The sequence below is a fragment of the Podarcis muralis genome, chromosome 2, assembly GCF_964188315.1.
Source record: "Podarcis muralis chromosome 2, rPodMur119.hap1.1, whole genome shotgun sequence".
Lineage (NCBI taxonomy): Eukaryota > Metazoa > Chordata > Lepidosauria > Squamata > Lacertidae > Podarcis > Podarcis muralis.
The window spans coordinates 35,857,212-36,085,419 of record NC_135656.1 but is presented as its reverse complement, the minus strand read 5'-3'; the positions used below and the strand labels follow the sequence as shown (position 1 = coordinate 36,085,419).

Below are 228,208 nucleotides of genomic sequence, written 5' to 3'. Positions count from 1 at the left end.
ATATCTTCCATCTACCCCAGTGGTCTTGACATAGTTCTGCAGGTAGAGAAAGGGAATATATAATTCACTTGAATGTCCATCTAAAGCAAAATTGAGGGATTCTTTTTTTAAAACAACAATTATTTAGCATAAATCATTAGCACCAAAAGACATTCATTTAAGCATGCTTGCCCAATTACTGCCTATGAAAGCTCAAAAAACAAAGTGTTGCAGCTTTTGTTTTGGATCAGAAAATAGGAAAAGTTTAATTAGAAGAAGAAGAGAAAGAAGAAAACAACTTGCAAGTAAAATGTCTCCACTGCATGATTTAAAATAGAATACTATGATACCTAACCATTTTGCCATTTTTCTATCCCGTCATTCCTCCCAAGGCAGCATAACTGACAAAATAAAACAAAACATTAATAATAAGAACATTCAAAACATCAAACAGATCCTAAATTTTAAATAAAAAAGCAGAAAACAACACACACCCCAAGACCACCAATCGTACTCCAAAGGTCTGGACAAGGACATGTAGGGGAGTTTTCATATTGTGCCTGAGAATTGCAATAGTGAGAGGGATGTGGGAGTTCCAGAAAAGGGGTGTCACCACTGAGGATGCCGTCTCGTGTGATTGTTCTCCTCACTACCACCCATGACAGAAAACAAGCAGGGCCTATTCCATGGGTGACAAAATCTAAATTGGATGTTATTGGAGAAGGCCATTCCTTCTAGAAGTTGAAGGTATCTCTTTAATGGGCAGCAGTGGCTATAACAACATACCTGCTCAATGGCTTCTGGTGGCTGGTAGGAACTGGCTATGACATATCTCAGCTGTTTGGGTGAGGGCTGGAGCCACACTAACAGTTTGGCAGCTGGAACATAGCCATCCAATGGAATTTTGCTATTATTATCCATTATTGCTAGCGTTATTTTAAGGTCTCAGGGCAGGTTACAGCAATTTAAAATACAACATTAAAAACAGTTTGAAACAGCTAAGGGCTCTGAATATAGGATACTTCCAGACTACTGCTATTTTTGAGTGAGATTCAATCAAGTACTGGCAAATTCTAGTTGCATAATTGAAGTTGATCGCAGACCCTCCATGTGCCCTTATTTTCCAGGGTCAGTCCCAGATTTACAGAAGCCATCCCGGTTTCTGATTTGATCCCAGAATGCCCCGCTTTTCCTTAGGCAGTGGTTCTCAACCTGTGGGTCCCCAGATGTTGTTGAACTACAACTCCCATCACCCCTAGCTAGGAAGGCCAGAGCTCAGGGATGATGGGAGTTGTAGTCCAACAACATCTGGGGACCCACAGGTTGAGAACCGCTGCCTTAGGGCATCCGTATTTTCATCAGAGAAATGTTGGAGGGTATGGAGTTATGTGACCCCTGTGTCAAGGAGATAAGTACATAGATAGCCTTTAGAAGACATCTGAAGGTCCCCCAGGACAAAGATTTTTTAAAAACGTTTAATGTTTTATTATGCTTTTACATTTGTTGGAATGCCACCCAGAGTGACTGGGGCAACCCAGTCAGATGGGCAGGGTATTATTATTATTATTATTGTTATTATTATTTATGACGTCCCTATTTTCATCAGAAAAAAGTTGAAGAGTATGTAATTGGGAGGTTTTAGGCACCAACCCTGCTTTCCCAAAAGATCAGACTTTTGGGAAAGTGACAGGAAAACGCACAGGGAAGGGTGGGATAACACAGGCCTCGATAGCATGTTATCTAGCCTCCCCAGAAACAAATCAGAACAAATGCTCATTAAATAGCCAACTCTCAGCTAACCTCCCTGCGGTCAAATCAGGATAAAGGCTCAAAGGCCCAATAAACGGGGCATTTGTGACTCTCCTCAAACAGGTCATAGAATCATAATCTGGAAGTACTTTTAGGGAACTGGTGCTGCATGCATTACAAATAAGCTACGCCTTGTTTGGGTCCCTGCCTTCTGCTTCTTCCTCCTGAAACTTCCAACCATTCCATAAAGCGGAGACCCACAAGACAATGATAGGCTCCTCATACTCCTGTGTCTACGACAGGAGCCATCCCTGCCCTTATGAAAAGGGCTCACTGCCCATCCCCCTCTCTCCTGCAGCAGTCTCCCCACACACCGGCCCACTGGTTCACTCTGTAAAAAGCCTTCCAAGCAGCTGGATTGGTGCTTCGCTCAGCTACTGTGCTGGTTATAAATAATATCTTAATCTTCGCTGACAAAACACAGCTGAGGTTCTGGCTGTGCACCAGAGTGAACATCTCCCAAGCAATCAAGTGGAGGAGGGGGGGGGGGTCTGGCTGGGGGATAATATTCATGATTTTAAGCTCATCAGGCGGGGGGGGGGCATTCCCTTTGGCTGCTCCCAAAGGACCGTTTTCTCTGGAAACTTGCTTGTACGTAAAAACCAGCAGCACATTGTTAATCCTGGGCAAACTCCTCTCTCTGTTCCTTCTCTAGCATTGGCTCTTGTAGCGAGCACCTGGCCTCTGAAGCTACGTGCATTCTTCCCAACTGAACATATTCCAAGGGAAATCGGAAGCTCCACCCAGATGTGTTGCCTTGCTGTTCATACACAAGGTCAGGCGCTGCAGAATCGGCGGGTTGAAGACTTCTGTCTGTTGCTATCTTATCGTCAGCCTGGATAGCTCAGTTGGTTAGAGTGGGATGCTGATAACGCCAAGGTTGCAGGTTCGATCCCTGTACAGTGGTACCTCGGGTTACAGACGCTTCAGGTTATAGACTTCGCTAACCCAGAAATAGTACTTCAGGTTAAGAACTTTACCTCAGGATGAGAACAGAAATCGATCGGCAGCAGCGGGAGGCCCCATTAGCTGAAGTGGTGCTTCAGGTTAAGAACAGTTTCAGGTTAAGAACAGACCTCCAGAACGAATTAAGTTCTTAACCTGAGGTACCACTGTATGAGATGACTGCATATTCCTGCATTACAGGGGGTTGGGTTAATTAAATAATTGATTGATTAATCTGGCTGGGTTTCCCAATGGAATATTAAAAACACATCAAACATTATCAATGATCCTCAGGGTCCCTTCCAACTCTATGATTCTATTGTAGCCCCTGCCCTCTTACCGGAGACAAGAGGCAATAAACATATCCAAAAGAAGAAGGAGGGAAATTTCAAATGAGGCAGCTAGTCTTCGAGGTAGTTTTGGTTTGTTTGTTTGTTTTTTTTGCATAGTCCAGACACTAATGGAGGGAATTCCAAGAGGAGTATTTATCCTTGCTCCATAAACTAGACCACTTTGCGGACCAGTGACTGGGAAGCGCTGGAAACCAATGCTGACAGCGCAAGTCTGAATTGCAAGCTTGCTCCCAGGCAAGTCCCACTGCCCCTAGGAAGCAGCCGAAGACACGCATCACTTGCAGACTGGCCACCTGAAAAATGAAAGCGCCTCCAAGGACCGTTTCATACTTTCACAGAGCAGACGTTGGCAGATGTCTTCCCAGGATGCCTGCTTGGGGAATGGGAACGCTGACACCATGATCTGAAGGGGGAGAGAGATGCCTCTGCAGAACCTGGAGCGGCTGCATGGCCTCGGTCGCGCCAAAGCCATATGGAAGGTCTCCAGCTTGGTTCATTGAACACACGTCCCCATGTGCTTTCTAATGTGCATCCGATGCAGTCGGCCTTTTGCAGTCTAAAATTGTTTGTTTCAAAGAGCACACACACACACACACACCCTCCATCATCCACTACTTGCTACTATTCTACTCTTCTTTTACATGGTTTTCCCTTCCTCTTGCTCTCCGCTTCCTAGTCAGGGTTCAGGGCAACCAAAATAATCAAGGGGATGGAGCAACTCCCTCTAGGAAGAAAGGTTGCAGCATTTGGGGCTTTTTAGTTTTGAGAAAAAGGAGAGTAAGAGGCCACATGACAGAGGTGTATAAAATCATGTGCAGCATGGAGAAAGTGGATCAAGGTTTCTCCCTTTCTCATAACAGCAGAACGCATGGACAACAATGAAGCAGAATGTTGGAAGATTCAAAACCAATGAAAGAAAATCCTTCTTCATGCAGTGCATAGTGAAACTATGGAACCTGCTCCCCCAAGAGGCAGTCATTGAAGTGTAGGTGGGTTCCCACAAGGCAAGACACAGTGATAACAGCAAGAACCTTTATTGAACAAACAGAACTGGACAGCTACTGCTTATATACATTTCTGAAGGCCTGGGCCACTCCCACTCCAAACGTGATTGGCTGTCCAAACATCCAAGCTGCGAATCATAAGTCAGAGTTTAAGGGCCAATGGCAGAGGCCCAAATCCTGAAATGTTCTGTGACTGGATATCACATATCGAATCAGAACACAGGGGCTCAGAATCCTTAGTCCAGACTCAAGCTCAGGCAAACACGGGCCTATGAATACATAACAGTCATGGCCACCAACGTGGATGGCTTTAAAAGAGGATTGTTGTTCTTCTTATTGTTTCGTCGTTTAGTCGTGTCCGACTCTTCGTGACCCCTTGGACCAGAGCACGCCAGGCACTCCTGTCTTCCACTGCCTCCCGCAGTTTTGGTCAAACTCATGCTGGTAGCTTCGAGAACACTGTCCAACCATCTTGTCCTCGGTCGTCCCCTTCTCCTTGTGCCCTCCATCTTTCCCAACATCAGGGTCTTTTCCAGGGAGTCTTCTCTTCTCATGAGGTGGCCAAAGTATTGGAGCCTCAGCTTCACGATCTGTCCTTCCAGTGAGCACTCAGGGCTAAATTCCTTAAGAATGGATGCATTTGATCTTGCAGTCCATGGGACTCTCAAGAGTCTCCTCCAGACCATAATTCAAAAGCATCAATTCTTCGGCGATCAACCTTCTTTATTCATTAAGGAAAGGGCAGTTGATGGCTACCAACCATTATGACTATGCTCTATCTCCACAGTTGGAGGCAGCAATGCTTCTGAATGCCAGTTGCTGGAAACCACAGGAGGGATGAATGCTTTTCAGCTTGAATCCTGCTTGCGGGTTTTCCATAGGCATCTGGTTTACCACTGTGAGAACAGGATGCTGGACTAGATGGACCACTGGCCTGATCCAGCAGGCTCTTATGTTCTCAAGTGGGTTTGCCCGGTTGCTGTTACTGCTTTTGTATTTTGTGATCGAAGGGCAGTCCAATGGTACAGCTTTAAGTACTCTCACGGCTCCAAAGCTACTGTGCACTTTCCTGGGAGCAAGCCCCATTGTCTACAGTGGGCCTTCCTTCTGCCCACTAGGGTGTGCTTGCACATGGTCTTAAACACAGCCCATCTGTTTATCCATTTGAGAGGCCCAAGTTCTTCTCTGTTGACCTCTCGACTTCATCTCCCAGTACAACCTGGATCTTGAGAACGTGCCTCCTGCTTTTGAAATCCCTACGGGGCCTATTTCTGGGACCAGACCAGGGGATCTATTTATAGCCACGATGTCTCACTGGGCGGACATTTATGTGGGAATAAAGATCAGAACATCTAAACCATGCTCCAGCAAAATGTGCCAGGGGGAAGCGTGTTGTCTTCCTGTTTAACTAAAGTAGAGTACTCCCATAGTCCCTGGCACATGTTTATGCTTTGGGAAAGCAGTAAAACAAAAATATCCCACTGGGCAGTCAAATGTAATCACTAATGCTTCCTTACCGCAGTGTGTGCGTGTGCTTGAGAGCGGCAAAGACAAACACTCCTCTGTGCTGCTCCGGTGCCTTTCGGGAAAGGCTGTAGAGCATGAGACCAGTTTTTGAATAGGTTTGTGCAGAGTTCAGCAGAAGGAGAAGTTAGCTTCACCAAATGTCCAACACTTCACTTTAGGGAAGGATCCATAGCTCAGTGTGTTGCATGCAGAAAGTCCCCATTCATGGGCATTGCTACGTACTCAAAGAGTTAGGGCACAGGCTCAAAACACAAATTTGCACAGGCAAATGTTTATGCTTAGATACAAATTTAGGCCAACTTTCAGAGGGGGAAAACACAAACTCTGTCTTTTTGCTGTCAGGGCTTCTTCTAAACCACACGGTGCCAACAAGATAATCTGTAACCAATACAGTTTATTTAAATTTATATGCTGCTTGATTGTAAAAGGTAAAAAGGCAAAGGACCCCTAGATGGTTGAGTCCAGTCAAAGGTGACTATGGGGTTGTGGCGCTCATCTCGCTTTCAGGCCAATGGAGCTGGTGTTTGTCAACAGTCATTTTTCTGGGTCATGTGGCCAACATGACTAAACCGCTACTGGCGCAACAGAACACCGTGACGGAAACCAGAGCGCATGGAAATGCCATTTACCTTCCCACCGCAGCATTGAAACTGCTAGGTTGGCAGAAGCTGGGACAGAGCAATGGGAAAGAACTGCTGCTGCTTATGTACATATTCAAACTAAAACACACATTGTCCGACATTTTAAATAACTCTTTCTCATCCTCTTTCTCTCTCTCAAACTTGCCATTTATTTAGACAATTTACATATTGCTTTATTGCAGTGGGCCCTAAGCAGTGTAGAAAGAACGGAATACAATATAAATTGGTTTAAACTATTAAATCAGAATTCACTTATTGTGCCTGCTGGAACAAAGAGTCTTCAGTAGATGCTGGAAGTTGGCACAGGCCTGGCAGCAAATGCGACGCTCAGGTGTCACAGTTCAGGAGGTCCAGAGAAGGACAAGAAATGATAAAGATGCCCAGATAAGCTTCCCACTCCACTGGGCCAGCTTTGAAGGGTGAGAGGTGGAGTTCTCACTCCCAAGACTCTGTCACCTTATGGGAATGTCAAGCTTGCAAGGGTACACTCCACCAACATTGGGTGGGTCTGCTCCCATCTGCCTTATGGACAAGGCTACACTTTCCGGTCTGGTCCCTGCCTCCTCCTTTTCAGTCTCCCCCCTCGGCTGATCAAAGCCTTCTCCAGTCACCTCTAAGTCTCTCAACTCCTGAGCAGGTCAGAAGGCAGAGCCGGCATCTCTGGTCCCCCTTCTAAAGCGACTGAAGCCAGGGTGGAAAGGGTAGAGCCCCTCTCCTCCAACCCAGCTCCCTGCCATTCAGCCCCCTCCTCCTCTGGGCTACATCAATAGGAGTATAGCATCTAGATCAAGGGAAGTAATAGTGCCACTGTATTCTGCTCTGGTCAGACCTCACCTGGAGTACTGTGTCCAGTTCTGGGCACCACAGTTCAAGAAGGACACTGACAAACTGGAACGTGTCCAGAGGAGGGCAAACAAAATGGTCAAAGGCCTGGAAACAATAACTTATGAGGAACGGCTAAGGGAGCTGGGCATGTTTAGCCTGGAGAAGAGGAGGTTAAGGGGTGATATGATAGCCATGTTCAAATATATAAAAGGATGTCACATAGAGGAGGGAGAAAGGTTGTTTTCTGCTGCTCCAGAGAAGCGGACACGGAGCAATGGATCCAAACTACAAGAAAGAAGATTCCACCTAAACATTAGGAAGAACTTCCTGACAGTAAGAGCTGTTCGACAGTGGAATTTGCTGCCAAGGAGTGTGGTGGAGTCTCCTTCTTTGGAGGTCTTTAAGCAGAGGCTTGACAACCATATGTCAGGAGTGCTCTGATGGTGTTTCCTGCTTGGCAGGGGGTTGGACTCGATGGCCCTTGTGGTCTATTCCAACTCTATGATTCTATGATTCCATTTCTTCCTCTTCCTGCTCCTCCTGCATCACAGCCTGCCATTCCAAGCCTGTGAGGCTCAGGACATAGTCTTGTTGCAGTCCCCACACATGCTGTTGGCAGCAGAAAGGGCCCTGGGACTCTCAGAGCCCTAGCAATCTTACGAAGTGCCTGGGTGCTACGGTAATGCCATAGATAGCAAAGTTTATGAGCTCCAGATATTGATGAATTGCAACTCCTATGGGACCGACGGATGATGGAGTCCAGTAACATCTGAAGTGTGCCAGGTTGACACTTGCTGCCATTTTTTTCCAACCTGGGAGGAGAATCAGAGATCTGAGTAAATGCGACCCGACTCTGAAAATAGGTTCCTGGCTCGTCAGACTCTTTTTATTCTGAAAACATTTTGCGGAAATGTTCCAGAAAAAATGAACTTTCATTTTTGTACCAAAACATCGGCGAGAAATGGTTTATCTACTATGGGGCCTTTATGTAACATCTGTCATTATAGCTGGAAAGGGGAGGAAAACAACATTTGCAAATGCTTGAGCCAGAGCTACAGTGGACTCAGGCTGCCCTCCGGTGTTCAAAGCAGGGATAAGTGAAAAATGAAATGATCCTCTTAGCAGATACAGTGGTACCTCAGGTTAAGAACTTAATTCGTTCTGGAGGTCCGTTCTTAACCTGAAACTGTTCTTAACCTGAGGTACCACTTTAGCTAATGGGGCCTCCCGCTGTCACCATGCAATTTCTGTTCTCATCCTGAAGCAAAGTTCTTAACCTGAGGTACTATTTCTGGGTTAGCGGAGTCCGAAACCTGAAGCATCTGTAACCTGAAGCATCTGTTACTCGAGGTAGCACTGTATTTTATTCAGAGTTCCTCTAGACATGATTTTTGTTCATAATGATATTGGGGCAGTTACAGGCATTATTTGTCATTATTTGCAGCTGCAAAAGTGTGTGGGTTTTTTTTTTGGGGGGGGGGAATTTCCCTTAGGTCCCTACTGAAATCCTGCGTACTACAAATCCTTTCATGCTACAAATATTCTGGGGTTGTTTTCTTGTCCCACTTTATTTATTCATTGCATTTACATCCCACCTGCTCCAGGTGGTGTACATAGTTTTCTCCCCCCCCCCATTGAATCCCCACAACAACCCTGTGAGGTAAGTTAGTCTGAGAGGCAGCAACTGACTCAAGGTCACCACCCAGTGAGCTTCATGGCCAAGTGGGAATTTGAACCCTGGTCTCCCAGATCCTTGCCTGACGCTCTAACCATTAGGCCACACTGGCTCTTCTTCTATAGTGCTAAAGTGCAAGAGAGCCCCTCCAGATTGCAATAATGCAGTAGCATGGGGAAAGCTACCACAGGACATCTAACAAAGCAGAATGGTGCGTTGAGGGTCAAGTATAAATCCAAACACATGGAGAAGAGGGTGCCATCCACACTGTCACATCTCAAAGTGCAGGGACGAGGCAAGGCAAACAGTTCAAACAAGTTCAGAGGTGATATCAAAACTATCTGCTCCCTCTTGACTTTTTCATTCAACCTCGTATCAAGCTGTTAGACTTTTGCCTTACTGAGATTCCATTATCAATACAGCACCACATTTAGAATCAAATCAAATCTCAAAATGGGAGAGAACTCCCCTTCCCCCAAATTTGTGAGGAATATTATTAGGATGTCTCCCAAACAATGTTCATCAGATGCACACCTAGGGTTGTGCTCTGTGATCTTCCCTGAGCAGTGAGAAATTTAGGGCATTCTGTCTAACCACCTTCTAGGACTCCCTTCCTAAGATTTGGTGCCTGGCTGATTCTCTTCCAGCGATGAAGAACTTTCAGCTTCGGAAGACATTTTGGTTCCTGGAGGAGGAGTAGATGAAACAACTTTTATTGGACCTTATGTTTGGGCTGATTCTTTGCTTTCAGAATCTGTTTACAGTTGTTCATTCTAGGATGTTTGTTTTGTAGTGTTGACTGAATTACTATAAGCCTCTTTCGGGTCCTGATAAGGCTGGTTAAGCAGCAGGTTGTAGTTAATAATTAAATAATTATTAATAATTAAATATTTAAATAAATAAATAAATAAAGTCTTTAATTGTTTTTTCCCCGCTTCCTCTTCTATTTCTATATTGCTTAATATTTCTTCATTCAATTTCCATCTACATTGTGATCTCACCTCCCCATGTAGGATTACCATTTGAGTTGTGATCTGATAAAGTCCTTGGTGATACAGTGGTACCTCGGGTTACATACGCTTCAGGTTACATACGCTTCAGGTTACAGACTCTGCTAACCAAGAAACAGTATCTTAGGTTAAGAACTTTGCTTCAGGATGAGAACAGTATTTGTGCTCCGGCGGTGTGGTGGCAGCAGGAGGCGCCATTAGCTAAAGTGGTATCTCAGGTTAAGAACAGTTTCAGGTTAAGAACGGACCTGCAGAATGAATTAAGTTCTTAACCTGAGGTACCACTGTATCTCTATTTTTTGTTTTACTCTTACTTTTGTTTTACTCTTTGTTTTACTCTACAATTCTTCCCTCCCACCTCCTCCTTTCCTCCTTACTCCTCTCTGTCTCTACCTATCTACTCTCCTTCTTCACTTTTTATTATTTATTTATTGAATTTATATACCGCCCTATATCCAGAGGTCTCAGGGCGGTTCACAGAAAAGATCAACATAAAAACCACAATATATATAATAAAAATAAAAACAACACAATAACCCCTGCCCCCGGCAAAAAAGCCACATTTTAAAACGATATAGGATGTCAATCAGATCAACCAAAGGCCTGCTTAAAAAGGAACGCTTTTGCCTGGCACCTAAAGGCACCAGGTGAGCTTCCATGGGGAGAGCATTCCACAGACGGGGAGCCACTGCAGAGAAGGCCTGTTCTCATGTTGCCATCCTCCGGACCTCTCAAGGAGGAGGCACAAGAGGGCCTCAGAAGATGATCTCAGGGTCCGGGTAGGTTCATATGGAAAGAGGCAGTTCTTGAGGTATTGTGGTCCTGAGCCGTTTTAAGGCTTTATAGGTCAAAACCAGCACTTTGAATTGGGCTCAGAAACTAATTGGTAGTCAATGCAGTCAGATCAGGATTGGTGTAATATGCTCACTGTCTTGCTCCAGTGAGCAACTGGGCCACTGAATTCTGCACTAGCTGAAGTTTCCAAACCATCTTCAGAGGCAGCCCAACGTATAGCACATTGCAGTAATCTAACCTTGAGGTTACCAGAGCATAGACAACACTAGTTAGGCTATCCCTGTCCAGACAGGGACGTAGCTGGGCCACCAGCCGAAGCTGATTGAAGGCACTTTGGGCCATTGAGGCCACCTGAGCCTTGAGCGACAGCAAAGGATCCAGGAGTACCCCCAAGCTATGAACCTGCTCCTTCAGGGGAAGTGTAACCCCATCAAGAGCAGGCGATCTCCCACCCATCTGGTCTAGGGAACCACCCACTAACAGTGCCTCAGACTTTTCTGGATTGAGTTTCAGGTTGTTGGCTCTCATCCATTACCGAGGCAAGACACTGGTCCAGCTCTGCCACTGCCTCACCTGCAGAAACTGCATTTCCTCTTTCTCCTTCTTCCACCTCCTCTTGTTGACATTCTACTAATTGTCCAAAGTATTTTTTATATTGTCTCACAAATGATCTGGCTTTCATTACTTCCACACATCCTTGTTTATTTCCTTTACTTACATCATAGGAGCCTACACAACACAAAACACTATTGCTGCATGTAGGTTTTATTTTATTTGTTTTTTATCTTATATTTTGGAAATGTACATCCAGGGGTTTTTTTCCTTTAAAATTTTTGGGCCCCCAAGAGAGTGGGGCCCTAAGCTATAGCTTGTTTAGCTTATACGTAAATCCGACACTGCCTCTGGGTATTCCCACTGGAATGAAACCTTTTTCTTCTTCTGTCAATTTGTATTCATTCCTTTTTTTAAAAAAAGTCTTACCAGGATTTCCTTTTAAGATGATGATTCTTTGTTCTTGAATTACCAGTGCTTTCCAAAAGTGGGCTTGCAGTACATTATCCTTGAAATTTCTGGAAATGGATATCACTAGGCAGTCGCCTGGTAATCTCTTACTTTTTGCACAAGGTGATTTCACTCTGTAAATTTTATCCACTGCTCTGTTGGCCTCTTCCTCTTCACTTTCCAGTAAATTTGCTAGATGATAATATAAAGTTATTTCTGATTTGGATGCTATGGCATGTGCAGTGCCAGATTTACATATAAGCTAAACAAACTATAGCTTAGGGCCCCCAAAAAAATTAAAAGGAAAAAAACTGGATGTACATTTCCAAAATATAAGATAAAAAACAAATAAAAAAAATGCACATTCAGCAACAGGGTTTCGTGTTGTGTAGGCTCCTATGATGTAAGTAATGGGACCCGCCTGCTAGCCTGCTCCCTAAAATATCACTGGTTTGCTCATTTCTATATATATAGGGTGCCTACATTCTGCATGGATTGGTTGCATGGCAACATGTACAAGTGGCTTTAGATACCTATTAGGTCCATAAATTACCATATAGCATATATTCAACACAAAAAACAGCAACAATTTGTTGTTGACAAAGGACAGCTGGATATATAAAGGGCCCCATTACCTTCAGTAGCTTAGGACCTCATCAAACCTAAATCCGGCCCTGCACATGTGTCATCAGTCATCTTTGCTTTTTGTCAATTTGTTCTTTTGCTCTCTTCCAGTTCTATTGCAATTGTTACTCTCACTTGTCCTTGAGTGCAGCTGTTGTTTTGTCTAAGTTATTATAGATTATTTCTCCTAACTTTCTCCTTAGGTAGAATTTGGGAATGCTCAAACGTAATTGATACTGGCCCTTATTAAAATATTGTTCTTTTAAAGTCCAGTTTATCAACTATTTGCAGATTCCATTTACTGTCCTTTTTTTACAAAGTTTTTTTTGTCCTGCTTGCACACAAATAATTTCCAAATTCTATTAATTTAATTGTCCGTCCCCCCACTCGTTTATGCACAGAGATGCGGGGTAAAGAAGTTGTCTTGTCTCAGAAAACACAAGGTATCAAATACAGTAGTACCTCGGTTTGCGAATGTAATCCATTCCGGAAGACCGTTCGACTTCCGAAATGTTTGAAAACCGAGGTGCAAAGGGCTGGCTGCAAGTTCAATTGGAAAAATTGAAAAACACGCAGCGGAAGCCATTCAACTTCTGAGGCGCGTTCAAAAATGGAAGCAATTATTTCTGGGTTTTTGGCGTTCGAAAACCAGAACGTTCAGCTTCCGAGACACTCAAAACCCAAGGTACCACTGTAAATCATAAATATTAGTCCTTTTTAATTATTATGTTTCCTCCTTAACACAAGTCTGTCTTCTGAGTTTTGTGTGTCCTCTTTAGAGATAAACAAAAAGAATGTTGTTACATTCTAACAGTAAACTTTCCCTTCTCTCATACTTTCTGCTATTTGCTTGTCCTGTTTATGGGTTTTCAACCTTGTCAACATTTTTGCTCCAGGTGAAGCATGCAGAGGGTATCCAAAGCATCCACTGAGGATCCCAGCCTGTGTGGGTGGGTGTACGCAAATCCGTGGGTGTGAGTGTGTGCCAAACTGGGTCTTTGACTGGATCTAGACACGTCAAAGACATGTTTCAGTTAAAAGCGTGGCAAACTTTGTATGAGAAATTGAGTAAAAGCACAAACAGAACTCCATAGCGCCATCTGGTGTCACTTGAGTATCTGAGGTCAGGCAGGAATTTTGCACATTTCTAGTGCCATGGCACTCATATAAACTCAAGTCATCACCCTTTTGTTTCTTCTGCTTCCCTGGATAGACAGCTACCACCCTATGCAAGCTTATTGGAAGCATTTCCCGCTGTGCATTTTCTGGCTAGATCCCACACCATACATATAAAGCCCATAACTTCTCACCAAAGAATCCTGGGAACTGTAATTTAAGGGTACCGGGAACTGTAGTTTGTGACAGGGAAATCCAGCTCCCAGAATTCTTTGGGGGAAGGTATGTACTTTAAATGTGCAATAGATGTACTTTGAATCTATGGTGTGGATCCGCCATCACAGTTCAGAACGGGCTAGCTGAAATCGAGCTAATTATGATTACTTTACTTTCAGGGGCTGCATGATTTACACAACTGGGTCTAACTCAGTGGTTTTCAACGGGTGGGTCGGGACCCACTAGTGGGTTGCAGCCTGATCCAAGGCGGGTCACGACAGAAGCACTACCACCACGCACATGCGTGTTAAAAGATTAAGAAATGGATCCCCCAAACGCATGTTTGAGTTAAAAGTAAGTCTTGGGTCTGAAAAGGTTGAAGACACCTGACCTGACACACTTCGTGCGTGCAAATCCAGTCCACAAGCCTATTCATAAAACAGGTGTGCGGGGAAAGTGGTGTGTGTGTGGATAAATTAATCCGAATTAAAGTGTAGCTTTACACGAGACTCCCTTGATATATTTTGGAGAACAACTCCGCGGCAGGACGGGATGAGGGTGGGGACTAGGAGACGGAGTCCACAACACCTGGAATGAAAAGCTGCACCCGATTTCCCACCGAAAACTCGCCGGTAACCGGGCTGGAGCGCGGCAGCCACGCCCCGATTCCGTACCGAGTTTGGCGCGCAAAAGCGCATGGAAGCGCAGGGCGGCGTTCCGAAGCAGCGGCGCGTCTGGGGAGCGGGACAAACCGAATTGGCTGCGAGGGGCCTTTGGGAAAGCGGCGGCGGCTCCCCGAGGCCCCAGGGCCCTTTCACCTGCCGAAGGGGGGTGGCGCCCTTCCCCTTCTCCCCGCCCCCTCGGCGCCTCCGCCCCGCTCCTTCCCCAGGTAGAGCGTCGTCGAGGGGCGGCGCGCAGGCTCCGGGGCGGGGAGGGAAGGCAGCAGAGGGAGGCGCTCCGGCGGCCCGGCCGGGAGGTGGTTTTGCCCTCGTGTTGGGCGAGCACGCCTCGCTTCCTTTCCGCCGGCTTCCTTGTTTGACAGTCGAGCGGGGCAATCCGGTCCCTCCCGCCGCTCTCCGCCCCACCCACCTACCCGCCTGCCTGCCTGCCTGCGCCCTTTTCCCAACGGCGACGCGCAGCCTGAGCGCTGGAAGTGGAGGGTCGGAAACAGATGAGTGGAAGGAAGGCGGGCGCGCGGGAACGGCCTGGCGACTCGCACCGACGGCGCTGAGGCGGCCGAGGGCAGCGCAACTTCCGCGGGGTCGTCGCTAAGTAAGTGCGCGGCTCGCTCGCTTTCTCTTTGCCCCGTCTGTTGCTGCTGGGGCTGCTTCTTCCACCACCACCGCCTCCTCCTTTCTCTTTCTCCTTTCTCGCCTGTGTCACTTGCTTCCTCCCCTGCCCTCGCTGAAATAGTTTCTTGAGGAGGTGTGAATGGTTTCTTGCCTGGGTCCTCCTTCGCCTTTTTTGTTCCCGCGCTTCCTCCCCTTTCTCTCTCCCCGCGCCCCCGCCCCTGTCCCGACAGTGTGTATTTCTGGCCATGTTGCAAGGCTGTGTCTGCTTCCTCAGCCTGCCTGTTTCCCCGCCGGGGATGAGGTGCTACTAAGGCAGCATGGATGCAGCTTGGAACTTCCCTCATTTCATCATGCACTTGCCTTGGGCCTTCTCTCTTCCTTGTCACTTGGCTTCTCTTTCCGCCCACCCGCCCCGAAGTTTTATTCCAGTGACAAACCAGCAGATCTCGCCTCCAATTCTTTCTTTCCCCCAACTTTTCTGTAAGTTCGAGCAGCAGGAAACCTCTAGCTATGGATAACACATGTATAACATGTTTATTTACTCAGAAGGTGAAAATAGTTCACAATGAAAATGTATGCCATATTTATTTACTCAGAAGTAGGCTTGATATCTGCCTGGTTTACTTCCAAGTAAGTGTACAGAGAGTTTACAGTGTTGGTTGTGTCCTCGTTCGTTTTCTTTATGATTGGTTAAAGTGTTTTTTTATAATCCAAATATCCTGCTTTCTATCAGCATACAGAAAGGGAAAATAAGTCAAGGTGGCCTTTAGCAGTAAAAAATAAATAAAAACAGAAGCACAACATACTTACATTAGGCCACCATCATGATAAAACACAAGCGGTAACTATGTTAGTCCATTGCAGCAGACACAGCAAAAAGGTCTGTGGCCTAATTTTGGAGGGGGGAGAACGGCAAGGCAATCCTAGCAGAGTCTTGTGGTGCTTTAAAGGCTCATTGCTTCTACAATCCTAACCATGCCTCCTCAGAAGTAAACACTATTGACTGCAGTGGGGCATATTCCCAGATAGGTGTGCTTATGATTGCAACTTTTTATGAAGCAAGTTTCTGTGAATTAGGGTCCACATCATCAGATGCATGACACAAGGAGCTACCGATTCCAGCAAAGGCAGCAATTCAAAAAACCAGAACCAAGATGGATATAAATAGGAATAACATTTACTTACCTGCAGAAGATTAGTTTTTTCAAGTACAGACTTTTTAAAAAGTCTGCAATACAGGAATATTTTCCCCAATGTGGGGCTCAAACCTATGACCCTGAAATTACAGTCTCATGGCCTATCAAAAGTCCCAAAGTTGTATACTCATGAGAAGGTCATGGACACATCCAGTTGTATGTTTGTATGGTCCTTTCCTTGCAATTGGGGGCCTTGATTAGCCAGTGTTTCCCACTGCATGGCAGAGCCCTTTGTGCATAGATCCTTTCTGCTTAATGTTGTACATGGCATTGCAGAGGGCTGTGCTAATCAGGGGTGCTTCCCCCCCCCCCATTCTCAGTGTACAAGAAGAACATTTGACCACTTATCTGCTGCATCCAGTGCCAGATAACTGCATAGGATTACAGCCTATTAAGTAGAGTGGGTTGGTGCTATTGCACTGCAAAGTATAGGTTGAGTCCTTGAAGCATTCATTTAAAGTAGATACTCCAAGAATCCTGGGAATTATAGTTTACCCCACATACAGAGCTACAGCTCCCACTAACTACAGTTCCCAGGATTCTTGGGGTTGGGGATAATGTGCTTTATATGTATGGCATGTATGCAGCTGAAGATGTATAGCCATGATTGTCAGATGCATTATTTACAACCTCATGGGAAAGTCTTTTGTGGAAAAGGACAGTGATGGTAGAGAAATGAGTGTGCAAATTTGCTTCCTTTATATTGGCATTCTTTACGTTGGCACAAATCTGCATCCATTATATCTAGTGGTTAGACGTTATAAGGCTATTGCAAATATTGCACAACTTAGTCCATTCGGCTGATATCACAAGAAATACCTCTGTAATGATGGTGCATTCTAAACTGTACCCAGTTGGGGTTAGGCATATCTTGCTTTGTGGTGAATGTGTGTTTTTGCACTAGGGTGAAATGACTATGAATTACAACTCATCGGTTCTGTTATCTGCTGCTTGAAGATTACAGATGTTTATCATGCTGCATGCCACTGTTGTCAGTGCCAAGGCCGTATGTGCTACTGCAAACACTGCCTTGTCAATGGTCACTGCAATTGATTTTCTTATACATAATTATATCTGATCTTTTAGCATTTGGTTTGACCTCATTCCTCTTTGTTCCCATCCCACCCAACTGTGGGTGTATGTGTATCTCACATGCCTGACAAGTTAGAATTATGCTTCTGAAGTGGACTCTGGTCCCTGGAAGGTTATCGCAAAAAATTGCTCTTGCCTTTCAGGTGGTATAATACTGTCTTCTTTTCTAAAACAGGTATCACCAGCCCAGTGTCTGCAGATACAGTGGTACCTCGAGTTACAAACGCCTCAGGTTACAAACACTTCAGGTTACAAACTCCGCTAACCTGAAAGAGTTACCTCAAGTTGAGAATTTTGCCCCCAGGATGAGAACGGAAATCGTGTGCCAGTGGCAGCAAGAGGCCCCATTAGCGAAAGCACGCCTCTAGTTAAGAACAGTTTCAGGTTAAGAGCGGACCTCCGGAACGAATTAAGTTCGTAACTAGACGTACCACTGTACTGGCTTTCACTGGTGCCCCACAATCTGAGCTTTCATTTATTTACAAAAGTCAGTCTCTAGCCCTCCTAGAAAGGAAGTTAGGGAACAAAATGTGCAGGTACCTTCTCAGAGATTTCTGTGAAATGAGAGTGTTGTGACCACCTTGTATATTTTTCCTGGTACGGAGGAATGCTCCCTGATGCTATGAGACAGCAACAGTACATGTGTGTGGTTGGAAGTGTAAAATCAATACTTAGTGATTTCCACAGCTAGGACTGTGGTAAGACATAGCTTACTTCCCACAGCATGCACAAGGTTGTTGAGGGTGGCTGTCTCTGATTTTGTGTTATGTCACACCCATACCTCATAGCACCTATTTTGTGACTTGTACCCTCACAGTCTCTCAAAATTCAAAATGGGTCCCCTGGTCCGAAAAGGTTGGCAACCTCCTGTCCTGAAGAAATTGTAGAAATCTGAGTCTTCCACTAACAAGGCACTGAATCCTTCCCACTGTACTTGCTCCTGTGAGCAGCCTGGGTGCTGCATTCTGCACTAGCTGCAGCTTCTAGACCTGATACAAGGGCAGCTCCATATGAAGCACATTACAGTAATCAAGCCTTGAGGCTAGCAATGCACATAGCACTGTGCTCAGGCTTTTGTGCTTCAGGAATGGCCACAGCTGGAATATCAGCCCGAGTTACAGAGATTAGAGATACAGCTACTTTAGCTTGTTAAATTACATGTGTTGCTTACATTTTCCTTTATGTGAGCTTGTAGACTTGGGGTTTTTAACAGCTTTTTAATGGGGGCTTCAAGAACTCATACAGGGAATTTCCTAAATGTGTTATTGAAAGCAGAAACTGCAGTTTGGCAAATGGTGCAAGTCTGTGAGTTCCAAAATGCACCATTTATCCTTGTTGTTTATTGCAGTTTCACTTAAATATCCTAAGAAAGCGCTTTCTAGAGTCTTTCCTGCCATATGATCATTAATCTTCAATGCCACCTAATAATATTTCTTAGCCTTTGGACAAGGCCAGTGAACTTAAATAAAATCTGCCTTTGAACCATTGATCTTCGGCAGTAAAACCAGTATTAACCTAAAATATATTATTAAGATGCTGCTGTAACGTCTTGTTGCTGAAGTATCTTGTGCTGAGATCCTGTAAGGCTGTAAATGTTCATTTTTGTGTGATGAGAGAGTCATGCCCGAGATCACTAAATGAAACTTGGTGAGATGACTACATCTGATTTGATATTATGGCTTTCGCATTCTACAGTGCCTGGAAAATGAACTCATAGCAGTAAAGTGTGGGTTGTGATGCAGCGGAAAACTCCCTTCCTGCCATCTGGCCAGGAACTCTGCCTTGCTGTTTTGTGTATGTGTGTGTTTAACAGATCATTCGCCTGTATCTGGGATGTGCCTATAGTAGAAGCTGAAACCTAGATGGATAGACTGCATTTACTCTGGAGATGTAAGTCCTGAATGTTCATGATTCTATGTGTTGGACTAGGCCTGTGTTTCCAAAACTTAGGTCTCCAGCTGTTTTTGGACTACAACTCCCATCATCTCTAGCTAGCAGGACCAGTGTTCAGGGGTGATGGGAATTGTAGTCCAAAAACAGCTGGAGACCCAAGTTTGGGAAACACTGGGCTAGGCCTTGCGGGGGACCAGGGTTCAAACATCCACCCAGTCATGAAGCTCACTGGATGACCTTCAGCCAGTCAGCCTAACTTGCCTCACAGGGTTGTTGTGTGGGGATTAAATTAGGACGGAGAAAACTCTGTATGCTATCTTGAGCTCCTTGGAGAAAAAGGTGGTATAGAAATGCAATACAGTGGTACCTCGGGTTAAGTACTTAATTTGTTCTGGAGGTCCGTTCTTAACCTGAAACTGTTCTTAACCTGAAGCACCGCTTTAGCTAATGGGGCCTCCTGCTGCCGCCGTGCCACTGGAGCCCGATTTCTGTTCTTATCCTGAAGCAAAGTTCTTAACCTGAAGCACTATTTCTGGCTTAGTGGAGTGTGTAACCTGAAGCGTATGTAACCTGAGGCATCACTGTAAATAAAAAATACTGGATTGTTGGCAAGATTGAGAGAATGCTGTTCAAAAGTGATATGAACAGTTTTAAAGTTCTCTATAAATGCTTACTACCTGCTAACTCTCACATACAAAATGGTCCTTAGCTCTCAAAAAAAATAATTGAGAACTGACTCTAAGAATGAGGACCAAGAAGAGTACAGAACAGTAGCTTCCATCATCCATGAGCTCTTACTAAAAGTAATGCTTCAGCGCCTAAGCTGTGTATAGCAGCTACAGTGGTTTCTTCCATTTGGTCAAACAGCACTTTTGATGGGTGCTGTCTGTGAATTCCATTGATTATAAGGTTTGTGGCTTACACCCACTGCTTAATGACCAAAAGGCTTCTATTGGGTTCCATATAAATAGAAACCTATAATGAGCAATTAATATTAGGCTATTAAATGATGCTGAATCCTAAGTGCTTCTGCTTGGCAAGGCTTTGACCTACTCATCAGCCAAGCCCTTTCTGTGTTTTCCAGAGCTGTGGAGGAAACTGTTGCTTTCGGTTTACTTGGGCATGTTGTGAAACTGGTAGAAAAGTCATCTTGTCTTTGAGATCTCATTTGTCTTGAGCGTTCTGTGAATAACACTGTAATGCTTTTACTTCATTTTTAGAAAACCACTCCCCTTTTAATTTTCCCTTGTAACTTAGACATCATTGGTCTGTTTGCCATATTAATTTTTAAATGGCCCAAACAACATTCTGCAGAATTGTTACATCTGACAAAGTGGACCCTAGTTTACTGTATGAAAGATGTGCTCAGTGTGCCACAAAAATGTCCTTTTTTAATTCTGCAGTGTTTTTCTTGCCTACTGATTCTGAGTTATTAGAGAGGGTTTTAATAACTTTTTCTGTTGCACCACATACCCTAGGAAGAGCAAACCATGACCCCCCCCTTTTCTTGCAAAGTCTAACTTCCCACTTTGTATTAAAAATATATGAACATGCCAGCTAGTTCTCTGTTTTCCCATTCTATGTGATTGCATTGAAGAAGAAGTTGTGTGTAGGGTATTACCAAAGAGGGAAGACAATGCAACACTTATATCTTAAAGCGGGGGGTAGAGAACCCCCATCAGCCCCAGCTTATGTTCAGGGACAAGGGAAGTTATAGTCCAGCAACATCTGGAAGGCCACAGATGTTCACCACCTGTGTCTTAAAGGCTTTTGGATCTAATTAGGATAGTGGCAAGGTTTGCCACTGTTTTCAGAGAAATGTCCTAAGTTACTCTGTAGTGTTTTCATGTTACTTATAAATGATGTGAATACCTTTTAGCTCGGAGAAGGCCAATGAAGAAAAACTTCCTTGTGGTGCCAAATGATTCCTCCATTTTCCTGTTTGCTCAGATGAGATCAGTATCTTGTGCACAAAAGCTCAAAGAAAGAATGAAGCTGACAAGATTCCTGTTTTGTGTAGTATTTCCTGCTGTTCTTCATACATGCATAAAAAGGAGCAAATATAGAAAACTCTCCAAAAATGCACATATCCTTGTTTTTGTAGCCCCAGCTTAGTAGCAGGCAGTGTTTAATAAAACAAAAACAAAAAATGTATTACATTTTTGTCCCACCCTTTCTCTAGACTGCTCAGGACATGATCAGTCAGGCTCCAGTTCCCCCATGCCCCCGATGACTCTTATCTCCCATCAGTTCCAGCCAGCATGGTCAATAATCAGAGATTATAGCAATTGTATTGGAACATCTGGAGGGCCCATAGTTGGGTAAGATTGCCATTCATGGTTCTTTTCCGCCCCCCCCCCCCATGCTTTGATTGTGCTCACCACATTTCAAAAATGAGCAAAACTAAACCTTTCATGTTGAAACAGAATCAAAACAACAAAGTAGCAAGACAGCCCCAGTGAGCACTACCATTAATGCCACGTTTAAATATTATTATTATTAGTAGTAGTAGTAGTAGTAGTAGTTTATTTGTCCCCTACCCTTCTGGCTGGGTTTCCCTAGCCACTCTGGGCGACTTCCAGCAAAATATTAAAAAATACAATAGAAGAAGAAGAAGAGTTTGGATTTGATATCCCGCTTTATCACTACCCGAAGGAGTCTCAAAGCGGCTAACAGTCTTCTTTCTCTTCCCTCCCACAACAAACACTCTGTGAGGTGAGTGAGGCTGAGAGACTTCAAAGAAGTGTGACTAGCCCAGGTCACCCAGCAGCTGCATGTGGAGGAGCGAAGACGCGACCCAGTTCACCAGATTACGAGTCTACCGCTCCTAACCACTACACCTTAACATTAAAACTTCACAAAACACTGACTATTGAAAACAACTCAAAAGTTTTTTTTAGAATGAAAAGGTCCGCAGCTAAACGCAGTCTGATAAGTGGGCTTCAAAGATGACTTGCTGTGTTTCCTTCAGCACTCGGTCAGTTATGCCATCTTTTCCAATCTGGCCAGAATCTGTGGTCCCAGCAAAGTGGACAGGAGCTGAAACAAATGAGGAGATGACCAGAGGGAGAGCCCAATTTGCCAGACACCCAACATGATAGAACCAATCTTGATCGTGCATTAGAATTCTACCCGTTTAATGTGTGTTGCAATATTGCTTTCCTAACTGGTTTTTGCAGCTTTTCTGAAAGTCTGTCAGCGCAAAAACGCCTCCCTTCCTGGGAAGTCAGGCACTGTGCTGGCAGCCTCATCTTGTTAGTGACAGGAAGCTGACTCTGCACAGACCTGTCATTGTGCAAGCTGAATATCCTGGGAGCAGGCAGAGACAAAATGCCCATCTCCAGCAAGGCTGTGGACATCTGTGCATTCGGGTCTACGTTCTTGACAAGGAAACAATGCCTATCTGATGATCAAATCTGCGTCTTAAAGCAGTAGAAAAACAGCAGGACATTTCTTAGGAGATGAGGGGGAATCTACACCAGCTTAAAGTTTGTAAGACTGGCTCGCCAGTAGACCAGTTTCAACACAAACTGTGCCTGCCCTGGAAGAATACGCATGTAAAAAAATAGAGCATAAGATATCCGTGGATGTTTTTCTTTCAGAAAAATGCATGAGCAGAGTGGGAGCAGAAGTCTAGTGTTTGCTTATTACAATATGCATTCTTGTGTGATGTTTGGCACCTAGCGTGTACAGTGGTACCTCGGGTTACATACGCTTCAGGTTACAGACTCCGCTAACCTAGAAATAGTACCTCGCGTTAAGAACTTTGCTTCAGGTTGAGAACAGAAATCGTGCCCCGGTGGCGCGGCAGCAGCAGGAGGCCCCATTAGCTAAAGTGGTGTTTCAGGTTAAGAACAGTTTCAGGTTAAGTACAGACCTCCGGAACGAATTAAGTACTTAACCCGAGGTACCACTGTATATCTTGAGTTTCTAACACTGCTTCAGCTTCGAGCTGCAAAGCAGGCATGGCGAAGATGTCTTCTACGGGCCATTCTGTTAGGAGGCAAAAATGCGGAAAATTGCCTTGGTGCTTGCTTAGCCTTGCCAACTGTTTCACAGCCTTGCGATTCTGTGAACAACATGTACTAATGGAAGTTTTGGATGTGGTTGCCCTCTTTCTTTTTCCTCTTCTTCTTCTTCCCAGAGCCATGCAACAGCTGCTGGACTCCCACCCTGAATCCCCAGCAGGCTCTTGCATCTGCCTTCTTGCTTTCCAAAGGGTGGGTGTTCGCTGACATTCTCCTGTCGGATCAGGAACTTTCCCCCTACACAGCTGTGTTTTTAAATTGTGTTCAGCGGCTGGTGGAAGAATCCTGCAAACTTCATAAGCAAGTGCTACAGAGGGTATGGTATGTTCAGATGCGTTTTGGGGAAAATTCTCTTCATTTGCTTCCACTCTCCGCTTAGAAGAGTGTGAATAATTACAGCGGAAACGTTTGTAATGGCTTTTCCGTAATGTATGGCTGGTCTCATATCTGGAAGCAAACGATCCACAGTGTAACCTGACCCCCCCCCAACATTGCAGGTGGGGGGCAGTGACAACTGTATTCTGTTTCTAGAAGTGAAACTAGCTTTGGTGGGGGATGGAGAGCAAAGGAAGGCATGTTGCTCCATAATGGAGAAAAATGTCCAAACAAGGTTCTCCTAATATATACACACACACACACACACACACACACACACACACACACACACATTATTCCTAGTTATGTATACTGTTGGGTTAGTGGTAGAAGGATGTAAAGTGGTATAGCTAAGAAGAAACTATGAATGTGCTTCCATTTTATATCCAATGTATTTAGTATTTTAAGGGTTCCTCCAAACCTGAAACTTAAATAAGCACAAGTACAGTGGTACCTCAGGTTATAGACTCTTCAGGTTATAGACTCTGCTAACCCAGAAACAGTACCTCGGGTTAAGAACTTTGCTTCAGGATGAGAACAGAAATCGCAAGGAGGCGGTGCGGTGGCAGCAGCGGGAGGCCCCATTAGCTAAAATGGTACCTCAGGTTAAGAACAGATTCAGGTTAAGAACGGACCTCCGGAACGAATTAAGTTCTTAACCCGAGGTACCACTGTACTGAGAATTCTGAATTTGAAAAGCTTCTGTTAAATATTCAGTTATATTGCTTTTTGAGAGCTGTTATTGCAGTTGAAATGCATCTGACTAAATTTCACATGAAACTTGCACATAAATCTACTTGACTGTGTTCAGAGAATTCTTGGCCTCTCTTCCGCCATGCTTCCTGTAAGCTTCCCCTTTTCCTGTCCAAGAGAAACTCGCCACCACAGCCTGCAGCATATTCATCCTACATGCGCAGAGCTAACTTAGTCCCAGCTTTCCATGCCTACCTGATTCTACTGCTAGCACCTGAAAGCCTGAAAAAGGAGAGGCTCCTGTTCTGACCTGAAAGGGTCCAACTTTTCTTCTTAGGCCTCACTAACTGAATGATGTTGGCTTAGGTGGAGGGAGGAACACAGGAGAGGTGTAGATTCATAATGACTGATATTCTCCAATAGACATCAAGACACCTTCCAGTGCAAACCTAACCATAGTCTGCTCAGAAACAAGTCCTACTGAATACAATGGGACTTATTCCCAGGTAAGTAATCTTAGGACTGCAGGCTTTGTTATTAGGAAAGTTTAGAACACCTCCATGTTTAATGGTTGATATACATGGTCTTGTTCTGCGTTTATAACAACTTTGAACTAATACTGTACCCCCAGAGGGATTTGTGGGGACTTGGCCCCCTCAGGGAGATTTCGGGGTCCTTTCTTGAACTTTGAGGGATTTTTTAAAAATGCAAGCATTCAGCTTGTTTACTTGTGTGGCGATAGAAGGAAAAGCAGTAGTCGATATCCTACATCTCCCCCCACCCCATCCACCCCCCAGTCTTCCGGCCAGTGGATAAAATGTGATATTTTTATCTTAAACCTCGGTTCCCGAATGCCTCTGTTACCGTACGTTTTGGCTCCCGAATGCCAAAAATCTGGAAGTAAATGTTCCGGTGTCTGAACGTTTTTCAAAACCCGAGTGTATGACGCAGCTTCTGCTTGAATGCAGGAAGCTCTTGCAACCAATCGGAAGCCGCGCCTCGGTTGTTGAACGTTTCGGAAGTCGAACGGTTTTCCGGAACGGATTACGTTCGACAACCGAGGTTTGACTGTACAGTGGTACCTCGGGTTAAGAACTTAATTCGTTCCAGAGGTCCGCTCTTAACCTGAAACTGTTCTTAACCTGAGGTACCACTTTAGTTAATGGGGCCTCCCGCGCCACCGCCGCACGATTTCTGTTCTCATCCTGAAGCAAAGTTCTTAACCCAAGGTACTATTTCTGGGTTAGTGGAGTCTGTAACCTGAAGCGTCTGTAACCTGAAGCATCTGTAACCTGAGGTACTACTGTATTAATATTCAGTACAATCAACTTTTTCAAATATATAAACCTGTTAACCTATCCTTAGAAAAGTTCTGGCTGTTTTGCATGGGTTCACACCCACCCACTCACTATGTCCATAAGAGCATAAGAAGAACCCTGCTGGATCAGGTGAATGGCCCATCTAGTCCAGCATCCTGTTTTCATGGGGGCAGACCAGGTTTCTGTGGTGTTCATGCAAGCAGGACTTAATCGCAGCAGCACTGCCCACCTGCAATTCCCAGAAACTGGTATTCAAAGAGCTCCAACAGTTTAGGTAGACCACAGCCGTCCTGGCTAGCAGCTCCTGATAATCTTTGTTGAATCCTTTTTAAAAGCCACACAAGACACCACAGCCTCTGCAGTAGCGAGTTCCATAGCTAAACTCCATGAAGAAGTACTCGGTGACCTCCCCCCACAAAGAAGTATGTATGTGCTCCCAAGCCACAAAAGTTCTGGCTGCAGGCTTGGCCCGACTTCTGAGACTGCAGCTGCTGAGCAGCTGGTCAGCACAGATCTTCTCACAGTGTGAGCTGTGGTATGAATGGTTGTGTGCCTTGAAGCCTACCAGCTTCTTCTTCGTTGCAAAGAGTGGGACAAAGAGAGCATTGGGTCTCTGTCTGGTTTTTGTACTGTATTGGTTTGAGAGAACGTGCCAGATTTAAGATGGCAGTCCTGTGCACGCTTAGCTGGGAGTAAGACCCATTGAAATCAATAGGATTGACTTCTCAGTGGATGCATATAGGACCACACTGTAAACAACAGCAACAAGTGTTTCTCCAGTCAAAAGCATGCCATTGAATTTTATTGATTCCGTCCCGTTCTGAGACACGCAGCAAGAATGGGAAAGAACACATGTTGTGCGAGGGAAACATAATTGTCAAACCAGAAGCATTGGCAGGTGGCCCGGAAACAAGTGTGATATTGGATACTTTTGACATATTAGATTTCTGCTGTTGCGGCTGGAGTTCAGGTGCAGCCTGAAGCCAAAAGGACTGGCCTTGCTCCTCTTCCTTATTGGGTGTGTAGAAAAGTAAAAGTTGGCTGCAGAGCCAACCCTAGTTCACTAGAGAAAAGTGCCCATGATGAAGGCCAGTAACTTGGTGGGTAGAGCACCTGCCCTTTCCGTCCAAAAGGTCCCTGGCATTTCCAGTCAGGATGAGCCATTGCCAGTCAGTGTAGACAATATTCAGCTAAAACAGGGTTTCCCAAACTTGGGTCTGTTGTTGGTCTACAACTCCCATCATCTCTAACTAGCAGGACTCTGGTCAGGGATTATGAGAATCGTAGTCCAAAAACAGCTGGAGACCCAAGTTTGGGAAACCCCAAACTAGACAGATTGCTGGTCTGGTTTGGTATAAGGCAACTGCCTATGTCTGCAATCCGATTGGGCTCTTCGGAGTTTGTGGTTTGGGTGCCCCTTTGAGGGAGTTAAATAGGTCACTGCTGGGACTGTTTTTAATGCTCCAGCACTTTGGCCAGATTTGCGCCAGTGTGGCAAGTGTAGGTTGAGCTGTGGGATTGTGTTGAAATTGTTGGGATGTGCACTGATCGGAAACAAAGCAGTATGTCCGCCCCAAAGCATTTGCAGGTGCAAACAGTATTGGAAGTGGGATTGTGTCTAACCTCCCCGGTACTGTCAAGACCACAAACCATCACAAATGCACAATAAAAAGGATATCTGGAGGACCCCTATGTTCCTGTACTGCCTCTGGCAGTTGGCAGCTGAGCTCTTGCTCTTGTGGTTCAGGCACCTCTTCTCACTACTCCAAATATCACTGAGCCAGGAACATTGGGGGTCATGTGGTACATGTTCATCCTCAACTGTCTGGGCATAACTTGCTCAGTCAAACACATTTTTTTTATTATGCGGTTGTTGGTGCTGGGGGATTATTTGAGATTATCTCTGTAATTCATAGGCTGGCATGAGTGTGACCTTATTATATTGGCTCTGACATGAGTGTGACCTTATTTTATTAGCTCTGGGCTAAGCATTGTCATGTGCTATCTGTAAATCTGACCAGCTCTGATTTGCTTGCCTCTGCTGGAACAGCCTGCTTTTTAAATCTGGGCAGGAAGTGAAAGCTGCTATACAGTATGAAGTTGTGCCGTTTTCATGGAAAATATTCCCTTTGAAGAATAGTGTTGTCAGACCCATTTTTCTCTACACCCACTCTCTTTTTCTGTAATGGTTAAAGTTTGCCACACAGGCTCCTTCTCCCCCTACCTCTTTCTCCAACCCCACCTCCCTTCCCCAGCTCCAGTGTGACACCCCAGAATGTTCTGAGCAGTCTTTCTGAAGCTCATTCACTTCTTCTGGAGGACTAGAATTTTGGGAAATAGTGGTTCGAGTGTTGGGCATGGGGGACTGGTTCCAAATCTCTGCTTGGCCACAAAGCTCACTGGATGACCTTGGGCCAGTCATTGCTCCTTAGCCTCCGATAACTCATTGGGTGGTTGTGAGGAAAACAAGAAGGGGGAGAAGGAGAACCATTGGTGCCATCTTGAGCTCCTTGGAGGGAAATGTGATATAAACATAAGTAAAAAATAAAAGTGGCCACTTGTTGCGTTGGGATGGAAGGAAATGTAGTAGAGGTGGTTCTGACAAGTGGCACGCCGTGCCAAGAAGTCATAAAAGTAAGAATGGCCAGTTTTATTTTGTCTCTTTGTGGCCTAGTGAGTTGTCTACATCATGTGATATTGAGGAGCTGGGCTTCTTGACAAAAGGAAAGGTGATGCTCTCTGTGTAAAAGAGCAGGTGAGATGTTCCTCAACCAAGACCTGATGTTTCTGACTTGACTTCGAGCTCCTGCTGGATAATGCAAAGGGATTATCACACCATATCGCATTCTGGCTGTACCAATACATATCAGTGGTAGTAGGGTGGATGGTGAACTTGAAGGGAGACTGTTCCCTGGGACGTGACACAAATGCACTGTTAGTAGCCCAGGAATGCTCTTCAGGGATAGATGTCCAGTGCAGAAGGATCTCTGTGTTGCCCCAGTTGCATGACGAAGGGATGTCTTGCACAGTGTTTGAACTTTGGTGTGCGTGCTTTTACGCCTCGCCCCCATATGTTGAGATTGTAGGAAACTTTAATGGAACATGAATTCTTTCATTACAAAGGGTGCATGCTTCAATGGGAAGTGATGGGGATTTATAAAGAGGAATTGCTCTTGTAGCTCACAAAGATACATATGCTGAAAGCCCTTCTAGAGTTATGTGTGCTCATTTTTAAAAGAGGAGATCTTGGCCAGTCTGAGGCCATAACATAGTCAAAATTCTACATAGGTGCAGAGGGAGCTTTCATTGTCCTCTCTTTCAGGAGTGTTGCGTGTGTATCTTCTTTTAGAAATCTAAAAATATGCCAGACCCCTAACACTGATTTTAAATTAATTTTCTGTGAAAGTTCCCTCCCTTAAAAAAAAATAAAAATGCATGGAACTCTCCCAGAGGTTTTTCTGCTGTGAGGAAGCAATGGGGAGAACTTCCCCATCCTGTGAATACATGTGGAACAAAATGCAAACTAAAGGAAAGCAAAAAAGAACTATGACGTTAATAGTTGTTTTATCAGTTGTATCCTGGGAACTGGTGTGTAATGATACTGCCTTGTCCTGCTTTGGGGGGGGGGGTAAAAAATTGCTGTGTTTTCAGCTATATCGTTCTGTTGAGCATGTGTATGTTAATTCCAATGTGGCTGCTGAATGTGTATGGAATTCTTCTGTCCTAAAAAATGTCATTAAATGGAACCAACATGTCACTACGAAACACAGAGCCTGAGTGCTATTTTTGTCTAACCTATTTTTATATGTGCTGAATTGATGGCAGAGTCTAATCCAGATTCTGGTCAATTTTTATGGTGAAGCTTTTTCTTTCCTCTCCCAAATAGAAAGGTACTTTGGGATTGTTTAGAATACTCAGAAACTCTGGTCAAATTTTATATTTGATGTCTGCATTCTTCCTAGTTCGATTAGGGTCAAGTTTAAAGCACATTTAAGGTAGTTTGAAAGCACATGGCTTCCTCTAAAGAATCTTGGGAACTGCAATTCATCCCTACCAGAGCACCCTCAACAACCTACAGTTCCCAGGATTCTTTGGAAGAAGCCATGTGATTTAAATGTATGGTATCAATGTAACCTAGATCACAGATGGGGAACCTGTGGCCTTGCAGGTATTAGACACCAAGGGTCAGGGATGATGGGAGTTGTAGTACAACATCTGGAGGACCATGATTTCACAACATTGCAACCGATACTGCTGCTCTTCCCATTTCCTTGTGTGAAAAGGCTGCAGGGTTTTGTTTTTGTTTTTATCAATGGTGATATACTGATTTCAGATTAAATTAGTGTGTGCATTGTGTGCATTGTTCAGAGCACAAGGTTTCAAAATGTTCTCTCTCCCCCTCCCCTTATCCTCCATGTAGTAATGCTCTGGTCATAGAATCATAGAATCATAGAGTTGGAAGAGACCACAAGGGCCATCGAGTCCAACCCCCTGCCAAGCAGGAAACACCATCAGAGCACTCCTGACATATGGTTGTCAAGCCTCTGCTTAAAGACCTCCAAAGAAGGAGACTCCACCACACTCCTTGGCAGCAAATTCCACTGTCGAACAGCTCTTACTGTCAGGAAGTTCTTCCTAATGTTTAGGTGGAATCTTCTTTCTTGTAGTTTGGATCCATTGCTCCGTGTCCGCTTCTCTGGAGCAGCAGAAAACAGCCTTTCTCCCTCCTCTATGTGACATCCTTTTATATATTTGAACATGGCTATCATATCACCCCTTAACCTCTGGTCGCTTTACAAATATGCTGCATCTTTATTACACGTAGCTCAGAAAGTGGAGAGTGGTCATCTTGCAATGCTTCTCATACTAGTTGTGACCTGTTATTTCTTCTTCCCTGCACCACTCTTAACAGTGAGAAGAGGAAGGCAGTTTCCGGGTAAGACTTTGATGTCCTAAGACCGAGCACTCTGACTTCTGCATTTCCCAGCCTGACTGGGCTGTATGGGGTGAAACTGCTTGCTGTGCAGCAAACCACCTCTTAGCATGAGGCTGCCCTAAGGAAGGGTCAGCTGCTGCAGCCGAGTCCAACGCTGGTGGGAATTCACATGGCTCAGACATGGGTCACCTTACTAATGCAAACACACTTGATTCTGTGTCTACACAGGCAGCCCCCTACTTCCTTTTTCTGCCTAGGCTGGGGTTAGTTGTAATATCATTCTTCCTGACTTGTTTGCACTGTAGGTTATGACAGGACATTTAAAAAGCAAATGCCTTGCTAAGGTCTCTTGACATACAGTGGTGCCTCGCAAGACGAAATTAATCCGTTCCGCGAGTCTCTTTGTCTTGCGGTTTTTTCGTCTTGCGAAGCACGGCTATTAGCGGCTTAGCAGCTATTGACGGCTTAGCGGCTTTAAGAAAAAGGAAACAAACTCACAAGAACTCGCAAGACGTTTCGTCTTGCGAAGCAAGCCCATAGGGAAATTCGTCTTGCGGAACAACTCAAAAAACGGAAAACCCTTTCGTCTAGCGAGTTTTTCGTCTTGCGAGGCATTCGTCTTGCGGGGCACCACTGTATATGCACCGCACTCTGCAACTGCCTAGTTTTGGAGTCAGAGTGCAGAACAGGCGGATATTGAGCATAAGCTGTGGGGAGCAGCTTAGCCTTGCTGCAGTCATAAGATGTGAGCTCCTCCGGTGAGTTTCTCATCCCTAATCACCACAGGAATGCTGGTAGAGCAGGGGTAGCCAACGTGGTGCCCTCCAGGAGTTATGGAACTCCATCTGGTGTTATTGAACTACATCTGCTGATGGAACTCCTCGTTTAGAACATCATAAGAGCCTGTTGGATCAGGCCACAGGGGCTCACCTAGTCCAGCATCCTGTTCTCACAGTGGCCAGTTAGATGCCCGTGAAAAACCTGCAAGCAGGATTCAAGAACAAGAGCAGTCTCCCTTCTGGCCGTTTCCAGCAATTGGAATGCAGAAGCATTATTGCCTCTGGTTGTGAAAGCAGAGCAGAGCCATCATAGCTAATAGCCATCGTGCTAGATTGCATGCTTTGGCTGTTGGTGGTGCAAATCATTCTGCAGAAACCGTTTCCAGTGATCTTTGTGTTATGTTTGTAATTTGTGCCGAGATGTTTGACGCTGCAGCAAGAAGAAAACACTGGTGTTGTGTATTTTTTATCTAGAACTTCAGTTAACTGTATCAATTCTTCATTGTATCCTGTAGCTTTACTAGTCTTCTTTTATTATTTTGAACTTGACCCTTTGAATAATAACTTGAGAATTGACATTGAAAACATGCAGGTATGTCTGAACTTGAAAATGTGCTGCCTGTCCAGTAAGAGAAGACTTGTGAAAATACTCTGGCGGGGCAGCAGATTCCCATGAAAACATTTCCTTGTATTGCACACCACTGGGCCTCATTAAAATTTCTTCCTCGGCTGATTCACTCACCACCTCCATGATCTGTTCCTTTTCTTAATGTGAAGCAAAGACGTGAGCTTGTTCTCTCCCCCCCCCCCCCACCAATCCCACATTAAATGTTAGTAGGTAGGACGGTATAACCTTCCAGGTTACAAATAGTTGGAGTCCAGGGAGAAAAGATGGTTTTTGTTCTGCAGCTGCTGGATAGCTCAGTCAGCAGAGCATGAAACTCTTAAGCTCAGGGTTGCGAGTTCAAGCCTCACATTGGGCAAAAGATTCTTGCAATCCAAGAATTTGGATTAGATGACTCTGGTGGTCCCTTCCAAGTCTACAATATTATGGTTCTTATCAGTTTTAGGGAAGCAATGGGGAGCCTCTGGTAAAGAGGGCAATTGCGGTCCTCCAGGCCTCTCTCTTTGGCCCTTAGGAGTCAAGTGATAAACCCCTCTGAGCCATGCCCCCTCTCCAGCCCTTCTTTTCACTCTCCTTGGCAAGAATGGGTCCTTGGAATCTGAGAAAGCTGTTTGCTTTTCCTGGGTGGAAGATGGAGGGCTATGAGAGAGCGTGTGTTAAGGAACTACCCCACTGAGTGCACAGGTAAAGCTCGCATTTACAGCTCTGACCTCTTCTGCCTCTGGCCCCACATACATAATTTTTATTTGCATGCTACCTTTCCACAGTTCAAACCATGCTCAAGGCGGCTTACAACATGAAACAAATACGTGACCACAACGTAACGAAAGTAGCTGTAAACAATAAATTAAGCTTTTAAAAATACACAACCAAACTGAACAATTTCCACATGAATCAAAACAAGGTCTAAAATAAAGATACAAAAAGACAACAGCAATAATCTCCTCTGCCCTGACCCCCCCAAAAATACCCCCAAACAGCACCCCAGCTGTTGTAGCTGCAGTCAGTCAGGGCCCACCCTCCAAGGCCAGTGGGAAAAGGCCTTCAAGGTCTTCCAGGACTCACAGCCAAGATGGTCTCTGGCCTCCTCAGCAGCCACAGCCCATAAATCACTGGCATATGCCTTCACTGCCACCATGTGGTCCTTAGTCTGAAAAAGGTTCCCCACCTCAGTGCTGGATGGTCTCTATTTAGTGCTTGCTGTTTGGGATTCCCTCAAAGAGTCCATTACTTTGATGGCGCTTCTGTCTTGGTGTAGTTCCCTCCTGCTCCCTCTTGCTCTGTGTTATGTTTATGTGCTGTCCTTTGGGGCATGGCTTCTGTTGATTAGGGCAAAGTTAGACGTAAGCCAGTCTCGTTTCTTGCCCCCCACACCCATGAGCCTTCTGCTGTACTTGGGCCTTGCCTTGGTTGTTTCAGACCTCTTTCTTCCCACTCCCACGTCTCTGTCATCTTTCTCATCCTATCTCTTGGCTATTTCCTGCTGTGTCTTGTTTTCACAGGAAGCAGAAGCAGGGGGCGAGGCGATGGTAGTGGCTAAGCAAACATGTTGCTGCCAGCTGCATTTTGGAACACACAGCATTCTAGTAGGGCATTAACATTAACATTATTAGATATTTATATTTCCCTAACAGGGACTCAAGGCGGATTACAGATAAAAATAGGAACAGCTGAAAACAGAGAGGAAAATCGTTTGAAAACAATTAAATGTTGATACGAGTTAAAACTCTCTGTGTGTAAAATATACCGATAATTACCTACTGATGAGGAGGAATTAGTGAGACCTTGACATTGTCACAAGATTCTCTTCAGAAGCATAAAACCATCCCTGTCTTGGGAGTATTGGATTTGAGTTCACTGAGAATAGAGTCCTCTTTGTGGCCCCATTACAAGTTTTTGGCTGTAGTGTTCTTTAATAAGAGCTGGGGGTGGCAAGCCGCAAAATGGCATTGAAAAATAATATAGAGAACCTTAATGTTTCGGTGCAAACCTTCACTGGGGGCATAAGAATTCAATTAGCTGAGCAATTTTGCCTTACCAGAATAACAACAAACTGAATTCTTGTGTCTCTGAGGAAGGTTCCTCTGAAACGTGCTGAGCAATTTAATACATTATTAAAAGTTTTCCTATTTTTCAGAACCCACCCCTCTTGTACTTGGTTTCTCTCATCCTCCTGAAGTAAGAAATGGGCCTCTTAAAACGGGAGTGTGGCTGCACTGCAGACTGGGGCAACAATGGAATTGCCATGGCTGGCAGTCTTTGAGCCACTACCAGCAATGCAGGCATGGCATATTCTTGTGCTTGCCATGGAATAGCTTATGGAATGCTGCTTCTTGCTTCAGTCCAAGGAGAACAGGCAGGTCTGCTTGGAAACTGGTGTTCTCTCCACCATTCCTCCTTGTTAGCCTTTCCATGAGCCCAGAAAGATTGGCTTATGTCACTCAGTCTTGCCAATTTCTTTTGTCACACTGTGGTAGAAAGCTTCTCTCTCTTATTGGATAGCTCTTGCCTACCTGTGTGTTTTCTAAACCACCCGGTTGGCCCTAGTATGTTTTACTGCTCTGTAACATTTCCCTTTTAATTCTTTAATTTTGGCATTCATTCACCGCTGCCCAAAGATATTTTGCTGCCAGAACTCGCATCATCCCTGCCCATTGACCACACTGGCTGGAGAAACATTTATCTGAAGCCCCACAGCATATATTAGCATTCAAATTAATTATACTTATTCCTGGTAGAAAATCCTTTCATTGCTGATTATACTCCACGGGGGCCTTAAAAGGCATTGCTAAACCATACCCTTGTTTGCCCAATGCATTTGGGAGCTCTCTCTGGTCCACAAGTCACAATTTGGCTGTCCCCATGAAATATTTTCCTTGCAACTCCAGTGTTTGGCAGTACAAAACAGAAGCAGTAAGATGATGGGGAAAGCTGACTGTGGAGGTCTGCTGTGTCCAGAAATGTGTACATACAGTCTTGGGAGGAGTGCGTTGAAACACTAGCACTGACATCACTACCACAGATTTAACCACACTGAAACTTGCAAATGAATGGGTTCCACCCCACCCCCTTTCCTGGAAAAAAAAGAAGAAACCTCTATATGCATTTGAAAGCCTCCTTTGATGAGCCTCCCTTGCTGCCGCCCAGATAGTCTGTTATCATCGGGAATAGGACCTTGGTGATGACGCCTGGGTGACAAGGAGACGCTTGATAGGAAAGGAGACTGGGCAAGAAGCAGTTCTTTGAAACCAGCTGCGGGCGTATTGCACAACAGTGATGAATGTATGTGAGTTCACTTCCTACATTTCATTCTTCCAGAAATAGCTGTTGTCAGTGACATTTTTTTTTAAAAGGTCAGTTCTTTGTGCTGACTCTATTTAACTGTGCTTTACGATGACCTATGTTGGGGAGGGAAGGAGCTTTGACGGGGCATTAGAAAGAAGAAGGTGGCCACTTCAGGCGCTGATTTTGGGTGCCATGAAGAGGCAGTAGTAAATGCTTGGCTAGCTTGTTATGATGTTGTGTTTTTACTATCAGGGCAGTGGAGAGACACTTGTGGGATTTTCTGTCTGGGGTACTAAAATAACTTGACTTGGTTTCAGATAATACGTACCTTGGCTTTCTGGGAAGGGACACTTTTGCTGCTCCACTTCAGGTAGCAAAATGCTAACAGCTTTTCAATAAAGTGACAATTCTGCCTCATTTTCAACACTTAGGATGGCAGTACTGGAAGGAATCCTACCTTCTTCAGTCAAAGTTTCCCAACCTTCCATGGTTAATGTGGTTCAAGTGAAATCTTTGTTCCAAATATTCCAGTTTAAACCCTGAATGTTTAAAACCCAGTTCTTTCCTCAAAGTCCTCGCCAAAAACCTTATTTTCTGAAGGATATCTTTATTACCTTGCCTACTTTTTCATTTGGGTTTTTAAGTTCAGTGGTTTTTTTCTTTTTAGTTTTAGAAGCTAGAAAGAATATATACTGAGAAGCCACAATGAGGCATTCTCATTTGGTTAGATTAAAAATGTGCGAACTGTTTTTCAGCATTGTCATACATTCATGCAGGCAAACTGAGGCAAGGGTCGGTTGTATGCAAAACATACACTGAGTTAAAAAAAATAAACTTGGCTCTTCCTCTTTGTGGAGATGGTTTTGCAGCCTGCCAGTTGTCAAAGAAAGAATGTCTTTTGCTGAAGGGGAACAATACAACTTGCCTCAATGTGTTCAAACAAGTCTTCAGTCCCCTGGTGCCAGATAGGAGCTCCAGCATTTGGACCTCAGTACCAACAATGAGCAGGTATGACCATCCATTTAAAACTGACAAGACAGGCAGAGTTTTATTATTACTATTATTATTTCTGGGCACCAGGAGTAGCAAGCTAGGATTAAAATTTATTGCTTCTGTTGCCAAGTGGCACTGGTCTCCATCATAACATCAGGTTTTGACAGCAATAGTAAGCTGAACTTCTTTATCTTGTTTTATTGGGGCACTGGGATCCTAGTCTCTCCAACTGGAGTCTGCTGGGATCATACAATTTATTTTGGGACCCTACATTCAACTCTGTGCAGCTGGTTCTAAAACAATGACTGATTTGATTTGATTGAGATATATATATATATTGTTTGTATGGTGTCTGGATTATTAGATACCTGGTGTAAATTGGTTAGCTGAAAACTCACCTTCATTGCTGCTAGTCTAGCCTCCCTCACTTCTGTCTTCTGGTTCATAGTGTACTCACTTCCATACAGTTTCCTAGCTCATTAGAGAGACTTCTAGGTTGAGGTCTGAATATTCTGTTGCTAACAAATTTCTAAAAGCCGTGTTGTTATTATTTTTATTCTGTGGCACAGCTCTGTGATGTGTCCCACAGGTGGCAGCCAGTTTTGAACTTCATTTTTATGTGCGTAAGAAAAAGCAGATTAGATCGTGCATGTTCCACTTGGCTGCAAACAACTGTTACAGAACTTGGTGTGTGTGACTCTCAGGTGTTGGTTTCATATGCAAGCTTAGACCTCCTGGTGATTGGGCCTAGACAATAGCCACTTTGCTATTGGGCTTGGAAATAAAAGAGGTATTCAAATATGTTCCAAATAAGTTGTCAAAAGTGTCTTAAAGCTTTCCCCCCAAGTTATTGATGCTAGCTGCTAGTTTTTGGTTGCAGTGGGTTGTAACTGCATTAAAGCTAATGGACCTAAGTCATGTCCATTAATTTCAGCGCTGTGACTCGGAGTACAACTAAAGTTGGCTGTCACCCAGTGTCCTTTCCCCCAGAGGATTTTAGAAACTGCTTTTCTTAAAGTGCACCGAAACTTACCAGGTGTACTCCATCAAAATAAAGCAATCAATCTCTCAAGGAAAGTCCCTAGTCATGCAAAACCAGGGTTGTTGTTTTTCTGGCCTTATTTTCATGCATTTTAACCATTATGCTTCCCTATCACACTTTGAAAACATAAATCTGAGCCATATCTGATCAAGGAACATATTCTTGAAAAGCAGAGTTTGGAAGAAGATATTGAGGTAAGAAGATGAAGGAGATCCAAGTTAAGTGGTCTGGGCAGAGGCAGTGGCGGAGGAAGAGGGGGTGCAGTAGGTGCAGGCCGCCCCGGGTGTCACCACTGGGGTGTGTGTGACAAAATGCTGGGTGGCACTCACCATGGGGCCTGCAGTGCGCCTGAGCCACATGTCTCTCCTGGGCAGAGGGCCCAGTATTGGATAGTGGCAACCTGTGCTTTAGCCTTGATGTCTTGGGCTGCTTTAAGGAGTTAAGCACAGTATCTTGTTGGGGCAAGGCTGCTTAGAGGTCTGTTGTGAGGCAATTGTGAAGCACCCAACCCAAAAGTTACTTCAGTGTCTGGCTTTTCTCTTGGGAGTTTTGAAGGACAAGGCTTTCTAATACAGTGGTACCTTGGGTTAAGTACTTAATTCGTTCCGGAGGTCCGTGCTTAACCTGAAACTGTTCTTAACCTGAAGCACCACTTTAGCTAATGGGGCCTCCTGCTGCTGCCGCGCCGCCGGAGCCCAATTTCTGTTCTCATCCTGAAGCAAAGTTCTTAACCCAAGGTATTATTTCTGGGTTAGCGGAGTCTGTAATCTGAAGCGTATGTAACCTGAAGCGTATGTAACCCGAGGTACCACTGTACCAACCAAATGAGGAATATATGATATTTATTATTTTTACTTGGTCACCTCTTCCTGTTTAAAGGAGCTTTGCTAAATCTCTTTTGAAATGCCACCTGCTGTGTGTATTTTAATATGGTACATATTTTGTCTTTTGGATAGCAGAGAATGAAATGCTGTTCCCCCCTAGTTTGTGCTGTCCCTTTTTACAAAACAAGGAAGTCACTAATTCCTATCTCTATTTTTTTCTTTATGCTGGAAATCAAGAGAGTGTTCCTACCCTCACACCCACACCCACCCCTGCTCTGCCCTGGTACAGTACTCCTTTGGAAAGTGCAGTTGGAGTACTGTACCAAAAAATGGAGAAGGATATTGAAAACAAAAACAAACTTTCATTTAATTACACAGTGAAATTTTGTGATCACCGTCAGGTTTGCAGCAGCACAGTCTTTGTTTTAATTCTGGAGCGTTTGCCTTGTTCAGTTTTTATTTATTTAAAAACAATAATATCAAATGTCAAGGTCCTTGGCTTCTTCTTTTAAATCCTTCCAATAACATTGTGCCACATCTGCATAAAGCCCAAATGTATACAAGCACAGAGATTATTCACAATGGCAATAACTCATGATAATCATCCTATCTCTGTTCTGCTAATTTATTTCATTGCCTGTTACTGTGTTTGTGAGGGTGGGGCTCGTCATACTTGTATACACACTTTGAGTTTTGCCCAGACATGTTTGAGACTAAGTCTCTTGCACTGTATGGCCCTTGGCTTCACTGAGTACATATGTGTAATATTTTTATTGCACATGCATACAGGTGTAATGTAAATCTACCAGCTAATTTAGCTCCATAATTTAAGTGGGCTCTGTTCAACGGCAGCTTTCACTGGGAATCAAGGTAACACCCGGCCTTTTTCCTAGAATTGTCGGTTTGTGTCTTGGTTTTGTTCCCTCTTATTATGTGGTTCCAGCTCAAAATAATATACTCTCCCTTCGCTGCTTCTGGTAATGTGATGCTCTGAAACTTCCTTGTCCTTGGGCCAGCATGAGTAAGGAATGTCACCCTGTAATTGCCCTTAAGCCTTCTGGCTACCGAACAGTGCAAACAGGTGCTGCCTGGGTAGGCTTCGGAGAGAGCTGTGTTGGGACTTGTTGAATGAAACTTCTCCAGTAGGCAGGGATTCCCCATGTATTCCTTGGGGCGAGGCTAGGAGGGGAGGTAGGATTTTTCTTTAGAATTCGCCTGCTTCCCATTCCTAGGATTGGCCCTTGTCCTGTTATTGTTTTTGGAGCTGATTCAATTCTTGGCTTGGCACATGCTTGACAGAATATATTTGAGAAGGGTGGGAAGTGGCTGCTAGCTGTGGCATGTCGCTGTAACCCTGAATGCTGTTGGACAGGGAGGAATAAAGCTGGTAATTAGAACAAAAACTGGGAAGTTGATGCCAGTGATAAAACTGTGACAAACCTGCATCTGGGCTGTACCACTTCAGGCTATGGAAAGGGGCTCATGCGGTAGTATGCTCCACCGCCTTAAAAAGCCACCTCTCCAGACAAAAATGGAACAGAACTAGATGTCAGGAAGAATGGTTTTAGCCATGTCCCTGTTGCATTTTAGAGAGAGAGGGTGAGGTGGGGGGGAGAACTGGGCTTTTGCTGTATACTGGGGTAGGCAACCTAGGGCCCGTGGGCTGGATGCGGCCCAATCGCCTTCTCAGTCCGGCCTATGGACGGTCCGGGAATCAGCCTGTTTTTACATGAGTAGAATGTGTGCTTTTATTTAAAATGCATCTCTGGGTTATTTGTGGGGCATAGGAACTTGTTCATTTCCCCCCCAAAAATATAGTCCGGCCCACCACATGGTCTGAGGGACGGTGGACCGGCCCATGGCTGAAAAAGGTTGCTGACCCCTTCTGTATACCCTCAAAGAGTGTCAGCTGGGGCTTTTGGGTTCTCTCAAATACACAGAGATGGTTGGGGGCCTTGAACCAAAAAACCTTAGAGACAAAGTATATGTTTAACTCGGTTTTCCTTAGATAGCAACTGAACTCTTTAATAATATGCTCCCTGCTCCCTGCAACAAGAAGTTCCGGGGACAGCGCTAAAGGGTTTAGTTTTCCTCTTTGGATGATCTCCTCTCTTTTTTAGTTGCAAATGTACAAGTAAAGCACTGTAGAAGCATACAGTCACTCCTGTGACAGGCAGCAGATCCCCAGAGGGCCACTTAAGCTGACCCCACCCCCAAGGCTCAGTTTCAGTTAGTTCCAAACTAGAAACTCTCAGCCCACTCTTTTTCTGACACTGTCTCTGACAGTTCTGAGGCAACTGTCGGGGATTTCTACACACACATCCCTCTGCAGTGTCTTTGGTTTGAGGAGCCACCCTCATGTTGTGTCATGAAATGGCTGGTCACTCTGCAGTGTCTTTGGTTTGAGGAGCCAGTTGGATTACCCATAAAGCCCTCCAGATGTTGTTGGCCTCAAAATCCCATCAGCCTCAGCCACCATGGCCAGTGGTGTGGGATGTAGTCCAGCATACCTGAAGGAGCGTCTCCACCCCATCGGACACCAGACACTGAGGTCCAGCTCCAAGGGCCTTCTGGTGGTTCCCTCACTGCAAGAAGCAAAGTTACAAGGAACGAGGGCCTTCTCGGTAGTGGCACCCGCCCTGTGGAACGCTTCTCATCAGATGTCAAGGAAATAAACAACTACCTGAATTTTAGAAGATATCTGAAGGCAACCCTGTTTAGGGAAGTTTTTAATATTTGATGTTTTATCATGCTTTTAATTTTCTGTTGGGATCCCCCCAGAGTGGCTGGGGAAACCCAGCCAGATAGGCAGGTTATAAATAATAAATTTATATTATTATATTATCCCCCATCCCGACAACTGTTCCACCAAAAGGCATCACTGTTGTCAGTTGCCTCTTCACGAGCTATTGCTTGGTGAAGGATACAGGAGATTCATTTAATGTGAAAAGGAGGAGGGGAGGGGAGGTTGCATCCCAAGTATAGTTAAGAATTTGTAGAGCCACCTCTGTGCCGCCTCCAAGTGTCTGCATCTCTCCTTTCCACTTGCTACTACCAAACCTTACAGGTAACTTTGTGCTTTCTGGATTTTCAAGGCTTGCAGTCTCCCTCCCATTTTGCCTGACTGCATGTGCATGTTGTGTCATGAAATGGCTGGTCACTGGCTGCGTTCTTCTCACTTGCCACTTTCAATGTCCTCCTCTTCTTCTTTTGAAGCTTTCATTCCTCCTGTAGGTAAAAAAAATAAAAATCTCAGGCACTCATTGTCCTTAGGCTTGCCAGTGAGTCATGTCTGCTTTTCTCCCGCCAGCCCAGCCACTCAGCTGTGGCATCTCTATAAGCTGGCATTGTGAAAGCCTTCTTGGCTTGGCACAACGAGCCGGGCAGGACCTTGCATTGTTATGGAAACCAGCTGAGATATGTCAGCAATGTTGGTAACATGGCAAAAGGCATCTCGGACATCTGTTCTGCTGTTGCTGACCTTGTTCTGATAAACCCTTGCACGATCTCTTACTTGTTCTGCTTTCAGTGCCTCCTCTCCTCCTTCTTCCCCCTCTGCTGCTCCAAGGTGTTGACTATTGCGACTGACAAGTCTGGCTGGTGTGCTGTCTCCCTTCCTGAGGGAAAATAAATCTCTCCCCTAACTCCCCACAGAGACTTTGAAGGGGAAACTTTCCATCCAGCTTAAGCCTCTCTTTTGCCTGATGGATCCATTCCAAGGTGTTAGCTATAAACATGTAAGCAAACTGAATAAAGAGCACCAGTGTTTCTCTTGTGCCTGTGTGTTACATGATCAGGCAGCTTTGAAGGATTTCTGCTACCATAGTGCAGTAATGATCTAAGTTTTCAAATTATAGAGCCAAGCCAAATGGCTTTGCTTGATGTTCAAAGCTTATGAATTTTCCATTGGCTGCCAAGTCTTGGCAGAAGGAAGTTTGGGAAATGGAATATTTTTAATAAAAAAGTTGTTTGGGAGTGCATAATGTAATTTAAGTTGAATTTAAATTCAAATGTAACCTGAAAAAACATTCCTTCCTGATTTGTCCTTGCAGTGACTAAATAATATTCAGTGGCATAATCTACAGTGGGTTATAAAAACCACTTTTGCCTGGTAAACTATTCCTTTATGTGGTCTTTGTTTACAGGCCACAGGCCAGGCTTACGTATTAGTGACTGAAACTTTCAGGGCCAACCACTTCCTATGTGGCAGAGCGCTCAGAATGCTAGGCCACGATTCGTTAAAGTTAACCACAAGCTGTCCCACACACTTTCAAACAAACCATGACTTGTTTCTCCAAAGTTTGGCTGGTGTTTTCCATCTATTCTTGCAATATGTCCTTTAGGCTCGGTGACCTTTAGATTCACGTGGGCAAGTTAGTGACCAAAGAAACCATGATTAAGGAAGGGTCCTGGATTCACATGTAATGCTAGCCATAGATAAAACAAACCAAGGTTTATAAGAAACCATAGTTTCAGACTGTATTTTGTTGGCAGTAAGCAAAGTCTGGATAAGTCACAGGATGGAGTTCACACATAATAAACCACTGGTTAATAAAATATGCCTTAGCATTAGGTGCAGACCAGTGTCAGGCAACCATGTTAAATAGAATATTACAGATGCCAGGATGGCCTCAGTAACCCAAGAGGGGGGTGATGTCACATTCTAAAAAACCCTCTAGTTTCTGAGCATGACAGTCTCTGTCCATAACAATTGCACATGAGTTCCTGCTCATAGTTTTTTCACTCTAATGCTTTCTGAGGTGGCATAGCGTAGGTTGTCAGTGCCCGGGGGCTACGTGGAGGTGGGGGACAGATGGACAGAGTACGCATGCTCATTCAACTGCCTAACAGCATCCACGTCACTCAGGAGATTGCAGATACAGAGATGAGAAAAGAAGAGTCATTCTGTTTTCTGGAGAGGCCACTTCCTGGTTCGCATGGAGATGCCGTTTTCAATGGAGTCCAGTAACGGGAGTGCGCAGCTGTATTGAGGCAGTACTCGGTGTTTGGAAATTTTCACCCCTAACAATTTTGCGCTCACCCTGTGACACATCCCCCCCCCCCCGTCCTACACTATGCCAGTGGCTTTATGTTCCTAAAAACATTGTGTCATAAAGAAAATAGGGTGCACATTTGCACATATGAAGATTAGATGCAGAGATAAATGCATGACATGTCCTGAGATCCCTATGGGTTTCATTTGGAGAAGTGAGTAGGATGAAGGACTTCTAATTCCAACAGGTATTGGCACTCTCAAGCCCTGGGAAATATTGGTGGGGCATTAAGTTCTGTTTCTTTATGCCCCTGTGCATGCAGCTGTAGACATTTCCTGCTCTCCTGTTTCTGTGACCACAGTGGACAGCATAGGCCATGCGGTGGTCTCATTGAAGGACAACTTCAGAACCAGATTGTCTATCCGTTCAACAGGCATCTCACTGTATCCTGAGACAAATTCTATCTCATAAAATACCTCCTCACACATTCCTGATTGGTTGCTTGCCTAGATGTGGTACATTGCTGACTGTGTGGATACAATAGATAACAGGCTTTCCACATAGTTGCAGTCATCCGTTGAAAAGTATGTAAGCGACCACCATTCTAGCTAAATAGCACCTGCCACTATTGCTAATGATACTTCCTTGGTTACACAAATATGCCTGGGTTATACAAATATTGTTGCTGTTTGGTGGTGCGTTGTTATTGTTTTAATAAGAAAGTTTGGGTCCATCTAGGATCTCAACTGCCTTTTCCCAGTAGCTTATGAGTCAGGGGATTGTGCCTTTGGAAGTGAGGACTCTTGCTAGTTTGCTAGTAGTGCTAGGAAGGAGGTTGGATTGAAGTGGAAAGGGAAGCTGATCCTCTCCTGATGACTCAGTTGCATCATGGAAAATCTCTAAGGCAATGCTGAGAGCTGGGCTTGGGATGGTTCTTGCACAATCTCAGCCAGTCTCTCTTTATTTCTTACTCTCTGTCTTTTGGTGTCATACACTTCCTGAGAGAATAAAAGGGTAAACTATGCCGCTTTGCTCAGCCAGACCTAAAGCCTCATGCGCCGTTAAGGAAATTAAGAGTTAACTCGTGAAAGTGATGCATAGAAATTCTTGGGTTTTTTGCTTTAATACCAAAGTCGCTGAGATTGATGACCTATCTAACATCATGCGTTTCATATGACATGAACAGATGTGCACAAGAGCATGTATGGTTATAGAATCATATAGAAGTGTAGAGTTGGAAGGGACCCTGAGGGTCCTCTAGTCCAGCCCCCTGCAATGCAGGAATCCTGCCCACAGCCGTCTTTGGGTGGGCTCGAACCTCCAACCTTTTGGTTAACAGCCGGATGCACTGACCCATTGTGCCACCTGAGGGACTCCTGTATGGAAAGGGATGCTTCCAACAACCAGCTGTTAACACTCAAAAGACAGGGAAAGCCCTGGGGAAACGATAACACTCCTCCTCCTCTGCCAGCCACATAGACTTGCACCTGGTTCTCTGCACTTGTTCAGCGGCATCAACCAGGTGAATGTAGATAACTAGTAGGGGCTGGAGTGCAGTGCATTTTAAAAGCTGCAGGAGCACTTCCAATCCTCAGAATAAGTGCTGCATGCAGAAGTGGCCCTTAGAGCCAACTTGAGCACTGTTGGAGTTTTGTCTGTGCTGCATTTCTGTTGGGGGAGATCATGAAGGTGGAAGTAAAGCATGACTGTATGTGGGGTTGTTTGACACAAAACTCCTGGAAAGACTGTCTGCATGGCAGACAGCATGGCTGTTTGTATGGCAGTTGTGCCTCTTCCATCAGCCCCAAAGACCCCTGTTGTTTGCTGATGCTTCTTTCCCGTTATGTGGGTTGAATGGACTATAAACATTTCCTTTCCCCTCGAAGTTCGGAGATGGCGCTGGCTATAAAGCATATTATGGATGACATAAGCAGCTTGAGGCGCCAGTTCCCTCGGTGCACCATTGACATGAGCTCTCTTTGTTTGCCCACTCAAGCACTTTTGAGAATTGCCGGATAGGATGCTCATTCCCCCTGGATGCTTCTGGTCCTGGGTTATTGATTACGGTGCTCTTCTTGCTGAGAGGGACCTCCTTAAACATTTATGGTCTCATCATCTCCCTTGAAATATATGGGGGTATCTGTAATGCGCTCCCGGTGGGATACTTTGCTACAGAAGCTGCTGCTCTTTCCAAGCCTCGGAACATAAGGGGAATCTTACTGCAAGATAGCCATAGTCTTTCTTTTATTTTCTTTCTGTCTGTATTTATACCCCACCCTTCGAATAAGTTATTAGGGCAGCTTAAAGTAAAATATTCGAAAATTTGTTAAATAACAATTATGTTAGAATTAACTGAAAACAGCAGCTCCCAGGTAAAAGAATAGTTTTAAAGCCTGAGTAACCACCTGCCTCCTGCATACTGTGAATCAACAGCTGGGAATCCTTTCCACCCTGAGGGCAACATTCCTCCATGGCTGGAGCAATGGATGTGAGACTTCCCTTTGGTGCAGGAGGTTACATTCCAGCTGTACAAGTGCCATAGGTTTGTACACACATACCTCCATCCAAGCGAGCTAGAAACATCATTACAGCTCAGATACCTTCCAGCCTGGTAAAAGCACTTAAGGGAGACATGGGCAAGGGATGGTGAGGAGTGTGGCCTGGGATAAGGAGTGTGGTCTAGAGAGAGTCCCAAGGGTTGGCTGGAGCAACCACATTTGGCTCTCTGGCCGGTGGTTCCTCCACTGCTGCTAGAGAGCTGGTTCAAGGGACAAGAAGTCTCTGGTGCAGCTTCTGGAGGGAGGGCTGTTCCTGTCCGCGTTCAAAATTCCCATTGTTCTTTTTTTTATTATATTTATTAAGTTTTCAAAGGAAAAAAAATTACATAAATAAAAAGAATAGAAGAAAGAAAAAAAAAGAAAAGAAAAAAATACAAAATACAGAAAAAAGATATAAAACATTTAAAAAGAAAACACATCAATCTTTCCATATCATATATTCATAACCTTGCTTCCCTGACCTCCTCACACCTCCCTTTTTTGTATTCCAATTCAGTTAGTTAATTCAGCAATTTCTTTCCCTCTTTATTTTTATCTTTAATCCTTTAACTTAATATAATATAACTTTGAGTTCTCACCTGTTAATAATCCATTTTTGATACACCTTTATAACATTACTGCTTAAACTACTTAACTTCATTCTGACATCATTCTAACATTCATTAATTTTGCAATATTTCTGTAAATAGTCTTTAAATTTCTTCCAATCTTCTTCCACCGACTCTTCTCCCTGGTCTCGGATTCTGCCAGTCATTTCCGCCAATTCCATGTAGTCCATCACCTTCATCTGCCATTCTTCCAGGGTCAAAACTCCCATTGTTCTAGGCATATTTTGCGACAGGGAATTCCATTAGCACGAGCAATTTCTGAGCTCTGCGCGCAGTAGTTCGCCTAAGATTTCAAGATTAAAACTGCAGAGTAGAAGGAAAGGAGGACCTAATTCTGCCTCCCCATTTCCAGCTACTCTGAAGACTGGAGAAGAGACCCTCTTAAGAATATTGGGGGGGGGGGGGTTGAACAAGGGAAGGACCGTGTGAAAAATGAACATAACATTTTAGCTGCAGTTCATTTCCAGCGTTGTATTCTTGTTATAGACTTTCTGTTGTTGCGCCCATAGCCTTTTTTAAAGGTGCCATTTAGCTCCTAGCTTCCCTATCTCAGTTTCTAACATTGGTTCCTGTGTGACAATGCTACTGGATGTAGACTGGACTTTCAGAGTTGTTTTTGCCTGAAGCTGAATTATTTTGAGGATGGGATGTAGTGGAAGAGGGAGCATGAAATATGGGATAGGCTTATGCTTTTTATATTGCAAACCACCCTGCAAACTTTGGTTGAAGGGTGGTATTGAAATTTAATAAGTAACAATGGAATAAATAGTCTCTTGCAGCAAAAAACTGTCAGGAGAGTTGTACGGCATCTTAAAAAATACTTAGCAGATTTATTGGTGTCATGAGGTTTTGTGGGCTCACCTTGTGAGATGTGTGAAGTTGGCTATATCCTGGGTTGGCAGAGAGAGATGGCTTCCCAATGAGTATGAACGTGGAGGAGAAAAGGGTACAGAGTTGGGCCAAAAGGTCATGAAATGCCTGTGACATTTCCATGTAACGTTTAGCTGTATACAAGAGAAGTGCAGTGACCATTATGGCTGTTGTGAATGGTCAGTGTGCTTTTGAACTTTGAGTAGAAATGTCACAGACTGTATGTCTTGTATTCCGTGGCCTTTTAGCTTCACTGTTTACCATTTTTTTCCTTCTATACCCACACAGTAAAGACTGCGGTTTGTTTGTAGGCTAGCCGGGAAAGCTTTGAAAGTGTGCTGCCGCCACCTTGTGGCTATTTATTTCATTATCAATGCATTTGAGATGACCTTTCCATGTTTGGAGGAAATATAATATACTTTCGACCGTGGAGTGTGAAAGGGACTTTTAGAGTATGTTTTCCTATTGCTTAAGCTTTCAACTCAAGAGATCTCCTCTGCCTTGCCTCCTGCTTGCTGTGTCCATTTGGCATATCTGAAAAGCCTTACCCCTAGTGTCAGGAATTGAACATCCAAGATGCACAGGAGTTTCTTAAAGGTGAAATATTGAAGGCACAAATGCAGACAGCTGGAGGCATCTATGAATTTTGGGGAGGTTAATCCTGGAGAAAGGAACAGCACACTGACCAGTGAAAAATTGGTTTTTTTAGAATGCTTCTGAAATAGCAGGGCATTTGCTGGTTGAGGGATGGTGGTCATAGCAAACTTAAAGCAAACCAAACAGCTCTAAACCATGGTTTGCTTGCTTGTATATTTGGTAGCTCAAACTATGGCATGGTGTGTGTTTTTAAATTCTGGTTAACTCCAAACAATAGTTGATTTGCTTAGGATGTTTGAATGGAATGGAGCTTTAGAGAGAGATCACTGACCTGAAACCTACAATAGCTGGATCACCATCTACTTTGTACCAATAAGATGTTGTCACTTTTGTGTGTCGCTTCCTTTTGCTACCTGTCTGGAGGCTTTAACCCTTCTCATGCTAGCGTTGACCAATCTCTGGGCTTAGACAGCCTAACCTACATAGCTTCAATCACAGAGTGGGTGAGACCACTGAGCTGGATCGTTAACCCTGGCTTGACCCACTCTGCAGCATTAATCCCATCCAGAGTCTTCCCATCCCGTTGTGTGGGAAGCCCCTTATTAATGTGGCTGTATGTTCTGCCTTGCACCTGCAGAGGACGAGATCATTGGCCATCCCGAATAAAGCCAGGATTATTAAAGAAGGTGCTAGGGGCTCCCTTGTGTAAGCACACTTAGGCTGATTGGGAAATAGCACCAGTTCTTAAGGTATTCAAGCAAATGGTGCCTACCCTGGGCTTGGCGACAGGAAGAATGTTGATTGTTTTTGCCCATGGGGTTTCATGTGGTGATGCAATGCAGTTCCACCTGGCTTGGAAGCTGGGGGAATTCCAATGTACTCTGTACAAATGAAGTTCTAATCCCTACAGGGGCAGAGGGGAACCTGGAGGCGTGGCTTTCAAGCCCAAAAGCACTAATAAAAAAGAAACACGGCGCATACTAACACCAAACATTATGGCTACGTCTTGTGTATTATTGTGGCTAGGGCCACGTGTATCCTCCATGCGAACATCACCCTCCCCAAAAAAACCAGGGAAATTCTACATCCAGGCAATTCAATTTTATTAGAGAAACAAATCTGCAAAGCCTCTTTTGCAAATGCGTGCTACTGATTGATGAACTTCACATGCCTTTTCTTGTTTCACATAAGTTATCCTGCAATGTTTACTGTGCATGGGTCTAATTTTGCTAGTCATGAAAGAGTGTGTGTGTGTGTGTGTGTGTGTGTGTGTGTGTGTGTGTCAAGGGGGTGGCACTACAAAGCCAATAAGAGAAGACATGACAGAAACAGTTTTCCTGAAAATGGAATTCAGCCTGACTACCAGCTGTGGCGCTGTGTCCAACATGGACACTATACCTATTCATTGCCTCTTTGTTGTTTTATTACTGGGGGTTTACGAAGGCATGGTAGCAATGAATTGATAATAAATATTGATATGCAGCTGAGCTGGAGTTCTCCCACTGACTCAGGTGTTCCTGCATTGGTCCTGGATGCATTCCAAGTTTTCTGTCCCTTCTTAAGCAACTATAGTATGCAGCTCTTTAGAGGTTCTGATAAACCGTTAAAGTAGACACAAGACAGAGTGGTCCCCTTGATAGCCTCAATATTTAATCCGCCTTTAAAAGAAAAAATTACTTTAGAGGAAGCAGTTTTTCCACTTTGCTTGCAGAAGGTCCTCACAGTTTTAATCCCTGGCATCTCCAGTGAGAGCCGGGAAGGATCCTTCCTGAAGCCCTGGAGAGCCACTGCTAGTTACTGCAGGCAATATTGAGAAAGGTCGGACTCTGTATAAGGCAGCTTCTTGTGCTTCTTCTTTGGGGCTTCAGCCCAGGAGCTCTGTAGGACCCTGACTCCTGTTTCTTTCCTCCCATCAGGCTGACTAAATAATCCAATTCAACATGGCGGACAGTGACAAGAATGGGACCAGGCGCTCCAGTACCAGCAGCAGTCGCCTACAGAGCAAGAAGCCCCCAAACCTGTCCATCACAATTCCACCCATGGAAGCAGCCGAGGATGTGAACAGCCAAACAGTGGTATGAATGACTACAGTTTTCGCTAAATGCTTACGGGCCTGTTTCATGTCTATGGTTACTTGAGATGGAGGGGTGTCTGTTAGCTGATGTCAGGATCTTGAAGTTAAATTTGATTCCGCCACACCTGCCAAATTGCTTTTGCCCATGTCCTGTCACAATGTGACCATGGATGTTTAACCAGTGCATTGGCACTTAGAGAAGCATCCATTGTGGCTTCTCTGTAGACATCTAGACTGCCTTTTCTGGAAGCTCACCAAAGATGGTGTGCCACCTCAGGCATGTGGAAAGACCCCTCTCTTTTGGGGAGTGGCTTTCAGAGACTGGGACTAAACTGGACCCATGGGGTTCAGGTATAGCTCTTGCATTTTATGGATACACATTATGACTTGGGGAGGAACATCCTTCCCCAAAACAAATAACCATCAGAGATTACTGGCCAATTGAGTTTTCTTTAAAATGCACCTTCACACCATGCTGTGTTCGAGCCTCAGATATTCTCTCTCTCTCTCTCTCTCTCTCTCTCTCTCTCTCTCTCTCACACACACACACACACACACACACACAGCATCTTTGCGGTAGGGGAAAATAAGAGTCCCTTCCTGAATCAGTGAGGAGCAGGCATCCTTCATGAACCCTGCTTTGCCCTAAGTTCTAGCAAATTTATTTTTTACTCCAAATATTCAATCAAGACACTTCCTGAATGTTACTAATAGTGTAGAACCTTCAGCCATACCTTAAGTCCATTTCTTTCTCTTTCCTCTACAGCCCCCACCCAAAGTTGTAAACCGCATAAAAAGTGAAGTTTGTAATCATGCATGATGCTCCATATAGATGTGTGATTTTGCATATCGCCCTGCCTCCAAACCTCCATACCTGTATGCATCTAGCGCTCCCTATCCAGGCTCCCTATCCAAGTACAGTTGTACTTTGGAAGCTGAACAGAATCCGTTCCAGAAGTCTGCTCAACTTCCAAAACGTTCAGAAACCAAGGCGCGGCTTCTGATTGGCTGCAGGAAGCTCCTGCAGCCAATCGGAAACCACGCCGGACATTCGGGTTCCAAAAGAACATTCGCAAACCAGAACACTCACTTCCGGGTTTGCGGCGCTCAGGAGCCAAAACGTTTGAGTGCCAAAGTGTTCGACTTCCAAGGTACAACTGTAGTTGAGAAGATTCTTCTGGTTTTCTCCCTCCCTGGTTATGGGAGGGACTGATTTTTAGTTATGGGAGCTGCATAACAAGGACAGACCTCAGGATATTGCCCATTCATCGGTTGGGTGTTCTGTGTCTGAATCATATCTTCCTTACAATCTTTCTTCGACTTCAACATTTCTTCTAGCCTCTGAAGAAAAACCCAGTTTATCAGAAGAGTGTGAGCCTCCAAGAGTCCGGGATGAAAAGGCAGGACAGCAACTTTGAAAGACATCCTGGCTTGCACAGGCAAACTTCACTGTCCCACAGTATTCGCAAGTAAGGAGATGCTGAAGCTGCCATTTTGGGTTGGGTGGGGGTGATGGCCCTGAAAGGTGTTTTGGGTTTTCCCCCTTACCTTTGAAGGCATTTAGCAGAGTTACTGCTTGGCGTTCTTGGTTCTCTTGTCCCTTACCTTGAAGGCAGAGTCTGTACTGAGATAATCATGTGCTTTCACAACAAGCCATGTTGTGGACTCCAAAATTTTGCTCATGGTGATAATTATTTTGACAAGAAGAATGCTTGAGATCTGCTTCACACAAGGAAAGTGGAAGCAGATGCATTTTAAGTATTTTGTCAGTGCCTTCTTATACTGCATAAAATGAGATGGACAAATGTCATTTCTCCGCTCTTTCCATCTTATGTACAAGCCATGAATATAATCCTAGGTGTTGGGAATCAATTATGACTCCCTACAGTGTATGTATGTTCCTGTGGTGTGCACTTGCTAGAAAAAGACAGGTTGCTGATAATACAACTAATACTCTGCTCACAGTAGACTTTTTAAATGATGCAGTGTGTGTATGCTGAAAGCTTTTGCAGAAGTGGGGAGGATTACCCACACAGGTAATGTTTCCTAAACATGGGTCTCCAGCTGTTTTTGGACTACAACTCCCATCATCCCTAGCTAGCAGGACCAGTGGTTGGGGATGATGGGAAATGTAGTCCAAAAACAGCTGGAGACCCAAGTTTAGGAAACCCTGCACTGGAGCATGTGATTGGGGAAGGGGACAAAAGCAGTGCAGGTTCATGGGGCATGGCAACGTGGATATTTATGTGTCAAGCCACAGGTTAGCTGGTTTGGTTTCTGAGGAATAAGAAGCTATCTCTCCCCCAGAGTCGCTGCCATGCGGAAACCCTCCCAGAGGGCAGCCATTTTGGAAGGCAAGGGTGGAGAGTTTCTGGAGGAAAGATCTTGGTAGACTGGGTGCAATGTTAGCCTGGGCTACTTTGCTGGGCTTCTTCATGTGCGTTGTCCTTTTTCTGTTTCCTACACCCAGGGGAGCAGCTCAGTGGTTTGGAGTCAGCAGCGACTGTGACGGAAAGCGGCAGCATTGGCAGCGCAAAAGCCTGCAGCACTGCAGCCTGCGGTATGGGAAGCTCAAACCTGCCTACCGAGAAATGGAGCTGCCTAGCCAGGAAGTGCCTTCCTTCCAAGGCACAGAGTCTCCAAAGCCACAGAAAATGCCCAAGGTTGGTCACCCCTTGGTGGTGGAGGTGGTTGCCTTGTGCTTCAGAGCACGAGTGGATCAGCTACTCCTGGATTTGCTCGTTGGAGTGGGGCAGGGGGTGGGGAGCTGGATTTAGATCCCCATTTGTATATAGAGCTTGCTGGAGGAGGGCTGGTAGAGCATGTGCCTTGCATGAAGGAGGTCCCAGGTTCCATGCATGGCATGTCCAGTTGAAAGGACCAAGTAAGAGGTGATGTTGAAAGACCTCTGCCTAAGATGCTGCAATGCCACTGCCCATCAGAGGAGACAGAAATACAAGGCTAAATTATCCAGCAGTCTTCCTTCCTTTGTTTGTTTAGTCGTATATTAGTTGTGGAGGTAGGTGATTATTATTATTATTATTATTATTATTATTATTACCCCGCCCATCTGGCTGGGCCTCCCCAACCACTCTGGATGGCTTCCAACAGAATATTAAAATACAATAGTCTATTAAACATTAAAAGCTTCCCTAAACAGGGCTACCTTCAGATGTCTTCTAAAAGTCTGGTAGTTGTTGTTCTCTTTGACATCTGGTGGGAGGGTGTTCCACAGGGTGGGCGCCACTACCGAGAAGGCCCTTTGCCTAATTCCCTGTAACTTGGCTTCTCGCAGTGAGGGAACTGCCAGAAGGCCCTCGGCGCTGGACCTCAGTGTCCGGGAAGAACAATAGGGGTGGAGACGCTCCTTCAGATAATACTGGACCGAGGTGAGGCAAGTCACAAGGCTGCTACGTGGCTTTAACTTCCATGGAGGGTAATGGATAATGGCAGCCATTTGGGCTCTTGTTTGGTCTTTCAGATTGTTGATCCCCTTGCCCGAGGCCGTCCCTTCCGGCACCCAGATGAGTTGGATCGCCCACGCACTCCACACCCTGCCCTGGCCCCAGTTACCCCTGGCGTCATGTCCTTGACATCATTCGGCAGTGTACGGTCCGGCTACGGCCGCCTTCCCCGCAGGAAGAGGGAATCGGTGGCCCATATGAGTTTCAAGGCAGCTGCAGCTATAATCAGAGTGAGTTGTTTTGTTTTGTTCCTCTCCTCTTTCTTTACTGCTGTAGAAGATGCTGTGTGTGTGTGTGTGTGTGTGTGTGTGTGTGTGTGTGTGTGCTGCTTCCTTATCCCTCTTTTCAGCAACAGTACAACCAGATATCTGAAAACACGGGGAGTTTGTGTCGTCCTTCTTCAGAAGTTTCAATTTGGGTGAAAAACAAAATAAAGAGAAATTCTAGTATTCTCCAGTTCTTTCCAAGTAATCTTATTCCTTGGTGATATCATGGCTGTGAAGCTCCATGCGGGATAAAGTTTTTTGAGTGGGTTGGGGGGTTTTTTGTGTGTGGTGTGGAATAAAATATGATATATGTCAATATGAAAGTATGTCACAGGCCCACCCCAACACGTGCTTTTTAAAGGGTGGAATGGTATCATTGTAATCACTGTGAGCAGAAAAGAAAAACTTGTTTTGTAGGAACAACACAAGCTCCTACTTCGCAAACAATGTCATTGATAATACTGTACACTGAGCTGGCAAAACGTGCTAAATTGATACCAAATCCTAATTTCAGTGAGACCCCGAGAGCCAGTGATCATTGGGCAGAATCCAGTGTTGTGCAACTGCACTTCCACTCAGACAATGGAGCTCACTTTTTCTTTTTAAATAGTTGCTATAATTTCAACCCCCCAGAGCAGATTTTTGATAGCATGAGGGGAAGCCCGAAGTGCAAACATAAATCCATTCTGCTTGTACGCAGAGAAGCATTAGACTCTAAGGCTGGAATTAACCCTGCTTCCCTAGAAGTAAGCCCCATTAAATTCAGTTCAACTTACTTCTGAGTAGACATGATTAGGATTGCACTGTTAGTCCTTGGGGTGGGCGCATTGCTTGGCATCTCCAAGCCCTTTTTTCAACTTTTAAATTCAGAACTTAAATAGACTGCTCCAGATGGCATGGGATGCCAATGCTTTTTGATTCTGAACTTTCAAAAGTAAGTTGGTTGCTGCTGCTGCTCTTCTGTGCTGTTTTCAGTGTCAAACTGGTGGGTCTTTTCAAAATACTCTTGCTTTCAATCAAACTCATAAAAGCATTGGAAATCCTGCTATGGATTGTGACATAATCCTGTGATCTGCCAACCCGAGCCATTAATTAATCAATTTTATTTGCTTATTTGAAGCATTTCTCCTTCCCCCCTCATACACAAACATTGAAAAAGCAGTTTACAAACCATCCATAAGAAGATAATAAATCAGAAGAACCACCAGGTGATGCTGTTGCATGGCTCAGAGGAAGTGAGGCAGGCTAGGACTGAGAACAACCGGCTTGGAAGCCATTCAGTATTAGTTCTTGGTTTTTCTATGTGCAAAGCTACCCTCCTGATATTTGTGCAATTGGCTTGTATCCAAACAGTTGGGCTGAACAGGATGCTGGTGTAGCTGTGTTGCTCTTATGTGTCGTTCTCAGTTAACCCATATTTATAGGTTCAAGAGTCTCGGCGTGAACTCTTCACCTTGCCCCTTCCATCTTCAAAAGGGCAGCACCCCAGTAACGAACACCAGGACCTCTCGACTATTAATAGAAAGTGTTTTGAACTTGCTCACTCACTGTTCCAATTTGATTTCTCTGAAAAGGGACGTTCGGTTCTGGAGCCCTCAGCACCGAAGCGGAGGTGCAACAAGCAGAGCTTTATGTATCCCAGCTTCATGGATGAGGATGTGGTAGATGGCATGGATACGTTTGACTCCTCGTTCTTCAGCAAGGCAAGCATGGTTCCATGGCCTCCCTGCTCCACCCCTTCCCAAGATCCCCCACCCCACCCCCCAGCTTTGATGATGTCTCAGGACTGCCACCACCACCATAATCTCTCATGGGGAAAGAACTGCGACCATTTCTCAATGAAGCCCCTCTGTTGGCTGTAGGAGGATCTTAGCATTACTGAATCCCCGCTCCCATCCCTCCCCTCTTGCCTAATGGGATGCCGAAGCTGTTTTCTTCTTTCATTTTCACGTACTGCTTTTTCCCCATGGAGCAGCCACAGTGCATTCACTGAAACCAGCCAACAAAAATAATGTAACATTTAAACAATTGATCCATGTCTTGTTGTTAGCCACAAAGCTTCCCATCGTCTGTTAAGATGGACTTAATTGACCAATGTCTGGAACGTGAGCATGTTGTTTCCTGTAACAACCTGCAATGGTGCTGCAGCTAGCACTGTTCCTGTGGCTCTCATAAAGTTGGGCAACTATGTCAGTCATTTAACAAGACTGAGACTTGTTCTTGCCAACTAGACAATGACAAGCAGCGGGTTGTATCCAGTGAGACTTCCCCATCTCCCCTCAAAATCTGCTCTGGAAGCTCCTCCAACCCTCTGGAACAGATTTTGAGGGTGAGTGGGGAGCGGGGGCTTCAGGGAGAAGTAGAGGAGGGGGAAAGTTCCATTGCGGAAGCAGAAGTCTGTTGTTCTGATAGAAGCAGTGTTGGATATAACCCAACATTTCTGTATCTCTTTCTTGCAGGTTGACGCTCATGATGAGTTGTGCTCCATGCCAGATGATGTGTTTGAGTCCCCACCCCTCTCTGCCACTTACTTCCGAGGGCTTCCTCAGCCAGAGGATGGCAAGTCACCTGAGGCTGAGCAGCCATTTCAGTAAGTCTTCAGTTCCGCTTCAGAACGGCATCACGATCTTCATAGCAATGCATTTCTGCAAGTCTCTTCAGCCTGTAGCCATATCTAAGAGATTGCCACCAGCAGCATTGCATGGAAGTGAAGGCAAACATTTATCCTCAATGCCTACAGTGCGATGGTTGGCTAGCCAAGAAACTGCCTCTTTGGTGGTGGCCCCCCTGATTGTGGAATCCTCTTGCCAAAGAGGCTTGCCTGGTGCCTGCTTTGTCATATCAGAAACAGCAACCCCCCCCCCCAAAGAAAGATCTGGGGGATGGGAATGGGCATTGTAGGGGAGGCAAAACAAAACCACATTTGATGCCTGAGCAAATGGGTGCTCTCCTAAAATACAGGAGAAGAAACCAACCCTCTATATTTATGGGGGGCAGTGGTGGGGACAGAAGCATTTTAAATCATTGGTATCCAGGAATGGTTCAGTTTGGGCATCTGTGCTGCTTCCGTACTTCAAATCACGTAATCCCTTTCTTCTCTTTCAGGCGGGCAGGACCATCTCGGGGTCTGCCAGCGGCGGCGGCTGCTCCAAAACGGGGCAAGCGGATTGCTTCCCGGGTGAAACACTTTGCCTTCGACCGCAAGAAGCGATACTACGGGCTGGGAGTGGTGGGCAAGTGGCTGAACAGGACGTATCGGCGGAGCATCAGCAGCATGGTGCGCTCCCAGCTGGAGCTCACGGACAGCCACAGGTAGGAGCATGACTTGCTCACTTAAAGCATGCTGCCGCCGTCACTATAACCCATCATCTGCTTGCAGGAGTCTGAACAAGGCTTTGGCCATCTTGCAAAAAGCCTCCTGGTTCCACAGTGGTTCCTTTTTTCTTTTTTTAAATGACAAGGAACATATCTGCAACACCTCATTGGTTCCTAGCTGCTGTGCATTCCTTCAGTTCTGTATGCCAGATTAGATGTGTCTCTGCATGTCTCAGGCAAAGTCCTTCAAGGTGTACATTGCTAAGAGTATTTTGTTAATGAAAGCTCTTCTAGGAATAACCATGGCCTATGGTGCTTGTCTCCTCTCCCACCTTTTCTTCCATGTCGTGAATAGACCCTACTTCACCTACTGGATCACGTTTGTCCATATCATCATCACCCTTCTGATCATTTGCACCTATGGGATTGCTCCCATTGGCTTTGCCCAGCATCTGACAACAGCATTGGTGAGTCTTAACTATGTGAATGGCATTCTACAGTACTGTCCTTTAAAAAGCCTCAGAGTGGCTAATAACAATTAAAAAACATCAGATCACTACAATGCAAATAATTTAGATGGGTCTTTGGTGTGATCCTGCAGGGCTGTTCCTAGTGTAGCTGAGGAGGTTCACTTTCTCCATTTGCAGGCAACCAATTGCATCTGAAGCACTTCCTCCAAATGTTTTGCTGCAACCAGCAGCTATCTCATCAACCTGCCTTCAAAGGAGGCCGCTGCAACCACTGATGAGCTAATTAATGGTTACAGTGACCTTGTTGAATATTGACAGCTGTCAGTCAACCACTGTTGGCCTGCGGCAGCTGGGAAAGTTAAGAATCTGATCCACTGGCCAGATCCAGGTCCTCACCCCTGCAATAAAGAGTCTGAGATTTGAGATAACATTGACCTCTTAAGGAAGTATATTCATAATGAAGGAGTCACCACTGAGAGTGCTCTGCCTCTTTTACCAGCCAAGTATTAGACAAGCACACAAGCACTTGGTGGCATTCTGCAATATACCCTGGACCCAATCTTCTTAGGACTTGAAAGGTCAAAAACAGCACTGTGGGTTGTACCTTGAAACTGTCTGGCTCCCAGTGTAGGGCTTTCAGCACAGATGTTACGGCTTTTCTAAAACTAGCTGCAAACGACAGGCCAAGTGCTGCCACGTTTTGGAGTGACTGACATTTCCAGAGTCTGCCAAGGCAGCCCTCTATCAGGCAGAAACAAATTGCAGTGCTCTCTGGACTCCACCCCCCCCCCCAAACCATGGCCTGTGAGCTTCATTAAGGTGGTTGACTAAGTGTCTGTGGATTTGTGGTTGAAGACAAGAGACGGCACATCCATCACATTCAGTATTCATATTTATATTTAATTGTGTTTTCATTGCTTCTTTTAATTTATTGTATTACAGATTTAACCCTATGGAATTCAAATTGTAACACAATAAAATGTGATCTGCAAGAAACACAAGAAGCAATTAAAATCATACAGTACCTAGCACTGTGCACTACAGTTGCTGCCACAGGTGGAAAAACCTTTTAAGTGGTCTGCCAAGATTCTCAGCAATTTTCAAGTTGCCCCCATAGAGTGGGAATCACTGCTGTAGAGTGAACTGGCTATCTGGGAGTCAAAAGCTTTGCAAAATATTGCAACTAGAAATGCCAGCATATCTAAACAGAATAACTTGACACTAAACAAGCAAGGATTGAATGTATCCTGCCAGATGTGTGACACTGTGGTCACAAATGCAGTTCAGCTAAAGTTTTGGGTTAGGCCTCCTTTAGCTTGGCATGAAATCCCACCTGATGGCAGAGTGGGGAGAGTCCGATCTGGCCCTTGTCTCTGGGTGCTTGCCCCATCTCTTAGCCATTGAATTTCTCTGCTGTTTCTACAGGTGCTGCGAAACAAAGGCGTCTATGAGAGTGTGAAGTACATGCAGCAAGAGAACTTCTGGATTGGCCCAAGCTCGGTAAATGTTGTGCTTCTGTTTTGTTTGCCTTGTTGCTCATTTGCTGCTTAAAGGAAATTCAGTGCACAGCTCTTCAAAGTGCCTTGAATCATTCACACCCCCATAAAGCTTGCCTTACACTAGACCGTAGCTTGTCTGGAGTGAAATGAAGCATGATTTGCTGGTTTGGACAGAACGCTAAAACAAGGATGTTGGATTGTTTCTCCTGTGTGCTACTAGGGAGGAGCAAAGTGACCTAGAGTAACTTTGGCTTGCCTTGATACAGTGGTACCTCGGGTTACATACGCTTCAGGTTACAGACTCCGCTAACCCAGAAATATTACCTCGGGTTAAGAACTTTGCTTCAGGGTGAGAACAGAAATTGTGCTCTGGCAGCACGGTGGCAGCGGGAGGCCCCATTAGCTAAAGTGGTGCTTCAGGTTAAGAACAGTTTCAGGTTAAGAACGGACCTCCGGAACAAATTAAGTACTTAACCCAAGGTACCACTGTATATGGATGAGGCCGACATGATGCCAGGGTGACAGCGTTGGCGTTGAGAAGTTAGTCTGCCAAACTTCTTTTTCATTGTGACTCTCCCCACCACCCCTTTTCGTTTCAGATTGACTTGATCCACCTGGGAGCCAAGTACTCTCCCTGCATGAGGAAGGACCAACAGATTGAGAAGTTGATCCAGAAAGAGAGGGATCAAGAACGCGAGTCAGGTTGCTGCGTCCAGAATGACAACTCTGGTTGTGTTCAGACTCTGCAGGTGGACTGCTCGGTGAGTGAAACTGCATCAGGGTTTCTCTGGTAGCGGCAACTAACTCCTTTAAACGTTGGCATAATATTTCAATCTGTGGCTTGATGGCCTGCATTAATGGTGCCTTTATCTGCCATGCCATGAGAGGTCTCAGTTCTCTGGATGATAAGGCAGAGAGGCACTACTTGAGTAGGAAAATGCCCCTTTGCCATCAGTATTGTTTGCTCACATTTTGGATAAATTGCAATTTATGTGACCAGCCAGAGCCCAGAGAAGTTAATGATTGTTTCAGATTTAAAAAACCATTCATAGAATGGCGCTGTGGGTTAAACCACAGAGCCTAGGGCTTGCCAATCAGAAGGTCGGCGGTTCGAATCCCCGCGACGGGGTGAGCTCCTGTTGCTCAGTCCCTGCTGCTGCCAACCTAGCAGTTCAAAAGCACGAACTGCAAGTAGATAAATAGGTACCGTTCTGGCGGGAAGGTAAACGGCATTTCCGTGCGCTGCTCTGGTTTGCCAGAAGCGGCTTAGTCATGCTGGCCACATGACCCGGAAAAACTGTCTGTGGACAAACGTTGGCTCTCTCGGCCAGTAAAACGAGATGAGCGCCGCAACACCAGAGTCATTCACGACTGAACTTACCATATTTTTTGCTCTATAAAACATGACCCAGAAGCTGTACGCTGGCTCCCTCGGCCAGTAAAGCGAGATGAGCACCGCAACCCCAGAGTCGTCCGCAACTGGACCTAACGGTCAGGGGTCCCTTTACCTTTACCTTTATGTCTTATAATTGGTATTCTTTGGCGGAGGCAGGCCTGAGGTAACGCATTCTCAGTGATGTCCCCAGCCATTAGGAAAATATTTCCTGTGTCAAGTAGAACATTGGTATGAGCAGGCCTCTCTGGTGGCATTCTGCTCCTTTGAAAAATAAAAGTGTGAGAGAGAGATATGAACACTAATTATGTATGAATGAATGAGAGATAAATTTAGAAAGTCATTTCTTTGTTTCTCGCATAGGAAACACTGGCTACTTTTGTAAAGTGGCCAGAAAATTCACCAGCTTTTGACCTCAACAATTCCAGTCGAAAGAGGATTTCAGGAGCTGTGTGCGCTCAGGATCCCAGGTAAGAAAGGGCATGTGGAGGGGGGGAAGAGAGGGGGTACATATGTTTAGAGCTATAGTGGAGCTGGGGGAGGTGACACTGTGTATGGTAACCCCTCATTACTTGTTGGCTATCTGTCCCCCAACAGGACTTGTGAGGAACCGGCTTCAAATCTGCCACACATCTGGCCCGATGACATCACCAAGTGGCCGGTAAATATTCCTTCCTTCCTTCCTTAAATTGTTCGGCACTCATTTATCTTGCAAAATATTTGTACGGTGCAAACAGAGATGGATGCCCTTTTAGAAACTTTTGCTGAGTGCGGGTGGGGGGGCGCACACACACACACACACACACACACACACACACACAGAAGTGATTTGTTTATGACTGCCATGTTATCTAATGCAAAGTCCAAGCTGCTTCATGGAGACTGCCTTATGAATGGGACAGTCCACTGAGGAAGGCATTGGACATTGAATGCATGCAGCTGCATGCATGCATCCCTGTCCATCAAACTCAAGCAAGGAAAGACTTGGGTACACTAGTCTTTTGCATGGCATGCAAGGCTGAACTTTAACAGAGATGGTCTTACTGAAAGACAAAGGTTTGAGGTTTGAGATTCCCCCTTTAATTCCAGATGCATGCAGAGGTGGATGAAGAGGGAAGAAGGCTGTAGCTGTGCAGTGTGTGTGTGTGTGTGTGTGTGTGTGTGTTAAGGAATGTATTTACATGTGCACATAAAGTGGTACCTCTGGTTATGAACTTAATTCGTTCCAGAGGTCCGTTCTTAACCTGAAACTGTTCTTAACCTGAGGTACCACTTTAGCTAATGGGGCCTCCCGCTGCCGCTGGCACGCGATTTCTGTTCTCATCCTGAGGTAAAGTTCTTAACCCGAGGTACTACTTCCGGGTTAGCGGAGTCTGTAACCCGAGGTTTTTGTAACCCGAGGTACCACTGTACATGCAGATGCACACACTCAAACCCCAATCCCTTCTTCCATTTTCTTCTTGCCTTCCAGTGAACGGATCCTAAATCTTTCTGTATGTAGGATTTTAGACCTCTAGTAAGCTTTTTTTAAAAAATCACAGCCAAGGACTTGGTGATATCATGATTCACACCCCTAAATACATGGACATGTTCCACCTAGTTGCTGTCAATTAAATTTTGGACAGAAGATAAGGCACAAACACTCACTGTAGTTAGGTAGTACCTGCTGGAAGGATAAACTGCGGTGTTCTCATGTTCCCACCCACACTTGACTAATGACTCATGATGGCTGAGTCCTGGTTTGGTTGATGATGAAATGGTACTACTCAAACCTCTTTTATTCCTCTCTGTTGTAACCCACACCAAACTAAATACTGTTGGTAGACGGTATTGTTTGTTGCTATGTTATGCCTTTTGTGTGTGTGTGTGTGTTTTCTATTGTGATCCTCGGACGAAGGGAGGCATAGCAATTTAATAAATAAACAAGCAAATTTCTCCTAGCAAATCATTCCGCTTGGTGATTGCCTGTTGGAAAATAATGTGATCTGGCTGGAGGACTAGTCATGAGAACATAGCTAGGGGTCTTGGAATCCCTGAACCTGAGTTTATACTAGATGTGCAAACAATTTTAAGAGGACTGTTGGTTTAGGACAGGGACAGGGGAACCTCTGCCCCCCACCAAATGTTGTTAGTCTCCAACTCCCATCAGCCCCAGACAACCTAGCCAGTTGTCAGGGGTGATGGGAATTGGAACCCTGCGTCATTGGGTGCATTATGGGCTCCTAATCTCTGGTTTAGGATATCCTCTTGGTTGTGTTCCAGTCTGTCTGTCGCCTGGTAGGTCATTGTAGTAACTGACAGTAGTGGTTAAATGATAAAACTGGCTAGTATGCTGAAGGTAAATTACACATTGATTTACTTAAAGCCTTTTCTTCTAATTGTAAACCTTTTATTTACAGATATGTACTGATCAGGCCAAAAGTAACCACACTGGGTTGTTACATATAGACTGTGACATTAAAGGAAGGCCATGCTGTCTTGGAACCAAAGGCAGGTAAGTACTCATGTCTCATCCCTAAGTGATGGTGTTAGCAGCCACAGACCTGCCTGCTTCTCTTATTTGGGTAGGAACTTGCCTTTGATCCAGTCAGCTTCCTTAGCAATCCTAGGTCAGTTAAGGGAAATTATCCTTTCTTAACATGCTGAATTACAAAGAACACTCAGCAACACCAGAGCTGAGCTTTTAGAAAGCTTGTATCGTCAGAATCCTGAGATCTAACTCCTTAGGTTTAGGTAGGTAAAAGAAGAGATAATTTTAACTTAGGAGTCACCAATGTTTTTTGGCCAGTGAGTAGATTTGGAATTTTGAGGAAGTGGCATGGGCACCATTCACAAAATGGCTGCCATGGGGTGTGGTAAATCCAAAACGGCTGCTGGGGGGGGGGTGGCATAATGGCCTGTGTAGGAGAGACTGAGCAGGGAAAGCAAACAGTCTACTTTGGATTGTTAAGGGGATATTAACAGAGACTTTCCACAGGAACTAAACCCCTATAACGACATTTCTCTCTCTTTGTACTAGTTGTCAAATCACTACTCGAGAGTACTGCGAATTCATGCATGGCTACTTTCATGAAGAAGCAACTCTCTGTTCACAGGCAAGTAATGTCCCAGGGTTTGTAGGTGGGAAATCCTCTTAAAGTTCAGCCCCTGCTTGAAGTTAATATGACCACTTACATGCTAGGAAAGTCCAGTAAGAAGGTGAACGAACATCAAGGTTCCATTTGTCTACATGCTTTAATGCTCTCTCTCTCTCCTCCCCCCCCCCCAGGTACACTGCATGGATGAGGTGTGCGGCCTCTTGCCGTTTCGGAACCCAGAGAGTCCTGATCAGATTTATAGACTCTGGTTGTCCTTATTTCTTCATGCAGGGTAGGTGAGAAGATTGTGGGGAGTGCAGTGCCTTGGGTCTGTGCCTTTGGGGCTCTTGAACTGGTTTTTTGTTTTGCTTGTCATTAAAGCCTTTTCATTAAAGCTTTTATATTCCACACATTTTTCAAGACCTTGTGCAGTTATTTTCTCCCCAGCACTCTGCTGCGTTGGTCAGTCAGGCAGAGAGATGGTGGCTGTGGATGATTAAGAATTTGAACCCTGGTCTCCCCAGTCCTTGTTAGACACTCTGCCCAGTGCACCACTCCAGCTGATCACTGGTTTCAGGTGCCTTTGGCCCCGCCTTGCCTGTCAAGCTGCAAGGAATAGATTGATCTGCCTGAATTTCTTTTGCATTAGGAATCTCAGGCTCTAGAGACATTCCACCTTCTAACTTTGTTTCTATGACACCCCATCCTTCCTGGATTCCTATTTTGTTATTATAACTGACACACCTGTTTCTGTCAGGCTGACCCAGACAGTTTAAATGAGACTCTTCTGGTTGTGGCCTGGATTTATGGTCTTGGGTTCATTGCTCAGGACTTTATCTTGCAAGGATGCCTAACCTATCCTTGGCCCTTTAAATTTGACCTTTGATTCTGTGACTGAGTCCTGGCAACGTGCCCTGGCAAACCGTCTCTTTTTGAATATTGACTTCACAACCACTTGCACAAATCCAGGGATGTTTCTCAAATTGCCAAAGGTCCATTTAGCATGACGGACATTACTTCTGAGTTTGCTCAGGATGGTGTGAACACAGATAAGAAGGGAGGAAGGAATGCTGTTGCGATGCCACGAGGAGCTCAAATGCAAAGCATCCGTCTGTCTTTGCCCTGTAGGGTTATCCACTGCCTGGTGTCGGTGATCTTTCAGATGACAGTCCTCAGGGATTTGGAGAAGCTGGCAGGCTGGCATAGAATCTCCATCATTTACATCCTCAGTGGCATCACGGGCAATCTGGCGAGTGCCATCTTCCTTCCATACAGAGCAGAGGTAAGTGCCACCTTCCCTTCATGCAGTGGGGATGTTTTTTGGAGAGTGACTAAATAGTGAATTCCTTATCTGAGCAGCAGTTCTTATGGATGCACTCTCAAGAAGGAGATATCAACAGGCTCTGGCTGGCTAGTTCAGGGGTTAGCAAACTTTTTCAGCAGGGGGCCGGTCCACTGTCCCTCAGACCTTGTGGGGACTAGATTTTGGGGGGGAAATAATGAATGGATTCCTACGCCCCACAAATAACCCAGAGATGCATTTTAAATAAAAGCACACATTCTACTCTTGTAAAAACACTAGGCAGGCCCCACAAATAACCCAGAGATGCGTTTTAAATAAAAGGACACATTCTACTCATGTAATTGGGCCGGATCTGGCCCCCGGGCCTTAGTTTGCCTACTTAGTTTGCTAGCTGGACCAATTGAACGAGAGCACTCCATACGGCAGCATTTTGTCTTCATGTGACTTCCTCTTGTGCGTGACAACCTAAGTAGAAAATGCCCCAGCTGTATTCAGAACTGGGCATGCCCATGGAATTAGAAGTGCCGGCAGACCTAAAGCCTGCAGCCCTGCAGATGTGGTAGGACTACAACTCCCATCATCCCTGACCATTTGCTATGCTGTCTAGGGGTGATGGGGATTTGTTGGCCCTTGAGATCTGGCAGGCTGTAGGTTTCCCCCATCCCTATGTTTAAAGGGAAGGGGATTCGATAAGTCTGAGCAACCGGCAAGAATGCCTTTCCTCTATACAACAAGCTCTGAAATTGACAGTGCAGAAATGAGGTTGATAATGAGCAGTGTGCGTGATCCGTATGGTGCCATTGTGATTTTACATTCAGATTTCCAGGTGTTAAAAATATTTGGGAAAGAGAAGAGGGAAGCATTTGTTGAGTGGGGGGGAGATAATAAAGACTAGGGAAGGCACCCCGTGAACAATGTAAATAAGGTGGCTGCAGTTCTTGCACCCTCCTGCACCATGTCTGCCTATTGGAAAAACTACTCGAGGTATACCTTTAGTTCCTGAAGTCACAAAGAAGTCGCCACACATGCTCTCACATTTCTTTCCACCCCAGAAAAAGAGAAGTATGGAAGTGGTGTGCTAATGCCATGTTTGGTTTGAATCTCAGGTGTAATTGAAAGTAAACTGGACATAGGAAGCTGCCTTTTACTGAGTCAGACCATTTGTCCTTCTAGCTTGGTATTGTCTACAGTAACTGGCAGTGACTCTCTAGGATTTCAGGCATGTTCCTGGCTTTCTGTGTCCAGGGGGGAAAGCCTGTGCATTGGGAAGCATTGAAATATATGCTCCCCACTTGATGTCTGGAGACGGGCAGTCCCAAGAGGGCTTGTGTCATTTGATATTTCAGCATATTTGAGTAGGCCTCCCCATAGCCTCTCTTGGCCATTATGGAGTCAGTGCCCTCTTCTGCACTCGATTTTGATAGGTGGCTGACAACTTGAGTTGCTTCTGGCAACCCTTTGAATGCCTGGAAAAGAAAACGCAAAGAAGCGGTGGGGTTGTGCATGCAAGCCTTGCCCCAGCGTTTGCATCGATTTGTGAAGGTCTAAAGAGGGCTTCTATCTAGGAAACCTCTATGTGGTTGGAAATCCTGCACACTTTTAAGTTGTGTTCATCTGAACGTGCTTAGATGCCCCCTTCAGGCCTCCATCCTTGATGCAGGAAGATCAGGGTGGTGCATGGCAGAACCGGGATATTGGACAAAGGGCACACACACCCTGCACACCCTCTGCCCCCATATGTATTGCTTAGGAATGAAGGTGGACTTTTGTCGTCTGCCATGGAAACATCTGGGCCCATTGTTACTGTGGAGCAAACTGGCTAATGGGGTTTTAAAAGGGAAATCTGTGAGCTGCATCTGGCACATTGGCCTCCTGTTGCATTCCCTCACCTTGGAGGGATTACTTCAGGAGCTGCTTTCCCTTAGATTTATCCTCCCACCTCCTCTGCTCCTCTTGGCCCACATGAAGGTGATGCTACTGCAGGTGCGTGATGTCATGGCGCTGAGTGAGCTGCCAGCTGGCCAGCTGCCAGATGACTCCTGGCATCGCCCAGGCACGTGAGAGCAAAAAGAAGCTCTGCTTTGGTTTCCTTGAAGATATGAGAAAGGAGATTTTGCAGAGAGTCATAAGCAGCTACAGCCAGCAAGGTGGAGCTATCCTTTTACTCAAGCTTTAAATTTCCCTTCCACACGATTTGTGTGTATGTGTTCTTGCATGCTCTTCAACACAAAGGGCTCTCAGAGTGTCTCTCAAACCAATGTCAGGTAATAAAGCATCTCTCCAATGTCATGTTCCTCTGGAGCAAAGGTGGTCTGGCTCAGTGTGGTGTTCAAGCTGGAAGGGCCTTCCCCTTTCAGGCAGTGACCAGCTCCTATGTACCAAGGCTGGGAATACTCAGGCCAGAGGGGATGCTCAAGACCCCTCATTGTGTCCCTCATGAAACTTCAGGCCACACCCTTCCACTTCCCTGCTCCAAACCCTCCATGAGTTCTTTTGACTTGAACGCGTGGTGATGCCTCTTGCTTGACTGGATGGGATGATAAGGTAAAGGTAAAGGTACCCCTGCCCGTACGGGCCAGTCTTGACAGACTCTGGGGGTTGTGCGCCCATCTCACTCAAGAGGCCAGGGGCCAGCGCTGTCCGGAGGCACTTCCGGGTCACGTGGCCAGCGTGACATCGCTGCTCTGGCGAGCCAGAGCCGCACACGGAAACGCCGTTTACCTTCCCGCTAGAAAGCGGTCCCTATTTATCTACTTGCACCCGGAGGTGCTTTTGAACTGCTAGGATGGGATGATAGAGGGGTGTTTATGTGTGTAGGCCTGACCTTCTGTTTGTAGCTAGAATGTACTCTACTGTACATCACAGTTAGTTTTGCCTCTGACCACCCCCAGAAAGTTGTTTATTATGGAATTTAACCACCACTGCTATCTATACTAAGACTAAACTCATTATTTGAGTGCCTGTTCAAATGGCATTATCCATGCACAAGAAGGAAGGTATCAGCAGACTTAGGAGACCCCTCTCCCAAGGTTTACAGAAGTCCAGAATAACTTAAGAGGTGGGGGGATAACACCAAAGGTGGAGGGCTGCTGGCCAGGATTATTAAGTTTGTGTCCCCAATAAATTCTGTTGTTTAAAGGCAAAACTAAAGCTCTGTCTGGTGTGCACAATTTAGAGGCATAGAATTTCCTTGAGAGCAAGTGTAGCAATCTTTCCACCACCCCTTTTTGTCGAGGGATATATATGTGTGTCAGCAGCCACGAAATTAAAAGACGCCTGCTTCTTGGGAGAAGGGCAATGACAGGCCTAGACAGCATCTTGAAAAGCAGAGACGTCACCTTGCCAACAAAGGTCCGTATAGTTAAAGCCATGGTTTTCCCAGTAGTGATGTATGGAAGTGAGAGCTGGACCATAAAGAAGGCTGTTCGCCGAAGAATTGATGCTTTTGAATTATGGTGCTGGAGAAGACTCTTGAGAGTCCCATGGACTGCAAGAAGATCAAACACATCCATTCTTAAGGAAATCAGCCCTGAGTGCTCACTGGAAGGACAGATCGTGAAGCTGAGGCTCCAGTACTTTGGCCACCTCATGAGAAGAGAAGACTCCCTGGAGAAGACCCTGATGTTGGGAAAGATGGAGGGCACAAGGACAAGGGGACGACAGAGGACGAGATGGTTGGACAGTGTTCTTGAAGCTACAAACATGAGCCTGACCAAACTGCGGGAGGCGGTGGAAGACAGGAGTGCCTGGCGTGCTCTGGTCCATGGGGTCACGAAGAGTCGGACACGACTAAACAACTAAACAACAATAACAACAACATATATGTGTGTGTTTATACTACTATGAGAGCTCTTTCACAAGACACTCGCTTGGATGTTGTGGGGTGGGGGGAGTCATCTATGCCATAACACTGATGGTGACTCTTCAAAAATTAGTGTGAATTAGCCTTTAGCTGTCTAGTGTCTTATCAAGCCTTTGGAGAACTAATTGCACTTTAATCCTCCAGAAGATGGTGAAAGAAGCTTACAACTGTGGGGTTGTGTTTGTTTAAAAAAAAAAAAAAGATAATCCCAATGGGCCTTGACTTGAAGATAAATGTGCTTTGGATCAGAACTTTAGACTTCCCGTTTGGAAGAAAGAGGGATGGCAGAAACCTCTGCACCTGCAAAGTGACAAAGAATATTGTCTTGTACGTAATTTCATTAGAAAGACTTAAATAGATATTCTACATATGTATGCAATTCAGCTCTCCTGGCAAAAAAAAGAAGAAGGCCATTATATGAGAAACTAAGAAGCTTACAGCAAGGTAGATGCTGACAGTGAGGTGTCAGTGCCTCTTTTTGGCTGGCTGTTGTGGACAGCCTCCCTGGTTTTATTCTCTTCAGTCAGATGTGGGAGCGAAGTGATGCTTTAGCAATCGCAGCTGTCTGGTTTCCATGTGCTGGACCAGCACATGCTGGCTGCCCTATTTGTTCACACGTGAGGGTGCCCACCCCCACCCCTTTTATAGTTGATGGAACAGGCAGGTGGCTAATCTGACGTCCTGACAGGCTCTAAAGGAGATCACCCATCTAATCCCTTGGATCTCATCAGCAGCTTCTCCACCTACAGCCTTGTGGGGCAGCGGCTGCAGCCGGCTGCTGAGTCACTGCAAGCTCCTGAGCCTTCCCCTTCTGAAATGATTCTCAAGCATTGCAGATTCATTCCATCCTTAGGCACACCAGCCTGGGGGGGCCCACCTTGATAGGGCATTTGCCTGGAAACTGGGATGAGCTAATGCAACCTGTGTGACTTGGTGGTTGCACCAAGGATGGCAGCCCTTGGTGGTTTTAGGGGCTGCCCTATGTTGTTAAGTTCATATTTTAAAAAAATGAATGTTCTGCCAACTGGAAAGCACCGTATAATTGAAGAGGTATCATTACTTGTCTGGGTGGTGTTCATTTTTTTGGTTTTTTTAATAATACTTTATTATGCAGACTATTTAGTCTTTGTATGTGGTACCGTTTTGTAGGTAAATGCAGTGTTTTCACCTTCAGTTTCTTAAACTTATCTCTTCATTTGGTTGTGAAAATGAATTGCATTCTAACATGAAGAGGTTATTGTTAATCACTTTGCACAACTCTAGTTCCCTGGTATGAAACTTTTTTGACTGCTGAACACACGAACACACACACACACACACACACACACACACACACCCCTCTTCACCAGTACTCTGTGCGCACAGAAGGGGCAAACTCTTGGTGCTTAGGAAAACTGGATGCTGCCAATGGTCTCAATGATTGAAATTTACTCAGTTCACTCTGCTTCTAGGCAAGGAGCTGTACTTGACATTGTCATTCTACTCCAGCTTCTGTGTCCTCACCAGATGTTGCCCATTAGTTTTGAGGCTATCTTCATGAGGAGTATATATCCTGCTTTTTGACTAGAACCCTCAAGCCAGCTAAGAACTTCTATAAAATACAACAGATACAACGAAAACCACATGCTCACAAAACAACCATCCCAGCTGAAACAGGGACGTTATACCTCATAGTGTTGCTGTTTTATTGCTACTGCTACTACTACAAAATCCTGTTATTCACAGGTTTCTAAATTCTGGGCTTGGTGCCAAATGAAGCAGTGCTACTGCTCTTGAGCAAAATTGCAAAAAAACATTGCCCTGGCCTTAACCTATGTCCCTCAGGATGTATGGGGCATACTAACCATAGGACTTGCTTCTGCGTGTGGTTGGATGATTGATTGGTCTGTATCCCCGAGTGCAGGCAGAGGAGAGCATAGAATATTCCATTCCTGCAGGACCCCCATCTCCTTTAATCCAGCACTTGGGGAAGGCACAAGGAAATTAAGGCCATTCTGAAGGGCTCCAACCAGCCAAGATGGGCTGCACACCTTTTGCTGAGTTCTACCATCCCAGCACAATAGCCTGACTTTCATGGGGCTGGTTGGCCCATCCTTTGCCAACTGAGTGGCCTCTGGTTGTTTTGGATGACAACTTCATTGTGCTGGCTGGAGCTGATGGGAGCAGCAGGCCAAAATATCTGGCAAGGACTCAATTATCTAGTGAATTTATGGTCCCTTGATTTAGACAAACACACTGTAACCTTGAATACCTTGAATAACCTTTAATTTCCCTTCTTGTTTTAATATGATTCGGGCCTTTCTCTTTTGCTGTATGAGTTCTAGGGCCTAAACCAAGGTAAAAACATAGTAAATAACCCCAAGTATGCTTTATTTTGACTTGGCAGTTCTGTGCTCTGCTCAAGACCTATGAGCTGAATTCTGAATACTGGTGTTTCTAAGTGTTGCTCTGATGGAAGGAAAGTTTCAGTGTGACTCTGTCCAGTTCTGTTTGAGGACAGGGAAGGTGGCTTGCACAGTGGGGATTAGCTGCTGAATGATGGCAGAAGTCAAAGCCCATGTGAAAGAAAGTAGGTGATGCAGATTTGAGATCTAAACTTCCTTTGTTTTAGGCTACAAGAAATGGTTAGCTCTCATGGTTGGGCAAGATATTTTTGTAAACGTTCGTGCAAAGGGCCTGGCGTTCAGGTAGGGACTGTCAGCCATACCTGCTTAGCTACGTACCTGTATCTCATGAATTCCAAATGCTGTTTTTAATTATTATTTTTTAAACCCTACAAAAACTCAAATATCAGATTGAGAATAAAGCATGCAATATTTTGCAAAATAATCAACATGCCCTTTGATGCTAAATGCCGAACTTGCATGTTTGCCCCCCCCCTCCCAAAAAAGGTGTTTCTTTAGCACAGATTGAGAAATATTTTAGGGCAGAACAGAGGGCCCTGCCATGCAAAACATAACCTTATTATTATTATTTTATTTATTAAATTTATTTACTGTACTACCCTTCATCTGAAGATCTTTAGTGATTATAGTGCAACCTTTGCAAACTGAGGATGAAGACTTCCATCCTAAACTCAAGTAATGGGGAGAGAATCTAACTAAATTCATAGAATACACATGTTTAAGCTTGTGCTATCTGGAATTGACACAACACAAAGCTGTTACCTTTCAGGGCAAGGGAACTTGTGGGCCTCCATATGTTGTTGGACTGCAACTTTTAGCATCCCTGACCACTGGAGTTGATGGCAGCTAGGAATCCAACAACCCCTGGAGAGCCAGAGATTTCTCCCGCCTCTGCTTTGGGGGTCAAAGGGTTGGGTCATAAGTACGGCTTATTACAATCCTCAGCCTCCTGACTTGTTGCCCTGATGAGTTGCTTTCATCCCATTTTGTCCTCTTAGCTCTAGCTCAGTACTCTCTACCCTGACTGGCAACATCAAGTTCTTAAGCTCTCATCCCACTGAATGTGGGGCTTTGTGTGTGTACAAATATGTGCCCCACCTGAGACATTTACTGGTACAGGCCAAAACTTGCTCTTGGCACTGTGATCTGAGGGATTTGAAACCACAACCCCAGAGGAAATGAAACTGAACCTAGGTTCAAGATCTGAACCTCAAAGTTCTTGCAGTGGAACCGATACTCATTCCCCTTGATCAACAAACCAATCGTTAAGGCTTAATGAGAATAATGGTAAGTTTACTGTGCAGCACAATAAATCACTGTACTAACAGCTTCTGGGACTCTGCTGCCCATTTGCTTTTCCAGGAGTCTCTGTTGTGGAGAGAGGAGAAAGCCTGGCTGGCCTAAGAGCGGACTGCATCTTGCGTGATTTATTTTTAAGTTTCTTTTTCCTCCTTCCCTCTTCTAGGTGGGCCCTGCAGGATCCCAGTTCGGCTTGTTAGCCTGCCTTTTTGTGGAGCTTTTCCAGAGCTGGCAGGTCCTCGAGAAGCCCATGAAGGCTTTCCTGAACCTTTCTGGGATCGTCCTCTTCCTCTTCCTCTGCGGCCTCCTGCCATGGATTGACAACATTGCACACATCTTTGGCTTCCTCAGCGGCCTGCTGCTCTCTTTCGCCTTCCTGCCCTACATTACCTTTGGCACGATGGACAAGTACCGCAAGAGAGTCATGATCATTGTCTCGATGCTGGTCTTCGTCGGGCTCTTCGCATCTCTGGTGATCTGGCTCTATGTGTACCCTATTAACTGGCACTGGATTGAGCACCTCACTTGCCTGCCTTTCACTGACAGGTTCTGCGAGAAGTATGATCTGAACCAGGTCTTGCATTGATGGAGCTGGGAGGCTGTGGAATGGGGCTTGCAGGAGAGGATTTTAAACTTGGGATACCTGTCGGATGTTGAGCAGCAGTGGAATAGACAGAGGCAACACTGGCAGTCAAAAAAGGCAAAACATCTGCACTTCTCCAGCTTTCCCTGTACCACTCGTGAAACATTCACGCTCCAAGTGCTGAAGCAGAACACCTGTTACCTTTTGCAAAACTCCTAGGTGCAAGGGATAAAGTCATAAGCCAACCTGTCTCTTGTATGTTCCTCTCTGAGTTCTGGGCGCCAAGCAGCCATCATTGAGAGGTATAGCTGTGAAGCAACATCACCATGTTGGTGTCCAAATTGGGTCAGAGTCTCTTACGAGAGGCTTCTCCACTACAGTGCCTACAGCGGGTGGCAATCTTTGCTGAAGTTTTGATGTTGCGATAACCACCAACCATTTGGAATGTAGTAGAGAATCTACAAGCTCTGCCTCTTAGGCCGAGTTCCTTTCTATGAGCTGCCAAAGCAGCCAATGCCATCCTTCATCCATAGGACTGACTAGGTCCTTTGTGGGATGGAGGCCTGAGAGGCAGTCACTTCAAAAGAGCACTTTAGTGATGAGGCAACATCCTGTTGAACTGCTCATATTTGCCGTCTGCCTGTGTCTATGGTTTCCTACTTGAAGTTCCTCCTTTTATGCAACTCCTGGTTTTTGGGGCCCCTTTCCTAATTGCCTTATGGCACAAGATGGTGCTTGGACTTTGTGGCAATCTTCCCTGCCTTAGTGCCTTTTTGTGGTACTGTGAATTGTACTGTGAAAACAAACAACCTGGTCTTTTTTGCCCAAGGGATATTTTATATGCATTTCTCTTCTCCCCTGCCCCTTCTTTACATTTGCGATCTCTGCTACCAAACACTTTCTGGCAAGTAGCGTTGATGCTTTTAAAGAAACCTTGTGCCATCTGGAAGAAGTGCTAGTACCTCGTCCAGTATTTATACAGAGTGAATTTAGATTTCTGTAGCAGACTTGAAGGATAACTTCACTCTGATAAAGAGGCCAGGCTCACGCTGTAGCGACAGATGAGATTGTTGTGTGGAGGGTGGAGGAGGATATTTTTGGTCTAAATAAATTAAATTTAAATTTATCAATAGCAAATGTGCGTGTTTTTTTAAAAAAATGTGGTTTATTTAGTGCCTTGTGTAAACCTTTTAGCCAGGGATGGAAATAGCTTGTCTTGTAAGTGGCCCCACGTAATAGATGTTGGTAAATGTACAAAATGTTGTTGCTCCAGTGACTGACTTTATTTTTAGAACGCGTTTACGAAGAAAAAATGTATTAAAGAAACCCCAAACCCTCCCTTTTATTTAATGTGTAATTCCTTGCAGTTCTCTAGATTTAGCAAGTTTTCATGAGATTGCCATCAGAGCACAGAAGGTCCATGGGGTAAGGCCCCATTGCAGGTATATCTAGGTCTACAGCTGTCATTCAGCTAATGTCTGGAAGAGCCCTAGCCTTCTTATGTTGCTCATATTGTCTAACCAGCCACTTCCCAAGTTGCATTACCCTGTGCCCTTGCCAGCCGCATTCTGTGTACCACTCAGATGTCCCTCAGGACCTTCAGCTGATTGCAATATAAGTATTTTTAACTTCTTGCAACCTTTCTCTCCACTTCCCATCCAGTCTTAAACCTGCCCCATTGCCTGCACAAAATTACATTCCACCATCTTATCACTGCCTGATTTGATTACATAATTGGGAGTGGGGAAGGAAGGGTGTATAAAAAGCAAGACCCCCTTAGAAAAAAAAACTGTTATTTATTTGCTGACTCAACAAAGTGAAAAATGGCATGCAAAGGGTTGTGGGAGGGGGAGAAAACAAATGCTTTTTCTTGCTTAGTGGAAGGAGCTACAAGTGTTGATCAACGTCCAGGGCTAACCCACATGCCTTGGACACCAAGATAACATACATTTCAATCCAGCCATTTTACAGTTAGTATAACCTCAAACAGATTACACTTATTTCACTTGTGAAACCCTTCCCCAACCCCAGAGCTTTTAAGAAACAGGCACCTTTCTCATGGCATACATAAGAAACCCATCTTAAGTAGATCACTTTGGGATCCAAAACTTGCTCCTCCTCAGTTTTTGCTTTTACTGCAACTGTAATGTGTAGGTAATCTAGCACAAGAGAATGCCCATGTCTGCACTGGACCATAAATGAACTTAAAAAGCATTTCTACTTTAGTTGTAGCCATAGAGCTACAATGCACGCAACTATGAAAGCTGTGTCATGGTGGTTTTTGCCAACTTCCAAACATTATTTCCCCTAGGCCTGCCTTGTTTCATGGTGGGGGCACATTCCTTCCTTACATTCAGTGCAGACTACATTAATTACTGAAGATGCATGTTGGACTCTGTCCTTAAACTCGATATGTCCCAATGTGCAGACCTCCAGTTCATGCTGAAGGAGCCAATTCACCTTTCAAGGGACAGGAAACATGGCAAACGCCTACCCACTCGCCAAACATCAAAAGGCTGAGGAGGCTCAGGAAGCATATTAGGTGCTAGCAGCTGGACCTCCCCACCCACTATGTGCTATTTATCTCTGTGGGTGTGATGAGCATTGTACACATGAACCTCCCCTCCTCTCCCACCACCATGAATGATCATCAGCTCTTACATATGAGCACCTGCTAATATTGACACACAGTCCTCCCAGGGGCAGAGGGACATACTCATTCTCGGGGCATGCGCCGAGTGCTTTTGCTTCAGCAGTAAGTCACTGCATTTCAAAGCATGTACATTAACTGCAATGAGTTAAGTACACGCTGAACAGCCTCAAATTTAACAAATCCATTGCTCCTGCTAGTTGTAGACCTTCGTTGCTCCTGGGCAGCAGCAGGAGGAGGAGGAGGGAGTAGGTTCTGCACCTCTGTGCTGTGGGTACCTCTTGTCAAAGCCAGAAAGGGAAAGAGAACACCCTAAAGCAAATGTGGCTTGCCCTTTGTCAACAGGGACTTGGATTTATCTGTCAGGCAAATACTTATCTGGGCAGGAACTCGGCTAAGAAAGAAGCCTGCTCTGGTTTTAGCACATAGACCACATTTATATACATATTTTTACAGAATATACAAGCACAGATTCCATGCATTTCACAACAACAGAGCAGCCAGTGCAAGAAGACATGGAGTTTCTCCACTGCAAGCAAAGAGACAACAATGTCATCAGCGACGGCTGCTCCTTTCCAAAGGCAAACAGTAATTCCACAAAATGGCAGATGTAACTGAATGATTCTACTTCTCAGGTAATGTTTTTCCTAATTGCTCTATTAATCGCAGGAGGTGGTATAGGGCCAAAAAAAGCAAGCAGCCTGCTACAACAGAAACCACATTTTTGAGAATAGAAAGCTTGATTTCTGAAAGCATTTGTATACGCCAATATTGTGACTTGCTTCATAGTTATAGATGCAGCATTTGTATTCTTACAACCGTTTTGTTGGGTGATGGTAACCAATGTCATAAGGCAGAAAGGCAGCTGGGGCCCTGGTTGACAGTCAATGGTTACTCTGAAAATTGCCGAATTCTAACCTGCAGACCTATAGTGTACTGGCAACAGCAGTCACTTAGTTGATGGGAATAATGCTTAGCGGCTACAACTTCACCACCGTGTCATGCTGTTGTCATCTTCATAGCTAAATTGAGGAAAGAGCAGTTACTGCCTTTCATTGCCCCATGTATACAATGATCACTGCTGCAGGGCGTAAATTCAGCTAAGACACAAATGAGAAGACAACTGGGCTACATTTTAGCTACCAGTTTTAAAGGCAGTTGTGAGGGTACAATGCTACGACACCTATCACTGGCTACTAAAATGCTACTACGCATTAAGATCTGTGTTGCCTTTGCAGCAATGGCTATGATAGGAGTTGCTTGGGTTAATTCATTGTGAACATATCAATCTGCGTATTGCAGTGGTTTTCAAACTTCTTAAAAAGGGACCCATCAGTAACTTTAATATGTGTGTGTAGGCTCACTTGCCTAATTCACCACTGATGTGGAAGTTCCTTATCCCAGAGAAGAGAAGTTGGCAACTTTGTGACCCACCCATTGGACTTCCCTGACCCATTGGTGGGAATCACTGGGAAACTGGGCTTCTCTGCCTCCAAGAACACCAGCCAGATGTGGATGGAAATGGGAGGCACCTCCTCAGCAACCACTGTTTCTGCGCATGAAGGCATGGCCACGAACGGCATGGTCCATCTCGATGAAGGTCAGAGAGCCCACCGTGATCTCACAGGGGCCCAACGCCTTGAAGCCACACTTGGAGTAGAAGGGGACAAGGAAATCCTCACACATCAGTGTGGCTCGACGCACGTACGGCAGGCAGCACAGGTACTGTAGGTAGCGCCACATCAAGATGGAGCCCTTGCCTTGCTGGCGGAAGGTGCGGTGGACTGCCAGAACATGGATATGGACTGTGGATCCATGAGGCTTGTGCAGGGTCAGAGCATCCTGCCGAGGGAGGAGAAAGAGAGAAGATGGTTGTTAAGAGATGTGGTCCACCCACTGTTAACACCCTACAACAGACTGACTCTACTACTTATAGTAGACAAGGGACAACTTTCTTCTATAGGATGATGATGATGAATCAAATGGTTTCTTGGCTGGCATGCATTGGGAAAGTCACTGGTTCCAAATCACATTGTACTTGACCTGATTTAGGCTAATGTGATGAGATTCATGCGGGGGGAGAGAGAGGTGAAATGCTCTAATATTTAGGGCCTGAGTGAGGAACCGATGGCATTTTTCACTGTAAGCCTCATCATTTCTAACCCTTGGCCATGCTGGCTGGGGCTGCTGGGAGTTGGAGTCGAACAACTACAGGAGGGCCACAGGTTCACCCACTCTCAATTTAAAGAGAGCTGTGCAGCCTCTCCAGTATTCAGAATATTAAAAAGTGAAATGTTCGTTTCACACTGAATCCAGCATCTACCTTAGAGCTGCTCCAGGGCAAGACTCCTGATCAGTAGTCTTCTCAAATAGAATAATGTGGTTTCTTATTAATGCATTTATGTGTTTGTACAGGTACCATACTGGCTCATGCCTGCAAAAATCCCAAATCCTCTTGAGTCCCATCAGGGGAAAAGGCAGGGTATAAATATAACAACTTCAGCAGCTGAGTGAAGGGATGTTAAAGTGTGGGGCAAGCATGATACTAGCCCATTCACCAAAGCATGTGAAGAGTAGGAGAAGAGTACCCAAGCCATATGTACTACAGCAGGCTTCCTCAACCTCGGCCCTCCAGATGTTTTTGGCCTGCAACTCCCATGATCCCTAGCTAGCAGGACCAGTGGTCAGGGATGATGGGAATTGTAGTCTCAAAACATCTGGAGGGGCGAGGTTGAGGAAGCCTGTGCTACAGTGGTACCTCGGTTTTCAAACAGCTTAGTTCACGAACAACTTGGCATTTGAACGCCACAAACCTGGAAGTAGGTGTTCCGGTTTGCAAACTTTTTTCAGAATCCGAACTGTTCTGTTTTGAGTGTTACACTTCTTTTTTCAGTGCCACACTTCCGTTTTGAGTGCCCCAACTCCTGCTTACATGGGAGTAGGAGCTGGATGGGGCTGCTCACCTGGAAAGGTGTAGGCTCTGTCACACTTTTCCATTGAGGGGTGCGTGGCTGCATTCACCTCAATAGAGAAGTTTAAAGGAGCATCGGTGGCAATGCAGAAACAGCCCAACAGCTGCCTCAGCAGCAGTTTAGGGGTTCTCTGATGCAGCTGCCAGGCTGCCTCCACCTTCGCCACCCCAGTAACTATTCTGCTTGGCTGCCTTCAGGTGGTGCAGGGGCTCAGATGCTGACGTGGGGGCTCCTTTAAACTTCTCCCTTGAGCGGAGAAGTTTAAAGGAGCCCACAGCCACGGACCCCTCAATGGAAAGTGTGACGGAGCCTGCACCTCCCCAGCTGAGCAGCCCCATCCAGCTCCTACTCGCATGCAAGCAGAAACGGGGGTGGGGATCTCTCAGCTGGGAAGCAGAGGCTTCGCATTCCACAGCTAAGCATTTAAAATTAAAACTGAAACTATCCAGAAAACCACAAAACCAACCAACTTGCAACTTATGAAAAAGCAGCAACACAACAAATTGAAAAAAGCAAACCAACCGCAAATGAATCAAAATCACAAGTAAACATAAAACAACGCTGACCCTAATTCTAATCCTTCCCCGAACACTAACCCAATCCTAAAATTAACCCTAACCCTAACCCAGAAATGGTATTGTTAGATAATAAAATTCATGTTAATTTGCTGTTTTAGGGGTTGTTTTTAAAAGTCTGGAACAGATTAATCCATTTTGAACTACTTTCTATGGGAAAGTGTGCCTTGGTTTTGGAACACTTTGGTTTTAGAACAGACTTCCAGGACAGATTAAGTTTGAGAACCAAAGTACCACTGTACTCTCCATCAGTATAAGCAGGTGATGTGCATTTGAGTCTCTCTATGTTCTCTCTCCGTCAGTTACATAATGAGAAAGTGATGCATTTAAAAGGATTTCCATTTCCTACCTGGCTGAGTCGTTCCTGATCCCAGAGAGAGCCAATAATGAAAGCAACAAGTCGGCCTTCTTCAAACCAGCCGAGCGACAGCTCTGGACACAAGTTCAGAAAGTGGCGAATCTCATCCAGGTGGAGGGGGCAGTCTCCCGACACTGAAATGAATGCTGTAGAGGACAACAGAGAGAGGAGTTGAAGGGTTAATGTCATACTGCTGTCTAGATCCAGGCTGCAGTTTCCTTGTCACTGCAGATACATTAGACCTGCCCTGAGAACAAAGGTTCAAAAATGGAGCTAGGTGGGAGGTTGGAACTGAATTCCTGAATCTAGTGGACTGCAGTTTTCAGGGTAATTTGATTCCTATTTGACTTCTGTTTGCTTCTGTTCAATAAGTGAAAGCTGAGGTTCCTGGGGGTGGGCAAGACAGAATAGTTAACCCTTCCCACTGGTGGTGAAATGTCTTGGTGGCATCTTTTATTAGAATTCATCAGGTAGAGGAGAAAGGTAGCCCATTCTAAGCTAGGCCAGGCATATTTTGTAAACTTCAGTAGCCTACCTTCAGCTTCCCATTGCAGGATGAGCTGAGTCATACCTCAGTGGGATAAATCTATTGTCTTATTAGGATACCTTTGATGCTAACAAGTATTTCTCTTTCAGCAGCTGCCAGTCTGACTTAGTGCACCATCATATTCAAATACATTTATTTCCTTTGTCTTCCTTTGTTTTTTGTTTGTTTGTTTGTAAACTCAGTTCCAGAATATTCAAATTCAGCTGCAAAACTCAAACGTCCATAACAGGATTTGTTTAGCCACCCAAGTACGAATAAAGATACCTGAATTTAACCACCAGTGCTCAGATCTTACCACTGAAATTCAGATGTGGAAAACATTAATTTCCATCTGTCAGGTTTTTGAGCAGGTGGCCTGTAAGGAGCACATTCACTCAGCCTCCACTTCCCTAGTGCTTCTGACTGATCTTTAGTGTGCTACTGATGCTCCAGTTTATCAATGATCTCGATGCTTCCATTACTCTTTCACCTGAGAGGTTAGGAATGTGATTCTTCCCACACTGTACACATCCATTTTTTACTTTCTTCCTGCATTCAATCTTACACTGAACACGTTGACCACTTGGGGGCTGTAAGCCATGTCTGGATGTTTCCCATAATGCCGCATGCCTGAGAGGCACAAGAAGGCCGACATTCCAGCCCCTCTCTTGCTGTGAATAGGTGTTAAATTGCTCAAGTTAAGCAAGCTGGCTGTCGCTTGTGCAACCTATTTGCTTGGATGTTTTCCCTTCCACCTCCTGCCTTTTCTTTCCTCTCCTACTCTGCCCTCAATAAAGGACCCCAGTAACTCAGTGCTTCTAAAGTACAGAAGTGCCTTTTATTTATTTGGGGGGTGAGGTGGAGGGCAGTCCAGAAAACGTAGGAGACAAAGGAATTGGCGCCTTACCTTCTCTCTCTATTTCGAACACGCTGATGGCATCCTCGGGGGTGAGGCACCGGAACTCGCTGGCGGGCAGAGTGTGCCTGCGTTGGCGCCCAGGGGAGATCCGCGGAGGTTTGAGGTGGATGGGCTTGAGAAACGGCAGGGCGCTGATCACAGACATCTTCTCTAGTTTATTTCTGCGCCTTCCGTAAATGCTCTGCCCGCTTTTGGAGTAGCCGCGCTGCTATTTCAGTCCACCACCTCCAGAGCAGTCAGCCAGCAGCTGAAAATACCTGCAAAATGCATATCAAGTTAAGTCGCTTGCGTCTCTTTATATAGGCACACACATCCGCTGAGACTTCAGGCACCTTAGTCCTCATCATCACCACCAGTGCTGTGGAAACGGAAGGTCCGTCAGGTCGCAGAGGTGGGTCCTTGCTAATGTCTGGCTCACAAAAGCACAAATCCAGCAAATGCCCAGATGCTGTGCATTAGAGCAGTAATAACAGGGGGGCGGAATCAGAAGTGGCTTTTATAGCTTGGAGGCTTGCTGGCAAGGTTAAGTGGCAAGATAGGCAGGGTTAATACACTGACGTGGGCTGTGAAGGAATAGTTATTCTGAGGTCACCAAGAAGCTGGATTGGATGACTCAAAAGCGCTCTTAGGACCTAATCCTGACAGATACAGATCACTTCCTGCTAGGTGCTGGGTGCCTCAGATTGCAGGGGCACAAGACAGAGCTCAGAGTCAGGAAAAGCATGCTGGGACTCTGCACAGAATCAGACTCTTAATGCTGTCAAACCAATCTTCTGCCTTCTGGAAAGCTTTCCTGTGATTGTTAATTAACCAGCCAAATCAAAAGATGTGAGACCAGAGTTATTTTCCCTTTAAAAGAAGAAAGCAATTGTGGGAACGAGGGTTTCTTCTTTCAAAGGAAAAGAAAGGTACAGCAGAGTGCTCTTAAGAGGTAGCCAGGGTGGGAACCTTAATCTTTTGAAAGGGCAAGTTAATCAGGTGCTCTTGTGGAAAGGCTGCTGCAGACAATCCTTTTACCGAGAAATCAGCTTTCTTAAACCCGCCAGCCAATGACAAAGAGAGCCAGCGAAACGTTCCAAATCGGGTTGGGAAATGATGCTCCCTGCCTGGTTGCCCTGTTCTGTTGTGAATGTCCTATGCTTCTATAAACACCAAGTATTGCCTTCATTTTGGGCTGGTGTCTTAAATGCCTCTTGCAGAGGAATGGGGGAGGAACATATTTTGGGTGATTTCTCCTCTCCCTTGCAGCCCTCAACCCACTAAATCTGCTCCAGAGGTTTGGGGAGTCTCCAGAGCAGATCTAGGAAGGAGGGGGGAATTTCTGACCAAAGCCTTGCCATCAGCTGAGCACCACCATTGGATACAACCCAATATCCTGGGAGAACAGAAGTCTTTTCCTTCTCCATTACTTTACAGCAGGGATGCAGAACCTGTGACCCTCCACCTGTTGTTAGTCTCCAGCCCCCATCATCCCTCACCGGCTTGATCAATGGTCAATGACAGAAGTGGGGTCCCAGCTACATCTGAAGTGTCACAGGTTCCTCATCCCTGGTCAACTATGACAGCTCCAAAAAGCTACATGGAGCACCCTTTATTCCAGACACTGTAATTCAATAGATTCACCCGTTTCTACCATATATATTTTTCAATCTAGCAAGCCTGGGTCCTTCCTAAACTTGTATTTTTTTTTACGTACAAAGATACCTCTTGTTTATTCTTTCAAGCTTTGAAATCAACAACTATATCCCCGAAGCATATTTCTCATACATTTTACACCAAATGGCCTGTGTGGGTTTGGGCATATGTCTAATGAGCTATAATATCTACAGGAAAGCAGCAGCCAAACCAAGCTGGTGCGTCTTATGATTTATTCACATTGCCTATTTTGGGCATTCATTATAGACCTAGCGCTTGCCAAGCTGTGAACTGAGTTGGAGGCATCAAGGAGGATGCATGATTCATGATGTCTATTTTGGGCAAAATCTGCCAGGTTTGGGGCCTGTGGTCTGAAAGTGTTCACAATGTCAGACCAAACCCGGGCTCCAAACGTCATGTTAGGCTTTCTCCATGAAGTTTTGCTCAACTTGGGATATATGCCTAGCACAATTTGTTGCAGAGAAGGGCCACAGCTCAGTGGCAGGGCATCTGTTTTGCATGCCAAATGCCCCTGGCATCTTCAGGAAGAAGATGTCTGAAACCCTGGGGAACCGCTGTCAGTCAGTGTAGAGAATATTGACATAGATGGACCAAGGGTCTACATATATGGATATGTAGTTCCCAAGTTTCTATGCAGAGAGATAAACATAGATGCATCATTACTGATAATTAACGGGTGTTCACTTTCCTATCTAATTGCAGGCTAGCAATGTGGCTAATGGGATCTGAAGTAAAAGCCAAACAAAATAATTGCAGCGCTAGCAGCTGTGGGTGAACTGAAAAGGGTGGGCAGGGCTGTTTGAGTGCTGCCATTTCCTGGGATTGTGAGGGTTCGTGCTCCTACGGCCCTGTGAGTGCCCAGGCGGGAGCTTTTGACGCAGCTTCATTGCAGAGGTGATGACCCCCAAACACCTAGGGAACAATGAGAATGCCATATACGTGCCTGTGCTCAATGTATGACATCTCAGCGTGCCGTTTCTCAATGTGCTTTGCAGAGTGAAAGGGAACCAAGGGACGGCTCAGGTGAAGGAGATTAGCCCATTCATTATGACAGGTCCTTGAGCTTAGTGCATAGTCGTGACAAGCGATCGGTACACAGACGTCTTATGCAACCCTCTCGACTATCTTTCTAGCGACGGAATGTATGTGCTTCTTGGCAAAATAAGAGCCAATAGGAAGTGACAGCAGTGATAAGGGTAACTCCAAATTTGGTCAAATCTGCCCGGTTTGGCTGGTTCAAGTCTTCCTTAATATATAGGCTTATTGCACACTCCATAACCTGTCCGCCTTCTGAGCTGTGAACTCAGCTGAGGGTATCCGTTGATGGCAAAGGCTGCTAGGTTTGGGGTCTTCAGCATGAAACTGATTTCAGCAGCATACTATGGGTTGCATCCAATGAAATCGCCCCGTAAACGTAAGCACTTCTGCCTGTGCAACAGGACTTTTTCTCCCTGCACACATCTCTGTGACACCCCCCCCCAACCTTTTCTGGGTTCCCCCCAATCCTCCAGAGCAGGTTTTGGGGGATGGGAAATACACAGGGGGAGAGAGTCCTGATGCATAAGTGGAAGTCCTTGATACAGCCCCATATGCATGCAGGACAAGCTATAATAATAATTCATCCCACATGAACTTTTGCAAAAAATAAAAATAAAAATGGATTAGGTGACAAAAATCTGGAGCCTTTCTGTCTAGCATCAGATGCTGAATCATAATAGGGATTTTATTTTCACCAGCAAACTACAATATTTCTGAGGCTTTACGTTTTTTTAAATGCAGAGTGACTGAATTTAAATTTAACTTTAGCAGCAACTTCCATGCAAGGCTTAGGATTTCTCCCCAGCTGTACTGAAAGACCCCAAAGGACAGGATCGGGGAAATTCTTAGGCAACCTACAGGGCTAACTGGATGCTGCAATCTGTAAAAGTGCAGAAAGTGCTGCTGGATGCTGATCTTTTCATACACCATTCACGGAGCACAAGAATATAATGATAGAAAAGGCAGGCTTCGTGAATCCAGAATAACATAGCCAATGGGCTTAAATGCTCTTTTCACACAAGGGGAGGTGATTCAAGCAGAAGCACGGACCTTTATCCAAGGCACAAATAGAAAGAACAGACTGTCCCTGACTTTAATTATTACGGTCTTTCAAGCCAACACCATATGTGGCACCATGGAGATTGACATCTCTCATTCATAATCATGCCCTGGAAGATTATATGTATCTCTAGATATAGAGATGTACAATCCATATTTATGTGCAGAGAATAGGCTCTCATATGCACTCTCAGAATGTACATGCCTAGTAAATTTAACCACAAACTATCTGCATTGGAGTCACTAATTTACAGTAGTTCTACTGGGAAATGTGAGGATGCTTTCTGATTACAAGCCACAAGTTGAGATCTGGGAATTCCTTCATGTTTCCTTTTCCCCAAACTTGAAAGCATTAATAAATATGTAATAACAGATTAGCTGCTGATCCACAAATACAGATTTCAATTAAAATTGCCCCATTGCAGAAGGTTTTCAGTGCTGGTAGCATTTTTGTTTGGGGGGAAAGAAATCAGAAAATGTGTTTCTCAATAATTATTAGGGCCACAAATCATTTGCCCAAACTGCAACCTTCATCAAATATCCCTGCCTATAATTTGCTTTGACATTATGTAATATTTATATTAGGTAACTTACTCCAACTATCAATCAGTTAAAAGCAGGATTAAAACCTCAATCCTACACCTACTGGGTGGAATTCACCTAACCCAGCCCCATCAGAGACGCACTGCAAAAGGACTTCTGCTTGCGCAATGGGGTCCCTACTCTCCAACCTCCACCCCAGACTGGCTTGGGAGAACCCCAGAAACAGCACAGAAGGGGAAGGAAAGCGAGGTCATTCTAACTGGCAAGCTGAAATCCTTGTGCAGACAGGATGCTTGGAAGAGAGCAACTCTGAAATCCACCTGCAGTGTTTAGGATTACAAACTGTGGCCTTGGACACTGCTAACTCAGCTTACGTTCCATACATAATGTGTGTCTATATTGTATATAAAATTTGCACGGAATCATGAACAAGACTAATAGTAACAAATAATAGTAAAAAGAAAATGGCTATGATTTAATGCAAAGCTGCATGCATGTAAGCCCTATTTAACTAGTGCCTGTATTTAGTTACTACCTAGCTGAATGTGACGATTTTGCTAAAACATACAAACCATAATTGGGGCGGGGACACAGTTTCCAGATCAGCAATAAATGAAACACACAGAACTGTGGAGGGGACTGTGCCCTCCAATTACTCTGTGATATTTTTCCTCTTGTAATCATTTAAAGTAACAGCTATTCCAAACAAAAAACCAAAAAACTCTGCTGCTGTAGAAAATAAGTGCATTCCCTTTTCAAATCCTTGGCTGAAGGGCTGTATATAAATTTAATAAAGAAAGAAAGCAAATAAAAGCTTTGGCAGTCAGCATCACAGATGTTAGAACCGAAATAACTGATCTTACCTGTGCATTAAGTTTTCTTTCAGGATTCCAACGCGTGGCCCCCTCTGGAGAGAAGACTGAGGTTCTTGCAGAGTTGCTGCCAGAAAGAATAGAGCAGATAGTGTGGGCTGTAGGGACTCCTGGTGCGCTTCCAGCTTTTATTCTGCAGAGACTTCGGGAACTGCAGCTTATATATTTGTTATTTCTAAAGCACGTGATGGTACTCTTAAGACATTTCTAAACCCTCATGTGACAGACACTTGCAAAAGGGCTTGGAGGTGACATGGCAACAAAAGGATCCCCGCAGGCTTTATTTTCTTGGCATGGTTTTCTGCTGAGGGATAAAGTGTTTTAGCTGATTGCTAGATACAAAGGGCATTGTACAAGCCACAGGTGAGTAGTCAGGCGATGGGTGCTGACAGAAAACAGGTGAAGCAGAAACACATTGCATGCTTTTACTGGATCAATAAACTCTACCGTGGCATCTTCCTTGAATGTGAATAAAACTCCGCCAATATTACTGTAAACGCAATTGCCCTCCTGGATTTGCCCTTGAGCTGCAGCGTCCCATAGCTTAATTCTCCAGAGTTGCCACATCAGCAAATGGTTATACTGTGGAGTTGCTTTTAAAAGGGGGGGGGGAGGAATTCTTTTCCAAATGTAATGCCCAAATATTGGTATGATTAGGTTAACATAGGACATCACTCTACCTTTAATAAAGCTTTCCGCCAGCATTCCCAAGCAAACCAGCAGCAAGCCTGTAACTTCCATGATCCCCTCTGGGTCACATTAACAAAATTCAAAAAGGGCATCTCCAGAAAATAAGAACCAGATAGGATAAAGTTTTTGCAAATACCAGAAAAACTGCAGCTTCTGGAGTGTCAGCCATAATTGTGTGGATAATTTACTGTTTGCAGGAGTCCTAGGGAGCCAAGTGTCACACTGCTTTCCCAAATTCATGTTGCTGTGCATTTCTTCCTCTGCTATTAGATGGCAAGAAGTGAAACACAACCTTCTGCAGAACATTTTAAAGAGGCTACTATTCAATAATAAATAAGCAAAGATGGAAAGAGAACTTAAAAAAAAACAAAAACCAGGCTCCAGAGCTTGCTGATGGCATTACACTTTGTTGTAGTTCAATGTGTTTATTGTAAAACACTTATTTGGGTGCTATGGACAAAACCAGAGACAAGGGGTGGGGATTGATCCATTGGGCAAGCAGAAATGCTTGCCATGACAAAACAATCAGAAAAAACACAACACTTCCATTTCTGATTTTTTTGGCTTACGATAGAGCAGGCGTCATCTACGTCATTTCATGCCCGTGTGATAAACTCTGTATGCAAAGACATCTAGGCCTTTGAATGTACAAATCACGAACAACCACAGTGCAGATGACCACAGCGCCTGGAGACAGACCGGCTGTGTATCTACAGCAGTGAGCAGAGGATAAATCACTGCAGGGAGGAGCACAGAGAGAATAAATGCCATGGTGCATCAAAAACAGCAAAACCGGACACCTTCATCTGCCCCAGCTGCAATAAAACATATTGCATATCCCGTATTGGACTTTTCAGGCAAAGCAAGTGCTGTAACGCTCTAATGGTTTGACTTTATCTTCCACTGTCTCAAGACAGAAAAATGCCAACAACATATTTCAAGAAACAGCAGGATGCTTTAAGCAGCTGTCTCTGTACTTCATGGATTGAGGCTCACTATATTTATTTCAACGTTAGTTTGGACATTATATCAGAAACGTGAAAATGCAATGTTAACATATCTGGGTTTAGCACAATTTACTGTGTGCTTACGATCCACTCTAGTCAAAGCTAGATTGTCAAAGAGTGCCATCTGTTGGGAAACATGAAATACACCAAACTGACATTTTAAGAAACGGAAAGGAAATGAATCTTTTCAAAACACATCAAGGAGAAAAACAGAGTGGCATGTGTTTACAGAACATTAGATTGATAGGTATATGGGTGGATCACACTGAGCTTCCCATTCTCTAGAATTCTTTAAAAGCTAGTGGGACTCAGGCGTGTAGAGTTTGTGCCTGGGATCGCAGAGCCTGCTGAGTCATCTTTTTCCACCTCCAGAGCTTTGCCCCACCCCTCCTGGAGCTTCACAAAGCATTCTGTCTAGAAGGCAATGCATAGAGAAAAAAAGTATTTGAAAGAGGAACAGAGGAAGCAATTATCAAAACTGCAAGTGTATGTGGGGCTTGAAGGAGGAGGAGCAATCTTGACCTCCCCAGTAAAGAACTGAGAGAAGAGATGCTGGTGACAGCAAGGAGGAGGCTGCCACAAGTGAAGAGTGTGGCTGCCATCTGAGAATGCAAGTAAATAGTGGAGAACCTTTGTGGAACAGAGATCATTTTGGCCTTATACTTTACTATTTTTATTTCTGCGTTAGGCTTCATTTGCACTCCAGCTTTGTTTTAAGCTGCTAAATTTGTTTTGCTTGTTGTGTTTATGATGGTACTGTTTTTTAATTATTATGTGGTTACTTACTCACATTATTTGTAAGTGTCCTTATTATGGGTTGCATTAATCTGCTCAAAACAGACCCACTCAAATTAATGATTTAAGATGACTCAAGCCCATTAATTCCAACTGGTCTGCCCTGAGTAGAACTTAATTGAATGCAACCCTATGTGTCTTTCTTTTTATTGTTATGACTGTTCATTTGAAATGCTGTAAGCCGCTATGGCTGTGATCTTGATGAGAGCCATGCAAATAAAATGATGATGATGATGATGATGATGATGATGATGATGATAAGAGAAACCTGCTTCCTGATGCCAGCATCTCAAGTACCAGTCACTACAGCTGCCATAAAGTCATGTACTGAGGGGAAAGACGGGAAGAAGCCTGCAGGGACACCAATGGATAGGAGAACCTCAAGGCAAGAGGAAATAAAAGACCTAGATGCATTATGGTTGAAAATAAAAGAGGAATTTAGACAAAACGAAACACGCATAGAAAAAAAGTTAGGAGAGATGCAAGAATCTTTTGACAAAAAAATTGAGGCGGTCGCAGGGGAACTTTCAAACAAGATAAAAGAACTAACTGTTAAAACGAAAACCTTAGAAGAACTAAATAAAAAAATGCAAAAAGATTTGAGAGACCAGAGAAAAGAAGTTGAAAAAACTAAAGAAAACTTTGGAGAACTGAGTAAAACCCAAGATCAGGTCTTAGATAATTTAGCCTTGATGGAGATGAAACAAAAGCAATTAAATTTAAAATTTAGAGGAATAGGGGAGGAGAGAGAAGAAGATATAAGGGAGAAAATGATCAAAGAGCTTGCGACCTGGCTCTCATTGGAAGAAGAAGAAGTTGCACAAACGATAGAAAATGCCTTTAGAGTAAAAATAAGACCCAAACAGAATAGACTGAAAAAGGTACCAGGAGACTGTTTAGTGATCTTCAAATCGAGTGACATGAGAAATAAGATTCTGAGAGAAAGTTACCAGAGGAAACTGGTAATAGACGGGAAACCTATTATCATTTTTAAAGAAATACCAATTAGACTCCTTCGAAAAAGAGAGGGCTACAAACAAATAGTGGGCATCTTAAAGAAAAATAATATACAACACAGATGGGAATTCCCAGAAGGGATTTCCTTTTTTTACAAAGGGAAGAGATTTAAGATAACCGAAAACCAAGAAGTAAGTAAATTCCTACGTAGATACGAAAAAGACCTCGGGGGGGTAGAGGAAAGAGATGGAGAGAAGGATGGAGAGAGAGAAGGAAGAGGAGGGGGGAGGTTGAGGGAAAGATTGGAGGGGGAGGGAGGAGCAGGGGGAGGGGGAGAGGAGGGGGAGGAGGAAGAAGGGGAAGAGGGGGAGGAGGAAGAGGTCGAGGAACAAATAGAAGACAAAACCACCCGAATTTAATTTGGTAAAACCTAAAGTAGGAGGTCACTGACTTACTTACCAGTAGATAAAAACGACAATGAATCTTAAAATTGCAACGTGGAATGTTAATGGATTGAACGAAAAAGCCAAAAGGAATAAAATCGCAAATGTTTTGAAAAAGGAAAAATTGGATGTAATTGGTATTCAAGAAACTCATGTAGCCAAAAAGCACAAACATGTCTTAACAAACAAATACTTGGGTATGGAATTTATAAACTCTACGGAAGAGAAAAAAAAAGGAGTAGTAATATACGTCAAGGAAAAATGGGAACCAAAAATGATATATAAGGATGGTGAGGGGAGGGTACTAGGGGTGCAAATTAACTTTCAGGGAGAAAAGATTAATGTAGTTAACATCTATGCCCCAAATACAAACAGACCGGAGTTCTTTAAGAAACTAGAACAAGTCTTACTAGACCTAGATGATAATAAGACAATATTATTAGGTGACTTCAATGCCGTGCCATTACCAGATATTGACAGACAAACGGAAAATAAAAAACGAAATCAAGGAAAGTTACCGAAATCATTTCAAAATCTGGAAGAAAATCTAGACTTGATAGACATATGGAGACATAAACATCCAACAGAAAGACAATTTACTTTTTTTTCGGAAGTACACAAAAGCTGGGGCAGAATAGACCAAATCTGGACTTCGAGAACACTCACCCTAAGAGCAATAAGATGTGAAATACACCCAAGAACGTTCTCTGACCACAGCCTAATAACATTGGAAATTAAGGGAGCATCACAGGGAGGCTTCAGATGGAGACTAAATGAATATCTATTAGAGAATGACGATGTTGTTGAAAAGGCCAAAATCACCTTAAAGGAGTACTTTGAGTTGAATTCGAACACAGGAACAAACATAGAAGTAATTTGGGACGCCAGTAAGGCGGTAATAAGAGGATTATTTATTCAGCAAAATAATCTTAAGAGGAAGATAAGACAGCAGAAGTTGGAAGAAATACTTAAGCAGTTAAGAGGGTACGAGAAAAAACTAATTGACCATCCGAAAGATGAACAAAGTAGCCGAGCAATAAAATTACTACAAACACAATATTCGATGCTGACGAGCCAAGAAATAGAATGGAAAATCAAATTAATGAAACAAAGATATTTTGAGTCAGCAAATAAAACAGGGAAATTTTTAGCTTGGCAGTTGAGGAAAAGGCAGAAACAGAATACGATAAACAAAATAAAGGTAGAGGAAGAACTGATAGTAGACCCAACAAGAATACAAAAAAAGTTTCTCGAGTTTTATGAGGAACTATATAAGAGGGGAGAAGAGGACACAACACAAATAGAAAGATATTTAAAGAGACATAAAGGGAAGACAATTACAGGGGAAGAAAGACTACAACTAAATAAGCCCATCAGCATAGAAGAGGTCCAAAACGCTATAAAAAAAATGAAAATAGGGAAAGCTCCTGGCCCAGACGGCCTTTCGGCTAAATATTACAAAGTTCTAGGAAACCAACTATTCCCGGCGCTCTGCGACACTATGAACAATATCTTAAAAGGAGGGAAAATCCCTGAGTCGTGGAGGGAAGCCTACATAACATTAATTCTAAAACCAGATACGGATAAAATGAGCATTAAGAATTACAGGCCGATATCTTTATTGAATAACGATTATAAAATCTTCGCCGACATTATGGCAAATAGACTAAAAAAATGCCTGTCAAGCTTAATTCACAAAGACCAAGCAGGCTTCTTACCAAATAGATACTTGAAAGACAATGTGAGACACACTATAAATTTAATTGAATATCTGGAAATCAACAACAATATACCAGCGGCCCTGATTTTCATAGACGCTGAGAAGGCGTTCGACAACGTCTCTTGGCCGTTTTTATTAAAAACCATGGAAGAAGCGGGGATAGAGGGAGAATTCTGGAAAGGAATACAGGCAATATACTCCAACCAATCAGCCAAACTGGTGATAAACAACAATCTTACAAATACATTCCAAATTGAAAAAGGAACCAGGCAAGGCTGCCCCCTCTCCCCGCTTTTATTCATTATGGTCCTAGAAGTCTTAGCAAATAAAATAAGATCAACGCCTGAGATCCGAGGGATTAAAATAGGATCTAGGGAGTTTAAACTAAAAGCTTATGCGGACGACTTGATGTTATCCTTAGAAGAGCCGCTAAAGAGCATCGAGAAGGCGCTGGAAACACTAGAAGAATATGGCAGACTAGCTGGATTTAAATTGAACAGACTAAAAACCAAAATATTAGTAAAGAATTTGAGAAATGATTCAAAAGAAAAATTAGAGAGCCAACACGGAATTAAAGTGTCCAAAAAAATAAAGTACCTAGGCGTCTGGCTCTCACCTAAAAATATAAATCTGATTGAAGATAACTACACAACGACCTGGAACAAAATTAAAAAAGACCTGGACATATGGAGCAGAGTTAACCTTTCATGGCTTGGTAGGATGGAGGCAATAAAAATGAATATTCTTCCTAAGATGTTGTTTCTCTTCCAAAGCATCCCGGTGATCAGAGGGAATAAAATATTTAAAGATTGGCAGAAAGTACTCTCAAGATTTATATGGCAAGGTAGAAGGCCAAGGATTAGATACAAACTACTTACAGATCGAAAGGAGAGAGGAGGGCTGGCGGTACCCAACCTAAAATTATATTACGAAGCTGCCTGCTTATGTTGGGTGAAAGACTGGATAACCTTGGAAGATGCGGATTTATTAGATCTCGAAGGTGTAGATAATAGGTATGGCTGGCACGCCTACCTGTGGCTAGATAAAGAGAAAGTACATAAGGGGTTCTCGAGTCACATAATTAGAGGCCCTCTTTATGAAGTCTGGAAAAGAAACAAAAATCTGTTAGAACCAAAAACACCCTGGTGGCTGTCCCCCACAGATATCCTATCATTCAAAAAAACAAATACGGAAGAGCAAGGCTTGACATATGAAGATCTATTGACAAGTTCCCATGAAGGCTGGAAATTAAGACCGTTTGAGGAGCTGAAAGAAAAACTGAAGGACTGGTTTCAATATCACCAGATTAATGCAAGATGGACGGAAGATAGGAAAGTAGGAATGAACGGGAAAAAATCAAAATTTCAAATAGAAATAATCGAAAGTAAATGTAAGTTACTATCTAAAATGTATAACATCTTACTGGAAGCCGATACAAAAGAGGTAGAAATTAAAGAAGTTACGGTAAAGTGGGCAAGAGACCTGGGATATAACATAGAACATGAGAAATGGTTGAAATTGTGGAACGAGGGAATAAAATTCACAGCAAGTGCGGCAATTAGAGAAAACTTGGAGAAGATGATATATAGATGGTATTTAACACCAGAAAAATTAAATAGAATGTACAAGACTGGCAACAAGGCCTGCTGGAGATGTAAAACAAATGAGGGGAACTTTATACATATGTGGTGGTCATGCGAGGGAATTAAAAGATTTTGGAACCAGATATATGATGAACTAAAAAAAATATTTAGTTACACGTTCCCCAAAAAACCAGAGGCCTTTTTGCTAGGGATGGTTGGAAAAGAGATACCGGAAAAAGACAAAACCCTGTTCCAATACGCAACAGCTGCGGCTAGAATACTTATTGCCCAAAATTGGAAAAACCCAACTTTACCAACACTGAAAGACTGGCAACTAAAACTATATGAATTTATAGAATTGGCAAGATTGACACAAAGATTAAGAAATCAAAAAAATACAAAGTTAAAAGAGGATTGGAACAAATTTATGGTATACATCGAAGGCAATTTTAGTAATTTACCAACTACAGTAGGTTTGATTTAAATCTTCTGATGTTATAAACTAAAAACCAACACCAGCTGTAAGATGATACTATTAAAAGTAGGCATCCGAAATCAAGAGGGAAGGAAGTCGGTTTTAACAAACTGTTGTATGTGCTTTTTTTGTTTCTTTCTTGTTTTTTTTTTTCTCTTTATTTCTATTCTTTTCTCTTTTTCTTCTTTTTGTAACATTTTCTTACTGTTGAATGTTATTTTTTAGGCTTTGTTTTTGTAGATGTGTATGATGATGAAAATACAATAAAAAGCATTTAAAAAAAAAAAAAGTCATGTACTGAGTATGTTTTCCTGTTTGCTAACTGGGCAGTTAACAGCACTACATCAAGCAAGGCCTGATGGGACTGCAGACACAACAGCCAGAAAAATCCCAGTTTGGAGAGAATAGCGGGAATAGGATAAACTGATGCTGTCTAACCCTACTTCCTGTTGCCTGGCCTGTCAGCTTCCTGCTACTGCAACAGCCCTGCTCCTGTGTACACTACTGATCATGGCAACAACATACCCGACTCCCAAACTATACACTTGGCTGCTCACCTAGCACAGGAATAACTACAAAATGTCTTAATGCAGTCTGACCACCCTCACCTCAGACAAAAACAACAGCATCAACCTGCATACATGCTAAGGCACAGAATCATAAAATTGTAGAGCTAGAAGGGACCACAAAGGTCATATAATCCAAACTCCTGCAATGCAGGAACAGTTTGCCCAAATGGGGCTTGAACCCATGACCCTGCTCTACCGACTGAGCTATCCTGAGTTCCCCTGGGTCAGATTCCATCTTCTCGTAGTGGGTCTAATCCCCCCACTCAAAGCCTGAGTTTGTTCCCTCACCACAAAATCTCAGAAACCTATGAGTGCCACACAGGTGTCCATCTGGGAGAGAGAAGCAGGCTGCATTCACATCACAGTTTATTCCATTTTCGAGACTCCCCTAATGGTTACGTTCTGCATTATATTTGAGCTTTCATGCTATATTAAAGCTGCTTCTGGAACTGCAGCGGAATATAGTGCAAGTTTAGTGCTCATTTCTTTGTCACTTGCTTCCAGAAAAAAACCTGTTTCCAAGCATTTGAAGGGCATTTTTAAAAAGAGTAACTCCAGGATCATAGGCCTGAGGACACCTCTAGAGTCTGAATAGCACAGAGGGATGCAACATGGGAACATGAGGCAGCAGCTTTGTCCAGTAGAGTGCTATTCCTCGGATGCCACCAAATATGTAAGTTACTGAGCATTTCCCAGGTTGACTCCAAGGGAGTATAGATAAGTATCCTGGTCACTTTTCCCCTTCTGTAAACATCATGAATCATTTCCCCTCACTAACTAGCGTGGAAGTCCTTATAAAGTGCTTCCAGTTGGATAACAAAATGTCCACAAGATGGAGCAAGAGTCTTTCATAAGATAAGCAGAAATGTAGGCAGGCAGGTCAAGTTTGGTGCACCTGAGGTTCAGGAACTCCAAATCTGCTTTGGCTAGTAACATATTTGCTTAACGTTTTAGAATAATTTTGTCCAGCCTCTTGTTTCGCCTCCTGATTGTTTGGCTGAAGTGTCTCAAAGGAGGAAGAAATGCTCATAAAACTGTACAATCATGATTCAAACGTTTTGAGAGTTATTTATGAGAACTTGATTTACAGTAATTCTCTCCTAGGCACCATGAGATTGCAGGATCTGGGTGCAATGAAAACGTGAGATTGATCTTGCCCAGGAAAGCTTCATATGGGTAACAAATAAGGGATAAATAAGGAACTGTCTTCTGCTGAGTCACACCAATGACAGGACATTGTTCTTCAATGTGTCCCCAGGTGTTGAACCACAATGCCCATCATTATTGGCAACTGGCTAAGCTGGGAATGATGGAAGTTGTAGTCCAACAACATCTGGTGACCAAAGGTTGAAAAACAGTGATCTAGAGTAGACAATCTTCCAAATTATCACAGGTAACACATCAACTAAGCCTCAATATTATCTTGCTGTTTGTACTCTTTAAAAAGAAAAGCCCAGTAACTTGGACAATGGTGGCCTCTCCCTCATTGTGGCTGTGATCCAAGCAGTGGGGAAATTGAAATCAAGTATTTGTCAAGTTAATTGGATAAGAATAGTATGCAGGAGATTTCAGGAGGAAGAAACAGGAATGAGAAACCTCATGTGTGTCTGCATGCCCCCACCCCGTTTAGTAAGTGTTGGCAAAAGGAGAACCTATACATTATGATTAAAGATGGAGAGGTAAAGTATTCTTCTGTATAAGGAACTCAAGTCCCTTCATCCAGCCCAGGATAATTACATTCCACACAGGTACATCAAAATTCCATCAACATGAGTATAAGATTTTCAACATGAGTACAATCTTATGAGATTATGAGACATTATAGAATGCTGCTATAAACATAGAATGTACACCACGAAGCTGAGAGCCTAGGAATTTCCTGAGCTGTGTGTATCCTAGCAACAAAAAACTCCTATCTTCTCTAAAGACTGCCTGTGTACCATACTGTAGGAAACATGGCTTGTCCTCCTAACTTCAGAAATGGATTGCCAAGAGTCTTAAAAATTGTCTTGTACCCCCTCCCCCCATCTATACTGCAATCTTGCTACTGGGCTGAAAGTTTACTAATTTTAAGCATGGCTGTTACTGCCATTCATATACTAAGTGGACTTTGCTTTTTAAAAGGAAGACATAAATGATAAAACACTCAAACACTCATTAGTGTGAGTAATCCCCATTAGCTCTGTTTCTGCAAACAAGAAGTTGCACTGGCCAGATTTGCCACTATGCTCCAACCAGTTCAATTATCTGGCTTTTATCCTCAACCTCCCTCATGAGGACTAGCGCTAGTTTCCTGCTGGTGAGAGGTGTTAACTCCAGCAACTCCCTTGTTGACATCCCTACCTCTAAGCTTCCGAGCCATCAATGGACTCCCTTGACTTGTTTTCATCTAAACTGGCAGCGATCTGTGGCCGGAAAGGTTATGTGGGTACAAGATGTTCCCATGCTCAGGTTGTTGCTAGGATCTTTAAGACCTTCCCTAGCGCAGAAACAACACTGTCATTAAGAGTTCACTAGATGGTACCTATTAAGTAAAGAAACAAGTTTCTCTCTTCCTTACCTCCACGTCTCTAACTAACTCCTGCTGTGTCTGACCCACTTCAACCATTTTTCTCCCCTTCTTCTTCAATTCCCCCTACCTTTGTGGACTACAATCTCTCATCCTGTCTCTTTTTGCCCGTCTCTCTCTTTTCACCAGCCTCTTTTTCTTCCCCATCTTCTTCTCCTGGTCTCCTTCCCCACCGCCCTTTGTTCCCGCTAGTCCGCCTGCCTCCTCACTTTTGCCATCCTGACTCTACCCGACGATGACAGGAGGCGCAAAAGACCAGAGTGCACAGAAAAACCAAAAGGTGGCAAGTCGGGTCATCCCTAAATCTGAGCAGCTCAGTCCGGCTGGGCTTTCCTCCCCACCTTGGTGTCTTCTTCACTCTCCCAGGGGTGCCAACGTGAATATATGGGGGGGGGGGAGCCCAGCCGCGCATAATCAATCACATGACGTAGCACACGCACCCTATTTGGATGGCAATGTCCATTAACTGGGGGAGGCTGGCCCTCTCAAATATTTTATAGGGGGGGGCAAAGGGACCTCCGCCCCTAGGAGTTGGTTCCTATGCTTTCCCCCAACCCCCCACTATTTCCGTTTTATCTGTTGACCCTCCCTCCATCTTCAACTCAGGCCATTTTCTTTGTGGAGGAGTAGACAGTGTCCTGGCTCCCCCCCCCCCCACACACACACACATTTCCTCCCTCAGCTCCCCACCCACCTCACCTTTCACCCCCACTTTCCTCCTTATGTCCCTATACCCCACCGGCCTTGCCCTCCTCCAAACCCTCCCCCCCCCCACCGTTTTTCTCCTTCTCACTCTCCCCCTCCCCCACCGTTTTTCTCCTCCTCGCTCCCTCACGCACGTGCCCCTCCCACCGGCGCACTCCGCGCTCTGCCTCGGCCCCGCCCCTCTCCGGCCTCTATTTGGCGGACGGGGCGGGGCCTAGCCGTTGTAGCCCCGCCCCCGCCGAACGGTGACTGCGCTGTGTGGGCCAAGCGGCCGCCGTTGCTGCTGCTGCTGCCGCCGCCGCCGCCATCCCTTCCTCTTCCTCCTCCTCTTCCCTCCTCCTCCTCGTTTCTTTTTCTCCTTCTCCTCCTCCTTCCCTCCTTCTCCCCCTCCCTTCCTTCTCCCCGCCTCAGCCACCACCATGGCGGAGCCGCCTGCTCCCGCTGCCCCGCCGGCAGCCCCGGCGACGGCCGCCCTCCCCGCCGCCGGCTCCCAGAGGCTGCTCTTCACCCACGACCTGGTGTCCGGCCGCTACCGGGGCTCGGTGCGCTTCGGCCTCGTCCGCGTCATGCACGGCGAGGACTCCGACTCCGAGGACGACGACGGGGGGCGAGGCCCCGGAGCAGGAGGCGGCGGTGGCGGAGGGAGCAGTGGCGGCGGCGGCGGCCCCGGGGGAGGCGGAGCGGGCAGCTCGGGGGGCTCCGAGTCCGGGGGCCCCTGCGGCGGGGAGGAGAGCCGAGGGAGCCCCCTCCGCCGCGGCTACGTGCGCGTCCAGTGGTACCCGGAGGGCATTAAGCAGCACGTCAAGGAGACCAAGGTAACCGAGGAGGAGGAGAAGCAGCCGCCGCCGCCGCCCTGGGCCTCGTTTGCATCTCGTCTGCATCTCATCTGCATACACGGCGGCGAGGGAGGGAGGGAGGGGGATAGTAGCTGGGGAGGGGGGCTCCTTAGGCAGGACTCCGGAGGAAGGGCAGGGTCTCCGTGGGGTGTGAGGCTCCAGGCCATGTGGGTGGGTGTAGTATCTGGGGTGCCCCCCACCCCCGGAAGGTTGGGCATGGCCTCTGACTCGGGGGTTGCGGAAAGGCAGCTCCTGGCCTCGTGTCTCAATCACGCCTCGCAGGGGCCCACCTTGCACCAGTTAAGGATGCGCAGCAGCTTCTGGACCAAACGGGTTTTCTATTCGTTAGGCCTCCTCTCTCCCACCCATTATGCTCTCTGCACCACAAAGGAAAGAGAGAACCACATTCTTCTCTCTTTGCTCATAGCTCCTGAAAATACTATATTCCGCAATAGTGAATATATTCCCCAAGAGATACAATCTCAGTTCTGCATGCTCCCGATCTGGGCATCTACCTGCAATTCTGTATTGGGTGGGAATTCAGGTGATCTATTGGAAATCTTCATTCTTGAGCTTAATTGTGGCCTCTCTGACTTCCTGCAGTGATATCTGCTGAGGGTTTCTTGTTCTGGGAACTGCATAAAATTCAGTTTGGGTTTTTTAAGCAGATGATACAGTAAAGCTGTAGGATTTCAAATATATGTGGGGATGGATATTGTTTAGGGTGTACAGAAAGCTTCCGGGAACAATTATGACTTAATGTGCATTTCATTAGCAATCATTTAGATTAATTTAGGTTTCTGTAATGCTGCTTGCTAAAACATGATGAGGGTATTAATATTGTTCTCCACAATCTGTTGTTAAACTCCAAACAAATATTTTATACTAATATGGTTGTTTTCAGTTTTTTGCTACACTGTACTAGACATTGCTTTGTGGCATAAGCAGAGGGAATGTTGCAAGTGTGAGATGTTGAAGGCTAGGAATTCATTGGGGCAAAAACCCCTGCAACCTCCCCAACCCCCTGTTTACATAGGAAATGGGTAAGTGTTTGTGCTGTGTAACTTACATAATGAGCGCAAAGTTGAGGCCTAAATAAAAAGGCTCCTGTGTGTGCCCATGGGGTGCAGACCTGAGTGAGTTCATGACTCTACATTTTCCCTCACAAGTGCATCTGTAAGCTAGTAACTACATGTTATTTGGAATGTTGACAAGGGCCTTATGTCTAGTGAACTCTAACTACTTCTCAAATTTCATTGAGTGGTGATACATATGAGGCACGAGATTAGCGGGAAGGGGTGGACACTAAAGTCATACCAAGAGGACTTATAAATGAATGTTGCATGGATCGAAAAGCTTGTGATATAGTAACAGAGGAACTGCATGCTATGATGGGTGGAAGTACTATAAGCAATTCTGAGTCGCGGTGTCTTTGATATGGAAATTGTGTGCGCCTCTCAAAGGAAGTGGTGCATTAATTTTAAAACCGGCATGTTTTAAGTCACTTTTAGTCTCCCCACCCCCAACCCTGCAACACAGTCCATTAAGTTCATACAGAGCAGATAACAACGTCACTTGGGGGCGGGGGAGACCTTCAAAGCTACAACCTAAAAGTGAAAGGCTTCTGTTGCTACATAAATGGACACATTTCTCAAATGCAGGATGAGCTTTCTCCTTTGCAGGAATAAGCTTGGAAGCTTTTTCTTTGTGATAGGTTCTTCATCAGAATTTTGCATTTTATCTAGTTTTCCTTATTTCCACAGTGAGACAGAACTTGGAAATCATGGAATTTGCAAAATAGTAGGTGTAGACCATTACAGAGCCTTTCTAAATTTATATATAGCTCCCATATATGAAGACCAACCCGCCCAACATGATACGGTACTAGAAATTCAACTTTAAATGGAATTCCAGCAGCCTATAAAGCCCCTAAATATGGTGTGGTGATAGGCAAATTGTTAAATGTTAAGTGTTTTATTTTGTTTTTATTTATGTTGGAAGCCACCCGGAGTGGCTGGGGAAACTGAGTCAGATGGGTGGGGTATAAATAATAAAATGATGGAGATGCCGATGCTGATTGGGGAGATTCTGGTTCAAATCGCCACAAAGCCAAGAACTTCACTGAGTGTTCTTGGCCTGAGCTAAGTTATGGTGATTGTCCTGTTTCAATAGATTAGAATAAAATAGGGGAGGATGAGAACCATAAATTTCACCTTGAGTTTTTTAGAGGATGGGTGGGATATAATATAATAAATAAATAAGCACTGCCACCCACTACTCAGTATTTATGCCAAAATGTATATTCTTTGAGTGTCAAGTGAGTGAATTTAATTTACATTTTATTTTAGGTTTCAGATAGCTTAAAATCCATAGGATTACAATTGCATGAGTGAAGATCCTGTTTTTTCCATAGATAAGAGGCTTAAAAACTTTGACCAATCCCTTTCTCAGATTCAGACCCACCATGAATTTTTTACTTCTCTCTAAGTAGGTGGAGTGGATCAAAACTCACCAGCATATCTCACAATGTATACCAACTAGCCAGTAATTGTTGGAGTTTCCTGTCTTTGTCACAATAAATAGGTGTCACAGGAAATGTTTCCAGATTTGTGTGTATACTTTCAACCAGGTTTGTACTGCCCCATGCAAGCCAGGTAACTATATAAACAATCATTTCCCATTACACCTTTTTCTCCTCTTCCTCCCCCTCTGGGAATTAGGTGGTGCAGTTTAGGAAGGCATGTCTGAAATAATGGACATAATACATAGGTTGTGGTTCATTGCTTTGTTGTGAAGTGCTGCTGAGCAATTTTGTAAAATTATCTCTCATTAATCCAATCGTAACACTAAAAATAATGCAAAGAGCCCAACCCAATTCTTTCATTTTCATTTGTCTCAAGTCTGTTACGGTGAGGAATACAGATATTGTAAAATAGCAGCTGCATTAGTAGAAACAGAAAAGAGTTGGTACTGTATTGATCCAAATATAAGCCGTACCTGCAAATAAGCCACACCTTTAAAAAAATTGGGGGGGGGGGGGGAGACAATACCCGAATATAAGCTGCCCCCTTTAAATTCCACAGGCACTCACACCCGTAAATGGCAAATGTAGAAGAAAATCCTACGGGTACTATTCCCCCATGCTCCCGGGCTGCTTCCTGGGGTGGGGGGAGCTGTGCCACTTTGCTGGCAGGCTCCCCACCTCCCCCCTTCTTTTCGGGGGGGGGGAGGCTTGGGAGCTGCAATTGGGAGAGGCGCTGTTGTCCTCCCCCCCCCCCCCCCGACTGGCCCTCGTGATGGTATCCTGGACGGGGGCACACTTTCCATTCCAGCGCTGGAAGGCAAGGCAGGGTGGCGGACCTAGGGCAGGTGTTTTAGCAGGGATATCATAAGGTCGCAAATATAAGCCGCATTTTAACTTTTCGCAGTCAGAATTGTGGGGGGGGGGGGGAGTGTGGCTTATATTCAGGCTAATACGGTACTTGTTTCTGCATATTAACAGTTAGGTATTTTGGCAAAATAAAGATACTTTCTAGGCTATTAGTGGTGGCTTTGTGTAAAACTTGCAAATCCTCAGCATTTTAGAGAACTAGACACAATTACTGCAGTTGGAATTAATAATATACCAGTATATATTTTCTTAAAATGAAAACTTTATTGATTTCATGTCAGTTTGTAGGACTCACTGGGCTATTGGTATTAATTTCTATCTACCACCAAAAGTTGCATGCACATTCCTTCTCCCCCTATGGTTTGTTCCATTGATTTCTTAGCCTTGACTCATAAATGAGATTACTGAAAAATCTGTTCTGAGTTCTTTTTCTTTGGTTTGCTTCGCATAGTGTAGCCTTATTTTAACCTATAGTTGTGTACGTGCAGGGGTCGGCAAACTTTTTCAGCAGGGGGCCAGTCCCCAGTCCCTCAGACCTTGTGGGGGGCCGGACTATATATTTCCCCAAAAAAATATGAACGAATTCCTATGCCCCACAAATAACCCAGAGATGCATTTTAAATAAAAGGACACATTCTACTCATGTAAAAACACACTGATTCCAGGACTGTCCGTGGACCGGATTGAGAAGGCGATTGGGCCGGATCCAGCCCCCGGGCCTTAGTTTGCCTACCCATGTCTAAGTGCATGTAAGAATAGGTCATAAATTGGTTAGTTGCTATCTAACTTGCCTTGTAGGTTGGTTTCTCCGTTATACTAGAGTTGCAACATGTATTCAGTTGACAAGTATGATAAATAAAAACAGTGTTCCTGTTTAATTTGGAAATATTTTGGGCCCCTTTTATTTATTTTGCAAGTAAATCCTGCTCATGGTAATGTACAAATGCCAATTGTCCAGAATTTGCTTTGGAGATTTATCCTCCTCTTGACGTGGTATTTACCTAGTGGTAGATGTACTGTTGCTTAAAGAATGATACTGTAAAACAGAAGTGGCTAACTCCCAACCTGGGGGCCTGATCCGGCACTCAAGGCCCAACTAATTTTGGTGCTGGAGGAAGCAAAAAGAAAACAAAACAAAGGAGATGCAGTATTCTCTTCCCAGCTCAGCACCCTGATGGTAATGGAAATTGCCCCCTCCAGATATCAGGTTCAACATGTGATGAGCTGGGTCCGGTGACTTACATTCATCAGGTGACTGATATGATGAGCTGGGAAGGGGGTAATTCGCATCCACAGAACCCAGCTAGCTGATGGAGATACAAATTGCCACCTCCCCATTCATCAAGTCAATGCCCCCTTCCCAGATAATCTGTACAAATCAGCTGAGGAGGAAGGTTTGTGTTTTGTGTGAGACTCATTTTGGTTGCATCCCTGTTGGCATGTGCCCCCACCCCCACCCCCGGATTGGCCAAGGATGAATATAAGTTAGTCACCCCTGCTGTAAAAGGTGCTCAATACTAAAGCCTGCAAAGCTTGGGCAGGATTCGCCTAAGGAGCCCTATAAGGGGTTTTCCCCTTCTCTTGCTTTGTGTCCCTTTGAAATTGGCTGGGATATGTGTGTCAAAAGAGCCCTTAGAACAGTGCAGAAGGAGGGAAAGGGGGAATCATTCCATCTGACAAGCTATAATGCATGGCTTGATGTTTAATTCCACCACTTGTATTCTTTACGTTCTGTTTCATGTTTAATATTGTACACACTTCAATTTTTCAAATACAGTGGTACCTCTGGTTACGTACTTAATTTGTTCTGGAGGTCCGTTCTTAAGCTGAAACTGTTCTTAACCTGAAGCACCACTTTAGCTAATGGGGCCTCCTCCTCCTCCTGCTGCTGCTGCTGCTGCTGCTGCTGCACGATTTCTGTTCTCATCCTGAAGCAAAGTTCTTAACCCAAAGTACTATTTCTGGGTTAGCAGAGTCTGTAACCTGAAGCGTATGTAACCTGAAGCGTATGTAACCCGAGATACCACTGTACTAGTTTTTTTAAAGAAATGATGTTGAAACTATTTATATTATTATTATTATTATTATTATTATTATTATTATTTATTTCACACACACACACACACACACACACCCCTCTCCATCTACTTGCTGTGATTCGTTCATGCACCACTTTCCAGAGAGTAATTCTGTGGGGTTTATGTACATACATGCAAAGTGAATTGATTAAAACTCATACTCTATTGACTAAGATATCTTTAACCAGGAGGTTAAAGCATTAGCTTATACAGACCATCTTCTTAAGTATTAAAATATATTCTAATAAACCTAAAAGACTCAAATTATACAATTTCATGGGCTTTGGATGAAACTGTATAAAATGCTGTCACCCTTCCACCTGCCCCTAGTTTGGTCTAAATTATGTTCTAACAAAATTGTATAAGCATATCATGCAGGAAAATGGTGGTTTGGGGAAGCCTCATAGTTGGAGAGGTAGGTGATGAGTTTGATTAATAACAGTTCAATTAGTAGGCCAGTGGAGAGGTGCATAGAGACCTGTGGATGTGTTCTCTGTTTCTAGAAACATGTCTATGTTCATGTAAAAGGTAAGGGACCCCTGACCGTTAAGTCCAGTTGTGAACGACTCTGGGGTTGCGGCGCTCATCTCGCTTTACTGGCCGAGGGAGCCGACATTTGTCTGCAGACAGTTTTTCCAGGTCGCATGTCTAAGCCGCTTCTGGTGAACCAGAGCAGCGCACGGAAATGCCGTTTACCTTCCCGCTGGAGCGGTACCTATTTATCTACTTGCACTTTGACGTGCTTTCGAACTGCTAGGTTGGCAGGAGCTGGGACCGAGCGACGGGAGCTCACCCCATTGTGCGGATTCGAACTGCCGACCTTCCAATCAGAAAGCCCTAGGCTCAGTGGTTTAGACCACAGCGCCACCAGCGTTCATGAGTGTTTCTTAATTAATTATTTTTACACCAAGAACATTGAACCCTTTCTTGTCCCTGAACCCTGTGTGCTGATTGTTTAAGTTTGTGGCAGTTAGAATAATCCTGAGCCCTTTATGACACCCTTGCAGCTCAGCAAATGACTTGGGGAAGTCTCACGTGTTTTCTTGTATTTTATTGCTCACCGCCCTGTGACTCTTGGATTGAAGGGTGGTGTACAACAAAATAAAATAAATGCTGCTGTAGCAAAACAAAAGCTGGTATTATTTTCCCCCTTTGAGTTTGTTGTGCTTTTCAGCTAAAATAGCATCCCGAACTCTCAACTTTTCTCAGGGCAATCAGCCTTTATTCATTACAAACATTAATGTGAGTCATAATTGTCAATATATATTTCAAATCTCTCAGTATGTAGAGGATATCAGAAAGATAAACAGCCCTTGCATTAAATATTGTTGAGGGGGTAAGAATAAATGCTGATTGGTTTGAAAAATTGGGAGTTATGATGCATTAGCTTAGGTTTTTAATGCTCTGAAACATTATTCTATGTTACCCACCTAAGAAACCACATCTAGCAAACCTCTTGCTTCTGACATTTATTTTACTCTCTTGGGGGATTACTTAGGAACCACCTGGCATTCACAGTGGTTTGAGACTGAAGGAAAACAAAAGGCTTACTGGAATTGCTGTAGGTCTGTAGAATTGAATGAATAGCCTGCTCCATTACTGTTGTATTTATTGCGAGGTTACTCGCCATTTACTTTCCTTAGTTCACTCTGCAGGTTAAAGTCTGTGATTAATTTTATTTCAGTATATAAACTTGGGGCTTGTGCTTTTGAAATCTTTATTTTTAAGTGTCTCCTTGAATGACAATTCCAGCAGCCTGTCTCAGAGCAGTGATGGGAATCTTATCTTTCTGGATAGTCCTTACACCCAAGATTCATTAGCTAGTGTGGATTTTGTTAGCTAATGTTACTATGTGCTGTTAGCATCCATCTGTCTCAAGAGACAGTGGAGTGCACCTCTGAGTGTGAAGTCAAACCACTGTGTTAGCAGCTCCGAAGTGACCTCCCCGGGGTGCAAGCCTGGCAGTGTGTATGGAGCTCCTAGGCTGCCCAGACATCAAGACCCACCCTTGACCTCACTAACATGGTCCAAAGGAAAGCAGATCAATACATTTGGCACCAACTTGGCTGCAGGAGTTGCTGGAAGGAGGCATGAAACCATCTTGGGGACTCCACTATATAGGATTTACTCCTTAGCCTTTCGCCACAAGGCAGTGAAGGTTTAGGATCAGAGTCTTCCTTCCCAAATAGGCTGCCTTCCCAAATTGACGAGCCCCATTTGCCCTCACTTCCCTCTACAGCACATGTAGAAACCGCCTTCTTGACCATTAAACCCGCTATTGGTCTCATCCACTCAATCTGCTGGAGTCTCGCAGGGGAATTCCCAAACTCACTGAGGGTTTGAGACACATCGGCTACCCTCACCTGGTTTAGCTGGCCAGTCAAAGCCATTCTCCGGGTGTGGCCACTGTCACATGCTGACAGCTTCCAGGAGCCACAGGTGAGAGCTAAGTATTCCAAGTCTAGTAATGCCAGAATTTATTGTAGTAGTTAGAATTTTGACTCAGGCCAGCAAGATCGGAGTTCGACTCCCAGTTCATTTATGAAGCTCACTGGGTGACTTTGAGTAAGTTGTTCGTTCCCTGACTAGCTCAATTCACAGCATAGCTGTCAACTTTTCCCTTTTCTTGCGAGGAATCTATTCGGAATAAGGGAACTTCCCTTTAAAAAAGGGAAACGTTGACAGCTATGCTTCACAGGGTTGTTGTGAGAATGAAGGGAGGTAGCCCCAAGTCTCCCTGTCATCATATCTGCCTTTGTTCCTCCTCAGCCTAACCCTTGAAACTACCAACATAGCGCTTGTGGGTGTATGTGTTCCTGTCAGGACCTTCCTGGCCCCCACAGTGACTTCCTCCCCTTCCTTAATATTGGGTCTTCAGTTTTTTGAAGGCTAATTGCAGTGTGGGGGCATTTGGGGGGGGGGGTCACCACTGGGAATGAAAATATAAATCGTCCCCGCCCCAGCTGTGCCCAATCTGATGAAATTGTGTTTGTGAAGCTGCTGCTAGGTTTGGAATAAACCTTCTATTGGCTACATCATCTCTTACGCTCAGCCATTAGGCCTGAAATTTGGTTCCAACAGAAGGTGATTTAATGCACAAAGTTAACCATTTCCTTGGTTGCACTCTCCTGGAAGATTACTCCCCAATTAGATTTGAAAGAGTCTATTGGATTTAGTTTTTGAGCTTAATTGCAAAAGGCGAGGAAAAATGTAGTCAACAGAAGACTACAGTGGTACCTCAGGTTACAGATGCTTCAGGTTACAGACTCCGCTAACCCAGAAATAGTACCTCGGGTTAAGAACTTTGCTTCAGGATGAGAACAGAAATCGGGCAGCAGGAGGCCCCATTAGCTAAAGTGGTGCTTCAGGTTAAGAACGGACCTCCGGAATGAATTAAGTTCTTAACCCGAGGTACCACTGTACTTTCGAGTCTAAGTGTTTGGTGGGAGGGGTGAGTGTGTAAGATGTGCGCATAGTTGCATAGCATGTGTGTGTGGTGCCCCCAAAGTTTATTACATTCCCAAATATGCCCACTGCCCTGAAATAGTTGTTGACACCCTCTAATCAACCAGTCGGGTAATTCCACTGTCAGACCTGGGTCTGATGAAAAGTAGAAAACAGAGCTGAGTCTCATTAGCATACCAAATACTATTCATCTTATAGTTCTGGATCATTCTATGTAAGGGTTTCACAGATACATAATGAGTAACAGACCTCTTTAATACCCTATTCAAAATGAAGTAATGAAATAGAAATATCTTCTACTCCAATAAAAGGACAAGTGATTAAGTCATTACCTAAACGGTTCCCAGAATGTTATGTGATACATGTGACTTCTATGCAAACTGCAAACAAAGTTTGTTACGGCTGCATTTGTTATAATATGTATAATTCATTTGGGCAACGGGACGTATGGTTAGACTAATGATTTTGGGGGATCTTATTTTTTTAAGCATATAATTCTTAAAATTGAAATGTCTTAAAATATACAGAAAGTAGTGAAAACACCAAGTATACTGACATTTGCTGCGCAAAGTCTTTTACCTTTCTATGTAGCAAATGTATGTATTCCTTGCTCTCCAGATGTCTTTAGGATGAGGAGTCATTGTCTCTGTTCTGTCTGCAGGCAGTTGTAACACAAACTGCATCAACTAATCTGCTGCAGTGTTGCAGGAGAGATAAGATGATCATTGCATATATATTTTAATCCCATAATTTTTCAAAGAAGTGCTGCTCAAGAGATTTAATTGCACATTATTTTTAAAAAGCAATAACCTGATGATAAAATAAGAAAACAAAAAGATATGTTTAAACTATAATGGGAAGTTAAGCAGTAGCTACACAAGTATTCAAAATACTTAGGCTGTAAATGAGCTTCCTCACTGCTCCAAAATGCACAAGTTCTATGTACAAAGCACTTCTAAGGAGATAGACACTTAATTTTCATCTCCTCTTGAAAATATGCATTTTGCCTTTGTAGCAAACTATTTTGATCAGTTGTCTAGAGTAAATATTTTACCTTTGTTCTTGTGTCTCTCTTTTAAAAATGTTTTTGTTATAACTAAAGTAAACACATTATTTTTAATGTGTTATTCTGCAAAGTATTACCTCATATCTGTGTATGTAAGAAACTGAGGTAGTGTAAGTTAAAGTCCATTTATTTCAATGAGTTTACTCTTACTAACATTGGATTTTGCTGTATAACCAAAAGTTGTGATAATAGATTATTAAATGATTAAAGTGCTTACATGTTTGGTTTTCCCAAGGACAGAAGCAAGCACTTAATTGCATGTGTTTCAGTGGTATAAAAAGTATTTTAATAGGGTTCTAGTCCTACTATCATATAGTGTCAGGTCAGAAGTAATCATTCTTAAATCTGTTGTACAATTGAATGTGACTTGGTTGAGATATTGTGCTTTAAGACTGAGCAGCTGTAAATGGTGTGGCTTTCTAATATTTTTTTTCTTATTGGTTTTGTAATCTAAACTGCAACTTACCATATTTTGGCAAATATGCGCAAAAGTATTGGTTATCTTTAAAAAGCATGTGCTTAACGGAAGGTGTTTGGAATGAAGGGCAACTTATGCATGCTTTTTTCTGTAGCGTTTACTTCAGAGGACAGCTGCAAACAGATGTTTTTTATTGCTTTTTAATGTTCTTCCTTGGGTTCCTGTTTTCAGTTTATTGGAAACAATGTGGTTTTAGCAGTTACTGTTTTATGCTGTGAAACAGTATCACTTCTTCAGCTTTCATAATAGTATATGTAAATAATTTTAAAAGTAGCTGCTGATGTTAAATCTGGTGAAAAGATAAAATTCTTCCAGTAAGATAAAAGTATGTGATCATTGAATAATTGCTCAGTTAAGAGATTTGGGGCTTCCAGTTGTTTTCCCAAGGCACTGTTTGGAGTAGGCAGAAGATAAAGAGCAAAGCAGCATTTTAGTCACCATAGCGCAATAAGAATTTTTGTATCTAAGAAAACAGCTACTGGAAGAGCAGGAATTAGTCTCTTTGAAGCATGTGCCCTTGCTATTCTGAAGGGTAACACCATTTATCTGAAAAAGAGAATTGCAGTGTCTGCTTTTTTTAGGGTGGTTCCATACTTTAGTGAAGCATTGTTCTTTTGTAGTTAGCTATACAGTGGTGGACGCGGGTGGCGCTGTGGGTAAAAGCCTCAGCGCCTAGGGCTTGCCGATCGAAAGGTCGGCGGTTCGAATCCCCGCGGCGGGGTGCGCTCCCGTTGTTCGGTCCCAGCGCCTGCCAACCTAGCAGTTTGAAAGCACCCCCGGGTGCAAGTAGATAAATAGGGACCGCTTACTGGCGGGAAGGTAAACAGCGTTTCCGTGTGCTGCGTTGGCTCGCCAGATGCAGCTTTGTCACGCTGGCCACGTGACCCGGAAGTGTCTCCGGACAGCGCTGGCCCCCGGCCTCTTGAGTGAGATGGGCGCACAACCCTAGAGTCTGTCAAGACTGGCCCGTACGGGCAGGGGTACCTTTACCTTTATACAGTGGTACCTCGCGTTAAGTACTTAATTCATTCTGGAGGTCCGTTCTTAACCTGAAGCACCACTTTAGCTAATAGGGCCTGCCGCGCCGCCGGAGCACAATTTCTGTTCTCATCCTGAAGCAAAGTTCTTAACCCGAGGTACTATTTCTGGGTTAGCGGAGTCTGTAACCTGAAGCGTATGTAACCTGAATCATATATTACCCGAGGTACCACTCTAAATGTTGTTAAAACTGAGATTCCACACTACACTTAGTATAGCACTGTGCTCTGTTCCCTAGCTAAGATCCACCTACAATGTTTACTTATAAGTGCCACTCAAAAGTTATTTCCAGTGTTAATGAAAAGTTTCCTGTTTTCAGATTCTGTCCATATTTCCTTCCTTTTGATTGCGGCCAGAAAGAAAAGTCCCGTTCCCACCCCCACCCCTGGCCATATTGCCCTAGTGTCAGTCTCTGTTTGTCCCCTCAGGGGAAAGATTTAATTACTAATCATACTACATTATTTTCGCTTTTCACTTTTTAATAGCAAAATAGTGCTATTTTGTTGCGAGAAAATATTAGAGGAAATGATTATACTGTACCCTCTTTATCAGCTGAGCAGATGCTGACACTAAGGCAATTGATATCACTAATCTGCTCATTCATCACATGGTATGATAAAAAGTAAGGGGGAAGGAAAGAAGAAAGCTGTGGATGTATTTCCCTAAAAATATAGCAGTCCCAATTGCACAAGAGTGCCTTGCCTCTTCACACGGGGCGACTGGTAATGCAATTGATTTGTTTTTCAAACAAACAAACCACCCCTACTGCAAATGAAGTCCGAAAAAACAAGGTAAGTCAAACCACTGGATTCCCAACAACAGAGTCTGGATTCCCCATTTTAAAAATGGGTGAAGAAAGGGTGGCAATCCCAGAGTAAGAAGCAGTGATGAAGCCACCTAAGTTGTTGTTCTGGTCCTTTGCATCCCCAGTGGGCCTATGCTACATTTTGCTATGGTTTGGGGCGCATTCATGAGAAGGGCTAGCAACTAAGAAAGAGCTTAGCTAGCCACTAACAATTACCTGGAGTCTGTAGAAACTTGGAGCTGTAGCTGAGCAATTGCCAAAGCAATTTGATAACCAGCAGCATTTAAAAAAAAACCAAAAAAAAACAACCACTTGTTTGCAGCCAGTATACAGGCTAAGATTCATACTTAATAAGCTGTCAGGATGTCTGTTTAAAAGTGCATTATGCATTATAGAAATTGTGGCTTGAGCAAGGTGGTGTTGGCCCACTCCTTAGCCCTCAAAGACCTTTCTAGTATTAGAATATGGGTATGTTTAGAACAAAGACCTTTTGAGAGGATTATAATGAATGCAGCCATAATGGATTGCTTTTATGTTGGCACAATGGCTACCTGTATTACAGAACATCTGTGGAGCCATCTAGATAAGCGAGCTAATTTGTCAGCTGCCCCTTTTCACTTCCAAGCTAAAGGGCTGATTCTACTTCGTTCTGTTCAGTTCAGAAATAGTCCTGTTTTTTATTTGATAATTCTTTTACTTCCCAAATGCTATTTTTTTAATAACCAGGAATACTATAGTAATAGGAGAAGTGGAATAGGGCTGATCTATTCTGCATTATTGAGTAATAAGGTCTTTGAATCCAGTTCTTTACTACCACATTGACCAGTGGCATACCTATACATTTTTAATAGCAAACATTCAGCAAATCATAACCATGCCTAAAATCGAACCTTGAGAGCTTGTGTACTGACATCTCTACTTTCAGGAAATGCAACTCAATTGTACACGTGAAAAGGAAGATGAGAGAGAAAACCTAGCACAATATACGTTTATATGTAGAGCAGAAGTGTGGATCAGTAGTCTGGATTTGTGAAGTAACCTTGTCCACCTTCTATTACCTTAGCATCTATGATTTCTTCTTGCTATAGATGCATTGTACAAAACTGTGTCCATGAGAAATTGAAATTCAGCTCCTATAATACCTTTTATATAAAAAAATATGTAGTAGTGGGGGAAGGTACAGGAGCAGAAAAATTAAATGCCTCTGTTTTGATTTATTATGAATATTATTAACTTACATTACTTCAGGCAACAATCATAGCCCTGTGTTAAGGTTGAGTGGCACAATGAGAAATTGGGCGAAGGGCAGTAGATTCTATGCCTTATTGTTCAAAATGGCTCAGCAGTTTGTTTTGAAACTTGGCAGCGTAGGAAAAGTGTTTGTGTGATCTTTGCAAAATTCAGGGTAGAAATTATAAGAAATTGCTTGTTTTGAATGAGATAAGTATTTGATGAGGGACTCTGGCATCTTGACTGATATTGCAAGCTTTCCTCCCATAGACTTCGCTGTGCTGATTTTTCTGGAGAGACTTCTGTTTCTAATGCAGGCTTTATAAAATGAGTTGTTTTAGGTAAAGGGTGGTGAACATCTAGAATGCACTTTTTACCTCTGAGTGTTGTAACATGGTTGTAGTTTTTAATAAAAAGGCATTTTTCTTCTTTCATTCTGGTTTTGTTTTAGCTCATTTCAGCCAGAACTTACCAGAACTCAGTTCCGGCACCTCTCTAGTGGGCAACATTGCTATTATAACTTCTTATTCTAGAAAAATAGCACTGGTACAAGCAAGAACCTTCACCAAAATTCAGTTAAATAATTTGAAAAGGGCATTTTTTTGGCCAGTGTTCGTCAACAGACTTGCTTATTCTGCTGTGCAATGATTTCTGTCTGTGCAATGGTTCCTATCTCATGTTAGCCTCTAGAACTATAAAAGCTTGCTATTGATAACCAAGATTCTCAGAGACCAGGCCCTGAAGAGTTTACAGTTCAGGTAGGCCAAGATGTTAAAAGTTAGGTGTTAAAGGAGATGAGCGGAAAAAATCACAGGGTATAAGTAAAAATAGTTTTGAGCAGTGTGTGGGAGAGCAGGAAATATTTCCGATGTGCACAGCAGCTGGATTTCTGGCAGGCAGTTTTTGTAGGCACAGCAGAGACTTCACAGAAGAAAGGTAGGCGGGAGATTTTAGGGCGGCTATGCTTGGTTTAGGGGACGCGGGTGGCGCTGTGGGTAAAACCTCAGCGCCTAGGACTTGCCGATCCCATGGTCGGCGGTTCGAATCCCTGTGGCGGGGTGCGCTCCCGTCGTTCGGTCCCAGCACCTGCCCACCTAGCAGTTCGAAAGCACCCCTAAGTGCAAGTAGATAAATAGGTACCGCTTTCTAGCGGGAAGGTAAACGGCGTTTCTGTGTGCTGCGCTGGCTCGCCAGATGCAGCTTGTCACGCTGGCCACGTGACCCGGAAGTGTCTGCAGACAGCGCTGGCTCCCGGCCTATAGAGTGAGATGAGCACACAACCCCAGAGTCTGTCAAGACTGGCCCGTACGGGCAGGGGTAACTTTACCTTTTATGCTTGGTTTAGCTGCTGAATTCCCTATTTAAAGGATAATTGCCAGTTGATCTGAAAACCTTCAGCTGGGCCTTCTCCTGTACCTTTCACAACCATACAATATGCAGAAATCAACCAGGGTGATTGGAGGGTATAGGAACCAACGTAATCCCCTGCTAATGTCACCCAAAGAACTGGTTGTTAACAGGCAGAGATGCAGTGGCAGCCAGTAAAAGTTGGCAGTTTCAGTTTAAAAGATGCCTGATGAGAGAGTTGTAGACATAGCCTTTTGAAGACTTGGGTATATATTAGACCATGTGTTTGTGCCACATCTTGCTTCACCCCCCCACCTAAATTTCATCCTTAACATCCTGTATATTTCTGGGAAGAAGAATGTGGTACAGCATACTCTTGCCAGTTGAACTAAGACGCCAGTAGAAATAGCATGTAAATGTGATATAGGTACATATTGAATTCTTTCTTAGATTTCTTACTTACCAGTATCCTTCATTGTAAGGTCCCGGGGGGGGGGGGGGCTTTAGTTGGTATATCCAGGGCTTTTTTTCAGCCGGAACTTTCCAGAACTCAGTTTCGGCACCTCTCAGGTGGGCGCCGTTGCCATTATAAGAGAATAGGGGAGGCATTCATGGTGAGTTCCAGCACTCCTTTTTCTAGAAGAATAGCACTGGGTGCATCTATAGTACAATCCTTAGTACAGTACTGCCTGCAGACCTGTAATTTTTCAGAATTGTACCTGCCGTTTTATACTGCATCATTTTTATGCAGAGGCTAATAGTGCACCAGAGATTAAGCACACAATTATTGCACATTTTCAGGTTATGACCTTCAAGTCTTCATTTGAACTATGACATGAATCAGATGTGAATGTTCTTTATATTATATGGCATTTTGCTGTTGGTAAATAATTTTGAGCACAATCTAAATAAGCAGTAGAACTGATCCCCTCCCAATATTTTCTATGCAGTTTTTAAAAGTTTGAGTTGGTCTGGAACACCCTCCCTTCAGATGTCAAGGAAACAAAGAACTACATAACTTTTAGAAGACATCAGAAGTCAGCCCTGTATCGGGAAGTTTTTAATGTTTGATGTTTTACTGTGTTTTATATATGCTGCAAGCTGCTCAGAGTAGCTGGGGAAACTCAGCCAGGTGGGAGTGGTATAAATAATAAAATTAGTAGTAGTAGTAGTAGTAGTAGTAGTAGTAGTAGTAGTAGTATATTTCCCCATTCTAATAGGAGGCCTCTCCTTATTGGTCACAGGCTTCTTCTCAGTCATGTTTCCCTTGCGTTTTCAGGGTGTACCTACTATTTATCCTTTTAGAAAGCAATTACTCTTTGCCCAGCTTCCAAGGTTATGTGGCAATAATATAGGGCAGAAAAGTGCCCTGGAACTGCTTTTGAGCAGGCTTCGTTACAAATGAAGACACACAACTAAGGACTCTAACCTTTCTCTCTTCCCTCCTTCCCCTCTGTGGGGTCTGGTGTCCTATCCATCACTCCAGTCATTGCAGCTTTCTGGAGTCTAGGTGGATGTGGATGATGAATAGAAACTGTTTGCTGTTAATAAGAAAGGTATTATATTGGTGTAATGATGTGAGGCACTTTCTCCTGCTGGTGCCTTCCTTCACTGTGCTATCTGATCTCTTTAGAAGCCAGGTGAGGAAGACCTTGCTGGAAAAATGCTTTCTAAAGCTTTCCCACTTCATGCAAAAGGATGTGGATTAGTCTTGCTATTTTTACATTAAAGAAGTAATGAATTGTGTTCAGCTACATGCATACATGAAAAGCATGAAGCCCATTCTTCTAAGATTTCTTAGGCTGGGCATCTATAATGGGTGAGGTGTGTGACTTCATTTGTACCATACTTAAATTCACTGTTCCATTTTTAAAGTGGTCAATTAATTTTGTCCATTGTTTCTAGCATTATATTGGGACACTGGATTGTTGTCTACTGCTCTTACTATAGTAAGTGTACAAATGAATTTTCTTATAAAGTGGTTTGTACCATGTCTGGATCAAGTGTTGGCACTAGGGTCAAGTTCTCTGTACCTCTGTTGTTTCATTGTCCTGGGAAAGCCTTTGGAGAACAGTTTCCTGTTGTTATTTTAGACCTCACTTTTTAAGCTAGTGTTTCTGTGAATGCATGATTACGGTAGAATTTACAGTAGAACTGGAAGTGGAATATTAAAGTAGCTTGATTAGGCAAGTTCCAGACACTTCATTTAAAGTCTACACAGGTGGCTGGGTTTGCCATACAAGTGTAACTTGTTTCCTAGAAATCTAAGGATGCCTTCCAATATGTTGCTGCTGCTGTCTTCAAGAAATGAGCACACTAATGCCTAGAAAGTGGTGTTTGGAGTCAAAGTGTGAGCCTGATCCGAGAAGCTACCTTAAACCAAATCAGCTCATTGGTCCATGTACAGTGGTACCTCGGGTTACAGACACTCCAGGTTACAGACACTTCCGGTTACAGACTCCACTAACCCAGAAATAGTACCTCGGATTAAGAACTTTGCTTCAGGATGAGAACAGAAATCGTGCGGCAGCAGCGGGAGGCCCCATTAGCTAAAGTGGTACCTCAGGTTAAGAACAGTTTCAGGTTAAGAACAGACCTCCAGAACGAATTAAGTTCTTAACCCGAAGTACCACTGTAGTTTAGTGTTGTTTCAGCAGCTATTCCCTAGGACTATGGACACGAATTTTTCCAAGACTGAACCTGGGCCCTTTGGCCTGCAAAGCACATGTCCTACCGCTCAGCTGCAGCCCATCCTGTTCAGTGTGTTCCTGACATGCTTTTCCTGCCCTCCCTCCAAAGAGGCTTTGTGGGATTGCACAAACTACAAAGAAGAAACTAGTTTTGGCTATAACCATTCTTAAAGTGATCCTTTGCTATTGTGCATCCTGGCTACCTTTTCTGACACAGGGTTGCTGCCCGTTAGTTGGCAGATCCTTCAGACAACCAAAAGAAACGTGGAGAGACGAAGCTTGTACTAATTTATAGTTGCCTGAAGATTGCCTCCCCTCTAAGTTAACTGTGTGCTGACCCTCTCACAAGGAGCAAGCCAGGCTCTAGCTCTTTGCCCAGTGGTGGAGCATGAAGGAGAAGTGAAGTGATGAACCAGGAACGACACCTTTGGGTCGCAGTAGATAATGTAAAATGGTGCATGCCGGGCCAAAATATCTTTATTTCACATATACACATATGGGATGTGAACTGGTGGTGATGGACCAGGAATTGAGGCCTTGGGGTCATAGTAGATAGCTTACTGAAGATATGGCGGCTGTGAAAAAGGCAAATTCCAGGCTAGGGAATTGAAAATAAAATTGCCAATATCACAGTGATATTACACAAATCTGTGGTGCAACCACTTTTGGAATACTGTTCTGGTCAATTCACCTCAAAAAGGATATTGTAGAGTTGAGAAAAGTTCAGAAAAGGGCAACCAAAATGATCAAGGGGTTGGAGCGTCTTCCCTGTGATGAAAGGTTGCGATGTTTGGGACTTTTTAGCTTGGAGAAAAGGTGAGTAGGAGGCAACCATAGAAGTTTATAAAATTATGCATGACATAGAGAAAGGTTCCCCCCCCACTCACATAATGCCAGAACTCATGGAGATGCAATGAAGCTGAATTCAGGAACAGAAAGGTACTTCTCTACGCAGCATATAGTTGAACTATGGAACTCGCTCCCACAGAAGTCCATGGTGGCCGCCAACCTAGATGGCTTTAGAAGAAGATTAGACAGATTAATGAAGGAGGAGGCTATCAACCACAATGGCTGTGCTCTACCTCCACTGTTGGAAGCAGCGATGCTTCTGAATACCAGTTACTGGAAATCACAGGAGGAGCGAGTGCTTGCGGTTTTCCCACAGGCATCTGGTTGGCCTCCATGAGAGCAGGATGCTGGTCTGGATGGGCCAGTGGCTCTTCTGATGTTCCCTGTTGAATTGGTGCAGTGCAGGCATGGCTTTCCCATCTCAGTGAGAGCCAAACTAGGGGAAATGTTGGTAGAGTGAGTCAACTCCAAAGAAAGAATGCAGCCAAGGAGATCAAAGCAAGGCTGCATTCCTGAGGGAACAGGGTTTAACCCTTTATGCCGGTGCCATTTCCCACTCTTTAAAATCCCTTTCTCAGCAGCAGTCCTTTGCTCCACAGCAAGAAAATATGCATGTACCCTCCACACCATGGGAGGTTAACACTAAGGAGGCAGTTCAAGGGGAAAGATTAACCCCCCTCTCTTTCTCTCATCCAGTTTTACTAGCTAAGTCTATCTTCTAAAAATAAGGGAAGCCACATCATGAATCTGCTGACTTCTTCTCCAGTTTGGCCCTGTGATTGAGGCCTGGGTGATGTTAATATTGTGTGTTTTGAACTTGACTTGAAATGTGCAGAGATTATAATTATGGGTTTTAAAAATGCATATTTCAGTCACATTGATAGATCACATTAAATTCTTTATATTTATGAAAAGCTAAGAACAAGAGAAGCTTAGTTTTGTTACATACTTACATTTTGTAATTTTCAAAAGTTATTGGGGACAGGTAAAGCAGAATAGACATTGTTTTTGTATTTAAAGGAAACTGAGAATAAAAAAAGATTTGTTTTATGAGCCTGAGTTTGAAACAGTACACAAAAGGAAGCGAAGTAGATCAACTCAAGTTTTTAAAAGTGAAACAATTGCAACTGTCTAGCCTAAATGCAGTTTCATTGTTTCTAATGTCTTAAGAGTTATGATAACTGTTTGCCAAATTTTGCTGATGACTGGCAATCAATAGGCATAGTCAATACAAATAAGGATTAGGAAAGTAATGCATGACCTCAGAATAGAGAAATAGAAATTGGATGAAATTTGATAGTGCAGAGTGTAAGGTCATGTAGTTGGGGACTAGTAATAAGCACTTCTGCCGTCTCCTGTGGGCTCATCAGCTGGCAGCAGAATTGCCCGGGGAGGGATGGGAGGCGATCTAGGGGATTGCACAATGACCAAATGACAAAAAAAATGATGCAGCTACAAAGGACGCAGGTTTGTAGCAAGTAAGGCTTTCTAATAATAGGTGTTAAGTAAATATTAAGGTGTTGGTGGGACTGACCTGGAATAAAACATGCAATTTATCTCTCCTGTTCAAGGAAGGTAACGGAAAAGCTGCAACAAAAGCACTTTAAAACACACACACACACACAGCCCTAAAACCTCAAGATGGGAGATATATTTGGTTTGGCAAAAAAAAGCCGAGAGCAGGAGATGGCTGTCATTAATACATTAGAGATAATTACATGTTTGAATGATAGAAAAGCTGTGTGCACTTTGCAAATAGTAAGCTGTTGTTGCTCTCTTATCCTCAGGTGATAAAGGATATGGTTTGATTGATCTCCTGATAGCATGTGTGTGTTGAATCTATTATGAACATGTTAGAGTAGACCAGGCATGTAAAACTTCCAAGAAACTGCGATTGTACTATAAAACTATTTAAAAAAAAACTGGCAGTGATCTACCCATTAGATTGACCAGAGCTGCCCATTAGATTGACCAGACACCCTGCAATCGACCAGTATATCACGATCGACCGGTTGGACAGGTCAGGAGTAGACTGATTCAGGTGTCATGCAGAAACCATGGTTTAACTATATGGTCAAAGCTTTCTGCCTGTTCACGTTCCCCCTTTCCCCTCTTATACCAAGTTCCTTCAGTTTGGGCAAACAGACCATAATTTGCCATAGCTGAAATGAAGTTAGCAAGCTCATTGTTTGGCTACCAAATCTGTAATGCAGTGAACATAAATTCGCTCCACTTTGTAATGCAGTGAACAAAATTCGCTCCACTTTGAAAAAGGAAACATCTCATAAGATTCCTCTTTTCCACCCTTTTTTTTCTATACTGGGCTTTGGCAACAAAGGGTAGCATACAGAAAGGAGAAAGTATGCAATGCTGCTGAAGTGTCTGCTGTACTTTCCGATTGACTTTCTCACGGTCTTGTTGTTTAAGTATGTGAAGCTTTGCACAGTGTAGTGCACCCCACTAGCAACCTGATACTTAGTCAGTTGGGTAGATGCACTGCCTGCAGAGTAAGGAAAGCACTGTTACAATTGCCCACAGTAGGCTGCATGCTGCACTTTAAAACAGGAGGCAGTTCTTTCCTAATAGTCATGCTGGCTTTGAAAATTCACCACCTCAGTGATCCAGTCTACTAAATAAGATTTACATGAAGACATTGTTTCAACGGCTTTAAAAAAGTACACTTGGATAGTCTCACCTTCAATAGAAAACAGAAATTTTGTGTGTGTGTCAATATTCAATATTTCTTAACCTCGATTTTCAAGTGTCTCGGAAGTCGAATGTTTTGGCTTTCGAACACTGAAAACCCAGAAGTAACTGTTTCGGTTTTTGAACAATTTTCAGAAGCCAAACATGCTATGCAGCTTCCGTTTTGAGTTTCCCTATTGTATTGAGGCTTCCGCTTTCAGTTTTTGGTTTTTGAATGTTTTGGAAGTCGAACAGTATTCCAGAATGGATTACATTCGAAAACCAAGGTTCCACTGTACAAGGAAATATTTTCTTTTTTTCTTTTTTTAAAGGCTTTGGGTTTTCATATTTTTTTTATCTCCACAATTTATGCCATACCTATGATGACTGACAGTTGAGAACAGTATACTTTCATATTATTTTTTACATAATATATTTCAAAGCAATGGTAGATATGCAATTGGTGTTCCTAGTGGCATTGAACCAGTGGAAGCATCTTCTGTGAGCATCCCCACTGGATGGAGAGAATGGGGGTTGTAGTCCAAAACATATGGGGGAGCACCAGGTTGGGGAAGGGTGCCTTATTCCACTTTTCACCACTTGATGCAAAGATACCTCAGGTGCCTGCATTAGTTCTTCAAAGCCAGGATTGGTAGCCAGAGTAGTATCATTTGTGGTTTCTTCCAGCCTTTAAGAGCATGCAATAGCAACCAGAAGAGGCAGCCATAATTTTTTTGATACAAATTGGGGGGGGGGACACAAAAATGAGGGGACTTCCCCATTTTTCTGGTTTACAGTGGTACCCCGCAAGACGAATGCCTCGCAAGACGGAAAACCCGCAAGACGAAAGGGTTTTCTGTTTTGGAGGCTCTTCGCAAGACGAATTTCCCTATGGGCTTGCATCGCAAGACGAAAGCCCATAGGGAAATGCTGGCGGTCGGGAGCAAAGACTTTCGCCCACAGCCGGCCTTCAGAAGAGGACCTCTTCTGAAGGCCGGCGGGGGGCAAAAGTCTTTGCTCCCCCCCGCCTGCCTTCCCCCCGCCTGCCCCGGGCGATCTTAAAATGCTGGCGGGCGGGAGCGAAGCGTTCGCTGCCGACCCCCAGCATTTTAAAATCTCCAAGGGACAGCAGAGAAGTCTCTGTCCCGAGGAGATTTTAATATGCTGGGGGTCGGGAGGGAAGCGCTGCCGACCCCCAGCATTTTAAAATCTCCCCGTGTCCAGGGGAGGTTTTAAAATGCTGGGGGTCGGGAGCGAAGCGTTCGCTGCCGACCCCAGCATTTTAAAATCTCCAAGGGACAGCAGAGAAGTCTCTGTCCCGAGGAGATTTTAAAATGCTGGGGGTCGGGAGGGAAGCGCTGCCGACCCCCAGCATTTTAAAATCTCCCCGGGTCCCGGGAAGGTTTTAAAATGCTGGGGGTCGGGAGCGAAGCGCTGTCCCTTGGAGATTTTAAAATGCTGGGGTCGGCAGCGAACGCTTCGCTCCCGACCCCCAGCATTTTAAAACCTTCCCGGGACACGGGGAGATTTTAAAATGCTGGGGTCGGCAGCGCTTCGCTCCCGACCCCCAGCATTTTAAAACGCTGTTCCGAAGGGGGGGGCGGGATCACCTGCCGCAGCCGCCCCACTTCGGAACGCTGTTCCGAAGCGGGGAGGGGGGGCGGGAAGACCTGCCCCAGCCACCCCACTTCGGAACGCTGTTCCAAAGCGGGGAGGGGGGGCGGGATCACCTGCCCCAGCCGCCCCACTTCGGAACGCTGTTCCGAAGCGGGGAGGGGGGGCGGGAAGACCTGCCCCAGCCGCCCCACTTCGGAACGCTGTTCCGAAGCGGGGAGGGGGGGCGGGATCACCTGCCCCAGCCGCCCCACTTCGGAACGCTCTTCCGAAGCGGGGAGGGGGGGCGGGATCACCTGCCCCAGCCGCCCCACTTCGGAACGCTCTTCCGAAGCGGGGAGGGGGGGCGGGAAGACCTGCCCCAGCCGCCCCACTGCGGAACGCTGTTCCGAAGCGGGGAGGGGGGGCGGGATCACCCGCCCCAGCCGCCCCACTTCGGAACGCTGTTCCGAAGCGGGGAGGGGGGGGCGGGATCACCCGCCCCAGCCGCCCCACTTCGGAACGCTGTTCCGAAGCGGGGAGGGGGGGCGGGGACACCTGCCCCAGCCGCCCCACTTCGGAACGCTGTTCCGAAGCGGGGAGGGGGGGCGGGAAGACCTGCCCCAGCCACCCCACTTCGGAACGCTGTTCCGAAGCGGGGAGGGGGGGCGGGATCACCTGCCCCAGCCGCCCCACTTCGGAACGCTGTTCCGAAGCGGGGAGGGGGGGGCGGGATCACCTGCCCCAGCCGCCCCACTTCGGAACGCTCTTCCGAAGCGGGGAGGGGGGGCGGGAAGACCTGCCCCAGCCGCCCCGCTTCGGAACGCTGTTCCGAAGCGGGGAGGGGGGGCGGGATCACCTGCCCCAGCCGCCCCACTTCGGAACGCTGTTCCGAAGCGGGGAGGGGGGCGGGATCACCTGCCCCAGCCGCCCCACTTCGGAACGCTGTTCCGAAGCGGGGAGGGGGGGCGGGGACACCTGCCCCAGCCGCCCCACTTCGGAACGCTGTTCCAAAGCGGGGCGGGGGGCGGGAACACCTTCTGAAGGCGGGCAGGGGGCGAAAGTCTTTGTCCCCCCTGCCTGCCTTCCCAGGGGCTTTTAAATCGCCCCGGACAGCGGAAAAGTCCTCCGCTGTCGGGGCGATTTTAAAATGCCGCCCGCCAGCATTTTAAGATTGCCGCGGACAGCGGAGAAGTCCTCCGCTGTCCCAGGGTTTTTTAAAATGCTGGGGGTGGGAAGAAAAGCCCTTGTCCCCCCCCCCCCCAGCCTTCAGAAGAGGTCTGAAGGCGGTTTCCCTAGGAACGCATTAATTGATTTTCAATGCATTCCTATGGGAAACCGTGCATCGCAAGACGAAAAAACCGCAAGACGAAGAGACTTGCGGAACGAATTAATTTCGTCTTGCGAGGCACCACTGTATTCCCAGGCTATAAATGATGTTTAGGAGCTTAGCACTGTAAGCATTCTCTGTTCTGTGTTGCTGCCTCTTTTCTCTTGTGCATTTCCACCCTTCAAAAGTAACTGGAAGTGGTGGGGGGGGGAGTCAGTGAAGTGTGACACCATTAAGTACCTAACAGGATAAACCTGACATAGCATATATGTCTGTCTGCAGCTCAAACGTGCATAGCTCTTGGGTAATGAGAAATGAATATGCATTGGCAAATGACAAGGGAGAAGGGGGTGGCATTGCTTCGAAGAGGGAATGTGCTTTGCTTTGAATGAATCTGAAGAATTCATTAACATAAATGCAGTAGTCAAATAATACTTCCTGGCAGATGCTTTAGAAGGATATTTAAATTATTGGACTAGTGGAGGTGGTTGTATATGAGCATGTATGCTTAGGAATTTTAGTTAAAATACACGGCTATTCTCTGATCCTATTCTCTGCTGTAGAAAGAGGCATTGTAGTGATGTGAGAGTGGTAAAGACATTTTTTCTCAAGATAGAAAAGGAAATCTGGTGCTGCTATCAATACAATGCTGGGGAAATTTACTAAAAAAGCAGAATAATAGTGTATGAAGCTCAAAGAGACTTTTGGGTCCCAATCATTCTGTGCTCTGAGAGAGAGTGTTTTCTTGAACTTCTCAGCAGATGACGGCCAATTATCTATGAGCCCCATTCCAGACAATATAGAGGTACTGCTTAGTTGAGTGGTGGTCATCCTGTTCTGGAGGTGGTGGCACTCCTCTTAAAATGATAAGGTGCACTGTTGAGGGGTGTTCATTGATCCAGCTTGGATAAGCAGGGAATCAAGAGGCCTCTGTGGCTTGGAACGCATTTCAGTAGCTTAGGCTGATAAGCGAATTGCAGCCCTGCCTGCCTTCCATTACCTGCCTGTTTGGATCACCGCAGTGTGTTACGTGGAACCAGTAAGTGTGTTACGTGGGACCAGTAAGCCTGGGAAGAAGCAGCTTGATGGTTAACATGCACTGGACTACTGAACGTATTATGTCAGTGCTTCATCATTTGTGCTGGCTTCGAGACCATTTCTAAGGCCAATTCAAAAGTTTTGGTTTTGACTTTGAAAGCCCATAACAGCTTGAGACTAGGGTACTTGAAAAGTCCTCTCCTCCCAATTTCCCTTATCCAGTCTTAGAGAACAGTGTCAGATGATGATCTCAAAGTGCCACTGCAAAGTGAAGCATGATAGGTGCTCACCATGTGGAATGCTATTTCAGTGATGGTGCTATGGCTATGGAATAGTCTTCCCAGGGAGGCTCACCTAGTTCCTCCTAATTTCAGCACCAGATAAAGATCTCCACCCACTTCTAGGCATCTTAAGGTTTTTAAAGATCTCTTCTAACTTACTAATCTTTTTAGAATTGAGTTAATCTTGTTGTGTTAATGTTTCGTTGTTGGCCCCCCCCCTCCTTTTTTTTAAAAAAAAGATTGATAACTGTAAGTTATCCAGAGAGCACCTTTTTTGGGGTAGCATGTAATTGTTGTAAATAAACAAGTAAAACTTCAATCGTAACCATTTCTCACACACTATTTTTAGGCCATATGGTGTTGTAGAGTGTCTAATGCTCATAAATTAGCTTTCTGTTTATTCCAGGACCTAATAGGAGAGTTCAAATATAATCTCAAAGAAAATTGCATGGATATGGCTCAGATTGCCAGGACTGCTTTTTTCCTTGCCTTTATATGAGTAATCTTTACTGTTTTGGTACAGAATCGTGTAACATTTGTAGTTGACAGATGCTTCATAAATCAAATTTCTCTACTATTAAGTACTATGTCATTCAAAAGGGACACTGGCTGTCTTAATACTACTTCTGTCATCAACATTAGAGGTAGAGATGCTGGTGAATTGTATTTGGAACCCAGTCAAAGTTGCACTAGACTTTTACAGGATGTTAGGTCCGACAGATTCCAGAATAACCTTTTGTGTTAATTACACAGTCTATGGCTCATCAATGACCTAATGGTAAAGAATAGCCAATCTGAAATGTGGTGGATTTTGGATCTTCCAGTCACAGAAATCTGGATTGCAGAGTGAAACCACATAGCTCCACCTTGTTTCCTAATTGAGGAGAAATTTCCCAGCACATTACTGATTTGTAAGAAGCAAAGGGCTTTCCCCTCAGTGGTAACTGGCCCATCATCTAGATCAAAATGCATTTTATAGAGTGGCTATTGATTAGTTTCTCAGACTGCATCCATGGACAGGCGGGAGCAATATAATTCAGATATGCAAGGCAGGGATGGGTTTGGTACCTTGGTAAATAAAATTTGCAACATCATTTTGACTTCAAACTATTACTTATAATTTCTTAAAATAAAATTTAATTATAACTTGCTTCAAAAATATTTTTTAAATGTCTGAGTGGTATACATAAAACAGTTACGTTAAAATCAACAAACATATAACTCAAGTTTTTGGCAGGCATCTGAACAAGTGCAATGAAGGAGTCTCCCTAATGTCTATAGGCAGGAGCAAGAGATGAGCAGTTCTGTGCATCAGCAGTGGTGGATACCTTCGTCTTGATGTTAAAAGGAGTGGGGCACTTGCTAGGACTCCAAGTTACCCCTGTAATCTCACTTGCATGCAAGCAAAACATATATTCTCTTAGTATAAACAAGCAAAAATATGCATTCTATATAAGACACAGGCAGTTCAGGGCAGTAAAGCCCCATTCCTTTACACATACATATAGATTTAAGTGTTTTTAAAATATTTGCACAATATTTTAAAATAGTTTTGCTATCCAGGAAAGAGGGAAAAGAAGTGTGGAGCTGATAATCTTGCCCTGTGACCTCACCTGCTGTGTTACCAATGAACTTTGAAGCTAGGCTAGATAACCATAAGGACTAGAAACTTGATTTAAAGAAAAATGCTGAGATGATGATGCTGAATTCTGGCCCATATCATATTTCTACAGACACTTTTGACTGTAGTAGGAAAGCAAGGCTAGAGGTTGCCTTATAGTTCCATAAATATGAAGAAAAAACTATTTCCTATATGAATTTCCATCTGTTTACTTTTCAAAGAGTTTTTACTTCTCTTATTTCCACTAGAACATCTTCTACAGAACAACATACAGTATTTGTAGCCCTTCCAGGAATTAAAAATAATCTCCCAGCACAGAGGCCTCTTGGACCAGTTTTGTTATGTGTGTAATCTTTAAACATAGAACAAAATGCCTTGACTGCTTTAAGTGGACTAGAAAGGGGTGTGTGTGAGAGAGAGAGAGAGAGAGAATGATGGTGATTTTAAAGGAAGATATTGGTATATGGATATAGAGCTGGCATCTTGATCTGAAGCTATTGCAGATAGCTGCTCCTGTGGTCTCGCTAAAAAAGTACTAAAAATGGAAAAAGCACTAGAAACATGAAGTTTCAGCTATATCTCACCTCAGGCAATTCAGTTTTGTTTGGGAGTCCTGGGAATTTTGCCTGGAATCGGAATTGTACAATAAGCAGTTTTTACAGCTTTCAGTCCCTTTATTGTTCCATTCTCTGATATTTCATTATTTATATTGTACTTGACTCTTGTCTTGACACTGAAAGTAAATGCAGCTTTCCTGCACAAAGGCGTGCGAGCCATTTTGATTGCAAAACGTTCTCATCTATCCTCAGCCCGTTTCCTTGTGGAGAATTGCATCTCTAGAATGCAGAGCAATGTGGCTGCTGAGGTATTCAGTGCGGCAGGTGTGCTGTGTACAGCTCAGCTTGGCTTGGCTTATGCATATCTTTGAAAATGTCTCTTCCCAACCCCATCCCTCCACCACAGCTCATGCATCGCTGCAAGGGAGAGGGAGTTAAAACTGTTTCAGTGAATAGAAATTGCAGCCGAGTTTTCCGGCAGTGATGCAATTGTGCTGCATTGTCCCGGTAGCTTTCACACACGCCTACTGCATTGTGAGCGACGGGAGTGGCTCTTCTGTTTATCAGGGAAATTAAATGCATGTCTTGGGTACACACAATGCAACTGGATTTCCGGGAAGTGTCATCTTCAATGCTTGATATGAAGACTTAGTGAAACTTAGATTATTTCTTGCATGCCTAAGAGTCAAGTGTGATTTTGAATTCAGCATCTAACCAAATAACTATTGCTGCCTTGAAATATTTAGTAGACCAGCACAACCTCAGTGTGCAATGCTGTGCACGTTGAACTGAGCCCAATCTTGTGGATATCTTTGCTTGGTATGTTGTGCAAGTGCACATGATGGTACATTAAGGAAACCTCACAAAAAGATCTATCCCATGAGACAGTGTTTTGTAGCTAGAGGAGCATTGGACCTGGAGACACAGGTTCAGATCCTTGGCTAACTGAAACATATTACTCTGCTTCCTTGCGATCTTCATCTACAAACTATATGTGGGCACAATTCAAGGTTATGGTTATTGCTTTTAAAGTTATAAATAGATTGCAGCTTGGAAAGTTCTATCCCATACTCTCCAATCTGTATTGGAGGTCCTGCTCCAGATTTTCCTGCTGGCTGAAATGGAGTGGATAAGCTTAATGGGGCAAGGTCTCTTCAATATCTCAAGGAGGCCTAAATGACCCCTTTATTTTCATCCCACCATTTCAATAAAGACATAGGTTTTTAGGGAGACGGGTAGAGGCTGAGAGGACCCAATCCAATTATCTGCTGTGCTGCGAGTGAACCTCATTATTCTGCTGACTGCACAGCTAGAGATTCACTATCAGCATAGCTTTGCAGTATACAGTTAATCCTGGTGCTTTCCGAGATGCATAAAGCTTGCAGTGACACCTATGTGTTTCTCAAAACCAGCCAGCTGATTATCTCTAAACTGCCAAGAAGACTTGAGAATGCTGTTGAATGCAATGAGAGCTTGTGTTTCCCTCATGCTAAATAATACCCTGCTGTTGTTGTTGTTATGGTTGTTAGACAAACTAAGAAAATATTGCAGACAAGCATTGCGCTGCCAAGGTGAGAATGGAGCCCTTCTAGCTATAGATTTTTAGTGAGCCGAAAAGGAGGATACATAAGACGGTGTTGGAAGGGAGGCAACCGAATGTGCTGACTAGGGCAGAAGCGTGAGTCTGTTGTAAAGAAAGGGTTGTGTGGCGGGCATGATCAAGTTTAGTGAGGTGAGCATTTATCTGTAGAGCTGCTATTTCACATTTCCGCAGGTGTTCATAATGCAGATGCTGTATCGTAGTGTTGATTGTCATTGAGTTCCAGCTCAGTGGGAGGACGAGTGGTTTGAAAATGTTCTTTATTGCCATCACAACTGATAGCCTTTTCTTAGACAGAATGACTTGGCCATCAAGTACCCTTTGCTTTGATCTGCTTGTTCATTTGACAGATCAATAATATTTGAATTGCACAGCATATTTTGAATAAAACACCTATCTCTTACTTTTTGTGCATGCATGTATGTAGTGCCTTGACGGCGCATTATTATTATTATTATTATTATTATTATTATTATTATTATTGCTTTAGATTTGGCACAATATGTTGTGAAAATGGCTTTGCTCCAAAAACAATCTGGAGATAGAGGCACATCTGATCAAGCAAGCATGCATACCATTTTATATGCAGGAGTCCTAGAATCTTCCTCTTAACCCGCACGCTCCAAACTAGCACTGTCAATTACCACTTGTTGTGTATGCCACATTCCTCTGTGCTTTGAAATGTCTCTGCTCTGGGCAGAGGTAAAACATATTTCTCTCTGCTAATCAGAATGGCCCGTGTAGTTTCTTTCTAAGGAATCTGATAGAGAGCAAGATTTCTACTACATTTCTAGTAGTAAATGCTAAGTAGTGATACTCATCCCAGATACAAAGTTCCATTTTTGATGCTAACAATACTAATACCTGGATGGGAGAAGTTCAGAGAACCTATTTATGCAAGTCTGAGCTTCTTGGAAGAAAGGTGGGATACAAGTAAACAAAATTAAATGATGGAATAACAAAATAAAACCCCATATAGTCTTGTCTTGTTGCCATGTGCACCACTAAAGTGGAATTATGAACACCAGCAGCATTGTATGAATGTACAGATAATAACTTCTTTGTGCAACTACAGCTTATATTGGTACAAAATGTGTGTGTACACACATATATTATACGTGTAAAAATTTTAAAAATACCAGCCTGGTAGTCCACTTGATTCGAAATCAGGTTGTACATATGAAGGTATGGTGAGGATCCATCTTAATTATCTTCTCTCTCTTTTCTCTTTTCCCCACCACCTCCCTCTCAGCTGAAGCTTGAAGACCGGTCAGTGGTACCTCGGGATGTTGTCAGGCACATGGGCTCACGGGTAAGTGCTGCTGTTTTGTGTATAGACGCAAGAAACCAAAGCCTAGTGTTTCAGTAGTAAATTAGTAAATTGCAGTAGTAAATTGCATAGTCTGAATCTGCAACATAGGAAATACTTGGCTTTGAATGTGATCAGACTGTATTGTAAAATTCATTTGCTGTGTTTCAGGCATGGCATTCTATAGAATCAAATGCAGTGTCTTAACACATTACAGCAAAAGCTGCAGCCAAAGCCATACATATTAATATGCATCTTGTGCGTTGAACCTTTTGGCCAGAATAGCAGTGTCAGCATTGGAGGTGCATTGCTGTAAGCCTTTCCAAATGACGCTGTGGCTCAGATGTTGATTTCTGCAGAGAGCAGTTTGCACCATTACTCAGAGTCCTGGAACAAATGTAGCTATAAAATGAAAAGGTAGATTTAATGGTACTCTTTCAGTTTGTGTCCGATCAGTAGCCTTATTCAGGATTTAGTAAACACTCTTGTTCTCTTTTCCATGGCAAGATGTAAGCGTGAAATCCTGAATCGGGGGTTTGATGGATTCTTGACTCAATATCAAACTCAGTATTGAAAACACGTCTAGATTGGGAGAGGGCATTTAGGGGTGACACTGAGGGACACAATGCACCTTGCAGCTAAGTTGCATAGTTCAGTTTCACATTCTGTTGCCTTGCATGAACACTGAGGGTACCAAACACTAACCAGTGTTTGTTATTCTCATGGTGGAGATGCCTTGTGAACTGTTGAAGAGGGATTCAACACTCTCAGCCTTATTTTGTCACCCCAGTTCAGACGTATGAAGTTAAATATTCTTGCCTTCCATCATAATTTTTTTTAAGACATGCAACACAGTGTTCAGATGAAGAAGAGAACAATACATGTGCTAGGATGCTTGGGTATGCCTGTACTTGCCAAAACAAGTGACGTGTAGTAGCTAATGTTGGAAACACTCTTCCGGAACCCTTTTTGAGGTTTCTTTCAGCTGCTTTTGGTGATCATGAGAATTTCTGAACCCCAACTGATTTAAAGCCCCCCAACTCATGGTTATGTTGCAATTAGCACTTTTGTGTGTATTGATTGTGTTCTCAGCTGCTGCAAGATATTCTATACAGGGAACGGCGAGTATATTACCTTTTTAAGAATCAAAATACAAAGCATTATGTTGGTAGCATCATCCAAATGTACCTTGCCACCTCAGACCATGAGCTGGCCTTGGTCATTTTTAAAGGGGGAGAGCAAGACACTTGAAGAATGGGAGAAGGAAAAGAGTGGCATACATAGAACAAAATAGCTTGTACTTCTCTGAATCACGGTCCTGACTTGTATTACAAGTTAATGCAGGTTAATGTGCCAGTTGACCTACAGGTCATACCTTGGGTTAAATGTGCTTCAGGTTGAGCGTTTTCAGGTTACGCTCTGCGACGACCCGGAAGTAACAGAGCGCGTACTTCCGGATTTCGCTGCTCGCACATGCGCAGACTCTCAAAATGACGTCACACGCATGCACGGAAGCAGCGAATCGCGACCCGGAGACGCAGGTTGCGTTCGCTTCAGGATGCAAACAGGGCTGCGGAACGGATCCTGTTTGCATCCAAAGATACCACTGTACAAGTTAAAAGCCCAGCATTGGGAGTCTACCCATTTCCCAGAAACTCAGAGCATTCCACACCCCACGTGCATGTAAGGTCCAAAGACTTTCTGGGCCACACTAGTTCATAAAGGTTCTACTCTTCCCCTTTGGAGTCCTCCTTCTGGATGAACAAAGACACCTATTTAGCAATGAGAGCAATTTTTAAAATGTGTTTCAGCAGTAGGTGGAGGAAGGGAGAAAAGCATCATCATATGGTTAGTGAGCTAATTCATATATTATAAAGCACCAACCCTCCGAAGTGTGTGTGTCTATGTGTGTTTCCATTAATAGACCCTGATGTTTGGGAACAGCTACAGAACCCAGCCATCAGCTGCATTTTGTAATGGACTATGCTCATTAATAAATAAAAATAGGTTATTACAGCAGCTGCCAGTTGACTAAGAATTAGTTGAGTTATGAGTTAATGATGCATCTGGGTTCATATCCTCTTCCTCAGCAAACCAAACAGTATGCAGGCACAATTGAGCTTTTCTTTACAGGCTCAAAGCGACACAATAAACAAGGCTTATTTATTAATTAATACTTTGCTCTGATACTTGTTCTGCAGATAGCGGGCAAAATATCTGACATTTCTACAGCATATTTCAAGTGTTTCAAAGAGCACGATACCTGAATATTGTTACATTAGTCTTATCCCCACATTGCAATATAGTGAGGTTGAGAGAATGCCGACTTTCTACAGAAATTACCACATTACTTTCGTTCGGCTTATGGGTAAAATGAAGAGACCAGTCTTGGTCTGAGAGCTTACTTATTAGGCAATTGCCATCTAGTTTAGCAAGCAAACTATCTGATGATGTACAGGGGTCCCCAACTTGCAGGGAAAGGAACCTATATAATCTGGGTTCCAAAGAAGGTTGACAGGAGGTCAAGCAGGCAAAGAATGAGGACTCAATAATTCTCTCAAGAAAGAAGGCATAAAAGGGACTCTGTTTTTTGCTTTTTTTCTTGGGTCTTGAATTTGTGTTCTACTGATAAATAGCAGGTGAAACTTTCAGGGCTGTCTTGTTTCTGCACAACTTGTGTGTCCTGCAGTTGAAAAACCTTTCGTTCACCTTTCCAGGACAGCCAGTGTGGAACAGTAATTGATGTGAATATAGAGTGTGCCGTAAAACTGGTGGGGACCAACTGTATCCTTTATCCGGTCAACAGCAAAGATCTTCAGAATATCTGGGTGAGTGTGTTTAATACTACTTATCCTCACACAGCATGAAAGCTAACAACTTAACAGATTTAATCAGGAACAGGCAGGGATGATGTTACATCCCCTGATGTGAGTGGTTTCTTTTAACAAGACTAGAGTCTTCTCTGAAGAGAGTAATGCTTCTAAGCCCTACATGAGATGCAATTCAGAGACCTGAAGGACTGCTTACTACCACATAAACTTGTCTGCACATTAAGATGTTAGTTTTAAGGCACTTCCCTGGGTTCTCTTATATGGATTATGACCTTTTTGGTTGTAGTATCCTGACTCTGGCATGCCTTTCCTGGGGCCAAGCAAACCTAATTTGTCTGGTACTATAAAGACAAAGTAAAAGCCCTTAAAAAAACTAATCCCAGTTTGTAACTGGCTTAGTTCTCTACTCTGACTTAATCTTAAGGAGTTCCTTATCTGCTGTCATACTTTCTAATTGTTTTTAATTGTTAATCTCTGTAAACTGCTGCCCTGGAACTTTTAATATTGAAGGGTGGTATATAAATATTTGAAGTAAATGATGCAATACTTACATTACTGCCACACTAGTTCTTTTCTGAATACGTTGCTAGCTTCTGTCAGACTGAGCAAAGGCTTCGTCTATAAGAAATGGGGTGAGAAGCTTCTGCATAGTGATTAGCTAGGATGATCACTTGATCAAGGCAGTCCCACGGCAACAGCGTGATCCTGAGCTGCAGTACAGTTAAAACATGGTGTTAGTAAAATCTTTAAAGAAACAAAGTATGTACATAAAAAATGTACAGGAACTGGCTGCCTGTAACTTCTGAGTTCGTTTGTTCATTCTAGATATTTCCTACCATTATTTCATTTTTTACTGTTTTTGTCAAAGGGGGCAGGGAATGGGTCTACAAAATGGTTTTGGCTATAGTCCGAAACCTTCCAAAACGAAGATAAATATTTCTGCTGGTATTCTTAACAAGGCAGAGAGATGCAACTCCGAATTGATTGTAAGAAAGAAGGGCAGTTGCGCTTCCTCAATCACTTAACTGTGATTGTGAGATTACCCTTGAGTTTACCCAGTATACTTGATGTGTTACTGTTCATCTTTGCCATGAAATTTGTCAGTAACACACTTTTCCATCTCCCCAATCTTGTAGTATGGTGGGGTGGTGGAAAAACCTATTTCAGTAATCTGGGAAATGTACAAGTGTTAAATTCTTTTATATGCCGGATGTACCCTAATCCTGAACTTCAGTTCATTTTATTCCATGAGCTGAACAATGTTCTCTAGTTGTGACTATATGAACCAAGGAAGCAGGCATCATAACTTTCTTCTACCCCTCAGCCTTTCATGTACGGTGACTGCATTGCCTATGACTGGTGGCTTGGAAAAGTGTATGATTTAAAGAACCAAATCATCCTGAAGCTCTCCAATGGTGCCAGGTATGTCTGTTGCTTCTGTTACAGAGCATGCCTTTAATTTCTTGGTTGAGTAAATGTAAGCCAGCCTTCCCATATGTTTATTATTATTATTATTATTATTATTATTATTATTATTATTATTATTTCAACTCTCTTCGGCTATACTGGCTTGAGCTGATAGGAGTTGTCATCCAAAACAACTGGAGGGGGCGCCGGGTTGGGGAAGGGTGGCAGATTTCAGCTATCATCCTGTGCACATTGACTTCATGGGACAAGTCCCATTAAACTGCATAGAACGTCTGCGTAAACACTCACAGGACCGGGCAGTTATATTGCTAAAGATCTTCCTATGCTTGTGAGCTCAGCCATGCAGACGAAGCATCTGAGCCCCCCCTCCCCCCCCAAAAAAAGAGACTGGGTCTCTGGACTCAGGTAGTTTGGTATGAGGAGAGATGCTGCAACAAATACCCAGGTCCCACATCTATAACACATACAGCCTTTAATGTTAGCACCTTGAATTTGACCCGGTAAGATATAGGCCAGGTATGAATACCTTGATTTGGTCAGTGAACCTGATCAGTATCTCCCCCTTCACATGTGTAGCCCAACTTCGACAGCTAGGCAGAACCACCCACCAGTGAATCATCCAATGGCAACAGGTGATTGACACCTGATAAAGCTCAAAGCAGGTTGCTGCAACTGTCCATCAGCTGATTGTTGGTGACAGGGAGCCCCTTTGGAGTCTCTGCAGGGGGGCAAAACGTTCCTAAAAATGGAGCATCTTGCCTTCTGTGGAGAAAGCAGTTCACCTTCAAAATGCTTCCTCCATTGGTTTGAAGACTGCCTTCTCTAGAAAGAAAAAAAAAGCTCAAATTTTAAACTGATTTTTTCTTCTTTCCACAGAAAGCAGTTTGCATTCAAAGCATTGCAGGAATCACTATGAATCTAAGCTGCTTCCTGCAGTCCCCTCGACAGCACTAGAGAGATTCCAAAGGGCGGGGGGACTCCCTTCCACAGCCAATTCCAGTTGATTGTTGAAGCTTTGGTAATGCAGGGGCTTTCTTCAAGCACAGACAATCAGCTGATAATGGGGGGTGTCAAAGTACGTGACACAGGACTTTGCAGGTGCCACCAATCAGCCGAGCCCCCTTTTGATCCAGCTACAGTTTTACTGGTCCTACACCTGATGTTATATATTACATCAGGCAAAGGGCAGATAAGTGAGGCTTGGGCAAAAGGGACTGGTGGGCCTAATTAGGCCTTGCAGACTGCAGCTTCCTCACCCCTAATATAGGCTGCCTGTGCAAATCCTACAAAATTGTTGTAGGGAATATGATAGTTTGCCCCTGACCTGTAATATTTCTCAAAGCATCCCCATATCTATTCCAGGTTAAACACATTGAGTAGTACTTTTAAAATGGAATGATATCCAATATCTTCCATCTGCATGGCTTAGTGCTGTTAAATCTAGATATAAGAGCATGCTAACACATATTTGCCATTAAGAAAGTAGTGCTGACTCTTGCAACATCTCTGTGTGTGTGTTTTTAACAATTATTGCTTTTCTTTAGGTGTTCTATGAGCACAGAGGATGCAGCAAAGCTTTATGATGTCTGCCCACATGTCAGCGACTCAGTAAGTTCCCCCTCTTTGTCAGAATAGTTCTCAGTTTGTAGAGATACCTTTTATCATATGGGCCCCACTTGTGGGGTTCACATCTATCTGATGGATTATCCAATGTTGGAAATTTGGAGGTAAGGAGCAGGCTGTGTTGCTACCACAACAATAGTAAAGTGCCTCTCCCCCACACAGTGATTGACAGCCTTCTGTTTATATGGGAGAAAGTACATGTTTTCATATAAGAATATTTATTCATTTTTTTTACAAAAAATTCTGTACACCAGCATCATCATAATCATCATTATTATTACTACTTACTTACTTACTTACTTACTTATACCCTGCCCATCTAACTGGGTTGCCCCAGCCACACTGGGTGGCTTCCAACAGAATTTATAAAAATACAATGAAACATCATTCATAAACAGCTTCCTGATACAGAGGTTATATAGTTACTTATTTCTTTGACATCTGATGGGATGGCATTCCACAGGGTGGGTGCCACTGCTGAGAAGGCCCTCTTGCCTGGTTCCCTTAACTCTCGCAGTGAGGGAACCACCAGAAGGCCCTCGGTGCTGGATCTCATTGTATGAGCTGAACAATGGGGTTGGAGACACTACTTTAGGTATACAGTGCAGAGGCCATTTAGGGCTTTCAAGGTCAGCACTAATACTTTGGCTCCAAGTACATTTCGGAGCACAATTCAGTGTGGGTCTTTCAGGACCAGTGTACTGTGATACGGCCCCGGTGGCCGCTCCAAGTCACCATTCTGGCAGCCACATTCTGGATTAGTTGTAGCCCTATATAGAGCACAAACACAGAATACATCATTAATCAACAGATCAGTTTACTCTCAAATGGTGGACCAGGACCCACCAGTGGGCCTCAGTACCACAGCCTCCACAGCCCAGCCCCCTAACCACACTGTAGCATAAGTGTGAAAGGAGAATGGAAAAAGTTGCAGGAGATGGGTACTTTTGAGTACTTTTGAGAAGTATATGGCAATGGGAAGGGAAAGGTATAAAAGGAAAAACCCACACTTAGAACCTCCAAATCAGCCTAAAATGTAGAGGCTGAGTCACAGTGCCTCCAAAGTAAAGTCTGTATTTAATTTGAGGATTACTGAGCTGTGAAACGCCTTACCAAAAGGAAAACGTTATAGCAAAGAATTTAGCAATTTGCAAAGATGGGTTGGATATCAGTAGGAAACGTCAGTAAGTGCTCTGAGCACCTTGTGGCGGTTCCCTCATTATGAGAAGTGAGGTTACAGGGAGCCAAGTGGAGCGCTTTCTCAGTAGTGGCATCCTCCCCTCTCCCCAGTGAAACAGCCTCCCATCAAATGTCAAGGAAATAAACAACTATCTGACTTTTGGAAGACATCTGAATGCAGCTCTGTATAGGGAAGTTTTTAATGTTTGATGCTTTACTGTGCTTAATGTTTTTAATTTGTTGGAAGCCTCCCAGAGTGGCTGGGGCAACCCACTCAGATGAACCACATATAAATAATAAATTATTATTATCACATTGTTGTTATTACGGGTGTCAAAAAATATACAGCTCTCACACTGTTCAGATGTCCACCTTGCCTGTTTGAAATTTCCTATGTTAGGAACAATTGTTTCCACCTTTATAACTAGGGAAATAGAGCCGCTGAATGCAAGAACTCCAGAAGCCACTGAAGATAATTCAATCATATTTTCATGGTAGATTTTCCACCTGCTACTTGGTACTGAAGTAATTCAAATGAAACTAGGAGCTGTTCATTTCTAGTACCTTATGATGTTTCCTCCACTATTCATTATCCTGTGTACCTAAGATTTCCCTAGTTGCCTTAGAAACTGCTGTTGTGGTTGACTGTAGCAGAGAAAGAGCACTTCAGGACCAAGGAATCGTAGAACAAGTTCTGTTCACTTAAGAATTTCGTTAGTGACTAGCATTGGACCCGGAACGCAGGAATCTCACTCCACAGGGACAAAATGTGCTCTTAATCATACCTGGCTCTGACTTGCACTTCTTTCTTATATTGCTTCTTCTTTTCAGGGCCTCTTCTTCGATGATTCATATGGCTTTTACCCCGGGCAAGTTCTCATTGGCCCATCGAAAGTCTTCTCGAATGTGCAGTGGCTTTCAGGAGTGAAACCTGTTCTTAGCACAAAGAGCAAGTTCAGAGTGGTGGTGGAAGAGGTATGGCTCAGTGAACTTGCCTGTGTTAAGGGATCACCGCCTTGCCTGGATTTTTCCACAAAACAAGCAGTGTTGTGTCCTTTGAACCAAACATGATGAAAAAATACTCTACAAAAGTTTAGGATCAATATTTGTTTTTAAATTATGTACAGCTTGTGAGTGAGGACCTCATCTATCATTTGTGCTTTGGTTAAACTAGAAATGACCCCACTTTCACTTCCACTCCCTGATTGGTTCTTTGATTTGAGTCCCCACTCAAGCCCAGCCATGAAAGATCTGTAGGATGAAAATAGCCTTCATTTTAGATTGTATCAAGGTTGGTATATGAACGGAACAATCCTCAGTAAGTGATGCCAGCTTGATAAAAAGCAGGTTTGTTCTAATTGTTTCCAAAAAGCAAATAACTGCTTCTTCATGCTATAGCTACTTAGGTCTCATACGGTTATGCAGCACCAAAACCAAGATAATAGTCCTAGACAAACTAAAGGCATTCTGTGAGTTGGACAAAAGACACCAAAGTATGAGTGTCTTAACAACTTCAGTAACAAAATGCTACTTGATATTTAATCTCGTGGAATTTTCTAAAACCATTCTCTCCTCTCCTCTGCCTTGTTTTCCTTAGGTGCAGGTGGTGGAGTTGAAAGTGACTTGGATCACTAAAAGTTTCTGTCCTGGAGGTACAGATAGTATAAGTCCCCCACCATCTTTAATCACCCAAGAGAACTTGTCTAGGTAAGGAGTTCTTTATATTAATACTCTAAAAGCACTCCCCCCAGTAAATTACTTTCTGCCAGAATGTTGCTACCAGAAGAGCAATAGTTTGCTTGGATGAAAACAGAGTTATTGCTATAGTATTTGGTGCAAACATTTGAGGTAGGATGGAGAATAATATGAAATGGCATGTGTACAGCTGTTTGTGTGCTGTTACAGAGCAAAAGGACTTTAACAATCTGCTTATTTTCCTCCTGCACATTCAAACTTCATAGTATGCTTCATATAAGAGAACATTCCCCTTTGTCCTGCATTAACAAATACTTTTGCACTGTTGAATTAAGGCTAAACCCATGTAAAATGAGGAAGTACTGTCATTCTCTCCTAAACAGTTCTCTCCCCCCCCCCCCCGCAAAAAAAGTTATCATCTTGTAAGTACATAAAGCCCCTGTGGAGGTGTCAGCCAGTGCTAGGACTTTGGGGGAAACTGTATCAGCCAGCAGTAAGGTGGTATCACGGTCACCTTGTTTTTGACAGGGTAAAGCGCCTGGGGTGCTTTGACCATGCTGAGCGGCAACTTGGAGAAAGGTGTCTCTATGTGTTTCCTGAGAAAGTGGAGCCGGCAAAAATCACATGCGAGTGCCCAGAGAGAAACTGTGTTCTGGGAGAAGGATCTGTTGCCAAAAAGGTATGTATGCTGGCATCATTTGGCTGATAATATCAAACTGCTTCACAGAACATCAAACTTCTTTGGAAAGTTCTTTTATTCAGAATTTCTCTAGACTGTTTTGACAGTCTTGTTAAGATGATAATCCGCTGATGTGATTAAGATAATGGTAGTGAGCTTTTGGGAACTACGCACCCTTGTAGTGCTTCTGCAGCCTCCTCTGTATTGAGAGCACATTTTCCCTTACCCACACGTAAGAGAAATACTTGCACCAGGGTTGATTGCAATTAGGGCTTGAGTAGGTGCCCTGCTTAACCAATATTCTTCACCATCTTCAGGTGCCAGAAGAACACCAATTAAGTGAAGTACCTGCTTAGCCTTAACCATAATTCCATGACTGGTGTTCATGTTTCCCTAAAATATATGTCAGGAAGGAGGCAGTGGCTTTCAGTGGCTACAGTGAAACTGTGTGATCCCACAGTTAAGAAAGCAAATTGCCAGTAGCACTGTGGCACAAAAGATATGATACTTGATGATCAGAGAAAATGTGAACTTGTTGAGCTGAATGGTCTATAGAGAGTTGTTACAGGATGAGTTTGCCTTCATCTGGCAACTGTTGCATTCATTAGATAAGATCAGTCATTGAGAAGTGATTTGTAACCTCCTATAATCAATTTATGTGAAAAATATGTTAAAAGGGGCATATGAATGTCCACCCGATTTTGATGCATTCCACTGCTGGTGCGCTGTCTTCAGAGTAAATCTCTGCTGATTGGCCCCTTCAGTGATCCTAAATGCGAGATGGAGATTTGTTTAGAATCCACATTGCAGGTGGTTGTTTAAATTCTTTCAGTGATTTCAAGTAGAAAAAACACACTCTTTTTTTAGCTTTAACCATCCAACATATTCATTCCACCCTTCTGAGACAGTGGCTCTGTTCTCATGTAATATTTATCCAAACCATGACTTAGCATGAATGCACAGGCTCCTGGAGAAGTCCCAGCTGCTGCTTTGCTCCTCTTCTGGCACTGTTTGCTACTGTTCTGAGCTAAACCAATGATATTGGCTTAGTGTGTTGTCCAAACCTGGGCTCATGGTTGTCTAGAGCAAAACAAACCACCAGCCCTGGGTGCAGACAAAAAGATGGAGCCAAACCATTGCTTGGCTCAGAACAGCGCAGCAGGAGCAGAGAATTTGAAAAGCACCCACAATTGCCTCTCCGAGAGTCTGCACATTCCCACTAAGGCATGGCTTGGCTTGGTGTTATGTGTGTAGCAGCGACTCAGCTATACAGCTGCAAACAAAACGTTTTACGTGTGTTTTAAGTGCATTATACAAATGTGACACTAGATGGCAATGGCGAGCTTATGGCAAATTCAATATATTTTTCAAAATGCTTTTAAAAAAGCATTTTCACAGCGTTTTTTGTATGTTTCTAGATTCAACCCAGGTCAGTGGCTCTCTACAGCTCACGTTGCTTATTACCTACATGGGATTTCCCCAACCCCCCTGAGATTATTCATTCACTTCAATGCACAGTGAGGGGGAAAGTAGCTAGCTCAGAATTGTGTGTATCGAATGAATTTAACAAGCATCTCTCTTAGGTCAAGTATGAATATGCATTTGTCATGGTTTCTGTCCCTCTCCCATGCATGTTTATATTGCTTCTACCAAGTGTAGAAAGGAAACTACACAATTAAAATAATACAGCTAAGGTGTAATGTGCTAGATATAGCTGCCTCCTTCCCTTTTGAAGTACTTTTGGACCTTTCTGCTCTACTTATGTTTCAGTGAAAAAAATTTTCCTGCCTAGCCTGTGGATGTAGCTTCTTAATACTTACAATTGCTAAATATCTTCACTTCAATAGCCATTCAAATATATTGAGGGTTTTGGTATCTTTCCATTATCAGATGTATACCATTCTAGCAGCTACTTTTGACGGTGAAAAAGAGTTTAACATATTTGTTAATAATGAACAGAATATGGAAATTCACATATTTCTAAAGAATGCTCTTATTTAACTAGGATAGGACAGCTTATTAGCGTCTTCCAGTGTCTTGTTGTAATAACGTGCTAAGTTTCATTTCTGCTCTTGTAGTTTTAGTTTATGGACAATTTACTCTAGCTGTTCATAGTGCAATTTGCTTAGCTCTGTTAGTAACAGGTAGGTCTGTGTCTCTCATTACAGTATTTCTTTAATGAGAATTGTGGGGACTACATTCCTTAATCCTGCTTGCATATCCAACCAAGTGAAGTCTAAAGGCATTAATAGTGGTTTACCATAGGCTCAATTAACCCCCTGTTTTTGTGATCTTTTTGAGGGAGGTTGTTAAGCATCTGACAGGCCACGAAACATGGTTGTCTGTGTGCTTGGCTCACTAGTTTAGCAGCCTGCGTAAGTGGTTTCATATGTCACTATAGTGGTCTTTTTTCCCTACAAAATCAGCATTTACTTCTAAGAAAATGGAACCAGCATTTTCTAAACCTCCCCTTTGGGTTAAAATATGAATAAGATGCAATCAAACTGTGAATCATTTCTTTGGACTTAATTTTCCTCTTTAAATATTCCCATGCTTTCATCAATAATACCAAAACTGTGGTGTTTAATATTGCAGATGGCCTGTCCTTGTTTCGTATCCAACGTAAAGCCTGAAAAGGTACTGTACTAAACACTTGTTCTATATCTGTTTTTAAAAAGCCTTGAACTTCCTCCTGTACGGTAGCTAAGTGTCTCCAATTTCAGCATGCAAATGCCACCTTCCTCCAAAAAGGCTGTTAATATTCTAAATAGCTTATTTTTCCATGTAAACTCATCAGCAGATTTTGACATTTGTTGATCTTCTAGATAAACCCACATTGCTTAAGAAGAGTCTATTTGTAGGTGTCATTCTTTTTAAGTGCCATAATTCCTCCTCCAGGGAAAGGTTATCTTAACCTTTTTAAGAACAACTTAGCCAATTCTAACTTCATTTTGTATAATTTTGGTAATCTTCTAAATTAGTAATAATAAGATTCATGTCCGTCCGTGTGATAGAGATATGCCAGGAGGAAAGTGCATGTTTTAACTGAAATCTGTATAATATTCACAGCAACACTTATTTCCCCATCCTGACAGAGGAGGCCCTGCTGGTTGAGGTCACCAGGCAGAAGGGGTGTTAGCAGGTCTTGCTCCCCTGACAGCAGTGCTTTGCATTTTGCTATAGAAGTAGATAATATCTTATCACCTGGAGACAGGAGCATGGCCTGCCCTTGATGATGGCAGTGTCTGGAATTATTGACATGTTTTCTCCTCTCATGGCTGCCTTAGATGCTGCTTATTTTCTTTGTTACAGAACTCAACGGGGGCAACATACCATATTTTTTGCTCTAGAAGACTCACTTTTTCCCTCCTAAAAAGTAAGGGGAAATGTGTGTGCGTCTTATAGAGCGAATGTAAGCTGCGCAGCTATCCCAGAAGCCAGAACAGCAAGAGGGATTGCTCCTTTTACTGCATAGCGATCCCTCTTGCTGTTCTGGCTTCTGAGATTCAGAATATTTTTTTTGTTTTCCTCCTCCAAAAACTAGGTGCATCTTGTGGTCTGGTGCGTCTTATAGAGCGAAAAATACGGTAAATGGTATCCACTCCAGTTAGTGCAACTAAATATTACCATCCAGGTTTCTAAGCTCTTACTTGCTGTAGTGAGAGGATTGCAGGCATGAGGACACTTATAGGTAAAAAGTAGGGATGGAGGGGAGCATAAATGCCTCCTAAACCTGGAAGTTCTCTTGTGCAAGTACCTCCTAGGGAATTTTCTCTGCATCAGGACTTACTTCTGGTTTTGAAACTTGGCAGGATATATGTGGGAACCAGTTACTAACATCTGGGTTGCACATTTACAGGGGAGGACTGACAGTGCAGAAAAATAATGTTTAAAGTATTCCGCCTGCTGATTCTCCCCCACACGTCCTCTTCTCTTTCCCCCCACCTTTTGTATTTGCAATATGAGGGAAACACAGTTGGGAACCTCACTTGTCTCTCAGTGTTGGTATGTGTTGACATTACAATACTCTGAATTGCCTTGTGTCAGTTATGACACGTTATAGACTGTAATGAGCCCAAGAACTTGGGTTTTTATATTGATACTTGCCACCACAAACAAGCTGATGGGCAGTGACTTCAATCCTGCTTTCTGCAGGGATCAGCTGCAGTTCCCCATTGGAAAAGTCGGTTGCTCTTCCAATCCAGCGATGTCTATACCTGCCACACACCTGATTGCACATATAATGTCAGGTGTGGGGCAAGTGAGTTCAATTTGGGGGAAATTGCCCACAGCCTGGAGGTTCTCAGTCCCTAAACTAGAGTGACAGGAGTTTGTGGGGTTTTTTTAATGTATAAATTGATTACTAAACTTTCTGTCGGGGTAAGTGGCTCTTGGGTAGAAAGAGAACAGAATCTGGTGGGGAGTACAGTTGTTGGGGATGGTGCTCTGCTGGCTTTGAATAATGAATAAGGTTTTAGTTTTATATTTAATCATAGCTGAATCTTTGTATTCCCTCCATGACTTAACATTAAGGTATAATGGCTTTAGATTTATTGCTATGAAGCTAGATGTAGTGTTGGGGATATGAAGTCCTCCTAGAAAAAATTAATCTTCCTCCTGGAAAACAAGGATAGCTTCACGACTTCGGAGACTTGTTCCTGCCACTTTTTGCAGTGCAATTTCTGCTAAATGCCAGTAAACATACTTAAGAAATAAGTGTGAACAGAAAACCATAGTAATGGTGCTATTAAAAAAAAACTTGGTGAGAGAGGTACATTGTAAAGAAGGCTAGGCAACTGAGTCCCAACTGGGCAACACAGTATATTAATAAGGCCTCCTTAAGAATGTCTCAAGAACTGTTGGGTTTCACCTTGCCAGTGCATTTACAGCTAATGAACTTTTAAAGTCTCTTCCTCCACACTCTCCTCTTACTGTATTTTCCTGGCCCCATGCTGGCCTCTTTAAGGCCTCTGTGGCCTTTGGCTACCTGTGCTTTTATCCACATCACCTTGGATACCTGAAAGTGACATGATGTTGTCTTGCCGGTTTGTCTTCATTGCTCTTCTTAATGGACTGGACCTACTTTGCGACATCCAGAATTGAGTCACTCTGATGGAGAAACCTAGAAATGGCTTGCCAGGGGTGTTTCCTGGGTCAGCCAGTCATAACCACTGTGGGTTTTAGTAATGTTGGTACAAGGACCCCTCTACCTATGCAAAAGGAATTTCTCTCCCTCTCCTCTCCCCCGTGTCCTTTGAATTGAGCCAATTGTACAGGCAAAAGTCCTTCTGCTAATGGGACAAGATTGCTGGATGCAACCCAGTTGCTTGTTGCTTCTCAATAGAGTGGTCACTACTCCTGTAGAGAACTCTGGGCTAGCAAGGAAGACTTGCCCATCAGTCTTCCAGTGGAAGCAGTCTTAACCCAAGGGCCAAAATGCTAAAGGAAAATAGAGTCCAAGGATTGCATAGAATACAAAACCGTTCATCTGCTCAACTCAGCAGGCATGATTAGCTCTGGCTAAAACTCTTCCTACATCTTGGGCTGCATCTGTTGACCATCCTTTATTTCCTGTAGGTGAGGAGATTGTTGAAGAAGCAGATAGTGAAGATCATGTCGATATCCCCAGACTCGCAGGGTGCCCTTGACCTCCCTGAAGCAGAATCTGCCGCAGCAGGTGACCAACCATCTGAAGAACCTAAAGCCGGCTTAAAATGTGAACTAGAGGACTCTGCCCATGATGCTGTAAGCTTACAAGAAGTAAAGGAAGAGCACCTTGATGGAACGGGAAAAGGCGTCCCTTGCGAAGCAGCTGGGCTGCAGTTGCAACCACCATTTGTTCTGAAACGGAATAATGGCTCCTCTGACTACAAGCTCCAGTCAATAGAACAGGATGCTGACGACGAAGCAGCAGATGACACAGACGACACCAGCTCTGTGACCTCTTCTGCCAGCTCCACAGCCTCTTCCCAAAGCGGCAGTGGCACAGGGCGCAAGAAGAGTATCCCACTCTCCATCAAAAACCTCAAGAGGAAGCATAAGAAGAAGAAAACCAAGGTTTCCCGCGAGTTTAAGCCAGGCGACAGGTAAGGCTGGCCTTAAACATGCCGTTAAATCCTGCCAGTTCTGAGTTTTCACAGTCAAATGTGAGTGCATATTTAAAATGCCCGTGGCACAAGGATTTGTGCAACCTCATAAGGATGGGTTTTTAGTTTGACGGCCTGTGTAGAACGTTCACCTTGGCCATGTTTCAAGAGAAATGCAAAGAGCAAACTGCGATGACTCCATGGATGCCCAATACGAGGCAAGTGTGTGAATTCAGGTCTCACAGATCTCTGTAGAATAAAATTAACCCAATTAAGGCACCAGTATGACTGCCCTTTCCCATTCTCTGGGACCAAGTAACCCAAAACCCCAGTTTCTACTGCAGCCTTATAAAAGGCTGCCTTCCGATATATGTGGGGATTTAAAAAACACTTTTGGAAAGAGTAGAATTTTCTCCAGTCTGGCGTTTCTGCTGCACTCAGTGTAGAGACCAACTGGGAAGTCCAGCAGTGCCACAGCTTGTCCACCACCAGCTCCTCCAGCTTCTTCATCCACACCTTGGCCAACATGGTGGCAACGGTGGCCAATGAGGGGAGCAAGCAGGGTGGGTAGTCGAGTCCACCAGGCAGGAGAGAGAAAGAGGCCACAATAAATATCCTAAGTGGGGCTCGGGAGGATCCCGGGGCCTGAATGAGCTTGCAGCTGGTGACTCTGAGCTCTTCCTCGGTCTCAGCATCTGGGCTGCTGCCAATGGAAGGCATGAAGTGGAGGGCGTCAGCTGGCAGGGGTAGGGGATAAGGTGTGGGGGTGGGGCGAGGGGGCTCTGCTCCAGATCCCTGCACCTCAGAAACGGAGTCAAGGAGGGCAGAGCAATGAAGAAAGGTAGCACTTACTCTTTATACAGGACACTAGTCTCTACACATACACTCCACGTTCCTATGTATCCTCCATCAAGGGAAGGAAAAAGCATTATCCCCATTGGTCGGCGCATTCCATCCAGGCAAACACAGTCAAGGGCCGGTACTGGATGTGGCTGGGGAGGGGAGATAGAGAGGCCTGCGAAGAGTCCCAAGGAAGGGCAGATAGAGAGGCTTGGGGGACTACATTTAAACCATCGGCCTAGGGTTATCCACTCCTGCTTTAAGAAGTACAGTGGTACCTCGGGTTACAGACCCTTCAGGCTACAGATACTTCAGGTTACAGACTCCACTAACCCAGAAATAGTACCTCAGGTTAATAACTTTGCTTCAGGATGACAACAGAAATCGTGTGGCGGCAGCGGGAAGCCCCATTAGCTAAAGTGGTACCTCAGGTTAAGAACAGTTTCAGGTTAAGAATGGACCTCCAGAACGAATTAAGTTCTTAACCCGAGGTACCACTGTACTGTATATGAGCTGCAGTATCATGCCCATTCAGCTGTAAGATGTCAGTCCAACCTCTTTTACCACCGTTAAAAATAGGGGGAAATTAAGCTGCGAGGCAATAGGCATGTGTCACCATTTTAAGTTTACAAGTGACTATAAGGTGGTTTAAAATCAAGTACATACAGTACTGACAACTAGGTTATCTGTTAGTCACTACCCATTGCTTCCAGCCAATTAGATAAAATTGCAAGTTCATCTTGAATCATGTCCTTCAAGCCTAAAAATAGATATAAAAGCTTTTTTAGAAATCAAATGGTACCCAGAATGTTTTCTGCAGCAGCTGGCCAAGATCATTCTTGAGACATTTTGGGCCACTTGTTCTTCCCAGTTAGATAGAACGATGGTTGGTGCTTGATGAGAATAGAATCTGCCGAAGCACATAGTTGAAAGGAGCTAGTTTCATCTGATGTGATTGCTATTGGTGCGATCAGAAGGCCCCATTTTGTCTGACTCCCCTTGCTGTAGGAGGCGTCTTCTGTAATTCGCTGCCTTTTTTGGTCACAGGGTTGCTGTGGAAGTGGTGACCACGATGACTTCAGCTGATGTGATGTGGCAGGATGGCACAGTGGAGAAAACCATTCGTTCCAATGAGCTGTTTCCTGTCCATCACTTGGACAACAACGAGTTTTGCCCTGGGGATTTTGTGGTGGACAAGAGAGGTAATTGGTGTGATGTGCATTGTTTTCACCTTTACAATTGTGTTTTGAGTCTGGATCTTTAGACTGCCAATAACATTGAATGTAATAACACCAGCATTGTTCACTTTTAGCATTTTTCCTCAGAATCTTATTTTGTTGATGAACTTTGACCCTCACAATTGTTAAAGTAATAAATTGGATAATGTGGCAGCCCTTTGTATTCAAACAGTAGTGAAAGGTGTTTTTGCCTAGTCACCATATTGTAAATTGATCTATCCTGGTGTTTTTAAAAAAACCATACAGGTACCCTCCTCTTGAGATACCAAGTACCTCAGATACAATATGGCAATTGTGCCTATTATATTTGGCAGATAGAACTTCTCCAAAGAGAATAAGCCACTCTTCAGTTTGTGTCTAAAAATCCGTCTCCATACAGTGTTTTAATTAGTGGACCGTAGATGAAAGGAAAAGGGGCTGTATTCATTTAAATAGGATTAGCACTGGCGCAGTGTGATTTCCCCCCTCTCCTCCCCTATGTGTGCCCCATGCTGTCCCCAAATCTGCTCCAGAGAGTTGGGGGAACCCTCAGACCAGATTTAGTGGGTGCACAGGGGGAGGAGAGAGAAACAATCCACTTAATTCTATGTTGAATATGACCTGAGGAGTGCAAATAAGTGTTTGAATATTCTTTCTGCTTGTCTATTAAGAGACTTCCAGTCCATAACAGACTCCCTCGAGAGGTGGTGGACTCTCCTTCCTTTGGAGGCTTTTAAGCAGAGGTTGGATGGCCATCTGTCATGGATGATCTAGTTCAGGGGTGGCCAACTCTCAAGAGACTGCGATCTACTCACAGAGTTAAAAACTGGCAGTGATCTGCTCCCTTTTTGAGGGTTCAGGTCAAGTTGTTGAGCTTTTTTAGGGAGGAGGAAAGAAATCACCGTTTTTTGGGGGGGTGCAGGGCTAAAATGTTGATCTTCTTTAGGGGAGCCAAAGTTATTGAGCTTTGGGGGGAGCCATTGATCTACCACGCACGTCCAGTGATCTACCAGTAGATCACGATCTACCTGTTGGACATGCCTGATCTAGTTGAGATTCTTGCGTTGCAGGCGGTTGGACTGTATGACCCCTGGGGTGCCTTCCAATTCTGCAATCCTATGATTCTAATCCTTGTGGAATATTAGTCCTTTTCCCACTGTTGTTTGCCTAAGCCTCTAGAAGAAGAGGATTTGACACTTCAGTGTGCTGCTCTCTCTTATTGGAGTCTTCTTTCTTCAATCCTAAATAGCACAGGGTTCTCAGGATCCTGGGATGTATGGAGTGGTGCAGTCAGGTGACCATGTTGGCCGCACCTGTGTGGTGAAATGGTTCAAGTTGAGGCCTAGTGGAGATGATGTTGAGGTAAGAAGCAAAGGTCCTTGTCTTTTGTGCCCTTATTATGTTTATGTGGACTTTTATTCATTGTACACTTCAGTATACTGGAAAAGCTGTATTTAAAAGTGATAGAAACTGCGCTGACTTTTATTCTTTCCAATCTTTTCCCCAATAAACCCTAATGCGGATTTTATCTTTTTTCAATGCCAAATCAAGGTTAGGTGTCAGAACTTAAGTAAAAAATAGAATGTGTGTGTTTTTCATACTCTCAGATCCTCTTACTGGATCCTCCTTTATGTTAAATGTTAACCTGGGCGGATTGATTTATTCTCATCCTGTTGTTTTGGTGCCATGTGGGGGAGAACAGGAGCCCTGACTGAGTGTATTGTAGAAGGTTAGAGCTTGGTGCAGATGGACAGGACTGTACAGTCCTCCTTTCACGTGACTCTACCACTTTGGAAATGCATGTGGAGGTTTCTTGTTATGAATTTTCCACCACAGTGTGGTAAAAGTTGTGAGTGCCTACCTGTTTTAGTCAACTCTTCAGAGCTCTTTTAAAGATTATATATGCATGAGGTCTTGTACCAGATATCTCAACGCAGCAGCAGCGTTGAGCAGAATGTCTTGAGTTCCAGGATATTGTTCTTGGAAGCATGTAGGAATTGGAAAATCTGGACGAGGATTGGTCTTAAACATGGTGTGTGTTCTTCGCCAGCTGATTGGGGAGGAAGAAGATGTCAGTGTGTATGACATCGCTGATCACCCAGACTTCCGCTTCCGCACTACTGATTTTGTGATCCGCATTGGCAATGCTGAGGATGGTGCTTCAGTTGGTGAAAATGAGGTAGGTCTTGCATGTCCTTGGGGCCTAATACTGCGGGAGGGGAAAATGCAGTTGCCAGATTCCTCTGTGCCTTGGTTTGGACTGAAAAGAGATAGGCCGTCTTGTCCTGCTTAGTGTTCCTAATAGACATGCATCCTTGCACACTTTCTAGAAGAAGGGAGGCTCTTTTCTTTCGGCACATACATAGAACTGAGGTCCTCCCCTTGTAGCAGATGCAATAGCTAACCAGAACGTAACAATGAGGTCATTGGAATCTTTCGGCCGCAGAAGCGTAAAGCTTACATAATTTGAGTGGAGAGATGATACATGCATGAATTAATAGCCTAAAAGGCCATCATGCCTCTTCCTAATTGCCTTCTTCAGCAATGAAGCTGTGTAGAGAAATCTGCAGACCTGAAACTTCTAAAAAGCTTATGAACACCGACATATCACTTACTCGGCTTCGGGTACAATTTTAATTGGGCTTTTTAAAGTTTCGTCTCCGGCATCATATTGAACATTGCTGAGCAAGTGACAGAGACAGCCTATTGTGAACATGTTCAGCATATATACAAGGCCAGGTTCAGCGTGGATCATCTCTGTGAGGAAACCACATAAAGACGCCATCTGCCGAGAGGGAAAAGGTTTGAAAGGCTCAAACGCCAGTTCCTTAATCCACCGCAAGATGGCAGCCCTGTCAAATACTTCAAAAATGGATTCTTCAGAGAGACTGGAGATGAGTAGCGCTGAGGTCGTTTTGATGTACAGTTCACTGTCTTTGAGGTGGATTTGTTTTGGAAATATCCTGCACGGGACATCCCCCTCCGTAAAATTGCAGCAGCAGCAGCAGCAGCAGCAGCAAGAATCATTACAATTTCTCTTGGCTTACTCTGTTGATATCCTCCTCTTGCTTATGCACCCCACTCACTTGAAGAAAGTAGTTGCTAACTGCTGGTATTCTAGAAGGTCGAGTTAAGCTGGCTCTAAGGCTTGTTGTGTTTGTTTCCGTAGCCGTCTGTGGGTCAGGTGGCCCGTGTGGATTTCAGCAGCAAAGTGGAAGTTGTGTGGGCTGATAACTCCAGGACAATCGTTCTGCCACAGGTAAGCTGCCTCTACTTGATGGAGCTCTTGTTCATTGGGTCCCATGCCTTTATAGCAAGGAGGGGGCATTTTGTCTGAAACTAGGAATGCTTGTTGTTTCTTTTTCATCAGCTCTTAAATTTGCTTTGAATTTGTTGAACCTTGGAAATGGATTGCTCTAAGTCAGGGGTCACCAAGTCAGTGGCTGTGGGCACCATGGTGCCCATGAACATGTTTACTTGTGCTCCTGGGCTGATGCCCAAGACTCTGAACTATCATTAAAAGAAAGCTATGGGGCAAAACCTTCCAAGCAATTCCTGTGACATGAGAGTGAGTATGGTGTGGCCACTTTGTATATTTTTCCTGGTACTGAGGAACATTTCTTGTTGCTATTAGACAGTGGCAGGATCTATATTTGTGTGTGTAAAATCGATATTGCGTGATCTCACAATCAGGAAGAGCAGGACATAGCTGATTTCCCATGTTAAGCATAAGCTTGTCAGGAGTGGCTTTCTTTCTAATTTTGGGTTAAACCATGCAGCTTGTGGCAGCCATTTTGTGTTATGCCACCCCCAACCGCCCCAAAAGCAGCTAATTTGTGACTGGAGCCCTCTGCACACTCAGAGAATTAAAAATGTGCCCCTGGTCCTAAAAGGTTGGCGATTTCTGCTCTGGGTGCAAGCTGTTGATGAAACCCACTTGTGGCACTACTGATGTCTCTTTATTCTGCAGTCTAAACTTGCTGCTTCCGTTTTCCTTCTCTGCAAAGGCAAGGATCCTTTGAATGCCTTTGCAGGGAAATTTTATACACATGGAGTTTTGCTAGTAGCTCCTGCCTGCAATCTGCAGTTCCCCCTTTGTCCTTGTTGTTGTTTAGTCGTTTAGTCGTGTCCGACTCTTCGTGACCCCATGGACCAGAGCACACCAGGCACTCTTGTCTTCCACTGCCTCTCGCAGTTTGGTCAAACTCATGCTGGTAGCTTCGAGAACACTGTCCAACCATCTCGTCCTCTGTCGTCCCCTTCTCCTTGTGCCCTCAATCTTTCCCAACATCGGGGTCTTTTCTAGGGAGTCTTCTCTTCTCATGAGGTGGACAAAGTATTGGAGCTTCAGCTTCAGGATCTGTCCTTCCAGTGAGCACCCAGAGCCGATTTCCTTAAGAATGGATAGGTTTGATCTTCTTTCAGTCCATGGGACTCTCAAGAGTCTCCTCCAGCACCATAATTCAAAAGCATCAATTCTTCGGTGATCAGCCTTCTTTATGGTCCAGGTCTCCATTGTCCTTAGCCCATCCTTTTCTTGCTCACGCATCTCTGACATACACCTCACATGTTTTCAGAAGGTCGATGAAGACTTCTTTTGTTTCAGTGGGCCTTTGCATATTGAGGCCTGTAGATTAACAAGTTATTTGGAACTTTAGGTTGCAGCAGCGGGAACTGCCAGATGGAGTTTTGGGTTTTCTGATGCTGCTGACTTGTACTCTCTCTGCTGGCTTTTAACTTAAGTCAGGGAAGAGGAGCATGTGGCCATCCAAATGGTGATGGACCACAGCTCCCATTGCCCCTGATAATGAGTGGTCATGCTGGCTGCGCCTGATGGGATTTGGAGTTCACCAACATCTGGAGATGCTCCCACTCCCGATTTTAAGTGGATCCAATGAATTGCGAGCAGAGTTACACTCATGCCGTAGGGCTTCCCCGCTCTCACCTTCCTGGGTGTGCAGACCCTTTTGTGTCCTTCCAGAAGCAACCTGCAGCTTGGCAGGAGCTGTTTGGATGGTTCGCAAAGGGCTATTTGGATAAGCCATCATTTTCATTTTCTCCTATGATTAGCTGCTTTGAGGGCTCTGTGGAGCCAGCCTGATGGGATGGAAGGTATAAAATAAAACCTCAGCTATGGCATCTGTGCCACTGATTCCCATGAAGGCAATCGCTGAATTAAAGTAGGTGTAGCATGCACGTAGCCCTCTCAACGCTTGCATAGAGAGCAATATGAAGTTCAGGTAGGCACATTTCTCCAAAATAAACCCCAAAGGAGAAACCCATTGCTCTAGTTCAACAGCTTTCTAATTTTTCATATTTACATGCGTGTCAAGGGCATGTACACAGTTGAAGCAGGGTCCTGGTTAGGACCGTTGGCCTACACTGTCACACATTGTAGGGTGCATTCAGTTCATGCCCTTTTCCGATAGCTATGTTATAAACACTTGTACACAGCGGATCTCATTGACAGAACTCCTGGTGAGCTTTCAAGGAAGCCCAGGATTCATGGAAAAGCACTCTCCACATGCATGAATGATTGTAAAACAATACCCTTAGTTGAATTAGAGAAAGGGAGGAGGAGCAGATGAAATAGAATGGTTTGGGAATAAGCTTATGGGACAGGCAACATGGCAACTTTCAGGTGCTGTTAGACTCCATCTCCCATCAGTCTCAGCCAGCATGACCAGTGGCCCAGGATTATGGGAGTTTGAGTCCAACATTTATCTGGAGGGCGCACTGTTGACTACCCCAAGGGTTTCACTAGCTCGAGCATCTGCAGTGCAGCAGCCATGCTCCCTGCCCCCATTTCCAGTTTTCCTGCTTCTAGAACACTGATGATCAGAGTGTGTGTAACATCCTTGCATAAGCTGGTGTTTCTAGGTGAAAAAGATCCGCTGGGAGAGACATTACAGCTAAATTTGTCCCAAAGCAACATTAGAGGAGACCGCAGTACTGAAAGCTTTTTAGCTCATGCCTGGTCTCTTCATTTCCAGATAGCTGCTGTGTCTCTGCTGTAGCCAGCACCCGCAGTGGTTTGCTTTTGCCTCAGAAGCCTGTTCATGTGCATAAATGCTTGGCATTCGAGGCTTTCTTTTTCTGAACCAGCAGTTCTCCTTTAATTGCAGCAGAATGGTCCAGTGCCTGAACTATGGAAGTGGGATACAAAGCCCTCTGCTGTCTCCCTTCCCACTCCTGTCACATGTGATCAGATCACAGGTCTGGCGTACACTTCCACAAAGGACAACTGTCTCCATACAATTCCGCACCCAACCTATAATAAAAGTTTATACTGTTTAAAAAAACATGTTGATTTGATTTGTGGTTGTAGATTAAGGTCTACAGCAAACAGAGGTTCCCCAGGAAACTACTACTTCTGCAGCTACCAATGCTTCTATATATATATATATATATATTTCCCTCCATCATGGCAGGGATCTGTGAAAAGGTGTACCAAAGCCCATACGCGGAAGGGTATCTGTACATCTCATGCAACCTCCAAGACATCTTTGTTAAATCCCCCTGCAGTTTGAGCAGAAAGAAAATTGGGCTGGGTGGTGGAGGACAAGAGGGCCGTATTCTGAAAAGTCACATCCCTAATATACACAACAGAGATCAGAAGGGGCACACCTTGGAAACAGAGCGCTGTGGAGTGCAGCAGCTTGAGGATTATTCAGATCATAAGAACAACTCCTTGTAGGAGGAAAGCGATAGGCATTTCCGTGTAGTTCACAGGTTGTCACTCTGAAAGTGGAGGGTTCGGTCCTGTTCCGACAAAAACATCAAGCAGCTTATCAAAAACGGCAAGGGAGAAATGTGATAAATGGCAGCATGGAGTAAATAGACTTGTTAAGAGGAGTTCAGTATCCTGGGATCTTCCGTCTAGCAGAGGTAATGCCTGCTGCTCTCTAGTCTGCTGCAGATCTTCAAGCTCACTGTAGCCTTTTTATAAACTGTTCCAGTTAACCCAGGGTGCCCTACTTTTTGAGGGTAAAGTGCTGATTCAGAATCCTGTAGATGGATATTGCATAAGATCTGCAGTCGAGGCATGTAGAATCCACCTGAAAGTCAGTCCAGTGGGAGTTTGCCTAGTGATGGGCAAATCTGTCCATTTTGTTTTTTCTTAGTTACTCATTCTTTCAATCTCAGATTCATTTCTCCTCATTTCCACATCAGTATGCGTGCAACTTTTTTGAAGTCCGCATGAAAATTGTACATGTTTTTGCCTAATAAATGAGGGAGGTTTCCACAGAGCACTAAACAGATTGTTCCATCAATTTCTCCTCTCTTCCCCCTGAGCGCTTCTCTGGGGATTCTCCCAACTTCCCCATAGAGCCGAATTGTGGGAAGGGGAAGTGCAGAAATCCTTGCTCATACTTCTGGTTAGTTGAATCTGGTGCTGTGTTTTGGGGTGCAGCTTTCCCTTATAATATAAAGCACTTTTGCACATTATTTTCACTAATTTAAGTATTTTGCACACACTTTCCCTAATATATACTTTGTCCTCTTTTTATTGGACAAGTGCATCACAACATTCAGAAAGTGTAGGATAGCTGTGTTTTGGCTCGTTATTTTAGGAGGTGAGCATCAGGTAGACTTGCATTAAAATGCAAACCAAACTAATTTCTCCCCCAGCGTCTGCTTCCGATGTGTCCTTAGAGTGAAGAAAGGTTTCTGTAGCTCATCCCCTTTTACTGGTGGGATGACAACCCTTTTCTTAATTAGTAGATCTCTCTCTCTCTCTCTCTCTCTCTCTCTCTCTGGCTTCTAGCATTTGTATAACATAGAATCCGAGATGGATGAAGAAACAGACCTTGATTCCATAGACGGCAGCACGAGTGGCGCCTCCTCAGATGAGTGGGAAGATGAGAGTGACAGCTGGGAGACGGACAACGGCCTCATGGAAGATGACCACTCCAAAGCAGAGGAAGCTGAGCCCGAGGAGCCACCTGTGGAAGAGGTGAAAAAGGTAGAGGAGCAAGTTCAAGGTGCTGTGGCAATGGCAGTGGCCGACTTGGCAGCTGATAAATCAGGCAAGGAAGGGACCCCAAAGAGCTTCCGAGAGTTGAAGGAGGCCATCAAGATCTTGGAGAGCCTGAAGAACATGACCGTTGAGCAGCTGTTGACGGGCTACCCGACTTCTCCGACGGTCGAACCCGAGAAGCCCACCCGCGAGAAGAAGTTCCTGGACGATATCAAGAAGCTGCAGGAGAATCTGAAGAAGACCCTGGACAACGTAGCGATTGTGGAAGAAGAAAAGATGGAGGCCATGGCAGAGGCAGAAAAGAAGGAAGAGAGAGAGGCGCAGACGCAGACCCCAGTGACGTCAGAGTGGCCTAGCGAGACTCCTGTGCTTTGCCAGCAGAATGGAGGCAAGCCTGGCGTTACCTTCACCAGTGCCAAGGGGGAAGTCTTCTCTGTTCTGGAGTGTGCCCCAGGTGAGTGGCAGGCAACCGTGGTTCAGGGAAAGCAGTGCTGGACCATAAAGCAGCAGCATCCCTCTTTCATTCCATAGAAGCCTGTATTTAAAGGTGGGATAAAGGTAAACTTTGCAGAATTTGTGTCTGTACTTCAGCATGTGCCTCAACTTGCATTCAGTCTCTTGCACTTAATGGCCTGTTGCAAATAAACAACAGCACTTTCAAAACACATTGCATTTTGTTACTGTACTTAGAAGCCATTTTATCCCATTGTTTGGCAGCTACAACAACAACAATTTATTTATACCCCGCCCATCTGGCCGGGTTTCCCCAGCCACTCTGGGCAGCTCCCAACAGAATATGAAAAACATGATAAAACATCAGACCTAAACATGGTTGCCTTCAGGTGTCTTCTAAAAGTCAGATAGTTGTTTATTTCCTTGACATCTGATGGGAGGGCGTTCTACAGGGCAGGTGCCACTGAGAAGGCCCTCTGCCTGGTTCCCTGTAACTTCACTTCTTGCAGTGAGTGAACCGCCAGAAGGTCCTCGGCACTGTAGGTGTTTGTAGACTGTTACACTGCAATTACCTGCATTTTACAAATATGCATTGTATTTTATCATTGCTGTTTTTCATGAATAATTATATATTGAGTAAAATTTAGTTTAGTAAAAGTCTGGTAGTCCTGACTTTTTACATTGTATCTTGGTGTGATAACTGGCCATGGATTATTATTCTTTATCTCTGAGAGGTTTTTTCATGGCTGAGCTTTTTATTTGGCCTGGGAGGAAAGGTGTGATGGAAACACCTGCTAGCTTTTTTGACCACGAATAGAAGGGTAGAATATAAGAGCTATATCTTTCTCCTTCACCAACTAGCATAATATTTTAAGCAATTTCTGACCAGTATTAGGCAAAAGCAGCATAATCTCCTTAAGGATAATTGCATGGTTCTGTGGGGTAGGGGGTTCTTTTAACCCACTGTCTTGGTTTTTTCATTGTCCCATTAGATAGCCATGCCTTCAAGAAAATGGAATTCCAGCCTCCAGAAGCCAAGAAGTTTTTCAGCACAGTGAGGAAAGAAATGGCCCTGCTAGCAACCTCATTGCCAGATGGTATCATGGTCAAAACCTTTGAAGACAGAATGGTAAGTTCACACAACCCAGTGTGTATTTGACACTCCACCAAAAGTGTTTTGGTACTCCTCGTCCTTGTTAGAGCTGTAACCATTGAAACACAAGCCAGGATCCAAAAAAATGACTCCATCGTCTAAGATGCGTCCTAGTTGAAGGAACCATATCGTTCATTTGTGAAGACTTTGACCAGCCTTCAGGCAGATAGAAAAGGGTTTCATTTTCCTCCTGCAGCCATCTATCACTAGCATCTCTGCTTCTGACTTCCTCAGTTGATACAGCAGTTGTTAATAATCCCATTATTGTGTTCTGTGTGTTCATCTCACACTTTTGCATAGAGTACAATGTAGAAACTTTGCATTCATTCAAACATAACTGAATGCCATAAAAAAGAATAAAGAGCAGAAAAATGACAATATATTCCAGAAAACTTCCTTAAGCACCCACAAAATTGATGGAAAAAGCCACCGTAAGTAGCGAGATGGGTTATCTATCACACCAAAAGAAATCTGACATTCTCTTTGGCCACAGCAATAGCAAATAAATCTTTCAGTGTTGCATTCTGTTACACCAGCAAGTAAATTAACTGTTTTGCTGACCTGACAGGAACTAAATTCTAGGAGCTGGGTTAAGTTAAGTACTTTTGCTCTGATATTTTCATAAATGGAACAAGTGGGGGAGCAGGGGGTGAAGTTCAACAGCTTTACCAACACAGTGCTGTTATCTGGCATGCAGCTCATGTAATGTAATGTAGCTATTTTCCTAGTTAACACTGCAGAGGCTCCTCGGAAGTTGAAGTTGATTTTTCTTCATGGAATTATGCTTTGGCTTGTGATCTCTTCACAGGATCTCTTTTCGGCATTCGTCAAAGGGCCTACGCGCACACCATATGAGGATGGCCTCTTTTTATTTGACATTCAGCTTCCCAACATCTACCCGGCTGTCCCCCCTCTTTTCCGTTACCTCTCCCAGTGTAGTGGGAGACTGAACCCCAACTTGTATGACAATGGAAAAGTCTGCGTAAGCCTTTTGGGGACCTGGATAGGCAAGGTAATACAACTTCAAACTATTTCCGTATTGATGTTGGTCTGGCTCCTCCAAGTACCATTGTATAAATTGCCTTAGATTGCTCCTCTTCTTCTTCTTCTTCTTCTTCTTCTTCTTCTTCTTCTTCTTCTTCTTCCTCTTCCTCTTCCTCTTCCTCTTCCTCTTCCTCTCCTTCATTTTTTTCCTCTCAAAAGACAAGGTTAGGGTGTTGTGCTAGCAGTTTGAAGATACTACTCTAAACTACAGTTCGCTGCCCATGCACATATCTCAGAAGTATATATACACCCCTTAACTGTAGCTTGCGAGTGTTAAACCATTGCTTTAGTTAATGGGCTCCATAGCTTTTTGCTGGAAGGGCTTCCATTCTCCCAGCTGGTCACAGCCACGGCTCAGAGAAGTGCTCCTAAGTTTATGAAGGAAGCGGAACAGCACATAGCAAAATGACACAAGAAGCTTTTGTCAGAAAAGGCTTCCTTTCTTCACGACACACTTCGGAGCTCTTTCCCAGCTGACCTCACTATTAAAAGCTATTGTGATATATAAGTGGAACCTCACTACTGAAATCTGTTGGGGCTCAAAACACAATCACTCCACCGGATCTTATATACGTTGTTGTGACAGCGCCGTCTCTTGGCTGTGTCCAGTTCTGCAGCTGCCTTGGCCGTCATTTGGCTTGCAACGTGCAACTCACGTAGCAGCCCTGTTCTTCAGTGCAGTGATCTCTGGGCTAGTGGAGCAGTGTAGTCTCTGGCCACCAGGACCCAGCAATGCTACAGGCAGCCCTTACCACATAACTCAGAAGGTGATGCTCGGCCATGTGTGGCGTCACCCCAGTGCTGAGCATCAGCACAGGTCCTGCAAGCTGCCTCTGACATAATGCAGATGTTACACCCATAATTACATAGAATGCCCAGCCCATCCACATGATATTGAACTCATTGTTCTCATGTAAAGCTTTAAAATAAAGAACATTAAATACATTGGCTTACTTTTTTGTTTGTCTATTCCAGGGCACAGAGAGGTGGACTAGTAAATCCAGCCTTCTACAAGTACTCATCTCAATCCAAGGTAAATTCCAGTGTTGGAGCAGGGGAGAAAGGTGGGCGCCGAAGAGTACCCTTCAGCAAGGGAATATGAGAAAATAAGTAGAATAACCTATTTCTTCCGCAGCTAGCTGACTTTGTAGGCTAATTTCATTACCCTATAATTGTGGATGCCCGTACGCATTTACTTTCTATTTCATGTCCTGAAAGAAAAACCACCACCACCACCTAGACAGCTGCCAGCTCACAGAAGGAGCTGCAAGTAACTCCTTGAGCTTGGCTGGCCGTTAAAAGCCAATAAGCAACCAAGCCAGCCCACGCAGTCTTTATTTTTGCATAGGTGGATTTTGCATCACTGTTGCTCTCTGCAGGTGTGCATTCCGCAGTCTACTTGCTCCAAGGGAAGGGCCACAGTTGCATATGATTCAGCACCCAACCTGGCATGTCCAGAGGCAGGTTGGAGCGCCTACACGAGTAGCTTTGTGTGTAGGATGTACATTTCAGGGGACAATGGGCCTCGTGCAGGTAGAAGACATTAAGAAGTGCATTCTTCTCATGAGAAATTGTTGGGTGATTTGTCCCCTAATATAATTTAACATAATCGGTGTGCCTGGACTATAACCATTTTCTCAAGAAGCTAGGAAGACTTTCAGTTAGAACAGTTTGTCTACTGGCAGTAATTAAGGCATCCAAAACCCATAGAGGTGTTTTGTTCTTAAAAGAAAACTTTCCAAAAGTGCTGTCACCCTGTGGAATTGTGCTTTAATTCTCATCAAAACTTTGCATGGTGGAGGTTTCAGCTTCATTACATAATGAGCCTAGTAATTCTGGGTTAGAATTCTGAAATGGGTGTTAAAACCACCTTAAACTTTGAGTAATTGTTGGGCTTCAGAGCCTGAATAAATAGGGTTTTAGTTTGGTTTTTTTCAAAACTGAGGTTACTTCCACCCCTCCCTTAAATTCTGAATAGTGCTTCCATCTTCCTGGTACATTTAATTCCTTGCCTTTTTTTCCTTTTCCAGCCGTGTCCCCTAGTTTGCTCTAAGGCAGCCGTGTGCATTTCCCACATCATTGCAACCTTCTAAATTCTTTATTCTCCCTGCTCCCTCTTCTTCCTCCCCTTCCATTTTCTCACATCAGGGCTTATCCTAGTCAACGAGCCTTATTACAATGAGGCTGGCTTTGACAGTGACCGTGGTTTGCAAGAGGGCTACGAAAACAGCCGCTGCTACAACGAGATGGCTCTGATCCGGGTCGTTCAGTCGATGATGCAGCTGCTGCGCAAGCCGGTGGAAGTCTTTGAGCAGGAGATCTTTGAGCACTTCTGCTGCAACGGTTGGCGCCTGGTCCACCGCATCGAGTCCTGGGTGGAGACCAACGAGCTGGTGGAAAGGAGTCATGACCACATCAGCCTGGGAGAGCCTTCCTTTGTGCATTCAGCCTGCGGTGTTTTGGCAGAGAGCCCTCTAGATGGCATGGGGCCTCTGGGAGAGCTAGAGTTAGGGGCTGCCGCTGCCGCCGCCGCAGTTAGCCAGTTGCCTGACGGCAAGGAGGAGCTGGAAGACTCTGGTTGCGCGATGTCGACGCTTGCTGCCAGCGACGCCCATCAATATTCGGACTCAGAGAGCATGGGCCAGGCCAGGGCAACGCATTTTGCCAGAGACCCAACGGAGGAGGGTAAAGCTGCCCAAGACTCTGCTGCTCAGCCTAGTGTGAAACCAAAGAAAAGGAGAAAGAGCTACAGGAGCTTTCTTCCGGAGAGGAGCGGCTACCCCGACATCGGCTTCCCCCTCTTCCCACTGTCCAAGGGGTTTATAAAGAGCATCCGCGGAGTCTTGCAGCAGTACCGGGCTGCCTTAGTAGAGGCCAACATCCCAGAGTGGACAGAAGACAAATGAAACATCAGGTTAGGGGCAGACAGACGCACAGAAAAGGAGGGGAAGCCAGGAGGAAGCAGCTAGCAACAGTTGTTAACAATAAATAGACTCTCAGTGCACTCACTCCTCCTCAGCTTGGTTTGTTATAGAGAAAGCAGAAGCTTCCATAACTCATTTTAGGCGCTCTCTCTTTTCCCCCTCCCACATTGCAGGTGCCCAGGATGGTTGAGCAACTCTGCACAGCCACACCCACATGAACACACCCACACCACGCTCCTGTTCCCAGGTTGATCCTGAGAGAATAGGAGCTGTGACCTTTCCATGCCAGACCTTGTGCGAAGCTGGCGTTGGATCTTCTCAACTCCTATTGGCGCAAAGGCACTCCCTCTTCCCTGGGTGATCCTCTTGGGTGCTATGGGTGATCTTGATGGCCGAGAAGGCTTTTGATTTAAGCCTTGTTTTTATATCTTGCGAGGAAGATGCAGTGCTGTGGTTTTATATCTTGTGAGGAAGATGCAGTGCTCCTCTCTACCTTCAGACATAATGTCACTAAAGCCGGTCAGTTAGAAAGCCCTGAACAGCCCACATTTTCAGCTCTGTGCCAGTCCTGAGCGCTTTCTTGATTTGGTTGGCTGCTGTGAGCTGAGGAGATAAATTCCCCGGAAATTGGTGTAGGCTTGGACTTTTGCTGCAAGAGAGCCACAAAGTGGTGAATATAAGGCGTTTGTTTTTGCTTGACTGCATGGGCCACTTTGAGACAGAAGCTAAGTGCTAGGTGAGCTGTCCTTGATGTGGTCCACACTCAGCACCTCCTCTCTGGCTTTCTGAGGATTACCTGCTGTCTTATTTAAAATGCACAATTTCTTCTGAACAGCATATCTCTTTCCACTTTGCCTTGAGAGGGGAATAGTGCATATAGCGTAGCCTGCTACTCTCCTGGATAGATGAACACTCTGCTACCAACTCAACTCTGTACACCGAGGTACCTCAGGATGGCGCTGGAACAATTGCATGGTGCAGCCCACATTTTCCGATTTCGCCTTTCACTTAGGTGTTTGCAAAGTGGCAGCTCTGCCTGACATTGTATCTCTATGGACTTATAGCAACAAGCCTCCACGCTAATATAGACAATGGGTTTCCCTAGTCCAGCATCCTTAAGTTACAACTGCAGCCTTTATTGTGAGTCACTGTTATTTCCTATCCCCTGATTCTAGGCTGTGTGCAACCACTATGCCACCTCCCTGCCGGCTGTGGTACAGATCATGACTGGCGATACATTCATATTTTTGCATCCTAGATGAGGTTACATTCTGTTCCTTGTTCAGCGTACTACCCACATCTTTGCACGGCGTCACAGTCACCCTTGTATTTCCCTTCCTCTGATCATGACCTGGGTGCCCCCCTTTCACCCTCCCACTTGAATAATCTAGTTGAAGAGGCTGAACAGGGTGACACGAATCTTGTGTTTACTCGGATATTAGTTAGTTGTTCTAGTGTTGCAGATTAAGATTTGAGAGGTAGCGGTTCTCCAGTTGGGAGGCTGCAGGATGCGATCTTTTGTGGCCATGCTGGTAAAAGAGCAGCAAAAGAAATTAAGTTGACATTAGTACCTTTGAGGACAGGGACAAGAAAGGATTTCTCCTTTTTTCTTTTTCGCTTGCATTGCCAGACACTCTGTTAATTGTGTGAAAGGGCAGACAGTGGGGGGGATCTGTCTGTGTTTCTATGTGTCATCACATTCCTCATGCAGATGTGGTCGCAGCGCCTCTTCTCCACCAGAGAGAGAGAGGAACGGGCCACGTATTTTATTATGGTGACACACTAAAGAAAACAAGCAAGCTTTCCCAATCCACCAATCACCTAGCTGCCCATCCTGTTTTGAGAAGTGGCTACTCTTCCATTTTGAGTAGGGGAGCAAGGTGGGAGGAGCCACAGAAGAGGAGGCAAATGGTGCTATGGACTGCAGAGAGCTGAGCTTCAAGGGGACTCCCTTTTTCCCAAAGTGCAACTGAGAGCTGTATCTTGGGAAGATCTTGCTTACTCTTTCCTCCTCGGGATCTGCTGCCATCTTTTGCATCCATCAAGCACTGTCCCTTATCCTTGCTGTCGGGCCCCACCAGAGGCATGCACAGAAGTTTACACTTTCTTTTTCTATAAGCTTTTGAATAATGTGAAGCTCTAGGTTATGCAGCTGCTGGTGAGCACACACCGTGCAGCTATAACCTCTTTTTGGTGTATGTACGTAATAAAAGAGTGAAGAGAAATTTCCAAGAGGCAAATGCTTAAAACACCCCAAGAAGCCAAAGCATGAGGCACATTGTTAGTCTTGAGATGGGCTACATGATTGTGATGTATAAATTTAAAATCTTATCTGTTTAAGTGCTGGGGAGGGAGGGGAAAGAAATATTACACACAAAAAAGAAAAAAGAATTTCTAGCCTTTCTGTACAGTATTTAAAACTGATGGAGCTGTCATATTGGGGCAATGCTTAGAGGTGTGTTACTTTTGCAGCTGTGAATGCTTGGTTGCTTACAATATATGTATAAAGTATTGTGTGATTAATCTTTTTTTACTTGCAAACTTTGTTTGGCTAACTAAGATGTAGTAATAAAGGAGAGAAAGTGGCTTGCCATTACGTTCTGCCGCTGTGAATAGGTTTGGTTGTGCTTGCTGTGTCTCTGTCCATCTGGCGAGATTTGTATATAACTCAAATTCTCATTTGCAACTAAGAGGGATGTAGGCATTCCTGAAGAGGCTGGGAAAGGAGGAAGCTTCTTTGCCAGTCCATCTATTATATGTCATCTAGGGAAGGGGGAACCAGTCCTGTAGCTTGTGAGTCACTCTCTACCTGTGTCTCCCACTGGCAAAGTTTCCCTGGAATCCTTCCCTTTGAGACCTTTTAAGCATATCTGGTGTCCGATTCTTGCTTGTCCTATTGAGGTATGTGTTTCAGTGTTACGTTACTTGATTATTTTTGAGGAAGCCCTCAAAATCATGTGTTTTGACTCAGGCAGTGTCTGTACTTACTGCATTCTGTGAGTCTCGGTGTTACTTTACACACTAATGACACATCCACCTATGCACTCATGTAGCTGGAAGTGTGTTCTACCAGCAACTCTCAGCGGTGGGCTTTACCAAAGAAAACATGAAAATCGTTCGCAACATCTGTGTGTACGTACATTTAAGAATGGTGACAATGCCTTAGTCTGAACTTCTCATAGGTCTCCTTTCTGAAAACCCAGGCACACACCTTAGCTCTTCAACCATAGCAACTGGAATCTTAAGTTGCCCAGTTGGTGTGAGGAATGTCAGGACACAGCAAGTCCTGTACATATGTAAATCCTAATGTCCAACTCTCAGTATTCCACGTTGTGTCCTCGCTCAGCCTCCCTGGCCCACACCGGAGCAGAAAGTAAAATGTTATTTGGGAAGGTCATTAAATGTAAATAGCATTATTAAATATCAGTTGACTAAAATTCTGTGGTGGTACTCGCTGACCCTAGCAGGAGTGATTCATGACCATGTGAAACTAATATCTGGAAAGGTTTTCCTTCTTTCTTTACACATTTTCTGATCATCTAGTTTCTGTTCTCTTCCAGGAATACGAGTCAGGAGGCAGACAGTGCAATCAAGGTATAGAGGAGCATTCAAACCACATGACTCCTGTGGTTATACAGGTCAGACACAAACATATGAATTTGTTATCTGGGGTGAAAGAACTAGACGTTCCAGAAAAAATATGTAAGCCAGTTCCTTTGCTCCAGTAAACATGCCACTCAGCACTGTGCTATGCATCATGTTTACTTTCAAATAAGAACTGCTGCAGTCTTAACTGATTGGGGTTTTTTAAACAAAAAAATGCCAGTTTGACTATGGTTTTTCAAGGGTTTTTATAGAAGAGATACAGGTAAGAAAGAGTGTCTCTTCTTCCCCACCTTTCAATATGTTTCATCACAATCTCCATCCTTCAGTCCACTGAAGATGAGTTCCGCTGTTGCCTGGTGTGATAAGACTGCCAACCCCAACCCACCCCCACCCACCCTGTACGCTCTGCAATCTGATCACCCTTTTTTTTCTTTGTAGAGGCAGAATGTATGAGTAGAGACTGCACATACCGCTTTTATGCTCCGTGTCCCCTGGGATTCTGTGCTATCTTGTGCACCAGCCTGGCTTCAAGGCAATGTATATCCAATATATGTTGCAGAGGCCTCCAGACCCCGGGCCCCATCAACATAAGGGCAGAATCTCCAGCAGTTTTAATATAAGGCAGGGTGGGAGACCCTTTGCTGAAAAATCCAGGCATTCAGACTGGTTTGTTAAAATGTTGAGGTCCATTTGTGGCTATTGTCACAAGGACCATACACTGGCTTCAGTTATAACAAACCTTTTAAGAGCTAGTATATGCGCTACAGCATACAGCTTTATCTATAAAATATTGGCTTAATGTCTCTATTGCAGTGGTACCTTGGTTTAAGAACAGCTTAGTTTATGAACAACTTGGATTAAGAACGCTGCAAACCTGGAAGTAGGTGTTTTGGTTTGTGAACTTTGCCTTGGAAGCAGAACATGTTTCGCTTCCTGTTGTGTGTGTTCCATTTGTAAATTGAGTCCCCCGCTGCTATGAGAAAGCACACATTGGTTTAAGAACGCTTTAGTTTAAGAACGGACTTCCGGAATGGATTAAGTTCGTAAACCAAGGTACCACTGTACAATCAAAGCTAATTGTAGGATAAAAACAATAAACATGGCAATGTAATAATGTAAACACATTCTGCATAAACTCAAATGTGATTTCATAGCATCATAGAGCTCAAAGGGATCTCAAAGGCTGTGTGGGCCAACTTCCTGCTACTACAACATCCCTGATACTTCCTGCTACTACAGCATCCAGCCTCTGCCCATAAACTTATAACGCAGGAGAATCCACCACCTTCTAAGACAGTGTCTGTTCCACTGTCAGGTAGCTTATACAATCAGGCAGTTCTCTAATGTTTAGTCCAAAGCCACTTTCTTGAAATTCAGGGCATGTGGTTTCGTTCCTATCTACAACTACAGAAAACAAACTTGCTCCATCATCTTATGTGACAGCCCTGCAAATATTTAAAGATGGCTATTGTAGTCCTTTATTTTTATTTTTCTCTTCTCTAACCCTATGCAATGCCACCAACCTTTTTTGTATAAGGACTTGGTCTCCTGAGCTCTCAGCTCCTTAGTTGCCCCTCCACTGGACATGTTCCAGTTTGTTCAATCTGAGTCTTAAAACTGCAGTGCCCAGAAGTCGGTAGCAAAACACTGGTAACTGTTTTTGTGTCAATTCCACCAATTTGATACTAAATATTTAAGGGATGGTTCTCGCAGCTGCTCTGAGAGTTATGAAATCAGGATCACTGCCCATCCGACTACTTAATCCTCTTATTTCTTTACCTAAGGTATGACTGCTGCATCATGAAATCTGTATTGCTGCTTGCTTTTTAGCAGTTAACCTGTGGACCACCAGCTGATGTTGCACTCGTAACTCCCATCTGCCTCAGCTAGCACTAGGACCTCAAGTCAAAAGCTAACAATAAATCCTCCTGTCTACTTTTTTTGGTAGAAGTTGGGGGGGGGGGGAAGAGAGAACACCAGCTTTAAAAGCAGTTGTACTATTAACCTTAACTTTCTAAAATAAAGAATCCTTGTAAATTATCTGAATATTTCACCATTAGGTTGGTGTGCAAGTATAGAAATGTTGGTTCCACCTTCATGTGGGACACCTCTGACAAAAATCACCCTTTTCTGTTAGGACCCTTCATGGACCACTTTGATTTTGTCTGCATTTGCCTAATGAATAACTATGAAAAGATGGACAGGAATCATTTCAGCCATTTTTGGCAATAAATTTCTTATCTTTTTATCATCCTAGCATGCATCTGCAAGATGATATACTTGGATACCTTGAGAAAAGCAGAGGTGCCGGTTTAGTCCAAATTAAGGTGATAGTTTTGCCATAGTATGGTAGGAAAGTGGCAAGCATGTCAGTTTGTTGGTGTGCCCACTATGGGAGAAAGTTAGCAGCTCTCTCATTAGTCCAGCATTACCCACCCACCTGTCATTTGCAGGCAAGGCTAAATGATTTGTTAAGATGCGCTTCCTTTCCAAGAGAACCACCTAAAACTTAGCATCAAGATTACTGCTGGCATCATTTTAACCTTAATTTTTCAAGAATTACCTTTTTTCCAAAAGAAAAAGAGCACTAATCTTTATTCCATCTCTCCTTAAGAATATAATCTGCTGCTACATACAACTTTGGGTGTGTGTGAGAGAGTTTATTTTTTAAAAAATTACAAGAGGATTAAAAGTGGTCCCCAAAGTGGCATTGGACTGAGGCATTTTTATTCACGTAGCCACTGCATTGGGATGACAGCAGGTTCTCTGCTTCAGCCGCAGTTGGTGTGCATAGAAGGTTTGATATTGGATGGAGAGGCAAAACAGAGCTATGGTTTGGAGACCTGCTTCATCTCTTCCTCTGGGCAGTGCAGAGCAGGAAGACATTGAAACTGCAGGGAAGAGTGAGAGTCTTATGGTGGAGGACCGACTCCACCATTACTTGTGTTGTAGTTTCAAAAAATTGCTCTGCAAGCCAAGTTTCCCCTGAGAATTATCCCTGCCAGAGACAGTGTTGATGATGTGCAGCATCGGGGGTCCTCCCACCCCGCCCCCCCTTCAACTCCCTGTGCTACTGATAACGCGGGCAAGCCGCCTGTGCATTTGACCTTGCACGGGTTCACAGGGCAGCACTTCCCCATCCACAGTCATGGAGCCCTTGCGCACCAGGGGCTCGAGCCGAAAAGCTTTGATAGGCACATAGTGGAGGTAGGGGCTGTTGAGATCCAGGTGCGTCCCTTTATCCATGGCCATGAAAAACTTGACCATGGAAAACCGGGAGACCCCCGCCGTGACGTAGAAGAGGTGGATGGCATCATCGTACAGCTTGGCTTGGGGGGCCAACAGGAGGTCTGCTCCCAGGTGGGAGTGTTGGATGCAAATGATGGAGACAAACTCCTCCTCCGGGGCTACAGTCCAGTGCTCAGGAACGGGCTGCTCAAAGGGTACCAGCAAGGAGTCCTCGAGCAAACAGCTCTTGCTGCTGTCGCACGAAGAGACCGACGGGAAGAAGCTGTATAGGGACTTCTTGCTGCTGAAGGAGAACTGTTCGGAGTGCAGCGCTGATGGGGAGCCATGTCCCACCGCAGAGGGTGAAGAGCCAGGGCTGGGGCTCTGGGTGTCGCAGGGCAGGTAGGAGAGGCGGCCCTTGTAGACCTGGAGCGTCGTCAGGAGCTGGAACGTGCCCACGGTGAAGCGGGCGCCTCCCAGCTTGCGGTACCTCTCGCTGGCAATGTCCACATCAGAGATGAAGCCCCAGCCGAAGCTCAGGAAGGAGAAGAGTCGCTTGCCTGAAGCCGTGTGGAGGGACATGAGATCCATGGGGGCGTGCAGGCCTTTGCAGAGGAAGTAAGTGCAGTTCATGAGCAGCTCCTCCTTGTTGAAGTGGCCCTTGCTGCAACAGGAGAAAGAAAGGGAGTGCATGAAAACAGTGGCATGGAAGGGGCCAGCCCAAGGGTAGCTGGAGCTGGAATATGGTCAAATAAAGAAGTGGTTGCACAAAAGGTCTCCTCTCCTGAAAGGCAAAGGTCCAATTTACCTTCCTCTTCCACAGGGTCTGGGCTGGGACAAAACAGTTTTTGGACTGCTGTTTTGGTGTCCTTGCGTGTTGCCAGTACAATCATGCAGGTAAGCCCAATGCCATCCCTGAGCCACCACCGCCTCCCATGCTGGAATGGCCAGAGGAGGCGACCTCTGGTGTGGGAGTCAGCTGAAGCGAAACTGGCACTGTATGGTTAAGTCATCACACAGCAATCACAGTATCAGGGTTCTGTTCTCTCAAGGTGTTCATGATAAGCATTCTATAGGCGGCCCGTTTTCCCAACAGCCCCTTGTAGCCGCATGAAAAAAGGTGGGCCTGGGATGCAGCAGCAGATGGACAAGGGAGCAGCGCCATATTGCAGCTGTCAGGTTTCATCAGCTGAGACTAGCTAGAGTGACCAGAGGGCACTGGACTCTTCCCCACCAACATGAATCATCAAAAGTGCTCCCCCCACAAGTAGCGATTTGTGGGTGTCCCATTATGGCTTCTTAGCTGATGTGCCTTTGGGGCAAAGACACACCTAGAGGCAGCAGTGGGAAGGATGGGAAGCAGGGCCAAGGGCATCGGCTCTGCGGAGAAACTAGCTCCACTTGACCTGTTCTTGACCCTGAAGCATTTCCATTCAAGCCGTTCATTATACAGACTACAGAACTACTGCCTGGGTTTGCTGGTTTCCCCCTTAGCCCCTACCAGCAGGCTTGCAGTATAAAAGGACAATTTCATGAATGTGGCTCTGGGAACCGCATTGGTGGAAGATCAGGGTAAAAAAAGAATGCTCCAAAGAAGAGTTTCTACAGTGCTAGGTTTTATAACTGAATGTTTATATCCATTATCAAGTGCTTAAACATCTTCCAGGCATCTGATTCACGACATCTACTGAAAACCAATAGGGAGGGAGAGGTCAGTGTTGCCGCTTTTGTGGCAGGAGAAAACTAGGCTTCCATACAGAGGATATCAGAGGTTTGGTCTGTTTAGCTCACTATTTTCTGCAAGGTTTCAAGGTAGGAGCCTTCCCCAGTGTTGCCTGGAGAGGTCAGGAATTGAACATAGGGCATTTTCTATGAGAATCACATGCTTTACAGATGAGCTATACACCCTGTAATTCCCCCTGCTGCTATTTAGTGTTGTTACTGTACAAAATCCTTCATCCCCAAAGGGGCTGTAGATCCCCCTACAATAAGATATGAAGGGTGAGCAAAGCCACACTGTTTAACTTTTAAGAAGAGCAAGCAAGATGGTGGGCCTGAAGTGGTTTTTGCAACATCTGGAAGGCACCAGCTTGGTTACCCCTGTGTCAGTGTCGGAGCAAGGCCTAAGCATGACTTGCTTTGCTCTCTTGGACTGGGCCCAGATATGCTCTCAAAGCCTTATTTCCCTGAGAATTACGCAGCAGCGTTAGTTGGGGTGCAGGAGCCAGGTGGCTGAGCCAGCAGGACAGGGAGAGAAACGCCCATTAGCGACACCCTCAACCCACCTCATTGCCTCTCCCCTCCCTCCTCAAGATGAAGCCCACTAAGAAATGAGGATTAGTCACAGAGCAGATGGGAAAGGTGGCCAGCTGTGGAAGGGGCAGAGGCCAGGGCTGGGGGATCTTGGTTGCGATTGCAGGGAGCGGATCGAAACCTGAGCTGAGGACTTGTAATTAAGCTTCTTTTGTGAATGCACATTGTCCCCCTGATGCCCTTCCTCTTTGACAGCAGTGGTAGGAGATTACAAGACACCATTGGCTGTCAAGCGAAGTCTGTCAAGTGCAGCTGCCTTGCCAGCCCCACTAAGCAGAAAGAGGTGCAATAAACAGGGCAGGGGCAGGTACCAATCTTGGTCCAGCTGCAAGCCTGGTAGAATGTTAGAATGAGCAGAAGACTGGGGGTTCCCATAGAGTTTCGGTTTTCTGAATGCCTCCTTGCCCTTCTTTGCAGAACAGAAGCCTGCAAAAGGATATCTGCAACTCTGCAGCTTACCATTGCACCACACAACTTAGCCTTCATGCAGGATCTGTTTTTACTTAACCACTCAGTGCTCATATACAGCCCTGAGCACTCAGTGTGGAATGTGGGCTGGCTTTTTGGATGAGAGCAGGAGATGCCCTTTGCTCACTCTCACCCTATGTAGCCTTTGAAATCATGCTGCCCCATGACCCACCTTTCATGTTTTCCTCCAATGTGGGAACTGTATTGGGGCTCCTGCATCTTTTTAAACACCATAAATTTTAGATTAACAAAAGAAAGATAATTCAGTGTTAAGAGAGAAAGTGGAGGGGTTGTTCTGGAAACTCCCAACATTGCTTGGAGCTCAACATAACTGTGTTGGCTGCTAGAAATCAGCCATGTGCTGGTGCCACCACACACACACACACACACACACAATTTCATGCTTTTAGCCAATTGTAAAACCAGGTGTGCACAAATAGGATTCTGCTGGTAGTGGTACCTGCACACCACCAGTTCAGCATGTGCCATAAGCCAAGTGGGTGTCCACAATTTGTTAGCGCCAAAGCCAGCAAAGCTGGCGGGTGAATCTGCCCCCAGCATTGGAGAGGAAACAGAATCCTCCATTTCACCTGAGGACAACAGGCTAGTAGGTGCAGGGCAAGCTGTGTGGTACACTCAACCCTGTCCTCCCCCAGCACCTTGCCACTGCTTCTCCTTGACCCACAGCATTCACTTGAGACAGCCACCTCCCCCTGCCTGATGGTAGGGCCGGCACTGGAAACACACATGCAGAGTTGGCACGGGTCTAACCGCCGGTGATGCCTTACCTCGTGTAGTGATTGAGAGAAGCAGCCAGGGCATTCCCAGAACCCCCTGGGAGGATGGCAAGAGGCTTCTGGATAGCAGATTCCCAGTCGGGGCGCTCCATCAGTCCATTTATCACCTACAAAAAATACACGTGGTAGCAAAAAGGCTTACTGGAAAGGAAAGGACAAGGGAACGAGGGTTTTTTTTTTTCCACCTCTGACTTGGCTTGGGCAGCACAGAAGTGGCCAGTCCATTTAAGACTCCAGTCTTAGGGGTCAGGCCTTAGGTTATGTACACAGAGGTATTGCAATTCAAACTCTGAAAATCTGCATGCAAAACCTGCTGCTTTATACACACCTCTCTAAGAGTACATCTCACCGAATTCAATGGGACTCGATTCTGCTTGGTCAAGCACAGGATTGTGTTATTAGAGGAGTGTGTGTTCCAGGCACACCTCGTAGTTACATTATTTGAAATGAGAGGACAGTAATAAAGAATATGCTACAGGTGAGAGTTCAGTCAAGCTATCCCCAAACTCTTGTCAGAGCATTCTGTCATTGGAAGGCTGATCATACCTAACTTCTACCAGTTCAAATAGTCAAGCTTTCAATTCACTGCAGGGTCATTCCATATCAAGTGATCCAACTTTGTTACCTCATGTTATCCATTTTTCTGAATGGTTTGTACTCTTGTTGAATGATCAAAACTAAATTTAAATCTAAAAATTTAGCTTTTTATCTCATCCCATTTTTGAGTTATGAGGGCCTGAAATTTCAAAAAATTGACAATTTTGGCCTTGTCAGACTACACAAAAACCTTAAAAGCTAAGCCCAGCACTAAGATACATCAAAGCCAAGAACACCAATCTCTTCAGAACTTCATGGGGTTTAATATGATATGTCACAAGTTGGACTTAGATTTAAAATTTAAAGTAAGTTACCAAATTTTAAAAAGTGATTAAAAATTAATAGGATTATGGATTTTCAAAAAAATATTGCTTATTTCATATTTCTAAGATCTACCTGCAATATTTCATCATGAGATCACACTGGGGGGAAAGATTTTGTACATACATGTCTGCCTTACTGGCTTCTATTTAGGATAAATGGGTCTTCTTGGAGTAAAATATAACAGAAGAAACAAGACTTCAGACTATAATATCAGTTAATTCAGGCTTTTCTTTAGAAAGTTATGTAATTAAAAGGTATCTGAAAAGCTAGCCAGGCTTTTCTTTTAAAAATGTGTTCTAAAACAGAATGATAGCTTGTTGTTGCGTTATAGAACACAGGCTTTGAAAGAATTATTGTTAGTACTTCATGAACATTGCAACAAAATACATATGTAACCAAATTTGATGTATCTCAACTTAGTTTTGATCATTCAACAAGTGTGCATACAAAATATTAAGAAAATTGGATGACATGAAGTAAAGAAGTTGGATCTCTTGATATGGAATGACCCTGCAGTCAAATGCTTGGATTGAACCCTCCAATGGAAACCATATACACTCCACATTCACAAAACATGAACACAGAAGCATCTTAGAGTTCTGCATCAGAACCTGCATTTAAGCTGCACTTCTATTGAACATTGCAACTTTTGGATCACTTCGCCATTAGCAGGCTGCTTATTGTTCTCAAATATCTTTCCATAGCCATGGAAACTGGGAAGACCCTTTAAGAAAAAAGGGTGGGGGAGTGGATATTCTATCAGTTTCTGAAGCAGAAACTACTAGATTTTGCCTTGTGCAGCACAACCTGCAACCATACAGAAATTTTCCACAACTCTTTTTAAAGAAAAGGTTGAAAGTTTGATATGGTTTTATTCTTTGATTGCATGCAACATGAATCCAAATCAAACTGGTCCAGTACCAAAGGTTCAAACTTTGGTGGGAGAAGGGAAACACGCAAATATTTAATGTGAATTGAAGTCAATGTTAGGCATTAGTTTCCACATTTTTAAAACTACCCATATGAAATTTGCAAACATAAATCAGAGGCCTTCCCTCATTTATTTTTACAACCTCCTTCCAATTTAAATCCTTTCTGGCCAGTGCTGCCATACACTTACCAGAGTCAATATGGAATTGGGTTCCCGTACCAGTTTCCCACTGTGCAGCAGGAGGAGGACATTTCAACAACCGCAAGACAGTGGGAGAACTGTGACCTGCAGACTTTCACTGTCTAAGACTGGATTTGAAACCCTTGCCAGTTCTCACCCACTTCCAAAGTACAGTCCCCTTCCCAGACACTTTGCACTGCAGTGGGCCGGAAGGTCTCATCGGAATAAGTAGCAAAATCCTTTACAACCATTAAACATGGGCCCACCTTGGGCAGCATCCGGTCTTTGGTGATGGGAGGTGCACTGTGGTGCTATGACACAACAGGCAAGGGAGCCCATAGTTAGCCAAATCCCACTTGCCCCGCTTACCTCATATAGCAAGCCGTCTCCAGCCATAATGACCAAGGCGCTGTACATGGATAAGTCCGTCTTCCTCACCAGATCCCAAGCGTGATTGTTCTTCTCTAGCAACAAAGACAATGAGCATGTATGACTTGTATGTTATGTCCCAGGGGGATATAGTTTTGCATCCTCTAAGGGTTCCTTGGGGAGGGCAGGAAATGCCATCTGTCCACCACTGACTACTGTCCCCTCACATACAGGCTGGCAGTATTATTGTTGTGGAAAGTGGAGCCAACGGCTATCAGGAGTGTGGCAGTGAGCATTCCCTGTCAGGAAGAGCTGAGAATGCACATTCTTACACACAGAGAACTGTGTTAATCATCCTCCTCGTGCCTTAAAGGTAAAGGGACCCCTGACCATTAGGTCCAGTCATGGCCGACTCTGGGGTTGCGGTGCTCATCTCGCTTTATTGGCCGAGGGAGCCAGTGTACAGCTTCCGGGTCATGTGACCAGCATGACTAAGCCGCTTCTGGTGAACCAGAGCAGCACACGAAACGCCCTTTACCTTCCCGCTGGAGCAGTACCTATTTATCTACTTGCACTTTGACATGCTTTCGAACTGCTAGGTTGGCAGGACCTTACTCTTGCCTTACTCTTGGCTAAACCTTTACCAAGAAGGGAAATAGAACTAAAAAGTAGAATGAACCTCTTGGACTAGTCCATTCAGCCTTCTGGAAATGACATTTCTCTCTCCCGCCCACACACACACACAAAATTGAGAAAAGCAAAACAAATTTGATTGGGCGGGGGGAAGCGGGCAGAGATAGTTGACAGAAGGACCATACTTCACACTGCAGGTGAGGCAGGACAATCCTATCTCCAACAGGTGGCAAAATATGTTCTCCCTGGCCATCATTTGAAGTCAGGTGGAATGCTACCTGTGCCAATCCTATTTGATGGAAATGGCAAGCTGGTTTGAAGCAATGTTTCATCGAATTAGGTTACGAACTGAAGGGGATGGGCATCTCAAAAAATGTGTGTAACAAGGAGTTGTTCTCTCTTCCCATCCCTTCTTGGAATGGGATGAACAGGATCAGCCAAACCTTTACAGCAAAGTTTGCTGCACTTTGAAATCAGTGAAATCACAGCCACGCTCACAAAGCAACACTCTGCAGAAAAGGGTCAACCTGAGCTGGGCTGGAGGGAAGAGTTATTTGGGTTTCCTTTCCCTGCAAAAAATGCAAGATTTGAGCCTTCTCAAGCCTATACCTGCATTTTAACTCTTCTGTTCACACGTAGGTGGCACTGTAGTTAAACGGGGCAGGCTGTGATGCTCCTAGATCAGCTTTCCCCAGCCTGCTGCTCTCCAGATCCCGACCATCAGCCAGGCTGGCAGGGGGTGGCGAGAGTTGGGAGTCCAACCAGATTGGGGAAGGCTGCCTTAGAATATTAGCTACAGTTGAGCAAAGGAGTGTCCTCCAGTTTGGCAGTGCCAGCAATATCACAGGGGTGGGTGGGTGTCAGAGCAGAGCTGTACATAAAAGTTTGAGCACAACCACTTTTGTGGGGCTCCAGCCATCTTGGGACATGCATTGGCCTCTGCAGAGAGAGACTGCAGTTTCCACGGTGGCCTTGTTCAGGCACAAGACTTACCAGTTATAAACATGCTGAATCCGATGTTGGCTTCCGTCAGCATCGGCTGCACTTGGGACTTGAATAGCTGCAGGGCCCGGCCTGACCCGCTGCGTGGATTCAGCAACACCATCACCTGGCAGGGCCGGGAGAGTAGCCCAAAGGTGGCTTCTGCACAGAGACAACAGAGATGGGGAGATCAGGAATTGCACCCTTGTGCAAATTAATTGAAACAAAGCATGTTTTCTATCTTACTCGTAATCCTGTACTCAAAACAAACACGAAAAGTGAGTTAATCATTATGGTGTTGGAAGCCTGTAGCCAATAGAAGGAATGATGCGCTCACCACAATATATTGAGGTTCTACAAGAGAGTTATTCCAGAGCTGGAAAAGAGGTATCCTGATGGTACTGGGATATTGAAGCAGGACCTAGCCCCCTGTCACACATCAAAAGTGGTGAAGAAATTCATGACAGAGCAGCAAATACAGGTACTTGATTGGCCAGGGAATTCCCCGGACGTAAATCCCATTGAGAATTTGTGGGCTATATGCAAAAGTCACCTCCGTGCTGTAGACTGTACGACTATGCAGAAGCTCATTCAGATGCTGATTCAAGTGTGGTACAGGGATCCAAAAATCAACAGTGACTGTCCAAAACTAGTAGACTCCATGCCAAACCGTGTTCAAATGCTGCTTAAAAATAGCAGTGGTCATATCGGTTACCAATGTACGTATATGTGAGTTTTGTACATTTATATTTGAGTTTTATACAATAAAAAAATTGAAACTACATTGTTTCAATTAATTTGCACAAGGGTGTAGCATCATGGACTAAGGCTTCTACCTCTACTTTTCTTATTCTGGCCTTATACATAAATAAATAAAAATTCCACATATTTTCATTTGCTTGACCACTCAAGCCGAGTTCCAGAGTTTAAACAATGAATAAATGAAATTAAATGGAGAAGCAGATGCAACCATCAGGAATGGAGGCAAAACTCTTCTCCCTGTTGCACACTCCCAACCTTCCCATGTGCAAAGATGTTTCAAGGATAGCAAGGCTCAGCTTTGGTTTCCTTTGGGGGAGAAAATACTACAGACCTCCTTTCCTGACCTCATTGGGAATTGTGGTCTGCACCAAAATGGCGCTCACAACCCCTTCACAGAAGAAATACACTACTGGGTTCCCTGTCAACTTTATTTCAGCAACTGAGAGACAGCAACCTGTGGATGGTTTACAAAGGAAGACTGACCAATAGATTCTGCCCACCGCCTGCCCTGCCATACATCAGGCCTCTTCCTTTGAGGGTGGAGGTGGGAATCAGTTTCTCAAATTCTGGGTGGTGTGTTCAGTTAACTCCCATTAAGGAGAGGTCACAAGAACAAAATAACCTAAGACAAGCCTGTTGAATCAGACCAATGGCCCATCTAGTCCAACATCCTATGCTCACAGTGGCCAACCAGATGCATCTGGGAAGCCTGCAAGCTGTCCATTAGTGCAACAGCACTTTGCAACCAGCAACCTATTTTCCTATGAAAGGAACGGTCACTCAGCGGCATGCAACACCAGCAAATCCTAGCAAATAGATGAAGACTGAAAGATGCAGCTATGCATATCTACACAACATACATTTTAAGCACCCCCTAAAGGATCCTGGGAACGGTTCCCTGCACACTTACCAAACTAAAGTTCCCCGGATTCTTTGTTCTGGAAGGGAGAATGTGCTTTAAATTTATGGTGTGCATGCAGCCTGTTATTAGGCAGAATTCTGAGAGAGGGGTGAAGGAACTCCTCGGTCCCTTTTCCTTCCGACCAATGCCTATTGCCTAGAGCAGTCAGGTAGGTGCTGTTGCCAACCACGGGAGGGGAGAGTATTACAGATGTTAAATAAATTATCTTTTAATTATTATTCGCACTGGTCTACAAAGGGACGCGGGTGGAGCTGTGGGTTAAACCCCTGTGCCGCTTAGGCTTGCCGATCAAAAGGTTGGCAGTTCGAATCCCCGTGACGGAGTGAGTTCCCATTGTTCGGTCCCAGCTCCTGCCAACACAGCAGTTCCAAAGCACAGGGTGCAAGTAGATAAATAGGTACCGCTCCGGCAGGAAGGTAAATGGTGTTTCCGTGCACTGCTCTGATTTTGCCAGAAGCGGGTCGTGCTGGCCACATGACCCAGAAAAACTGTCTGCGGAAGCGGACAAACGCCAGCTCCCTCGGCCTTCAAAGCAAGATGAGCGCCACAACCCCAGAGTCATTCGTGACTAGACTTAATTGTCAGGAGTCTCTTTACCTTTACCTTTACAAATTTTCATCTTAAGTATCAGGTCTGTAACCCCTTGCAACTGGTGCAAATTGCCTCCCTCTCACCCACCAAAACAGATGGCTAGGGCAGGGTGAGAGTCCCACTGGGTGGTAAATCAATCTCTTGGCTCCCCAGCTTAGAAATAGAATTTCTAACTACCTATTCCCAGGTGGGAAAGGACTTGTTAGGATTTTGCTTTATTTTTAAAAAAGGAATAAAGGCTGTGACACAATTGTACATACTGGAAAATACTTAAAACGTTTTTTTTTTTTAAAAAAGAATACTGGATGGACCTGAGCCATAAATCTCTCCAGCAGATTTTCGGCTGCTCTTAGTTATTTTGACGGGGTGGTGTTGTTTTTTGCTGTTTAATTGTTTACATTGTTCTGAGTTGACCTGAAGACTTTTTATGCAGAATGGTAGGGCAATTAAAAGAAAAAAAGAAAAAGGTAATGTGCTTCTCCTCAATGGGAGGAAATACCTTCAACGTTCATTACTCCTTGCAGTGAGCCACTTGCCATGCTCTTCAAGTTCACCATTCACCTTATGCCTCCAATGAACCAAGACCACCTTGCTCTTCCCCCTGTATGCTCTGGCATAAAGAGGATTTCTCACAATGTAGTCCACCCAGTTATCAACTTTCCAGTCTCACTGTTCTGTAGACTGGCTCAGCAATCAGAGCCAGCAGATACCTCAGCACAAATGATGCAAAAAAATTTCCTGCACAAACACACCCTATTCTCTCTTCCCCCTTCCTATTGCGTATTGTGGGTCTCACATGATGCATGATTGGCAAGCAGGAAAGGAAGTAAGTAGGAAAATTAAAATATTTTTGCTGGGTGTTGGAATGGGCTGTGATGAGAGATGGTGCTAGTTATGAAGTTCTCTGGAACAAATTAAAAGAGGCGGATGGGGCTGGTGGAAGTAACTCCCAATTCAAATGCCTTTGAAGTAGCGCATTTCAATTGTGAAATGCCACCCTTGGGGAACATCAAGCAAAACGTCTCTCAGGTAGATGAGACCCCAAAAAGGATAGACTGTTGTTTACTCTGCATCCAGCGAGTTCTCGCTGCTGGTTTGGGAAGCAGTGTACACACAACATTGGTCAAAATCCATATTTATGCTGTATCTAAGTTGTTGTTTCTTAGGAAATGCTATGTTCTGATGTCCTTTCACCCAAGCCAGCTTTGAATGAGAAAATGTATGACCTAGCTCTGTTTAAAGCTGATGATGTGTACACAGCTTAGGTACTGAACACGTGGAGAAGGAGAGCAGAGGGACTCTCGGAAACCATGTCAAAGGTTTCGTAGGGACAACACCAACATAAGGAAATAAAAGCTGTGCTTTAAAATGTGCCATCAGTGCTTTGAGCTCTCATGCTTCATTTCAGATAACATCTTTGGCACAGCTAATAAAACTACTGACCAAGCTGAATGCACAGGCTGGTTTAATGTCAGGCAGGTGTGGCATCGTTCTTCAACAAGAACCAGGAGCCAACCCCACTACCTGTTCGTCATCTATAGCGCAGTTAATTATATCAGTTCCCAAAAGAAAGTCAGTATCACCACCTTCCCCCATCTGCAGCAGGCACAGAAACTACGCTAAGGGCTAGCTACAGTTGCTTTCAGAAAGTATCATCAGACCCAATTAACCATGCGTGCCAATTAGTTTCCAACATGTTGGCTGCTAGCTAGATCTTTTTGACTGCTACCCTGCAAAACGGGGCCATCCCAGGCTCCGCTTCTGTTATTTTAATAGGACTACAGTATGCGATGCTGAGAAACTGAGCTACATGAATGATTCAGAAGCGGAAGACTGATGCTTGTGGCTTCGCATCCTTTCCTTCTTCCTGCCTGCCTACCCCACACCTAAAGCTTAAGAGTCCATCCCATTTGTCTTCCTGATACAGATTGTTACGAATGAAGCTGCTATCATGTCCCAAGGGGAAGCCAAACCACAGATGGAACTGGCAAAAAAAGATCAAGTTTACTCGTTTTCCTGACTGGGTCTTTATTCAATTTGGGAGGTTTTGCTTCTTAGTTAAAAGGATGTAGTAAAAGGCGTAGTGGTAGCCAACAGCTTGGATGGCTTTAAAAGACAACTAGACAAAGAGATGGACGATACAGCTATCAGTAGCTACCTGATGGCTCTTGTTCTACCTTCACTATTGAGGCAATAGGCTTCACCAGGATGGAAGAAGACATCATTTTCCATTCCAACCCACTATGTGTCACACACAGCACTGTTTCAATGCTGCTGCAGTCCATCTTCCACCAAAAATGAACTTATTCATCTCGCTGTCTACTTAGGCAAAATTACGTAACTTGTTGTAATTTCTGCAATTACGTTGTGGTTACTTTGTTCCACCTTGTTCCCTTCAGTGCAAAGGAAACAGGATGGGTTGAGTCCAAAGCAGTGCTAAGTCATGGTCCTTCCCTCTCCCATGTCCCCCAAACCTGTTTTTCTCCAGAAGTAGTTTAACAGGGAGGACTAGAAACAATGATTTTTAAAAGCTAGTGCAGAGATTCTGCTGGTGCCAGTAGCTTCCATTAAAGTAGCCATCATCTTTGATTTCAGGACCTCCTGCCCTTGGTGCTGAATGCATTTACTTCAGCAGGCAGGTGGGAAGCAAAGCCAGAACGCTGCTTTTGACCCAGTTCTTCCTCAGCTAAATAAGTATAAGCTTTGTATAACAGCCAGCCACAAACCTCTCCATGAAACGGTGCGACTAGCCCCAAGATTAAGCTTCCACTGCCTATCATCACGTTTTTCAAGCTGCATTTTCAAGAGCGTGAAATCTTGCTAACCCCTCAAGAAGAAAACCACGCACTCCATTTTCCTCAATCCTTTTCTTCCCGTGCAGAACTGGGGAGGAGAGTTCAGCCTGCCCCCTCCCCAACCGCCACAAGGCTCATAGTTCACAATGCCGGGACATATTTATCTCCTAGGGCCCACAGATTACCAAGGTCAAGGAGGCGGCTGTTGATGGCCGTGCAGTGCAGGTAATAGGTAGCTGACAAACTGGGGAGTGTTCAGGGCGATAACAAAAAGAAAAGTAACTCAGACTGGCAGAAGCTGCTCAGGGAGTGCTGGGATGTGAGCAATCGTTTCTGCGGCAAAATGAGAACACTGCCTGGAGCGCACAAGAAGGTGGCTGCTCCCGTCCGTCAAGGGCCTTCAGGTTTTGCATTTAGCCTAGATGAACAATAATCTTGCAGTGACGAATTTAGAAGCATGCAGGCATTCCTGGGGTCACAGACATGGGCAAAGAGAGCCAGGAAACACCTGTATTTGTTGGAATGCCATAGGAACTTTGTTCACCCTGCAATTATTTCCCTTGTTCCTGGGTTTGGTGTGATGACCGCATCCATTCCATAAATCCAAAGCATTTTTAAAAAGCTATTTTAGAGGCTGGGAGAGAAATAAAGCAGAGTCTACTGTTCTCTTAAAAGTGAGGAAGAGGAGGTGGGAAGTACGGTATCAGCTCTTTCCTTGATCCTTTTCAATCTGGCTTCTGGCCCTGATTATGGAAAAAAGATGGATTTAGCTGGCAGAATCAATCTTTACAGACAGAGAGGGGGGATGCTTCCCTCTCCACCCCCACCCCCAACACTCTTAAGTCTTATCACACTGTCTGGAACATCTGGCTGAGGTGCAGGAGCTGACCGGTTTTGCTCCTTTGCCAGAAGGTAGCAGCTGGAGGAGAAACACACACTTTAGGTAACATGCTGTAGGGTTATTTCGTATCTCTATGCATTTAACCCACTGGGAGACAGATGGTCCAATGCCCCAAGTCCACCAAGGAGTCCCAAAAGGATACCATAATTCAGGCATAGGCAAACTCAGCCCTCCAGATGTTTTGAGACTACAATTCCCATCATCCCTGACCACTGGTCCTGCTAGCTAGAGATGATGGGAGTTGTAGTCCCAAAACATCTGGAGGGCTGAGTTTGCCTATGCCTGCCATAATTGATGGTGCTGAACACCATTGATAACCAAAAGGGCCATCAGACTCACAGGCCCCTCAACCACTAGGGAAACCAAGACCAATTCGGTCTCATATCAGGGTGAATTCGTCAGTGATGTGTTTGGCAAACAGTTACACTGGGCAACCACAGGTTCCACCAACCCTTTTTGCAGCCCAGATTGCTGAAGGCCTTCTGCTTCTTGAGGGGAGAGGACCTCCGCTGGGTGACACTGTGTAGATATGCTTGGTGGCAAAGAAATGAGTTTTCCTCACCATCAGAGATGTACATTGGAATCCCCCAGAAAATATATCTGGGCCACCCCTGAGACCAGCAGCTCAGCAGAGAGACTCTTAGATAGTGGCATGAATGGAACCCTACCAGCAGAACTCCTTGCCTCTCCTGATAACCCACTAGACACTCAAAACGGGAAGACAGCTGAGCAAAAAAGAGGGATGACACCACAAGAGATTACTTCAACTCCACCTGCTCGCTGAGCCAGTGTTGCTGTTGCTTCACCAATAAACCACAGTTGGGTTAATCCGAACAGGTCTCGGTCACACCAGCCAGGTCAGGGTGTTCCTCCCAAATCAAATCCTCGATGGCAGACATTTGTTTTCCTGGCCACAGGTCCTGACATTCAGAAAGACTACCAAAGGACCTGGCAGGTTGCTGGCATGCCAACCAGGATCTCTCAGACTGGAGGATGAACTGAAAGGGAAGATAGCAGAAAGCTGCCTAATTTCCCTTCCCCTTAACAAGCTCACCAGAGGCCCACCATCACTCTCTCCCTGTGCCCTGCCCTGCCCAAAATGCTACCAGTGGTGCACAACCATCAACACAGGTCCCACATACACTTCTATTAACTCAGGCACCAGCAGGAGCCAACAAGCCGAGGTGTGTAAAGCAGATAAAAAGCAGCAGCAAAAACCGGAAACTCATTAAGCACTCACACTCGCCACCTGACAAACCAAAGCCAATTCCACCTGCGTCTGCTCTCAGCCAGTTCTTAAAAAAGAAACTTCCTTTTTCGCAAGGAAAGCTGTAATTCTCAGGAAGCCGAATTTTGCACCGAGCAACACATTCTGGGCTTTTTTTGGGTTCCCACAGATTGCAACACGCGCGCAGCCGCCGGAAAAGCACAGAATGGGTCATCCGTTGCATTGCGCTTCCTGAGAATCTGTCATTTTGAGGAGGGTAGTTCCAGCCCTTGTGGACACAAAGATATACCTGAATGTAAGCAGGCAATGCCTGCTGAAGTGTTGGAAGGAGAGTATGATTTCAAGTAGTTGGGGTGGGGTTTCATAACCGGAATATATATATATTTTTAAAAAATTAAGTCACCGAAGATGCAAATTGGTGTGATTTACAGGCTTCAGAATTTAGAGTGTCTGGGAACAGAATTTTAGTTTTGACACCAAGCACACACAATCCCTTGTTGTACATCTGCCAGGAGTCAAAGGCACACATTCAAGGCAAAGGGGAGGGTAAATAAAGAGGCAATTGTAGTGAGGAAAGAAGAGAGCACTACCACGACCCCATGGGAAACTGGCAGAGTCTGCAACATCAAGTGATATAACAGAGTTCAAAGCAGGATGGAACGAATGAATGAAAGCGGTCCCACCTAGATCATATCTGTTGGCTATGCCAATCAGGAAATGAAGCTTCAGAGATTGCCTATTTCTGCATGAAAGTTAGAACAATAGGTCCATCTGAAGGGAGGTCATACAGAAGATGGGGCTGACTTGTTCTCTGCTGCTCCAGAGGACAGGAATAGAACAGAATTTCAGGATAACTTTAGCAGAACGTTCCTAACAGGAAAATCTAGTTGAAATGGGGCAGACTGCCTCTGGAGGTGATGGGTCCTCTTTCCCTGGAGGCACTTAAGCAGAGGCTGGACAGTCATCTCTGAGGGATGCTGAAGTTACATTCCCTGTGGCAGATCTTGCAGTGCCTAGATGACCTTCAAGATCTGCCCCAAACCACGTGGCTCGCTTTTGGTACATTGCCTTGGATAAATCTTGTTAGAGGTAGAGGGAATGACCCAGTGAATGACAGCTCTGATGACTGACCCCTCACATGTCTAGACTGTCAGATCCTCTCTGCTCTTGTTTCCTTTGCATCTTTCAGAAAAAGTGCTTTCCAGAAAGTTGGTGATACAGTTTTAGGTCTTTCCAGCTCCCTCAATCAAGTTAAGATTTTGCTGACTGGACCACAGAGCTGGAGAAAATGCTGATGCTGCCAGAAATATTTGCTTGGTCATGTCTGAGAGGAGGATGGGGCAGCACACAGACATCATCATGAAAGCAAACCATGTTCTGCAGCTCAGAAAGCTCTGAAATGACAACAGCCTGTCCCTAAGGATTATACGCTACTGGGAAGGAAGAGCAGGCAAAGGCTAGATATGGTGTTAGATAGTTCCAAGACAAGGGATAAATTTGGTTTTCTGTGCATTTGAAGGAGGAATTACCTAATGTGCACTTTTCAAAGCAATATGCAAACCAAAACACAGCTATCCTTTGACGTTTGCACTAAACCAAACTTTGTGACGCAGTTCTCCAGTCAAACAGGGTGTAGAAAAACAGGTATTTGGGGGCAAGCGTGCATAATGAATACCTTAGTAGTGAAAATAATACACAAAAATCTTAGTGAAAATAACATACAAAAACACTTTACTTTAGGGAGAAATGACTTGCAAAAATCTGTATAATAGAAGAACTTTGCGCTAAAGTGCTGCTGAATCTTCCATGAGGTGTTTTTTTTTTGTTTAAAAAAAAATGTGGAGAACTGAATTTAAGATTGGAAAACTGAGAAATGGAAAGAAATAAAAAAATTGAAAGATTCACAGCCACACTAGCCAGAAGAGACAAGACAGAATTAAAGCTTCTCCTTTACTCAGTGTTTCAATTTCATGTGCCCCCCCCCCAATCCAAACAAACGCAATATTGTTCTGACTACAGAAGCCTGGTTGTTGTAATCAGAATGGTTGTATACACCTAACATTTTATTCTGGAATCACTGGAGACTGAGTACCGTACTTGTTTTTCTGCTAACTCCACACCACGGTCTAGAACTACTGCATATCTTTTTTGCCTCTGACAAGTGCTTCTTGAGAAACTGTTTTCATTCTGAAAATAAAAGCTCATTGTAGATTCATAACCTCACAGTGTGTTCATTTGGAAATAGGTGGAAACGGATGTAGGCGGTCCTGGCGATGGGATGTGTGTCTATCCACACTTGCACAATGGCATGGTGGATGGGTGCGGATGCATTCACAATCGCCACTTCCTCCTTCATTCACCTGGGGCATGGGCAGGGAGGAAAAGGTACATCCGAGGCAAGGATTTTCAAATATGCATCAAGTAAAGACACCCATCCTTGAGGACAGCAGGATCTAGAATCCATCTAGATCAAAAACAGCATTCTGAGGACAATCAAGCACGATGATTCCACATTGAGAAAAAACTACATTTTTGTGCTACAGACTGGTTAGTATGTACATGCTACCAGCCAATGTGCGTAGGGGCATGGGGTTGTACTTTTTGTCTGTGTCCATGAATATTGTCCACAGCACATATTGCCCTAATTTCACAAATATATATCCGATAAAACAGCATCTATTAAAGAATTCAGTGAGATGTCATAGGATGTTAGCTTAAGAACAGAGCCACTTGCTTACTAGAACATCTATCTTCAATGAAATGTGTATCTTTTAAGCGCTTTTTATAGAATCATAGAATTTAGAGTTGGAAGGGACGATGAGCGTCATCTAGTCCAACCGCCTGCAATGCAGAAGTCTTTCTGCCCAACATGGGGCTGAAACCCACGACCCTAAGATTAAGAGTCTCATGCTCTACTGAGTGAGCAGTCATTTTTTGAACTCTGATACAGGTACTGTGAGTGAACACGAAATCCACACAGTTCAGCTTCGTGCTGTGTTACAACTGCTTTCTTGTGTTCACTGTAAGCTTGCTGCACAATCCTTTTATAGCAGTCATCCTCTCATCATGCAAGAGGATAAAACGTTCTCCATTCACTTTGTTTAGTTCACTGAAGAGTTTATTCAGTTCAAAACACAGTGCCTGCCCATTACATTCTGTTGGAGAATGATTCCCCCCTCATCTTCACCCATGGACTCCAGTTCCCCTCTTTCCTGACCAATACCCATACTGGCTGATGAGAGTTGGAGTCTGACTACATCTGGAAAGCCATGGGTTAGCTATCCCTGGAGGAACCCATTGTTAGTCTTGACCATCTTAAATCCCATTGGTTCAAATAGATCTAGTGCAAGATGACTAAGCCTAAATCCACTCCTTTATCAATAAATTTCATTGCAGGCTCATCCACACTTTCGCCTGACCTGCATTTTGATCATATCGTGCGTCGATTAATTCCCTTGGCTCCGAGTTCTTCCAATTGTTCCACAGCTGTGCCTTGTGGAAATCTGACCTTACCTGCTGAATCAGGTCTTATCAGATGCATGGAAAATCTACAGAGAGATTTTGCTTAACGAACCTTCAATTCAGCAGGTGAGGTTTCACAAAGCACAGCCATGGACAACAAGAAAAGCTCTCGGACCTGCGGGAATTAATTGGTACACAAGACATGATCAAAATACAGGTCAAGCAAAAGTGTGGATGAGCCCTATGAGTATAGGCCTGTTGTGAACCATTACATGTGAAGTTTTGTGGCTGTTCCTCTCCCCATTTCAGAAGAGCAACACACACACACATTTATGTCTCCCATGCAATATATTTATTGACTTCTGTTGACACATTATCCATCACAGACTATGTTTCCTTCCCCACCTACCCTCCAACAGTCAATAGAAGAAAAATGAATGATTAAAGAGGCATGCCAATTCTTCTTCCACTCTCACGTCAACTCTAGGAGAAAAGGGCCATGTGAATATGGTGGGGACAGTGCCACAGAATGCCTGCTGATGCCCTTCAGTGTTTTCTGCCAATTATTGAGCAAGAGATGTACCACAGAGAAAAAGTATACAAAGATGTGGGCCCTTCAGAGGAAGACTGGATATGAGCTGGCAAACTGCCAAGCACCCAACAACTTAGAGACAGGCTTGTTTCAAATGTCTCATTCCATTATTCCAAAACATGGACTGGGATCGTGTGGTGGACCCTCCTTCCACACTTGCCTGTTGATTTGCTCTTCCCTTTCCTGGTTTCCTCTGACCATTATTTAAACTATGGTTAGCACATTCCTTCCAGACCATAGGTTGAAGGCAATCCTGATTAGTACTGACCATGATTCATCCAATTTGAATAGCATGATAAACTAAGGTTAGAGAAAACACAGACGGGAGAGGAGAGTTGACATTTGCAGGAGAGACAGAAAGAGCCTGCACCACATTCCTAATCCCCCAAATGAAAGTTTTAAAGGATCAGAAGATGAACATCTGAACCAGGTCAGAATTTTCAAGCTCCTGGTCCCAAATCCCTGAGAGCAATTCCCCCTTACCCAGGCACCCAAACAGCATAAAGGTAAAGGTAAAGGTACCCCTGCCCGTACGGGCCAGTCTTGACAGACTCTAGGGTTGTGCGCCCATCTCACTCAAGAGGCCGGGGGCCAGCGCTGTCCGGAGACACTTCCGGGTCACGTGGCCAGCGTGACATCGCTGCTCTGGCAAGCCAGAGCCGCACACGGAAACGCCGTTTACCTTCCCGCTATAAAGCGGTCCCTATTTATCTACTTGCACCCGGGGGTACTTTCGAACTGCTAGGTTGGCAGGCGCTGGGACCGAGCAGCGGGAGCGCACCCCGCCGCGGGGATTCGAACTGTCAACCTTTCGATCGGCAAGCCCTAGGCACTGAGGCTTTTACCCACAGCGCCACCCGTGTCCCAAACAGCATACCTAGCCCCAAAACCAGAGTGCCTTGGCACTTTTATTTAGAACATCCCTAAATAAAACAGAGCAATGTACTGATGGATCTATAATAAATAGGGTTTTCTAAAACTAGCAGCTTTACAATGAGCCATGAATTCATTTTGTAACCTTGGGATAAACCTTTAAGTTTTTATGAAACCTCTGAAGACTTGGATCCAGGCACCCAGGTGCCCAGTCAATTGTCTGGAAACATTCAGAAGGTGAAGCTTGCTTATTTTTAAAACCACAAAGCCCCATCTAGAAAATGAGTCAATGCCGCATTTTATTTTAATTTTTGCCAGATGTTTGTGCTATGGCCAGACAGCTGTGAATCAGCATGGAGCGATGCAAGAGACTTGCCAACTCGTGAGAGGCCGGCATTCTTGCTGTGTCATCTTTTCACATTTCACCCTTCCCATTACCCCAGAAGAGGAAGCTGGTGATTATTGCAAGTCATGGTGGCTTTTATAGCAGCATAGCCGTAGGCTATAGAGATCTGGGACTATACTGTCTACGTGGCAAGTATCTCAGGAACAATAGTATCAGAGGGAACAACCCAAGTATTCTCTCTGCAGTGTCTCACTTTCTTCACCACTATGTTCCACAGCCCCACTCTACAGGGGGGTAGCACAAGGCATTTTGCTGCCTATGGCAAAGAATAGGATGTCACCCTAACTCCTTTCCATGTATAAAAGCCTGGCAGACTGAGTGGTCTTCCACTACATCAGAGGCCAACAGACTAGCTCAGGGGACATGGGATAAACAGTGTGGCATGCACACAGAGTTCTGCCCTCCACTACCTCAGCTTGATCCCAGCCCCCTAGAATCTGCCACCTGAGGCAGCCTCCATACTCTACCTAATGGTAGAGCCAGGCAGTCCTGCACTGCTAGGAGCATGGAAAGATCCTGTCTGGGCATGCTCTTAGTATCGCTTGAAGCTTTGCCCCAGATCACTCAAAACCTCTCCTTCTACATGCAAGCTGTCTTAATTATCCATGTGAAAGCATGCTAAGAGACGATATACAGTATGAATCGAGCAACTGTGGCTGCTTAATAATAGCAGTGACTCACTCAATCAAGGCAACTGGATAAAGCAATGCTGTGTTTATGGGAGCTGCTGTATCCAGGGTCACACGGCCCATAAGTTATTCTGATACCTATACCTGAAGAAACTTCTGTATAGAGCAAGACTGGTGCTTATTTGCAGTAGCATTACCATTAGGAAGCTCATTCAACAGATGTTGCTTATGCTATTGAAATAGCACTAGTCTGATGGCCTTGGGTGCCAGTCTTTAAAGGGATACTTCCCATGGGCCTAGTGTGCTGTCTTTAATTATGGAATAATGGAATAAACTTTGGTTCTATTTTTTGAAAGAAACTATGCTTGCAGCGATCCTATGACACTGTTCTTATCTCTCTGAACACACCAAAGGTGTAAACTCCTGATATATATACTACTTGTCTATGCAAAGGGCATCGCACTGAATTATAACATGCATATGAGAGAGAGAGAGAGAGAGAGGGAAACATTATGTGAAAAACTCCTTCAGACCCTTGCTACTTTATAATTCTGAACTGTTTTCTTTCCATCTTTTCTACATATTCCCTATCTGTAACACAGAAGCAATCTTATAAGGATGTTCATTCGTACAAAACACCCCTAAACAAGATTGGTGCTATAAAAAATTCCCACACTGGAAGTGAAGGACTTTGATCATTCACAAAGTACTTTGGCATGGATCTTGAGTAAACTCTGTTTACTGTATATCTTACTGATCTTCTGCCTATCGGTGTGAAAGGTACTGGGAATCATAAGCTGAGAGTCAACATGCCTTCTTCCCCCTGGCGCACCTGCACAGCCCTAGCCTCACTGCAATGCTGCCCTGCCCAGCCCACCCAGGTAAGCTGCAGCAATGACACGGTGGGAAGGGCAGTGCCATCTTCCAACTCACCACTGGCTATGCACTAATGTGCAGAGTGGCATTAACTTCCTAGTTTTCTAGAGACCATTTCCGGCTCAAAATACCTGGAGTGCAATAAGCACACATGCAGCGCTTCCCTTTAGCTCACGTGAGCCAGCACATGTAGCTTAGTAGAAATGCAAGCACTGTTGTGCACCACAATACACAAACTGCAAAGCAGTTCCCCACATGCCTTACAAGCAGATATCATTTGGGTCTCAAATTCTAGTTTTACAGCTTACTGGGGCTGTTTCAGTTGATGAAAGGCCTAATCACCTAATCAGTAAAACAGGAATTTTTGGACATAGTCCAACGGACATGACATTGGACTCCTATCTAACCAGTTTCTACACTGTAGTTTGCCTGATGATCACAGAGGAAAAGTCTAATGTCCGCTTGCGCTCTGGACCCTTGCCCCTCTTGGCTGATAAAAACTAGCAAGGAAGAGATGGCTGGCTAGGCTAGGGACATGACTGATGCCTCTTTACGAGAGGGGGTGGTCCCTGCCTGCTTGAAGGAGGCGGTAATAAGGCCACTCCTTTGGAAGCGCGCCCTGGATTCAGAAAATCTAATTACTGGCCAGCTGCCAATCTCCCCTTCTTGGGCAAGGTTCTTTAACGGGTGGTTGTAGACCAAATCATAGAATCATAGAATTGTAGAAACGGAAGGGACCCCAGGGGTCATACAGTCCAACCCTCTGCAATGCAGGAATCTCAACTAGATCATCCATGACAGGTGGCCATTCAACCTCTGCTTAGAAACCTTCAAGGAAGGAGAGTCCACCACCTCTCCTGGGAATCTGCTCCACTGTCAAACAGATGTTACTGTCAGAAAGTTCTCCCCAATGATTAGTCAAAATCTCCTTTCTTGTAACTTGAATCCATTGGTTCGGGTCCTAGCCTCCAGAGAAGGAGAAAACAAACTCGCTCCATCCTTCATGTGACAGCCCTTTAGGTATTTGAAGGTGGCTATTATATCCCCTCTCGGTCTCCCAACTCCTTCAACTGTTCCTCATGTCTGTTTTGCCAGGCAAAACTGTTCCTCATCTCCCAGGCCTTTGGCTAATTAAACAATCTATGGCTTTATAAACTGTTGGGGGAGTATTGTTTTTGTTTTTCTATCTTATGCATTTTTGCGTTTTCATATTGTGAACCACCCTGTGTTCCTTGGAGGAAGGGTGAGATAAAAATTTAATAAATAATAATAATAAAGCCGGCATAATACCTACAGTACTCTTTTACAGCTCCTAATTGCTGTGCCGGTTAACATAGTCAAATTTAAGAACTTGGAAACTTGCTCGCTACTTTGTGACATTTTTGTTGGTCCTAATTAAGGTATCACCCTCTGATGACTTGGGGTTTTTTGTTTGTTTGTTTTTTAACCTAAGGGACCAGCTAAACCTGGTCCACATTTGAATGAAAACATCAAGTTCTGGGGGACATTGCTAAATAAATTGGGAGGGGTTCATCAGGAAGACAACAAAGAGAAAAGTATTTGAAATTCAGTAAAAGATGCTTACCAATGGCAATATTTTGCTGTAACTGGGAGGAGGGCTTTTAAAGAAGTGAACACTTGCCATTTAGCCTCGGGAATCAGTCTTACACAACACACACCCCAGCACAAGGCCAAGTGGGTGCTGACAGTGCCTCTTCAGAGGCAGTAATGTTAGCCTTTTTATTTTATTTTTAATCACTGCAACCAAGCATAAATTAATAACTGGCACATCTCACTGAATCTTAAATTAGCAGTTCAAAGATATATGCAGGAAGCCAAAGCCATATTGGATATAGCTCTGAAAGAAGAGAATATAGAATTAAAGTGTAAACAAACATGTGCCTTTGCAAGCTACCCAGTTTGAATTAAAATGCATTTGGCACAATCATGTTGGCTTACAAGTGGCACAACTCATAAAAGCAAGCCTATAAGCCGAGACATATGTACTTTAAGGCTTGCAGGAAATAACCATGACTTGTTTGTCACCCATTCTACCTTTGGCCGGGTCTAGGAATAAACTAGAAGTGACCTGTGAGGACACCATGAAGAGTTCCGGTGGCTTTGGACCCATGCAAATTTCTTTGAATGATGGCACTGCATTCTGTCAAGCTACTATAGGCTGGCTGCCACACATCTACAAGTATCCAAATCTGTGTTCTTGTGCTAAATAACCTCGCACCATCTGATCTACGATGAACAGAAACGGTATGCATTGACCTGTTCTTTGTGCTCTGAGGTTAGGATGGCCTGTCTTCCCCTGTCACCACTGCCCAGCTTGCCAGTAACACCACCTTCTGTAGAACTGCTTGATTTCCTTTCATGTTTTGTTCTTTGCTTCGAAGCAATTTTAAGAACATCTTGGAAGATTAGAGAGCTGGGCCCAGGGCCAGGAAGACACATGATGGAACACTTCTGTTCCAAAGTTTTCACAAGAAGGTTGGTATAGCTTTTCAATAAGGGTGGGGGTGGATGCAGTAATAATGAAGGGTGCGAGAGGGTAAGATGCAATGTGTCTGCGCTTTTCAGGAGCTATGTTCTGAAAGGCACTCTCAGGGACCAGGAGTCAGATTCCTCTTCGTTGGGTGATGATGCAAGTGAAGAATCTGACCAGGAAGGGGACCCAGGGCCACCCTGCTATCGGATGAACCTGCAGGGCTGGTCTCAACCCCCACCCCAAAAAGGAAGTGGCACTGCCATCCTCAGACTCAGAGAACTCCACTGCAACAGATCCAGGGCAACCTGGATAAAGCAGCATCTTGTAGCAACATCAGAGCTCTGTGTCCCACAGAGTGCTGTCTGAGCCTTGCCCTGTATCCTGCCTAAACCATGCCTACCCCAGCTGGACTTTGCTTTGCTTGGCTACACCACAGGGCAGGACATGCAGTCAGTGCGTTTCGATAACGACAAGCTGTCAGGCAAGAAAGTTTACAAAGTCCATCTGCGTTCGCCACCGCATCGGCTCTGATCACACTTTCTTCACACTTTCTGCATTGGCTCCCAGTACGTTTCCGAGCACAATTCAAAGTGTTGGTGCTGACCTTTAAAGCCCTAAACGGCCTCGGTCCTGTATACCTGAAGGAGCGTCTCCACCCCCATCGTTCAGCCTCAGATCCAGTGCCGAGGGCCTTCTGGCGGCTCCCTCATTGCGAGAAGTAAGGTTACAGGGAACCAGACACAGGGCCTTCTTGGTAGTGGCACCCACCCTGTGGAACACCCTCCCTTCAGATATGAAGGAAATAAGTGGCTATCCTATCTTTAAAAGACATCTGAAGGCAGCTCTGTTCAGTGAAGTTTTTAATATTTAATGCTGTATTGTTTTTAATACTTGATTGGGAGCTGCCCAGAGTGGCTGGGGGAAAATCAGCCAGATGGGCGGGGTATAACTAATAAATTATTATTATATTATTATTATTTCTTGTACATGTCCCAGGGTCTGGTCTGAGGGCACATGAGGCCATCACCGTCCTGAGGGCTAATAGATCTGGAAACAACCTGCATCCTGCCCTAGGTGCCATGACAGAAAAGTTGAGATATAAATGTAGGATAAATAAATAAATACATATATATATATACATATATATATATATATATATATTTGCTTTCGTAGATTTTCACGGGTACAGGAATGCAGGTTTTGGTGTCCTCGGGTGTCTTCCCGTGTAAAAGTTGGGGTGTCTAGGCGACGTTTCGACGAGGTCTCACTCGTCATCTTCAGGCTGGTGCTTTCGGCTTCTTGTTACTGGAACAGAGCAGGATCTCAGTGTTTGAGTTCCTATAAATACTGTTGAGGAGGTGTGGCCTCTAATGTTCTTGGGCAGAGAGGAAGTTCCCAGGCTAGTGTGCCTTTTCTTCTTTTGTTTCTTAATTACTTGAGGGATATCTTGAGTGATTTCTTGAGTTGTATCCTGAGTACCACTTAGGTGGGTCATTAGGTGTGGATTAGTTGCTAAAGCCTTTGTGTCTTGACCTCTTGAACTTTGTGAAGAGTTTTTCTGGGAAGATGGTTGTACTGCATTTTGTTGTGCTCTGGCTTGGCTTCGTGTATAGGGGCGAGCTGTGGTTTTGTGGTCTGTGCCAGCCAGATCTGTGTAGGGATTGCAGGGGGGTGCAGCATCCGGAGGTGCCACCATGGTTTGGCTACTGGATGGTATCTGTAATTCATCTGTGGAGAGGGTCTGGGTTTGGGTCTGGTGTGGTTGATTGGTGATGGCGTTCTGTGTGCCTCTGGCTCTGGTGTCAGTTTTTGTGGGGAGGGCTAATTTCCAGATGTCTGGCAAGCGGGATGTGTCGTCACGCTTGTTCATGTTGTGAGGGTGTTTCTCTATCTCGATGGCTTCCATGATTATTCTCTTGTGGTGATGTTCCATGTTAAAGAGCAATTTGGAATCTGCAAAATTAATTTCGTGTCCTGTTTCTTTCATGTGTTGGAAAAGAGAGGAAGTTTTTTCTTCTTTTTTGACGGCATTCTTGTGTTCTGCGATACGTGCATTTATTCGTCTGTTAGTTTGTCCAATGTACGTGGCTGGGCAGACTTTGCAGGGTATTTCATAGACCACCAGAGCCAGAGGCACACAGAACGCCATCACCAATCAACCACACCAGACCCAAACCCAGACCCTCTCCACAGATGAATTACAGATACCATCCAGTAGCCAAACCATGGTGGCACCTCCGGATGCTGCACCCCCCTGCAATCCCTACACAGATCTGGCTGGCACAGACCACAAAACCACAGCTCGCCCCTATACACGAAGCCAAGCCAGAGCACAACAAAATGCAGTACAACCATCTTCCCAGAAAAACTCTTCACAAAGTTCAAGAGGTCAAGACACAAAGGCTTTAGCAACTAATCCACACCTAATGACCCACCTAAGTGGTACTCAGGATACAACTCAAGAAATCACTCAAGATATCCCTCAAGTAATTAAGAAACAAAAGAAGAAAAGGCACACTAGCCTGGGAACTTCCTCTCTGCCCAAGAACATTAGAGGCCACACCTCCTCAACAGTATTTATAGGAACTCAAACACTGAGATCCTGCTCTGTTCCAGTAACAAGAAGCCGAAAGCACCAGCCTGAAGATGACGAGTGAGACCTCGTCGAAACGTCGCCTAGACACCCCAACTTTTACACGGGAAGACACCCGAGGACACCAAAACCTGCATATATATATATATATATATATACACACACACACACACACACACACACACACCACTGGCCTACAATAGTCTCTAAGCAGTTTACAAAGATCCAAGACAAAAATTTTAAAAATCAGTTGAAACTAATACAATCAAACATCAATTAAAATGCTGCTGTAATTAAAATAAGTGCTTTGAGTAGGTGCTGAAAGTTCAGTAGCGAAAGGCATGTCTGACCTCAGTTGGGAGTTCTGTAAAATACCTAGAGCAAAGTATGCCAATGGATGTTGGAGAAGTAAAACCAGACACTTGTTCAGTCATCACCTTTGTTGACATGGGTGTGACCACCATGCTAAATGGTACCAGTGGCTGTTTTATTGAAGTGCGCTCTGTGATCCCATCCCAAGAGCAAGAGATGGCGTAGCAAATTACAAAACACAGGGACGCTCTTGATATTTTGTGCCTGACCTACAGATTTCAGAGAGTGCGGAAGGCTTCAAAAGAAGGGAATTCCATTCTGTGTAGGGCTCTAGAGTTCTAGGATGTCCATCAATCTTTAAAAAATCCTGGCTATGTCTAAAGTAGGGAGTGGGGACACTCTGCCTGCACTTAGATGACTCTCTCCACACCAATTCCATTTACACAAATGCAAACCTATGGGGATTGTTGGCCTGGTTAATTCTGGCACAGCCACTCGTCTGTTTTTGAGAAGCACCCAGAAGGGTTTCAGACCAAAACGCAGAGAAGTTGGGACAGAAGAGAAAGTGCAAATCACTTTTGGAGGAGCAGGTGGGGCAGGGGAGAACATATGCTCCTACCGATAAGATTAAATCTGCCTGGGACAGGAAGGTTTCTGGAGGCCTTAGATAGACAAGCTGCTAAACAGCGGGGGGTTGGGGCGGAAGCTCCTTATAGGCCAAGTCTCCATTTCTCTCTAGGCAAAATGACCAAACCAAGAAGAAGCGTCTTCTGGCTATCTCTCCCCGCCACTTCTCCTCATCTGTCAGTTCACGAACTGGATTACAAAGCAACATTCTGGCCACAGAGTCAGCTGCCATCTCTCCCCGTGTCACTCTCTCTTAACATCCCCCACCAGGAGATCTCTCACAGAGAGAGGAGCTGTGTGGTATAATTGCTCTACTTTCCCTCCTGCCTAGGACGCAGAGGGAGAACAGAAATTGTATAGGAGGAATCCTTTTCACTCTCCAAGGCCAACTGTGTTGCTGCTCCCACCTCCTGCACATTTAGCGCTAATGATGGGGTGGGGAGGGGGTGCTGAGTCACCACACGGAAGACCCAGCCAGACGTGCTGCTCAAAGCGGTCCCGTGGTTTCCAAATTCCTCCGGCCCAGCTCTGCAGCATGCACTGATGTCACATGGGAGATCCATGGATGACTAGCTGTGCTGATGAATAGGAGCTCTGGCTAACATATTCATCTCTGACTAACATATTCAACACAGGATTTAACTAGAGTGAAAGACTCGATCCTGAGAATTCAAAAGGCACTGAATTAATTTGGCTTCAAGAGAGGGGACAGTCAACATTTCCTACAATTAGACCTTTAAAAAAAAGTATGTATGGCTTTATGTGCACACATACACACAGGGTAGTATATTGGGCTTGCAGTGCGGGGGTCTGGTCTCCACTAGATCTGCAATGTGTTAGTCAATCAGGATTAAAACCTTTCAATTTACTAAAGTAGTGCTCCCTTACTGATTGTGAAACAGGTGTTTTCTTAAATAAGCCGTGTAACTTTTCCCACCTTTGCAAGTGCATACCTAAGAAAAAGACTGAGCTGCTCCACACAATCACGTGAATTTTTTCAGAACGGTGGGTGATCAGAAGATTATATGTTCCTGCTTGTGAGTCACATTACACGGAATGATTATCTTATCACAGCAACCTCCTGCTCCCAGACAAAGAGTCCATTTATATTCTTCTGAAACAGCCAACAAGGGGCCTGCTAAATGTTACCCTAGCCAAATGGCAGCTGCTTTTTACAGGAGCAGATTCCATGCAGCTAGGAAGGTGGTCAAACGACCCAACCTCATAGGCCTGGACCCAACCTCTGATCATGTGGGTTCTGGCTATGAGATTATCATTATTACTACTGTTATTGAAGAAGAAGAGGAGTTTGGATTTGATATCCCGCCTTTCACTCCCTTTAAGGAGTCTCAAAGCGGCTAACATTCTCCTTTCCCTTCCTCCCCCACAACAAACACTCTGTGAGGTGAGTGGGGCTGAGAGACTTCAGAGAAGTGTGACTGGCCCAAGGTCACCAAGCAGCTGCATGTGGAGGAGCGGGGAATCGAACCCGGTTCACCAGATTACAAGTCCACTGCTCTTAACCACTACACCACACTGGCTCTTTGAGGTTAATATTTTCATTTGTGAATTGCTTCCCATGAGGTATGCAGAAGCAACTTAGAATGCAACATACAAAAATAGTGGTGTATGTTAAAATAGTTAAAAGAACTGCATATACAAAATCTCTGTGTGTGTGTGTGTGTGTGTGTGTGTGTGTGTGTGTTAGAGAGGGGGGGATTAAAAGCAGTTTAAAACAACATCAGGTACAGAAAACCAACTCAAATCTAAGACAGAGATAATCCAACTGAGATAAATATTTTAGAAGGCACTACACTGGAAGGAATCATTTGAGAACTAACATGGCTTAGAGTGGTTAGGGTATTGGACAAGGACTGGTGAGACCTTGGTTCAAAACCTCGCTCAGCATGGAAGTTCACTGAGAAACTGTCAGAAACGCCAACAGAACCAGCATTCTGAGATACACCCATCTTCCATCCTGACTGCTGCCACACAAAGCCCCTAAACGATCCAGTGTAGAGCCTGCAAGATAAACTCGAGTCTGTTTTACTCTGGTATCAGGTCTCAAGCCTGGCTCATGGGGCAGGGGCTATTGATAGAGCAGCTTTGGTTAAGGCGGTGGATGGGAGGCTTGTACAGTGGTACCTCGGGTTACATACGCTTCAGGTTACATACGCTTCAGGTTACAGACTCCGTTAACCCAGAAATAGTGCTTCAGGTTAAGAACTTTGCTTCAGGATGAGAACAGAAATCGTGTTCCAGCGGCGCGGCAGCAGCAGGAGGCCCCATTAGCTAAAGTGGTATTTCAGGTTAAGAACAGTTTCAGGTTAAGTATGGACCTCCAGAATGAATTAAGTACTTAACCTGAGGTACCACTGTATGTGGGCATCAGAGCGCAGTTTTACATGGGCCTAGCCCACACCTTGCCAGACCTGACTAAGCCTGTTCACTTTATTGGGGGAAGAGGCAGGGAAGGCACAAGCATTTGTTTACCTTTTGTGCTGCCCTCCACCCCAAAAATACTGATTTTAGACAGTTACTGGGAGGCATGATTGGGAAGGGGTTCTGGGACTGGTCTTGTGGATTTCTCTAAGAATGCTTCTCTCTTTCCTGCCCCACACCATCATTCAAGTACTGACACATGGTGAGGTCTGGTCAAGCTGTGGAGAAGTTGGCAATCCCTGGAATAGCCTCGTAACTGAGTAGCATCAATGACATGTTTATGGAGGGACAACTTGTTGTAGTCAGGGAAATAGCCCAGGGTAGCTCTGTGCTTTTAACTGCCTCCTGGCAAAGTTTGGCCAACTTTGTGGTGTGTATCACTCCAGTTCTTTTTTCTAAGCCGGAGTTTTCAAAGGGGGAAATAAAGGAGCTAGCATTAGACTGAATACTAGCTCCTTTATTCTACTGAATGTACTGCGAGATGGAGTGAATATACTACAAGAAATGGATTTGCCAAGACAGCTGACTACAAAAAATAGCCATTGTTACAACCTTAAGAGCAAGAATGGTCTTGGGAAATAAATTCAACTGATTTCTGGGAAAGTGTGTTTCAACCGGCTTCTGAGATGACTCAGATCACCAAACAAGTTCCACTTTTATTATTCAACGGGCTGGACAACGATGCAGAAAAATAGCAAAGAGCAAATCAGTGTCAGTAACCTAGGAATGAAATGGTAACAATAGTTCTTAAGAGAGCCTGGCTTCCCATGGGGCACCATAGTCTTATCCCACTGTTTCCCCTGGTCAAGGAGGTTTCCAAAACAATATAAAAACCTGCAAAACCTCTGACCCTTGCAGAGACCCGATATGAAGCTCTTAAATAAACCAATACGAAGTTGTTTTGCACACAACCGAACATTCCTGTATCTAGCCACAACCAGCTCTTGGTGTTCACGTGGATTTAAAAAAATAATCACTTAGGGTGTGCGAGGAAATGAATTGTCACTTGAGAGCGTGGCACAACAACTTTGGGAGAGGCACCTATCACCTTGTTAACATGCACACGGGATACTCAGGCTTGCCTTGTCAAACTGGTTTGCAGCCGGGAGTCAGCACAACTTATTGCACAGGCAGAAACTAACAGGATTTGGGAGTTTAGTGTTGACTGTTGAGAAACACGCCTCTCTGGAACATTGATTGCAGCACACAGTCCTGTGCTGCAGACTATCTAGCTACTGTATTTCCCCAGTAGTACCAGGGACACTTCTGCTAAGATGCATAGCACATATGTCCCTTTCCTCTCTCTGATAAAGACTTAGTCCTCCAGCTTTCATCCACAGTTCATTCATTTTCACAGAGACTCAGCAGCACACTTGGCCTTGTGGTTTTCACCAAATATTTAGCAAGATGAGCTAGGAGATTTCCATCTCCTTTCCCACGCTGTGAAGTGTTTGACACCAGCTCTTTCAACATGTTTCTGTAAGGTTCTGTATCTTCTAGCAGGAAGGTAAATATCCCTATGTGACTTTGCTTTTGAAATAAGGGGCTTTAATTTGGGTTCTACATGCAACTGCCTTTCCCTCATGAGGCCTAGAAACAAAGCTGAACATCTTTTATCACAATTTTTGCTATATGGAGAATTTAAGTTGACAACTTTGCTGATAAACTTTGCTGAGGTGACAACTTTGCTGATAAAAAATATCAGGGTGACATAACCAGTTGGTTTTCCATAAGATCTGTGCAACTAGATTTGGAACACAGGTGCAAATATTGTGCAAGAAGAAATAGGAAATGCCATGGAAGATGCTGAAACTTCAAAAATGTACCTGGCTGCTCTTGGGAACCAGAGACCAGACAGATAGGCTTAAGGCCGATCCAGCAATTCACTTATGTTCTTTAAAAAGCACAAGAAAATTTCCTTTTTGTTATCACCTTCTGCAACTGCAGTCCATACACAATTTGTTTCAGAGCAATACTAGACTACTTCCACAGTGGATATATCAGAAAAACTCTTGTGGGGAAGGCTGGAAGAACTGAGCTTTGCTCCACAAGTTTGTTTTCTGAAAGAGCAATAATAGTGTATAGACAACTTTCCACTTATGTGGGAGTTACGTTCTGCAGTGCATAAAGCCAAAATCGCATATAGTCAAAACCCACCCCCTTTTTATTTATACTTTTTGCCAAGTGCATAAAGCTGAATGAGCACAAGTTAAATTGGTGTAAGTTGTGAGTTACCTGAACTTGTTTTTAATGGAATGAACTTTCAGATAATTGTAATTTTAATCAGTGCTATTTCAATTTGCAGTTGATGATTAAATTATAATCAAGTAGCCTCAAGGACCCAGCAATGGTGAAGGGGGCAAGCTACTGGTCAGAGAGTGCTCCTCACTCCCACCCCTTTTGTGCTACTTCTGGCGGTCAGTTCAGTTCAGCAGGACTATGGCAGAGGTAAAGCCTCTGTGGTTTGCAAGTTTGAGAGTTAAGCTTCTAAAACAGGGGTGACCAATCCCTGTTTCAGGGGTTTGATCACACAGACCCAACAAGCAAATATTTCTGGCCCACAAGATCCTACTAATTTTGGTGGTGGTGGCCAATTTTTTACTTTAAAAATTATTATTTAGTAGACACACTCCTGGAAGGTAATCCCCTCTGCTCAACTGTGCTCAACCTGCTAATGGGGATGCAAATCACCCTCTCATACCCATCTGATTGATTGATTGATTGATCGATCAATCAATCAATCAATCAATCTGTGAGTGTGGAGCCACAATAACTCCCTCCTCAGCTGATCTGCTCAGACAAGCTGGAGGAGGAAGCTGTGTATGTCCTCTGAGCATTTGTGTGTGAGAGAATTTTAAAGAGCCTTACAATGAGACCAACATTCATTTGCATTTATTTCTAACCCATCTAACTCTAACGTAGGAATGGCTAACCTGTTGCCCTCCAGATGCTGCCGGACTCCAACCCCCATCAGCCAGCATGGTCAATGGTCAGGATGATGGGAGTTGTAGTTCAGCAACATAAGGAGGACCACAGGTTCTTCTTCCCTGGTGTAACCCTACACTAAGTTCAACTGCGAAGTGCAGTGCTGGTGAGAACCAGCCAGGCACCACTGTCATTATGTCTCAGAGGCATCTATAAATTAACATATGCAAACTTAATATAGATTTGAGTGATAGGCCAGCGCTCATGCACCTAGCAATGTACCCAAGTAGACATGCAATCCTAGGCAGGTTTACAGAAATAAGCCCCACTGAATTCAATGGGGTTTGCTCTCCAGTAATTGTGTTCAGGTTTGCAGCTCGAGTCCCATTTAATTCCATGAGCTTTTTGCTTCTGAGTAAGCAAGTAAAAAGCCATGCTACACAGCCCACACTTCACATGTTACAAATTTCCTGTATGAAAGGCATTTAAGTTATGCACAGGAATGAATCTACAATGTGTAAGTCTACTCTCGCAAACTGACTTGCAGACCTGTGTTCGTTTTGCTGCATGTACAATATGCTGGCATAAATTGGTGGCTGTTTCCCAAAGTGCATGTGCACCCACCCACCACTAAATGCACACAGGAGCGATTGTTACACAAGACAACCGGAATAGAGACTGCACTGGTTAATTCCTACAAATAAACACTTTCCCGCAAGTAATTACTTTCTGAGTAGGAGCTTCACAAAAATGAAATGCCCCTCTCAGGGGGAACTATGCCTGTTTCAGACATTTGTGGCTCACACGGTAAAGGTAACGGAGAGTTTGGGGTTTTTATTTTTAACCATTTTATAGTCAACTGATGAATCTGGAAAGCGATTTACAACATAGGGAAAAGGCAAGCCCCTGCTATGCCCATTTCACCGGACTGAAAACTGAGGACCAGGAGGGGGAGGGGTTCCTCCTCGGGGTCATAGACCTGGAAGGGACCACAAGGGTCATCTAGTCCAACCCCCTACAATGCAGGAATCCTGCCCACAGCCTTGCCTGGGTGGGATCGAACCACAAAGGTCGAAGTGGAGCTTGCTTCCAAGTAAACATACACCTCCTGGAGCGCAGGTGAAACTGGAGCCCGCGCTTGCCAGCTCGGCCCCCCTCCCTCCATCCCGCGATAGAGACGCCTCTGCTTTCCGGGCGGGCCACTCGCTCACCTTGTAGGCTGAGGGTGGACGGCGTGGACAGCTCCATGATCTTCCGAGCCCAGGTCTCGGCGATGCTTCGGTTCTCTTCGGCTTCCTGGGACTCCAAGACGCGGAAAGTCTTGGCCACCCTGTGGCGGGACTCCCCGGACACCCACCAGCCCTTCTTGAAGGGGTAGCAGAAGACGGTGAAGTAGGCGGCCGCCGGCTCTGGAGCGCCTTTCCTCTGGAAAGCGTAGCAGCCGATGCAGTCCGAGAGGCTGAGCGCCGTGATGGAGCCGCTGGGCTCGGACGTGTCCAGCCGGCGGAGCAGCAGCTCGGCGCTGCTGGTGAGGCTCAGGGCGCAGCTCGACTTGGGCGCCGCCGCCGGGGCCAGCGAGAAGATCCCCGAGAGCACAACTTCGCGGGAAGGCCCGCTGCTGCTGCTGCGCAAGGTCTCCCCGGAGTCCGACAAGCCGCGCTCCATCGCCGCAGCCTCATGGAGAGGGGACGAGCCGGCGCGTGCGGAGGGCGCTGCTGCTGCTGCTGCTCCGGGAGCCCGGGCGTTGCAACCCTTCGCTGCCTGGCTTATCAATGAGCGGCGGAGGGCTGGCTTCCACACGAGCGCTCGGGCGCGCTGCTCTCTGCTGCCACCCGGCGGCGACTCTGCGGAACGACACCAACTTCAAGTTCATTCATAAAAGCTCCAAACGCGCAATAATCAAAGAAAGTTGCTAAGCGAGGACATCCCCCCCCCCCAAGAACTTGCCCTTCCGAGCTGCGGCTCGGGAACCTCAAGGAACCGGTCTAAGCACGTGCTTGCTCAAAACTCAGCCCCTTGGGAATTAATCCGTAACAAGCCCCACCCCTTCTCTTTTGTCCCGGGACAGCCAAGTCCTACGCCTCCTCCGGGTTAAGAGGTTAGGCAACAGCAAGCCCTATGTAGGGGCGCGGGGCGGGTCCTCCAAAGCAAATAAAATGATTTATTTATTTTTACGGGAACAGGAATCCAAGGGCCAAACTCCACGGTCAAGCAATGGGGATTGCTTCCACCTGCGCTTTTCATTTCTTAAGCGTTGCCTCCATTGACAGGCACCGACTTTGCCCAATAAGAAAGCTCTGCCCACGGTAACAAGCGCCAGCGTTTCTTACTCGGCCACCTGAGAACGGTGGTGCTCATGTCCTACAAACACTTGGGTGAATAGGGCTGGTCTCCTTTTTTCGGGATAGGCTGCTGTGTCTTTAACTTCCAGGTGGAGTATTTCCCTGGCATGGAGATGCAGTGTTGAGAAAAAGAAAAAAAAATTGTACCCGCCCTCCCCTGCTGGAGCCGGGCTCAGGGCAGCTAACATCATAAAACTAACACTGTCTGCAAAGTACATAAGTACGTAAAAACAGGCAATCAGTTAATTAAAATACATCTTAAAATTAAAAGGTAAAGGTACCCCTGCCCGTCCGGGCCAGTCTTGACAGACTCTAGGGTTGTGCGCCCATCTCACTCAAGAGGCCGGGGGCCAGCGCTGTCCGGAGACACTTCCGGGTCACGTGGCCAGCGTGACATCACTGCTCTGGCGAGCCAGAGCCGCACACGGAAACGCCTTTTACCTTCCCGCTAGTAAGCGGTCCCTATTTATCTACTTGCACCTGGGAGTGCTTTCGAACTGCTAGGTTGGCAGGCGCTGGGACCGGGCAACGGGAGCGCACCCCGCCGCGGGGATTCGAACCGCGACCTTTCGATCGGCAAGCCCTAGGCACTGAGGCTTTTACCCACAGCGCCACCCGCGTCCCTATCTTAAAATTAGGTAAAGGTAAAGGTACCCCTGCCCGTACGGGCCAGTCTTGCCAGACTCTAGGGTTGTGCGCTCATCTCACTCTATAGGCCGGGAGCCAGCGCTGTCCGCAGACACTTCCGGGTCACGTGGCCAGTGTGACAAGCTGCATCTGGCGAGCCAGCGCAGCACACGGAACACCGTTTACCTTCCCGCTGGTAAGCGGTCCCTATTTATCTACTTGCACCCAAGGGTGCTTTCGAACTGCTAGGTTGGCAGGCGCTGGGACCGAACGACGGGCGCGCACCCCGCCACGGGGATTCGAACCACCGACCATGCGATCGGCAAGTCCTAGGCGCTGAGGTTTTACCCGCAGCGCCACCCGTGTCCCTTATCTTAAACTTAGTTCAGAGCAAATTAAAATCTGGACAGATGGCAGTCCGCCAGTAAAACAGAGAGTGGTTAATATTCTCCAGGGCCAACTGTTACCTCTTTAATGCTTCTATAATGCTTGTTATTATACAGAAAGAAAAGAATCAGACTGAACCCCGACCAAAGACCTGGCAGTACAGCTCCGTCTTGCAGGCCCTGCAGAAAGATGTCAAATCCCGCAGGGTCCTGGTCTCTTGTGAGAGAGCTTTCCACCAGGCTGGGGCCAGGGCTGAAAAGGCCCTGGCTCTGGTCGAGGCCAGTCTAATCTCCCCGGGGCCTGGGATCTTCAGGGTTTTATTATTTGCAGACCTGAAGTTTCAGTGCTGGATTTCTGCCTGCCTGGAAGCTGTTTAAGGGCAAAAGGGCGGCTCTCCCTACCTGATCCCTTGCACAGTTAAAGTGGGAGGCAAGTCCCACTGAGTTGAATGGCCCTGAGGCCCTTTGAGCAATGTGGCGGCTCCCACAGAGGCCCCACTACAGTACCTGCAAAATCTCCCACCCATCTGAGTGCCTCTGATGGCCTGGCCTCTGTTGGCATGGCCATGGAAGAGGTGAAACCTTTGCGCAGAATCAGCCGTGGGACAGAAAGAGCAGCATGGCCTTGCAGCATGGCCAGGTATGGCTGAGAGCTAAGTGTCCAAAGGACACCTGTGAAGGCAGTGATGTGGCAGTGCCAGACAGCAGGCCTCCCAACAGCAACATTACTGCAAATTACCGGGACAGGATGGAGCAGAGTGGAAGTGAGATCAGGGCTGTGCAGGAGCACCAACAGGATTCGAACTCACAGCTCCACTCCATCCCAGAAAGCAGCAGTGACATCACCGTTGGGGGAGCACAATGTGGCGCTGCCCTAGCCACCCATGCAGAATAGGGCCAGTTTGTAAAAGGTGGCAGCTCCCCCGTGTGGTGAACCACCACACTGCAGTTTGCAGCAGGGAGTCTCCTCTACTCATGGTGCCTAATTTGGAAAAGAAAGATAAAAAGTCAACCAAATCAAATATTTTAAGTAAATTCAATTTTGGGGTGGCTGGGTGGGGGGTGACAACAATTACAGCTTTTAGAAATGCATAAATCATACCAAAAATATTTTTTTCCTAAACAGGAGGCACTTGGGCGGGGAAACGAAGCTGGTAAAACGTTTGAGCATAGGTTTAAGAAAGCAAAAATAAAGATGACATGCTGGGAGGATTGGCAGTGCATTCCCCCTCCCCTGCTTACACGACTGCTTACACACCAGTGTTGTGATCATTAGAATTGGTGTGCCCCTCTAGACTTGGTTTGTTCTCTGGTCTTGACTAGTTCTGCCCTGCTTCTCAGTTTTGTTTTCTGGTTCTGACCTGTTATTTGACTATGCATCTTGCTTTCTCCTCTAGCCCTGACTTGCTCTCCAGTTCTGGCTTGCTCTGCAATCGATTGTTCCTCCTGGTTTCTCCTTTTCTGCCTTGTGCCATGGCTTCAGTTGTCTGGCCTCTGACCAGGTGGCTCTGTTAGTCTTTGCTGCAAAAAGAAGAAAGAGTCTTAAAGATGAACATATTTTTTAATGACAAACTTTTGGGATTTTATTTTTTTTAAAAAATCTCAAATGGGACCCCAATAATTGTGGAGCATCCAAAACGTTTTGTTGCTGAAGTGGACTCTAGTTCATGAAAGTTTGTATGCTACAATAAAACTGGGTTCTTGGTTACTTTGATGGTAGATAGGTACTTTCCCCACTATTTAGCTGCATGCTAAGAAAAGTTTTACCTGTTGATTTTCTGCATATGAGGCTGCTGTTAGAAGGGGAAGAGCAGGATCACCCCCTAGACCCAGTGGCGTAGCGTGGGTTGTCAGCACCCGGGGCAAGGCAAGTAATTTGCGCCCCCTAACCCGTAGATTTGCTCCCCTTAACCCGTGGATTTGCGCCCCTTAACCCGTGGATTTGCACCCCCTAACCCTAACCCCCAGATGTTGCGCCCGGTGCGCCCGGCCCCCCCTGCACCCCCCACGCTACGCCACTGCCTAGACCACACCCATCAAACGAATTTGTAAACATGTTGTTTGCATCTCTTAGCTCTGGAAAGATAGCTGAACTTTTCAAATGCCAACTGAGTTGCCTGTATTTTAGCTATCTGCTCCCCTTCACCTGCACTTACTTGGTTGTGTTTCTTTGATTGGTTATTAAAATCCATGGTAGATTAGTAAGAAGCCTTTTCATTGTCACTGGCCGTGAGATCATAAATTGTGAAACATTCAAGCAGTACTCTACTCTACTTTTGCTATGCAACCGCTCACAGAGGCAGACCCAACAGCAGGGCAGGTGCTAGAGGTAGCAAGATCCATAAGGGGCACATTGTCCATACAGGGCTATCCTTTTCACCTTGCACAGTATATGAAGATTCTATGGAGCCTCTGAAATATCTCAGTTCGCATATTAAGGAGGGTCCACTAAGCTTCCTGGTCACTGACCGTATTAAAGATATTTGAATTTGAGGGTTCACTGAGGGTGAATGTGCTACTGATCTTGCACGTGAAATCTGCCACATTATAAATAACATGGTCCATCTGCTTCTTCTGTTAGGCAAGCTACCAGTACTTTAAATTTCCTGCACCCACACATTGAGAACATGGTCACCACACTCCTTGTACTAAGCAGCGAAGAATCTTAATAGGTCCTTTTACTGGGTGTGCTTGTGTTTGCTTTCCCAATAGCTATACAGTATGATATTGACATTATATATTTGCATGATAGCTAATCCAGCACTACATGAACTCACTGAATGTAATAAAGACAAGCAGTTTAGAGAAGATTATAGGAACAGTAAGAAGAAAATCAATGGGAATAGTTCTACCATTGGTTGTGTTTTAATAAAACAGTGGAAGGGAGGAATGAGCAATGCATAATTTCTGCTCCTCTATCTGATCAGATGTGCCACTTGGAACAGATTGTGCAACATGTTGGCTTTTTGAATAAGGGATAAGGCTGATCTCTAAGGAGTCTTAAACCAGGATTTATAAACTCTCATAAAACCCCTTGAATGCACGTGTTTTCTTACTCAAAGGATTTACCGGTACTTTACATCTTGAAATTGGATCTTGTATCAGATTTCTCTCCGGTTCTAAAGAGATTGTAGCTATTTGTTTGGCGGGGGGGGGGGGGGGGGAGAAGGGAAACTCTGCTCATTTTATATATATTTTCCAGTCTGCCCTGTCTAGTCTTACTTCATACTAATATGTTAGTTGGATATTATTGTTGTTGTTGTTGGTATGGTGATGGTTGTTGCAGCTAAGGGAATTACCTCTTTTCTGTCCTATACGCCAGAAACAGCTTGAAACCAGCTTAGGTTTCAGTCCTGCATTCCAGGGATGGGGGAAACCCATGGCCTTCTTAATGTTGTTGAACGCCAACTCCCATCAGCTTCAAGCAGCATGGCCAATGGCCAAGGATGATAAGAAGAGTTGCAATCCAAAACATCTGGAGGGAGCCATTTTGTCTATTCCTAATTTTTAGGCTGTGAAACCGTGTTCTTACTTAAAAGATATCTGGCCTAATGTGTCCAGCGAGAAAACATCCACATATCGGTGCCACTGCTATGATCTGTGGGAGAGCAGCTTTTGAAAAAAACTTGAATACATTTCAACTAGGTGGCATGACATTTCAGAGCCTATTTTGGCTCTTCCGAAGCCACTAATTGTCAGGTAAAGCTTTGGGTCAATTGCTGCTATTTGTGGATGTTTTCCATCCCACATAGCAATGACATAAGCTTGGCTTCCCTTTATACACACAGCATTGGCAAACATTGCCCAGGAAGGATTGCATGCATCCCTGTTTAAAAATAATATACTGTGGCAAAACTTTATTCTATGACTGGCCTCATGGCACGGCATATAATAATGCCACACACCAATTCACTGAGGAACATTTCACAAATTGAATTTTGTGGACACCATTCCAGGGGGTGAGAGGTTAGCTGGAAGAACCAAACTTTGATCATGACTTATGACGACCCTTCTTCCTTATTGCTGTTTGAAGCCTGACACCTCACTTACTCATGTTTCTCTGTCACATAAATTAGCTGTCTGCCACTTAGCTGACACCTTTCCAAATCTCCCCTGAGTTAAGTACGGTAAGATAGTTTTATCCTTCCCCTTGATTGCCCAGCTAATGTGTCACCCTGTAACCACAAGAAGTGATAGCCTGAAACATTTTGCTCCAAAATAATCATATTTTCTTTCCTTCCCCGGTTCTGGTTTCACTATAATTGGGGTGAAATTGCCCAGTGAGTTCCTTCCCTGGAGAGGAGAAATCTCAGAACATTGCCTCTGGGAGGAATACTTAAATATGCTTATAGGAAGGAGAGAAACCCCTCCCTCCTCGCCCTGATTTCTCCTTTGTTTGCTGAAGATACCAGGGCCAGAGACCATTGTGCCAGCAGCAGTTTTTCTTCTAAAGATGGCCTAGGATTGAATTCATATACGGTAATCTGGAATCAGACTCCATACTCAACAGCTAGCTCATCAAGCTAAGTGTGTGTGTGAAGTTGGCTGTGGCTTTTTGAACCTTTCTGTTTTATTGTTCTTTCCCAATCTTTTGAAAGTGTGCAAACTCTTGCCTTCCCTGACAAACCTACTTATATTTTTATGTTGCAGTCCAGGTCTTGTTGCACTACAACTCCCATAAGTTTTGCCTGCTTTTTCTTTTGCTCAGACTGGGGCATTTTCCTGAGTTTGTTGTTTGGCTGTTTGGGAAGAGTGCTTTGGAGAGAGGCTCTGAGCGTTGTCAGCTTTTCTTCTGTGAAATTGGTATTTTGTGGCATCAGTGACAGTCCCCTGTTTCCAAACGTGCTCCTGGGCCCAAAAAAGTTGGGGACCCCTGACCTTTGGGGTTAATTTTACACTCAAGTTCTAAGCACTCACTCTGCCACTTGGCCCCTACTCAGCATTTTTGAATCCTCCTTAGTTGACAAAGGGTTCCCTGTTGTGTGGGGGGGATAAAGGTAAAGGTAAAGAGACCCCTGACCATTAGGTCCAGTCGTGACCGACTCTGGGGTTGCGGCGCTCATTTCGCTTTATTGGCCGAGGGAGCTGGTGTACAGCTTCCGGGTTATGTGGCCAGCATGACTAAGCCGCTTCTGGCGAACCACAGCAGTGCACGGAAACGCTGTTTACCTTCCTGCTGGAGCAGTACCTATTTATCTACTTGCACCTTGACATGCTTTCAAACTGCTAGGTTGGCAGGAGCAGGGACCGAGCAACTGGAGCTCACACCATCACGGGGATTCGAACCGCCGACCTTCTGATCAGGAAGTTCTAGGCTCTGTGGTTTAACCCACAGCGCCACCCACGTCCCAACAAGTATTTAGAGGTCCCATGGAAGAGTTTCTTCTGTTAAAAAAGAAGTAACCCTGTAACAAGTGGTGGTGGTGATTTTCAGTGTTTTATGACCTAAAAAGAGAGTCCTGGGGAGAATTTTGTGTCCACAAGCAACCCCAACATTGCACACGGAGCACTTCCACAATCCTACACAGGACTGTAGACATGTGAGTGTACTGGGGAATAGCCGTAAATCATGCAATACTCTCAATTACTGTGGTGCAAGGAGCTTTCACTAAGTAATTAGTGCACTTCAGTACACAATGCTCTCTCAGCATGCTAGGGATGTGGGTCATGCAGTGGGCATGATACAATCCTGGCCACACCATTTCATTTATTAAATATGGAGTTGGAAATCATCTCATTAGGTATAACTTGCAACAGCTCATCATTATCCTACACAACAGTGAGCAAAGCAACACTATGCATTAACCATTATAAATTACTCATTTGTTCTCAAAGCATATTTGCTGCCTCCAGAAACCTGCTATTCTCTTGCCACCACCATTCCCAGTTGTTTTGGTTTTTTTTATGAAACTGAAGATAGGACTGATTGGAATTAGTTCAGGCGCACAAATCTGCCTTTAAACCGCTTCCCTGCTGAACAAATTCTGCCCATAAACAACGTTGCTTTCTGCCTAAGCAAGGAATTGGTGCATTTTGCTTAAGACATGAGACTTGGGCGGGGGGGGGGGGCACACCAGGCTTTCTTTTTAAACTCAAGTGAGCCATTCAACCAATATCTGTCATTAGGAGATTCATATTACCAAAGTTCATACCAATGCTGTTTCAGAATGTGTTACTGCTCATTTGTTCCCTTTTGTCATTTGTTCCCTTGTTTTCTTTTTATCTATTAAAAAAAGAATCTCTAGTTCTTCTCCAAGGGCCCTGTTTCTGAAGCAATACTGGTTCCGCTGAATGAAAGGGCTACAAGGTCTAATTCAGATCCTGAGATATGTGCCATTCATAGTTTTCTTTTCCCTCTTCCCTCTTTCTGCCTCAGAGGAGGCTGCTTAATCTCTCACATGGCCCAGCAATTCTGCACAACTCCTTCTTCTCCTCTCCTCCTTCTCCCTCCCTTTTCTCCTCCTGCCCCTGGTGACAAATCTTGGTTCATGTTTATGACTCATGTTTGTTATTGTCCAGCCAGGGGCAAGATTCTCAGGGACAGCAGATTATGCAATCATATTAAGTGAGCCGGCTGGGCAGAGCTGTGACACACTAGAAGAACAAGGCCAGGACATGCCATTCTGCAGCTGAAGATTGCGGTTGTTTTCACAAAAGAGGCTGAAATTTGTTTTTTGCTTTTCCACATCTCCAGTTCAAATGCAAAACCTTTGTTGGTTCAAATGTGCATTTGCTTTAAAATTTATCTGTCTTGCTTCCTACCCCATGTTAAATACTCTCACAAAAATGCATTTACTTTACATTATTTACATTACAACAATTTCTTAGCAGCACTTGTGAAAGCACCCGCAGTGTAAGTGGCCTAGGTTAAAAGTATCAGTTACTTTAGAGTCTAAGGAAAGTGAATGACAACTGCATGGCACGGTCTATAAGAGGTTCTGGATTGCTACATCCCTTGAACCAAGGAGCAAGCCTAGCATGATGAACTGATAAAAAGGTAAAGGGACCCCTGACTATTAGGTCCAGTCGTGGCCGACTCTGGGGTTGCGGCGCTCATCTCGCTTTATTGGTACAGCTTCCGGGTCATGTGGCCAGCATGACTAAGCCGCTTCTGGCAAACCAGAGCAGCACACAGAAACGCCGTTTACCTTCTTGCCAGAGCGGTATCTATTTATCTACTTGCACTTTTGGGTGTGCTTTTTAACTGCTAGGTTGGCAGGAGCAGGGACCAAGCAACGGGAGCTCACCCCGTCGCGGGGATTCGAACCGCCGACCTTCCGATTGGCAAATCCTAGGCTCTGTGGTTTAACCCACAGCGCCACCCACGCTGATGAACTGATAGTTGAGGGATATGAACTGATATGAACTGATAGTTGAGGGGAAATTGCAGGATCATGTGACTGAAGGGCAGGGCTTTTTTTCAGCCTGAACTCACCAGAACTTAGTTCCAGCACCTCTCAGGTGGGCACCAATGCCATTCTAAGAGAACAAGGGAGGCGTTCGTGGTGAGTTCTGGCACCTCTTCTCCTGGAAAAATAGTACTGCTAAAAGAAGAAGAAGAAGCAGTATCCCCAAGTAAACTGATCTCTTCCCAGTTTCTCTGTAAACATACTAGAGATGCTTGCCCTCCCATCATGCTTTTGACAAATGTGTATTATTATCATGTGTCTTAAGGGAATGTGATTGTCAAAAAGGAATTTTCTTTTGTCCTTGAAGACAAAGGAATTTGATTCATCCTTCAATTGGAATAAGGCAAGGCCAATTGAACACACAACCCGAATCACCACAGGAGGGAGTTTATTCAACTTGTGTTGCCATCAGGCTACTGATGACACACAACTCTGCTTTTCTACAGATCAAGAGGAGTACAGAGGTGGATTCAGGGGAGCACAACCGGCTTGGAATTGCACTGGGCATGGAGTCTTGGGGGTGCCACAACTCTGATTTACAATGGAGCACAAGAAGCAGGGGGCATCGAATTTTGGCATCGCACAGAGCGCTGAAATTTGAGACCCCAGGGTTCCCCACTGCAGGAGTAGCAGTGGATCTGTTGCAATTGTACCTGGCCTAAGCAATGGATGAATAAGAGCCAACAGACTGGAGCTCAATCCAGGATGTTAGTGGGTAGTTCTTCTGTTCAGATGAATGGAATGCATCCTGCTCTGTAAAGTCTCTCTTGATATTGCCTTACTAGGAAATTGCCTTACTAGGATATTGCCTTACTAGGAAATGCACTGAGCATTTTACAATTTGGTTGCCTTTCTTTCCTTCTTTTTAAAGTATAATTTTGGGGACAAGGGCTGTGGGAAGAAGCCCACAAGCTGGACCAGAATTCAACAGCACTTCTGATTCCCCCAACATTGGAAGTAGAATGTAGTCATCATGGCTAGTACCTATTGATCGCTTATCGCAATGGGATACCATCATCCACTTTACCTGAGGGCAGCAGGGCTAGTTTAGAGGATGCATGATGTGTGGAGGTCACACACTGCTCTGCCCTCCTCCAGATGGATATGCCAAATAAGGGGAATGGCTGCCAGCAGGCGGATGGGCAGGTCTTTCACTGCTATTCCCAGCATCTGCTTCCTGAGTCCATTGCCTCATTCTGCCTAATGGTAGAGTCAGCCCTTTTGAGGTCTGATGTGGAAACAGGTGAGAGGCAGGATAATTACCGTACTTTTCCACGTATAACATACCCCCGTGTATAAAACGCCCACTATTTTGGGGGCTATAAATTAAGAAAATGGGGGGGAAATGCCCAGAGTTGTTGAACTTTTGGGGGGGAGGGTGGCCCAGAGTTGTTGAGGTTTTTTTAGAGGGGGATTGCCGAAGATGACTCACCCACCTGGCTGATGCTAACACACACACCACACACGTCGCAACAACCTCCTAACATCTGTCCCATCACCAACAGAAGCAGCCTATTGCCCGCCCAATTGCCACAACAACACCCAATCAACACCACCCCTTGCCGCAGACACCAATAACACGCTGCAGACCATCTCTGGCTCGCGGCATCAACCAATCCCACATCCCCGCTAGGCACTACCCATGTATAAGACAATCGTCTATTTCAAACATAATTTTTCAGTAAAAAAAATCCTTAGTCTTATACACGGAAAAGTACGGTAATTGGAACTTGAGTTACATTATAAGCAAGACAAAGGAAATTGTAATATGATTTCATTGTAATATGACCCAGGAAGCCAGCTCCTGGAGAGCTGACTCAGAGGTGTGGCCAAGCTGGGGGAGGTTGTTGCTAGCTATGAAGTCTCCCAGGCCTCATCAGAAATAGCATTTGTTAATCTTTAATTCAGCTTCTAGTGGCAAACAGATGAAGACAAAATATTCCCCATTTAGTGTAAACATGAAGGCACTCTAGTAAGAGATACAGATTTCAGCTGAGAACAGCGTTTAGTTTGCTATCTATCGCTATAAAGATCTTGTTCCTAAAATGATGTCATCTTCTATGCAGAGGCTATTACTAAAATGTGAAGAAAATATCAATATTTTTGAATCTGACATTTTCTATGCTATGTGAGGAGGAAAAGCAGTATACTTAGGGAAGCAACAGAAATGGAAGAACTTATACATTCAGGGGGGGGGGGGAATCTGTGCCAAGTCATTTATTATACCTTGTTGGATATTGAACATAAAAGGTCTCTGACTTTTGACCTTTTTCGTTCTGATAATTTTTGCCTTTATTCCCCCATAGCTCTCTTGTACTGATCAATAGATGCATAATTGGCAGCAGTTCAGCTTTTCTCATTGCCGCACATGCACACCAGCCAAATTTCTGCAGAAAAGGTTTGTTGACCTTTTGCAGGGGCTGCCTTTTCATAACTGGTATGTCTTATCTAATATTTTGGGAAATGCCTCCATAAGTTAAAAAACTTTGGATGGGAATCACCTAATGAGTCCTTGCCCCAAGCAAGGACTTCCACTTGTGCAACAGGGTGTCCTGGACTGGCGGGATGTTGAGAAGTGGTGGGAGGCACCAGCTGGGGAACCCCCAAGGGAATCCCCGGTGAAGGCTCAGAGCCAGGAGACTGGTGGTGGGACAATGATGCATAGTCAGAGGGAGAAGAGGGAGCAGACCGGAAGAAGGAGGAGGTGTTGGAAGCTGAAGAGGCCACAGGGTTTAGTGAGCAGGAAGAGGCTGTGGCAGAGAGCAGTCTAGGCTCAGAGGCGGCAGCAGAGGGGGTCAAGAGGAAGAGTGGAGGCAGGCTACAGAAGAAGCCAGGGAATCTCCCCCTCCTGATGTAACCAGATCCCCTGCCTGCTGGTCTCCCAGAACACCAAGATAAACAAAGAGGTCAGAGCAAAGAGACAAGGAAGGAACTGGGGGAAGAGCCTTAGATAGAAGTGGGAAGGTGGGAACCTTCAGTCCTTGCAACTGCCTCAGAGGGGCAAGATCTACAGGGAAGGGTTGCTGTGACCACTAGGCCTGCACTGTTTTGGCTTATTTGAATAAAGAGTTGACTTCACTGACACCAGGTGTTTTATTGCTGACCGTCCCCTGACTCTGGCTCCTGATACAGGGCTATCGCCTCCCCATGTCCCCCCCCCAAAACAAATTTGGGGGGACATCAGGAAAATTCCTGGACAGTGCATGGGAAGAGGAAAGAGGGATTGTTCCATCTTTTTAAACTGAAGTGACAGAAGTCAGTTTTGTATGTCCAAAACTGACTTCTGTCACTTCAGGGTTTTTTTAAAAAATCTATGTTTGAGAGGAGGGTGGCAAAGACTATGCTTTCAACAAAAGAAAAATCCTGAAGCGTACCTAAAGAGGCTAAAGTGATTTGTAGAAACGAACGTTGCCTTCTTTGCCATGCCCGTTCTGAAACTATTGTGTTGGATAATAATGACCGTTTGGCACCAATACACCCTAGTCTGTAATTAGAAATGGCGGTTCAGATTCCGCTCCTTATATTATGGTCACTAGGATCCCCCCTCCACCTCAAAACAAAAGCCCAGTGCCCCCTCATATGGCAATTAGGTTTGAAAACAGACTTTCCTTGGTCCCTAATGGAAGGCTGTTTTGAACCTAACTGCCGTGTAGGGAGTGGGCTGGTCAGGTGAGGAGAACAGGCCGCATGCTGGAGGTGTAGGCCCTGCAGGCTACCTCAGACCCACAGGGTGGATGTTCCCCACCCCTGCCACAAATAATTTGACACCCAACTTTTTCCGTATGTGGTCAAATCATCTATAAGTTGCCAAGTTAAAAGCTGGTGCCTGCAGAACCTTCTCCTTATGACTTAGGCTGCTTCTTGGGAATTAATTCTTTCCAGCTTGGACCACGAGTCAGCACCACCTAGAGGCTGCATGTGGCAGTGATAGTTACCAAAAACATAAATAAAGAGCGTTACCTGCCTGTAACAGCTATTAGTGAAGAAGCAGCTCCCTGCAGCCACATGATGCCAAGCCTCGGTTACTTGGGCACTGTTTGCATAGAGTTTCTGGAACATTCTGAAAGAATGTGTGCTGGGCAGGATGCTTCTCTTTCCTCATCTCATCCTCACAACTGGGTGTGATATAAAAGGGAGGCTGAATAATGAGATACAACCACCTGGATAGATTTTGAAATCATGAGCTTTAATATCAGAGTAGGGCAATGAGCAGAATGATAACCAAAGTGTGTCAGGGAAGGGGGAACGATCGGAGGGATAACTGAAATTTTCAGTCCAAACCTTAAACTTGTATCGCCGTGGGGCTTACCTCTGAAGAAATGTGCTTCGAATTGTCCCAAAAGATTAGTCTGACTAATCTTCCTGTAGGATTTTGAGAAATGGTGGCAGGAGAAGTAGGAGGAGCAAAGATTTCCTGTGGCACAGTTCCCAAACTGGGAGTTGCGAACTACATTCAGATGATCCTCTCTGTAGTGTTTGTGGTTGAAGATGGGAGATGTCACATCCAGCACATTAAATATTCATATTGATTTTAATTTTTTTATTGTGTCTTTTTAATTTATTATATTGTGTTTTATTGTATTGCAGTTTGAATTCTATGGAATTAAAATTGTTGTGCATTAAAAGAAACAAAGAAATAAAATACCATTAAAAATCATGCCGCGTCTAACACAGTGCATTACAATAGCGGCAAAAGCCAGGAAAAAATAATTAAGCCAAGATCCTCAGCAGTTTTTAAGTGGTCCGTAGTGGTTCCTTCAAAAGATCAAACCCAAAACATATGAAAAGCCTTGGTTTTGCAAAAAAATAAAATAAAAATAAATAAATAAAATTCTTGTGCCCTCTTCACTTCACTGGCAAGACCAAACTGTGCTGCTAATGAAATACAAGTGTTTCAGCAATGAATACACACATTTATGTCTTCACCAATTTTAAAGTGTGGTTCAGAAAACTTTGTGGTCGGAGCTGTATGTAAAGTGTAACGGTGGGGGTTTAAACATTTTAAATTCTATCAAATACTACTATGGTTGAGGAACAGCTTTTGCACTTTCTTCAGTTTGGCTATTTTTGCTATGATTAAATGCTCCCAAGTCATGATGTCCTGAGTAATGAAACAAAGCAGCTAATAATAACAGAAAGTTCTTGCTAGTAAATTATTTGAGATTATTACAAGGTTACTTAAGGGTTCAGGGTTTTGGACGCAGTAGGTACAGCACACTGAGCAAGACAATTATCGCTAGCCACAATGTTCCCTGCCGAATGTGGTGATTCATAAATTACTCTATGATTAAGGCTTACAATACTCCTTTAAGAAGCAGTAACTGTGCCTCAGTGTTTCCAGTGACTGTCTCCTTTTGTAATAATTCTCAGCAGTACTGCTTTAACCACCCCCTCCTGGTGTCAGTTTTCCAAACAAACAGCCTGAAGAAAGCATAATGAGGGTGTGATACAGTCCTTAAGACGCCATCCACAGTTGCGCACTCTTCTTCCTGTTCTCTGCAAAAATTAGGGGACTGTGTGCCGGTTATGCTGCCTTGCACAAACAAATGAAAGTACTTCTTCACATATCACGTAGTTGAAACTGTGGAATTTGTTACCACAAAAGGTAAGGATGGACACCAACTGAGATGACTATCGTCTACCTTCATTGTTGGAAGAGGTCTGAATACCAGTTGCTGGAAACCACAAGATGCTCCTTTTGACATTCTGTCTTACCTTACACATGGTCAAAACCTCATGTCGTTTTCCTTCCAAGTTTGCCTCATGGGATCTAGGCCTCCCTTAGAACTTACCACATCCTTAGCATGCTCCCATCTTCTTATTTGGCAACAACAATCCCCTCCCGTTGCCTCTGTCTGTTTCTCTGCCCGACTTTCTTCTCTACAAAACTAATCAAGTGAGTTGTCACATTGGATCTGTATAGCCTCCATGTCTATTTTTGTGCATACTATGAATACTTATCAACCACTCTCTGTTTTGCCTGCTGCTGATTTCCCACTGGTATAAGTGCATAAAGCAAGTTCTTTGTGGAATGGTGTGGCTACATGAGAGCTTAGGAAACACGTCCATTAATAGCACGTGTTTACATGTGTGTTTCCCCATGTATAGTGTGACCAGGAGTATGTGTTTACTCTCGTTTTCTGGTTGGGATGGATACAAGACAGACATGCTTGCAAGCATGGTGTACCTGGCACACTTACCCAGCACAGACTGGGTAGTGTTGGGGAATGTTCCATGGGCTGAGCCAGAAGAGGTTATTAGTGGGTTCTTTCTTTCTTTCTTTCTTTCTTTCTTTCTTTCTTTCTTTCTTTCTTTCTTTCTTTCTTTCTTTCTCTCTTTCCTTCCTTCCTCCCTTCCTCCCTTCCTTCCTTCCTTCCTTCCTTCCTTCCTTCCTTCCTTCCTTCTCTCTCTCTCTCTCTCTCTCTCTCTCTCTCTCTCTCTCACACACACACACACACACACCTCTTCTCTCTCTCTCTCTCTGATTACCAGTTTGTTTTATGGACCCAGTTCCAAGTGCTGGTTTTGACCCCAAAAGCCTTATACAGCTTGGGATACCTACATTTAAAGGACTGTTTTCCCCTCCCGCTATGAACCTACATGTACTCTGAGATCGCTCTCTGAGGCTCTTCTCTGCATGCCATCTCTAAGAGAAACCTTCTAGCAAGGTGGGGCTGACAAGGAGAGAGAAATGTCAAAGCAGCACCAAACACAAAGAAATGGAACTGGGGCAAATATATATGAAATCCAACCAAATAATACAATGTACAACAGTTGCCAGTGAAGACCTGCTGCAAGGGCATAAGAACACAAGGTCTCTCTTGATTTTGCATTACTAGGGAAATTGCTTTCTGCCCCTGAATAAGGAGTTCAACAAAAGGCAGTGAGCATTTTACAATTTGATTACATTTCTTTCTTTCCCTTTTTTAAAAAGCATAATTTTGGGGACCAGGGCTGTGGGAAGCCCACAAGCTGGACCACAGTTCAGCAGCACTTCTGATTCCCCCAACAGTGGAAGTGGAACATAGTCATGAATGATCATGTCATGGCACTTGTTTTTGACCCAGATTCCCATAGCCAATGCTACTCTTATGATAGCAAAAGGAGCCAGGTTGCAAGAGGGGAGCATGTGAGGTATTCTCTGGTTCTGGAGGGGCAGCGCACTAGGTCAATCTCCTAAATAGCAGAGGGCTGTTCCCCACATGGCTTCTGGTGATCTTTCATGCAGGAAGGAATAAGATAGTGGAGGGAGCTGTTCCTTCTGCAAACCATCAAGAGCAAAAAGGTGGCAGCAGTTTTGTGATGCACCGACTGATACTCCACCCATTCAAACAGAACTACAAGCTGGTTATCTATGCCTCTTTACCTTATGTCCCTACCACCACTTCTCCCAACTAGCTGTCTTTTATAAATTATCAAAGGGCTCCTCTAGATTACCTGTTTATTCAGTGCTCAACCTGATTTGCTTGCCCAAAGTTTATGCAGAGGTTAGATTATATCTCATCTTTATTGAGCAATCATTCTGATTTGTTTGTAGGGAGGTTATACAACAACATAATCTTATTGAGCATTCATCCTGATTTGCTTGCATAACACACTTTTCAGTGCACAACTGTCACTTCCCTAAGCACAGAAAGTGCATTTTTAAAGTAAATTTTTAAAACACTAAGGTGATAAGAGTGTTTTACCCACTTTAACTTTGCAAACCTAAAATTCCGGTATGCACTTGAGTCATTCCCCCAAAATAGCAATTCCCATCTTGATTTAGTACCCCAGCTGTTTACACACGCACATTTACTCTGCATCCAGTGTGTTCCCACCACTTGTCTGGGAAACAGTGCACAGTGGTACCTCGGGTTACAGACGCTTCAGGTTACAGACTCCGCTAACCCAGAAATAGTACCTTGGGTTAAGAACTTTACCTCAGGATGAGAACAGAAATCGCACGCTAGCGGCAGTGGGAGGCCGCATTAGCTAAAGTGGTACCTCAGGTTAAGAACAGTTTCAGGTTAAGAACGGACCTCCAGAACAAATTAAGTTCTTAACCAGAGGTACCACTGTACATATGGCATAAGCCAGAATCCATATCTATCCTGTTGTTTCTTAATAAATATTGCATTTTGATGTGTGTCCGTCCGCTCTCCCCTGCCCCCTTAGCTTCCATCCAAATTAAGAAAAAGAAGGACCTTCCTGCATTTTATGCTGGCAACATATACACAGCCTTATTTTGGAGAGAGCTGCTGCCCCCTTGAGGAAGATGCCTGCAAGTTGAGGTAGCTAGCTGGGCATTAAGATGTCACGTGAGAATGAAATTGCCTGCAGTGCTGATAAAGAACAGAGCTTAATGGAACTGAAAAAATATGGGGCTGTTGCATCTTTCAACAGGATGTGATCTTGTGCGCATCTGGAAGAAGGCAGATGTTCAAAAGAGGCCATGCCTAAAATCTTTCTAGTCTTGTTTACCATTTGTGGTCCTATAAATAACTTTCTCTCCCATTTTTTATTGGAAGATCAGAAATGTCAAGTTACAAGGATTATTTAATTACAGCATCTTACGCACAAGGAAAGCAAGAAGAGAGGGCTCTGGTACATTGTGAAATAACACTAGGATATTTTAATGAGAGCATTTGCAGCTATTGTAGCATGCGGGCACAGAAGCTTCTCTGTTCAAAATGCCGAAGGATCTAGATGCGAAGGCAACTGCTGTGAGCTGACAAGCTGAGAGCACAGCAATTCGTGCTGGCTACAAGGGTTATCATTGCTTGTTGCCCTAAAGCTCCAATCAGTGTGGGATGCCTGGCTGCATTAGAACAAGTTATTAAACATGTGGTTTCCTCCTTCAAGGCAGCTGGCAAATCTGGGCAGCTGATCCCATCAGCTTTTTTAAAAAAAAAATATGATATAGGGTTTATTTTTTTATTTAACAAACCCTCTAAAACAGATCAGCAGCTACAAGGAGTTGAGATTTTCATGCCACTGTGGAATAAATAAACACATGAAGGAATAACAGGGATGGAATGAATCCCTCAGATCAGGCAGTTCATGCATGAATGTCACACCTCCCAAAAATATGGAGAAAAGGATGAAAAGGGGCATTTCTTTTAAGTAAGCCATGTGACACAACTTAAGAGGAGAGGCTCTGGAATTCTTTGCTGAAAATCCACTCAAGTCTAAACCCTGTAATTGCAAAATCCCCACTCTGTGATTGGAGATTATGCAAATTTAACATTTGTATAAATTCACCTAGTTGACCTGCTTCAAGGGTGAGGGTCTGAAAATTGTTTCAGTCCAATCCCTTGATCTCAGAATTCTCTCTGCTTCCATTCAAGACCTACCAACATGTCTTCATATTCCCCCTGCCCTCAGAATCCTTGGAGGACAGAACCATGCTTTAAACAAAATCCTAGATTGTAAGCTCCCTCTTACATCAGCTAGATTCTGCATTAAATGCCATATTGTGTTATATTGATCCCATCGAAGTGAATTAGCAGAGTCTTCTCATAAGAAGAAGAAGAGTTTGGATTTGATATCCCGCCTTTCACTCCCTTTAAGGAGTCTCAAAGCGGCTAACATTCTCCTTTCCCTTCCTCCCCCACAACAAACACTCTGTGAGGTGAGTGGGACTGAGAGACTTCAGAGAAGTATGACTGGCCCAAGGTCACCCAGCAGCTGCATGTGGAGGAGCGGAGACGCGAACCCGGTTACCCAGATTACGTGACTACCGCTCTTAACCACTACACCACACTGGCTCTGGTAAACTGGTACTGGTAAACAATATTTTCAATGCAACTTCTGAACCTGGATAATTTAACTGCATGTCAGTAGGAATCAAAGCAGCAAAGCCCCCAAAGCCTATAGGTGTGTATTTTTAGCCTATTCTGAAAAATAACTTCCTTTGGAAATGAGGCAAAGCGGAGACTGTGGTGTCTTTATGATATATGGTTTATTTACACATATATACAACTTGAGCCTACAATGGAGACATTCCCAGTATTGCACTCCAAGAGGGTCTCTTGCTTCTCCCATGGATCTAAAACAGAAATCAGTCATGCTCTCTGTCTCCTTTTTACAGCTTGTCACAGTTTTCTTGCCAGCACATCACTGCCAACCACCGTCCTAAATACTCTGGCCTTTTGTCTCATGCTGACTACCTCTATACAGGAAGGAGGGGCTCACACCCCTCAGCTGTCCAGCACAGAGTAGCTATTTTGTTAATCGCCCATCTCCCTGCCTCTTTGCTTGCGTAACAACTCAGCCATTCTCAGAATTTGTTTTCCTAACGACTCATACTCTGTGATCACCTGGGTAGCCTGGCTTGTATTTTTAGCATAAGCCCTGAATCCGGTGGTTCAGTGCTTGACACAGTTTAACTCCCCAAACCTTGGTTAATTCTAACTTTTATTGGACCCAGGAATTTAGGGTGTCTCAGGCCCCACAAACTCATAAAATTATTTAGGGCTTATCCACACCTCTGCTTGTCCTGTTGCTTAGCGCAGGGAAACCTACAGTTTAATGCCAAATTGGAACAAACAGCAATTGGGTTTTCTGCAGATTGCTGTTTGTTCCAATTTAGCACTAAAGAGTGGATTTTCCAGAGGAAAGTGCAAAGGCAAAACTGCTCAGATCCATGCCTAGAAAATCGCTCAGACCTGTGTCTTTGTCTATTACCAATGACTGGATTTCCACAATATGCATCAGATCACATTAATGACTCAGTCACTTAACCTTAACATTTTGTAAGCTTATAATGCATTTAGAATATATAGAATTCCATTTAGAATATTCATAAATTCCAATATCAGCTACTTGATGCTGCAAAACTGTCATTAGGGCCCCCTTTGGTAGTAGTTTCCTGCCTCTCCTATTCTGTGCTATATTTGGTCCCTTCCCCTGCGATAATCTGTCCCTACACAAGACTTTATATGCCCCTGTGAGGGGTCAGCATGGGTGATTTCCCAGCTGCCATAACATTTCCTTTTAATGCATTTTTAAAAAGAGGGGCAGGACTTCATAAAAGTGCTCGACACAACTGTCTTCTTAAAAGGATGTAAAATTAGAGCGTAAAACACATCTCAGTGAAGCAGCGTTTATACTTGGAGTCCAGCAGGTGGCACCATTCAAAGAAACACAACAGAATAACCAGGCATCTGATCACACTTTCCTGTAACGGAAACAAACTTTTGCCACGGTGCTGTGGCTTTCCCAGCCAATTGAGATGGTTTCTCGGCACAGGGCAAGTGGAAGTGTGGGCAATCCCTTAAACCAGGAGAGCTAGGCATATATCCCTGTTCAGACATCATGGTCACTAGGTGGCCTGGGGCCAGGCACTATTGCCTAGCCTATTCTACTTAGCAGGGCTTTTGTGAGGACAAAATGGAAAACACGTACACCACCTAAGATAAATGATAAGTTCCTACTGTGGACTAAAGTTCAAAATGTACATAGAATGCTTTTTCACCCTCAGTAGCATATTAAAGAAAGGATCAGGGGGAACTTCTCTTGACAGGAGCAGATCCAGGACAAGCCATCCATCTTATTGCTTGCAGTCACCTTTCTTATTGGATGTTAAGCAGCTAGTAACTGGTTTTAGACATAATTTCTCTATGGATCTTGGTTTCCCATTTGTCATGGCATTTGGTACCATGGTCTTTCTACATTTGGCATCCTGTTCTTTCTTTCCTTCCTCAGGCAACACAATGGTATTCCCAAGAAAATAACAAAGTTCTTTGTTCCATATTTGCAAAAGGAACCTGTCTCCAAAGTTCATAAACTTGCAGTATTGCGACCATACTTTGATAAGCAGCACAGCAGAAATGAGGTATCATTAAAAAAAAAAAATCAGTCGTTTCACAAGTCAGATTGATCCAAGATGGCGTCGTCGTTAGTAGTAGCGTTGACTTGATCTCCACATCAGTTGATGCTGTTTTTATTATTTTTATCAGTTTTTATTAGCTTTTTATCAGTTTTTATTAGCTTTTATCAACCTCAGTATTATCTTTGTCAGACGCTCAGATTTTGCACTTGAAATTTAGCTTTGAAGGGATCCTTTAAAACATCTCAAGCATTGTTGATGACTTTTTCCTTTGAAAAGATCGGTTTAAGCTGCCATCTTCAGGGAAATGACAGAACAGTGGTACCTCGGGTTAAGAACTTAATTTGTTCTGGAGGTCCTGAAACTGTTCTTAACCTGAGGTACCACTTTAGCTAATGGGGCTTCCCACTGCCTCTGCGCTGCCGCCGTGCCATTTCTGTTCTCATCCTGAAGCAAAATTCTTAACTTGAGGTACTATTTCTGGGTTAGCGGAGTCTGTAACCTGAAGCGTCTGTAACCCGAGGTACTACTGTACTTAAGAGAGCAGGAGGTGCTGAGCCTGTATCTATGGCCCTGCAGCAGTGAGTCCTTCTGAAACTCCATATTTGAAAGCTAAGATAATATCACTTCATAAGAACATAACAAGAGCATGCTAGAACAGGTCAATGGCCCATCTAGTCCTGCATCCTATTCTCACAGGGGCTGAAACAGGGAGAAACCAGCAGGCGGGACTCCAGCACAAGTGGCTCCCACCAATTGATATTCAAAAGCATTGTTGCCTCCAGCTGTGGAGGCAAAGCATAGGGATTATGTTTAGTAACCATCAATAGCGCTCTCTCCTCCAAGGATTTGCCTAACCCTCTTTTAAAACCATCCAAGTTGGTGGCTATCACCGCCGCCTGTGGGAGGCAGCTTCCTACTTTAACTATACACTTCATTCTTTCCCCCCAAAGTAACTTTAATTAAGTGTACGCGCTGGAGAATTCTGACTTCATAATTTACTTCTGTAGTATTTTCTCCTTCACTCAGCTTATTAATTGGCATTAAGGAGGCTTTTCTACTTTTTTGACTGACTATTCTTTCTCAGTGGTGCCTCAGATCTGATGCCAGTAATTTTTTTGCTCTAGTTTCACCATGTAATCTTATTATGGCTTAAGAGTCATTTTCAGGTCAGAAGAATCAGGACATCAAACAAGTTAAGACCATACAAGTATTCATAAATGCTGGACTTAAAAGAAGCCTCAGTTGTGAGCATTCGGATAACTCTGTAAGACAGTGCAATGAGGAGCAAATAAAAAACTAAGGGGGTCCGTATCAGTGATCTACTTGTTCAAATGATCTGACAACTTTACGTCCTTTTTCTAAAACCAGGCCACAAAATATGCTTTAAAATAAAATGTAACTCTGAATTCTCAATGTACTGCATTTCCAGTCCATAAATTTTCATAGCCTTCATGTTATGCATTGCTTTTCTAATTTACTGGTCCACATTCTCTTCTCTGTGCTTTTATGAAGCAAGAATCGTCAAGTATGCAGTGGCTCTATCTATGATTTCTGTCACAGATTTAGGCTACATATTAATGGCATTTGCCTAGCTTTCTTAAGTTGTGATCAGAAGTGGCTTTGCAAGAGATAAAGAGTTGATTCCCCACAATTTGGATAAAAGGTATGTTCTCATTCTCTTTTGGATTCTTTTGTGGCGTCCTTTTAATTTTTCAGAAATGAATATTTAATGTCTTTTAAAAAAGAGAGAGAAAAAAGAAAATGTTTCCTGGCTCTGTCTGTTAAAAAGTTTAAAGACATTTAATAATAATGGGCTGTATTATAGTTGTGCTGGCAGGAGCCAGCACAAGTCCTCCCCTGTGTCCCTCAAATTGGTTCTGTGGGGGTCGGGTGAACCCCCAGGAGAGGACATGGAAGGAATATAGTTCCATTGGGCAAGTTGAAATGCTTGCACCAATGGATTGAACACCTTAATACAACACTGAATTCCAGCAATAATATGAATAGTAATGTTACGCCTTAGTTCCATTACAGTCTATGCAACATTCCCCCCCCCCCCTTGACATATTTTATTTAAATACAGTACTTAAAGACAGAAAAAGCACCAGACCTTGCTTTGGCCGTCCCACTGCAAATACAACTTGTCAAATGACTATGATATGCAATTAAAGGAAAGTAAAATGGTTGACCCTGCTTTATTAATTTAAACTCATATTTAGGTTTATAGAAAAAATGTTGTATTGCATGAGTATAGACAGAGCACATTTTCTTAGAATTTGAAAAATAAGAAGAATTCAAACAGTCCATTAGTGTTTTTAGTTATTTAATGACAGATTGCTTTGCTCCTGGAGAGCAACTTTGCTGGAACCATCAAGAGGCAGGCCCTGCCTCACCTCCCTGACCCCTGATCCTTAGAAGGAAGAACTGTTCCTGCTCTCTCTGACATCTTTGCCTTCTGGCACAAACATGAATGGGTTTTAGATTCTTTTGAAATGTTAGCTGTATTTCTTTTGGCTTGAATTATCCTTTGTATTATTCCTTTGCAAGCCAGCTGGGAGTCCTTTTTTGGCCAAAAGGCAGCATAGAAGTAAAATTCAACAGAACATAACTGTAATAAAGCATGGTAGGAAAATGGTACAACGGTTGTTAGATGTGTTTCATACAGCTATCTCTAGGTTGTCATTCAGTTAATGTATACACTTTATTTGTTCAGAAACAGGGCCAGTGTCAGCACCTGGAATAGCTGAACTATCCTTAAAAAAAATAAATTGGCCCAGCATTCAACTGTCCCAAGCTAGTGGGTCTATCTACCATTTACATTTCCCACAATCCTGACAATTATTTATTTATATGTTTATATACCACCCTTTCTTCAAAATGAGCCCAGGATGGTGAACAGCATGGTAATACAGTATACAACACATAGGGTAGGCCAAGGGTGCTGAGAAATTTAAATGTTGGCTACATCCAAGTTCTCAGTGTTATTCAATAAAACTGTTGCCAGGTTAAGCCTGGCCTCATAAAAGCAGAGAGAAAATACAGGCGATACTTTCCACTAGAAATGAAGCTTCCTGAAGCATCTGGCAAGCATTTAATGGACTTGCACAACATGCTACAAAGTAATGGTGACACAAGATATACATACTGGTGAGGCCCTTCGTACAGAAGATACTGGTTATTGACTCTGGATCAACTTATTGGCTGAGCTAGGACAATTTCTTACCTGCAGGTCTTCATGGATGCATTTGATGATGAACAGAATACTGTATTGCACAGGCTTTCCAACAGCTCTTGCCATTTACCCCGTTGAGATTTGAAGATGGGATAAAATAGCTAAATAGGATTCCTGTGTGCCTAACACTAAAGTGGATTGCTGTCCTGGCTAGCCAACTCATTGCCCTCAATTCCAACCTGCCCAAGAAGACAGATTAAGGAGACATTATCTGATAACTCTGGGTTATTTTACACACCAAGAAACAGTATGCACGGAAAGATTCCATGGGCTAAATTTCAGGACATTTGCCATCAGTAAACAAGTAGCAAGCAGGCAATGAAATGAAATGAATAGTTTGTACTCGATTTCCCAGATGCATCGGACATTTACAACAATAGACATTATAGTGTTTGATTTTTAAGTGCTTTTTATTTGGGGTTAAGTGGAAATTTATCAGGTCTGATATGTAATCACTTTTGCTTGAAACAATGGTAAAACATAAGACTTTAGGATGACCTCTGTCCTGCCTATCATGTAGCATTCAAACATTGTTCTCACTAAGTGAGATCTTGTTGTCTAATTTTGGGAAGGGGAAAATAAATCTGGTGGCTTTCAAGCCAGTTCCCACTATCCCTGTGCTCTTCCGTTAGGTTTTTGGGTTTATGGCTGACCCTTTGGGTATTCTTTGTTTGCTAGCTCTTTAAAGCGTTAGATAATGGAATGCTACTTAAGATGTAAATAAATGTTAAAATGTCCCATGTATAAATTATGATTACATGCTGACAAATCTCAGAGACTTATGTTTAAATTGCCATTTGCAAAGCATTATTACAAAGATCCCATTATACTAAAACTACACCCATTAATGACCTTATTTGTATTTTTTGTCTAGAAGGAAGCAGCATCTCGATTAAAGTAGCAGTAATCTTATCTAACTTTTGGCTGAATTGCATTGCCCCTTTATAGAATTACTGATTTAGGGCACATACTCATAATCATATATTATTTAGATTGCATCAAATATGCACTAGGCACTGTACAGAAATAATATACAGGACACACAATACCCTATCTTTGCAATTCAGAATAACGGCCTCTGAACTAAAACTGCCTGGTTTTGTCGAGCAATCATTAATGCCATTTCAAGTTACATCCTATTGCTGGGAATGCAATGAAGGCTGGAGCAGCAGTTTATTATGATGGTGACATTGTGTTGAGACACCCAAGCATGGATTAGTTAAGAGCTGACTAAGGTCAATGTAGTCTCCTTCTGAAAAGAATAGATCAGTGTTTCCCAACCTTTTTTGGGCAAAGGCACACTTGTTTCATGAAAAAAATCTCGAGGCACACCACCATGCCAGATGGGGAAAGGTCACTTTTTACTTATGTAAAAAAAAATAAAAAAAATAGTAACAGCATAGAAGGTAATGGTTAGGCTAGCATCCCTCTTCCAAATATGCTAGGTTTTTATTTGCAGGGACTGTTCTACATGGGAAAGCATTCAGCACTGTCATTCTCCCATCTGCCATCTGAATTGGTACTATTCTGGGTCAACTTACTCTGCTGCATGTGTAGATGAAAATGGCACCAAGTGTGGGGGAGGGGGCAGAACAGGTTTCAGATACAGGATATTAAGCATACACGTACTTCAGATTGAACTGGTTGCTTGCTTTGCAAGTTTTCATTTCCCAAATGACTGCCTTGGCAAGCGCAATACCTACCAGGCTCAACGCCGGTCTCGCGCTGCCGCTTCCCGCGCTCTCAAGGACCCGGGAGGAGGAAGGCGTGAAGGGAATCCCGAAGGCGCGAAAACCTCACGCATGCACAGGCCTTCTGCCTGCGACAGCCCAGCAGGCCGGCCGAAGCGAGTGGCAATGGGATGTGGGAGGGAGGGAGCTCGCCGCCCCGCGTGTGCCTATGTGGGGCACGTTACAGCCCCGTGACGTCAGCGCCACGCAGGCAGCCAGGCAGGCAGACGGCGAGAGCCCCGCGCTGGCCGGCCTCTCCTCGCCGCCGCCGCCCCGCCTCTCGCCGCCCGACTCGCCCGCCTCCCTCCAGGCAACATCTCGCGGCACACCAGGCAACGTCTCGCGGCACACTAGTGTGCCGCGGAACACCGGTTGGGAAACACTGGAATAGATTAAAAGCTGCTGTTCGGGTCTTTTACTGAACAGTTGTTGTGGTGAGGGCCTTGAGGGGCCTTCCTAGTAGTTAAAAACTACAGGAATGTGGGTGGCACTGTGGTCTAAACAACTGAGCCCCTTGGGCTTGCTGATCAGGGAAGGTCAGCAGTTCGAATCCACGTGACACAGTGAGCTCCCATTGGTGTTCAGAGCTTCTGCCAACATAGCTGTTCAAAAGCAAAGCAGGGCAAGTAGATAAATAGGTATTGCTGCAGCGGGAAGGTAAACGACATTTCCATGCGCTCTGGCTTGTGTCACGGTGTTCCGTTGCACCAGAAGTGGTTTAGTCATGCTGTCCACACAACCTGGAAAGCTGTCTGCGGACAAACACCGGCTCCCTCAGCCTGAAAGCGAGATGAGTGCCGCAACCCCATAGTCGCCTTTGAGTGGACTTAAATCGTACCTCTTCACCTACATAGTCAGAAACTCTGTGATGGAGGAAGTTAAAGCAGAAACAGTGCTAGATTGTTCAACATCAGCCAAACACCATCATGGAGCTGTAATCCCCACTATGAAGTAGAGTTACTGAAGAGGAAGCAAAAGGAACATCTCCATGGTGGTCCAGCTCAGCAATTTTAGACTGTGGGCTTAATGGTTTTACAGGAAGGAGGAAACGGGGCTTCTCCTTAGATTGCAGTACGTTCAGTATGTGGTTTGCCAGCCCTGCTCATTCTGTTAACAGGGGCCCTGGCCTTCTTCCTCCAAATATTACTATTATATATTGATGTATACCCCTGACTTTTT

At 44.5% G+C, this 228,208-nt stretch overlaps 4 protein-coding genes and 1 long non-coding RNA gene across 15 annotated transcripts; 3 read left to right on the top strand and 2 right to left on the bottom strand.

The window, feature by feature from the left end:
- Window positions 1-14,257: 14,257 nt before the first annotated feature.
- Window positions 14,258-73,875, top strand: RHBDF2 (rhomboid 5 homolog 2). Of its 3 annotated transcripts, none has more exons than XM_077924239.1 (18): window positions 14,258-14,793; window positions 49,437-49,595; window positions 50,933-51,063; window positions 52,065-52,257; window positions 53,076-53,288; window positions 54,899-55,027; window positions 55,784-55,914; window positions 56,430-56,636; window positions 56,995-57,106; window positions 58,535-58,609; window positions 59,208-59,369; window positions 60,365-60,471; window positions 60,599-60,662; window positions 62,401-62,495; window positions 63,021-63,096; window positions 63,270-63,370; window positions 64,207-64,360; window positions 68,446-69,294. In XM_077924239.1, exons 2-18 carry the CDS (start codon window positions 49,461-49,463, stop codon window positions 68,599-68,601), a joined length of 2,241 nt encoding a protein of 746 aa, XP_077780365.1. In that variant the 5' UTR covers window positions 14,258-14,793; window positions 49,437-49,460; the 3' UTR covers window positions 68,602-69,294. The 3 variants fall into 3 exon arrangements, with proteins under 3 accessions (XP_077780365.1, XP_028572850.2, XP_077780364.1); XM_028717017.2 differs by lacking the exon at window positions 68,446-69,294 and adding an exon at window positions 72,114-73,875 and having other exon boundaries at window positions 14,263-14,793; XM_077924238.1 differs by lacking the exons at window positions 14,258-14,793; window positions 68,446-69,294 and adding exons at window positions 36,024-36,042; window positions 72,114-73,875.
- Window positions 73,876-75,596: 1,721 nt separating this feature from the next.
- Window positions 75,597-97,156, bottom strand: AANAT (aralkylamine N-acetyltransferase). 4 transcript variants are annotated; one of them, XM_028717014.2, is made up of 5 exons: window positions 96,498-97,156; window positions 85,690-85,765; window positions 80,519-80,787; window positions 79,077-79,231; window positions 75,597-77,022 (listed from the first exon to the last, which is right to left on the bottom strand). In XM_028717014.2, the coding sequence occupies exons 3-5, from the start codon at window positions 80,673-80,675 to the stop codon at window positions 76,717-76,719; spliced, it is 618 nt and encodes a 205-aa protein (XP_028572847.1). In that variant the 5' UTR covers window positions 80,676-80,787; window positions 85,690-85,765; window positions 96,498-97,156; the 3' UTR covers window positions 75,597-76,716. The 4 variants fall into 4 exon arrangements, with proteins under 4 accessions (XP_028572847.1, XP_077780363.1, XP_028572845.1 ...); XM_077924237.1 differs by having other exon boundaries at window positions 96,577-97,156; XM_028717012.2 differs by lacking the exon at window positions 96,498-97,156 and adding an exon at window positions 86,525-87,211.
- A 292-nt stretch (window positions 97,157-97,448) lies between these two features.
- On the top strand, window positions 97,449-183,069 carry UBE2O (ubiquitin conjugating enzyme E2 O). 6 transcript variants are annotated; one of them, XM_028717008.2, is made up of 20 exons: window positions 97,449-98,026; window positions 128,442-128,501; window positions 131,216-131,326; window positions 132,654-132,751; window positions 134,302-134,365; window positions 136,391-136,534; window positions 137,157-137,266; window positions 137,783-137,933; window positions 140,529-140,570; window positions 143,511-144,019; window positions 145,907-146,061; window positions 147,326-147,438; window positions 148,127-148,255; window positions 149,246-149,335; window positions 153,845-154,511; window positions 155,503-155,639; window positions 156,472-156,675; window positions 157,683-157,740; window positions 163,192-163,269; window positions 182,447-183,069. In XM_028717008.2, the coding sequence occupies exons 1-20, from the start codon at window positions 97,631-97,633 to the stop codon at window positions 182,482-182,484; spliced, it is 3,354 nt and encodes a 1,117-aa protein (XP_028572841.2). In that variant the 5' UTR covers window positions 97,449-97,630; the 3' UTR covers window positions 182,485-183,069. The 6 variants fall into 6 exon arrangements, with proteins under 6 accessions (XP_028572841.2, XP_028572842.2, XP_028572840.2 ...); XM_028717009.2 differs by lacking the exon at window positions 182,447-183,069 and adding an exon at window positions 177,500-178,340; XM_028717007.2 differs by lacking the exon at window positions 182,447-183,069 and adding an exon at window positions 165,022-165,781.
- SPHK1 (sphingosine kinase 1) lies at window positions 165,877-214,296 on the bottom strand. The gene is made up of 7 exons (XM_028717010.2): window positions 214,213-214,296; window positions 204,205-204,359; window positions 200,700-201,332; window positions 174,071-174,220; window positions 172,445-172,539; window positions 170,035-170,150; window positions 165,877-167,129 (listed from the first exon to the last, which is right to left on the bottom strand). Exons 2-7 carry the CDS (start codon window positions 204,221-204,223, stop codon window positions 166,295-166,297), a joined length of 1,848 nt encoding a protein of 615 aa, XP_028572843.2. The 5' UTR covers window positions 204,224-204,359; window positions 214,213-214,296; the 3' UTR covers window positions 165,877-166,294.
- On the top strand, window positions 186,181-191,560 carry LOC144326931 (uncharacterized). The gene is made up of 2 exons (XR_013391834.1): window positions 186,181-190,591; window positions 190,682-191,560. It is a non-coding gene; the product is annotated as an uncharacterized LOC144326931 (long non-coding RNA).
- Window positions 214,297-228,208: the final 13,912 nt, after the last annotated feature.

Coding starts and splice junctions, on each gene's coding strand:
- RHBDF2 (XM_028717017.2), top strand. CDS start 49,461: ATGGCGGACAGTGACAAGAATGGGACCAGGCGCTCCAGTACCAGCAGC. Junction 59,370..60,364: donor CTCTGCAGGTGGACTGCTCG/GTGAGTGAAACT, acceptor TTTCTCGCATAG/GAAACACTGGCTACTTTTGT. Junction 60,663..62,400: donor ATGACATCACCAAGTGGCCG/GTAAATATTCCT, acceptor TTTTATTTACAG/ATATGTACTGATCAGGCCAA.
- AANAT (XM_028717014.2), bottom strand. CDS start 80,675: ATGTCTGTGATCAGCGCCCTGCCGTTTCTCAAGCCCATCCACCTCAAA. Junction 79,232..80,518: donor GTTCGAAATAGAGAGAGAAG/GTAAGGCGCCAA, acceptor TGTCCTCTACAG/CATTCATTTCAGTGTCGGGA. Junction 77,023..79,076: donor ATCAGGAACGACTCAGCCAG/GTAGGAAATGGA, acceptor CTCCCTCGGCAG/GATGCTCTGACCCTGCACAA.
- UBE2O (XM_028717004.2), top strand. CDS start 97,631: ATGGCGGAGCCGCCTGCTCCCGCTGCCCCGCCGGCAGCCCCGGCGACG. Junction 98,027..128,441: donor AGCACGTCAAGGAGACCAAG/GTAACCGAGGAG, acceptor CCTCCCTCTCAG/CTGAAGCTTGAAGACCGGTC. Junction 134,366..136,390: donor GCCCACATGTCAGCGACTCA/GTAAGTTCCCCC, acceptor TCTTCTTTTCAG/GGCCTCTTCTTCGATGATTC.
- SPHK1 (XM_028717010.2), bottom strand. Junction 174,221..200,699: donor GTCCACCCTCAGCCTACAAG/GTGAGCGAGTGG, acceptor GTCTCTGTGCAG/AAGCCACCTTTGGGCTACTC. Junction 172,540..174,070: donor ATTCAGCATGTTTATAACTG/GTAAGTCTTGTG, acceptor CTTTGTTGCTAG/AGAAGAACAATCACGCTTGG.